Source organism: Marmota flaviventris, chromosome 9 (assembly GCF_047511675.1).
Source record: "Marmota flaviventris isolate mMarFla1 chromosome 9, mMarFla1.hap1, whole genome shotgun sequence".
NCBI classification, from domain to species: domain Eukaryota; kingdom Metazoa; phylum Chordata; class Mammalia; order Rodentia; family Sciuridae; genus Marmota; species Marmota flaviventris.
This window is the reverse complement of record NC_092506.1, coordinates 46,468,177-46,715,003: the sequence shown is the minus strand read 5'-3', so window position 1 is coordinate 46,715,003 and position 246,827 is coordinate 46,468,177. Positions and strand designations below refer to the sequence as shown.

General features: G+C 36.9%; 3 protein-coding genes, 3 non-coding genes and 2 pseudogenes across 7 annotated transcripts; 2 read left to right on the top strand and 6 right to left on the bottom strand.

Annotated features, from left to right (window-relative positions):
* Positions 1-26,966: 26,966 nt before the first annotated feature.
* On the bottom strand, positions 26,967-29,546 carry Rps13 (ribosomal protein S13). Its single transcript, XM_027942291.2, has 6 exons — positions 29,486-29,546; positions 29,292-29,340; positions 29,037-29,115; positions 28,111-28,280; positions 27,557-27,657; positions 26,967-27,044 (listed from the first exon to the last, which is right to left on the bottom strand). The coding sequence occupies exons 1-6, from the start codon at positions 29,506-29,508 to the stop codon at positions 27,011-27,013; spliced, it is 456 nt and encodes a 151-aa protein (XP_027798092.1). The 5' UTR covers positions 29,509-29,546; the 3' UTR covers positions 26,967-27,010.
* LOC114098280 (small nucleolar RNA SNORD14) lies at positions 27,220-27,309 on the bottom strand. Its single transcript, XR_003583714.1, has one exon. It is a non-coding gene; the product is annotated as a small nucleolar RNA SNORD14 (small nucleolar RNA).
* Positions 29,547-36,125: 6,579 nt separating the features above from the next.
* Positions 36,126-157,799, bottom strand: Pik3c2a (phosphatidylinositol-4-phosphate 3-kinase catalytic subunit type 2 alpha). Of its 2 annotated transcripts, XM_027942301.2 has the most exons (33): positions 157,712-157,799; positions 132,853-133,982; positions 120,791-120,894; positions 100,428-100,585; positions 98,456-98,576; positions 97,626-97,737; positions 95,501-95,580; positions 95,307-95,370; positions 85,495-85,638; positions 83,790-83,838; positions 83,499-83,709; positions 81,294-81,416; positions 80,040-80,207; positions 74,423-74,534; positions 73,900-74,045; positions 70,942-71,130; positions 69,690-69,783; positions 69,113-69,207; positions 68,596-68,776; positions 63,419-63,523; positions 62,365-62,457; positions 59,589-59,718; positions 54,262-54,398; positions 51,260-51,429; positions 50,422-50,578; positions 49,596-49,705; positions 46,956-47,163; positions 45,470-45,594; positions 43,469-43,586; positions 43,308-43,380; positions 42,892-43,001; positions 42,679-42,804; positions 36,126-39,214 (listed from the first exon to the last, which is right to left on the bottom strand). In XM_027942301.2, the coding sequence occupies exons 2-33, from the start codon at positions 133,915-133,917 to the stop codon at positions 39,032-39,034; spliced, it is 5,061 nt and encodes a 1,686-aa protein (XP_027798102.1). In that variant the 5' UTR covers positions 133,918-133,982; positions 157,712-157,799; the 3' UTR covers positions 36,126-39,031. The 2 variants fall into 2 exon arrangements, with proteins under 2 accessions (XP_027798102.1, XP_071472467.1); XM_071616366.1 differs by lacking the exon at positions 62,365-62,457.
* LOC114098186 (stress-associated endoplasmic reticulum protein 1 pseudogene) lies at positions 104,284-104,589 on the top strand (annotated as a pseudogene).
* On the top strand, positions 113,704-114,497 carry LOC114098185 (RNA-binding protein 7 pseudogene; annotated as a pseudogene).
* Positions 157,800-194,594: 36,795 nt separating the features above from the next.
* Positions 194,595-195,536, bottom strand: LOC114098246 (estradiol 17-beta-dehydrogenase 11-like). Its single transcript, XM_027942388.2, is given in 2 exon segments — positions 194,595-194,851; positions 194,854-195,536. Coding segments are annotated over 2 exon segments (897 nt in total). The 5' UTR covers positions 195,521-195,536; the 3' UTR covers positions 194,595-194,621.
* Positions 195,537-207,906: 12,370 nt separating this feature from the next.
* Positions 207,907-208,009, bottom strand: LOC114082125 (U6 spliceosomal RNA). Its single transcript, XR_003580923.1, has one exon. It is a non-coding gene; the product is annotated as a U6 spliceosomal RNA (small nuclear RNA).
* Positions 208,010-222,471: 14,462 nt separating this feature from the next.
* On the bottom strand, positions 222,472-222,578 carry LOC114098293 (U6 spliceosomal RNA). The gene has a single exon (XR_003583727.1). It is a non-coding gene; the product is annotated as a U6 spliceosomal RNA (small nuclear RNA).
* Between the last annotated feature and the right edge of the window lie 24,249 nt (positions 222,579-246,827).

The window sequence follows — 246,827 nt, the reverse complement described above, 5'->3', positions numbered from 1 at the left end:
TATGATTTAATGCCTTAAAATGTGGAGAATAACTCCAAACTATTAGAATCAATGGACCAAAGCTGGATATGGTGGCACATGCCTATAATCCCAACAGCTCAGGAAGTCCAAAGCCGACCTCAGCAATGGCAAGGTGCTAAGCAATTCAGTGAGACCCTATTTCTAAATAAAATACAAAATAGGGCTGGGGATGTGGCTCAGTGTTTGAGTGCCCCTGAGTTCAATCCCTGGTACCAAAAAAAATTATAATCAATGTACTAAGATAAGTATCACAGAATCAAGAGTCCTGTAACAAGTTACTGGATTCTCTCCCCCTTATATCAATAACAAATATATCAAATTAGGAATAACCCTAACAAAACATTTGTGTAAACCTATATGATACAGACTTTATAGAGCAAGATGGTGAATATTACAATTTTGTTTTATATTTAAATGTATAAGTCTGAAAGTAGCAGTAAAAACAATACTTACACTCTGTAAGGTTTAGAAATTCTTAAAATTACTAGAACATAATCCAACAAATTATTAGCAAAAATGTTATATGTGTGTGTGTTTATATATATATATATATATATATATATATATATATATATATATATATATATATATTCTATCTTTGCATACAGTTGCCATAAGCCTCATGAATTACAGCTAGTTTTCACTGTCTGAATTGATAGTTCTCTATGTATAAAATGCATAGCATACCAGATATTAAAGATTTGGTATGAAATAAAATGTAAAAATCCTATTTATAATTATATTATTACATATTAAAATAATATTTTGGATATATAGGATATATAAAATATATTATTAAAGTTGTGATTATTATAAATTTAAAATAATATATGTTCACTTTTGTGATTCACATTATATTTCTTCAAACAGTAATGCTCTAACTTTTTCATATCACTCTTTTGTGTAATGATAGATCTTATTGCCCATTAGAATTACCTGGGAGCTTTAAAAAATGCCTGGGCCCTACCCCAAGCAATGTAACTGGTGTTGGGTGACTTTAAATCTCCCCAGGTGGTTCTAATGTACACCCACGGTTAATAACCGCCACTATCAACCCCAAGCTATCAAATTGTAGAGAATTCTTTTTCACATTTTTCATTCTATATAATTAAAGAGAGACACTCTACAGGCTAAGCAGTAACCTTTAAGTCTGTGTTCAAAGATGATGTGTCATTTCTATTTTGGATTGATGGCTCCTAAGTTGATTGAAACAAGATGTGAATTTTCCCCAGCCCATTGCCTGGTCATGGAAAATTTTTCCAGTTAGTGAAAACAAAATAATGCTTTTCACATAGTGATATTTGGGCTGCTTCTGAGAGAATGGGGCTTACAGTGGACTGAAGACATTAAAGTCTGTGTGCTTTCTCCTTTTTTTTTTTTTTTTTTTTTTTGATAAGAACATCTTAGGAGAGACCTCCAGAGCATAAGGGAATTGTATAAGATCATGTGGCTAGTAGTGTAAAATAGCCATGTCCTGGCATCTATCTGCAGCCCTTTCCCATCTATCGCAAGACAAATCACCAACTAAGATAAACAGAGCTTTCTGTTCAGAAACTCTTTCCCTTGATCAGCCCTAGTGAAGGACTTTATTTTACAGTAGATAGTCCTGCTGATGTACCTGACAGTGATCCATTAACTTAAATGCAAATTGGTCCATGTCCAAAGATGAATCCAGATGTGATTGAGTCAACCAAACATAGGCCCAAGAATTTTCAGTTTCCAGGTAACCAATAATTCATGACTATCCTTTTACTACCCAGAAGACAGCATAGCCTAATGGAAAAGCATGGACTTAGTAGTCAGACCGACCTGGGAGTGTCTCTGGGTGCTGCTCCCTGGATAAACTGTGGAACCCTGGGCATGGCACATTTATTTATTCAGCACCTGCTGGTAATACACATTACAAATCCTAGAGTTCCCCACCCTCAGGATTTCTCAGTATTTAAAAGAAATGGGCCCTTTAAATGCCAGAAGAACTGCTCTGGAGCAAGTATTGGAGGGAAGAGAGGTCAGGAGCCTGAAGATAGGGCACCCAGCATGGCCTTTGGCCAGTGCTCAATAAATGCTAGCCCCTCCTCCCTGCAAAGATGGTAGAAAGCAGCCTCCATGGAAGACAGTTCATGGTTCCCAGAGCAGTGAAAGGGCCCCATAAGGTCAACAAAGTCCTCCTCATCCCTCACATCTGTCATTGTGCTAGTCTTTGCTCTCTGATATGATCATGTAATTTTTGTTTGTTTGTTTTTCATTTAAAAATATTTTCCTGGGGTTGGGGTTGTGGTTCAGTGGTAGATTGCTTTCCTAGCTTATGCAAGGTGCTGGGTTCAATTTCAGCGCCACATAAAAATAAATAAATAAGGTATTGTGTTCAACTATAACTAAAAAAATATTTAAAAAATAAACTTCCTGAGGGCTGGGGTTGTGGCTCAGTGGTAGAGTGCTTGCCTAGGATGTGTGAGGGACTGGGTTTGATTCTCAGCACCACATATAAAATAAAGGTCTATTGACAAATAAAAATTATTTTTTTATTTTTCCTGAGAATCTACATCGAGTCAGTCCCGTAGTAGGACACAGTGCAAGGGTAGACAGATAATGGGAAAATATGTGTATTAGGGTTCTTCAGAGAAACAGAGCTGGTAGATGGGAAGGAAGAAAGACAGGAAGACAGGGTAGAAAGAAGGGAGGAGAGTAGAAAGGAAAGAAGGAAGGAAGGTAGGCTAGCTTACAAGGCATTAGCCTGTGTGATTATAGAGGCTAAGATCTGCGGCCAGGAAGCTGGAGACCTGGGAGAGCCAATGATGTAGTTCCAGTACAAAGGCTAGAAAAAAAAACCCTGATGTTCCAACTTGAAGGCAGTCTAGGAGGAGGAGTTTTCTTTTATTTGGTTGGGAGGGTGGAGGGTGGAGGTCAATTTTTTGTTCTATTTAGGCTTTCAGCTGATTGGATGAGGCCCACTCACGTTAGGAAGAACAAACTCCTTTACTCAGTCTATTCACTTAAACATTCAACTCATACAAAAACACTCTCACAGAAACACCAAGATAATGTTTGATGAAATATCAGGGAATCCCATGGCCCACTCAAGTTGACATAAAATTAACTCTCACAGGGCTGGGGTTGTGGCTCAGTAGTAGAGCACTTGCCTAGCCCATGTGAGGCACTGGATTCCATCCTCAGCACCACATTTAAATAAATATAGTTCTTTATATAACCTAGAGGGGATTAGTGCTCTATCTGATGTTTGAGGGGTAAAGATTTGCTCCCAAGAAGTAGGCTCTCTACTCACCTCACAGATTGTTTCTTTTGCTTAGAAGAAACTTTTTAGTTGGAATCCATTCCATTTATTGATTCTTGATTTTAATACTTGTGCTATAGGAGTCTTATTAAGGAAGTTGGGGCCTAATCTAACATGATGGAGATTGGGTCTTACTTTTTCTTCTATCAGACGTAGGATCTCTGGACTAATTCCTAGGTCCTTGATCCACTTTGAGTTTTGTGCATGGTGAGATATAGGGGTTTAATTTCATTTTGTAACCCAATCAGTAAATGCGCTAAGGACCTGAACAGACACTTCTCAGAAGATGATATACAATCAATCAACAAATATATGAAAAAATGTTCATCATTTCTAGCAATTAGAGAAATGCAAATCAAAATTACTCTAAGATACCATCTCACTCCAGTCAGAATGGCAGCTATCAAGAATACAAACTACAGTAAATGTTGGCGAGGATGTGAGGGAAAAGGTAACCTCATACAATGCTGGTGGTGCAGCCAATGGAAAGCAGTATGGAGATACCTTGGAAAACTGGGAATGGAACCACCGTTTGACCTCTCCTTGGTCTGTACCCAAAGGACTTAAAAACAGCATACTACAGGGACACAGCCACATCAATTATAATAGCAGTACAATTCACAATAGCTAAACTGTGGAGCTAACCTAGATGCCCTTTAATAAATGAATGGATAAAAAAATGTGGCATATATGGATTATTACTCAGCAATAAAAGAGAATTAAGTCATGGTATTTGCAGGTAAATGGGTGGAGTTAGAGAAGATAATGCTAAGTGAAATTAATCAATCCCAAAAAAACAAATCCCAGATGTTTTCTCTGATATAAGGAGGCTGATTCATAGTGGAGTAGGGAGGGGGAGCATGGAAGGAATAGATGAACTCTAGATAGGGCAGAGGGGTGGGAGGGAAAGGGAGAGGGCATTGGGTTAGAAATGATGGTGGAATGTGATGGACATCATTATCCAAAATACATGCATGAAGACATGAATTCATATGAATATTATTTGTATATAACCAGAGATATGAAAAATTATCCTCTATATGTGTAATATGAATTATAATGCATTCTGCACCACATTTAAATAAATATAGTTCTTTATATACCCTAGTGATTAGTGCTCTATCTGATGTTTGATAAATATATATAGTTTGATAAATATATTTGATAAATAAATATAGTTCTTTATATACCCTAGAGATTAGTGCTCTGTCATATATTTTAAAAATAAATATAAATAAAATAAATGTATATTGTCCATCTACAACTAAAAATTATTAACCCTCACAATAAGGCAAAGTTATTTAATTAAGGATCTCTGTCACAGAGGCCCCATAGGTAGCACTTTGCCACTCTCAAACTGGAGAGGGCCTCCCCAGAAAAATTGAAGCCACCTTCCTGTGAGCCTTCTGTCTTCTAAATGAAAGTGAGGAGCCAGGTGTGAATAATCCCAGCTACTCTCTAGGCTGAGGTAGGAGGATTGCTTAATCCTAGTTCAAGGTCAGCCTGGGCAACATAGTGAGACCCTGTCTCAAAAAATTAAAAAAAAAAAAAAGTCAAACTCAGAGATTAATATTGTCATATTACTACCGTCTAATATTCAAACTCTATTCAAGTTTCGCTACTTATCCCAATATTTTTTTCAGCAAAATTATTAGGTTCAGGACCATAAATTTAGTTGTTGTATCTCTTTAGCCTTTAGTCTATAACTGTTCCTCATGTCTTTTGTTGACTTTTAAAACACTGACACTTTAAAAAATTATTGAACAGTTATTTTGTTAAATGTTCCACATTTTTGGGGTTTCTCTGATATTTCCTTATGATTAGACTTAGCTTCTGCATATTTGGCAAAAACACCACATAAGAGCTGCTGTATTCTTCTCATTGTACCTATGAGGTGACATGGTTACAGGTTAGCCTGTTACTGATGATGTTCACTTTGACCACTTGGTTCAGGTGGTTTCTGTCAGCCTTCTCTACTACAGTTACTCACTCCCCCTGCTTTTTGTTTGTTTGTTCATTTGTTTTGCAGTTCTGGGGATTGAACCCAGGGCCTCATACATGCTACGCAAGTACTCTACCACTGAGGTTGTCCCTAGCTTCCTTTTGCATTTTGCAAAATATTTATTTTACAAAGAGGTGCTTTAAAACTACATAAATAACCTATTCCTCATCAAATATTCAGTGATTTATTTATTCATTCACATATGTATGTAAACTTACAGTTCCTTACTTTATTTGATAATTTCTAATCTGTTACTACCATTTTGAGATACAAATTGTCTCCAATGCCAATGTGAGCCCTTTGACTTGGCTTCTGTCCATTTGACAGTGTTCCTGTCATTCTTTTGGGTACTTCCCTAGTTTCTGTCACAATAAGATGCTCCAGGCTAGATGGAAGTGGTGGCATATGCCTAAGGGGCTGGCTGCTTGGGAAGCTGAAACAGGAGGATCACTTCAACCGAGGAGTTCAGGGCCAGTGTGGACAACATAGCAAGAGACCTCCCCACCCCCCCCACCCCTTTTTTTTTTTTAAAGAAAAAACATGTTCCAGGCTCATCTTATTCTCTTCTGAGCTAGCCATTTCTCCAAGGGACCTCAGTTCCCCTTCTTGTAAAATGTGATTTAGAAAACAAAGTCTGGGTGCTAAGTATGCTTGCTGCTATTAAGATGCTGCTATTCCCAGGTCCTTGCAATGAACAGAACTCTGTTGCTATAATTATTTCTATGTTCATGTATAGATATATAGGTGTAAACCACAAGTTCACAACAGTACCCCCAATTATATTTCAGTGCCACAGGTAACTCCCTTCTCCAACAGTGAGAAACCTAGCTCTTAGGATCCCTGATATATTTACTCATTTAATCAATCCCCTGCATGAAACAAATCTTCCACTGGGTCCCCTCTCTACATGAGTGCCTTCCTGACCTCACCCGGTCTTGGACATCCCATGTTCTCCCACCCACCCTCCCTACCTTCAAACCTAGAAGCCCTCCTCCTCTTTCTGCCCTTGTTCCAGCTATGTCTGTCATCATACCCACCTTACCTACCTGCCCTCCTTACCTGCATAGGACTATCCTCTTTATTAAGCATTCTCCTTATTCCACTTGTGTTCCAACTCCCCAGGCTGGGTCACACCTTTCAGGGATACCCTCATACTGCTTAGCCTCTTTGATGCCCTGCTCTTGGTTAAGGAGCCTCCCTCCCTCTCCCCACTCCACAACTCACAAAATCCAACATATGCCTGCCTTCTCAGACCCCCTAATAGCTTTTGGACTGATTTTTTTCAGGAGGGAGAAGAAAGTTAAAAGTCTGTAACACTTCATAACATTGCCTTCTGTCACTTCTCCCATTATCCTATCACCAGCAAACTTCAATCAGCTTCTCAGATTCACAGGGAAATACAAACCCACACATCTGAAACATTGTAAAAAGGTCTTAGACTGAAATAGCCCTAAATACTGCTGCACCTCTCAGGGTTGATACATTATATGCTTTGTCATGCTGCTTCAGTGACTACAAAGGCCAGTTTCTTTGCTTCTTTTTCCCAAGCACTCAGATGCACTCCCATGTCCCAGAGCATCCACAAATATCCTCAGGACACAATATACAGGTCCTTATTATTATTTTTTATATATTGCAGAACACATTACATTTAATGCAAAAAAAAAAAAAAAACAATAACAAAAAACCTCATGATCATGCTTCTGCTTTAGCAACAATTCTCCCAGGTGAAGCACTCTGCATAGCCTATCAGGTTATAGACACATGTTGCTTAACAATGGGGATAGGTTCTGAGAAATCTGTTGTCAGGCATTTGCATTGTTGTACAAACACCACAGAGTGACTTATATATACAGATGGCTATGGTGTCACCAGCTGTTAATATGGAACTGGCATCATATATGCAGTCCATTGTTGACTGAAGAATCATTATGTGATGCATGGCTGTTCTTAAAACCAAATTCTGCTGTGATGTTTTGCTTGGTATCTTCTGTTTGACAACGGTCTAGTGCAGTCAGAGGAGTCAAGGATTAGGAGTCACATGGACGTAAGTTCTCAGTCCTGATTCCATCAATTATTGGATATGTACTTGACCTGAGCATCTGTAAAAAGGGACCAATGATGATTCACAAAAAGTTACTTTAAGACTGGGGGTTTAGCTCAGTGATAGAGCCCTTGCTAAAAATACATGAGTCCCTGAATACATGAGTCCCTGGGGAGCATCACAAAAAGAAAAAAAAAGGGCGCTAGGGTTGTGGCTCAGAGGTAGGGAGCTCACCTACCATGCGTGAGGCACTGGGTTCGATCCTCAGCACCACATAAAAATAAAATAAAGATATTGTGTCCACCTATAACTAAAAAGTAAATGTTTTTTAAAAAGAAAGTTACTGTAAGAATTAAATGAGAATGTACATTTATGCCTTCTGGAGAGAACATGCTTTACCACTAATGATCATCACATGTTGCCATTATGGAGAAAGTACCAGCACTTACTGTTATGTTCCATTTGTAAGTCTGAGAGTACTTTAGAAGTTTTGACCTTGGATTCTACTCTCTATGCTTTGAGGATGAGGAGGAAGAAATTGAGAGAGTTCCTGAGGGACTGGTGTGGGAAAGAGATGGGAAGGGGCAGGCTGGGCCCCAGTCAACCCTGGCTCCCCACTGTGCCCCAGTCAGCTCCTTAAGTGCACATAGCCATGGCAGAGTACATATCTGGCAGGGATAGCAAATGGAGGTCCTGCAGCTCAGCTTTTGCCCTGGATAAAAAGAAATGGATCAGAGATACACAGTCTTATTGCTAGAAAGGTCCTTAGAGATGACTTTTGGTGCCAGGCTCCGTGACGCACACCTGTAATTCTAGCAGCTCAGGAGGCTGAGACAAGAGAATTTCAAGTTCAAGACTAGCCTCAGCAACTTAGTGAGACCCTAACAACTTAGTGAGACCTCTCTCAAAATAAAAAATGAAAAGGATTAAGGATGTGGCTCAGTGGTTAAGCATCTCTTGGTTCAATCCCTGACCAAAAAAAAAGTTGGGGGGCAGACTGGGGATATAATTCAGTTGGTAGAGAGCTTGCCTTGCATGCACAAGACACTGGCTTCAATCCCCAGCACCACAAAGAAAAATAAAAATAAAAAATAAAAAAAATAAACAAGAGGGGATAATCTTTGGCCTTCTATTTCTTCTTTCATAAAATAAGGATGCCGGAGTACTTATCTGAGGATTCAAGGGGAACTTTGTGATCAAAGCAGCACTAGAATCTGCAACTCCTGATCCTTAAACACTCCCATCCCCACCCCACCCCCTGTTCACAGACCCCCTTGGCTTGCCTGTCCATCTGCTTTTAGAAAATTTCCACATTTACAGTAGAAAAATAGAGACCTAAAGAGAAGGCAGGGGGCTGGGGCTGGGGCTCAGTGGTAGAGTGCTCACCCAGCACATGTGAAGCCCTGGGTTCGATCCTCAGCACCACATTAAAATAAATAAATAAATAAATAAATAAATAAGAGAGGGTAGGACCTACATTAACTCAAGTGGAAAGGTCAGTCACAAGAGGTCCACCCCCTGCCTCCCTACGGATACAGGGCCATTGTGTTTGCCTTTCCTTGTCTACTATAAGACACACAGGAGCATTTTCTGCTGATGCAGATGCTCTCATTGTGCCCAGGCCACAGTGCAACAGTTATCATGATGGATCCCCACACATATATATGTCATGGAATGGGACAGTGAACAGTATCTCATGACCTCCCAGTCTCAGTTTCCCCTTCTGTAAAAAAGGAAAAATAATCTGTCTCATAAGGCCATTGTGAAATTTCAATGAGACCATATTTAATAAGACACATAATGTGCCTGGCCCACCTGTACTCACTATGTGGTAGGTAACTTGTAGCAGGAAGTCGGGAGTAGAGAAGATTGACAAGAAAGGAAGAAAACTCACAGTTACCTAGCCCTTACTGTCTAAAAAGTCTGATCATCCCACTCCTTACAAGTGAGGAGAAACTGAAGCGAAATACTGAAGTAGCAATGTAAGTAATGATAATCCTTTTTTCACAGTGGAAGAGAGGGAAAGCTCTTTTTTAACCAAAAAAAAAAAAAAGCCAACTCATGAATGTAGACAGAATGACGGCATTACAAATCACTGACAAGTACCCTGCAATAACTGTTTTGGCAAGAATCATTGGCGGATGCTAAAACCATTTGGTACAAGATTATTGGAGAACAGGATATTTCACATAGTCTCTAAAGTATCATCCTGTGTAAATTACAAAGGGAGAAAAATGCCTTTACAATGAAGAAATCTAGGGAATATCCCTTAGCCAAATAAAAATCAAGTATCACTCCCAGTATAGGACAAACTGCTGTCATGTGCCCCTTTGGCATGATTATGCACTGAGGACACACCACCTGTGTGGTATAACTGCCAGAACTGTCTAAAGTATCTAATCATGAAGAAACAATCTGACCAGTCTATATCAAAGGACATTCTACAAAAAAAATCCAGTCTGGACTCTTCAGAAATGACAGGGTTATGAAAGATAAACAGTTGGAGGACTTTTCTAGATTATAGACCACCTAAAGGAAAAACCATAAAGATTCTGAAAGGAAATGGGAAAGTATCTTTGAGAGCTTGAGGAAAGCAAAGATCTTATGGACAGAACACAAAGTCGTTAACCATATAAGCAAAAATGGACAAATTGGACTTAATCAAAATTAAAAATTTATAGCCAGACGTGGTGATGCACACCAGTAATCCAGTGACTTGGGAGGCTGAGGCAGGAAGATCGCAAGTTGAAGCCAGCCTCAGCAACTTAACAAGACCCTTTCTTAAAATAAACAATAAAAAAGTGGGCAGGGGCTGGGAGCAAAGACTGGGGATATAGCTCAGTGATAAAGCCCTTGCTTAGCATGTATGAAGCCCTGAGTTCCATCTCCAGGATCACAGAAAGAAGGAAAAAAAAAAAAAAAGGTCAAAAGACTTGAATAAGAACTTCACATGAAAAATATCCTTGAGTGACCAATAAGCATATAAAATAATGTCCAATACCACTTATTATCAAAGAAATGTAAATTAAGACTAGATGAGGGCTGGGGATGTGGCTCAAGCTATAGCGTGCTCGCCTGGCATGCGTGCGGCCCAGGTTCGATCCTCAGCACCACATACAAAGAAAGATGTTGTGTTCGCCGAAAACTGAAAAATAAATATTAAAAAAAAAAAGACTAGATGAGCCAGGCAAGGTGACACATGCATGTAATTGCAGTAGCTCAGGAGGCTGAGGCAAGAAGATTGTTAGTTCAAAGCCAGCCCCAGCAATGGTGAGGCACTAAGCAACTCAGTGAGACCCTGTCTCTAAATAAAATACAAAATAGGGCTGGGGATGTGGCGCAGTGTTTGAGTGCCCCTGAGTTCAATCCCCAGTGTCAAAAAAAAAAAAAAAAAGGCTAGATGAGGTGTAATTTCCCACCCTCTAGAATAGTTAACATAAAAAAGATCAAAAACTACCAAATATTGGCAAGGATGTAGAGTAACTGGAACATTGTTAATGGGAGTGTAAAATGGTATAGCTACTTTGAAAAAGTATTTTACAGTTTCTTATAAAGTTAAATATGTAGTTAACCTATGACTTATTCACCACTAGGTATTCACCCAAGAGAAATAAAAGCAAATGTCTACAGAAAGACTTGTAAAAAATATTCATGATAGCTAAAAATTAGAAACAATTCCAATGTCCATCAACAAGGGAATGATTAAACAAATAGAAGTATATTCATACATTAGAGTACCACTTACAATAAAAAGGAACAGTTGATAGACAACACAGGCAAATCTTATAAACATTGTGTTAAAAAATCTGAAATATAATTTAGTTCAATTTTTTTGAGTAAAATAATTTTTAAAATACTTGTTTCTTGTGTTTTATTTTGTCTTCTGTATTGGGGATTGAACCCAGGGCCTTGCATATGCTAGACAAGCACTCTGTAACTGAGTTACTTCCTCAGCCCATTTTTCTATTTTTAAGACAGGCTCTCACTAAGTTTTCTGAGGCCACCCTTGAACTCGTGATCCCCTGCCTTAGCCTCCTGAATCACTGGGATTACAGGCATGCTCCACTGCACCCAGCTAAAATACATAGTTAATGACTTTATTTATATTAAGGTCAAGAACTAGCAAAATTATGGTGACAGAAGTTAGAAAGTAGCTGTGTGTGTTGAAGAATCAGGATGGGTTGAATACAATTGGAAAGTGGCGTGAGAGAACTTTCTGAAAGATGGAAATGTCCTATACCTTGTTCTAAGGTTTGAATGTATCCCCCAAAAGATTCATGTGCTGGAAGCTTGATCCTCAATTTAACAGTATTAAAAGATAGTTAATCTTTAAGATGTGGGGCCTACTGAAGATGGTTATGTCACAGGGGCACCAGCATTAGAATGGAGAAATATAGTTCTCCAAGGACCAGGTTAGATCTTGCAAGAGTTGTATAAAAAGAGTGAGCCTGGACCCTTCCTGATCTCTTGCTTCCTCTCTCACAATCTGATTTCTTCCTCATAAGCTCCTTACATGTGATGTTATCTGAATCTTGTCATGCAACAATACCAGATGATGTGCTATATGGATTTTCCAGCCATAAAACCATGATCCAAATAAACCTCTTTTATACTTGACCCAGCATCAGGTTATTTGTTATAGCAACACAGAACAAACTAAGATACTAAGACTAATACTATCTTGTACAATGCCAACATGAATGTTAAAACTTATGACACTGAACACTTAATATCTATGCATTTTATTGTATAAAAACTATACCTCAATTTTAAAAAAGACTACCTGTGTTGTTTTCTTCTTTTGAAAATTGGCAAGATGTTCTAGATTAGAGAAGACTAAAGACACAGATTAACTTCAAGATACAATGGCACACGCCTGTAAACCAGGTGACTCAGGAGGCTGAGGCAGGAGAATTGCAAGTTGGAGGCCAGCCTGGGCAACTTAGTGAAACCCTGTCTCAAAAATAAAATAAAAAGTTTCAATCTCCATTACAGAAAAAAGAAAGAAGACTAATTGCAATATGCAATCCTTGATTAGATCCTGGATCAGAAGGGATGAAAAAACTATAAAAGGAAATTGGGAAAATCCAAGCATGGGTTATATATTAGTTAACAGTAAGGCATTAATGAGTATGAGAATTGCATTATGGTTGTGTAGGAGAATGTTAGGAGAGACACGCTGAAGTTATTTTTCTGCAATCAACTCTCAAATGGTATAGAAAAATAAAAATAAAGAAAATGTAGTAAAATGTCAATAATTGGTAAGCCTAGGTATATAAATATGCATTGTAGTATTTACAACTGTTTTGTAGGCTTGACATTTCTCAAAATAAAAAAATTGGAGCTAGAAAAGTTAAAGCAATAAAAATTAAATATTAGAGGGCTAGAAATATTGATTAGTGGTAGAATGCTTGCCTAACATGCACTGTCAAAATATTAAATATTAAAATTACTAGTATAAGCTAATTAGAAATATACAAATTTAATCTGAAGAAACTCCTCATGGTGGCACATGCCTGTGATCCCAGCTACTCAGGACGCTAAGGTAGGATGATCACAACTTTGAGGCTAGCCTGGGAAACTTAGTGAGACCCTATCTCAAAAATAAAAATTTTAAAAAGAGCTAGGGATGTAGCTCCACGGTAGAGTGCTTACCTAGCATATATGAAGCCCTGGGTTTATTTCTTAGTACAAGAGGAAAAAAAGAAGAAGAATTGTACTTGCATCCTTTCCCCTTCCTCATTTTCTCCCACCAGCAGTATCCACATTCATTCATTTAATTAATAAATAATAATTTAATATGTATTGTGTGTTAGGTATGTTCCCATATGAGCTGCATATACAGTCCCTGCCTGCATAGACTTAAGCACCTACCCCCAGCACATTTCAATTTAATTCCTGTCTCCTAGGCCATCTCTCTTGACAAACTTAAAGGACTCTCTTACTGTCCTCCTTAAAAACTGGACCTAATTTTCTTTTTTTTTTAAATATTTTTTTATTTTTTGGCAGACAAAACATCTTTGTTTGTATATGGTGCTGAGGATCGAACCCGGGCCACACGCATGCCAGGCGAGCACGCTACTGCTTGAGCCACATCCCCAGCCCCTGGACCTAAATTTTCCATCCAGGCATCAACCCACCCCCCAACCCCCCACCCCTGTGATAATTTCTGCAGAGGCTTGAGAGGAGCCAGGGCCCATGTTCTGCTGCCCTCTGGTGATTCTATAGCAGCTCAGGGCTGGTGCCTGGGCCCCTCTTTAGGGACTGCCCATCTTCCCTTTGGCATCTATTCCCCTTCAGCTGGCCCAGGCCTCAAGAGTCTGTGTACTCAAAGCATACTGGCTTCCTGGATCTGGGTTCAGGTCTATTATCTGTGAGACCCTAACTCTGAGCTTAAATGTTTCTAAAGGTCGCTGTCTTTGTACAATCAGTGCTATCTGAAGATAGTAGTACTGCCCTGTGTGTGACAGCAGGTGAAATACCTTTAATAGAATTCTTCCATTCTTTCTTTTATTCTTTGTTTTCATCTTGTGCTAAAAGCAATTCATACCTTTATAGAAACATGAAATTAAACATGCAAAAGAGTGATTCAAACAACTTCCATAAGTCCGCCTAAAGATGGTTTTCTCTCTTTCCATTTCTTGTATATATTGATGGGAGTTGTTGTTACATATTCATACATGCACACAATATAGCAGTATAATTTGGCCAATATTGCTCCCCAACACTTACCCTCCCTCACCAACTCCCACTCCCTGGTCCCTTTCGTCTACTGATCTCCCTTCCATTTTCATGAGATTCCTGCCCGCATACCTTTCTTTTTCTTCTCTAGCTTCCATGAGGGAAAACATGAATGACCCTTAACTTTCTGAGTTTGGCTTATTTACTTAACATATGATTTCTAGCTCCATTCATTTTCCTACAAATGACATAATTTCATTTTTCTTTATGACTGAATAAAACGCGTATTCAGTTTTATACCACATTTTCTTTTTCCATTCATCTGTTGATGGATACCTAGGCTGGTCTCATAGTTTGGCTATTGTGAATTATGCTGCTATAAACATGGGTATACATATGTTACTGTAGTAGGATGACTTTAATCCTATAGGATAAATACCAAGAAATGGCATAGCTAGGTCATATAGTCTTTCTGTGCCTAGTCTTTAAGGAACCTCCACAATGGTTGTACTAATTTACAATCTCACCAACAACATAAAAGTGTTTCTTTTTCTCCACATCCCCTAGAGATGATTTCTGCTTGTACCTGGAGCAGAAAAAAGGGAAAATGGCAACTAAGCCAGGAGCCAGAAGACCTGTACTTTAGTTCTTCCCTCCCCACTGTGTGATCCTGAACAAGTCTCTTCTGGAGTCTCAATTTACCCATATACAAAATGAGCCCTTCATTAAAATACCTCCTTCTGGCTTTACTCCTCTGTGATTCTAAATCTGTGGTCCACCAATCCCAGATATGCATCAGGATAACCAGGGAAACCTTTGAAAAATACAGATGTTTGGTGCCCCCATCCCATTCTATTTGAGCTCTGCTTTCTGAAGCAGACATACACATATATGCACAATTATTTTATTTTATTTGTTCTTTTTAAATATACATGACAGCAGAATGTATTTTAGCATGTTATACACACATAGAGTATAATTTATTCTAATTAGGATCCAATTCTTGTGGTTGTACATGATGCGGAGTTACCCTGGTTATGTATTTAAATACAAGGATAGGAAAGTTATGTCCCATTAATTCTACTGTCTTTCCTATTATCCTCCCCCTGAACAATTATTTTTATAAGAAAGGAATCACTGTGTATATTTCAGACATTAATTTATGTAAGCAATCCACTACTAATTCCTTAGGTTCTTCTGACTTCCTACTATTACAAATATTGAAAAGCAATAAAAGTAAGCTAAAAACAAATTATAAATAATTAGGAAAAAACCCTGAAACATTCTAAAAATGGACAGAAATGCTTAAAATCCCTAAGAGGGGTGAAAATTATCTTATGAAGCATGAAAACTATCAACAATAAAGGAATGAAAACCCAGCGAATGGGGAAGAGTCATTTTCAATCAAGTCATTATTTCAGTCAAAACATTGCATTCAAAAGACAACTGAAAAAAATTGCTTTCAGCCTGGTCATATGTCTCTGTGTGAGGCAGTCAGCAAGAACTTCCTTATAGTCCCCCAGTGTGCTTCGAAGAAGTTTGAGATCCCCACTCCTGGTGATTCTACCTGGGAAATAAACATCAGACCAACTGCGGGGCACATTCCAACAAATGTTCACTGATTTTCTTCTATGCCAGCTCTGTGCTGGGCACTGAGAATGAGGTAACTAAGACAGTTTCTGCCATCCTTCCCTGCAGGAGCTCACAAGCTAGTCTAGCAGAGTAGACAGATACATCCACAGGTAGTTCTAATACAGGCTGAGAGGGAAGGAAAACTGGGAGTGACAGTAAATGAGGAAAAGAAAGTGAAAGTTATTACCCTGTCTCTCCAGTTGCCATGGGGCTATGGAGACATAGCCTCCCCTCAGCAAAATATTCTACTTACTTTTTCTCTGAAACAAATTACCCTAAAAGGTAGTGACTTCAAACAGTCGTTTGATTATGTTTGAAGATTCTGGAGGTCAAGAATTCAAACAGGGATGTAGCTCAGTTGATAGAGTGCTTGCCTTACATGCACAAGGCTCTGGGTTCAAGCCCCAGCACCAAACACACACAAAGAATTCAAAGAGAGCCTGTGTGGTGATGCATGCCTGTAATCCCAGCTGCTTGGGAGGTGGAAGCAGGAAGATCCCGAGTTCAAAGCCAGCTCAGCTGTTGGACTCTGCTGTCAGTGGCAGGAGACATAGGAGGGCTCTCCACACTGTGGAGCAACAGGTAATAGTGTTAGAAATAGTGTGACTACCAGGGAGTGTGGGATGCAGGAAATAGCACCATTTTAGCTGGTTGCAATGGTGCACGCCTATAATCCCAGGGGCTCAGGAAAAAAAAAATCACTAGCTTGGAGCTGAAAGTCAAACCTTATCTCTCTCTCTCTCTCTCTCTCTCTCTCTCTCTACTGGGGATTGAATTTAGAGGTGCTTAACTACAGAGCCACATCCCCAGCCCTTTTTATTTTATTTTGAAACAGGGTCTTGCAAAGTTACTTAGGGCCTGCCTCACTAAGTTTCTGAGGCTGGCCTCAAATTTGCAAACTCCTGCCTCAGCCTCCCTAGTTGCTGGAATTACAAGCATGCACCACCACACAATCTGGCAATCTTTATCTCTAACTAAAGGAAATGCAAATGTTTACTTATTGGTAACCAAATTAGAGAGAGAGAGACAATATAAAAGAGAACAGTGAGGACTTGGGTTGTAGCTCAGTGGTAGAGTATATACTCAGCATGCCTAAGGCACTGAGTTCTATCCCCAGCACCACATTAAAATAAATACATACATACATACATACATACATACATACATACCAGTGACTAAAGTCTTTTAGATTTCTGGGAATTTTAACATTTGATTTGTCTAGTGGATATATCATCATATATTAGGAATTTGCTAAAAGTTAATAATTCTTAAGTTAATTTAACTAGAAAAACATGAACTTTTATTGCATTTCTTCTTAAAAACTGAGAAAAAGTAATATAAGAGTCATCAAAGTAGTGACAAGAACATTAGACACTTTAGTGGCCTTAATTTGAGTCTTGAAGTTAATTACTTTTTTAAGCCTCAATTTTTCCTCGTCTTTAAAATGGGGATAATTTTTTCAAGTAATGAATTTAGGCTCCTCCTTTAAATACATAAAGTCTGCTTTTTAGGATGTTATGAGGATCAAAGAAATAATAAGTGTGAGAGTTCTTTTCAAATTATTATTTTTTTTAATATTTTTTAATTGGAGCTGGGGTTGTGGCTCAGTGGTAGCACACTTGCCTGGCATGTGTGAGGCACTGGGTTTGATTCTCAGAACCACTTTTATTTATTTTTATTTTTAAATATAAATAAAATAAATGTCTATCAACAACTAAAAAAGTATTAAAAATATTTTTAGTTATAGATGAACCCAATACCTTTATTTAATTTATTTATTTTTATGTGGTGCTAAGTATCAAACCCAGTGCCTCACATGTGCAAGGCAAGTGTTCTACCACTGAGCCCCAGCCCCAGCCCTACTTTTCAAATTACAAGTAGAGGCTGGAGGTAGAGCTTAGTTATAGAGCACTTGCCTAGCATGCGTGAGGCACTGGGTTCAATCCTCAATACCAAATAAAAATAAATAAACAAAATAAAGGAATTGTGTCCATCTACAACTGAAAAAGAAAGAAAGAGAGAGAGGAAAAAAAGGAAACTACAAGTATATGGTAATGTCCCTGTCAGCATCACCAGCAACAACAGCAAATATACTACTGCACCACCTAGTAGCTGAAATGAGTAACTGCATCTAAATACAATTAAAATATAGTACCATATACATAGGTGGGACAATTCAGGTCCTAACAAGGATTACTAAATTTTGGCTTTTTTTTTCTTTTTTCTTTTTTTTTTCTTTTGGTGCTGGGGATTGAACCCAGGGCCTTGTGCATGCAAGGCAAGCACTCTACCCAACTGAGTTATGTCCCCAGCCCAAGGATTACTAAATTTGAGGACAACCTCTAACATAATAAACAGACAAAAGGAACTCAGAGGAGACACACTATGCAGACAGGAAAAGCTTCAGGTTATCATTTATGTATTTCAGAGATAATATTGGGACAACAAGTTTTCATGAAAAAGAACTTTCAGGGTACAAAGATAAGCTCTGAGCGATGGTGAGTTGGAGCCAGCTTGTATGTATTCATAAGAGCCAACTGTTAGCCAGGCATATTGGTGCCTTCCTGTAATCCCAGCAACTCAGGAGGCTGAGGTACAAATTGAGGCTAGCCTCAACGATTTATCAGGACCCAGGATATTCTACTACTGAGCCACCTCCCCAGTCCTTTTTATTGTTTTTGAGACAGGGTCTCACTAAGTTGGCCAGGCTGTCCATGGACTTGTGGTCCTCCTGCCTCAGCCTCCCAGTTCACTGGGATTACAGGCATGTGCCACCCTCACCTACTGGGAAGATGCTTTGTTTGATAGCGTGGTTGGGAGATACTTTCTGGTGACGTCATGTTTTAACAAAGACATAACTGAAAACACAAGCCATGTGGCACCTGAGATAAGCGGCATCTAGGTAGTAGATTTATCAAGGGCAAGGGCCATAGGAAGAACCTTTGTGTGGCCAGACTTATGTGATTGGGAAGGCTGGTAGATGAAAGCAGAAAGATATCTGGAGGCAGCCAAGTCACAGGAGTCCTTTGACTGGATACTTCCCATGTGTCCTTCCATGTTGCTCAGTCTCTACCTGCTTTGCTACCCGAGAAATGGAGGCTTATGGACCATACCAAGTTTTTTGGACCTCTGGCTTCTTTGTGAGATTTGGCCAGTGGGAAGCACTGGCCAGAAATCAGAGGACAAGAGGAATCTCTATCAAAGACCACAACTTTTATCAGGTGACTCCCACTAGCTCTGGACACCCACACATACTCATGGTCTTCAGGCCCAGAGGTGGGATTGCTTCCTGCCTCTCATGGCTACTAGCTCCAGGGAACCACATGCAATATAATATACCTTGTTTTCCCAAATTCTACTTGGACCTTTGTAAAGTGCGACTTTAATAAACACTCTCCAAGTCTCTCAATTTGAGTGTGCCACACCTCTATTTCCTGCCAGAAACCTGATTTACTCCCTTATATGGCAAGATTAAGGAGTATAAAGTGTTAGAACTATTCTATTTCTAGATATATATATATTTCAAAGAATTCAAAATAGATACACAAGCAAGTCTATGCATGCAAATGTTCATAGCAGCACTATTCATAATACACAAAAGGTAAAAAAAAAAAAAAAAAAAGACAAAAAAACAACAAGAAAACCCCCAAATATTCATCAGCTAATGAATACATAAACAATTTGTGGTATATACCACATAAAAATAAATAAATAAAATAAAGGCATTATGTCAATCTACAACTAAAAATATGTTTTTTAATATCTTTAATTTTTTATGTGGTGCTGAGGATTGAACCCAGTGCCTCACGCATGCCAGGCGAGCGCACTACCACTTGAGCCACATCCTGAGCCCCTAAAAATATTTTTAAAAAAATAGAATGAAGGGGCTGGGGTTGCGGCTCAGTGGTAGAGCACTTGCCTCACACGTGCGAGGCCTTGGGTTTGATCCTCAGCACCACATATAAATAAATAAAATAAAGTTATAAAAAAAAATTTAAAAAATGGAAATGAAGAGGAGCTGGAGTTGTGACTCATTAGTAGAGCACTTGCCTGGCATGTGTAAGGCACTGGGTTCGATCCTTGGCACCACATAAAAATAAATAAAAATAAAACAAAGATATTATGTACATCTACAACTAAAAACAAAAAATAAAAATAAAAAATTAGAATGAAGAGCCGAGTGTGGTGGCACAAGCTTGTATCTCAGTGACTCAGAGGCTGATGCAGGAGGATTTTGAGTTCAAAGCCTACCTCAGCAACTTAGCAAGGCCCTGAGCAACTCAGTGAGGCCCTGTCTCTAAATAAAAATTTTTAAAAGGGCTGGGAATGTGGCTCAGAGGTTAATCACCTCTGGATTCAATCCCCAGGACCAAAAAAAAAAAAAAAAAAAAAAAAATGAAAGAATGTGAAGTACTAATACATGCTACATGAAGAATTCTGAAAAACATGCTAAGTGAAAGAACTCAGACACGCACACACACAAATCACATATTATATGATTCTATGTATATGAAATATCCAAAATGGGTAAATTCATAAAATCAGAAAACAGATTTGTAGTTACCAGGGGCCACTGGGAGAAAATGGAAATGACTTAGTAAATATAGGATTTTGTTTTGGAGTGATGAAAATGGTTTGGAACTATATAGAAGCAGTGGTTACACAATATCATGGATGTACCAAGTGCTACTGAACTGTTTAAGTTAAAATGGGGAATTTTTCTGGGTGTGGTGGCCCATGCCTGTAATCCCAGCAATTGAGGAGGCTGAGGAAGGAGGATTACAAATTTGAGACCAGCCTCGGCAACTTAGAAAGGCTCTAGGCAACTCAGCAAGACCCTGTCTCAAAATAAAATGTCAAAAGGGCTGGGGGGACTGGGGTTATGACTCAGTGGTAGAGTGCTTGCTTGGCACATGTGAGGCATTGTGTTCGAATCTTGACACCACATAAAAATAAAGATATTGTTGTCTATCTACAATTTAAAAAAAAAAGGGGGGGAACGGAGCTGGGGATATGGCTCAGTGGTTAAGAGCCCCTGGGTTCAATCCCCAGTACCAAAAAAGAAAGAAAAAAGCAGGTAGGATGGGGTGAGGATTTTATATTTTGTGAATTTTATCATTTTCATTTTGTTTTGTTTTTGTGGTACTGGGGATGAACCCAAGGCCTTGTGTATACAAGGAAAGTACTCAAATCCCCAGACCTTCATGTAAATTTTTTAAAAAGAGTTTTGTATATTATATAGAAAAGAACATTCATTAGTGACCTTGCCTGTTCTAAACCTACATCTCTTTAATTTTGTAAACTTCTGTATAACGTTTAGACAAAGCTCTTCCAGGCACATGACTGTAATCCCAGCGGCTTGGAAGGCTGAGGCCTTAAGCAACTTAGCAAAACCCTGTCTCAAAATAAAAACAAAATAAAAGTGCTGGGGATGTGGCTCAGTGGTGAAGCACCCTGGGTTCAATCTCTGTGACCAAAAACTAAAACTAAAAACATTTAGACAAATCTCAAATCTATTTAGTACTAGATGTACTTATATCTCTATGTATATTTAAGGTATCAAGTATTATAATAATCTAAAGTGTTATTTAACCAGAGTTATAAAGCAATCAAGAATTTAAAACAAACAGGTACTTAAGCTGTAATTTCTTTTTTTTTTTTTAATATTTATTCTTAAGCTTTAGGTGGACACAAGATCTTTATTTTACATTTATGTGGTGCTGAGGATCAAACCTGGTGCCTTGTGCATGCTAGGTGAGCACTCTACCACAGAGCCACAACCCCAGCTCCAAGCTGTAATTTCTTAAGATTTAATTCCCCTAAGTAATAAAACATAACAGATCTAAGAAATTATCTTAATAAGAACAGATATTTCAAGAAAGACATTTTAAAGAGATTAAATTTGATTTTATATCAATACAGTAAATATTGACCTTAGAAAACCCTAAATAACTTAATTGTAGCCAAACTAATCATACACATAAATCTCCTATGATTTAGTTTCCACAAACCTTCTGTAGCTTGGATACTCTACAATTTGTTTACATCCTTAGTTTTGCCATCTCTTTTTTTTCCATCTTGGGCTTTAGGACAAAAAATTATTTTATTTCAAAAATATTCCCTTTTAAAAAAATGTTCTTTACCAAAATATATCCCCATACCTATAACTTATACCTTTCTCTTAGTTGACTTTTTTTTTAGTTCATTTTGAAATAATACTTATGAAATTTCTGAACATTTTGCCAATTTCTTCTTTTTTTCAATAAGATGAAATAGTTGCTTTTAACAGATTTTTCCCAATCAAGACACAGTTTAAATTTTTCGTATTTTTGCACAATTACTTCTGTTAATTATAATTTTAACTGAATAGCCTTGCTTTTAGTGAAGATACAGTAACAAATCTTAAACCATTTTTTCATATACTAACAATTTAGAAACACATTCATTCACAGACCCAAATATATATTCTTAGAGAACAAAAGTCAAGATTAATTTATATTTAACAATTAATATTTCAGTATATTAACTTGCAAATGAACGCACTTTTCTTTTTATTTTTTTGAGACAGTCTTGCTAAGTTACTTAGGGCCTCACTAAATTGCTGAGGCTGGCTTTAAATCCATGATCCTCCTGCCTCAGCCTTCTGAGCTGCTGGGATTACAAGTGTGCTCCATCATGCCGGGCAAAGAGACTGTTTTTATTAAGTTCTATAAAATTATATATATTTTTTTGGGGGGGTGGGGGGGTACCAGGGATTGAACCCAGGGGTGCTTAACTACTGAGCCACATCCCCAACCCATTTTTTATATGTGAGACAGGGCCTTGCTAAATTACTGAGGCTGGCTTTGAACTTGCAATCCTTCTGTTTCTGTCTCAGTCTCTGGAGTCGCTGGGATTACATGCGTGCACCACCATGCCTAGCAAAATGATACAACTTTTAAAGCACATATAATCTATATTAAAAAATAAACCATAAGCAGGGCACAGTGCGCACACCTGTAATCCCAGAAGCTCAGGAGGCTGAGGCAGGAGATCACAAGTTCAAAGCCAGCCTCAGCAACAGTGAGGCGTTAAGCAACTCAGTGAGATCCTTTCTAAATAAAATACAAAATAGAAATGGGGATATGGCTCAGCAGTTGAGTGTCCCCAAGTTCAATCCCTAATATCCCTTTCCCCCAAAATAAATAAATAAAATACAAAAGGGGACAGGGGCTATGCCTCAGTGGTTGAGGAGTACCCCTGAGTTCAATCCCCAGTATCAATAATAGTAGTAATAAACCACAAATTGGATGTGGTGGCACATGTCTGTAAATCCCAGCTACTCAGGAGGTAGGAAGATTACTTGAGCAATTTAGCAAGATCCTGTCTCAAAATAAAATTTAAAAAAGGGCTGGGAACTTAGCTCAAACGTAAGGTACTTGCCTAGCATATGTGACTATGGGTTCAATTCCCAGTATCACAAGAACAAAATAATAAGCTGGGTGTGGTGGCATATCTGTAGTTCCAGCTAGTTGGAAGGCTGCAGAGAGTCCAAGAGGTTTTGGTGTGTGTGGATTGAACCCAATAGAACTTTACCACTGAATCATACCCCTAGCCCTTGTGAGAACAGGGTCTAGCTAACTTGTGTAGGCCACCTTTGAATTTGAATTTGGGATCCTCCTGCCTTAGGCTCCCAGGTCCTTGGGATTACAGGTATGCACTACCACACCCAGCTCTGCTCATGAATTTTGAGATCAGACTGGGCCACTGACAGGTATCCACCCTTTGAAGATTATTTTTCAAAACAGATGGGTAGATGGGGCTGGGAATATAGCTCAGTTGGTAGGTAGAGTGCTTGCCACTTGCCTTGCATTCACAAGGCCCGGGTTCAATCCTTAGCACAAAAAAAAAAAAAAAAAAAAAAAAAAGGCACATGGAAATGCTTTAAAAATAGTTTTTCTTCTTTTACAGGGCTGGGGATTGAATCCAGGGCATTCTACCACTTTTACTTTTTGAGACAGGATCCCACTAAATTACTGAATTTACCCTCAAACTTGTGATCCTACTGCCTGCCTCTCAGTGCTTGTGATCAAGTAACACAAAGTAATCTAAAGTTAGGTCACAATGCCTAGTCACTCACCTTCCTTCATATTATACAAGTACTATGTTTAGGTCATTGCATTAACACTATTCCAGCATGTTGTTATAATTATCCTATTTTATTATTCATTATAATTCATCTCCTACTGTGCCAAATAATAAAGTTTTATCATAGGCATATATGTATAGGAATAAAACATAGCATATAAAAGGTTCAGAATTATCCAGGGTTTCAGGCATCCTCAAAGTGGGTTAGGAATGTATCTTCTGAGGATAAGGAGGGATTCCCATTAGGCATAATCTAAAAATATGAATAAAAGTAGAGTAGAATAGTGGTTACCAGAGACAGGTGTGCTGGGAAAAGGGAGATATTGGTTAAAGGGAACAAAGTGCCAGGAGTAAATTCTGATTAGCTACTACACAGCAAGATGACTACAGTTAATATTGTATCTCAAAACTACTGAGAGTGGAATTGAAATATTCTCACCACAAAAAAAAAAAAAAAAAGAAAGAAATATTCTCACCACAAAGAAATGACATGTTAATTAGTGTGATTCTGTCACTCAACAATGTATTCATGTATTGAAGTACATTATACACCACATATACTAGTATGTTTATATATACTTATTTGTCAACAAGTTTGTATATAATATAAAACATAATATTAAAAAAAAAAAAAAATCACTGGTGGCCCACATCTGTAATCCCAGCAGCTTGGGAGGCTGAGGAAGAGGATCATGAGCTAAAAGCCAGCCTCAGCAACCCAGCAAGGCCCTGCCTCTAAATAAAATATAAAAAGGGCTGGGGATGTGGGTCAGTTGTTAAGCCCCATGGGGTTCAACCCCTGGTATATTAAAAAAAAAAAAAAAAAAAAAAATCACTAGGGAAAAAAGTATCATTAGGGACAATATAAATGAAACCAAACTTTGATAAGACATGAGAAAGGGTTGATAGGAATGGTCCAAAAAGGAAATTGAAAAAAAAAAAAAAAAAAAATCCAACCACCAGGCAACTCATAAAAAATAAACAAATCAAAGAAATGTACATATGGATGGGGGTGTAGCTCAGTGGCAGAGTGCTTACATGCCAGAGGCCCTAGGTTTTCAAAAACCAGTTTTGTAAAATATATATTCAAATACATAAAATGTATATACACCTCAAATCTCATTTCTCCAAATTTATCTTGACACAACTACAAGGCAAATTACAGGACATAGCATCTTCACTAAACTATGAAGTATCCATAACCAGGAAACAATTTAAAAAAGAAAGAAACCAACAGACTATAGGATACAGGTAGTGTACTGCCCATGAGCAAGACTGTATACAGTGTTTCCAAGTAGATTATCCGGATGGATGGTCACTAGACTGGTTCAAAATATATTAACTACCATTACCACTACATAAGTATCCAATGTAATCCTCACAATATATTGAGATTTCAGTTCCCAAACCAAACACAACTTTGGCAGGGCTCTTTCTGAAAATCAAGTTTGACTGTTCCCCTGACTATAATTAAAAGGAATGCATTTACTTCCTTTCCCCTGCATTGCTTTATACCTAGTGTATTATTCACTTTATTTAAAAAGCATTAGAAACCCTATATCATGTAGTCATTTTTAATACTTCCAGCATTTGTTCTTATTGGCCAGAATTATAAATATGCAAATACTTGCTTTCAAACAAAGTGCTCCTCCTGGCTAGTTTTTGGTTTATGGTCTTAAGCTTATCAAATGTGTCCATTTAGGATGTGAAAAACATTTTACTTGCTCATTATTCTTAAGAGATGTGTGCTGATTGTGCCACTGGAGCTCCATGAGAAATGTTTTTTTTATTATGATAAGTTTATTTCTTAGCTTATGACAGTTAACCAATTTAAAGACATGAACACAAACACTTGGAATTAAAAATGTATACCTAATGCTACCAAAAAGGCAGTACACTGATGGATGCTTTCCAAACCTGTTTGTCTTCTTTGTGAACCCCTTAGGGAAAGTGAAATAGTTCTCATACCTAGACACAAAATGATGGATATGTCAACACTACATGAGAACCCACAAGACTTGGAGATCTGTACCTGCAGCTAGCACTATCCAGGCTCTCAATGCTAAGTTATGACATTGGTTTCTTGAAAACATGGGGTTTCACCTACTGATCTGAACAATTTTTATTAGTGATTAGAGTAATGCTGAAGCAAAAGGCTACTAAGTAATGCTAGCAACAAATGCACCTGTAGTTCCTAAATACTTGGATGGGTCACTTTCTTCATGTTCAGCGTCCTTAAATTTGTTGCAGTGACAGACCTAACTAAAAGAATTTCTTAAAGGTTGAAATCTAAACTTGTTAAACTTTTTATTTAATTTTCTATTATTCAAGTGATAAATTTCAACTGCTGCTGTTAAAAAACAAAACTATTAAATATAATTATTTAAGTGGTAAACTTAGAAAAAAAGGTGGTACATACAAATGCAATACTGATTCAGTCTATAACTACCTTTTGCCTTTTCTGAATTTTTAATAACATCCAGACATGCCATTTGTCGTTCTGTCTCATAATCTCGAGTTTCTGAGATGTACCTCTCCCCAGCCCCACCTAGTACTAAGGATCGAACCCAAAGGCACTCTACCATTGAGCTACATTCCTAGCCCTTCTTATTTTTTCTTTTTCTTATTTGTACTTTTTAGTTATACATGACAGTAGTATATGCCACTGTGCCCAACTGATACTTGCCTCTTTTAACATCTATGTACATTATTAAGGATTAGGTAAACTAAATACTCTGACCCAAGTACTGTAGCACATGCCTGTAACCCAGCTACTGAGAAGGCTGACACATAATTATATGTTGGAGGTCAGGCTGGGTAACTTAGCAGGACCCCATTTCATAATAAAAAGGGCTAAGAATATAGCTCAGTGGTTAAAAAAATCAATAAAAATAAACAGTCCTTACTTCCTGGTCTCTTTTAGTTCTCCTGTACATATACAGCATCAACCATCAGGTTACAAGCTGCTCAATTAGTTTAAGGAGCCAGTGAAAGAATGAGATACATGGATGCCATCACTATGCTCCTGTGGAATCATAATACTAAGCTAACAAACGTTCCTATAATAAAGTCAACAACAACAACAAGAAGATCAACACATAATAATCACTGAAACATACTAGTTTCTGGATTTTCTTTTTCTTCAGAGAAAGAAATACAAAACATACTTTTAGTTAAACAATGCTTTTATTGTTTGAATACATACATAAATTTATGCCACTAGGGCAGAGGCTGTGGATGACTCACTGAAAAGGAAAAAAGGGAAGAGAAAATTAGGATTAATATTGGTCCTCAGTATCCATTCACAGACTCTCACTGCTAATGAGACTATTTCAAAACAGCCAAAATAAACCCAAATAAATGCACCAAACTGAGTTTCAAAATAAGCTCATTGTGCTCAAGCATAATGAATAACATTGCTCACTCAGACATCCAAGGAAGGAATGGCCAACATGAGGAAAAACCTTTCTGGTGGAAACTGCGAATGTTGGATAGCAATCATCATAGTGAGCAATTCATGCAAAAATCAAAACTACATTAAAAACCTGGGAGAAGTGTGAAATGGAATTATTATTCCTATCTCAAAACAAGAGGGGACAAAGAACTTACTCATGGTCCAAAGCAAGAAGCCTGTAAATTATGGCCCTCTATTTGTCTTTATAAATATCTACCAAATGAGCTATATTATATCCCCAGCTCTAAGAGCTAGAATCTTTATTATCAGGCTGATTCCAGTTAACGAAGGATAGATACTTACTATTTCCAATTTGGGGGAAGGACCCGCTTGGTCTTATAATACCGAGCCAATCGGTGAATTCGGCTCTCTATCAGAATCAGGCGGAATTTGGCATCCTTATCCTAAAAATAAAATTCAATACAATTAAAAAAAAATTAGTGCAAATAATTAATTTCACAAGGGAATGTAAAGCTGCCATGCACTTTCACAGCTGGGCCAGGTGTGGTGGTGCATGCCTGTAATCCCAGCAATCTGGGAGGCTGAGGCAGGGGAATTCTAAATTCAAAGCAAACCCCAGCAACTTGGCAAGACCCTATCAAAATAATAAAAAGGACTGAGGACTTGGCTCAGTGGTTAAGCACCAATACCAAAATAAACATTAAAAAAAAAAGTCCACCAATATTTTTGAGGGAGGGGGAAAAAAATCTCTGGTAGATTTTTACTTAAAAGTAACTGTAATCCTGCCTAACTTTGTGTCCTAAGTCACCTTAAATAATTCAAATCAGATGCATACTGACTAAAGTAAGTTTGTATAAGCAAGTCTACTTAGTAACAGATTTTATCTACCCTCTTACCTTTCTATTCCTCTCAAGATGCTTTCGAACAGCAACTGCTTTCTTAATTAAATGATAGAGATCCTCAGGAAGATCAGGGGCAAGCCCTTTGGACTTCAGGATTCTCAAGATCTTATTGCCAGTCACAAAACGTACTTGTGCAACACCATGCGAGTCTCTCAGTATCACACCTAAAAAGAGAATCACATGATGTAACTTTCAACAAACACCAAATGCTAAATGCACATTAGGATTAGGTTCAGAAGGCAAGTCACCTTCCTATCTCTAAGATGGGGTCTACTTTGATAAATCACAGAAACCAATATGAAAAAGCATGCAAAGATCATGCAGACATCCAAAGAAGGTTTGCCTAACACTAAGGGAAACCTTTCTGGTGGAAACTGCAAAATGTTGAAAGACCATCATCATAGTTTGCTGGAATACAGCTGAACACACATATAAATCCATTTGTTTTTACAAACATCATTTCTTTAAAATCTTGTTACTTATGATCACCTAATAGTTTATTAAATGTTCTTTTAGTATGTCATACTTCCACTAGATTATAAGCTCTATAAAGTAAGATATTTTGCCTTTTTAATTTTCTCAGAACCCAACATATAGCAGGAAAATATTTGGCACTTGCAATGAAGTGTGTCAAACACACTGTGTAGCCAGTTACAATTTCTCTCTTTATAGTTATAAAATTTGGAGAGAGTTTTTTAGCTACACCATGCCTCAGCTTCTGCAAGAGTAAAATAGAAAAAACTATTAACATTTACTTCAAAATACTGCCATCAGATTTTAACTTGAAAACTCAACAAAAAGTAAAGCCAGAAAAGCGGCTAAATTATTTTGAGGGCACGTATGAGGCATATTTGTGCAGGAACCTTTTTCTGCAAGTCAAAAAAAGCCATAGAGTATGCATTAGATACGAACACACTCACCGATCTGTGAGGGAGTCAGACCCTTCTTAGCCAGTTTGTAAATCTGCTCCTTCACGTCGTCAGATGTCAACTTCAGCCACTATTTATGCAACAAAAAATAGCCTTAGGATGAGAAACGATGGATGGCGCCGAAGCACGATGGCCCCCTCCACCCTCAAGACTTGTGCACACGTCTCCACACCCCGGAGTCGCCTCCCTCGAGGAACGAATTCCACTCTCCTCCCCACCTTCTCCCCAGTCCCCAGTGCTACTTACGGTGGGGACGCTACGGCGATAGGGCAGAGCCGACTGGGACAGGCCCTTCCTGGGGAGAGAAGCAGACGGGGTGAGGTGGCGGCCTGTGCTACAGCACCCCAGAACATCATCCCCTCAAACTGCAGCCCACCCTCTCTCCTCTCCCCTATCCCTGCGACCCAATTCCGCAATCCGACTCCAAGCCACGCGCTCACCCGGGAGCATGCATGCGACCCATGATGGCGGCAGTCAAGGACCAAAAAGAGAGTGAGGGTGGAAGCGCCGCAGGAAATCACCCCGCACGCAGGAAGTGACCTCATACGTCCCCACTTCCTCGCAGGGAGAGAGCGTGTCTACGCTTCACAGCCACCGGCGACGGCGTGACTACATATCCCAAAATGCATTTCGGCGTGCGTATGCGTCCGCGTTTGAGACAGCAAGACGCAGCCCAGAGACCATCGGAGTATGGGCTGTTTTGCAGGCAGAGCGGGAAATTGAGTAAATCGAAGTTCGGTGCTGCCAGCGCCCAACTCGTACACGTTCAAATACTGGGCAGGAGTGGGGAGAGCTTAGATAGAGCTGCAGGGCTCAGCCATAACGGAAGGTTCATTCCTTCACCAGCGCTCCTTTGCATCGTCCCTCTTCATTCCTTTAAAGGCTGCCCCATCTTTTCATTCAAGAGCACAATACTGTGAATTGTTATTCACATAACAATACTGTGTTATGAATGCTGGACTGGAATGGTTGGCAGCCGCCGCCCTGTCAAGTGCTTCCACTTCTTTAGATGCTGATCTAGTCTCGGGAGAGACCACTGACAGTAAAGGACCAAACCGAATATTCGAAGGACGAAGGTCCTCAGCAGAGCTCTTTTCCTTACGACAGCCTGCAGGGAGCGTGGCTGGCGGAGAAGCGGGTTAGGCAAAGCCTTGCTGAGCCGCTTATCCAAGTGAGTGACAGCTTGGCGGGGCAGGAATGAAAAGATTGCCAGATCCGGGAAGATGAATATGAAAATGAGGCCCTTGAACTTCTTGGGAAAAGCAGCTCTAAGGAAGTTTAGATCTTCCACACACTTAAGAAGTTCTAAGACTGAACCAGTGCTTGTACACAATGCGTTTAAAAAGTGGGCCAATGAAGTAGCTTTGTTCAAAACAACAAAACCCAAACCATGATCCTGGAAATGAGGAAGATTAGTTAAAAACAAATTCCTGTCGACAAGTTTAAAGTGATTAGTGAGAGATTTAAAAATACTCTACGTGATTCTGGGCCCAGTGATGCGCTCTTGGAATCCCAGAGACTCAGGAGGCTGAGACAAGTTCAAGGCCAACTTCAGCAATTTAGCAACTTAGACTCTTTCCAAAAATAAAAGGGCTGGGGATGTAGCTCAGTGGTAAAGAGCCCCCTGGGTTAGATTCGTAACAAAAAAAAAAAAAAAATCTCTAGGTACTAAAAACGTCCACCCTCGCTATTTCAACCTATCCCTATTTGCTGAATATATATATATATATATATATATATATATATATATATATATATATATATATATATATATATATATATATATATTTTTTTTTTTTTTTTCCCTCCAAAACATTAGGGACTTCAAACTGGATAATTTCTTTGGGTAATTTTTTTTCCCTAGCAAAGATGTATTCCTATAATTCACCACATTTACATTTTTAGACTAAATAGATAGGTATCTCAAACTTGGCTCTAATTCTCAGTCCCTACCTCTAGCTACCACTCTATACTCCTTCCTTTCAGTACTTACTCCAAAAATACGTACACATTTTTTCCTCTCCTTTCTGTAAGATAATCATCTCAGCACATCACAAAAAATATATCATGAATCCATTCTCTTCCCTTCATTTCCACTAGAACCCTATACCCTAGCAGCCTTCATTTCTGATCTGGCAAATAAATACTGTTCTTACTGTGCTTTTACTAGTGTTCTTCCCTGCTTTAAACACAATCCATACTCAACCTAGCAGTGAATGATCTTTTAATGTTGTAAATCAGATTTTTTTAAAATGTCTTTTTATGTCTTACCACTCTCCACCCAATTCCAAACACTCCAGCCACACTCCTTTCTAATCCTGCAAGGTAACATGTTTCTTTTAGAGCTTTTTCTCTTGCTGTTGCTACAGCCTAAATACTATTCTCCAAGATCTCAAGTTTGGTTTTCAGATATTTGTAACAGTGGTTAATACTTTATGCTTTGATTGTATCTCTTGCTGCTCTGTCACCGCAATTTATTTCTAAAATGGACATGTTTCTTTCTCTTCCTCTCCTCCTCCTCCTTAATCTCAGGGGAAACAGGATTATTTTCTTCCCCATCCTAGGCAGAGTTATCTGTCCCTGAGTATACACCAACCATAGGAATGAAGTAATTTAGATTTTGGGGATGGTACCAGAAGATCTCAGAAATGAGTATCTCCCAAATTAACAAGTGAATTACAACTTCCGACAGAGAACACATGGAATGTAGCTTTTGAGTCATGTCTTTAAAAGCCCCCTGTTCCTGCTGATGGGCAGACTCACATCCTTTGGGACAGGAGTCCCCAAGTGTTTCTCCTTTGCTAGAAAAGCAATAAGGCTTTTTCTTTTTTCTCAAAATAGTGTCCTCTTATTGGACTGGCATAGGGGACAAGGACCCACCTTTCAGTAACACCAGAAATTGAACGAATGTAAGGGCACTTAACCACTGAGCAATGTTCCTTTTTATTTTTCAAGACAGGATCTCACTAAGTTGCTTACAGCCTCACTAAATTGCTAAGGCAGGCTTTGAACCTGTGATCCTCCTGCCTCAGTCTCCCAAGTTGCTGGGATTACAGTTGTGGATCACTATGCCCATCCTTGAATTCATTTTTATATGTGGTATGAGGTAAAAGTCCTCCTCATTCTTTTGCATGTGGTCATTCAGTTGTCCCAGCACCATTTGCCGAAAAACCTTTTCTTTCCCCATTGAATGATGTTGGCAGTCTGTTCGTTTCTTGGATCATCATGCAAAAATAACAGCTTTTTTTTTTTTCTTAAACCCTTTTAGTTGTAGATGGCACAATACCTTTATTTTATTTACTTATGTTTATGTGGTGCTAAGGATCGAACCCAGTGCCTCACTCATGCCAGGCAAATGCTCTACCACTGAGCTATAGCCCCAGTCCCCAAAACAGCTGTTATTAAAACAAAGAATACAACCACCAAAATTTAATACTTAATAGAGAGAAGCAGTGAAATGGAAAAGAAGTTAGGTTAAATTATTGAGAATGTAGCACGGACCAAAAAATGTGGGGAGGTGGGCTGGGATTGTGGCTCAGCAGTGGAGCGCTCTCCTAGCATGGGCAGACCTGGGTTCAATCCTCAGCACCACATAAAAATAAAGGCATTGTGTTGTGTCCATCTACACCTAAATAATAAATATTTAAAAAAAAAAAAAAGTGGGGAGGAAAAGGAGGAAGGGAGAGAGGAAGGAAGAGGGAAAAAAAGAGAGGTTGGGGGAATATGGCAAGAAGTTACAACCACATGGAAGAGCGGCTCAGGAGGCTGAGGCAGGAGAATCACAAATTTGAGGCCAGCTTCAACATTTTAGGCTCTAAGCAATTTAGTGAGACCCTGTCTCAAAATAAAAAATAAAAAGAGCTGGGGATGTAACTCAGTGGTGTAAGTGCCCTTGGGTTCAATCCTTGGTCCAAAAAAAAAAAAAAAGACATGGAAGAGAATGGTAAGGTCTATCATACATTTATCAGAGTTCTAAAAACAAAGGAGAATTAAAAAAAAAAATTTAAAAATTTCAGTGATAGATGATACTACCAAATACACAGAATTGAGGAAAATTACTGATCCACAGATTTAAGTATCCCAAATAAAATAAAAATGTTTCTACTTCTAGGCACATGTTTAGTTAATATAGATCAAACAGGGTTAGTGCTAATAATTGTTGAAGCTGTGTGATGAATTGATTCATGGAGTTTATTATACTCTTGTCTACTTTTGTATATATTTAAAGTGTATATAATAAATTTACCCCAAGGTCAATGAACCATGGCCTCATGCTGAGATTCCAGGATGAAGGTACAGGAGTAGAATTCACATTTTTCAATTCTGTAGATATATCTAGAATGTGACTGTTTACTTGGCTACTTAATATTTTAAATAAATTACCAAAGGCCAGTGACTCTAGGTATACATTTCTGGTAACCTGCTATTGGGTTCCCTATTAGTCTCTCCAAGAATCCTGTTTCTATTCTTCACAATTGAATATATCCTATTCTTTTCATTCTTGCTTTCCATTGTCCTGTGAATTTCATTCTTCATATTTGTGTGACCAGAACCTGGAAAGAAGTTGGCAGTGAGCTGCTACAGTCTATTGCAACACTGGAGGGAAGAGCCCACATTAAGAACTGCAACTTGCCACTCAATGGTAGTGGAGGAGAATTGGGCTTTGCTAGCTGTGACCCTAAGGGCTGACCCTGGTAGGCATTCCCTGCTGTGATTAGCTGCTAACACTAAAACACCCTTATTTGCAGAGGCCTGACACACAGATTCCACCTGCCAACAGAAGTGGAGAATTGAGTTTTGTCTCAAACTCTGGTTTCATTATTTGACACCTAATGTGGAGCACTCTTCAGAAGGATGGGTAATACTCTCTGGCACAAGTTCTCCTTTGAGGTGCATTTTGATAAAGGAAATAAGAATGGGATATCATAAAGGTAAAGGGAACACCAGTAATGTAAAAAGAGGAGATTGAGAGCCAGAGTTGAGGGATGAATAAGGGAAGAAGAATAAATTCTTTAAAAATTATGCTATGTGCATATATAAATATACCACAGGGAATTTCACCTTTATGCATAAATAAAAAGAACCAATCAAATATAAATAAATAGATGAGCATAAGGAAGTCTAGTAGAGGAAACAGAACAGGGGAGTAGAGGGAGGATGGAAGGGAAAAGTGGGGTTAGAAGAGGGATCATGAACTGAAATTTAATCCCATGTATGAGTTTATCAGCATGAACCAACTACTATATATAACAATAAAGCTCTAATTAAAAAACAAATAAGATACATTTTGAACCACTGGGATTCCTTTGACCCTCATACCCTGAAGAAGCAGCACCTGATATATTTTTACGTACCCAAGGTTGGCCTGAATACCAGTTGGAGGATGGGGAAAAATGGCTCCCTGAGCAGTAAAGGTAAATGGGATTGATTCATAGATTAATCATTCTCAATTTAAGCCTTTCAGCTCAGAAAAAGACCCTGACAATCAACACGTCCAGAGAGGAAAACACCAACCAATGTTCCTGTGAACCATTAAAGGATGAAAATTTCTGTGCAAAAGGACCTGAGGGCCACCTGCATTTGCAGATAAGTAATGATAAAGAAATTCTAAACCAGGTGTTTAGAATGGCATATGCCTGAAATCTCAGCAACTTGGGAGGCTGAGGCAGGAGGATTACAAGTTCAAAGCCAGTCTCAGCAACTTAGCAAGACCCTTTCTCAAAATAAAAAGGGCTTGAGATGTGACTCAGTGGTCAAGTGCCCCTGGGCTCAATCCCTGGTACCAAAACAAAAACAACAAAGGACATTCTGATTAGCCCATATCTTTGCAATTCTTCTCATAATGTTGCTTTGGTGTATGTCAAAATATATACTTCCTAAAGGGTGGGATGGCTTTTCCCACACCGCTATAATATTACTTTATATTATATGAACATGGACTCTTCCCTTCTTAGCTCCTCTGTTATGATACTTAATGTTTGGCCTACGTTTACTGATTCTTCTTGTAAAATTTATTTCTTCTCACCTAGAGTCTATCCAACTACACATTATATAAATGGAATCCTAGAAGAAAAATCCAATCTAGGGCAGTGGTGGGAGTGCAGCAGCCATATTTCTGTAGAAGGACACTGTGTCCCTTTTCAGCCTAAGGTGGTACCATCCTTTTTCCCTAACAGTAGTTAGGGTCACTTCTTTAGAGCGAGGTATGAAGCCATCCAGGAGGAGCTGCAGAGAGGAGGCTTGAGTGGGCTGGAGCACAGGCCATGACTAGGCAGAGCCCACCATGCCAGTGTGGATCTGAGGTACAGCAAGCCAGGGCTGAGGCAAACCAGGGATCACCAACCTGTTACACTGTGGCAGCTTGGACCCTTTCTGGTCCATATGCCCACTCCACACAGCACCACAGCGGGAACCTCCAAGCATCCATGATCCTACCACCTCAACTTCCCACTTCCTGACCAAGGTCTAGAAAACAAAAGTGGGGCAGACACCTGAATGGAAGTTCAGATTCAAAAGTCACTGAGTAGGGGCTGGGGATGTGGCTCACGCAGTAGCACACTCGCCTGGCATGTGTGCGGCCCGGGTTCGATCCTCAGCACCACATACAAAGATGTTGTGTCTGCCGAGAACTAAAAAATAAATATTAAAGCTCAAAAAAAAAAAAAAAAAAAAAAAAGTCACTGAGTAGCATTACTGCTTTTGCAAACTCTGATTGGCATTAAGACCAATAGTGTTGACCTAAATCCTAGACTAGCAATTTCAGACCACTATTGAGTCCCCTCTTGGCTCTGCAAGAGTTGTTTCTATTCTTCACACTTGAATAAATCTTACTCCTTTTATTCTTCGATGGGGACAACGCTGAGAAGCATTTCACATCTAAGAAATGGTAATGAGGGCTATAGCAAAGTGTAGCAATCACAGCTTCAAAGAATCACACACAAAAGTCAGACTCTATTTTCCAGGAAAATGATAGGCCCATTCTAAAATTCCAAGATTACTGAACTAGATGAGAAACAAAAAATACCAACAGTGAGTTCAAAAGTTTGAAATCAAAATGATATCAATAAGAAACAGCAGCAGTTTCCTTATTCCAGAAATATTTTAATATAATCATAGTACAGTTATGAAGTCACATTCAATATATTCAACTGAATATATTCAAAGTATTAATGAAAATATTATACATCTTTCTTCACTATCCTAATATAATTAAAGTATTTGGTTCTTATAGATGAGATTAGTTAAATTTATTCATATTTGCACTGCTAGTGAAACAGCATGTAAGTAAATCTATGGATTATAATAGTGGGGCTTCAATCCTTTTTGACCCTAAGTTTATCAAAAGTGTTTCTTTTTTAAATGACACAAACTTGAATTCTAGAAAGAACAGTTAAACAATTTAAGGCAAGATTTTGAAACTTTTATACAACCTGAATTTGAAAAAAGGAATACTTTATCAAAGATCATACATGCCTTAACATTTAAGTATTTATAGATTCATATAAGGCAGTAATGAAAACTTCAGTGCCGGTTCTACACTGGGTTCCTCAGCAGAGAAAATAATAGGTTCTTGGGATGAACTATAATCTTCAGATCCCAAAATGCAAGAAGAAAGATTTCTTCTGGTACAAGACTTACATGCAGCAGAATTATTTTTACTCAATAAATTATAAAATATTGTCATTATGCAAATTAGTGTCTTTGCCAGTTTGTTTAGACTTTTGTTTTTCAGATTTACTTTAAGTTAAAAAAAAACATTTAAAAATTTCAACTAATTTAGAATTGATGATAGTAGTAGTGCAAAGAGACTCCCCTCCTTTTTCTTTCTTTTCTTGTTTTTTGTTTGATTTTGTTTTTTGGTATGGGCTGAAGCTTAGCATTTCACAAAGAAATAACTTATATTAAAATATAGGTGTTTTCATGACCAAAGAAGGCACAAAATGAGTTAAATTAAGAGAAAATATGACCATCATTCTGAACACTTTAACTGTACAATATTAATCATAATATACACTTTTAGATATGAATTCAGATTTCTTGTAATTGAAAAGTGACATCATATTTTCTAGTTCTATTTGTGCTTAAAAGACACTGCTGTGACAGAGTGCAAAAAAAGCAGTCCATATTAAGTCCAATAAACAATACCTTTTGACAAGATATTAGTATTTTTTTTAACAGTACTAATTGACAACTCATGGAATGGAATTAGGTCTCAAAAGCTTAAGTGAAAATTTCTAGTGCTACACTACATTTACAAAACTACTTACACACTTCAAGGAAATGTTAACTGTATGTGGAAAAAGCAAACAGTGGTGCTTTGATCTGCATTTTAATTAACTTAGTAAATATACAACACATTTTAACATTTTTAAAAAGACATAGAAAATCATACTCGTGAGTTTTCCAACAAATTATTTTTGTGGGGAGGGTGGGATGCTGGCGATCAAACCCAGGGCCTTGTGCGTGCTAGGCAAGCACTTTTCCACTAAGCTACAAACAGATCATTAGTGTTAGGCACCAAAAATTTCAAGTTTGTTATTTTAAAATGTTTATTTCTGCTCTGTAGGTATCATTTATATTAAACACTTGCATACTTTATAAAAATTCTGTTCTGGACAACTGAATTAGAGATTGTCTTTTCTCTCTTTGATACTCTTTACTGCATATTTTGTCAGTTTTCTCAGAAGGACCAGATTGCGACATCTCTGTTACCATTTTAAAAGTATCTGTATTTCCATTCTAACCATTAAAGTTATTACACATAAGTATTTATCTAAACAAAATTATGTCTGAAGGTGAATAGTAAAAAAATGAGTGTTATACTTAATGGTTATAGCGTAATAATTTCATTTCTGTCCCTTATGATTCTGAATCTCATTGTATGATGGAAAATAATTCTTATATGTGAACATACAATGTTTACAAATGTCAATTTATAAGATGAACTCTCATAAAGATGTTTGGACCCTACAATCTTTGTCTGGTTCCTTTCTGTAAAGAGTCTATCCTTCTCACGGAGATCTAACGCAAACAGGAATGGGCACAGGAGTGGACGATTTTCACTTGCTTAATGACAAAGTAAATATATATGGAAGTGAAATTATCCAGGTTCAATTTACACCCAAAGGAGTTAAGTGTAGGATTATAATGGAATGATAGAATTTATTATACAAGTATATCAACGAATCTTATTCAGTACTGGGCAATAAAAACTTAAATGGATTAACAGTTAAAATAAGTAACACAACAGAAGCAAAGAAAATTATGTTTTTTTTGGGAAAAACATCAGTAAATGTACATAATGTTTTGTCCTTAATAAACTAAAAGTGTTGGGAAATTACTTGTTATTTATCAAGTCAGGAAAAAAATCAGAAATTAAGTGCCAGTGATGCATATAAAGTTAAGGCACCATTATTTACAACTTCAGCAATTGGCACTTATTCTGAAAAAGGCTTTAACAAATGAATAAAAAACTTCTATTTTCTATAAACTACTTAGTAGTTCTTAACATAGTTATCTATTATTTGTGCTTTGCTTTTCAGCCCTAAGAATAGCAGCTGCATTTTACGGTAACATTCTGCATCTTTTCATTACTTTGGTGTTTGTGAAATTAAACAGTGGTAAAAGCTGTAAAAGGTGCATAACAGAAAAACAAATGTACTATGTCCATATAGGAAACAATGCAAAATAGATGGCTGAACTAATATAGTACTACTTCAAAAGTCTTTTTCAGGACTTATCAAGGTTAGGATTTGTAACATTTTAAATGACTTTAAAACAATAATGGCTTCCTGAAATTTTTTATAAAATTTAGTTACCTGACTATTGGTCCAACTGATGTGTTAAAATACAGTAAGTATATTTAACCTTATAATTTTTGCACAAGTATAAAAATACTATACAAAGTTCACAAATCTTCATGCATTCATGTATACACACACACATTTATAACTCTTCTTGCTTCCAAATCTGAGAAATTCACTAGATTACAAGTAAGTTGCTGCAGTCAGCTGATACCATTTAACTGTTTCTTTGCTCAAGTTGAAATCTTTCAAAGGCAGAGTTATTCCACCCAAGAAAAAATTCTCCCGCAGAGATTCTGCACTGAGTACACTCAGTTGAAGTTCTCTTTGTCTTAGGGTTTCTTTGCTATATCCATTGTACACAAGCTACAGCAAAGGATAAAAAGAAAAAGTAAAATTACATATTAACATTTTTGATTTCTTGGAATACTTTCAGCAAAATGTGAATAATGAATGACATCATAATAATATGGTTTGCCTCAATATTTCAGAAGCACATTTTCTATTTCAGGAGTCTTGGGTTGCATTATTATTCCTGTGAATGTTTGATATAAGAGATGTTTAAAGCAGGACCAATCCCACTGGTTGTCTAAAAAATAAAAACTCGAAACATGTTTTTTTCTGAGATGGAGGTGATGGGGAAGGGAAGAGATATTACATGGCAGTTACCTTAAGATGATCTAATACATGGGAAAAGAGGAAAAAAGGAAGAAACTCGGGAGGGATAGCATAATTAACAATTATTTTACAAAAACAGAGGGAAATTTTTTTGCTGTGGGTAGTAATGCAGTTGAACATAGGGCCTTGGGCATGCTAGGCAAGTGCTCTACCCAGCCCTTTATCTTTTGCCTTATTAAACACTATTAGGAAAAGTACTACTTATTAAACTGCTAAGGCTTACCTTGAACTGCCTCAGCCTCTTGAGTAGCTGGGATTACAGGCATGTACCATTGTGACTGGCTAGAATTTTCTTTTTGTTATCTTTTTTCTGTAGAATCTATGTACCATGAAGTTATAATTTTTCATAATTCAATATGAATTTCTCATAATTAAATATGAACTTTTAGTAAAACTGTAGTTTACAGCAAACCTAGAGTGCTGCGAAGCTAATTCTATATCAAATTCTCATCACAACATTTAGAATTTTAATTTTTCCATAAAGCCTCACCATACATTCAAGAAACATCTCTTTAATCATAATTCTTATTGATTGGCTAAAACAACTTAAAAAAAACCTGTCCACATTTCATTTTCTTTTTTTTAAAGAGAGAGAGAGAGAGAGAGAGAGAGAGAGAGAGAGAGAGAGAGAGAGAATTTTTTAATATTTATTTTTCTTAGTTTTCGGTGGACATAATATCTTTGTATGTGGTGCTGAGGATTGAACCCGGGCCGCGTGCATGCCAGGCAAGCGTGCTACCGCTTGAGCCACATCCCCAGCCCCCACATTTAATTTTCTTGACAGTATAACACTAACTAGGAAAAGTACTACTTTTCTGAGAATAATACCAATAGGTCTTTGCCAAGGATTGAATATGTTTTTAAAGAGAAAGCATCTTCTTAGGTTTTAATTTATAACCATGATGAAATTCAGATTTCCTTCCTCTAGCTAGCCAGACACTTCTGTACAGAAGTAACATTAAGGTATAAAAATAATGTGATTTATACAAAAGAAGTGGTTAAATAAAAGGGCAAGGTAGAGGGACTTCAGCAGATCTAAGAGGTTAGTGAACTTATTAGTTGACTACAAGTATCTCATCTAAGTCACAGTTATGCTCCATACTGTTAGCTGATGATTTTCTTACTGCTTTCTTTTCCTTCTTTTGGTACCAGTGATTGAACTTAGGGGCACTTAACCACTGAGCCACATCCCCAACCCTTTTTATGTTTTATTTTAGGACGGGGTCTCTCTAAGTTGTTTAGGGTCTTGCTAAGTTGCTGAGGCTGGCTTTGAACTCGAGATCCTCCTATCTCAGTCTCCTGAGTTGCTGGGTTTACAGGAATGCTGCACTGTGACCGGCCTACAGCTTTTGATTTTGAGCACTCTATATTAAGAGGGTTACCGAGAGAGATTCAAACACATTCTAAGGGGCTGGGAACATAGTTCAGTGATAGAGTATGTGCTTGTTAGTATACTGGTTCAATCTCTAGCACCAAATTAAATGAGATTCAAAGGAGAATTATTTTAAAACTATAACCTATCAGATGAAGGAGAGAATACTGAAAATGTTTTACTAAGAGGAGCATTTGAACTACAATTATCTGAAGGGCTGCCATGAAGAAGGAAGAAAGGAGTAGTTTTCTGTGGTTCCAAGAGGTATAACTAAGATTCCACAGGTGACTATACGGCATCAAGACTTCAGCTCAGGGCTGGGGATGTGGCTCAAGCGGTAGCGCGCTCGCCTGGCATACACGGGGCACTGGGTTCGATCTTTGGCACCACATACAAATAAAATAAATAAATAAATAAATAAAGATGTTGTGTCCACCGAAAACTAAAAAATAAATATTATTAAAAAAAAAAAAAAAAAAAAAGACTTCAGCTCAGTATAAAAAGTAATCTAAGGGGTTAAGAATGTGGCTCTATGGGCTTGGATTGTGGTTCAGCGACAGAGCATTCACCTAGCATGTGTGAGGCCCTGGGTTCGATCCTCAGCATCACATAAAAATAAATAAAATAAAATAAAGATATTGTGTCCAACTACAGCTAAAAAATAAATACATATTTTTTAATATTTATTTATTTATTTTTTAGTTTTTGGCGGACACAACATCTTTGTTTGTATGTGGTACCGAGGATCAAAACCGGGCCGCACTCATGCCAGGCGAGCGCGCTACCGCTTGAGCCACATCCCCAGCCCCTAAAAAATAAATATTTTTTTAAAAAAAGAATGTGGCCTTATGGTACACTGAGTACTTAGCATGCATGAGTCCTTTGGTTCAATCCTAGTACCACAAAACAAATCTTAAAGTTGGTAGTTGCCCAGGACAAACTAGATAACTGAGAAGTATTTAAACACAAAAGCAATGAAGAACTACTGCTTGAGAATATTGTAGAGGAGGTTCATGCATTGGAAGGGAAATTGAATCATGGACTCTCAACATCTTTTCTTTTCTTAGCAGTGTTAGGGAATTGAAACCCAGGGCCTCACACATGCTAGGGAAGCCCTCTACCACTGAACCTCAGACCCAACCCTCTGTTTTTTTAAAAGCTAAGGTTCTGTGATAAGGACTCTATCAGACTTGACTTTGTTAAATACCACTGGACTGTTATTAATTTGTTTGGGGCAATAAACAGTTCAGCAACTAATACCTAATATTTTAAAGTTGTTGATTGGGGCTGGGGATGTGGCTCAAGCGGTAGCGCGCTCGCCTGGCATGTGTGCGGCCCGGGTTCGATCCTCAGCATCACATACAAACAAAGATGTTATGTCCGCCGAAAACTAAAAAATAAATATTAAAAATTCTCTCTTTCTCTCTTTAAAAATAAAATAAAGTTGTTGATAAACCTTTATTTATTTATATGCGGTGCTGAGAATCGAACCCAGTACTTCACACATGCCAGGCAAGTGTGCTACTGCTGAGTCATAGCCCCAGCCCCCTAAAATCTTTCTTTTTTTTAATTTTTAGTTGTTGATGGACCTTTATTTTATTTATTTATTTACATGTGGTGCTGAGAATTGAACCCCGTACCTCACACGTGCTAGCCAAGCACTCTACCACTGAGCCACAACCCCAGCCCAATACCTAAAATCTTTACATTTAAAATATCTTAAAATTTAAATCTCAAAAACAACAAATCTAGGAAATTTTTAGAAATGATTTTAACCTACCATTTCATTGAACGTTGGATTCCTAGTTTTTCGTGAAATTTTGGTTTTACGTTTGGATGTCTTGTGGGTATCTGGAAGTAGGTATGTTTTGACATATGGATTTGGATCAGCCCCATCTTCAGTAACCTATAAAGAAAAGCAGTCCCTTAACAGTAATGCTTTCTACTAAGGCATCAATTTCTTCTATAACCATCATTATTTGTGATCACTCACAAGATCTTTGATGTGCATCACCATGATGAACAGAGTGCCATTTCGGTAAGAGACAGATAACTTCACTGCTCCTCCTATTTGGCCTGGAGTAGGACTGAAGGGACCTGCACCTGAAAATACAAATATTTTTCTCCTTATTTTATCCTGCTTGCAGTGGTTTAAGCTTCAACAAAACAATTTTGCTTTACTTCCAGAACCTCTGCATGTGGGTTGGGGAGACATACAGTGAAGGAAAGTAAAGAACCTGGTAGGTCACTGTTTGGAAAGTTAACTTTATCCAGAAGTAGACTGGCTTAAAAAGAATACTCTCTTCCCATTCTCATGGACCAGCAGACCACCTGTCACTCTACCACATTCACTGAGAAGTTAGATTTGCAGGCCATGAATTACCAACAAAGAGAAAAAAGTAATCTCACCTGCAGACCTAGCTATTCCTTCAGCTTTCTCATCACGAATTAAAGGGTGGAAAAAAGTACAAACAAGATCACACTAAGATTGAAGAGAAAAAAGATTAATTAGTTTTATGGGGCACAAAGGATATATTATTATGTTATCACTTATTACATAGGAAGCTTACCTCTGCTACATCTGTTGAAGCACTCATCAAATTCTGTAAATAACTGTTCAACTCAACTTTCCTCTTGGCTGCTACATCTTTTATGTGTGTTCTTCCTAGAACCATCCTATTAGGAAAGCTATAAAATAAAATAAAATAAAATGTGGAATTTGCCAGGTGTAATTGGCACATGCCTGTAATTCCAGCAGCTCAAGAGGTGGAAGATTCAAAGATCAAAGCCAGCTTCAGCAATTTAGCAAGGCACTAAGCAACTCAGTGAGGCCCTGTTTCTAAATAAAATACAAATTAGGGCTGGGGATGTGGCTCAATGGTTGAATGCCCGAGTTCAATCCCCAGTACAAAAAAACAAAAGTGGAATTAAAATTATTTGATCTGGGGGCTGGGGATGTGGTTCAAGTGGTAGCACACTTGCCTAGAATGCATGAGGCACTGGGTTCGATTTTCAGCACCACATAAAAATAAATAAAGATATTGTGTTCACCTAAAACTAAAAAATAATATTAAAAATATTTGATCTGGAAATATTTATAGAATCAAGTACAATGCTTCCTTACAAATATGCTTTTTTACATACTTCTTTTTCTGCCCCCCCCTCGCCCCGCCCTATGGGGACTATACCCAAGGGCACTTTATCACTGAATTATATCCTCAGCTTTTAAAATTTTATTTTAATTTTATTTTTTGGGGTACCAGAGATTGAACTCAGGGGCACTCAACCACTGGGCCATATCCCTAGCCCTATTTTGTATTTTATTTAGAGATAAGATCTCACTGAGTTGCTTAGTACCTCACTTTTGCTGAGGCTGGCTTTGAACCTGAGATCCTTCTGCCTCAGCCTCTTGAGCTGGTAGGATACATGAGTGTCACTGTTCCTGGCTTAAATTTTATTTTTGAGACAGGGTCTCACTAAGTTGCTGAGGCTATCCTCAAACTTGAAATTCTCCTGCCTCAGCCTTGCAAATTGCTGGGATTACAGATGTGCAATATCATGCCCTGCTACTTTTTTACATACTTCAGGATAAAAGTGGATTCTTAAACAGTTATATAGTATTTTTTTCTGTAATTTATCTTCAAAGTACAAGAGATAAAACAATTCAATTAGCCATTTTCATTTTCTACTATTTCTTCTCAACTTTAATCATTCACAAATATTTATCAAATCTGATCTCTGAAAGAATCATTACTTAATCAACCACAGCCATTGTAAGCATCAATAGAATCCCCAAATAATGACAGGGCCTAAATCAGGTACTGAAAGGATAATCTCTTTGGTGGCAGTAGAAAGAAAAGACTACATATGGAAATTAATACTAATACCACTTTGCCTCTTTGTTACTTTTGAAATTTAGTCTGAAAAGAATTTGAACAACTTGACACAAGAAATCTGTTCATTAAGCCACCGTAAAACTGGGTTTCCAAAGGGTATCAGATACAAAACTAAGCCCTAAGATTGTGATTAACAGTTTTAGTGATATCTTTTTTAGTTTGTTAGTTATCAGAGGAGCTCAGTATGGCTCATGATTATCTCTGTAGTAATTCAGCAAGAGACTTTTTAAAATCAATATTACAAATTATCTTCTGTTGCTTGCTATTGTAGAAACAACAAAGTTAAAAGCTTCAACTAAAATTAGGAGTTTGGAAAATTCCACATTTTAAGATCTTGATTAGGGTTGGGGATACAGCTCAGTTGGTAGAGTGCTTGCCTCACATGCACAAGGCCCTGGGTTCAATCCCCAGCACCACAAATAAATAAATCAAATAACGGTATTGTGTGTATCTATTAAAAAAAAAAATCTTGATTACATAGACCTTTTTTCTCATTCAACAAAAACTTACAGCTCCTTGTCTATGTCAAGTTCTGTATTAGGCTCTCGTGATACAAAAGAAAATAAGCCAGATATTGTCTATAGTATCTAAGTGCTAACCTAAAGCTTTTAGCTACATTTGAGAAAAATTGTTTCCTACAAAAAAGAATTAATTTGTACAAGAATGGGAACATACCCAGGTAACTTCCAAAGTGGAAAAATAATACTGAGCTTATTGTGAAGTTCCTGAAACTCGTCAAACGTCCGGAATACAAATGATGGTTCAAGCTGTCCTTCTCTCAAAATTCGGACTACATAAATCTGAGAAGAAATCACACAACAAATAGATTAAATTTATAAGAAACTTCCTTTTCTGACAGAAAAAGAAATTCATAGTCCAAGTGCTTTTATTGGTAAAATATGCCAACAACAAGAAATAGCAAATATGTCATTGTATTTATAGTACATAAACTGCATTCTAAGAGTGATAATATCAGGGCATGGCAGTGCTAGCCTATAATCCCAAGTACTTGGGAGGCTGAGGAAGGAGGATTGAGAAGTTCAAGGCCAATCTGGGTAACTTATGGAAACCCTATGGTAGAGTGCCCTTGGTATCAATTCCCAGTACTAGGGGGGAAAAAACTGGTGACCATAACCATTGTGAGGTATATAAATAAGAACTTGAAAGTAAAAGCCATTTTATCTACAGGATTAAATGTAATAAATTTACTTTCCAAATCTATAAAGTTAGTGCATTTCCAGTAAAAAATGGTAAAAAGTAAGTTAATTTAAGAAAGCAAATAGGAAAAAGGAAAATAAAACAACTATGGGGTGGGTGATGAACATTTAAACTATTATGTTATATAGTACCTTAAAGAGTATAATACCAGTACAGAGAAGTAGATATATCCATAGAAATCAGATATAAATTCAGGGATAAGCATTTATATAAACTAGAATTAAAGGTGCCATGATAAATCATAAGGAAAAAAGTACTACTCAATAAGATGGTTAAATAATGAATTTCTAAAACCTACCAATTCATCAAAAAATTTAAAAACTGAGTGCTGAGAGATAAAAACATTAACACAAGAGGTGGGTGTGTTAAGTCAGTGGTAGTGATTACATAGGCACAAAGCATTGGATCTAACCTTCAGCACCACAAAAATGAGTGAATGAATACATAAATAAATTTAGCACAAGGGTGAAAACTCTACAGATGATAATGTATATTATATCATGTATAATATATCACATATATTCTCAAGTGGGTAAAAATTTCTATTTTTATTTAAAAACAAATTGTGTAGCTGTGTGTGCTATAATACTTTATTAGAGGGTAGAATGGGAGCTTAAAACTTTTTGATTTGATTTATATTGCTTAAAATGTTATAATTAGCAAAATTTACCTCTGAAAAAAATGAAGGAATGAGAAAGCAGAATAGCATTACTCTTTTAGCCCTCATAATTTTAAAGCACCTTTAACAAGAAATAAATGTCAAAATACCAATAAATACCATATAAATACCACAAAAAATTAGGGATGTTTCAGATACATTTATTTTTGGACCACCCATGGATGATATGAGCATGAACAGAACAAATCCACGGAATTCTAGCAGAAGGGCATATGAAGGACAACAATAATGCATGCACAATCGTCTACCTAAAACCAAACTTACATAGTGTTTATCGGGGTTGTATTTCTTATGATATGTGAAAACAGAGACTTCCTTGATTCGACCATCTTGTCTAAAAGAGTATGTTTTGGGTGAAAATGAAAGGATGGGCTCATCATTAGAAGGAAGACCAGAAAAACGTAGCTGAGCAAGATTGTGAATGAAGAAATTAAACTTTGTGGCAATGCTTCCCAAACTTGATTCAATCAGCCTGCAAAATAATCAGAAAATGCGTTAACAGCAAATCTCCATGGAAACATATGCTAAATTCTTTCAACATAATATCATATGAAAACACTTTCATTTCTTTTTTAAAAATATTTTTTAGTTGTAGATGGACACAATAACTTTATTTTATTTGTTGATTTATGTTTTTATGTAGTGCTGAGGATCAAACCAATGCCTCATGCATGTGAAGCAAGCACTCTACCCCCCAGCTACAGCCCCAGCCGCCATTTTCATTTCTTTTAAAATATTAAGCCAATTCTCACTCTGCCAAGGATTCCCTGTGTTCTTTAGGCCAAAGACCTGTTAAAATATATCTCATCCCAACAAAAAAATTTTTACCACCAGAAAGAAATGACGCTTTTTGGGGGAGGGATTGAACTCAAGAGCACTTGACTACTGGAGCCACATCCCCAGTCCCATTTTGTATTTTATTTAGAGACAGGATCTCACTGAGTTGCTTAGCACCTTGCTAAGTTGCTGTGGCTAGCTCTGAACTCTCAATCCTCCTGCCTCAGTCTCCCAAGCAGCTGGCCTTACAGATGTGAGCCACCACACAAAGCTTATTTTTCTGAGCCCTATGAGGTGCTAGACTAATTAAAGAGCCATTAGGAATAGATGATAACAGATAATTCTAAAAAGATGACTTTGCTATTTTAGTATAAAAATCCAAATTTAAAAAATTATGTCAAATAATAGAATGTAGAATTTGGTGCCAGATTCTTTTGGATAATCACAATTTCACTCATTTAGGAAAAAAAGATAAAATGGAGAGTTTGGCAGAGATAATTTGGAAAGTAGGCCTGGATAAAACATTTCAGATAAGTAGACAAGATTCAGAAACTGGGTTAAGGAACCAGAGAACAAGAGATTCAGAGAAGCATGAGAACTTCCAACACAGGTTTTTGCCTTGCTGTGGACTTGAATGTTTGTGTTCCCCAAAATTCCTATATCCAAACCCCAACCTCACTGTGAATATATTTGGAAATGGGGCCTTTAAGGAGGTAATTAAATTTAAATAAGGTCATTAGGGTGAAGACTTGATCCAACAGCTGTGTCCTTATAGGAAAAGATGAGAGAGAAAGAGACACACAGACATACAGATACACACCCACAAACTATGTAAGGACAAAGCAAGAAAGTGTCATCTTCAATCTACAAAGGGAATCCTCATCATAAACCTAGTCAGCTGGCTTCTTGATCTTGAACTCTGAGAGATAATAATAATGGCAATTTTGTTATAGAAATCCAAATAGACAAATGCATGCCTGTTTTGTAGTCTTGCCTAGGGGAGCTAATGAATTTCTTTCAAAATATAAAACAAAGCCAGTCAATACCTAAATTGTCAGGATTTGTTCAGAAGGCTATACAATAGTCAGCTCACTTCAATTCAGTTTGGCCCAGATTGCTAAGACTAGGGAAGCCAGGGTAATGTTACAGAACTCTTCTCCACCAAGAGGAAGAAAGCAAGAAAAAAAAAAAGAGGGAAAAGAATGTGAGCTCAGCCAGGAATGACTGCACATAATTATAATCCCAGTGACTTGGGAGACTAAGACAGGAGGATTGAAAGTTTGAGGCCAGCCTAGATACTGTGTCTGGGCATGGAATGTAGCTCAGAGGTAGAATGTTCCTGAGTTCAATTCTCAGGAATTGGAGAAAGGGGGGGCACAGAACATGACCTCATGTGTCCTTTCCCGGTATGGTTTTATGATGATGTGGCAGCAGTACCCAGTGACCAACCAATGCCCCACGGGCATATGTGTTTCAAGTACTATGTCACACAGTAATAGTTTACTAAGGGCATTGTCCCAGAGTTTGCTGTTTTAAGCACTTATGGTATCTGTGAGAACTGTTAAGGTAGAATCCTGAAAAACAGATTAGCACAGAAATCAGTTCTGAAAGAGGTACTTGGTCCTGTAGGAAACATGCTTCTTAGAACTAGTTCACAAATAGAATTTTATAACTGGGTCCATACATTAAATAACTTTGAGATCATCTTTTGAGATAAATTATTTTTAAAAGACTATTGCAAATCATTCACATTACTTCAGTAAGTAAACTTCTTCTTTTTTTTTTTTTTTGCTTGCAATGCTGAGGATTACTCAGGGCCTCATATGGTAGGCCTGTGTTCTATCACTAAGCTACCTCCCCAGCTTAAATAAACTTTGACACCTATTATTTGCTAAATACTATGAATCATAATTTTTCCCTCTAAATCATATTTTTGGTAAATAGTATTTGTTTAAATTAGGTAAAGATAATATTTAATTTAAAGGTAAATTAAAAAGGTAAAGGGCTTGCTAGCATGTGTGAGGCCCTGGGTTCAATTCCTCAGCAATGCAAAACAAACAAAGAAAGGTGAAACAAATCAAAGCCAAATTACATGTGTCTTCAACAATATACTTAAATATACCATACCTAGTGAAAAAAATTGTAGCTTCTGCATCTGTGGTTTGGGGTTGAAGAGCATCTCTAACATATTTCAAGTCCTGAACACTTGTAAGTTCTGGTAACCCTGAAGGAATCATCTGTAGGAGAACAAAAAAAAGTTATGTGAGTTAAATTTTTTTTCTGCTGATCAAGTATTTAGAAATAAAGCAAACAAAAATAATCACAGTTTTGAGAAATTATTGTTTAGGGGACCTAAGTGATTCTCTTACAAATGAGAAAATCTAAGCAAAGGAAGTCAAATGACTTGATGAATCACAAAGCATGTTTATGAATAAAAGTTATGAAATCCAGACCTCTTTTTGTTTAGGCCTCAGATTCTACTACCACATCAATTTTAGTCAAGATAATCATAGCATAGGTTATTTTTTTTTTTCATCTTTTACTTAAGTATAATACATATCCACAAAAGTACAGAAATTCTAAAAGTACATACAGCTTAATGAATGTTCACAGTCTGAACACACCCCAGGTCAAGACACAAAATATTCACCAGGCTTCCAGATGTTCCTCATAGGCTTTATTAACTTCTTCTCCTCATTCTCTGGGTCACTACTCAGTTGACTTATCTCTTACATTTTACATAAATGGAGCCAAAAAGGATATACTCTAATATTTTTTAAATGTTTGCTTATTTGACATAGCTATAATTTTATAATATTTCAGTTAATATTAAAGCTGACATTTGTGACTATAGTAAACTTTATTCCAAAATCACAAAATATCCTTTTTTAGGGATTATAATACAAATCCACTTATAGAAAATTAATTAAATGCTTTTAAAGAACAGAGTTACCAGTGAAAGTAGGTTAAGAAAGAGGTTTGTTTGCTTTCTTATCAAGTTGTAGGCCTGACAGCAAAGGTCCACAAATAATTGGAAGCGAATGGTTGGCTTTTCACCCCCGTTAATGACATATGCCATATCAGACGTAAGCACAAAAGGAGCTCGATCCCTGTTTAAAATGAAAGAACACACAGAATATTATTATTATTTTTTAAATTTTTTATTTGTTTTAATTAGTTACACATGACAGTTCAGTGACCTTGACATATCATACATTTGAATGAGATGGGATATAATTTCTCAACACCCAGAATATTATTTACAGTAGATATGTAAGTAGTGCTATTGCTGTTGCATGTTTATTAAACTAAGTCATCTGAACTATAGCAATTTCCAAGTAGGAAAGGCATCAGGAAGTTTTGAATTTCTATAATTCTTGAATATTCACATTTTCAGAAAAGCCTAGATATAATATAATATTTTCATTACTTAGACAGAAGTTATGTGAAATTTTATCCAAGATGATATTTATAAATTTACATACCTAAAGAGAGATCGAACAGTATGTACAAACATACAGAAAGAAGTTATGAAAATGAACTACTTCTAACAGCACCACAACTATATATAATAAAATACACAACAATTCATTTCAACAAAGTTTACATACACACTCACAATTGCCTATTATGTGGTAAAGTTATCTCTCAGGGACTTTTCATCCTTAATTAGGCTCAAAAAGAGCCACAAAGCAAAGCATAGGAAAGGGCAAGGTTTGAGCCATTAATTTGTGACACAAGACATGTGTCTTTTCTTTAGTAAAAGTAATATTAACAATAGAATATTATACCTTTTGAAGCTACCAAACATCTGTGCATGGCCCAAAAACTTCCCAAAGTCAATGTGGAACATATGTCCTGTACTTCGAAGCATTATATTATCATTGTGTCGATCACAGATGCCTAAAACATAGGTAGCTACACAGCATCCAGCACAAGAATAAATAAAATTTTCAGAAGCCTATAATAAAGATAAAAAATTATATTAAGGAAAAATTATTTTTATTTGATTTATATGTGTGTGTATACACACACACACACAATTATTTTTTAGTTGTTGAGGGACCTTTATTTATTTATTAATTTATATGTGGTGCTGAGAATCAAATCCAGTGCCTTACACATGCTAGGCAAGAGCTCTACTGCTGAGCCACAACCTAGCCCCGAAAAAATTATTGTTATAGGAGACAATGTTTACAAAGATTAAAGTAGTTCATCGCTCTTTAAAAACACAATCATTCTAGGCATGGCATCTGCCTGTAATCCCAGTGACTAGGGAGGCTGAGGCAGGAGGATCACAAGTTCAAGGCTGGCCTCAACAATTTACAGAGACCCTAACTTAAAATAAAAAATAAAAAGGGTTGGGGAAGTAGCTCAATGGTCAAGTGCCCCTGGTCAATCCCCAGTACAAAAAACAAATAAACAACAACAAAAAAGCTGTAATCTACTTTCTCAGCTTGTATAGGTTATGATAATAAAAACCAGCCTTTTCATATTTCAAAAACAAAGCCACTCTAGCTTTTTTCTTCTACAAGGTAGAGATCTTGCTATTCTCTACCGTGAATAGCTTTGAAATACCATGTTTGTGGAACCCTGCTCCACATACCCTTGTGCTCCTTACCACAAGAAGCATTATTGGGACAAAAATTAATCTAAGTACAAGAGTTTTATTTTCTCTAGTTGTAGGAAAGACTTGTGAAACAAAGTCAGCTCAGGGGCTGGGACTCTAGTTCAGTGGTAAAGGACTTAACCTAGCAAGCCTGAGGCCCTGGGTTAGATCCCCAACATCAATAGGGGTAGGGGAAAGAAAGGCAGTTTATACCTTGAAACATTCAATAATAACAATTACTGTATTTTGTGACTTCCTAATGTGTCATCAGAAAATTTCTTGAAGGTAGACACCTTATTTCACTTCAGTTCTGCATGTCCTAGGGACTATTAAAATTACTAATATCATACAGATACAGCAAGATACATATAATGAATATTTTTACATTTTATTCTCAAAATACTGTATTTCTGAGGGCTCAGTCATATGGCTATACTTGTCCATGTGGTTAAATTTTATTCTATAATCCTCCAGAATCATTAACAAAGATGATGATGTGATAACAGCAGGAGTCTAGCACAAACCTTTCTCTGTATACATTAGCCTATTTAAAATCTCACAACAAACCAATAACTCAGGTATTATTATTACTGTCATTTTACAGATGAGAAAAACCGAGAGAGGTTAAGTCATCTACCCGAGATTACATAATTGGTTAGAACCAGGATTTAAATCCAATGTATCTCCATTATGTTATATTCCTTTTAACATATTAAATCACATAAAAATGCACAAAAGTTACTTAAGATATGCTACTTGACAATTATTTTGTTTCAAACAACTTACCAAGAATCACAAAAGAGATAACATTACTATGAACAAGCACTGACCTCTGCTGTACTGCTTCCTCCAGACCACAAAGAAAAGGGAATAATCTTACAGTTTAAATGACCCACAAAAGAAAAAATTATCTGCTTTACCTACATAAGTCAACAGATGGTACTTTCGTATCCAAAAGTGATACAATAGCCAGGGCATGGTGGTACATGCCTGAAATACGAGCAACTTGGGAAGCTGAGGCAGGAGGATCTATAAAAGTTTGAGGCCAGCCTCAGCAATTTAGTGAGAACCTCGGCATCTTAGCCAGACCCAGTCAAGATAAAAAATTAAAAAGGAGACGTAGTTAACTGGTAAAGGGCCCCTGGGTTCGATCCCTAGTACCACAAAAAGAGGAAAGAAAGGAGAGAAAAAAAAAAAAAAAAAAGATGTGACAGAATAATGGTATATAAACTAAGCAGCTAAATGACATTAAAACTGGGATCTTCTATCACTATGCAAGAGTTCATGGGTCATTAATTTTTAAATTTGCTTTAATTAGTTATATCCATGGGTCTTTCTTAAGCCAAGTTTAGGATCATGACTGGCTTATATCCTAAGAGATTACTCTTTTTTTTAGCAATTTTTAAAAATATTTATTTTTTTGTTTTAGGTGGACACAATATCTTTATTTATTTTTATGTGGTGCTGAGGATCGAACCCAGTGCCTCACACATGCCAGGGCAGCGCACTACCACTTGAGCCACATCCCCAGCCCCGAGACTGCTCTTTTTGATATGTAATTCAAATTAATACTAATACAAAAAAAAAGATACTCCCAATAATACAATTTTCTCTGTTGTGTGTTCTCTCATGCTCTTCCTCTCTTTATATACACATGCAATACACTCATTTAATTTTCACAATAACCTTATGATACTATCATTTTTACAGCCATAGTATATACAATAATACCATAATATAAACTAAAATAGTTTACAGGAGAGTACACTGAGGCACAAAGAAGTTGCCTAAGGCCCTGTAGCCGATGAGTAACTTAGGGCCTGCATTTAAGCCCAGAGGCTAGTCCATAATATATGCTCACAAGTACAAACCATTTAGCTGTTCTTACTCATTTCTACAACTTCTTCTAAGGTTTTAGGAAAGCATAACATTCTGAGTTATAAAAATACCGCTGGTGTGCTGACCTTTAAGTACATGTTTATAATATTTTGAAGGTAATTTAGCTTAAATTCACTTATATTCCTGCCATTAAATTCCATCAGTTTTATATTCTTTTCTATACCTAAGACATTGTTTTCTTGACTTAGAATAAACAGTTACTCTCCAGAATTGTACAATGAACTCAAAATCTTTGTAATACATTTTTGACAAAGTTATTAAGAAATAAAGAGACATGCTAATCACCTTTTCATATTCTTCTTCAGAGGGATTGTATTTCCTCAGCCATTCTGCAAGTGGTTTATCCTTAAAGGATCCAGTCACACCATATTCCACTTGGATTTTTCTGAGGGTATCTGAAGCAGGAACTAGTTCTACCATGCCTTTAACAATAAAATATTAAACTATGTGAAAACATCTCCCAAAATTAAGCCTTTTAAAAATTTACAGCTAAAAAAAAAAAATTTCAGCTTTCACTGGGCATCATAGTGGTGCACACCTGTAATCCCAGTGACTCATGAGACTGAGACAGAAAGATGACAAGTTCAAGGCAACACAGTGACTTTGACTCAAAAAAAAAGGCTGGGGATGTAGCTCAGCAGTAAAGTGTCCCTGGGTTTAGTCATCAGTACCAAAAGGAAAAAAAAAAAAAAAAAACAGAAAATTACAGTTTGCAATCTTGGACAGAAGGCACCAACTAGCAACTATCAGTTTCAAAGAAAACCAAGTCTGGTAGGGTATGCTAAAAAAAGTAAACAATCATAATTGTTTTGTATTTCCAAAGTACCCAACATGTGAAAGTTGATTTTTTACTATATGAGACTCTATAGTCTATACTCATGTGCTAATTCCCAAGTGATAATAATTTTGATTACAAACTAGATGATAATAACTTCACTGGTAAAGTTACTTACAGATACATAATGTTCCATTTCAGCATGAAAAACTGTCTCTCATTGTGTATTTGGGAAGATAAAAGTATTTCAGAGAATATTAGGCCCTTTCAATGGGATGAACAGATTAAGACCATCCTTTTTATATACTTAAGTCTCAAATATGTGTTTTGTCTTCCCAACGAAAATGTTGCTGGCTTGGCAAACTGTTTTACCTTATCTCTGCAATTCCCTTAAAACAAGTTATCAAATAAATAAATTATGGCATATCTATACAATGGACTATAGTGAGGTGGGTCTCTATGTCCTTAAGTAGGACAGTCATTAAAATAATGCTTTAAAAATAAAATCCACATGGAGAACTGTAATGCTTAAAAAGAAAAACTGTTGGAACATATATAAAATAGTTCTTGAAGACTATGTAAATGGTAATACCTTGTGAGCACGATGCCTATAATTAAGAATAGAGAGGTATGGAAGAAAACCAACATTTACTTTTACATAATTTACAAATTACATAATTTATATATTTTTAAATGAAGGATATATATTTGTGTTAAAAATAAATGACTGGAGTTGGATGTGTGGCACAGGCTTGTAATCCCAGCAGCTTGGGAGGCTGAGGCAGAAGGATTGTGAGATCAAAGTCAGCCTCAGCAAAAGCAAGGTGCTAAGCAACTGAGTGAGACCCTGTCTCTAAATAAAATACAAAATAGGGCTGGGGATGTGGTTCAGTGGTTGAGTGCCCCCGACTTCAATCCCTGGTCGCCCTCCCCCACCAAAAAAGATCTGGAAACAAAGATCTGCTTCAGATAAAGAGAGTGGAGGAAACCCAACTTGACCAAAGCCTCCAAGGACACCATGAAAGAAAGTATGCAAGGCCAAGTTCTAATTCTAGGGGTCTGATTATATTTTGGTTGTATCATCTAGTTTACAGTTCATAGTGACAACATTTTTCAATGAGTGCCCCCAATTTTAATTCTATGTCTAATGATTATGTACAAAACAGTGAATCAATGTGTGTAAAATATACAAAGTACTAGATACATTCCCTGATCAGAGAGAACATATCATCAATCCAATGGGGAAGATATAAAACATGCAGAAAGTAAAACTAATATAAAAGTTAATAAAAATTAATATAAAAAACTAATATAAAATTAATGTCTGGTGACTATAAAATAAAACTGGCTCAATTTAGATAAAAGAGACAGTGGTATAGGCTGAATTGCTTGTGAAAAGCTTCACAGAGGATGTGTGTTGTGATTTCTTTTTCTTTCTTTTTTTTTTTTTTAAGTTGTCAATGGATTTTAATTTTATTTATTTATATGTGGTGTTAAGAATTGAATCTAGTGCCTCACAAATGCTAGGCAAGCACTCCACCACTGAGCCACAACCCCAACCCATGATTTCTTCATTGAGAAATAAGGATACAAGTTGGGTGCAGTATCACACACTTGTAATCCCAGCAACTTGCATCACTGAAACAGGAGGACTCCAAGTTCTAGACCAGACTCAGCAAATTAGTGAGACATTGTCCCAGAAATAAAAAGGGTTGGGGTGCAGCTTAATAGCAGAGCACCCCTAGGTTCAATTCCCAAAAATACAAAGAAAAAAAAAAAAAAAGAAGGATACAGTGAAATAATACAAGTAGAAAGCTTATCACAGGATAAGACACTTAAGAATTTCAAAATGAGAATGAGGAAGTCCAGCTATAGAAACAAAATATGGTAACAACAAAAAAAAACTTAATCTAATTGAGACGATAAGCTTGTACTGAGAAGTCTTTATTTGATAATATTTTATCAAATATTTTATGTGTTTTGTCTTCCCAACGAAAATGTTGCTGGCTTGGCAAACTGTTTTACCTTATCTCTGCAATTCCCTTAAAACAAGTTATCAAATAAATAAAGATCTTTGTGAAGATCTGTATCCTGACTGTATCAATGCCAATATCCTGTGATATGTGCAAAAGACTTAATAGATTACATACTATAAAAATTAATTAATTATATGAAAATTAATCAACAAGAATTCTTTTTTTAAATTTAATTTTTATTGATTTTTAGCAAACATTCTTTTTCTTTTCTTTTCTTTTTTTTTTTTTTTTGGTGGTGGTGCTGGGATTGAACCCAGGGCCTTATGCATGCAAGGCAAGCACTCTACCAACTAAGCTATATCCCCAGAATTCTTAAATTGACTTGATTTCCTAATCTTTTTTTTTTTAAAAGCCTCCCTTTTCTCAGAAGGTGATTTTTTGAGAGAGAATTTTTTAAAAATATTTATTTATTTTTTTTTAGTTTTCGGCGGACACAACATCTTTGTTTGTATGTGGTGCTGAGGATCGAATCCGGGCCGCACGCATGTCAGGCTAGCGTGCTACCACTTGAGCCACATCCCCAGCCCTTGATTTCCTAATCTTGACAAGATAAAGTCTGCACACCTAAATTTGAGCAAGTAAGGTTATAGACTCTAATGTCGTCCTGATGGATAAGAGAGAGAAATATGGAAGCGGGTGATAATACAATGAAGACAAGTAATTAAGCAAAATATCATACTTGAGGACCAGGGAGGTAGCTCTGTGGTAAAGCACTTGCCTACCGTGAATGAGGCTCTGGGTTGGATCCTCAACATCACATGCAAAAAAAGAAGAAAAACAAAACAACCTAAATTGTACTTGAGGTAGCAATCACCTAAAGGGAAATTTCTCGTGGCACACCACCAGGACTGGTCCTTTGGCTTTTCTTGGTAAATGTTTTTCCCAATGACTTAGCAGAAGCTACGGAATGTATGTTCTTTAAGTTCATACAAACTAAGAAGTTCAATAACAGATGGTAAGAATGAGAGTTTACGCCAGGCATGGTGGCACACGCCTGTAATCCCAGTGGCTCAGGAGGCTGAGGTAGGAAGAATCTGAGCTCAAACCCAGCGCCAGCAATGGCGAAGCACTAAGCAACTCAGTGAAACCTGTCTCTAAATAAAATACAAAATAGGGGTGGGGATGTGGCTCAGTGGTCGAGCATCCCTGAGTTCAGTCCCCAGTACCAAAAAAAGAATCAGAGTTTACTTATTTTTTTAAGTTGAGTGAGTGAGTGAGTGTGTGTGTGTGTGTGTGTAGTACTAGGAATTGATTGAACCCAGTGCTGAGGCTCAAGCACTTTCCCACTGAGCTACAACCCTAACCCTAGGATCAGATTTTAAAAGGAATCAAAGAAACTGAAAAGCAGTGGATCAAATATAACAAAGTTAATAGTTAATGTCCTACACATGAGTCTAAGACACAAAATGTACAAGAACAGAACAGTCAGGACATGACTTAGGAGCTACTATCATGAAGACTTATTGGTTTTAGTTGTATGTAACCTTTACGTGTGAGGCACTTTGCCTACTCTTTTGTATTCTTCCAAATTCAGGTGTCTCTCCTAGAATGGATTGCTTGAACCCTTTTACGAGGAAAACAACCAGGTGATAAGGTAATTTAAAGTCATCTATGATAAATAGCTAAAGAATGCAGAACTCAAGATCTGAGGCCACAATACTAGCAACCTTTAATGAGGGATCCAACTTAATTATATAATATTCTATGAAGAGATCTGGAATCAATGGGTAAAAGATATCAACAATTAGTCCTAGTATTCAACTGAGTACAAGAAAGAACTTTATAGCTATCACCTATTCTGGATAGGATCAACTGCCTTGGACTGCAATGAATTCTCTTCACTGTTAAGTATTTAAGTACAAACTTAATGGCAAATATTAGAAGGATGACTAGATAAGGTAATATTTCAGGTGACTTCATAGTATTCAAAAAACTATTTGTTCAATAATAATAATGAAGGCAGGTGTGGCGGCACATGTCTGTAATCCCAGCAACTCTGGAGATTGAGGCAAAAGGGTTCCAAGTTCAAAGCTAGCCTCAGCAACTTTATGAGTTCCTAAGCAACTTAGCAAGACCCTGTCTCAAAAATAAAAAAAATAAATAAATAAAAAGGACTGGGGCTAGAGTTATAGCTCAGCGGTAGAGTGCTTACCTCACACTGTGAGGTACTGGGTTCGATCCTTAGCACCACATAAAAAATAAATAAATAAATAGATAGATAAATAAATAAAGATATTGTGTCCATCTTTAAAAAAAAATAAATAAAAAGGACTGGGGATGTGACTCAGTGGTTAGGTACTCATGGGTTCATCCATAGCACTAAATAAATAAACAAATAAATAAATAAAAAATGACGATGATGACTGCCATTTAGTGAGCCCATAATACATAAACAGCTAGGTTGTTTAGCATTATCTCAAAAATTTATTTGATAAAAAAGTAAAAATCTGCTCTTAAAAAACTTTTCAAATTACTCTTTTATTCTGTAGAAATGAAACAAAGTTGGTTTCACTTAGATATGGTTTTATTTTTAGTTCAAAAGCTAAAGTCTATAAAGTCCTCCTTGAGTTAATTAACAGATACCTCTGAGAACTACAAAGCATTTATTAGGGTACACAATGAATTGTATTTTTAAAGCAAGTAATCATTAACAATTGAATGAATAAAGTAACACTAGATTAAAATAAGAAACAAGAGAAGCCATGGTACCTCTGTATCAGGACCTTTATGACAGATACATTCTGAGCCGAGTCCATGGGGGGTGTGTGGGAAGGATACCAAGATACAGCTAACAGACTTACCTCGATCTCTGCCAGTTGAAAGACATTTGAAAATTACCATCCTCAGGTCTAGTCCTTCTTTAAGCCAGATCTTATCCATAATCTTTATCATCTGTAAAGCTAACATATCCTGCCGAAGATCTTCACCAACCTTGAAATCAAGCAAACAAAATGAAACTTGCACTTTCCCAAAAGACTTAATAGATTACATACTATAAAAGCTGGGGGACAAGGGAAAAAGAATAATAAAAAGTGAACAGTGAAATAATCAGAACTGCCTTTTTATTCTTTTGTATTAAACCTTTTCAAGTCTCAGTTTCCTAACATAATAATTTAAAAAGTTGAATTTTAGGGTATGTGAATTATATTCAATCAAACAAGAAGTGGCAGGTCATGGCTGTGCAACAGCTATAATCCCAGCTACTTGGGAGGCTGAAACAGGAGGATCCTAAGTTCAAGGACAGCCTGGACAACCTAGTGAGACACTATCTCAAAATAAAAAATAAAAAGGGCTGGGGGGGCTGGGGATGTGGCTCAAGCAGTAGCATGCTCGCCTGGCATGCATGTGGCCGGGGTTCGATCCTCAGCACCACATACAAAGAAAGATGTTGTGTCTGCCGAAAACTAAAAAATAAATATTAAAATTCTCTCTCTTTAAAAAAAAAAAAGGGCTGAGGATATAGCTCAGTGATAGAGTACACCTGGGTTCAATCCTTAGCACCCCTCCCCCTAAAAAAATGGCGCGGGGGGGGGGGGGGGGCAACACAAAGATCTTTGTGAAGATCTGTATCCTGACTGTATCAATGCCAATATCCTGTGATATGTGCAATAGAGTTATATATGATGTTAATCATTAGCGGATCATTAGAGGAAACTGGGTCAAGAATCTACAGGATCTCTCTATATAATTTTCTCTCTCTCTATTTTTTTTTTTTTGGCACTGGGAATTAAGCCCAGAGGCACTTAACCACTGAGCCACATCCACAGCCCTTTTAATAGTTTATTTTGACCCATAGTCTTGCTAAGTTGCTGAGGTTGGCCTCAAACTTGCAATCATCCTGCTTCAGCCTCCCGAGTTGCTGGGATTACAGGCATGTACCACTGTGCTCAGCTATTTATAATTTCTTATAACTGACCATTTATCTTTAAAGATCTCAAAATAAAAGGTTACTTAAGAAAATATTAGGCCTCCCAAAATGAATTAAAATTCATTCTTTGTTCCTTTCCCTTTCTTCCCTTTCAACACTGAGGACTGAATATCCAAAGCCTCGCTCATGCTAGATAAGTGCTCTTACCAATGAGCTACATCCCCAGCCCTTTTTAAAATTTTATTTTGAGACAAGGTCTCACTAAGTTTACCAAGCTAGCCTTCAACTTGTGATCCTTCTATCTCAGTCTCTAGAATAGCTGGGTTCACAGGTGTGTGCTACCACACCCAGCTTATTTTTCTTTTATAAACTGGATAAAATAATATATAATAATACATTAAAACACGTAATTATGAAGTCATTTTTGACAATAGTCAAGAAAATTATAAAAAGAATAAGAGGGATTTGCCTTAGTATACATTAAGACGAAACATAAAATTTTGATAATTAAAACAGATGGTAAAGTTTTAGGAAAAGGCTTCTATATCAGTAAAAAAAAAAAAAAAAAAAAAATGAAGTTCCATATGAGACCTGAGTATATGGGAACTTGCTACAGAAATCAAAGGAGTGTGAAATATGATATATCAAGAAATTTGTAATGTTTTGAACAACCAACAATAAAAAATTAAAAAATAAAAATAAAAAAAATAAAAAAAAAAGAAATCAAAGGAAGCTTAATAAAGCTACCTTTATGAACCTTCACTTATCTAGTTGAATTAACTAAAACACAAGATTTTTTTTTTCAAAATATATAAATTATAAGCACAATACACAGAAGTTTGACATAATTATAAATTATGTATATGTAATTGGTATGTTTCTAAAAACAAGTGCTATTGATCATGTTTTGTACGCCCAACTCTGGGAGACACCATTTGCACTACAGGCTGCATAAAAGGCACTGTCTCGAGTTACGATGAGCTCAACCCATGTCAACTGTAGTAGATCTATCCCAGAGTTGCATTTGTTCCCAAATGTGTTTTGGAAAAGTTTATGTCAGTGATAAGACATACAAAACTGCCTGGTAATTTTGGAAAAGAAATTTAATTTAAAAAATATTTTTAAATTGCCATGAAAGAGAGGGAAAAAAAAAAAAAAAATCCAGACGTGGTGGCACATTCCTGCAATCCAAGCAGCTCAGGGAGCTGAGGCAGGAGGATTGCGAGTTCAAAGCCAGCCTCAGCAACTCAGTGAGGCCCTAAGCAACTTCTTGAGACCCTGTGTCACAATAAATTATAAAAAGGGCTGGGGATGTGGCTCAGTGGTTAAGTGCCCCTGTTTTTTTCTTTCTTTCTTTTTAAAATTTTTTTTAGTTGTAGATACACACATACCATCCATTTATTTATTTATTTTATTGTGCTAAGGATCAAACCCAGTGCCTCACACTCACTAGGCAAGCATTCTACCACTGAGCCACAACCTCAGCCCAGTGCCAGTGCCCTGTTCAACTGCTGGTACCAAAAAACAAAAATAAAAACAAACAAACAAAAAACTTATTTGGACATTGTGGTGTAAATCTGTAGCCCCAGCTAATGGTAAGGCTGAGGCAGAAGGATCATTTAAATAAGCCCTTGAGTGCCAGGACAGCCTGGGCAACACAGTGAGACCCCCATACCTCCCACATCCCAAAGTAACCCTATTTTGCTCACCTTAAACATGACATTAATTTCTTCCCCGAAAGGATCAGCATTCACCATTGTGACTTTTAGGGGCACAGCATTAGAACTGAAGAATGAACATGACTGCAAATATATCATTTAAGCATTAGAAAGATAACACTGGCATAAAAAATTAGTTTATTACTTTTTGGTTCTGGGCACTTCCCTTTTCACTTGTTTCACTGAACTATGGAAAATGACATAAAAATAACTGATTTTTAGATGATTTGGCACACAGTTTGTATGTACACATGTATATATATACATACATATATAGTTTATTTTTTAAAATTTAAACATAGCATACTTTCAGTTTGAGTTTGTTTGTTATTGTTTGGTTTGGTTTTGCTGTGCTAGGGATGGAACCCAGGGCCTCATACATGCCAGGCATGCACTCTACCACTGAGCCATATCCACAGCCCTTTGTAAATGTTTTTTGTGTTTTTTTTAAGAGAACCAATTTTTTTTTCAGTTGTTGATAAACCTTTATTTTATTTACTTATTTAAATGTGGTGCTGAGAATTGAACTCAGTGCCTCACAAAGGCAAGGCAAGTGCTCTACCGCGGAGCTACAACTCCAGCCCCTATAAATGGTTTTAATTCCTCAACAAAACACAGTTTTGTGATACTCATTCTGATTGGCGATGAAATCACCACTTCTACTTATCGTACTACTATAATTAATTATATATGGACTCAAATACTGATTTAAAACTTTAATAATTTCATTAGCAAAGGTTAAATCTTATTTTTAAATGAAACTAATTAACAAAAAAGTTAATTTAAGACAATAAAGCCAATTTAAGATAAACAACAAATAAAACCCAAGGAAATAAATAACTTTCCACTGTCATTTTGGAATACCAATTAGGTAAAGAATGTTGAGATAAATATGGATCCTAACGACAAACAGAAATCCTTTCATACATACTCACAACGAAACTATGCAGGTCTTATCCTTGTTTGCCTTAAGCATACCTGCTCATTTGCTTTTTTCCTATGTATTATTTTGAAATTTAATTTGAAATTTTAAGTATTTTATCACCTTAATATTTAACTCCTTTGCCACTAGACTTGGTTTGAGAGGGAGTCGGCATTTATTCTTCAGAAAAAAGGACTGTACTCGTTCCATACTCCTCTGGAGGACGACCTATGAAAGAGATTGTTATCATAAGTACATAATAAAAATGAAGGTCTGTTTTTAAGACAAGGAAATGTGTTGCAGACACAATTTATAAAATGTCCAACTTCAAAATGGTCAAAAAGTTGTTGCTTGCTAGGTGCAGTGGTACACACCCATAATCTAAGCTACTCAGGAGGCTGAGGCAGAAGGGTCATAAATTCAAGACGAGCGTGGGCAACTTAGCACGAACCTGTCTCAAAATATAATTTATAAAAATGGCTGGGGTGTAGCTCAGAAGCAGAATGCTTGCCTAGCATGCGCAAGGCCCTGGGTTCAATCACCAGTTCCAGGGGAATAAAGATAGAGATTGCTGCTTAAAGGGGTTGTTACTGTAAAAGTAAATTAGAATAGACAAAAGCTATAAACACAGGTACAGGGGGATGTATATATGGCTAACCAATATACATGAAAATGTTAAAGCTCAATATTAGTCAACAAAATCAAAATTAAGCAAAAATGAGATGCAACTTTTCATCTATCCAATGAAAATTTAAGACAACAGAAGTGGTGGAAAACAATTTCATAATCTGTTGATGGGGAGAGAGGTGTACACAGGCATAATTTATTTATTTTTTTTGGAGAACAATCTAACAAAAACTATTATTACTAAAAATGTACATAGCTGGGGCTTGGGCTGGGATTGTGGCTCAGGGGTAGAGCACTTGCCTATCACATGTGAGGCACTGGGTTCAATCCTCAGCACCACATAAAGATAAATAAATAAAGTATTGTGTCCATCTACAACTAAAAAATATTTTTTAAAAATGTACATATCTCGGGGCTGGGATTGTTGGCTCAGTGGTGGAGTGCTTGCCTAGCATGTGCGAGGCACTGGGTTCGATTCTCAGCACCACATATAAGTAAATTAAATAAAAGATTCATCAACAATTAAAAGAAAATTTTTAAAAAAGTACGTATCTTCAACTCAACTAATTTGCCTATAGGAATATTCTATAAAGAAATGCTAAAAAGCCTGGTATGGCAGTGCATGCTTACAGTCCCAACTACTTGAGAGGCTAAGGTAGGAAGATCACATGAGTCTAGGAATTCAAGACCAACACGGGCAACTGGTGAGATCATGTATCAAAAAAACAAATACTAGCAAAGAAGTAAAAACTTACATACCAAAGTTCATTGTAGTAATGACTGGAAAAGGAAAAATGTGTAACAACCTACATAGATGTAATGGGTCAGCCAGGCATGGTGGCAGATACCTGTAATCCCAGCTATTCAGGAGGCTGAGGCAAGAGAATTGCAAGTTCAAAGCCTCAGAAACTTAGTGAGATCCTATCTCAAAATAGGGTTCAAAGCCCAAAACCAAAAAAAAAAAAAAAAAAGTAGTAGTAGTGGTAGGAATGGTTCACAATTTATGCTATAATACCTTATAGTATTATACACCGACTAAAAATCATGAAGTAAAACTACATTGCTGATATGAATATCCAAGATGAAGTTTAAAAAAGGCATTTGCAAAAAAAATAAAAACCCAAAACAAACATGTAGTGCTTACACAAGATGCTGGGTTCAATCCCTAGTACTGTAGAACAAAATAAAACAAACAACCCAAAACAAAAAAGGTATCATTATTGAAAGAATTTGAGAAGATATAAATAAATGGGAAGACATCTTGTGTTCATGAATTAGAAGACATAAATCATTAAAATGATAACATTTTCCAAATTGACCTATAGATATAACATAATTCTTAACCAAACTCCAACTGTCTTTTTGCAGAAATGAACACAATAAACCCAAGGAACACCAAAGAGCCAAAACAATCTTGAAAATGAATGAAGATGGAGGAATTATATTTCCTCCATACTACTAAACTATGGTAATCAAAACAGTATGATATAAGGCTGGGGCTAAAACTCAGTGATAGAACACTTGCTTACTATGTGTGGGACCCTGGATTAGATTCCCCAGGAGAGGGAGAAAGAGAAGAAAAACAGAGAAAGAGAGTGAAAGAGGAGAAAAGAAAAGAACAGTATGGTTTAAGGACTGATATATCGATGCATGAAAAAGAAAGTCCAGAAATATATATAAAATTTCATATTACATATATTTTTTCCTCCAGCTGTTTTTTGACAAGGATGCCAAAACCATTCAATGGGAAAAAGGAATCTTTTAACAAATGGCCTAAGACAACTGGAGAGCCACATGCCGAACAATAATATTATTTTCAATAGCCAAACTATGGAACCAGCCTAGGTATCTATCCATCAATAGATGAATGGAAAAAGAAATGAATCGATATATACACAACGGAATTTTATTCAGTCACAAAAAATGAAATTATGTCATTTGCAGGAAAATGAATGAATTTGAGAAGATATAAATAAATGGGAAGACATCAACAAAATAAGTCAAACTCAGAAGGTCAAGGGTCATATGTTTTCTCTCATATGTAGAAGCTAGGTAGGAAAAAGAAAAGTTTGGGGGCCAGAATCTCATGAAAACCAAAGGGAGATCAGTAGAGGAAAGGGAACAAGGGTATAAGGCAGGAAGGTAGGAGGGATGTGCTGGGGAGTGATATTGACCACATGATATTGCTATATTGTGTGCATGTATAAAAATGTAACAACAAAGCCCATCATTATGTACAACTATAATGAATCAATAAAAAATGTGGAAAAAAATGACACTGGACTCCTCCTTCACTGCAAATGCAAAAACTGACTCAAAAATGTATCAAAGGTCTAAATATAAGAGCTAAAACTGTAAAACTTAGATAAAAATACAGGTGTACACCTTTGACATTGAATTTAATGAGAAATTCTTAGACCTGACATCAAAAACACGAGCAATGAAAGACAAAAACAAAAACAAAAACACAACAAAACAAAACAAAACAAAAACAGATAAACTGGACTTGATCAAAGTTTAAAAATAAGCCAGGAATGGTGGTGCATGCCTGTAAAACCATCTATTTAGGAGGCTGAGGTAGGAGGATTGTTTTTGATTCAGTCTTGGAAATAGCAAGATCTCATCTCAAATCCCCTACTAAACAAACAAATTACAGTGCATCAAAGGAAACTATCAAGGAAGTGATAACCCACACAATGGAAAGAAAAAATATTAACAAATAGTGTATCTGAAAAAAAAAAAAGTGTATCTGATAAGGGTCTAGTACCCAGAATATATAAAGAATGCTTAACAATTTAAGACAAAGATAATTCAATTTTAAAATGAGTAAAGTACTTGATTAGACATTTCTCCAGAGAAGATATACAAACGGCAAACTTGTAAGAATACATTTAACATCATCAGTCATTAAGGAATTACAAATTAAACCAACTAGATATGACCTCATACCCACTAGAATGGCTATAATAAAATCATTAAAAAAAAAAAAAACAAGATCCCGAGTGGGGGGGAATGTTGATGAGGATGTTGAGAAATTAGAATTCTTCTATACTGATGGTAGGCAGAAATATAATATGGTAGGACTGCTAGAGAGAGCAGTTCAATAACACCTCCGAAAAGTTAAATACAGATTTACTATATAATTCAGAAACTTCATTCTTAGGTGAAGTAAAAACAAGGTGTCCATTGAACACTTTATCAGCATTATTAGTATTAGACAAAAAGCAGAACCACCCAAATGTCCATCAACTCATTAACAGATAAATAAATGAACTATATCTAAACAATGGAATATTATTTAGGTATAGAAAGGGATGACAAACTTAAACATTCTAGAACATGGATGAACTCTAAAAACATGCTAAGTGGAAAAAAAAAAAAAAAACAGATACAAGACCACATATTATATGATTCATATAGAAACCAAATACAAAGGGCTGGGGATGTGGCTCAAGCGGTAGCACGCTCGCCTGGCATGCGTGCGGCCCGGGTTCGATTCTCAGCACCACATACAAACAAAGATGTTGTGTCTGCCGAAAACTAAAAAATAAATATTAAAAATTCTCTCTCCCTCCCTCCCTTCCTCCCTCTCTTAAAAAAAAAAAAAAGAAAAAGAAACCAGATACAAAGATCAAATATTATGAGATTCCACTTATATAAAGTGTCCAGGATAGGCAAATTCATATAGACAAAAGCATATTAGTAGTTGCCAGGGGTGGGGAAGAAGGGAAATGGGGAGTGAATGGTCCATGGGTACATGCTTTCTTTTTGGTATTATAAAAATACTGTAGAATTAGATAGCAGTAATGCTTGTACAACACTACTGTATATGTATTAAAAGCTAATGATTATACATTTTGTTATGGCTAAATTTTATATTAGGTGATTTTTACTTCAACAAGAGTAAGGCGTCTGTGTGTGTGGTGGAGTGAGAGAATGGAAGGGGGAAAATTCTGTTTTGTAAAACTAAAACAACTCCCCAAATTCATGTGTGTGTATGTGTATGTGTGTGTGTGTGTGGGGGGTATATATATCATATGACCAAGAGGAGTATACAGTAAACCATGAACTGGAAGAGTGAATTGGAAATAATATTAACTCCTCATTTTTGAATCTATAAACTTTATTACCTATTTTTTTTAAATCAAAAATCAGCACTGATACTTTGCAATTACAAAAAATTTTAAAGACAAGACAGTGAAAAACACACTTGAGAACAATTTTAATCAGAAAGGAATTAATAAGCATAGGAAATAAAAGCATTGGTCTTCTGAATTATGGCATTTTCCCCATATATTTTAAATAGCCTTTGAATCCTTTCGGCGGACACAACATCTTTGTATGTGGTGCTGAGGATCGAACCCGGGCCGCACGCATGCCAGGCAAGTGCGCTACCGCTTGAGCCACATCCTCAGCCCCTAGCCTTTGAATCTTATCTGTCCAAAATAGTACAGGTATAGTTAGAATTCTATTGGGAATCTATTGATTAAAAAAGTTCATTTATTACACTTCCAGAAAAGATTAATTTGGGAAAATTTTCTTTTGACACATTTTCAGAATTAAAATAATTCTTCATTTTCTCTGTTTCAAAAGAAAAAAAAGTAGTACAACTTAATTTGTCAGCACCATAAAGATCATTTACAAAACATTTATGTTCTCTTTTGAGTACATACCTGTCTGGCTGATCCACTAGCCTGCCTTACTTTCTCTGCTACTCCTCCTAAAAGCTGTACAAGTTTTGTCTGCTTAGAAAGTTCTTCTCTGAGTCCTTTTCCTCCTACTGAGAGTAGAGCACCCAATACATGTTCATATCGGACACCAAACTGTGTATCATGTAGGGCATCCTTGAGAAGCCTAATACAGCAAAATATTTATGTCAGCCACTTTTGATAACTGAATGAACAAAACTAACTTAATGGGTTCATTTTTAGTATTCAGAAATTTATGGTAAGCTATATAAGCAAGTAAAAACTCTATTTATACAGTCATCACATGCCAAATATTTTTCAATAGAGGGTTTTGTTATTTTGGGGTTTATTTCTAAACACAAAAACTTAGCTTCTTTAAAATAAATAAAATATCTAGTATTAATAGCAAATATTCTGAGCATACTATTTAGACTTACAAAGTATGTCATCTCTATAAATATTAACAATGGAAACAAAGTACTTCATAAAAGTTAAATCTTACCAATATAAACTGTGTGCTATCTGGATATTTCCCAATGCCCTGGACAGAAGAAAGCGCACTAATGAACTGTTCAAGTAAATTTCATATTTCAAAGCCTATTATAAAAGAGAATAAGGATTACTAGTGGTTAAGTCCCTAGTAAATTGTTCAAATAAAATTATTAAAAGATAAATTCTATAAAGCAAGTATAAATTTAACAAAAAGATGATACTTACAAAAATGAAACAGATGAATTAATACAGGCCAAATTAATAAAATCAAGCACAGGAATAACCTCAACAAAATATGCATTAGCTATGTTTCACTAATAAAGAAAAATCAAGGAAAAGCTCAAGTCTGCTTTATTTTGAGACTTTAAGAAGTCTGAGAATTAAAAATTCATCTACAGATATATAATATTCAAGATAACAATAGTGGAAAAAAATTCACACTAAATCCTCATGCAATGATCCCCAACATTATAATCATACAAAAACTACTTTTAATTAAAACAGCAGGTAAACTCTAAGTTCCTTACTTTTTAAAACCAGGTGGGGTGTGAGACATAAGGAGGGAGGTAACCTACTAAAAAACTTACTTGTACAAACTGTGGAAGAAGATCTGTTAATTCATCATCACTAATGGCCTCAATCCAGGTCACAGCCAGGGATCTTACTTCCTGATCAGCAAATCTAAAACATCAGAAAAATTCAGATTTGACAGAGGCTTCTTTCTAGTAAAGCTGTATTTCCCAAAAACAATTTCAATTTCAATTTATTCCTGACAAAGAATACACAATTCTTTTTTTCTAAAGCAATGTTTCTTCTTTTTTTTTCATACCAAGGACTGAACTCAGGGGCACTCAACCTCTGAGCCACATCCCCAGCCCTATTTTGTATTTTACTTAGAGACAGGATCTCACTGAGTTGCTTAATGCCTACTTTTGCTGAGGCTGACTTTGAACTCAATGATCTTCCTACCTCAGCCTCCCAAGCAGCTTAGATTATAGGTATGTGCCACTGTGCCTGGCTGTTTCTTCCTTAAGAAGAAAAAATATTAGTTTTTGGTATAGGGGATTGATCCTGGGGTGCTTTACCACTGAACTACAGCCCCTGACCTTTTTATTTTTAAATATTTTTTAGTTGTAGATGGACACAATTCTTTATTTTATTTATTTTTATTTGTTACTGAGGATGGAACCCAGAGCCTCACATGTACTAGGCAAGTGTTCTCCCGCTGAGCTACAACCCTAGCCAGCCCACCTTTTTATTTTTTGAGACCAGATCTCACTAAGTTGTTGAGGCTGCCATTGAACTTGTGATTCTCCTACCTTAGCATCCAAGTCTCTGGAACTATAGGCATGTGTCACCTTCTTGGTATTAGGAAGAAAATCTAACTGTGTTATTCAGATTCAATTTTGGAATTATTCTGAAACCTTAAATATATGAAAATAAATTTTGGCTCACATCATTAAAATACAACAAATTGTTAAAAATATACAATCTAACCATTCCTTTTATATATATGTGTGTGTGTATGGTAGATGGACACATTACCTTCTTTTGATTTTATTTATTTATTTTATGTGGTACTGAGGATCCAACCCAGTGCCTCACACATGCTAGGCAAGTGCTCCACCACTGAACTATAACTCCAGACAATCTAACCCTTTTTTTTCGGGTTAGTTTTAAATGACATAAAATGCTTTTATGAAAATTTCAATGCAAAAGGTTATGTTTGAATAAAGGTATATTTACTTTTTTATATCGTATTGAACTGTTTTTGTGTTAAAAAGGAAGAACTACTGCAATATAACTGACAGTAAAAGAAAATAAATATATTTTACTTACTTTGAATCAAGAAGCTCCAAAGCAGCCAGTGGGTACAATGGAGGCCACTGGTAAAGCAATGAGTATGTTCTGGCAAGGTTAACCCATTTCCAGTTTGGGGCACTTGCTAGTATTTTAGGAAGACAATTTGGGTGTTTGAGGCAATAATAACGTTTCTCCCACAAAAAGGCTTTATCTTCTTTAGAAAGTCTGTGTACATAATAGAATTAAATTACTTCTCAGTGATATGATAATGCCATAGATAATCTCAATGATTAAAAATACAAAAATATTTACTCATTTGAGAAAGCTGCTTCTTGGTGAAATCATTAACACTAATTTGGAATAGAAAAAATGCAAGATATAACAAACACCAAATCTACTCTAATTTGAGAACAGAAAGAAATTATTCTGCCTTAATAAAAGAGCCTTAGTTATGAAAATGAGGCATAATTCAGTTCAATAAAAATTTATTAAAGCCAGGCACAGTGATGCATGCCTGTAAACCCAGTGGCTCAGGAGGCCACGACAGGAGGATCTTGAGTTCAAAGTCAGCCTCAGCAATGGCAAGGCACTAAGCAACTCAATGAGACACTGTCTCTTTAAAAAAAAAAAAATATATATATATATATATATATATATATGGCTGGGGATGTGGCTCAGTGGTTGAGTGTCCTGAGTTCTATCCACAGTACCACCACCCCTCCCCTGTTGCCCATAAAAAAAAAAAAAGCTACCATAATATTTTAGAAAATTAATACAGTTGAATTGAGAAATAGTCAAAATGAAAAGGACTCAGTTTAGAAATTCTAATTGCTTTAATGACAAATATTTATGTGAATGAAATTATTTCACTGTTATACTACTAACTTATTTATACAACACATATAAATTGTATTCATTTCATGTGGAATACTGAAAAAATTCAAACACTGCAAAAGGAGCAGTGAAGTCTCTCCTACCAATCCCCCTTCCCAGAGGCAACCACTTAAGGTTATGTATGCTTCCAGAGACAATCTATTTATATAGAAACATACATATGTGTGTTTTGTGTTTTTTAAAATTTTTTCTTTTTAGCTATACATGATACATATGGATATTTTTAGGTTTTCTTTTCCTTTATGTTAATGGCAACAAACTATATTCACTATTCTCTTCCTTTATGTCTTCATTTAAGATATCTTATGTATTAGTACATATAGTTATGACTTCATTATTAATATTTGTATTTCTCCACTGGATAATTTAACTGCTATTGACGGACATTTCCAGTCTTTTTCATTTATCCAAATAAATAACAAAATGAGCATTCTTATCTCTAATAAGCAAATACATAAGAATTTTCTCTTCAATTCATTACTAGAAGGGGCAATTCTGGGTCACAGAATATACCACATTGTAACTTTAATAGATTTTGCCAAACTGCTCTCCAAAAGGGTTGTGGCTTTTTATAGTTCTGCCAATAACTCCCACTTTTTTTATATCCTTATCAATACTTTATGTGATGAGGCCTTTTAAGTTTTCACCACTCTGGTGGGTATAAGAGTATGTTGTATTAATTTACTTTTCTTTAAGAGATTGAACATCTTTTCAAATATGTAAAACACTCTGCATTTATTTCCCCAATAATTGACTGTTCATATTCTCCCTCCTTTACTATAAAGATCATTGATCTTTACCTTATTGACATAAACATGTTCTTCTTTTTTTTTTTTTTTGAATATATAGATTTTATTAGCAGTAATTTCTGATTTTTTTAATATGGCTAAAAATAGAATTAGACACTTATTGGAATGAAATAACCAGAAATTATCTCTTACAATTATGGATAATTTAAACACAAGATTTTCAAAGTGTGAGTGACTGTGAATGTACAAATAGATAATATGGCTAAGAGAAAATTATTTCTTGCATTTTCTCAAATCTCATGGTTTCTAGTATTCCTTAGCTTGTGACCACAAATACTTCTCTTCTGAGTTGATGGAGCACTCAAATCACAGGGAAGATGGTAGTAACACAGCAGCGAATTATCCTCAAGTCCTACAGGGTCTGAGAACCATATTTTATAATATGGAAGACCCTCCAATAGACTGGCTCTTCCAAACATTGTTTGCAAAGATAGAGAAAAGTCAGTTCATTGCACAAAATGAGTGAAGTGGGTCTGTGCCTCTGTAGATGAAAATAAGTTGTAAAAGAGCCACAAAACATGAGTTCAGGACTGGGCATTACAGGACATAGCTGACAAAATCCTTGGTGTAGATCTCGGTGGGGAACCTCCAATCTGCTACCACTGTTTACCCGGTGATGAGTCCTTGCTTCCTCGATGCTGAAGTATAACACCAGAGAAGCACATGGAGGCAAGTGTAGAGTGGTAAGTAAAAGCTTTATTAAAGGACAATAGAAAAGACTTCTCCCTGGAGGAAGAAGGGGACCGAAGAGGTGGAATCCCACATGTTCTTTTTTTTTTAATATTTATTTTTTAGTTGTAGTTGAACAAAATATCTTTATTTTATTTATTTATTTATTTTATGTGGTGCTGAGGATTGAACCCAGGGCCTCACACATGCTAGGCAAGCGCTCTACTGCTGAGCCACCAACCAAGCCCCATAAACATGTTCTTACAGGAAATTATTTCATTGATATTTAATATATTTCCCAGTCTGTTTGCCTTTTGATCAAATAAGAAGTTTGACTTGTACATTATCTAACTTTTATGTAGTCACACAGTCTTTCTTTTTTTGTGGGACTTGAATCCAGGGCTTTATCATGACAGGCAAGTGCATTACCAATAAGCTACACCCACCCTCAGCCCCCATATAGGCTTTTAATACAATTTAAAAAATAAGTTAAATAGAAAGTGTTCCAAAACAAGAGCACTGCTAAATCATGAACTAAATCAGGGCATTTAATACAAGCTCTTAACATGAGCTTTACATTGTAGGAGATACCCAGGCTACAAACAGAATAAATGACGCATACCCAAGTGATGAGTCTCTGTGAAGAATATTGAGAAGTTTCCCTTTTATATCATTCTCCAGTGTTTCTAAGTTATGTTGCTGTGTAATGCTTCTGTCAACTTGAGGAGTTGTATAAATTATATCAAATGTAGAACAAGGAAAATCAACCTTAAAAATTGAACAGAAGTTGATCAAAATATAGAACATTAACGTGTCTTTAAGAAAATGGACTTTTTTTTCCCCTGAACAATCAGGGTGGATTTACACTGAGATTATATTGGTGTTTCTCGGGGTTTTGTTGAAAGTGATTATCAATAGTTGGTAATTCTCAATAATACACATATATTTTCTTGGAATAGATACAATGCATGTTTTACTGTATCCTCAGAAATTGAAAATGGTTTCATTACATTTAAATTGAAGATAGATTCTGAAATTAAAACGGTCAATTAGGCTTCTTTAATAACGCCCAAATAAAAGATATATATATTTTTTTTCAAGAAATTTAAATTTAAACCTCTCCACATATCAAGAAGTACCATTACCTGTAGCACTATTCTTTCCATGAGATATCCTTTTTTAGGGACTGTTCCAGGAATACAATTTGTAGATGATGAAGTCCAAAGATAGAGAAGTTTGGTTCCACATGTTAAAAACCTTCATGAATATAAAAAGAATAATTTTCATTTAAAAAACTGACACAACACATGATAATCAATCTGAAATGTTAGTATTCACTAACATTCACTAAATAAAAATATCATCTTTAAGAACATATCAGAAGGAGTCACTCCCACACTGTAATGAGACTTTAAGTAAATGTATTAAAGTATAGGGTGGGAACAAAGAGGGAGAATGAAAATATTTATCTCAAGAAGAACGGTAAATTCAGAATCACCTGTCTCCGAAACAACTTCTATAAATAGGAAGGGGTAAATGATAGTGTTTCAAGATTTTCTGTAAGGGAATACATCTTAGGGTGGTAGTTTGGACTACCACCTGGGGACTGCTTCATGGCTTTTACCATTAGAATATGCCAAGAAAATGAATAATTTCTTGTGTTAAAGCACCAATCATGTGAGATGAGAATTTGTATCTCTATCCTTGTCAGCAAACTTTTCCTCTAAAGAGCCAGTCAGGAGCTGGGGTTGTGGCTCAGTGGTAGAGCGCTCGACTAGCATATGCAAGGCCCTGGGTTCGATTCTCAGCACCACATATAAATAAATAAAATAAAGGTATTGTGTCCAACTACAACTAAAAAATAAATATTAAAAAAAAAAAGAGCCAGTCAGTAAATATTTTGGGCTTTGTGGGCCACTCATCTCTGTTGCAAAGACTCAACCTGGCAATTATAATGCAAAATAACTATACATTCTACATAAATGAATATGTGTGCTAGGTTCTAACAAACTGTATTTACAAAAACAAACAATGGGCTTGAACACGTGGACCCTTGGCCTAGACTACAAATTTATGTTCTACTTAAATTAAAACACTTAGTCAAAGATATTGATTTATCTTTACATAGAAGAGATATTTGAAAAATATAAGATTAATAAAAGCAGGAAGTTATGAACTTTGTCAAATCTTCATTTTATTTAAACATAAAATATCCTTTTCAGAACTGAACTCCTGTCTTACTATTTTCTCTTGCCCACATTAATAACTTTTGAATGTTTGATATATTTTAAGCTGTCATTTCTAAAAATTACCCATACACCCAACTAGACTATTTCAAAGCAAATCTTAATTTATTTTATCGGGATTGAACTCAGGGGGGCACTTGGACACTGCCACATCCCCAGCCAGCACTATTTTGTATTTTATTTAGAGACAGGGTCTTACTGAATTGCTTGAGCCCCTTTGATTTATGCTGAGGCTGGCTTTGAACTTGCGAGTCTCCTGCCTCAGCCTCCCAAGCCACTGGGATTAAAAAAAGCATGTACCACTGTGCCCAACTTCAACTTTAAGCCAAATCTTTTTTTTTTTAAGAGAGAGAGAGAGAGAATTTTTTAAATATCTATTTTTTAGTTTTCGGTGGACACAACATCTTTTATTTTTATTTTATGTGGTGCTGAGGATCGAGCCCAGCACCCTGCAAATGCCAGGCGAGCGTGTTACCACTTGAGCCACATCCCCAGCCTAAGCCAAATCTTAATCGCACTATTTGGTCTATAAATTTTGTTACATAAGTCTAAACAATCAAGTTTCCCTTTGAAGTGGTTATAATACCATTATTTCTCTTAAAATAATTAACAAATTACTTATGGTCATAAAATATCTAGTCAGTTTTCAAATTTCCCTGAATTTTCTTTTTTTTGTTGTTTTTTTTTTATCATTGGTTTGTTTGAAACAGGATCCAAACAAGGTCCAACAACATTTGCATTTGGCTAAAATCTTTTTTTTTTTTTTTTTTTTTTTGTGGGGCTGGGGATTGAACCCAAGGGCCTTGTGCATACAAGGCAAGCACTCTACCAATAGAGCTATATGCCCAGTGCCAGTTGAAATGTCTTTTTAAGCATCTTTTAATTCAGGTTCAGCAAAGTCCTGCCACCTAGTTTTGTAAATAAAATTTTATTAGACACAGTCATGCCCGTTTGTTAATGTATTGTCTATAGTGGCTATTGCACTTGTGACAGCTTATATGGCTTTCAAAGATGAAACTATTTGCATTCGGCACACTTTTACCCCTGTCATTTATTTGCTGAAAATACAGGTCTTTTTTTCTATAGCAATTTCTATTTCATGAATTTTGCTGATTATATTCCTTTGGTGTCTTTTAACATGACTTCCTATATTTTCTGTTAAGTAGTAATTAGATCTAGTGGCTTGATGTGATTCAGGTTTAGGTCTTCAGCAAGAATACTCAGTATCTCATAGGTAGTATTGTACACTACTGCCTACTCCATCAAATAAAGAGGCACACATCATTGGGATTACCTCTTTCTCTTTCTATAACATTATGATTTATTAGTTTGTTCAAGTGCTATCAATTTAAATCATCTACTATAAAATTTCAGAAAAGCTAAATGGCTTTAAGAAGGTATTGATGATCATTGCTTAGATCAATGCTTCTCTATGGGGGCCTATGTTCCCAGCAGACATGAGGCAATGTCTGGAGAAATATGTAGTTGTCAACTTGGGGGTACTACTAGAAGTCAGTGGGTAGAAGCCAGGGATACCGCTAAACATCTATAATACACAGAAGTCTCCTATAACAAAAGAATTATCTGTCCCAAAATGTCAATACTGCTGAGACTGAGAAACCTTGGTCTAAATCTATTATTTTAGTAGGATTGGAAAACTTTTTTTTATATTTATTTTTTAATTGTAGATGGACACAATATCTTTATTTTATTTCTTATATGGTGCTGAGGATCAAACCCAGGGCCTTGCATGTGCTAGGCAAGCACTCTACCTCTGAGCCACAACCCCAGCCCCAAGGTTTGAAAACTTTTGATATTCAAATTTCTACATCAATTAGCTAGAACTTTTCTACTAAAAACTTTATCACAGCTGCATGTGGTGGCACATGCCTATGTAATCCTAGAGGCTGGGGAGGCTAAGGCAGGAGGATTACAAGTTCAAATAAAGTTCAAAGCCAGTCTCAGGCAAAAGCAGGGAGCTAAGCAACTCAGTGAGACCTTGTCTCTAAATAAAATACAAAATAGTGCTGGGGATGTGGCTCAGTGGTCAAGTATCCCTGAGTTCAATGCCTAGTATCCTTCCTCCCAAAACCCCAAACTTTCACATCAATTATTTGGTGAGATACAACTCTAACAGGAAGGCAGGTTAAATGCTTGAATCTCCTTATATGCCATTTTCAGAGAGGCTGACTCAAAAGGTCTTTGAGTCATTTGGTTTCTGTGACAGTGACTCCATCAAGTTGTATGAAGGTTGTACCTTAACCAGAAATAATTTTAACAGGAACTGCTAGAACAGAGTTACTAATCACAGTATGCTACCTGAACTAGATCATTAATACTTAGCTTCTCTGTATATATTAATGTAAAATCATCTTCCCTCTTAATTTGAGTATGAAGTCCTAACATTACCAGAATGACCGCACTACTTGTCAGTCTTGAGCTTAATGCCATCTATTTACCTTATGAGTGTTGGATGCAAACTATTTCAAAATATCACAGAAGTCAACTGACTTTCACTTTATAATCTCTCAAATTATGAAAGAAGGTTACATCATTCATATAAAAAAAAACATTTATTAGTAGACAACAAAAGTGACAGTGATGGTACTCAAAGGCTCCCGGTGCTTTCAAGAACAGAAATGTTTTCAAACTAGCTTATATAAAAATTAATGTTAATGAAATCACATTCAACTTTCTCACATAACTACTCTGACACAATTTATCAAAGACAATTGAGGACATAATTCCTCTCGTTTGTAGTGCCAATGATATCATATCAGTATGTTCTATTTCTTTTTTTTTTTTAATATTTATTATTTAGTCTTCGGCAGACACAACATCTTTGTTTGTATGTGGTGTTGAGGATCGAACCCGGGCTGCACGCATGCCAGGCGAGAGCGCTACCGCTGGAGCCACATCCCCAGTCCCAGTATGTTCTATTTCAGAGAAGTTATAGATTATATTTAACAAAAGGGTTCTGAATACTCATTACTAACCGTAATCACTTCAACTGCTTTTCTCTAGCCTTTAATGGTTCAGAATTGAGTCAGGGGTCAAAATTTGTAGTTAATAAATCTTATACTGCCTCTTCAAATATGAGGAAAATAATTAGAAGAAGCATGGTTCACATAAGTACATGGGAAAATATCAAGAAGAACATTTGTGAAGTCAGTGTTTTGAACATAATTTCAAAAATGATTACTGGAAATTCAAACAGTGTTTCTCTCATTTAAAAAGAGGAAGAAAAGGGAAGCAGAACTAGATTAGCAGATATTTTTCATTCTTAATATTAAATTTTTTATTTAGTTTAAATAGATCTATTATTAAATAATTTTCCAAACTGTCCCAGTATTTCAAAAGATATATTGTTGAACAACAAAAAAGTGCTATGGTATTAAATAAGTTTGAGAATGTAAACAAAGGATAACATTTAAAAACATAGACCTTGGATCCAGACTGCCTGGCTCAAATCCCAATTCCACCATTTATTAAGTAAGCACTAAGGCACTTAGCCTCGTACTTTGGTTTCCCTCTCTAGAACAGGGGGTAATAACAATATCTCCTTCACAGAGCTGTTGTGGAGAATATAAGGATATTTGTACAGCACACAGATAATACCAACCCTAAGTGTTATAGAAGTATTTGTTATTAGACTAAACATATGGTTATAAAGCATAAATAGGCCTTTTTGACTATAGAACTTAGATACTTTAATATGCCTACATGCATTATGAAGCCGTACAACATTTCCACATACTATATGTAACATATCTCAAACTTACTCAGTTGTTTGTTTTTCCCTTTAGGATACCTTGCTATTCTAAGAACTATTCCTTTTGCACTTCATCTATTAATCCATTATGTCCCACTGTCCTACACATAGGACACAAATAAAAATTTAAATTTAACAATCTTATAGGTTTTTATAGGTGTCCTATATATTGGACAATGGAATAGACCACTGTGGATATTAAAAGATTCTTTAACCCTTAGGCATAGGGAGAAAGAAACCCATAATAGGTTTTTGCATACATATGAGATATTTGGAAATTAAAGACAAGAGGGACCCTTAAAAGTAGAGACAGATGAGTCAGGCAAACAGAATTAATATAGGGCATAATGTGTGCCTTTTGAGTGTCTGAAACTGGAGGAGGGCAGGAAAGGGATGAAAAGCAGAATTCTTTTAATAGTATCAAGGGAACTGATAAAATCATGGTATTACCTCAATAATATAATACTTTTACATAAAGATAGAGAGTCATTGACTGCTGCTCCTCTCCTAGAATAATGAATGGCAAACAATCCTCTGCATATCCAGACAGACAGTTCAGACTACAGCAGAACAACTGGTTTCCCTTGATCTGTGTCTTTGACCTGATCTTCTTTTATCACATTGAAAAAAACTGAGAGAGCTCTTTAGCTCATGTTTGTCATTGTTCCTCATCCTGTCCTCCAACCAATACTGATGTGTACATGTATCCATAGTAACTTACCATCAAAATTCAGAAATACTTACCGCTTAAAGTCAAAAAGAGGTAAAGAAACTCTGCCCAAAGCTTCTGGCCCCTTTCTCTGCTTATTAGAATCAGGGGAACTTCCACTGCTCTGATTTAAAATTCCAAAAAGAGTAAGATGAAGAACTGATTCTAATGGCAATTGTGATATCTGGATGGGAAAAATGATTCTATGGGGGGAAAATGTATTAATAGAAAGAACAGATTAGATTGAATGTGAAGTTTAACCTTTTAATGGATTGACAATTTTAGGTATTTCATTTGACTTATCAAATAATCTTTAATCCTGAGTAACCTGTATCTTAGTAACAAGTTTGGTTAACTTGTACTGTTAAAAGTCTTCAACAAATTTCATCAACAGTATAAATTTCAAAATACAACATTTTTTTTCTTCATAAATGTGTTAGCAATTATACTTAAGATTTGCAGTGTCAATTTCCTGGCAAAATAATAGTAGTCATTTTTATTTATTTCCTTTAAGACAAACCAGAGTAATGTTTATGAGTATTTGTTTTGGGATGTAAATATGAACATATATAAGCAAACATACATACATATATGTATATGTATGTTTACCAATGCATTTTTCCTTCAGAGTCTGAAAGAACAGATGAGGTCAATAGGGGTCAACTCTTGAGATCAGGTGTTGTAAACAGGATAACATTACTTTTGACCCTATTTGCATTTCTGTATTATTTGTCTGCTTTCACAGATATATATTATTTTTGTAATTTAAAAAATAGCAAAAGAAGCCTGAGAATGTAGTTCAGTGGTAGTGCCAAAGCCCTGGGTTCAAATTCCAGTACCATAGAATGAATGAATGAATAAATAAATAAATTAGTTAACATTACCAAGTATCATCATGTACACAAATTTTAGGTTACTCTTTTGATTATCTATTAATAATAGTGCTAGATTTTTATGAAGTATTAAAAAAAAATATTAAAGTAAGTAATGCTACAAAACAACAACTCTCTAGAGTTATATATAAATTTATATCTTTAACAATAAAGTCTAGGAAGAACAAATGGCATATTACTGCAATTTAATAAAATGTAGTTAAATGAGTATTTCAGATTTTTTTGTGAAAATTTCAGTTTGTTCTATAGAATCAGGTCTAGGAGAGACCTTAAGACATTAGTAAGAATTTAATGAATTTCGGTATAAATGGTAAAACTGAAATTAGGATGTATAAATTGAAAAAAGTACAGAACAGGGTACAGTAAGAGAATTAAAAAGCCAAAAATGTTACTTACAGTTCATCCCATTTAATAAGATAGAAGAAATTCTTATAAGTGCCAACCTTCTTAGACTGAATAGGTTTAAAAAGATCCTTTCCATTGTGTGACAAGGAACATATCAAGTAGTATTTTTCGTAACTGAGAAAAGAAATTTAATTTGATTTCTAACTTAGTAACATGAATTAGCTAAGTAATACAAACATATTAGCAGTTCTTTCCCCAAAGTGACTAATATCTGAAATTAACTGGTCACCATTCATTTAATTTTTAAAAATCTATCTGAATTTAATCATTGCAAATTTTATGAACACACAGAAGTGGGATGGCCAAAGGAGTACAGAGGAGAACATATATTCCTAGGTGACAGTCTCAAGGTACTATAAATGATACTGGCTGAAGAACTTAAGTGTTGTGTTCATAACTAAATAACTAATGCTACTAGCTTTAGATTTTAGTTAGATGACAATGCATAATTGTACTTATTCATTTCCAGGCAAATTCTAGAGAGAGCATAAATATTACATCTTCCCTAGGTGCCATTTTCTTTTTGCTAAACTACTAAAATAGGATCAGCTAAGCACATAATAGTACAGGGGCTGGCTTGATTGAGCCAATCTTTTTACTGTATAGGGAGGCTTCTACCCATGGGACAGATACTGTTATAGTCTCTCATTAGATAGGAATGACAGCCCCAAACTACCACAAGGACAAAACTGGTTAGAAACAGTAGGGCAATTCTGTATGGAAAGAGTCTTGGACTCAACTGTATTCTATATATATTCTAATTTATTGCTAGGTTTACAATTTAACCACTCTATTCATATGTACAATCTATGCACATATGAATATGAATCTCTTATGAATATATTCTAAATTTCATTTCATTGGTCCATACAATACCCTTCGCTAACAAACTAATGGGTTACTTTTAACTTCATTTTATTTTCCCTTTTTTTTTAAAAAATGTCTTTTTGTAGTCATAGATGAAAAGCATGCCTTTGTCTTGTTTTTATAATTTTTATTTGGTGCTAAGAATTGAACCCAGTGCCTCACACATCCTAGGCAAGCGCTCTGCCACTGAGCTACAGCCCCAGTCCATATTTCCCCCCTTTTTAAAAAATATTTATTTTTTAGTTATAGGTGGACACGATATCTTTATTTTTATGTGGTGTTGAGGATTGTACCCGGTGCCTCACGCATGGTAGGCGAGCACTCTACCTCTGAGCCACAACCCCAGCCCCACATTTTTCCCTTTTTATTTCAGCATCTTATTAACTTTCTTTCCATCTTAATTATCACTTGTTTTCTATATTTTCTTCTACTGGGTATTTGTTCATATTTTGTCTCTGAATTTATGAGTGTGTATAAGTGTGCATGTATATGTATGAACCCGTGTGTGTAACAATGTGTATGGAGCAGTAAACTAATATCTTTAGAAGACAGTAATAGCCATATAAATGCAAGTTGGAGGCAAGCAGTACTGAGAATTCTGCCCATACCTAGTACTCAGTAAATATTTATTGAAAGAATTAAAATAATAGCTTTCAAGTTATATCATTATTATTGTTGGTGGTGTTAGTGGTGTTATTTTAACCTAAAATTCAATTTAGCAAAATTTATGTTTGATATCTCTGCATTGAACTACAACATTAAGTTACTGTGAAAACTATTTCACTAAAAATATTCATTTCTAACTTTTCAGTTTATATTAGTCATTTATAAATAAATTAAAATTGGCAAACATTTGCTGACTTAAATGCATTGACAAAATAAAAAAGTTGAAAAAGGAAAACCCATATTAAAAATTCAATAGAAGAAACATGCTCTTATAGATTTCAAAGATTATCAATCAGTAGTAGATTGTAAGATACTAAACAGTAGGAGAAAAAAAAAAAATCGCAAAATTTAGTCCCATTAAACTGTTTCAAATGACCCTAGTTTTTTTTTTAAAGGAAAAACAGCAATCTTATTAACTAACTAACTAAATGGTATTTGCTCTAGTAAATTTCAACATATATTTTCCTGTCCTTTCTGTATGTAGAAGGAGTACTATTCTTTACTAGAATAGCATCAAACATCTCTGCAATTTTTATGAAAATCACAAAGGTATAGTAATCGCTGTAATATCCACTTAAACACCAAAATAATGGATGTGACTAACATTTTACAGGATAGCTTTTAGGTAAAGCTGTGCATATGTTCTCTTAAATAGTTACTTACTTTGATACCCAGTTACTTGAAATTCCATGTGCAGCAAATATAGTAAACTGGAGCTGTTCTGTTGTGGTCCATGCCTCCTTGATGTTCCTGCTATTGTGAATACTGTCTGCAGTACTCCTACCAGAACTTGTGTGGAGTCTGAGAAGATCATAAATTGCTGCAGTTAATTGGTCCATGCTTACTTGAACAGGATTTTCAGGATACAGTGAGCCTAGATTTAAAGAAAATGTTAATATTATTCTCTGGAAAAGCAATAATTATTGCTAAAATGTAAAGAATCTAAAAACATACCCCTCGTTGAGCTCTTGCTAGTATCTCCTCCTCCAGATAGTGAAGTCACCTACATACACACACATCAGTTAGTCAGAAATTGCCCACGATGTAATATAAAATGTTTACCTGTATCTTTGATACATTTAATTAAATGTTATATCAGCTGGGTTTGGTGGCGCATGCCTAATGTGCTTAGCAATTTAGTGAGACACTATATCTAAATAAAAACAAAATAGGGCTAAGGATGTGGTTTAGTGGTGGAGTGCTCCTTAGTTCAATCCCTGTGTCCTCCCCCCGCCCCAAATAATAAATAAATAAATAAATGTCAAAGAAACCTTTTCTAGGGGAAACTTCCCAAAGTGTTTGTAAAATTAATAAAATAATGAAAACTGAATGCAAGAAAGGAAAACCCCAACCAAATAAAGAGGTGATATTAATATCAAGAAAATCAGAGAAACTCAAAATTAATTAATTTGAAACCCAGAAGTGAAGTATATTAATACAGCATTCTATTTTCATTAGTTTCTCTAAAAGAGCATGATAAGAATATCCTTAAAGAAAAAATCTAGATTTCTATTTATTATCACTTGGTGAAAACAAAACAAAACAAAAACCTCTTTTCCTTTCTTCCCCTATCCCCCAAGATTGGGGATTAAACCCAACTGCATTCTACCACTGACCTTAATCTTAGTCCTTTTTTTTAAGTTATAGGTGGACACAATACCTTTATTTTATTTTTATATGGTGCTGAGGATCAAACCCAGTGCTTCATGCATGATAGGAGAGCATTCTACCACTGAGCCACAATTAGTCCTTTTTTTTAAATTTTGAGACAGGGGCTCACTAAATTGTCCAGGCTGACCTCAAACTTATAATCCTCCTGCCTTAGTCTCCTGAGCCACTGAGATTATAGGCATGTGCGATAGCACCCAGCTTAAAAAAACCATGGTTGTTGATAACTTCCCATGTAATTTTGTATGTATTAAGTTCTAAAAAGTAGCAAAAAAGAAGCCCCCTCCCTGCCAAAAAAGCTCAAATCTCTATATACTATATGGATAGGATCTGTGTGAGAATGAGTGGACTAAAAACTTACCTTATAGAGATTGAGGAGCACACTAGTGACATAACTTTCCCTTCCTTTAAATTTATAGTGGCTTGTAACACCCACCCTTCCTCTCATCTTTTCAATCTAAGATATAAACATATCTATGAACAGACTTCACTAAATCAGCATGGAAATACTGTGAAGAAAAGCTCTTACTAAAGGCTGACATGACATAAGGAAAGGGCTCATAACCTACACCTTCTCAAGCAAACCAGGCCTTCTTCAGAGGTTTCTTGGTCTTTTCAATAGAGAGGCAGTATGTCTGATATAGAATATCCCCCACTGACAACCATGGATATTTCCATGGAGAGAAGTGATTACCCTCTAGATCCTCTCAATTCAGGATCTATCTTTAAATCCCTAACCAATTCATTTATGCCAGAGGTCTTCTTCTACACATACAGGGTTTATAGTTTGGCATCCACCTATTCAATGTCAGTTCTCACAAAGCTCTTCTAAGGCAGTCCATACTCTTTACCAACAAATTCCCCATTTAACCAAAGAAGTGACCAACTTAAAAAAAAAAAAAAAAGACAAAGTTAAAAATATAATATTTTGTCCATTAGAAGACAAAAGCATTCCAATTTAAGTGACACTTAAAGACATAAAAATACTCACATCAGCACTTTTACTCCTTGGAAGGTTAACTGCTCTCTTTAGCTTCTTTACTGATTCCGTTATGGCAGGAGTCTCCACACCATCTAAAGCACTGCATATTTTTCTAACAGCTTTAATTACTTGATCTACGGCTCGGTGCTGGTTCTATAAAAGTTAAAATAAACAGAACTATGTAAAACTTAAAGGACCAATTTCAGAAATGAAGTCAGAAACTAGATATTTCAGATGTGCCTAAAAACAGCTATCCTCTACTGTTTGTGACAAAAAGGAAATCAGATGGCTTTTCAATTATATGGTTTATTGTGAAGGAGACTAAAACTAAAACAAGGCTGGCTTAATTTTTCACTTTGACAAAATTATTTGTATGTAAATGTTATTAATTTCATATTAGAATCAGAATTAAAGGCAATAAGTTAGTAATAAATTACTAAATCCTTAGAAAAATTCCGAGTTATATTTTGGTGGGAGGTACTGAGGACTGAACCAAGAGGGACTTTACCACAGAGCCACATCACCAGCTCTTTTTTTTTTTTTTAATATTGAGATGGGATCTTAATAGGTTGCTTAGGGCCTGGCTAAGTTACTGAGGCTGGCCTTGAATTTGCAATCCTTCTACCTCAGCAACCACCATGTCCAGCTGGATTTCTTCTACTTCTCACTCTCACATGGGCATAATATGCACATTGAAAACAACACTCCTTTCCTTCCTGCAAAAATCTGGTATCAAAAACTACGTTTTTGAGCATGGCACACGTGTGTAATCCCAGCAGCTGGAGAGGCTGAGACAGGAGGACTGCAAGTTCAAGGCCAGGCTCAGCAACTTAATGAGACCTTAAGCAGCTTAGTGAGATCCTGTCCCAAAATTAAAAAAAAAAAAAAAAAAAACAGGGTTAGGGGATATAGCTCAGTGGTAAAGTGCTCCTGAGTTAAATTCTCATTGCCAAAACAAAACCCAACAAAAAACCACCACCACCACACCACCACCCACAAACAAACAAAAAGTAAGTTCCTAAGAAGTCAGTCACATATTAATAACATCGGGAAATAGCTGCTAGAAGTGAGTCAACTTTCTATGTACAGTCAAAGACTTTCAAAGTTTTTTCAAGATTAAAAAAACTTTCTTGAAGACAATTCTTCTGTACCATTCCATTACACTTGATTTCACCATAAAAGTTTGTCAGAAAAGCCATAGAAACGTATAAAAACAAATTCTTACAGACGTATAGATGAACAGAAAGAATAACTTCTAATTGTTCTCTAGTATAATAGGATAATTATGGTTGACAACAATTAATTGTATATTTCAAAATAGGTGGTAGAGAGGATTCTGAATGTTCCCAACACAAAGAAATGATAAATGTTTAAGGTGATGAATATCCCAATTGCCCTAATCATTACATATTTTACACATGCACTGAAATGTCATACGGTAACCCATAAATATTTATAATTATTATGTTGATTATAAATTGTAAAACTTATTAAAAAATTTTTTTAAGAGTTGGGGAGAATATAATCCAATGGTAGTGTGCTTGCCTGGCACAGATGAGAACTAGTTCAATTCCCAACAACCCTAGCCAAAAAAAAAAAAAAAAAAAAAAACAAGTGAAAACAATGCATATATATAAAATTAATTCATAAAACATTTATGCCAAGTACTGTTAAAAAGGCTGAAACTCACTATTATACCATCCCTTAAAAACCTTAAAAATTTAAATTTTCTTTTTTTGAGGCTTAGCTACCATAAACCAACATAAATGTTCCCTTTACCTTTAAGCTTGAATAAAACTACCTTGTTTTCTTAGACATCCAATCACTCTGCAGTTCTCAGGACCTGTTTTTTAGCTCTCCCCCTTGCTTACTTGACTTATATTTCTACTTCCTTTCACTTCACCTATATACAAAAACCATTCCAGTTTAAAGGCTCATACCATTCATTCTCTGACACTATTCTCCATCATTTATCAATGTATTGGTCTATTTCCAACTCCACCCTTCTTTTGTTGTACTTTGTGATACTGGAATTAGACTCATATAAACATTTCTTTGCAGGCCAGTATATTGCTAGGTTTTGCAAACAAAAGGCACTGAATAGATACTCCAAGTCAAAAGTAGCAGGGAGATACTTCCCATCTGGGTTCTAGTCCCATTTTTTTTTTCTTTTTTTAATTCAGTGAGGACGCCCAGAGGTCCTCAAAGACAATATCAGACCATGTTCTCCCTATCTGACAGTTCTGGCTAAAGTTCTTTAGCTGCCGCAGTCTGGCTGGGCACAAAATCAGGAGCCACTCAAGCAGGAACAAACTTTATTTCCAAAACTCCTCCCACGCGGCCTTCTCCGGGGCCACACCACACCAACCGGAAATCCCTCCTCCGGAAATCCCTCCTACCACACTTCCCCAACCAATGGGAACTCTCCGGGAGTCCTGCAAGAGCTCCAAAGTAGCAGGCCAAGGCAGATGGCAGGGGTCTAATATCCAATTGAATGCACATCTTAACATAATCATTATCATCTCAATGGCTTGCTGGAGTCACCTTTCAACCAAAAATGCCATGCATCATTCCTACTCTGCTATGGCTCTTAGCATTTAGCAAGTTTCTTTGCCATGTGCAGCCTATATGTTCCTGTAATAGTCATGTGCTTTTCCAAGAGGCTGAATTTCAGTCTGGAGAAAGGGGGAAAGGCCTCCTCATGTTAAGTCCTTATTCTTCCTCAACATAGAGTTGATAGCTCTCTTTTTGTGCTTGCTACCTCTGGACCCCTTAGAGCAGGGTTGGCAAAATTTTTCTTTAAAAGGCTGCTAGTAAGTAAATATTTTAGATTTTGTGAGCCATATATTCAAATATAAGTTAAGGTTTGAAGACAGACACAAGCAATACGTAAGTATATGACTGTGGCTGTGGTCAATAGAACTTTTTCTTCTTTTTTGGGGGTGGTGGTGGTGGTGGTAGTAATACTGGGGATGGAACCCAGGTCAGGCCACATACATGCTAGGCAAGCATTCTACCACTGAATAACATTTCCAGATCTTTTTATATTTTTTCACTTTGAGACATGGTTTGCTAAATTGCATCTGGTCTCAAATCTCTCTCTCTCTCTTTTTTTTTTTTTTTTTTTTTTGGTGGTACTGGGGATTGAACCCAAAGCTAGGCAAGCACACTTACCATTGAGCTACATTCCCAGCCCTCTTATATTTTTATTATGAGACAGAGTCTTATTTTGTTGCCCAGGCTAGTCTCAAATTTGCTATCCTTCTATCTCAGAAGCCCATGTAGCTGAAATTACAGGCTCTGGCCACTGTGTCTGGTAGAATAAAATTTTAAAAACGGGTATCAGGGGCCTGGAGTTGTGGCTCAGTGGCATGTGTGAGGCACTGGGTTCAATTCTTAGCACCACATATAAATAAATAAAATAAAGGTCCATCTACAACTAAAAAAATATTAAAGAAACAAAACAGGCATCAAGTGAGACTTGGTGCATGAGACGAGACATAGTATGCCAATTCCTGCCTTAGAGTCCCCTTTTACTAAAAAGGGTAAAACCATTTTTTACTTATGATTCTTTAAACTTTTTGTTCAAATAATGTACAGTCTCTGTCTCCTGGATGGCCCATGACTGCTAAACCTTACTAATGATATATAGTTATTTTCCCCACAACATGTCATATTTTTCTCTGGTTTTTTTTTTTTTGGTGTGTGCTGGGGATGAAACCCAGGGCCTTGTGAATGCAAGGCAAGCACTCTACCAACTAAACTATATGCCCAGCCCTTTCTCTGGATATTTAATCTGACTTTCTATTTTATGTCCTGTAATAAAATCTTCAGTTATATAAATTTCCCATGTAGAACAATGACATTTTCAACAACAAAAAAAAATGTACCTTATTAGAATCTTATCTACAATATCATATTGTTATCATGACCTCCTTTGGTCCCACTCTTCAATCCCTCATTCTGATCAAACTATTTGTTGAACACAGATACTTCTTTTCTCTGTTTCTTCTACCAGGAAGCTGAACACTTTTTAAGAAAACCTCACAATCACACAATTTAACAGTTCCCAATTTCAGCAGGAACTTCCATGCCACTTAATAATCATTTTATCTATCCTTGATAAGTTTTCTTTCCCATTCTCCTTAGACAATTACTAACCATTATTCCTTGCCTCAAAAGCCCTACTGCCATCATAATCTCACTTTAGCAGAAGGAATTAACATCTTATCTTTAAGAAACTAAAAAGCCAGGAGCAATGAAAACTTTTTAGTACATGGAAATTTTGGAGAGTGATAAAAATGTTCTAAACTTGGATGGTGGGGGCTGGAGTTGTGGCTCAGTGGGAGAGCGCTCACCTAGCACTTGCGAGGCCCAGGTTCATCCTCAGCACCACATAAAAATAAATAAATAAAGATATTGAGTCCAACTACAACTAAAAATTAAATATTTTAAAAAATAAATAAAATTGGATTATGGTGGAACATGTAGCATTTATTTTTAAAAAATCACTGACTTGTGCATACAAGGGATAAATGTTATACATAAATTACACCTCAATTATAATAAAAGTATAAAAAATAAAGGGGGTGGTAAATATGATAGAGAGTTGCTATTTTAAATAAGTATGCCAGTGAAGAGCTTTCTGGTAATTTTTGAGTACTTCAATTAATAAAACAGTGAGCCATGCGAATATCTAGGGGAAGAATGGAAAAACAAAAACAAAGTCCCCCATGGGGAGCATATCTGACAGAAAATCAACCAGAAATAAAGAAAGAAGACAGTAGTAAGGAGCCAAATCAGAGGCAGTGGGTCAGATAAAACAGGACTTTGAATTTTACTAAGATAATAAATAAAATTTTGAGCAAAAGAATGGCATAAAATAATAACTTTTTTAAAAAGGTTATTCATTTTATTCATTTTTACAAAAAAAAATCTTTTGGCTTTGATTTTCCCTTATTTTACATTTGCTTTATGTTCTTATTTACATTTTTTAAATAAGCTTTTGTTTTGGAATAATTTTAGATACAGAGAGTTACAAAAATAGCACAGAGAGTTCCCATATAAACTAGGCTAAGTAACAACTTTCATAACCATGTTGTATTTGTTGAAATTAAAACTTAAATACTGGTACATTACTATTGAATACATTCCAGATTTTACTCAGATTTATTAGATTTCCCACCAGTAACATTTTTTCTTCCAAAATATAATCCAAGATACTGCATTACATTTAATGTCTTACTTTTAAAAGATCATTTTGGTTGCCGTTGAAAAGCAGATTGTAGAAGGACAAAGATACAAGTTAGGAGACAAATTAAGAAATGAATGCAACCGACTGCACCTTTGGTAGTGATAAAAAGAGTTCACATTCTGAATTTGCTTTCAAGGTAAAACTGATAGGAAGCAGACTGAATGTGGGACGTCAAAGATCTTTTTCTTGAGAAGTCAAGGAAGATTTTAGTTTTGGCCATTGCAAATGAATAGTGTTGCTTATTAAGGAGAAATAATGCCCTGGGTAGGGCAGTTAAGTATATGGAATATCTCTGTACTTTCCTCAATTTTGCTCTGAAGCTAAAACTGCTCTTTAAAATATAAAGTCTTGCCAAGCACAATGGTGCACACCTGTAATTCTAGTCACTCGGAAGACTAAGGCAATAGGAGTCCAAGTTTGAGACCAGACTGGGCAACTCAGTCAGACCCTATCTCAAAAATAGATAGATAGATAGATAGATAGATAGATAGATAGATAGATAGATAGAGGTGAGAATGTAGTTTAGTGGTAGAACACCCCTGGGTACTATCCCTAGTACTAGGGGAGGCAGGTGGGAAAACCCATGAAAGGAAAGACTTATGGATGAACAGATATAAAGGGTAAAGTAAAAAATTCAGTTTTGTGTATTTGAGATGTTAATTAGACATTCATATAAATATGCTAAGTAATAGATATTTAAAAGTTCAAGGCTGGAGACAACAATTTAAGAGCTGTTGTCAGGATAGGGATATAGCAAAATCCCCAAGGATATGAATAATAGGAGAGGTCCTAGAACTGAGCCCTGGGACATTCTACTTTTAGGGTCAGTAAGATAAGGATATCATAAGGAAGAAACTACAAGTCAGAGTGAGACAGAGCAACCAATAGGAGTGGGTGAGTCAAGAAGATACTATCCCAGAGGCTAAGTGTTTCAAGATGAAAGAAATGATCAACTGTTTCAAAAACTACAGAAAGATAGGAGGAATAAGTTCTGGTGTTCTAACGTTGTAAGATGATGATAGTTAACAATAATGTATTGTATATTTCAAAATAGTCACAAGCGAGGATTTTGAATGATCTCACCACAAAAAAATGATATTTGAGTAAGACATGCTAATTACCCTGATTTGATATACAAAATGTATACATGTATCAAAACATCATACTATACCCTATAAGCATGTCAAATTATTTACAAGTAAAAATAAGATAAAAATATTTTTTAAAAGTGCACACTTGGTGCTTGGGTTGTGGCTCAGCAGTAGAGCACTCGCCTTGCTTGTGCGAGGCCCTGGGTTCGATCCTCAGCACCACATAAAAATACATAAATAAAATAAAGGTATAAAAAAATTCATATTTTTTTTTAAAAAAAGTGCACATGCACACACACACACAACTACAGAAACATTGATAAAAATAAAGAATAAGAACTTACTACTAGATTCAGGATCATGTAAGTCCTTGATGACCTTAATAGTTGTGGTTTTAGGGAAGAGCTAACAATGAAAGTGGGTTAACAAGAGAATGGGAAAAGAGGAAATGGAAGCAGCAAAAACCAAATAACTTTCAGGAGTTTTGATGCACAGAGAATAAAAAGTGGTGTGGCTAACACTGGATTATGTGGATTTTTTTGTCTTAAAATGGTTTAACTCTTCCCTCCCCACCTACAATGACTTTCTTGGGCATTTCATTAGTCTAAAGCTACAAAATTCCATTTATATTCTGATGATTCCCAAGTTTATTATCTCCAGCCTGGATCCTGCTGTACTGAAATCCAGATTCATATCAACTGCCTATTCAACTTGTTTGGATAAATAATAACCATCTAAACCATAACATCCAAAATTGTGTTCCTGATATTCACCAAGTAACCTCTCTTCTCAGTTTACAACATCTCACTAAAAGGCAACTATAACTTCCAGTTACTCAGAAAATCTTGGGAGTTACCCTCAACTTTCTTTTCTCATGCTCTATATGCAACTGCAATCTGTGGGTAACCCTCCTAGTATTATCTTCAAAATGTATCTCAGAATTCAACCCCTTTTCATCAATTCTACTGTAGTCATCCTGATTTAAGCCATCATTATCTCTCCTTTGGCTAGCAAAACATCTTCTGAATGGATTTGTTTCCAGTGTTGTCCCTCTTCCACAAGCATCTAGACAGCTTCTCCCCTCCCTTCCACTGCCAGTTTTCACTCAAATTCATTTTCTCGACGATGTCATCTCTGAGACTACCTTTTTGAAATTACAATATTAGCCTCCTTCTATATTTTTCTCTATAGCACTTACTTTCTGATATAACATATTTTGCTTTCTTGGGGTCGGGGAGGGGTACTGGGGATTGAACTCAAGCTACATCTCCAGCAGTATTTTGTATTTTATTTAGAGATGGGGCTCACTGAGTTGCTCAGCGCCTTGCTTTTGCTGAAGTTGGCTTTGAATTAGTGATCCTCCTGCCCCTGCCTCCCTAGGTGCTGGGATTACAGGCGTGCACCACTGTGCCCAGCATATTTTGCTAATTTATTTTATTTTGTCTCCTTCAGCTAAAATGTAAACTCTCTGAGGGCAGGAAGGCTTTTTGTTAACTTCTAATATCTTTAGCACCTACAACACTGCCTCATAATGAGGAGATAGTAAAATCTTACTGAATAAATACATTTATATACTGATAAGAATTTCTAGTAACTAAAATATGGAAACCTACACTCTTTCTTCTCCATGCTCCATCACCCACCCAAAAAATTTAATCTCACAACTATTGTTAATCAGTTCCTTCCTTTTCACTTTTATCATGCAATTTATTTATTTTAGTAAAGTACCCATGGGCACTTTACCACTGAGTCACATCCCTCATCTCTTTTGAGACAAGCCTCTCTAAATTCCTGAGGCTGGCCTCAAACTTGCAATCCTTCTATCTCAGCCTCCCAGAGTCACTAAGATTACAGGTATGTAATATCATGTCTGAATCAATTCATTATCTTTATACCTGGACTACTAAAACAATCCTTCCCAAAGGATCTCCCTAACTACTGCCACTCTTTAATGGAACTTCCACAGTATGGCCACAGTGATTTCAGAGCTTAGGAATAAACAAATCACCCATCCACCTTACCTCCTACCCTTAGTTTAAAAAAAAAAAAAAAAAACAACCTTAAATAGTTAGACCAGGGGTCAGTCTATATTTTCTGTAAAGAGTCAAACAATAAATAGTTTAGACTCTGCAGAACATAGTCCCTATTCCAACTACTTGAGTATAAATAAAAATGACAATAGACAATATAAACAAATGGTATGGTTGCATTTAAAAAATTATTTATTGCTGCCGGACATTGTGGTACATGCCTATAGTCCTAGACACTTGGGAGGCCGAGGCATGAGAATCACAAGTTCAAGGCTAGCGTGGATGCAACTTGAGGAGACCCTGTCTCAAAAAAAAAAGAGTGCAAGTACTGGGGCTCAGAATGTGGCTTAGGGGAAAAGCACTTGCCTAGCATAAGCAAGGTCCTGAATTCAATCCCCAGAACCACAAAAGAAAAATTTTTACAAAAACAGAAAATGAACTGATTATGGTTCCCTGACCTAAAGGATAAAGCAAAACTTCATCATGACAATTATAAGGTGGTAACTTATATCTATTTCTTTTTTTCTTATTTTTAAAAATATTTTATTAGTTGTTGATGGACCTTTATTTTACTTATTTATTTATTTGTGGTGCTGAGAATCAAACCAGTGCCTCACACATGCTAGGCAAGCACTCTACCACTGAGCCACAACCCCAGCCCTGATTTCTATTTTGAATGTCAGCTCTCCACCTTCATTTCAGACTCGTATGCCATATAAGTATCACATGTGTATATGTTTTTAAATATGGAAATCCCAGCATTTTTCTGACTAACTCATTTAAGAGTTGTTCCAGGTAACATTCCTTCTAAGAAGCCTTCCCTAAACCCTTAAATTGGGTAAGGTAACTACCTTGATCTCCCAAAGAACCTCAGTTCATACCTCTTTATTAACATTTATGATATTCTACTAAAATTTTGAACTGGGCATGCTGGCATACACCTACAATCCCAACTACTTGGGAGGCTGAGGCAGGAGGATTGTAAGCTTAAGGCTAGCTGTAGTTACTTAGCAAGGTCTGTCTCAAAATAAAAACAGAAAGGATAGGGAGTGTAGCTCACTGGTTGAATGCCTGTGGGTCTAATCCTCAGTATGGGGGTCAGGGGGTGGGGGTGGTGTTTAAATCCTCCACAATTAGTTTTTGAGTTCCTGATCCACAGAAACTACATCATTCATTTTCATAAGTGAATAAATGTTTCTGAATTGAAGTGAATGGTCCAGAATGAAGTTGAAATTAAATGAGGTTTAACATTTTAACACAAGCATTTTAACTAAGAATCACTGTTAATAAAATGGGTGAGACAAAAATACCACACATTGACCCCAAGAATACAATTTAAAATGTCTTTAAATATTCAATCCAATGCCAATATTAGCATTTAAGAGACAACAGAAACAAGAATCAACAGAAACAAGTCATTATCCCAAAATGTGGATTAAAACTTACTTCAATTTTAAGGGCCAGTTCTACTTGGTTGTGATAAGAATCTAAGAGTTCTTCAACAGGGTGTCTGAAACAAAGAACAGTTGTTGTGGTTGAAGAATACTATACACAAAAATGACTGCTTTCATAATCAAAATCAATGTATTTACACCCAAAATGAAGTTTAAAAACCTGAAACTAATGCTTTAGATGCATACCTTGTCATGACTTCTTTATAAGGTTTTTCTATTTGATATAGGTATTTGTTTAAATCCACAGGTGCTTCATCATCTTCTGCCTAAACAAACATATATACACAAATGTTTACCAAAAAAATCATTGTCTTTATTGTCAAATTTAACATGGTTAAATGTATGTATGATACAGTCTTGAAATTAATCTTTCAGAACTAAAGATAAAATACTAGCAAAATTAAATATAATTTATAATTGACTCAAAAAGTGAGTCAAATATTGTGAAAAATATTTAATTTTTAAGTGTAAATGCATTTAAATCTAGTTTCTTTTCTTTCTTTCTTTTTTTTTTTTTTGTACTGGGGATTCAACTCAGGGGCACTTGACCACTGAGCCACATCCCCAGCACTATTTTGTATTTTATTTAGAGTCAGGGTCTCATTGAGTTGCTTAAGCCTCATCCTTGCTGAGGCTGGCTTTGAAATTATGATCTTCCTGCCTCATCCTCCTGAGCTGCTGGGATTACAGGCAAGTGCCATCAGGCCCAGCAAGTCTAGTTTCTGATACATAAATAACTCTTAAATGAGGGTGGGACCAGATGGGAAAGAGATCATCTGGATTTCTGCTTTATTTTTTCTGATGATAATCAAGATTTCCTCCCACTTCCTGCTGACCCCCACAAAGGAACAAAATCTTGGACTCTTCTGCTATTCTACATAATGCAAAGAACATCATTCCTTAAGAAACTGAACAGAAGCCAGGTACTGTGGCAAATGCCTATAATCCTGGGTACTCAAGAGGCAGACAGGAGGATCACAAGTTCAAGGTCAGCCAAGGCAATTTGGTGAGACCCTGTCTGGAAGTAAAATATATGGGCTGAGGATACAGTTTAATGGCAGAGTGCCCCTGAGTTCAATTCCCAGTAATGCAAGAAAAAAAAATTTTTTTTAAAGAAACTCAAAAGATAAGTTACTAATGATTGTCAAAATCTACTGAATTTTGTGAAATAGTTTCTACCCAACTGAAATAAATTTTACCTAACACAGGAGCAAAATCCTGGAAAAGAAAACAAAGTAGAAATGATCGGCATTTTTCTACCCAAAATTCTACTAAATGAAGAATAATTCTCTTTACAAATTAAAAATCTTCTTATAAATTCACCACGGGTTTATGTAGGAAAATGAAAGTGGATTTTACTATTGATTTCACAAAGTGGGCTTTGCTACTTTACAATGGCTAAATATTGTGCTTTAACCTAGCTGGGTTCAGAGGTGCACACTTGTAATATCTGTTTTAATCCAAAAATTAAGTCCAAAAATTAAGTACTAAACCCTTTTTAAAAAATAAATAAATAAAATTTTTTTTTAGTTGTAGATGAGTATAATACCTTTTTTAAAAAATATTTTTTAATTGTTGATAGACCTTTATTTTATTTATTTATATGTGGTGCTAAGAATCGAACCCAGTGCCTCACACATGCCAGGCAAGTACGCTACCACTGAGCCACAGCCACAGCCCAGGTACAATACCTTTTATTTATTTTTATATGGTGCTAAGGATTGAACCCAGTGCCTCACATTTGTTAGGCAAGTGCTCTACCACTGAGCTTCAACCCCAGCCCCGAAAGTACTAAACCTTTAAAACACAGAATTTATTTTCATTTCATGAGTAATAATTCCTTTTTATCAGTTTGGTGTAAAAGTCAATATGGATCTTCTTTCCTCCAACCTATATTTAGTATCTAAAAATATTTCTAGTTTGGTGCAATGGCGCACACCAGTAATTCTAGTGACTCTGGAGGCTGAGACAGGAAGATCATAAGTTTGGGCCCAGCCTTAGCAACGTAGCAAAACCCCATCTCAAAATAAAAATTAAAAAGGGCTAAAAATATAACTTAGTGAGTGGTAAAGTGCCCTGGGTTAAATTTTCAATACCAAAAACAAAAACACCTTCCTTTCCTCCCCATCTTATTTCTTCCTGACTGACCCTGAAATTTTCACTATTGTGTAAAACCACTATAAATAACACTTTTTAATTCCTTCATTTGGATCTTCAATATGCCTCTATCTCTAAGGAAAATGCTACATAAAATTTCTACAACTGAAAAATGTCCTTTCATCTACACACACACACACACACACACACTTACTGTTCGAGCCAGATTCTGGCACATTGCACTGAAGGTCAAGAGTTGTAACTTAATCTCTGTGTCCCATTTTCGACAGTTTTGAATATGTTCATGACTTCCAAGGCAATGGTTACTGTTAAAATACATTAATTATTCACCAGTATCATTCCTCTCAAATCAGAAGTTATACAGGTGAAGGTAAAATTTATAAATTGCATCAGAAATCAAAGAGAATGATACAATACAGACAGTTTTTAAATAAGTGTGAGCACTTAAGCAGAGGGATTATTCTATGAGAAGAGTCAGAGTGAAGAAGAAAGAAGATGCAGACAAAGGAAAAGAAGGAATAAGAAAAATAAGGTCAGAACATTTTTAGAAGCCTAGGAGAGTGATATTTGTAAAGCAACTAGACTAAATGCTAGTTATAACAAATTACCTGATTAAAATAAAAGATCATGATAATTATTTCAGGCAACTAAAATGAAATAATATCTGAATACTGTACACAAAGAATCATGCATACTACAAATGGCAAATAGAGTCTATAAGGATGTATTGACTCTACAGAAATAGTCATTATAGTCACTTATTAAACAATTGCTCACAATGTTTCCTGCATAAGAGTGTAAGCTTTTTAAGAGAATACAGTGTCTTACTTATCTCTGAAATCCTACCACAGTCTTAGATATGACATCTTAGATGTGTTCAACACAAGTTTATTGATTCAATGAATCAATTCAATAGGACCCAATGGGTTTTTGGACTATAGGTTTTAATTAAAGCTTTTCTTATTTTAAGCCAATAAAAATAAAAATTTTCAAAGATGTTGCTCAGTAGTTAAATAAACTTACTTCTGTAGCACCTCCTCTTGACCACAAACTTTCAGAACATAGCTGCCAAGATCTACTTGATTCAAGTCATCATGTACCCAGCAAAGGGCTTGCATTATAACAATTTCTACAGTAGAACTCACTGTAAAAAAGTCAGTCATTATTTTCATTTTGTTCATTTACTTCTAAGTATACATTTATTCAAGATCATATTACTTATAATCTAAGACAGCACTATATAATAGAAACATAATACAAATCACAAATGAAGGACACATATAATTAAAAATTTCCCCATACCCATGTTGAAAGTAAAAGGGGCAAAACTAATTTTAATAATCCATTTGATTTAACCTAATAAATCTAAAATACCATTTCAACACATTATCCACTTTAAAAATTATAAGATAATTATTTCAAACAAAGGCGTTGAACTCCGGTGTGTATTTTGGATTTATAGCATGTATCAATCCAGATTAGCCACATTTCAAGCATTCAATAGATACCTGTGGCCAGTGGTTACTGTGTTAGATACTGGAGGCCTATCCTAAGACAACCATATTCTTACTACAGACTTCTTCAAATAGGATTAAATTCAGCAGTGTTCAGCAAACAGCTTTAAAACAAATATGAAATGTTTGACATCAGCCTGATAAATTTTCCAATCAGAATTAAAATATAGCAAGTAGGTAGCATTGTTCAATTATCATTCTTGGCTAAGAAAAAAATTGCATAACCTTAAAAACTAAAGCTTTTATAGTAATATGTTTCTATACTTACAACTCCTCCTATGTTCAACTTAAAAAGGATAATGACTAACTCAAAGTTCATGAAAGTTAATGGGCTGGCAGAAAAGACCTCTAAATATAATAACCTTAAGATAACAATTATTATTTTTTGGTAATATTCTACCACAATACGGTTATGTAGCTTATTAGGAATGCACATTGTAAATGTGAACACTTATGACTAACCAAATAGAAATTTGAAACACTTTTTTTTTACATTAGCCAGATTTTGATAAATAGCAATTTGATAGAAATCAGAACATAAGCTATCAGTGCTCACTCATGCATATTTCAATCAAAGTGACTACTGACCTTTTCTTTTTCTTTTAATTTTAACATTAATTCTTACTCCATACCTAGACTTAAATGTTCCAGACCAAAATGTTAGGTACGCTGAAAAAGAGTAATTCTTCATTCAGAAACTAAAAAAAATGACCTTATAGTTGGCTAACATTTTTCTGTTTCAGATACGTATTTTTTTCAAAGGGCTTTCCAAGGTAAAAGGATAGAAAGTATCCAAAACTGGACATATTCCTATTCATAACATTAAAGAAAAAAAATGGCTTAATTTTTAGGTCAAAGTACTATGGAAATATGGCTCTTATTCCACTGTTGGAATCCCATTATTATGAATGATAAACAAACTGAAAGAAAACAGAAGTAGTATGAAAAACTGTAACAAAAATAATGTACCAATAAAAAATTAATTTTAAAAAACTGTAGCGAAAATTTTTCTATACACCTTGGGGAATACAGCTCTAGAAGAAATACTCATGCCAGGTTTGGAAGGGAAAATTAAAAACAAAGGAAAATTACCTTCTCCTTAAAGGAGATTAGCAAGGTAACTAGAACTTCAATTTCTCTGACAGTTCTTTATACACAAGCATTTTTCTTGCCATACTATGGAGGGGAGGGTGGGAAGAACTCAACTACAATTAACTTTTTTATCTAATTCTTTTGAGCCTTGGCCAAGAACTACTGATTATGAAAGGTCATTTCACCTTTTTTTCGGAAAAATATGTAGTTATAAAAGTAACCTGTTTTCCCATTAGTCCTAACCAGAAAACTATCCAAATGAATGTCAGCCTTTTAAAAAGAACACTTAACGATAACAAAGTTGGTTATTAAAAGAAAAGGAACACTGATATTTTAAACATTTTACTTTAACCAAGCAAAACATAATGCTTGGGGAACTATGAACCTACCATCGCATGTAAACGTAACTGGTAGCTGAAATCCTTCAATTTCAATGGAGACCTTGACACTAGCATTTTCTCCACATATGTTTCTTTGCACTGTGACTGGACTTAACAAATAGCCTGGATTTGTGCGGTGATTGGTATATGGAAATTTGGTCTTCAATCTGTTCATAAGAAAGAAGATATTAAATTCTTTTAGGAAAAAGTTGCATTTGAGAGCCCAGAACAAAGCTTTATGTGCTTATAGCCACTCAAATCTGTATCTTTGTCCAATTCTAGAGTAGCTGGTGAGAACTGTAATGAATGAATTCCTGTCAAAACCAGCATTTGTCTTTTCAATAAAAGGAACCCAAGGAAAAGGAAGAGATTAACTGCCAGGGTATCTTTGGTAACACTAGCAACACTAGATAGGCATACATCTGATAACTAGTATAAAATAAGGTTTTCTGCTTCTGATTCTTTTGCCACACAATACAGTTACACAAAATGGCACATATTTAATGAATTATTGATAATAATATAGACAACAAAAACTTAAGAGTTGTAATGGCCAGAGGGATAAAAAGTTTGCTGTCATTTTAAACCCACCCTCAGGACATTTTTTCTATAAACACTGTGGTTGCTAGACAAGGAAAAGAAACAGACAATGTGTTTTTACACTGCTGCAAGGGTTTTTACATTGCTAAAATGCCTTTATTCCCTTCAAGTAATTTCTAAAAGTCAGGGAATTAGAAGAGTGCATGAAGGTGGTACACGGCTCATCTCTAAAAAGCAATCCTGGTATCAAGACAAAGGGGGAAAAGAAATAAGCCTTATGACCCACAAAAAAGGTGAGGGGGGTGGGTGTGGTTTGACAACTTCTTTAAATTCCCGGGCTTCATTAAACTTTTTCTAGAGGTTAGAAGACAGGTTCCAGTGCACTACTGTTTTTCTTTCTCTCACTCCATTTTTTCCACTTTTTCTTTTTGTGGATCTGGGGGCTGAGCCCAGGGCCCTACGTATGCTAGAGATGCACCCTACCACTGAGTTACACTCTCAGCCCCTATCTGTTTTTCATAAGGCTATAAATGGAATGAATACTAGAAATATTATCTATTTGCTTCTGTAGAAATTAAAATATCAAGTCATAAGTATAAAATAAAACAGGGATGTCAGGAAGAAAGATTCTGGAAAGGTAGCAAACATAACAGTACAAAACTTCTACAGTCAGACCACCTGATTTGAATTCTGATTTTACTACTGATTAGCTGTGTGAATTAAGGCAAGTTATTGAGTCCCCCATTGCATACAAACCGGGATAACACTACCACTTACCTGGAGCCTACCTAGACCTAAAACCAGCTTTCAGAAGCTTCATCTATGGGAACTCCTCTCACAGAACTCTAATAGTGACCCCAGCTGAGAGTGGAGCAGACAACACTCTATAATGGCTCTACTTAATACTGCCCAGAAGAGGAGGCAAGAATTTTTGAACTCCAGCTGGCAACCTGATGAGCAACACAAAAAGAGGAAGGATCTGACCAACTGTAGCCACTACTCTTGTGCTCAGTACATACCTCAAGAAAAAAGGGAAAGAAACATGTTTGTGAATAGACAACAGACATTCTCATTGACAATTTTTGATCACTGCAATGGAAACAATTTCTTAATTTTTCATCAGGAACCTTTCTTACAATTTTTTATTTTATTTTATTTTTTTCTTTCATTTTGATTGTGTGCTAAATAGTTCATGAGCATTTATACATATACATATTTGTCTCTCTTTTCTCATTTCTAACATTTTTTGAAGGTACTTATTTCTCATGACTCTGTCTTTTGAGGGCTAGGGTTTTTGATTAGTATATTTGGTTTTGTTTTGTATTGTTTTTTACTTGACTATTTTTCTCTTGATTCTCTCTTTGCTTTTGCCAAATGCTAGTGTTCTTCCACTCTTCCTTCAAGCTTTTACTTCTATTTTCTCTCATCATTTCTCATAATCATTACAGCCCACATCTCTTCTGCCCATACCCTGTTCTTCTTTTGAAATTGCAAAACCTTTTGTAAACTTGCTGTTTTAACTGTTGGCAATTGCTTATCAAACCATTTTTATTTATTGTGCCAATCAACATTGTAGACATCATACATAGTAGGAACTAAGTATTTAGTTGAATGCTGTATATTGTTTGTTTGCATTGGTCATTGTTATTATTTGTCTTCCTCCAAACTGTGAGGTACCAGAAACATTCTGATACAACTGATCTGTGAGGTAAAAAACAAAGAAAGGAGTAAAATCACAGAGAAAGTACAGAAAGCAAAAGACCACTTCAATAAAGATATAGAAATTCTGAAAAAGAAACAAACAGAAATCCTTGAAATAAAGGAATCAATAAAACAAATGAAAAATTCAATGGAAAGCACCACAAAAGACTAGACCACTAGGAAAACAGAGTTTCAGGCAATGAAGACAAAATATATAATCCTGAAAATAAAGTTGACCATGGAGAAAAGATGTTAAGAAGCTATGAACAGCATTTTCAAGAAATATGGGATAACGTGAAAAGACCAAATTTAAGATTCATGGGGACACATGAAGGCTCTGAAATACAAACTAAAGAAATGCACAATTTTTTCAATGAATTAAAATCAGAAAATTTCCCAAACCTTAAGAATGAAATGGAAAATCAAAATACAGGAGCTTACAGGACCCCAAATACACAAAATTACAACAGACCCACACCAAGGCACATTATTATAAAAATGCCCAACATACAGCATAATATTAGAATTTTAAAAGCTGCTAGAGAAAATGGACAGGTCACATAGAAGTAAACCAATTTAGATTTCAAATGATTTCTCAACCCACACCCTAAAGTTAGGAGGTCTTGGAATAATAATATATACCAACCTCTGAAAGAAAATGGATACCAGCCAAGAATACTATACCCAGCAAAATTAAGCTTCAGAAGATGAAATAAAAACCTTCCACAATAAACAAAAGTTAAAAGAACTCATAACTAGAAAGCCTGCACTACAAAATATATTCAATAAAATATTCCATGAAGAAGAAATGAAAAATAAAACTGAAAACCAACAGAGGGAGGAACTACACAAGAAGAACCGTCAACCAAAGGAAACACTAGTTCAAATTAAAAACTAGAAGTAAATCAAAATGAAAGGGAATAAAAATCATCTCTCAGTAAAATAACACTGAATGTAAATGGCCTAAACTCATCAATCAAAAGGTACAGGCTAGCAGAATGGATTAAAAAACAAGACCTGGGACAGGGGCTGGGGCTGGGGCTCAGCAGCAGAGTGCTCGCTAGCATGTGCAAGGCACTGGGTTCAATCCTTAACACCACATAAAAATAAATAAAATAAAGGTATTGTGTCCAACTACAACTAAAAAAAATATTTAAAAAAAAAAAAGACCCAACAATACGTGTCCCCAAGAGACTTACTTCATAGGCAAAGACATCCACAGACTAAAGGTGAAAAATAGGAAGAAAAAAAAAAAAGAATATTCACATGGATCTCATAAACAAGCAAGGGTTTCTATTCTCATATCAGATAAGGTGTATTTCAAGCCAAAGTTAATCAGAAGGGACGAAGAAGGTCATTTAATACAGCTTAAAGGAATTATTTATGGTTGTTGCGTCGGCTTCCTCTTTCTCTCCACGCTCCCGGCGGCCCGCTCCGTGCTCCCGCGCGCCCTGCTGGCCCGACCCGACGCCGTCAGCTCGCGCCCCGCGCTCGGCGCGCCCAGATCCAGCGCGCCCGTCCCAAGCGCCTCCTGCCCGCGGGCTCTGGGAGCCGAGCCTCACAGCGGCCCGGGAGGCGAGCAAGCGAGGCCGAGGGGCGGCCGGGCGGAGACAGTGCTGCGAAGATGGTTGCCAAATAGGGAATCCAGATGGCCAACGAGAAGCACAGCAAGAACATCATGCAGCGAGGCAACATCGCCAAGAAACGCCCCCGAGGAGAAGGCGTCGGTAGGACCCTGGCTGCTGGCGCTCTTCATCTTCCTCCTCTGCAGCTCCGCAATTTTCCAGATTATTCAGAGTATCAGGAAGGGCATGTGAGGTCACTCACCTTTAGATGTTTCCATTCTCCTGTGAATTTTAACTTGAACTCATTCCTGATGTTTGATACCCTGGTTAAAACCGATTCAGTAAAGCATCCTGCCTCAGAATGACTTCATGTGTCATTCCAAGGTTTATCACCAGTCATTCCAGGTTTTCTAGTTCATACCACAGTGCCTTGCAAAAAGCACCACATGAATAAAGCAATAAAATTTGATTGTTAAACTACAGTAGTGGACCCTACCTAGTAAAGTGTAAGTTTTTTTTTTTTTTAATGTGGTTGTTAAAACAGTATGCAGGATGAATAATTAGATTAAATCTGTGTAGACAGAGTCTAGATTTTGTTAACTCTAACATGTAAAGTGTAGTTAGCTTAATTTAAAATTTGGAATCTTGGGGTTTTTATATAGCTAGGCACTTTATTACTCTTGAGTCAAAAGCACACTCCATTACAGGGTCATGTAACTGTCCTGTAATAAGGTGCTTATAAATGGAACATAGCCTAGTTTTACCATAACAATTAGCATCCAAAAATTTTGAAAAGCTTCTGAATGCATAATACAAGCAGAGATGCTTATATATAAGCCACATCTATTTTCATGAATTTGTTTCTATTACACTACCTTGGATTTTGCATGAGTGAGCATAATGTAAGATCCCATTTTTAGGGGGGAAAAAAAAGTAAAGCATTTTGTAACTTAATCAGTCACTGAGGTTTCACTAAAAATTACCATGGTGGAGTGAAGTCAGGGAAGGTTTATGTCACATTGATTTCACCAGGATTATTTTAATATATCAAAGGAGTTTACTATATTAGAGAAAATTTTAAGGAAAAATGCTACTAGAAATCCATGTATCATCAAGACCTACCATTGAGTCCAGTGTGCCATAAGACATCTTAGCATATCTATAGCACTTTTTAATACCAAAAAAGACACATCAACTAATAAGTTCCACTTAAGGTTTGAAAGCGTTTTTTCTAGGTTTATAATTAAAATGCCCTCAGGATGGGTACTAGATATATCAGTGTATAGTGGCATTTGAAATTTTTTTTTATTGGTTGTTCAAAACATTACAAAGCTCATGATATATCATCTTTCATACATTTGACACAATTGGGTAATGAACTCCCATTTTTACCCCAAATACAAATTGCAGAATCACATCGGTTACACACTCACATTTTTACATAATGGCATATTAGTGACTGTTGTATTCTGCTACTTTTCCTATCCCCTACTATCCCCCCTCCCCTCCCCTCCCATCTTCCCTCTCTACCTCATCTGCTATTGTTCAATTCTCTCCCTTATTCCCCCCCCTTTCCCCTCACAACCTCTTATTTGTAATTTTGTGTAACATTGAGGGTCTCCTACCATTTCCATATGCTTTCCCTTCTCTCCCCCCACTCGTCTTTGTTTAATGTTAATCTTTTCCTCATGCTCTTCCTCCCTGTTCTGTTCTTAGTTGCTCTCTTTATATCAAAGAAGACATTTGGCATTTGTTTTTTAAGGATTGGCTAGCTTCGCTTAGCATAATCTGCTCTAATTCCATCCATTTCCCTGAAAATTCTATGATTTTGTCATTTTTTAGTGCTGCGTAATACTCCATTGTGTATAGATGCCACATTCTTTTTATCCATTCATCTATTGAAGGGCATTTAGGTTGGTTCCACAGTCTAGCTATTGTGAATTGTGCCGCTATGATCATTGATGTGGCAGTATCCCTATAGTACGCTCTTTTAAGATCCTCAGGGAATAGTCCAAGAAGGGCAATAGCTGGGTCAAATGGTGATCCATTCCCAGCTTTCCCAGGAATCTCCATACTGCTTTCCAAATTGGCCTCACCAATTTGCAGACCCACCAGCAGTGTACAAGTGTACCCTTTTCCCCACATCCTCGCCAACACTTATTGTTGTTTGACTTCATAATGGCTGCCAATCTTACTGGAGTGAGATGGTATCTTAGGGTGCTTTTGATTTGCATTTCTCTGACTGCTAGAGATGGTGAGCATTTTTTCATGTACTTGTTGATTGATTGTATGTCCTCCTCTGTCTGTTCAGGTCCTTGGTCCATTTGTTGATTGGGTTATTTGTTATCTTATTGTTTAATTTTTTGAGTTCTTTGTATATTCTGGATATTAGGGCTCTATCTGAAGTGTGAAGGGTAAAAATTTGTTCCCAGAATGTAGGCTCTCTATTTACCTCTCTTATTGTTTCTCTTCCTGAGAAAAAACTTTTTAGTTTAAGTAAGTCCCATTTGTTTATTCTTGTTATTAACTCTTGGGCTATGGGCGTCCTATTAAGGAATTTGGAGCCCGACCCCACAGTATGTAGATCGTAGCCAACTTTTTCTTCTATCAGACGCAGTGTCTCTGATTTGATATCTAGCTCCTTGATCCATTTTGAGTTAACTTTTGTGCATGGTGAGAGAAAGGGATTCAGTTTCATTTTGTTGCATATGGATTTCCAGTTTTCCCAGCACCATTTGTTGAAGATGCTATCCTTCCTCCATTGCATGTTTTTGGCCCCTTTATCAAATATAAGAGAGTTGTAATTTTGTGGATTGGTTTCTGTGTCCTCTATTCTGTACCACTGGTCCACCTGCCTGCTTTGGTACCAGTACCACGCTGTTTTTGTTACTATTGCTTTGTAGTACAGTTTGAACTCTGGTATCGCTATACCTCCAGATTCACACTTCCTGCTTAGAATTGCTTTTGCTATTCTGGGTCTTTTATTTTTCCATATAAATTTCATGATTGCTTTATCTATTTCTACAAGAAATGCCGTTGGGATTTTGATTGGCATCGCATTAAACCTGTAGAAAACTTTGGTAATATCGCCATTTTGATGATGTTAGTTCTGCCTATCCATGAACAGGGTACATTTTTCCATCTTCTAAGATTTTCTATCTCTCTCTTTAGGGTTCTGTAGTTTTCATTATATAAATCTTTCACCTCTTTTGTTAGGTTGATTCCCAAGTATCTTATTTTCTTTGAGGATATTGTGAATGGAGTGGTTTTCCTCATTTCCATTTCATAAGTTTTGTTGCTGATATACAGGAATGCCTTTGATTTACGCGTGTTGATTTTATATCCTGCCACTTTGCTGAATTCATTTATTAATTCTAGCAGTTTCTTTGTAGACCCTTTTGGGTCTGTTAATTATATTATCATGTCATCCGCAAATAGCGATAATTTAAGCTCTTCTTTTCCTATTTTTATGCCTTTAATTTCTTTTGACTGTCTAATTGCTCTGGCTAGTATTTCAAGAACTAAATTGAATAGAAGTGGTGATAGAGGGCATCCCTGTCTTGTTACAGATTTTAGAGGGAATGCCTTCAGTTTTTCTCCAATTAGGATGATGCTAGCCTGTGGTTTAGCATATATAGCTTTTACAATGTTGAGGTAAGTTCCTGTTATCCCTAATTTTTCTAGTGTTTTGAACATAAAGGGATGCTGTACTTTGTCGAATGCTTTTTCTGCATCTATCGAGATGATCATATGGTTTTTGTCTTTAAGTCTATTGATGTGGTGAATAGCATTTATTGATTTCCGTATATTGAACCAGCCTTGCATCCCAGGGATGAATCCTACTTGATCATGGTGCACAATTTTTTTGATATGCTTTTGTATTCGATTCGCCAGGATTTTATTGAGAATTTTTGCATCCAAGTTCATTAGAGATATTGTTCTGTAGTTTTCTTTCTTTGAAGTGTCTTTGTCTGGTTTCGGGATCAGGGTGATGTTGGCCTCATAGAATGAATTTGGAAGAGCTCCTTCTTTTTCTATTTCTTGAAATAGCTTGAAAAGTATTGGTATTAATTCTTCTTTGAAGGTTTTGTAGAACTCTGCTGTATACCCATCCGGTCCTGGGCTTTTTTTGGTTGGTAGTCTTTTGATGGCTTCTTCTATTTCTTCCTTTGTTATTGGTCTGTTTAAATTGTGTGTGTCTTCCTGACTGAATCTGGGCAGATCGTATGACTTAAGAAATTTATCGATATCTTCACTATCTTCTATTTTATTGGAATATAGGGTTTCAAAATACTTTCTAATTATCTTCTGTATTTCTGTAGTGTCTGTTGTGATATTGCCTTTTTCATCCTGTATGTTAGTAATTTGAGTTCTCTCTCTTATTCTCTTCGTTAGCATGGCTAAGGGCCTGTCGATCTTATTTATTTTTTCAAAGAACCAACTTTTAGTTTTATCAATTTTTTCAATGTTTTTTTTTTGTTTCAATTTCGTTGATTTCTGCTCTAATTTTAATTATTTCTTGTCTTCTACTACATTTGCTGTTGTTTTGCTCTTCCTTTTCTAGGTTTTTGAGGTGTAGTATGAGTTCATTTATTTGTTGGTTTTTTCTTTTTTTGAGGAAAGAACTCCAAGAAATGAATTTCCCTCTTAAAACTGCTTTCATTGTGTCCCATAGATTCCGGTATGTTGTGTCTGTATTGTCATTTGTGTCTAAGAATTTTTTTATCTCCTCCTTTATGTCTTCTGTAACCCATTGATCATTCAGTAGCATATTGTTCATTTTCCATGTGATGTAGGATTTTTCCTTCCTTCTTTTATCATTGATTTCCAGTTTCATTCCATTATGATCAGATATGGTGCATGGTATTATCTCCACGCCTTTATATTTACTAAGAGTTGCCCTATGGCATAATATATGGTCTATCTTTGAGTAGGATCTGTGTGCTGCTGAGAAGAACGTGTATCCACTTGATGATGGTTGATATATTCTATATATGTCGGTTAAGTCTAGGTTATTGATTGTGCTGTTGAGTTCTATAGTTTCTTTATTCAGCTTTTGTCTAGAGGATCTGTCTAATGGCGAGAGCGGTGTGTTGAAGTCACCCATAATTATTGTGTTGTAGTCTATTTGACTCTTGAACTTGAGGAGAGTTTGTTTCATAAACGTTGCAGCTCCATTGTTTGGTGCATATAAATTGATAATTGTTATGTCTTGTTGGTGGATGGTTCCTTTTAACAGTATATAGTGTCCTTCTTTATCTCTTTTGATTAACTTAGGTTTGACGCTGATTTTATTCGATAAGTGTATGGCCACTCCTGCTTGCTTCAGAGGGCCATGTGAGTGGTATGATTTTTCCCAACCTTTTACCTTCAGCCTGTGTATGTCTTTTCCTATCATATGAGTCTCCTGAAGGCAGCATATTGCTGGATTTGTTTTTTTGATCCAGGTTAGTAGCCTATGTCTCTTGATTGGTGAGTTTAGGCCATTAACATTTAAGGTTACAATTGAAATATGATTTGTACTTCCAGTCATGTTATTTATTTATTTATTTTAGTTTGGCTAGTTTTTACTTTTTGGTTATTTTCCTCCCCCTTTAGAGATACCTCCCGCTGTTAGTTTTGGGCACTATTTTTCAATTCCTCTTCTTGTAGTATTTTGCTCAAAATGCTTTGCAGTGCTGGTTTTCTGGCTGCGAATTCTTTTAGCTTATGTTTATCGTGAAAGATTTTAATTTCATTGTCAAATCTGAAGCTTAATTTTGCTGGATACAGTATTCTTGGTTGGAATCCATTATTTTTCAGCGTTTGAAATACATTGTTCCAGGATCTTCTCGCTTTCAAAGTCTGTGATGAAAAATCAGTTGTTAACCTAATTGGTTTATCCCTGAATGTAATCTGCCTCCTTTCTCTCGTAGCTTTTAATATTCTCTCCTTGTTCTGTATGTTGGCCATCTTCATAATTATATGTCTTGGAGTTGGTCTATTACGGTTTTGAATGTTTGGGGTAGTGTAGGCTTCCAGGATTTGGCAGTCCATTCCATCTTTCATCTCTGGGAAGTTTTCTAGAATTATTTCATTTAATATGTTGTCCATTCCTTTGGTTTGAATCTCTATGCCTTCTTCTATCCCGATGACTCTCAAATTGGTTTTTTTATGACATCCCATATCTCTTGAATAGATTGCTCATGGGATTTAAGCATCTTTTCTGTGTTGACTATATTATTTTCAAGTTGATAAACTTTGTCTTCATTATCTGATGTTCTGACTTCTACTTGATCTAGTCTATTTGTAATATTCTCGTTTGAGTTTTTAATTTGGTTTATAGTTTCTTGCATTTCTAGGATTACTGTTTGATTTTTTTTAAAGATCTCTATCTCCTGGTAAAGCTCATTCTTTGCCATTTGAATTTGTTTGTTTAATTCATTTTCAAAATATACTTTCATTGCTTGGACTTGCTGCCTCATGTCTTCTCTAATATTCCTTTCCATCTGAGTTAGGTATGCCTTGAGTTCTTTCCCTATCCCTGTTTCTGATGCTTCTAGGTCCTCCTGTAGAATTAAGTTGTCCTGCATTGTTTGTACTCCTTTTTTCCCTTGTTTTTTCATGATGTTCACATTACTTTCCAGCTCTATTTGATTGCTGTGATTCTGCTCTCTTCTATAGATTTGTTTTGGTTTTGTATATCTCTGTTGTCTCTCCTTTGTGTTGGTAGACTATGCCTGCTAAAGTGGATTCCACTGGGAAGGAATTCCGACGGCCGAGCTCCAGTGACGTCACCTCTCTATTTTGACTGGCCCCAGGCTCCTTGCCGGGGTGTCCGAATGGGGGGGGGGGACTGGACTGTCTCCGGTTGGTTTCAGCTCCCGGTCGCTGGCAGGCGGGCGGTCTCCAGCCGCCCAGTCGCACGGGCAGCGGGTGGGCTTCGCTGGCGGGCGGGCGATCTCTAGCTGCCCAGTCGCGGGGTCGGTCACCGGCGGGCAGGCGTCTCCAGCCGCCCAATCGCGCAGGCAGCGGGCGGGTGATCGGTTGCCGGTGGTTGGGCGATCTCTAGCCACCCAGTGGCGCGGTAGGTCGCCGGCAGGCGGGCGGTCTCCAACCGCCCAGTCGCGCTGCAGCGGGTGGGCTGTCGCTAGCGGGCAGGCGGTCTTCAGCCGCCCAGTCGCGCAGGCAGCTGGAGGGCGATCGGTCGCTGGCGGGGGGGGGGGGGGGCGGACTCCAGCCGCCTAGTCGCGAGGGCCTGGCCTCTAGTCCCCTGGTTTCTCCTGCTAGTCCTGGTTTCTCCTGCTAGACCAGATTTCTCCTGAGTGATGCCTCTTGGCAGTTCAAACTCTGGGCCTGCCGTTTGTTAGTTGTGGAGGGTGTCTATTGGGAACCCGGGCACTCTATTGTTTTGATTTTTTCCACTTAGCCCCTCCCCCAGGGCTGGCTAGACAGGTTTCGTTTTCACCGCTGATGGGAGGGGGAGTTGAAGGTCAGGTGTCTCTAGTTTTCCCCTTGTCTTTATGCAGGCTCGCTCTGATAATCCCTCCCCCGGAAAGCCTAGGAGAGATTTTATGCGAATTCCCCACTGTATGGGAGCTGAGCTGAGTAACACACACCTGTTTTATTGTTGCAATCTGTCAGAGAGTGGCGTTGGTTACTTCATCTCTCCAAGATGGTGGCCGCTGGTTTCCTTGGTGGAGTTTCCGTTGTGCGGGATAGAACTGTACGGCTTCCTTCCCCGTCTGAAATCCTGAACTCAGCCCGGGGCTCAGTGGGGGCTCAGCCGGAAGGATTCCACAGAATCCGCAGCAACGTTTCTCCCTGCTTGCTGGTCGCTTCTCCGTGGTGCCCCGCCGTCTGTAGCCGCGGGGCAGGCCACTCGGATCAGTCAGCCCGAATCTCCCGGCATTTGAAATTAAATGGGTTTACTGATAAGGATCAGTCTTCACTCTTCCCTTATATGATTTATAGGTCATGACTGATCAGATTTTCTTCTTATTAATAGTAAGGGTGAGGGTGATAAGGCAGATTCTGTGTTTTCTAGTACTGTTGAAAACTGCAAGTGTTGGCTCTACTTAGCCATAACTTGGTGCAAAAAGCCTGAGCAGCATGTGTGTACTAATGAATTGGTAGAAGGCTGCTTATGTTTGCTTTGTTAATCGCCTCAGGATATCTCTTTTAAAATAAGCTGTTTTAAGAGGAACAGAAGGGAAATCTGCTACCTAATATATACACAGTGCGAACCTCATAGGGGACTCCCAACATACCCTCGTGGAAGGAGGAGAGTCAAGGGGAGGAGTGGTTAAGGGCATCTAGGAACTTAACTGCTCCCCTAGAAGAGGAATTGGCCAACCTTGGGCCAGCAGGTTTTTAGCTGAACTTTACCTACCTTTCTCACCCAGTAAATCAATCCCTATACTTGTTTTCCTCTTTGAAACAAGTCTTGGTTACCTAATTCTATTTTATTGTAACTTTAAAAATGAAAGTTATTGCTCTAAATTCATATCAGTTGCCTTACTCTTTGCTTGAATCAAATCATTCCGTATCAAACTTGCCCTTGGTTTACTATAGATAATTGGCTTTAAGATGGTTTTTGTTTTTGTTTTTTAATGTACAATATTTTTAATTTGTCAAGTTGCTATAGCTGGCAATCATTTCACGTATGTAAAATTGCATTCCCTTTGTATTTCATGTGTAATTTATCAATTGAGTGCGTTTTATATTCAGGTTGGATTATGCATGTTTGGGTAAATGAAAGCTGTGTCTATTTGATTTATCGTTTAAAAATAAAGTTCCCTGAATATTTGAAAAAAAAGGAATTATTTATGCCCCAAACAATGGAGTATGTATGTATATCAAAAACAGATGGTGCATGCCTGTGAATCCAGCAGCTTAGGAGGCTGAGACAGAAGGATCACAAGTTCAAAGCCAGTCCCAGCAACAGTGAGATGCTAAGCAACTCAGTGAGACCCTGTCTCTAAATAAAATACAAAATAGGGCTGGGGATGTGGCTCAGTGATTGAGTGTCCCTGAGTTCAATCCCCACTACAAAAACAAAGAATCAAATATACCACAGCCCAATAATATTGGCTAACTTTAACATGCCTCTTTCATGATCAGATAGATTTTCCAAATCAAAAATAAAGAAGCAAAATACAATTAATAATTTAGACTTAACAGACCTATATGGACTATTTCATCCAAAAAATGACTAAATATACTTTCTTCTCAGCAACACATGCATCCTTCTCTAAAATAAACCATATCTTAGGCCACAAAGCAACTTTTAACAAATACAAAAAATATATAAATACCTTGTATTTTATCAGATCATAACTCCATTATGAAATTGGAAATCAATGATAAGATAAAAAAAATAGGTTGAGAAGGGGCAGCGGCAGCAGAGGCGGACCACACTCTCTGTCGGCAACCTTGAAACTAAAGTGACAGAGGAACTACTTTTCAAGCTTTTCCACCAGGATGGGCCAGTAATAAAGGTGAAAATTCCAAAAGATAAGGATGGTAAACCAAAGCAGTTTGCATTTGTGAATTTCAAACATGAAGTATCTGGTTCCTTATGCTATGAATCTTCTTAATGGAATCAAACTTTTTGGAAGGCCCATCAAAATTCAATTTAGATCAGGAAGTAGTCATGCCTCACAGGTTGTCAGTTTGTCATATTCCCAGCATCATGTTGGAAATTCAAGTCCTACTTCTACATCTCCTAGCAGGTATGAAAGGACTGTGGATAATGTGACAGCATCGGCACAAGTAATACAGAGATCATTTTCTTCTCCAGAAAATTATCAGAGACAAGCAGTGATGAACAGTGTTTTGAGACAGATGTCATATGTTGGGAAATTTGGGTCTTCACATGTGGATCAGTCAGGATTTAACCATCAGTTCAGTCACATAATCATACTTTCAACCAGTCTTCAAGCTCCCAGTGGCTCTAAGATGCATCATCATCACAGCGTAAAGTCAGACAGAATTCTCATCCCTACCTTTCAGATAGACATTATAGCCTCGAACAGCGTTACACCGATCATGGATCTGATCATCATTACAGAGGAAACAGAGATGATTTCTTCTATGAAGATAGGAATCATGATGGCTGGAGCCATGAGTATAACAGAAGAGACAGCTGTAGGGATGGAAAATGGCGCTCCTCTCGACACTAACTGTTAGTAAACGGACATTGTTTCATGGGATCATTTTAGGCCTGTTTGACTAAGTTGGTATGGAAATATTTTGAAAAACTATAAAGCAGCTTTACAAGTTGCCACATTTCTTTATATAAGTTTTTTAAAACCTAGAGATACAGTTTAATACAGAAATGAGAAGAATTGTGGTTTCAATTTTATTACATTAATAACCTTTCACCTCAGGGCTTTATGAAGAGGAAAGGATTTTATGCAAAAGAAAGTGCCACAATTCCTAATCATTTTAGGTAGTTTAGGAAGGGTGAATTGTATAGAGTGGTTGTATTATAAAGCAAATATTTTAATTATCTGTTATCCTTTTGTATTGCAATTTGTTAGTAAATCAGATTTTGGTGTATATAACAACATCCAACTTGATAGTCTGCAAAGGCTATCTGTATTTTGTTAATAAATTAGAAAAAACTTTTCAGTGATACATTTTATTTGAGAACGATTATTGGGTTAAGTTTGGAGATAAATCATATTGCATAACTGAGAGAATTTAAGTGTAAATTCTATGACATGCTCTTTTGAGTTTTACCCCAATTGAACATATAAATGTACATATACTATTTCAGTCTAAAATTATAGAATTTGTTCATTCAATCATGTTGTATGACTGGTCTCAGGAGATGAAATATCTTTACATGTATATTTTTACATTAAAAATTACAGTGTTAGTATAAATCTTTTTCAGGAAGAACAAAAAATATCAGTGCATAGTCAGATAAAATGGAAAAATGTTTTACTGAAAATACTCCCTTTGGGGGAAAAATTCAAAAAGCCTTTAAGTGTTGCATCTGTCACTCAGACTTTAGAAATTTTAACATTTTCAATGTGCCCAGGATGTGAATACAAAGACACATTTTATTATCAAGGAGATTGTACAGGTTGCTCTTTTTTTGTTTGAATATTGGAAAAGGATATAATGTTAACATTTTCTGGTTTTAAATTTTTTAAATCAAATTGTTTAAACAACCTTTTATGTATCAAGATGCTGTTTCCCTTTCATTGCAGAATTGTTTATAAAAATTCATTCCTGAAAAATTTGAATCCTTTTTAATACCACACCATTTGTACTATGTTGCTTTTTAATATATTAAAAACAAAAGGAAAAAAATAGAAGCTACTCTAACACCTGGAGACTTAATAACATAGTACTGAATAATAAATATTCAGAAGAAACCAGGGGTTAAATAAAAAAATAGAAGTAAATGAGAATAGTGATACAACATATCAAAATCTTTGGGACACTATGAAGGAAGTTCTAAGAAAACAGTTGATACCATTGAGCTCATTCATTAAAAGAACAAAAAGATACCAAATAAATAATCTAACATTACATCTCAAGGCCTTAGGGGGGAAAAAAAAGAACAAATCAACACCAAAATCATTAGGAGACAGGAAATAATTAAAATCAGATCTGACATCAATGAAATTGAAATTAAAAAAAAAAAAAGCAACAAAACACTGGTTCTTTGAAAATAAACAAAACTGATAAATCCTTAGCCAAGCTACCCAAAAGAAAGAGGGAAAAAGCTGAAATTATTAAATTCGTGATGAAAAAGAAAATATCACCATAGACACTACTAAAATAGATAATCAGAAATTATTTTGAAAATCTATAATCCAATAAATTAGAAAATCCTGAAGAAATTAATAAATTTCTAGAGACATATGACCTACTCAAATTGAATCTGGAGGACATAGAAAATTTAAACAGATTGATTTAAAGCAATTTCATTGCTTAAAAGCCTACTAACAAAGAAAGACTCAGGACTGGATGGATTCTCAGCAGACTTCTACCAGACCTTCAAAGAAGAATTAACACCAATCCTTCTCAAATTATTCCATGAAATAGAAAAGGAGTGAACCCTTCCAAATTCATTCTATGAAGCTAGTCATCCTGATACCAAAAGTAGACAAAGATATCAAGGAAAGAAAACTTCAGACCAATATAATGGATGAACATAGATGCAAAAATTCTTAATAGAGCAAATTCCATACAAAAACATGTTAAAAAGATAGTGCACCATGATCAAGTGGGTTCAGCCCAGGGATGCAAGGTTGGTTCAACACATGAAAATCAATAAACGTAATAATTCATCACATCAATAGACTTAAAGCCAAGAATTGCATGATTATCTCAATAGATGCAGAAAAAAACATTTGCTCAAAAATACAGCATCCATTCATGTTCAAAACACTAGGAAAAATAATAAGAGATAGTAGGAACATACCTCAACACTGGAAAAGCTATATATATTAAACCCAAGGCCAATATCATTCTAAATGGAGAAAAATTGAAAGCATTCCCTCTAAAAACTGTAACAAGGATGACTTCTTTCACCACTTCCATTTAATACAGGCCTTGAAACTCTAGCCAGAGCTATTAGAAAGAAGAAATTAAAGGGATACAAATAGGAAAAGAAGAACTCAAACTCTCCCTATTTGTTGATGACATGATCCTTTATTTAGAATAATCAAAAACCTCCAGCTGAAAACTTCTAGAATTCATAAATGAATTCAGCTAAGTAGCAAGATACAAAATTAGTACCCATAGATCAACTGTGTTCCTAGACATCAGTGATGAATTAGCTGAAAGAGAAATTAGGAAAACTGTCCCATTCACAAAAGCCTCAAAAAAATAAAATATTTGGGAATCAATCTAACAAAATAGGTAAAAGACCTCTTCAATGAAAACTACAGAACACTAAAGAAAGAAATTGAAGAAGACCTTTGAAAACAGAAAGATCTTCCATGTTCTTGGATAGGAGAATTAATATTGTCAAAATGGGCATACCTCCCAAAAGCACTATACCAATTTAATGCAATTCCTATTGAGGTTCCGACGACATTCTTCACAGAAATAGAAAACAAAGTCATGAAATTCATTTGGAAAAATAAGAGGCTCAAGATAGCCAAAGCAATCCTTAGCGAGAAAAATGAAGCAGGAAGCATCACAGTACCAGACCTTAAATTACACTACAGAACTATAGAAACAAAACCGGCATGGTCTTGGCACCAGTGAAGACCAATGATCCAGAATAGAAGACACAAAGACAAACACACATATAGTTATCTCATACATAGGGTATGTATGAGATACAAAGGTATCATACATATATATTCGAAAAAGATAGCCTCTTCAACAAATGGTGCTGGGAAAACTGGAAATCCATATGTAGCGGAATGAAATTTAACCCCTATCTCACATCCCACACAAAACTCAAGTCAAAAGTGGATTAAAGACCTAGGCATTAGACCAGGAATCCTGCACCTACTAGAAGAAAAAGTAGGTCCAACTCTCTACCATGCTAGCCTAGAACTGAATTCCTCAATAAGACACCTAATGTACAAGAAGTAAAATCAAAAATCAAGAAATGGGATAGTATCAAACTAAAAAGCTTTTCCATAGCAAAGGAAACAATCAAGAATGTGAAGAGAGAGCCTACAACATAGGAGAAAATCTTGGCCACTCACACCTCAGATAAGGCATTAATTTTCAGAATATACAAAGAACTCAAAAAGCTTGACAAAAAAAAAAAAAAAATAGCCCAATCCATTAATGGGCATAGGAACTGAACAGGCACTTCACAGAAGAAGAAATATGAAACATCAACAAATAGCAATTAGAGAAATGCAAATTAAAACTATACTGAGCCCAGTGTGGTGGCACACGCCTGTAATCCCAGGGGCTTGGGAGGCTGAGGCAGGAGAATTGAAAGTTCAAAGCCAGCCTCAGCAACTTAGTAAGGCCCTAAGCCACTCAGTGAGACCCTGTCTCTAAATAAAAAACTTTAAAAAGGCTGGAGGTGGATTAATGGTTAAGCACCCCTGGGTTCAATCCCCAGTACCACCCCCCCCCCCCAAAATATATATATATACACAAGTAACAATAAAAATTGGCAGGGATGTGAGGAAAGGGTACACTCATACATTGCTGTTAGGACTGCAAATTGGTGCAACCACTCTGGAAGGCAGTATGGAGATTCCTCAGAAAACTTGGAATGGAACTACCACTTGACCCAGTTATCCTACTCGTCAGCAACCCCAAGTAATTAAAATCAGCATACTACAGTGATGAGGCCACATCAATGTTGACAGTACCTCAATTCACAGTAGCTAAGCTATAGATGCCCCTCAACAGATGAATGGATAAAGAAGTTGTGGAATGTGTAAACAATGGAATATTACTTAGCCACAAAGAAGAATGAAATTATGACTTTGCCAGTAAATGGACATAACTAGAGACTATCATGCTAAGTGAAATAAGCCAATTCCAACAAACCTAAGTAAGGACGAATGCTCTCTCTAATATGTGGATGCTAACCTACAACAAGGTGGGAGAGGAAGAAGAGAAGTTCAGTGGATTAAACAAAGGAGAATGAAGGGGAGAAAGAGGGGATAAAAATAAGAGAGACAGTGGAATGAATTGGACATAACTTTCCTGTGCACATATATGAATACACCACAGTGAATCTCAACATTGTGTACATCCACAAGACTGGGATCCTAACTACAATAAGATATATTACATGCTTATATAACATATGTAAATAGATTTTACTATCACGTACAACTAAAAAGAACAAGTAAAAAACAATAAAAATTAAAAGCTGGGAATGTAGCTCAATGGGTGGATTGCTTGCCTAGCATGTATGAATCCATGGTTTGCCAGCAGTGAATTAAAGAAAAGAAAGAGAGAGAGAGAAATTGATTGATCAAGTTTCAGCTCTTAGTAGCTATTCTCCCTATCTTCAAAAGCTCCATTTACAATGGGAAAAAATGAAGCTACCCTGCATTGAGAATGGGCAGAGGAAGAAAAAGGAGCAAAGAGGAAAAAGGAAAGGGAGCAGGAAAGGAGATCCAGAGGGGAGGAAGATGATTATAGATGTGAATTTCTGGATCTTGCTGTTATTGAACTCTGCTCTATCTTTCCTTTTTCTGGTATAGGGGATTGTGAAACAGTATGTTAACTTTTTGGTTAACTTAGTGCAAGCTGTGTTTCTAGCACTCGTAACGTAAGTTCTGAAAATACCCTGATATAAGAAAATACACTTAGCCAGAGGCAAAGGAGACTTAGCTTTGTATTGACTACAAGAAAAAAAACCTTTGTTAGGATACTTTTCTAATCTATAAAGGATGCAATATTGGACAGATTTATGATCGAGAGTGCAGCACAATGGCATATAACTATAATCCAGCTATGAGGATGAGGCAGGAAAACCACAAGTTCAAGGCTAGCAACTTAGCAAGATTCTGTCTCAAAATAAAGAATAAAAAGGGTTGGGGATGTAGTTCAGTAATAAACTGCTCCTAGATTCAATCCCTAGTATCACCAAGCAAACAAAAAAAGATTGAAAAAATATTTTAGAATGGCTTTTTTTTTTGGTGGTACTCGGGATTGAACCCAGGGCTTCGCACATGCTAGACAACCATTCTACCACTGAGCTACATCCCCAGACCTTTTTATTCTTTATTTTGAGACAGGTCATACTAAGTTGCCCAGGCTGGCCTTGAACTTGTGATCCTCTTGCCTCAGCCTACCCACTAGCTGAGATTACAGCTGTGTACTACCATACCTCCTCAGAATTGCATTTTTCTAATCTTCAGAAAATATATTTGTCCCCCTAACCTTGCCTATTATAAATAAATAATGCTACCTCTTAAATAAATAGAACAGTATTTTTTATGCTAGAAAGTTTATGGGAAAGTTAAATCTCTCTTAAAACAAAAGTAGACATTTCTAAGTGTAGCAAAATTTACGTGTAAGCCATAGTTTTGCTAGTTAAGAGAGTATCAGAAATCTACTCATGGGACTGTGAGTACAGTTCAATGGTAGAATATTTGCCTACACAAGGCCTCAAGTTTGATCCTTAGCACCACAATTTAACAAGGGGGAGGGGAAGGGAGGGAAGGAGGAAAAGGTAAGGAAGAAGAAAGAAGAAATTACCCCAACCTCAATTTTTCTTCTAAATATTCACAAACCTTGGGCTGGGAATATAGCTCTGTGTTAGAGCATAGAGCACTGGCCTAGTATAAGGCCAAGAGTTCAATCCTCAGCACACAAAAAAATAAATAAATAAAAAGCAGAAATCTAGGGGCTGGAGATGGTACTTGCCTAGTGTATGCAAGGCTCTGGGTTCACTCCCCAGTGCTGCAAAAAAACAAAAAAAGCAGAAATCTAACAAGTAAAGATATAGCATCATCTGTACTTTGTGGAAATAAGTTAATTAACTGACAAACTCAAATTTTAGCCACATAAAGAAAATAATTGCTAAAATTTTAGAATTATTATCATTAAGCTGGTTCTCAAGTTTTTTTTTTTTTTTTTAAATAACACTTAAAGAATCTGTAATTCACAAAGAAAAGTCCTTACTTTGTAATGGATTGACAAAAAGCTGCCACCTCCTCATTCTGTACTTCAATTTCTTGTAGAAGTGATCTTCCAGTTGGCAAACTAGTGGTCCCACTTGAGTCTTTCTGTAATTAAAAAAGTGTTTTTATTTTAAAAGTGAAAGATCTCTAAAAGATATACAGTAGCATAGCACAAACATTTTTATAAACACACACACAAACTTATAGAGGCAAAATAAATTGCAGCAGTATAAAGTTTTAAATATGGATTCCTATCTCAGTAAGTTCTTTGGTTTAACTTGTCCAAGAGTAGAAACATACTGTATTGATTAGTAAAAGCGGAATGCTAAAGACCTTTCTTCTCAAAGTGTTCCTGAAATGAACACTTAAGCAAATTAACAGTTATATGAAATTAAAGGACTACCTTCTGTTTTAAAACAATGAAGAGCTCAAACCTAATTGGATCGCCACTAATACACCACGAATTCCATATTTTCAACTTAGACTCTAATTCCAAGAGAATGAGTTTTAGAAGCAAATGAATGGGAATTTTCTACATTAATAAACTTATATAAACATCCTAATATTCCTCCAAAAAGTTAAGTCTGGTAAAAATTTGTTTGCAATGTTGAGAGAGATCCATTTGCCACTCAAAAATAGCCAAACTGGAGAATCCATTTAAAGGTGTTTTAATATACTACATAAAAATACTTATTTTGGCAGAAATTTCCTTTAAAACTAAAATACAAACATTCTCAATTCAAAATGAAATGAAAAAACCACAATGTATAAATTTCAAGAGTTGTAATAGATTTCAACATACATAACACACAAGACTGATTAAACTGAAAATTTTAGGCAATAATTCCTTTAAAAGGTGGCAGAGCCCTTTCTGCTAGAATATCACATGCACATTTTGGGGGAAGGAGGTACCTGGAGTTGTACAAAAATCACAACTGAAAATAAAATGGCTCCTGGGAAAAAGAGTTAACACAGACTACTCAAAATCAGTGTTAACTATGCAACCAAAGCCCTGACTAAAAATACTAGCACAGTTATGCTTACTTGTATTTGTACTTAGCATTAAGGTCTTCAATGTTTTGAGGCCTAAAACTCCGAATCTCTTGAAGTTAAGGACTGAGATGTATCTCAGTGATAGAGCGCTTGCCTAGGATGAGGGAGCCCCTTGGTTGAATTCCCAGACACACACATGAAGTATAATACAGGAATGTAGACTTCTTCAATCAACCAAAAAACAAACAAAAAAGCTCATAATTCAAAGGGAAATGTCTTCATAGCTTCTTTGCCTGCATCCACTGTTTCAGTAGACAGTTCAATACTGCAATTCAGTATCACTCTTGAAGTCACCCACTTTCACTAAAAAAGAACACTTCTGCGGGATTTTCAGTGTTTTTCTTAACAATTTCCTCTATTGTTAAAGCTTTCTCTTGAATTTCTTTCTTTAAGTTTTATTTTTTAGTTGTAGTCAAACACAATACCTTTATTTTATTTATTTATTTTTATGTGGTGCTGAGAATTGAACCCAGGGCCTTGCACATGCTAAGCGAGAGCTCTACCGCTGAGCCACAACCCCAGCCCTTGAATCTCTCGATTGCTTCAAAAATGTTAATATGCTGGGAAAGATTATGTCTGAACTAATGCTACTTCTTTATTATACTAGCATCTGGAATGACCAATCACATATCAATTATTGTGTTATAGAAACAAGAATGGTAGCAAATAAGACTCTACTAAAGAATGGGATTTGATATTTCCTAGCAAATCCTTTTGATTTGATATCCCAAGTCTGCAACAATCTAATCCAATCTCATTTCCCACAACTTCCCAAACAATATCTATGTTCCAGTTAGTCTGAACAATATTCTGTTTCAATAAAACACAAATGGAGCTTATCTTGTCTAGGAATCCTGTTCTTTGTCTGAAATGTTTTCCTCTCAATCTACCTCACAATATATCAATTTTTTGGGGGGGTGGGGGCAGTACTACTGGGAGTTGATCCCAAGGATGCTCTACCAATAAATTACCTCCTCGACCCTTAAAATTTTTTTAATTAATTAATTTATTTATTTGAAGTATTGGGGATCAAACTCAGAGACATTTTACCATTGAGCTACATCCCCAGCTGTTTTTTAATTTTTTATACAGGGTCTCAGTAAGTCGCCTAGACTGTCTTCAAACTTGCAATCCTCCTGCTTTACCCTCCCGAGTTATAGATCACAGGCGTACACTACTGCACCTGCCCAGATATCACATATTTCAAAGACAGATTCTTACACTTCTTGGGGCACTTAAAAAAATTTTTTTAATTAGAAAAAGAAGAAATGTCTTCTTCCCACGTCAGTTGGTCCAGACAAAGATGACTTCAGCTGCTTCTCACCTGACTGCAGTATGGGGATTGTCAGGTGCATCCTTGACTTGCTGCTGGACCTCTACTTCCTCTCCAACATCCCCATCTCTGTCTGTGGACCTGTAGGTGGTACTGCTACAAGAATTCTACTGAGTTTAGAAACCTGCTGATTTGGTATTCTAAAGATTTCAAATACCTTCTCATGCAGAGCACCCCAGTGTGGTTTAAGTGTTTCGCAAGCTTTTGTTTCAGCTGCCTTTATTTCCCCATTGCAACATATGCCTTCTTCAAAGGAAATTGCAAGTGGATCCACATCTCTGCAATCATCTACTCAGTTCATACCCTAACAACTTTAATTCTAATTCTCTCCACATTGCTATTTGAGGATTTCTCCAAAGCCAGTGGTTTCAAAAGACAAGATCCTGTGACTTTCCATGAATGAATAACTCTCACAGGCATCTATCCCCTCTTTCTCACCTTATACTTATTCTTATATACCTTATACTTCTGTCTTTTCATGTTGAAGAACTCCTACTATGAGGAGAAAAGGAAGAAAACTGAGGGAAACAACCACTGGCCCAGGGGAGAGATGCTCACGGGGCAGTTGCCTTTTTGACCCAATACAAAAGGGTCTGCTCTGGGGGAAAAATGTTTTTTGAGTTCTTTATATATCCTGGAGATTAATGCTCTACCAGGTTGGTTCAACATTTGGAAATCAATAAACATAATTTATACAAAGGATTTATAAAGAACTAAAAAAACCTTAACAAAAAAAACCCAAAACCAATAACTCAACCAATAAATGGACTAAGGAACTGAACAGACACTTCACAGAGGAAGAAATAGAATCAGCGAACAAATATATGAAAAAACGTTCAACATCACTAGCAATTAGAGAAATGCAAATCTAAACTACTCTAAGATTTCCTCTCACTCCAGTCAGAATGACAATTATTAAGAATACATGTGTAACAATAAATGTTGTGAGGATGTGTGGGAAAAGGTTCACTTATACATTGCTGGTGGGACTGCAAATTGGTGCAACCATTCTGGAAAGCAGTATGGAGATTCCTCGGAAAACCTGGAATGGAACCACCATTTGACCCAGTTATCCCACTCCTTGGTTTATACCCAAAGGATTTAAAATCAGCATACTATAGTGATACAGCCACATCAATGTTCATAGCAGTTCAACTCACAACAGCTAAGCTATGGAACCAACCTAGGTGCCATTCAATTGATAAATGGATGAAGAAAATGTGGTACATATACAAAATGGAATATTACTCAGCCACTAAGAAGAATGAAATTATGACTCTGCCAGTGAATGGATGGAACCAGAGGCTATCATGCTAAGTAAAATAAGCCAATCCCCCAAAATCAAAGGCCAAATGTTCTGACATGCAGATTCTGACTCACAATAGGAAGAGGGGAGGGAGGAGTGGAAGTTCACTGGATTAGGATGGGGGGACATGGGAGGAAGTGAGGGAGGATGTGAATGGGAAAGACAGTAGAATGAATCAGACATAACTTTCCTATGTTCATTTATGAATAAAACCCGTATAACTCCATATCATGTATAACCACAAGAATAGGAAGCTATATTCTAAGTATGCATGTCAAAATATATTCTATTGTCATGTATAACTAAAAAGAACAAGTTAAAAATTTGTTTTTGCAGTGCCTTTCAGAATTTGGTACTTCCTTTTAAGTTATAAGTTTTGATAATGACAGAAATACATTATAATAAGCAACTAGTCATTCATCAAGGTAATAAAAGAATCTGGAAAGTTAACTCAAATGTTCTGTCCATGAAAGGTAAAAAAATAGCTGGACTTTAACATACAATCATTTTCATCTTCCTAATAAAGCTCTTTTTCTTAAAAAAAAAAAAAAAAATAGCTGGACTGCCAATTATTTCACCCTCAATATTAGCATCAACATTTTGGGTACTTTTTTCCTCCATTCTTTCTGGAACAATAAGAAAATTTTATACCTAATTCCTCAAGTCAAGTCCTCACTTCACCCACCAACTTCACATGAGCAATCATAAGTATAAAATCATCTTTTTACTCCATTAATCCTGAAGACATTTCTTATGTGGCACTCTAGGCTTTCTATTTTTTACTGCATTTATACACACATCTTGTCCTCTCCTTCCAGCTCAAGATGTTTAAAAGTGAGGTATCATGGTTTGGATGTGAGGTGTCCCCCAAAAGCTCACATGTAAGACAATGCAAGGTTTAGAGGAGAAATGATTGAATCACAAAAGTCCTAATCCAATCACTGAATTAATCCCCTGATGGGATTAACTGAGTGGTGCTGTAGGTAGGGTATGGCTAGAGGAGGTGGGTCCCTCGGGGTATGCCTTCGGGGTACATGTATGTATGAGTATATATATGTATGTATGTATGTATGTATGTGTATGTGGGTACACATTTTTTTGTTGTTTTGTTTTTTGGTACCAAGGATTGAACACAGGGATACTTAACCACTGAGCCACATTCCCAGCCCTTTAAAAAAATATTTTGTTTAGAGACAGGGTCTCCCTAGGTTGCTCAGGGCTCATTAAGTTGCTGAGGCTGGCTTCTGCCTCAGCCTCCTGAGTCACTGAGATTATAGGTATGTGCCACCACTCCTGGCTGGGATGTATATTTTGTATCTGGCAAATGGAATCTTTTTCTCTGCTTCCCTCTTTCACACTCTTCCACCATGATGTTCTGACTCACCTCAAGCCCTGAGGAATGGAGGGGGTTATCTATGGACCATGACCTTTTGAAATTCTGAGGCCCCTAATAAAATTTTCCTTCTATACAAGTATTCTGGTCGGGTCTTTTAGTCATAGCAGCAAAAAGCAGACTAATACATGAGGTCTGCAAATGATTAATATTTGCAATACCTACATTCCCTCAAACGTGTCAAGGAATGAAAGAGACATAATCAATACATAGACCAGGGCTGGGGATGTGGCTCAAGCAGTAGCGTGCTCGCCTGCCATGCGTGCGGCCTGGGTTCGATCCTCAGCACCACATACAAATAAAGATGTTGTGTCTGCCGAAAATTAAAAAAAATAAATATTTAAAAAAAAAATACATAGACCAAAGAACGAAGAAGTTTGTAAGGGAAGATACTGAGTGTTTTCTAGTAAATATGTTGTGTCTGGAAATCCATATAGGTCATAATCTGAAAATATTCTATTCCAGCAACATTCTATTCTAGAAATTCTTTTCCAAGCTAGAAACAAAGTTTTGGGGTTTCTATAAATTTTCTTCAGGAAAATTTCTCACTTTGCTAATTGCTGTCAGCATTCATCAGGAACATTGCAAGAATAACACCTCGGTTAAATGGGACTTGGGACTAAGTTCCATCAACAGGGGACAGTCTCTTTATGACATTGGGGGGCATAGAACTGGTATCTCCAAGAGAGAGAAAGAGAGATTGGTTGGTTGACTGATTGATTGATTTAGTTTGATTGTAAGATTGTAAGGAATTAACTCATGCCATTATGGAACTGACAAGTTTCAAGATCTGTAGTTAAAAAACTAGAGACACAGGAGACACAAATGTGCAGTTTTGAGACCAAAGGCAGAAACAAAACAAAAACACAATGTCCCACCTTGAAGGTGGTCAGATGAAAAAAATTCTAAATTATTCTTTGGGTCCTCAAAAGATTGGACAGGACTCACCTACATTAGAATAGGGATCTGCCCTACTCAGTATACCAATTCAAAAATTAATCTCATCCAGAAATACCCTTATGTATATCCTCAGAATAATGTCTGGCCAAATGTCCATGGTCTACTCCAGTTGACACATAAAATTAACCATCATAGCATATTAATCATAGACAGCCAAGGAATCATATCATTCCAAGCATCTAGATCAGTAGCTTTTAATTTAAGTACTTTAGAGTCTCAAAAGTAAAGTACAGGGCTGGGGATATAGCTCAGTTGGGAGAGTGCTTGCCTTGCATGCACAAGGCCCTGGGTTCGATTCCCAGCACACACACACAAAAAAAAGTAAAGTACTGACCATGGGAGAACAATCTGTTTTTAAACATAACCAAGACAAAATTTTTGGGAAAATACCTACATTGGAAGGCTAGACAAAGGAGAATGAGTCAAAGATCACAGGACAAAAACTAGGAAGTATATTCATCACTAGAAAAGTAGATGGTCACTGAATTGGAAATTAGTATTAATGTTACCACAAAGAAGTTTCTCTAACATGATGAGGCCAGAGGATAGCAAGAGAGTAGAAAGGCAGTAAGTACAAATTTCTCTTTAAAGAGTCATGACTTTGGGAAAATAGGAACAAATGCAATAAGGTAAAAGGATTAGGCTTTTAAAAATGGAAAGAATCTCTTCCCTCCAAACCAGAAAAAAAAAGGGAAATTTGAAGTGGATGAGTTAACATAACTTCAGTTAAAATAAGCACATAAATAAGTGTGTGTGTGTGTGTGTGTGTGTGTGTACATCTATATCTATATTATCTATACAGATGAGGTGGTAGGTTGTAGAGGTAGGTTTGGGGATTCAAGGAAAGTCATAAAGGTTTAAAATAACTCACAAAATATTTATCAGTACATTCTGTGATAAAAAAGAAAAAGCAGTTACAAGAGTACTGTATAGGAAAGCTTCATGCCTATAAGAATTTAAAGGTTTGGGTCATATCACTCAGAAATTAGTTGGAACGAAGCACCAAATTTTCAATAAATGTACCACAAACATTAAGTATATTAATTACCATTTAGAACAAAATTGGTTACATCCTTATCTGGATTTTTAAAGATAACTCCAAAGAGACTTCAGTGAATTATTCAAATACACTGTTAGACAATAAAAATCATATTTTAACTTTCCTTCTTTAAAATTAATGATACATATTCTGCCAATGAGGATATAAATGCTTATACTGTTAATACAATTAACTTTTAGAAAGAGCCAAAATCCATAGAACTTTGCAAAAGCACTTTTACGAAAATAATTTGATACATTACTAAAACCTATAAAAACTGATCAAAGTAGCTAAATTCATAGCTATTACCTGAAAGTTTAATTTAAACTTAAATTGCCAGAAGATAGTTTTAAGTATTGTTCCTTCTTATGTTGGTCACAAAATATTTGAACTGAAGTATTTAGATTATTATTAACAAAACAAAAGACACTAGAAGGAAACAGGAAGTAAGCTTGCTGAGTGAGAAGAAAAATACCCTTCTGAATTTTTACCACAAAGCAAATTTCTGACAGGAAATGAACATTTAAGTACATAAAGTAATTATCAAAAAACAAACAAAAAAAAAAAAAACCCTTAGGCATTGCAATATTATTTCCCAACAAACAAAGTATGAACTTCAGGGAAAAGTTTGTAAATGGACAGGGACAAATGATGTGTGAAAAATTAAAAGTTCCATGCCAATGAATTCTGCCACAGACTTCCTGAATTATTAATGTTCCTTTACCTCTCCCTTTTGGTCTATATCAAACCAAACTTTTCTTCTTATACACAAACAAGATGAAATCTTAATATTAATAAAAGGGCTTAGAACTTCTCTTTAATACAAAAATCCTTCCTGTAGCATATGTAACAGGTACATATCGAGCTTCTGATTGAATGCCTCTAATGTTTCTGTTTACAACCTGAGAGTAATCTGTATGAAATGGATGTTCATAAATTCCTTTGTAGATATTTAACCACCCAACCTGCCTCCTTAAATTTTCTTCTCCATTAGTCCTTGTTCTACTTTTTTTAGGACACCAAATTTAAAAATTAATCACTAAACTGATGTTTTAATTCATGGGGAGAAATCATATAAAGAAATAGGATTTGCTCTATTTTTAAGCTTTACTATACAACATATTTTAACTTTCAGCATCTGCTACCACTTGTCTTGATTAAAATCTAGCACAAATCAGGTACAGTAGCACAGCCTGTAATCCTAGCTACTCTGGAGGCTGAGATAAGAGGATGGTAAATTCAAGGCCAGCCTCAGCAATTTAGTGAGCCCCTATTTCAAAAGCAAAAATATAAAGGATTGAGGATGTACTCAGTGGTAGAGTGCCCTAGTACTAGGCTCAATCCCTAGTACCAGACTCTTCTTGCTCCCAAAATATATATAGCACAAATTGTTATCTAATGTAGCACAAATATGCTCAATATATTAAAATTTTAGTATTCTGTATTTCATTCTATTTTAAAACAACATAGTGACTTTCAGATATTCTGCTCCCTGAATTGGCTTGAAAACCTATGTCCAAAATACAGAACAAAACAAAACAAAAATTCACTTTCTCTTTAACATGGAAACTTTCCAAAATTTAACTATTATTCCCCAAAAGGCCGTCAGAAATCATCTGGTCTAACCAACAATTTCATAAATAAAGAAACTCAGATCAAGAAAGTGACTTTTATTCAATTACTATTTCTTCGACAAAAAGTCTGCATAACTTCTAGATCCCGAATACTGTAGTCTTCTCTTATTGAAACACATTGGTGAGCCCTCTTAGAATGTAGTGCTCAAATATAATTATTAGATAGGGTTTTCATAGAATTGATTGTAATGTAACGACTGTATAACACCTCAGTCATGCATCAGATAGACTTCTTTAAAACTGGGCAGGTAGCCCAAACTACTTCAATTCAGATAGTGTGCTATTAGTATAGCTGTTGATGTACCACACTGCAGTAATCTTGCTCTGATTTCTGACTGATCAGCTGACCAAGTCGTGTTATTTTTGCCTACTTGGCTTTGACTCATTTCTCTTATAACTCATTTGCTTACCACTTCAATCCTTACCTCATACTTTAAAATCTAAGAACATGTTCCTGTTAAAACTGATCCTGCACAGAAGCCTAGTAATAAATTTCCAGAGTTTGAGCAATTAGCAGTTCTCTGTGACAACCATGTGATCTGATTACCTACAACTTGTTGGGGAACATCTTATCTTTAGAAAACAACTTACCTTCATTATTCCTGTAAAATACTTTCACCCAAATAAAGAAAATATAACGATGGTATTATGACAAATAATAAAAATGAACAAGAGGGGCTGGGGCTCAGTGGTAGAATGCTTGCCTAGCATGCGTGAAGCATGGGGTTCAATTCTCACAAATAAATAAAGGTACATCAACAACTAATAAAATATTTTTTAAAAATGAACAAGAAAAAATGTATGCGGGGAAATGTACACAGGTGTCACGCCCCCACCAAAGGAAAGGGTGGAGAACACATATGTTGAACTGGAAATGACTAGTCTAAATTCAAGAGGGCAGCAGGGAAAGGAAGTTGAGTTTCACAATAAAAGCATTAGCAATCTATGTTAGGGATTTGGGTCTAAAATGAAACTGTTCCCAGGGTACTCTATTTTTATACTTTATTATTAGTCTTGCCACATTCCCAATTTCATAGGCTCCTGAAGCATGAGGACACTTAAGTCATCTTGTCAAAAGGTCCCAAATGCCACACCAAGGGAGCAGACTGGTTGTATCAGAATCACTTAGGGAAAGTTTTTTAAAGACAAGACATCTTTCCACACTCTCTCCCCAACGCCACAAGAATCCTACAACAATCAGAAATGAGTAGGTCTAAACTTTGCAGAAAACTGTGACCTATAACTAAGTTTAAGAAGGTGACTCTCTGAATATCTCCTGTAACAAGGTACTACTCCCAAAACAATATGAATACCAGACCTTTGCTTTTTACAAATAGTCTGTTGCCTTTTACTTGATCTCTAATTTGTTATAATGGAAATTCTCAAAAACACACACAAAGTAGTTCAATATAATAAACACCCATGTATCTATCATCAGCTTCAACAATTATTAACACATGGCCAATCTTGTTTCATTTATAAACCTAAATACCAACATCTCATTCCAATTTATTAAAGCTACAAGTAATATGATTACCTTTGTAAGTTTTTCAAAATATACATCCCTAAAATATAAGAGCTCATTCAACTAACTGTAATACCAGTATTATACCAAAATATTAACAATAATTCCTTAGCTTCTTTGCATCCCAGTTTCCTCAACTATAAAATTGGGATGGACTACTCTGGCTTCATAGGATTCTTATGAATTTCCTACTGTCTCAGTAATTACTGGGGGAAAAAAAAAGCAGGGTGGGGGAGTTCAGTTTGAATATGTACAACACATTTAAAAAGCATGTAAGTTTTTGGATCAGAGTTCCAGTCCTGGATCTTTGAGCAGGAAATAACCTGAATACCCAGAAACCTCAATTTGTTTAAAATAATAACTGTATCTTAACAAGGGGGAAGAAAGAATTGAGAAAGACTAATCAATGAATACTAAGTTATAGATAAGAGTAAGTTCTGGTGTTCTACTTCACATTGAGGTGAACATAGATAATAATAATCTACTGCATATTTTAAAAAACTAGAAAGCATTTTGAATGTTTCACCATTAAATAAATGATAAATGAGGTGATAAAGATGTTTTTAGTCTGATTTAAACATTACAGAATATATACATGCATCAAAACATTACATGGTACCCCATAAACATATATAACACTTATTTTTTATGAATCAGTTAAAAATTTAATAATAATAAAAAAAGGAGAAGATAACTGCAGTCAGTATATTTGGAATGATAATCTCTGCTCACCAGGGATAATGTTTCCTTTAGTAGATAAATGACATTTTAAGGTTAAAAATTAAAATATATAGACATTGAGATAAACTAAAGCCATTTCGAAACATTTCTATTACCTTTAAGCTAATCTATCTATTGTGGCTATAATGCATACATTGTAGAATTGTGAATGCATACATACAGAAATGAGATATAAAGAGCAGGATTGTTTCAAAATGACCTGGATGCTCATTCTGGATTATCTGGATAATCAGGGGGTCTGTCTTCTATGAATGGGAGGGTTGAGCCTGTTCTTAGCTCCCTATACCATCAAAGGCTTCCTTTTCTTTGATATTAACTCTGCAACTTTCCAGAACCCAAACATCTCCAAGTTCTAGGCAGCTACCCCTCCCCCAAAACTGAAAATATCTGCCATCTCAATCTCAAGACTAGACAAATACTACAAAATTTGTTCTACAAAAATATTTCTTTTTCCCAATAAATTATGCACACAAATATGAACTCTTATGTTTCACTGCTAGATGTTTGTTGACTCCCAAAACCAAAATAGTAGGTAAGGTGCTAATTTAATTAGGCAAGTGATGATGCATACTAAAGTGATGAAAATGAGACTGTGAGGATGAGATTTAAACATTCCCAGGACACACATATATTATTTTGAGGTATCATCTTAAGAAAAATTTTTTTTAAAAAATGAATAAAAAGGGCTGGGGATGTAGCTCAGTGGTAGAGTGCCCCTGGGTTCAATCCCCAATATTGCAAGACAGGAAGTGGGGCGTAGGGAAGAAGGGGAGAAAGAAGAAATCTTATATGAGGAAACAGAGACAAAAAAGATCTTAAATGCCTCTTGGTGACAATCAGATCCTGATTAGGTCTTTATTTATAATCTTAGAAAAGACAACATTAAAGGTAAGGGATTTTTCAACTGGCCTCTTCACTTTTAATTATTTGCCACACAACCAAAGAATTAAAAGAATCTTTGGGAGCAAATAAAAACAAAATTCTAAATGAAAAATATTTCTTTTTCCCAATAAATTATGCACACAAATATGAACTCTTATGTTTCACTGCTAAATTTGAGTAGTAAGAAAAAACTATACCTGAGATATTTGGCCCTGGACTTTAGTAAGCTGAGTTGCTCGAATATTTAAAGACTGGCTTCTTGTTACAGTTGCCCCAGAAAGGGAATTTCCATTCACCTTTCTTTCAAGGTGACAACTTGCTGGTGATCGTTCTTCAAGAAGAACAGCATCCCAGGGATCCTTTGCTAGCAAACTTGGAACATTTCTGTCTTCTTCATGGTCTACTACTTCCACATTGTCCACTTTTGGCTTACTTAGAGGATCCAGGTCTAACCAGTCAAATTTACTGATGTCCTCAGACTTTGGAGATACCTGTAGATTGCTGACTGTAGTTTTTGAATTTGTTATCTCCAAATCCGTCCTTGCTTTCCCATTTTTTAAAAATTCTGATGTGCTAGCTATTTTGTCAAATAGTTTTGCCATGTCAGGACTGACTACTGGTCGATAGATTGGTAAAGTTGCTTGTGGATGAAAGGGTGTGGCAGGTGTCAAAGGATATGGAAAATACGGAGACTGTCCTGGAAGCCTTAAATATATAGGTTCTGAAGATGGAAAAGTAGGCATTCTTGGGTTGAAGCCATTCTGGAATGCAGCCTGTTTACTGTAAGTTGAAGGATAAATAGAAGGTAAAGTATAAGTGGAAGGCCCAGATAAGCCAGGGGGCCACTGTCCTCTCTGAATACTAGGTCTAAGATAGAGCTGTGCTGAAAATGAAGGGCTCAGAACAGGAGTAACTGGCAATACAGGTGTTCTACTTTCAAAACTGTCATCCAACAATAGTTTTTCAAGTTCGGCTTGGGTGAGCTTTTCTACATCAATATCAACTGCTCTTTTTTGGGAATCTGATTCAGGAAACACCATGAGATCATAATCCTGTTTACTAAAAACTTGTGCTTTTTGTCTGGTACTGCTTGACAACTCAAAGTCTCTCTGCTTGTCAGTCACTTGTCTGTCCTTTTGCAGTTTTGCTAAAGCTTCTGCTTCCATCTGTAATGCTTCTTGTTTGTCCACATCTTTTGTTCTTGTTGGTTCCAGCTGTGAAGAACACTGTTTAAATCCATTGTTGCTGGATATCTGAGCCATGTCCACTAAAAAGACCAAACCTTCTCCTATCTACTTTTTTCTTGTAGCTTCCAAAATAGCAAGACCTATACATAAAAATAAATAACACTCAATTAGATTTTCTAAACACAAATAAATTTTATTTTGTTTGAAACCTACCCCCATATGATTTAAAATTTGAGGCCACTTACAAAAATACACTACCAAGTAAATAAAATAAAATGAACATTTGGGTGAAATCTGAATGAAAGAATCCTTAAGACCTGATACACTACTGGTTAAGTAAGATGTTTAGACACACATGACTTTATTCTATTTGCTGACCCAACAGGAAAGCTGGCACAATAAATGAACTTAAAAAGTTTTCATTTCAGCTGTCACATGACTGCCATTAACCAGTGGTACTTTTAGCAGAATTCTTGGCATGAATCGGCTTAAGTGCTAGTCACATATTTTCAAGAGTTCAGATAGGGTTTACTGTTACGAAAATAGCAAGTCTAAAATGGGTGCAATCCTTTTGCTATTTGTGATCCTTTTGCTATCAAATTGCTCAAAAGCCAATTAGATACCTAGTCAGTAAGATAAGGAATGATTATTTAATCAAAATATATGAAAAAAAAACTGATTAAGAATTTACACTATTCTACACTTACTAAAAATGTACACTGTAATGTAGCTTACAATAATAAAAGTGTTAAGGCCATAAGAACCTGTAAGATCCTACTCAGGGGCTAGGGTTGTGGCTCAGCAGTAGAGCGCTCACCTAGCACATGTGGGGAGCTGGGTTCGATCCTTAGCACCACATAAAGATAAATAAAATAAAGGTATTATGTCCAACTACAACTAAAAAATAAAATATTTTAAAAAATAAAATAAAATAAAGGTATTGTGTTCAACTACAACTAAAACACAATATTAAAAAAAAGATTCTACTCAAAGGTTATGACTAAATTGTCACATAGATTTGATCACACTTCTGTTCTGATTATCTGCAGTTAAGTCAAGTTATAATATCAAAATTTTTCCTTTAAAAACCCTTAAATCAGGGCTGAGGATATAGTTCAGTTGGTAGAGTGCTTGCCTCATATGCACAAGGCCCTGAGTTCAATTCCCAGAACCATACACACAAAAAAAGTCCTTAAGTCAGGCACAGTGGTGCACACCTGTAATGCCAGTGATTTGGGAGGCTGAAGCAGGAGGATCTCAAGTTTGAGGCCAGCCTCAGCAATTTGGCAAGGCCATAAATAACTTAGTGAGAACCTATCTCAAAATAAAAAATAGAAAGGGTTGGGGGATGTAGCTTAGGTAGAGTACTTGCCTAACATATGTGAAGGTCTGGATTCAATTCCCAGTACTGGAATTTTTAAAAAATATATCATATAGATTAAATGAAATAATGCAACTAAAATGTTTATGTTGACTCCGAGCATAAGCACTAAATAAATGCTATTTATTATTAATCTAATCTAGTCTGCAATATACTTTGGATACCTAAAAAGCAAGAAAGCCTCTGTTTATGTCCCATGATTTTCCCTCCTAGCAAACATTAATGTTTCTCTATAATACACGATCAAGAAGAGTCTGATGAAAGGAGACAGGGAAAAACCCAAAATAAATTCAAATTAATATAATACAAATGAAAATTTAGGGGACTGGGATTATAGCTCAATGGTAGAGCATTCGCCTAGCATGCACAAAGCACTGGGTTCGATCCTTGGCACCACATAAACGTAAAATAAAGACATGGTGTCCACCTAAAAAATAAATTATGAAAGAAACAAAAGATCTTATTTAAAAAAAAAAGAAAATATAGGTGTTGAGTTAATAACAAACAGGAAAAAAAAATGTTGCTGTTGTAGCTCAGTGGTAGAGCACTTGCCTAGCATATGTGACACACTGGGTTCGATCCTCAGCACCATATAAAAATAAATAAAGGTATTGTGTCAATCTACAACTAAAAAAAGTATTTAAAAAATGTTAACAATGAGGACATACAGAAAGAGGTATTCAAGGAATATCCTCGTAATGTCTTTGGACTATTTGCAATTCTTTCATATATTTGTTGAAAAGTTATTCCAATTTTTTACCTTCCACAGTAGACTGCAAAACATAGTCATGATGTATACTTGAAACTTGTATGCTTCATTATACTTAAATTTTACATCAAGAGAAAAGGAAAGACAAAGGCTGGGCACAGAGGCACAGTCCTATTCCCCTAAGCAATTTAGTAAAACTCTGTCTCAAATTAAAAATAAAAAGGACAGAGAGCCAGGAATGGTGGTGCATCCCTGTAATTCCAGCAGCTCAAGAAGCTGAGACAGAAGGATAATGAGTTCAAAGCCACCCTCAGCAACAGCGAGGCGCTAAGCAACTCAGTGACACCCTATCTATAAAAAAATACAAAATAGGGCTGGGGATGTGGCTCAGTAGTTGAGTGTCCCTGAATTCAATCCCTGGTAGCCTCACCGCCCCCCCAAAAAAGGGCTGGGGATGTATATCAGTGGTAAAACATTCCTGGGTTCAATCCCCAGTACCAAAACAACAACAACAACAACAACAACAAAAAACCCAAAACAATAAATAAACATTGAACTCTTAATAATACTGCACACAAAGTATTCATGTGTGCAACTTACTTTTAAGTGCATAAAAATATGAATTAATGGATAGAGGGATGACAGATGGATAAATATGAGATAAGGCAAGTATAGGAAAATGTTAATAGAACAGATGTTAGGTACATGGGTATTTTGTTTTACAGTTCTTTCAACTCAGCTGCTGTAACTGAAAACGTTCACAATAAAATGTTCAGTTGGGGGAAATGGGCACAAATTCACCCACTTGAATACACACATTCCTTTACAACATGATTTTCTTGTCCCACTAGTATAGACTTCTATTTCTCAACTCTCTTAATCTGAATGGGTCTTGGACTTGCTTTGACCAATAAAATATGGGAAAAGTGATAGTGTTGGAGTTTCAAGACTAGGTCATAAGAGACCTTACTGAGTTCTTCCTCTCTTGAACTGCAACTACTGTCATCCGAATTAATACTCACTGAGAATGAAAGAGAAGTAGGAGAGAAAAGAAAGCTTGGCCAACAGCCAGCAACAACCACTAACATGTGATAAAGCCACCATGTTAGACCATCCACCACACTCCAGATGACATCAGACTCATGATTGACCCAAAGTAAGACCAGCAGAAGAAACCACCCAGATAAACTCAGTCCAGATAGCTAATCCACACAATCATTCTGGAATGGTTTATTACAAAGCAGTAACTGATAAACCTTTTTTGATTCATTTAGTTTTTATTTTATTTTTTTCTGAAGTGCTAGGAATAGAACTCAGGCAATTACTTCAGGCAAGTGCTGTACCACTAAACCACAACCCAGGCCCTCGTTCATTTAAATTAATAAAACTAAAGCCACTTAACTAACAATGCATTTTTGTCTTAACTTCTGCTACTGCTGCCACCACAACCATTTTCCTTCTCTAGAAGGAATACTTTTCCTTTCTCAGGCTACCTTCTCCACTTATATCCTTATTAACCTCACTGAATTCCCCTATACTTCTTTATCAGTGGTTGCCTCTTTTGCACTGTTAATTTCTCCTTTAGTTGCTGTAAAAATGCTTAAGTGTCCTCCATATTGAGAAGGGGGAGGGAAATCTTAACATTCTCTTTTAAGACTATAGTGGCTTTCATTTTAATTTTCTACTTTCACTGCCAAACTTCTCAAATGATTGACCTAGAAACTTCTCAAATGACTGACTCCTTTCTTTATACATTGTGCCTTGAAAAATTCTACTTGCCTTTCAGGGCCCAATTAAAATACCATCTCCTCTCTGAAGCTTTTCCTAAGCACTCTCATCGAAATTTATGTTTTTAGCTCAACAAAAAATTTTTATCAATTCTTTTCTTTATTTTTGGCAGTTCTGTGGATGGAACTCAGGGCCTTGAACATGCTAAGCCCACATTCTACCTGGGGAAAAAACATGGGACATAAACAGAGGCTTTCTTGCTTTCTAGGTATCCAAGGTAGATATATTGTAAACCCTTTTGCCTACTTGGTTGGCATCCTTGCATCTAGTAATAGGACCTCTAGCTTCTTTTTTACAGATTGTTTATCTCCCTTTTATCCCATTTAATTAAAACATGAATAGTCCATTCTTTTTTTCTTTAATATATATTTTTTAGTTGTAAGTAGACATAATACATTTATGTATGTATGTATATATGTATGTATGTGGTGCTAAGGATAGAACCCAGTGCCCCATACATGCTAGGCAAGTACTTTACAACTGAGATACAACCCCAGCCCAGGAATGGACCATTCTCAAACCCCACATTTTCACACCCTCAAATGCTTTGGAGGATCCAAATCCAGCTCATCAGTATTAACACCAGGACTTCTGCTGAAACTATTTGGAAAGGGAACTTTTGTTTGAGATTGCTAAACTGATGGGATGTAAACTTGCACTGTTATGCCCATCTTTGTCGCTACTTAAGGAGATGCCTAAGAATGCTTCCAAGCCAGAAGAAAACAGAGGTAAATGAGAAATAAGATGTATTCTGGATAATCTTACATTAAGCATTTGGATCTAACCATGCTCTAGGACAAACTCTTCATTGTATAAGCCACTAGGTTGTTTTGTTTGCTCAAGATGGTTTCAAATGAGTTTCTGCCATGGTAACCCAGAAAGTTCTGATTAACACACAATCTATGAACTTGTACATCTATTCAACAGGCTAAAATAGGCTTAAATGCAAAGACCTACTTGTTCATTTGCCTAGTTCTCCACATTTAAAACCATTTTGAGGAGGCATGGTGGTGTATGCCTGCAATCCCAGCTACACAGGAATCTCAGACAGGAGAATTGTAAATCTGAGGACAGCCAAAGTAACTTAGTAGCAAAACCTCAATAAAATTTTTAATAAGGGTTGTAGCTGTCATAGGACACTTGTCTAGCATTCTCAAGGCCCTGAGTTCAATCCAACACCACACACACACACACACACACACACACACACACAGGCATTCTGCTTAATAAAAATGGAACTAAGTCTAATGTGGTGGCACATGCCTGTACTCTCAGCTACTGTGGTGACCTTGGCAGGAGGATCTCAAGTTCAAGGCCAGCCTGAGAGCAACTTAACAAAACCCTGCCTCAAAAGAAAAAAGGTGGGGATGAAGTTCAGTTGCAGAGTACTTGCCTAGCATACATGAGGGTTTGATGCCTAGTACTAAGGAGAGAAGGAAGGAAGGAAGGATAAACTTAAATTATTGAATATATGTTTTAACACAAGGGAATGCAGGCTGTTAGAATTGTAGAAAGCATTTCAGATGGCATAAGAGTATGAATAATATGACACGAGCAATGAGTAGAGTATAATCACCTGTTATTGAATACCATATTTTCCTATTCTTTTCTTTCTCTCACTCTCTCTTCCTCCCACTCCCCAGTTTTTCAGGATTGAACTAGTGCTTCACAAATGTTAAATAAGTACTCTCTCTTTATCACACTAACCCAACATTTCCTATTTTTCATATAATCATGCATTAAAACAAAATAGCATTTTACAAAAAGATACCTAACTGTAATTCACCTTCCACAAGTACAAAGCCAATTTGTTATTTAAGTCTTCTCATGCTTACCATAATTGGTAATGAATGACAAAGGGGGACATTTCAAATAAATGTTAACTCATTTACTAACAAAGTGGTAAATATATTTTAACTATGAATGTGTTTTTGTTTTCACATCACCGATTTATTTGCTTGCTCTATCTCCAGTACCAAAAAGGTAATCATATGCTAAACATAGTAATTGAGAGCTATCAGTTGGCAGCTAAATTACCATATTTTAGTTTTCCAAAGAATTATCATGCATGTGTATTCAAACGAAAATAAAAGGACTTAAAAGATTGTCCAAAAGTAACCCTGTGCTTTAGCTATTTTTCTGGGGCTGCTACATTGGCATGCTCCATTAATTTTTTAAAATAAAGCTCCATTTGATGGCAAACATTTAGCAGGAAATAATTTCCCACATGCTAATTCAAATTAAAAACTTGGATGTTAATGTTCCCCTAATTCAAGATGGGAAAGATAACTCGCTTTTGAATGAGAAATGTATATCATCTGCCAAAATTTTCCCAACATAAAGAAACCCAGTGAAAAACACAAGGCTGTAGCTACTTTAAAAATTCTTAAAAACAACAACCAACAAAAAATTCTTTTAAAGAGGGCAATTAAACTTTTGGACACCATTTGCATATCACAAAACAGATTATTAAAAGCTCTTGGCTTCTTAAGTGACAGACATTCATTTACAATTTAAATTTAAATCTCAGGAAAAAAAGGTCAGTCTTGCTACCCATCTAAATGCTTTCTGATTTTAAAAACTAGAGATACTTAAGAAAAAGGAGTAACTATTACTTGAGTTCAATAATAGATAACTCCTGGGGCTTGGGGCTTGGCTCAGTGGTAGAGTGCTCCCATAGCATGGGTGAGGCCGTGGGTTCAATCCTCAGCATCACATAAAAATAAATTAATTAATTAACAATACTGTATCCAACTACAAGTAAAAAATAAATATTAAAAAAAATAGATAACTCCTCCTCTAAAATAACAATGAACCTTAAAGAAAACTAAATCATGATACCTATGTGGAATGGAATATAATACCATCACTCATGGTGACTAAGTAACCATGGAAAATGTTTGATAAAATTGTAGTAAATATCTACATATCTTGCCTGATGGGGTGGTACATGCCTATAATCCCAGCAACTTGGGACACTGAGGCAGGAGGACCACAAATTTGAGGTAAGCCAGCAATTTAGCAAGATCCTGTCTCAAAATAAAAATAAAAAGGTGGTAGAGCATCCCAGAGTTTAATCCCCAGTACTGCAAAAACAAAACAAAAACTACACATCTCTAGGTAGAGACAGAAATGCATAGATGCTATATGGTATACATTCTTTTAGTTAATTAACTCCTTAAATTAACTAATTTAACTTTCACAACTGTTTTTAATATATTTTTTATTTGTTCTAAGTAGTTATACATGACAGTAGAATGCATTTTGACACATCATACATAAATGGAGTGTAACCTCTCGTTCATCTGGTTGTACATAATGTAGAGTTACACAGGTCATGTAATCATATACGCACATAGGTAATAATGTCCAATTCATTCTACTATCATTCCTAACCCCATGCCCCCTCCCCTCCCTTCACCTCCCTCTGTCTAGTCCAAAATACCTCTATTCTTCCCCTCAACCCCCTGCACCTCCCGGCACTGTCTCACAATTTTTATAAAATAACTACTATTACTATCCCTAGTTTACAAATGAAGAAACTTGCCAGGCCACGCCATAATCCCAGTGACCTGGAGGCTGAGGCAAGAGGATCACAAGTTCAAAACTAGCCTCATCAACTTAATAATGCCTAAAGCAATTTAGGGAGACCCTGTCTTTAAATAAAATATATTTTAAAAGTGGGGGAGAAGGGTAAAGGGGGTTGGGGATATGGCTCAGTGGTTAAGCACCCCTGGGTTCAATCCCAGGTGCCAAAAAAGAAGAAGAAACTTAAGCACCTAATGTATATGATCTAGCTAAACTCATAGAAGCTAGCAAGTGGTATATTCAGGACTCATATTTTTAAGTCATACACATATTTTTTTAAGTTATCTCAAATTGGTACATGTCTAAATTAACACAATTTATTCCTTATAAATATTAACTTTCAGGGTTAGGGTTGTGGCTTAGTGGCAGAGCGCTTGCCTTGAATGTGTGAGGCACTGGGTTCGATTCTCAGCACCACATCACCAAATGACTAGCAAACTGGTAATTTCACTGAGGACAAGAACTCTTACTTTATGAATCCTCTTCACTCAAGACTTCTAATGGTTGTTAAATGAATGCATCAATGACTACAGAACAAAAGACAATATTCCTTTCATCAAAGAAAAGTTCAATTATGAAACCAAAATAACAGGTTAAAAAACCTCTATGTATTAATAATTCAACCTTTACTGAAAAACCTTTACATGGTTGAGTTTAGAATAAATAAGTGCAAGGAATCGGTTATATTGAAAACTAGGAGGGAGATGGCAATAGAAAACTAAAAATAGGAGGTGTTCCATCACTGTTAAAAGGAAAAATCCAGTACATGAAAAGATAATATTCTCCTATCACTGATTCATAGAAGAAAGAAAACTTATCTAACAAAAATAAATAAGTAAAAAACTATAAGTTCTTTGGTATTAGACACCGTACAAATTCACCACAAAAATAAATGAAGAGGGCTGGGGTTGTGGCTCAGTGGTAGAGTGCTTGCCTAGCACATGTGAGACATTGGGTCTGACCCTCAGCACCACATAAAAAATTAATTAACTAATTTTTAAAAATGTATCAAGCTTCCTGAACACTTTTAAAAACTAACAATAAAATAAAGAGTATCCAGAATCTGGGTGTGAATTTATTCTGCCCAATAAAAACAGAATGCATGCCACATATAACTTAAAATTTTCTATGGCTACATTAACAAAAACAAATACATGAGATTAACAATATATTAATTTTACTTAATCTTGTTTTTCCAAATTATCATTTCAACAGATAATGGATACAAAAATGAGTGGGATATTTTGTATTCCTTAATACTAAGTCTTCAAAATCTGGTGTATATTTTACACTTATTACATCTCTATTAAGACTAATCACGGGGCTGGGGATGTGGCTCAAGCGGTAACATGCTCGCCTGGCATGCGTGTGGCCCGGGTTCGATCCTCAGCACCACATACAAACAAAGATGTTGTGTCTGCCGAAAACTAAAAAATAAATATTAAAATTCTCTCTCTCTCTCTCTCTCTCTCTCTCTCAAAAAAAAAAAAGACTAATCACATTTCAAATACTCAAAAGCCAAAATGGTCTAGTGCAAGATTAGCATTTATAAGTTAAGGAACAGGAACCAAAAACAATGGACAAACATCATTACTTTCCAGTGAAGAAAAATTAATGTTCCCAGCAGTATTATTTTCCTCTACCCCAGAAAAATAATTCAAACACCTGTTTTTTTGTTGTTGTTTTGATTTTTTAAAATATTTTTAAAATTGTAGATGGACACAATACATTTATTTATTTTTATGTGGTGCCAAGGATCAAACCAAGTGCCCCACATATGCCAGACAAGGATGCTACCACTGAGCCACAACCCCAGCCCTTGTTTTTTTGAGAACAAAAATTTCTTCTTATTTAAGCCCCCTGAATAATCTACAGACTTTAAATAAGGCCTACCATTCTGGATTTTTGTTTGTTTGTTGTCAGAACTGAGGACTAAATCCAGGTCCTCTCACACACTAGCAAAGTGTTCTACCACTAAGCTACATCCCCAGTCCCATTTATGGCTTTTATACTTTCATTTATTTATTTATTTTTGTGTACTATGGGGATTGAACCCAGGGACCTTCTACCATTGAACTATATCCCCCATGCTTTTTATTTTTATTTTGAGACAGTGTCCAAATTACTCAGACTTGAATTTGGCCTTGAATTTGCAATCTTCTTGCTTCAGCCTCCTAAACTGCTGGGATTACAGGTGTGTGCCACTGTATCTAAGTACATAAACATTTAACAAATAACTTGTATGACAAAAAGAAATAAATCACAGAATGTATTCACATCTTCAATAAATATTCACTGGATGTATATCATGTACCAGGCATTGTTTTAGGTGATGAAAAGTAAAAGTAATTTAACCATAGATGTATTGAAAGCAACACACCAAGAAAAAACATTTGCTACTCAGATTACAGAGAAAGAACTAATCTTCCTAATATATAACAAAAGAGTTATTAAATTTAAAAAAAAAAAGCAATCCTGTAGAAAAACAGCTTGAATAAACAGTTCACAGAAAAGTTAAGATGCTTATTATCCTCACTTCTGTTGAAACAAAACAATTAAACTACACTAAACCTACTTGTACACCAAACTGATAATAAACACACAGGAAAAGGAAAAAAGTATTCATTGTAAAAAAAAAAAAAAAAAATGTGTTAGGTACATAAAAAAGAGTACAGTTTTTAACTTTAAATGAAAGCTAGGTGTTATGGTCTGGATGTGAGGTGTTCCCCCAACACACACACACACACACACACACACACACACACACACAAAGCTCATATATGAGACAAGGCAAGAAGGTTTACTTAATGGCAAAATCTTGAGAGTTTTTCCTTTGTGCCTTAAAAAAAAAAACAGGATGCCAATGACACTTCAGCTTTTTTTTTTCTTTTTTCTTTCTTTCTTTTTTTTTTTTTTTTTTTTTTTGAGGTACTGTGGATTGAAAGCACTGAGCCGTATCCCTGCCCTTTTTATTTCTTGAGACAGGGCCTTTCTAAATTCCTTGAGCTTCAGATCCTCCTGCCTCAGCCTCCTGAGTAGCTGGGATTACAGGTGTGTGGTACCACATCTGGCCCTACATCAACATTCTATAGAACCCTAGACAGCACAATAAGAAAAAGAATAATAAGATCAAATTTCAAGAGTCAAACTACAGATTGAGTATCCCTTATCTGAAAGGTTTAAGACAAAACTATACTTACTTCCTCCTTAGCATTTAATACCAGCCATGATATTACATCTTTACACACACACACAACATTTATTTATTTATTTTGGTACTGGGGATTGAACTCAGGGGTGATTAACTACTGAACCACATCCTCAGTCCTTTTAATTTTTTATTTTGAGATAGCGTTTCATTACGTTGCAGAGTCTGGCTTTGAATTTGGAATCCTCCTGCCTCAGTCTCCCAAGCCTCTAGGATTATAGGTATTTGCTACTGTGCCCAGCTTACTTGTGTATTTTTATTGTTGATCCTTTTTCTCTGGACTGTGAAGTTCATGAAGCTGAGATTTATCTGTTTGATTCACTGCAGCATCCCCAACACCCTAGACCTGGAACAATTTCAAAAGCTTTCATTCAAGTATTTGTTAATCAAATAAATGAAATCAAATCAAATATGGACCAGATTAGGAAGGAAATTTTCACTGTGGGGCTCTAACAGCCTATCAGATACTTAGCATAGTACACCAACTTGGGAAGTTGAGGAAGGAAGATTCCAAGTTTGAGGCACTCAGGCAACTTAAACCCTGCCTCAAAATAAAGATTTAAAAAGATGTAGGTGTAGTTCAGTGCTCAAATCCCTAGTACTACCAAAAATAAAAAACCTATCATATACTGAAGAATACATTCAAATGAGTATTTTATCCTAAGAGATACAGCATGTAAATTTTTAACCCACTCTTGTTGCATTTATTTTCATTTAAAGTATTTGGAAACCATCTTGAAAATGCCAAATAATAAGTCATCAATTTCTTTCTCCAAAAGATCAAAATCAGACCAAAAGGTCAGAATCAGACCAAGAAGTACTTGTGAAAAATACAGTTCATATCTGCCTGGGGATTAGAAATACTGGCCTTGGGTTCAACAGCAATTTGGCTAGAGATAAATCTTTAAACAGTATATATGTAGAGCTGAATACCTTAAGTCATGGAAGCAGGTAAGATTGCCCTGGAAAAATGTAGAGAATGAAAAAAGTATCAAGAGGATGATCACGAGAGTCACTAATACTTAAGCAGGAAAAAGGAGATTGAAGGAAAATAACAAAGGTTTTAAGGTTGATGTCAGAGTAATACAGAGAATAAAATGTTCGAAGAAGAAAATGATCAGTACTGTCAGAAATTAAAAAGAAGTGGGGCTGGGGTTGTAGCTCAGTGGTACAGCACTTGCCTAGCACATGTGAGGCCCTAGGTTCGATCCTCAGCACCATATAAAGATAAATAAATTAAATAAAGGTATTGTATCCATCTACAACTACAAAAAAAATATTTTTTTTAAAGAAAGAAATTAAAAAGAAGTGACACAGAATGAGGACAGGAAAAAAATACACTAAGTCTAAGAATTGCTCAATGATTTTTTTAAGCAATAGCTTTACTGAGATATAATTCACTTATTATAAAATTCACCCTTTTAAAATACAGTTCAGTTATTCTTAGGATAGTCAAAGAACTATATGACCATCACTACTCCCAAAATTTCAGAATACTTTTATCTCTCCAAAAAAGAAATCTTTTACCCACTGGCAGTTACTCCTCATTTCCCTCCATGCATTAGTGGTTTTTGAAGAGCAGTTTTAGAGAAGCATGGAAAACTAAAGGAAAAATAAGGAATTACATATAAAAAGAACAAATTATTCTTTCACTTCTTTGACAATAAAGGGAACAAAGCTAAATAGGTAAAAAGGCCATGATGTAAGGTATTTAAAATGGGAAAGGCCTTCAACATCTGGTAGGCTGAAGGGAAGAAAATCAGGAGATAAAGACAGAAGATAAATACCAGCTTAGGCATTAGAAAAAAGGGGAAAGTATACAATCAGAGGCACAGATGGAAAGGAAGAGATACTTTAGAAGACTGAGGTAATGAAAATAAGGAAATACTAAATGATCTAAAAATGCAGGTAGGGGAATGTCTCTAAACTTTGGTAGAGTTTTTAAATTTTTCATCATTGAATGCTTTATTAATTCAAAACAAAAGTGATAAATGTGTAACATAATTTTCACTTATTAGGATATCCAACATGGCAAGAGATTGTCACTCTCACTCCAACAACAAAGAACAAGCTAAATAAACTAAAACACTAATAGTTTTAAGACATCAGAGAGCAAAGGACACAAAAAATAAAAATTTTAAAAACTAATGAATTAAACTTCAGAAAGTGATATCCTTCATAGAGAGAAAGGCCCACCACCACTCTCCTCTCCAGGATAGCAGCAGAAAGAAGACATGCACTGCAGACAGGGATGAGAGGAAATAAGCCAGACTTTTTAACAGCCACATATAGGTTGGCATAACGGATGATAATTCTTAAGAGTAGAAGAGGTAGCTAAGTGTTCCAAAATGCTGGATAAAGACTTAGATAGAGCCCGAGGTATGGAACAAATCTGTTTCCACCCACCAACTCTCCCAAAGGTTTTAACAATGTTACACAGGTAGCACATTGAAATCTGGGGATATGGCAAGAACTGAAAGAGATCCCCTTGTAGTACAAACGTCCAAGGCAGTCATCTTCCAAGGAGGACTAGCAGGTGAACAGAGAGAAATTTGTCTAATAGCACAACATTTCAGCTATCACAGTTTAAGATGAGACAGGAGGGCTAAGGAAAGTCTCCATAGCATTGTAGGCCTTCACAGAATGTAAAACAGCTGCCCTCCAGAGGTTAGGGTAAGGACAGCAAGGCAGAGCTCCTAAGACACAGGCAGGAAGCAGAACTACACAAAGAGAATTTACCAGGGATCTGAAAAGCTGGCCAGCTAGGCGGCAAAATAAAAATCCCTAAAATCATGTCAAGGTTCAGATCCCAAATCCTGCTGAACAGAAAGTCACAATTCTGCGACAGAGTGTTTTTTTTGTTGTTGTTGTTGTTTGTTTTTGTCATACTAGGGATTGAATTCCTCACCCCAAAATATTTGAACACAGTGAAGTGAATCAAACTAAAGCTACAACAAAGGACAGACTTAAGCCAGGGCAATGGCGCAAGGTACTCTAGAGGCTGAGATGGCAGGATTGAAAGTTCGAAGCAAAACCTGGGAAACACAGCAAGACCCTTAAAATAAAATTGACTGCAGCTCACCAGTGAAGCGCTTGTCTAGCATGCAAGAGGCCGTACTGAAAAAAAGGGGGAAAAAAAGGCAGACTCTCATTTTACTTTTTAAGTCAGGCTTATTCAATTTAGTCACCTGACAGAATAAAGGCCATGAAGACATATATTAAGTAAATAATAAGTAAACTTCAGGCTCTAATATTGCTTTATGTAAGTTGACTAGCATACAATCAAACATTATGATAGAAAGAAGCTAGAAAATGTGACCCAAGGTCAAAGAAACATTGAAAATAAGCAGATAAAAAGATGGTCCCAAATGTTGGAATCATTCAAAAGGAGTCTTTAAATAATTATGATAAAGATACTAAATGATCTTTTAGAAAAGATGGGTAACATATAAAAATGTGAGGAATTTCAGCCATGATGGAAATTATTTTTTTAAAAATGCTAGAAGGGAAAAATATTTCAGAAGTGAAAAATTAATTAGAGAGATTTAATAGCAGAAAAAAAGGAGTGGTAACCTAAAGACACATCAACAATTGGAAATAATCAAATTGAAACAAAAGGAAAGAGGCTGGGGGCTTGAGAGAACCACATATCTGAGTTCTCAGTGGTCTAACACTGTCTCTGTTAGACAGTGGTCTAACATAACACATTTGGAGTCCAAGAAGGACAAGGAAAGATAACTGAATCAAAGAAATATTTGAAGAAAATATCCAAGGAATAATAATAATTTAAAAATTGTCACTGAAAAATAATTTTATTTATTACAGGTTATCACTAGTCAACCATACATAGCAAATATATTACTTGACTTAAACATTCAGCCAACTACTCCATGTAATAGCTGTTTTCGTAGTTCTTTGAATAAAAAACTAATTCTGATATAATAGTTTTCCCTCTGGAGTTAGAAGCTGACATTTCTGAATATTACTTCCTTAGAAATCAGCTTTCCTATTCAATCAAGCTTTATATCTGAAAAAGTTTTATATTCTTAAGTCTAAAGGTATTAAGAGAAATTCAACTTAAAAAACTACTAAATATAGAACTGGGCAGGATGGTGCATGACTGTAATCCCAACAACTCAAGAGACTGAGACAGGAAGATCACAAGTTCAAGGACAATCTCAGCAACTCAGCAAGACCCTGTATCAAAATAAAAAATACAAAGGGCTGGGGATGTGGTTCAGTGGTCAAGCACTGAACCTTATTAAAAATAAGGCCAGGTGCAGTGGCACATGCCTGTAATCCCAACAATTCAGAAGGCTGAGCAGGAGTAGTTCAAAGCCAGTCTCTGCAACTTAACTAAGTCCTAAGCAACTTAGTGAGACCCTGTCTTAAAATAAAAAATCAAACCGGCTGGGGATATATATAGCTCAGTGGTAAGGCACCCACCCCTGGGTGAAGGGGAGGGCAAAGGAAGGAGGAGGAATAATAGTTAAATTTCCAAGCTCAACTATCAAAAACAAACCCTCCCTGGGGGGAAAAAAAATCTTAAAATCTCCATTTCTCAATTAGAATGGGAGGGGGTGGGGAGACACTAATAAACTTAATTATTAGATGTAACAGGAAGCCAAAGGTGGATTTTACTTACGTTCACATGATCTGATTTATATTGTTCAAAGATTGCTCTGTGGAAGTCCAAACAGAAAAACAAAAGTGGAAACTGGGAGATGAATTAAAAGGTAACAAAGAGACAAGAACCAATAATGACTTATACTAAGGATTTTAGCAGAAATATTAAGAAGTCGTTTGAATCAAACAAGTAAACAAATGTTTAGACAGCAAATGAAATGGAGAAAAAAAAATCATTAGTGGGGGGGGGATACTATTCTTAACAGTATAGTTAGAGAAAAAATGAAATTGGACTCACAACCAGGACATAAAAAGAGACGTGGGAAAAGCTAAGGAGAATTTTCCCAAGCTTTTCCACAGCCTAAAGACTGTGAGATTAGCCAGTTTCCACTCCATTCTTTAATTTCCAGTACTGCTCTATTATTATGATAATGCTTTGTGCAAGTGCTACAAATACATTAATAAAGAGCTTAATTCTTATATTTTGACAAAAAGCAATGGCGACACTGTAGTCTAGTAAGTATTAGTAATCATTATTCCACCTTGAGCCCTTAGAAGCAAGATTCACAAATGGAATAGATCTAGAACAACCTCCTTTGTCTGCTTGTGTATCATTATATGTGATCGGGAGGAGGACAAGAAGATAAAGACGCAAAAAGAAGACTCCTACAGAAAGGCATTTTGCTGACCAAGTAGTTTTCAATCTGACGCAGTCTCAACAAAAGTACTATTTTTTAGAGATAATTACTGAACTTTGGACTACTTTATTGTTCATTCAATTGACATGAATCATTAAATATAGTTTGACATTACCACAATTCCAACATGACAAATAACAGTAAAGCTTTTATGCTGTTATGGTATATATCTGCATTTCCAAAATGGCTAAAGATAGGAAAAAAAATAAAACTGAGTTTCAATTAAAAAAATCCAAAATAGCCAACCTCAGCAACTTAGCAAGGCCCTAAGTAACTTAGCAAGACTCTGTCTTAAAATAAAAAATAAAAAAGGGCTGGAGATGTCGCTCAGTGGTTAAGCACCCTTGGGTTCAACCACTGGTTCCAAAAAAGAAAAAGAAAAGAAACCCAAAACATTAAAAAACTGACATGAATACTCCTGGAATTTTCCTCCTTCCAAACTCCATCAATTTATATGACTAAAAAAACCTTAACATGATAGCAATTTGCATGAAATGGGTAGTTTCATAAAACTGTGATAAAAACAAAAATCATGTAGTAGCAAGACCCAAGCTCAAATATTGGACATCACTCTTATTAACTGTGTGATCCTAAGCAATTTAATCTTATTTGGTCTTTAGTTTTCTCATTTTTAAAGCACAGATAATACCTCTTAGTGTTTTCAAGATTAAATAAAATCTTATACGCATGCACACAAAAATGCATAACAAGCATTTAAAAATAGTACACAGCCAGGCTCAGTGGCACATTCCTGTAATCCCAGCAACTAGGGAGGCTGAGGCAGTAGGATTGTAAATTCAAGGCCAACCTTAGCAACTTAAAAATAGTATATAACATTTAAAATTACATATATCTAAAAATATCTGTATGTTCCTATCACTAAAAAAGGCAGTTTATTGCCAAAAAGCATATGAAAAGATGCCCAATATCATTAGTTACTAGAGAAATGCAAATGAAAACTACAATGAGGTATTTCAAACCTACTTGAATGACTGTAACTTTTAAAAAAAGGAAAATACAAAGCAGTAGAAAGGCTATAGAGAAATTGAAACCCTCATACTTGGCTGACAGAATGTAAAAAGGTGCAGTTACTCTGAAAAACACTTTGGTGTTTCCTCAAAAAATTAATCACAGAATTACCACATGACCCCAAAATTCCACTCCTAGATATATATCCAAAATAACTAAAAACAAACATATCAATATAATACTCTCACACCAGCATTATTTATGGTAGCCAAAAGATGGAAACAAACCAAGTATCCATCAATGAATGGATAAACAAAATTTGGTACATACATACAATGGAATATTATTCAATCATAAAAAGTAATAATACAATATTATATACATGTACAGATATATAACAACAAATCCCATCATTATTTGCAACTATAATGCACCAATAAAAAAATGGTAGAAAGAGGAGAAAAAAAAGTAATGCTTTTTTTCATGCTGCAACTTGGAAGAACCCTGAAAACATTATGCTAAGTACACGAAGGGTCAATAGGTCAGATATGATTATACTTATATGAAATATCTAAAGTAGGAAAATTCAGAGACAGAAAGTAGATTAATGATTATCAAGGGAAGGAGGGAGAGGGGAATAGATAGTTAATGATAATAGGTTCAAAGTTTCTGTCTAGAGGGATGAAAAAATGTAGAGATAGAAGTGGTGATAGTTGGCTGGTTGCAGTGATGCATGCCTATAATACTAGCTACTCAAAGGCTGAGGCAGGAGGAGCACAGGTTTGAGGCCAGCCTGGGCAATTTAGAGAGACTCTGTCTCAAAACAAAAATTTAAAAAACAGGCTGGGGATGTGGCTCAGTGACAAAGCATTGAGCTAGATTTACAAGGCCCAGGGTTCAATCCTCGGTATCTAGAGGTCAAGGGGGGGTAAAGCAGGAAGGGGCAAACTAGCTCTAGAGTTTATGAGAATTCTCTTGTATTATCCTCACAATTTTTCTCTAAGTCTAAAATTTCACAAATTTCTAAATAAGTTTATTAAGAGGTATATTATTTCATTTGAAAAGCATCATGCTAAGTGAAAGAAGCCAAAATCAAAAGACTACATACTATATGATGATAATTTATTGACATTCTGGTAAGGGCAAAATAGGGATAAAAACAAATCAGCTAGGACTAGAGGTGAATAGAAGGCACTGACTATAAAAGCAGCATAAAGAAATGTTTTGAGCCAGGCATGGTAGTATGCGCCTATAGTCCCAGCAACTTGGAAGGCAGAGGCCGGAAGATCCCTTGAGCACATGAATTCCAAAACCCACCTGGGCAAGCATACAATTACATCCCCAGACCTCTTCATTTTTTATTTGGAGACAAGATCTGGCCAAGTTGCCAAGGCTGGCCTTGAATTTGCAATCTTCCTGCCTCAGTCTCTAGTAGTGGCTGGGATTATAGAAGTGCACTACCATACCCACAAGGAAAAAAAAAAAAAAAAACTTTCGAAAGTGATGGAAACATTCTATATTTTAATTGTGGTGCAAACAGTTACACAACTGTCCCCCATAAATCACAGAACTGTACACATAAGATAGACGAGGTTTTTGGTTTTTTAAATATTTTTAGTTGTAGATGGACATAATATTTTTATTTATTCTATTTTTATGTAGTGTTGAGGATTGAACCCAGTGCCTCACATGTGCTATGCAAGCGCTCTACCACTGAGCTACAACCCCAGCCCAAGATGAATGAGTTTTATATGTAAATTGTATCTAAGTCTGACCTAAAAAAGATTAAAAAAAAAAAAAAACTAAAAAGTGCAGTGTTACATAAGCATTTTGACATACATGGAATTAGTCTAATAATTGTCATTACTAGATCTAGTCAGATTAAAGTAGGTTATTCCATATTCCCTGGAGCCAAAGAGCAGTTAGCAAAGTAACTTAGCAAATAAATCTATGTAATTATGTCTACTCATACACTATGGCTTTGTTTACAGGAATAATCAGGTCTCCTTCAGAGCTTATCTTGGGAAGATGTATGTTTTGAATCACTCCAAAAACTATTAATAGACTATTTGAAAAAAGTGTTTTCTTATTTCCTAATTAGACCAGCATTTTCTAAATAAAGTAGATTTCTCTCTCTCATCAATATTCACAGTTTTTTCCACCTTACCATTAAGAACTTACATTTATTTCCCTCTAGTCTCCTCTCATTCATTTCCCATACACTATTATCTTGAAAGAGAATTTTTTTTAATACCTTTATTTTATTTATTTATTTTTATATGGTGCTGCGGATCAACCCAGGGCCTCACACATGCTAGGAGAGCGCTCTACCGCTAAGCCACAACCCCAGCCCCTTAAAAGAGGACTTTATCTTTGCTTTTTCCTCTCATTCCACAGAATTTTAATAATACCTAATTTCTTCCCGCATCTACTGGTATTTTCTGACAGTAAACTGACAATTTGTCTACCTCACTACTAGAGCCACAATGGATTCATAGCCTTGAAATAAAATTTCCTGAATCACCCAAATAATAAAAAGTGTTGATCATAGGTACCCAGAGGTCTATTCTCACATCTTCACTTCTATCCTGTCCCATTGCTTGAAATAAGCCTTGTAAATCCTTCCTTAAAACTATATTTTTTTCCTTTATCTAATTTTCCCCCAAAGTCATTTCCTGCACATTAAATAACTCTGACCTTGAAATTTCATCCCCTTCTTCTTCCTGTAGTAACAGATTAAGATCTAAATTCTTTTTCAAATATCTTTCCTAATATACTCTCATCTGTTTTCAATGACACTAAAGTATACCTCACATCTTTTCTTTCCTATAAACAATTTTTTATACCTTAAGTACTTTCTGCTATATGGATTATAGTTGGTCTCTCCTAGCTGGTATATGAACTTGCTCATTCTTTAACACACACTCCAAAAATCTGATATGTGCTATATGACTAAACATTCAAAAGCCATTATGAAGACATGCAATGAAAAGAATACTGGGTCTAGTAGATGTGGGTTCAAGCATTACCTCTTACATATTATGCTAAACAAGTTACAACATTTTTGGATCTCATTTTCTTCTTCAAGAAAATAAAAATATTTACTTATTTACTGACTTAACAGATGAGGGGAACATTACCTAAAGAATAATCATCAATCAATACAAACTTAAGGGCATTATTTAAATTCTTTTGACAAATTTATCTTGTCTAATTAAGCCTCTAGTGTTTTTTTTAAACTAAACTCCATACACAGCAATAAAGTGAATCAACATTGCAATTACTTTTTCATATCACTAATGTTAACTACTAGACCCTAAGACTAAAACAGAAAGCTTTATTTCTTATTTTAATAGTAAGAATATTAGTTACATAGTATCTTCATTCATTTTCTTTTTGTTCGTTCTTTCTTTTTTAATATTTTATTTTTTATTTTGAGACAGGATCTAAGTATCTGAGGTTGGCTTTGAACTTGGAATCCTCCTGCTTCAGCCTCCCAAATCGCTGGAATTACTGGTGTGGTCCACCACACCAGCCTCTTCATGCATTTTTGTCTGCTAAGCCAACAATAACTGCTTTCAAATCTATTAAAAAGTGTTTTTAAAACTGACTTGTTTTTACACCCAGGAAGCTAAATTTAAAATTTTAAGAAATCCAAAAAGTGGTTTAAAATTGTATAAATCTCATTTTTAATTGCCTAAAATGTCCAGGTGCACAGTCTTGTTGAGTCTATTATTTTAGAAATACCAAACTGCAAGATGGGCATAGTGGCACACACCTGTAATCCCAGAGATTCAGGAGGTTGAGGCGGAGGATCACAAGTTTGAGGCCAGCCTGGGAAACTTAGTAAGAACATGTCTTAGAATAAAAAATAAAAAGGGCTGGGGATGTAGTACGGTGGTAAAAGTAGAGTGCTACTGGATTCAATCCTCAGGGCAGGGGGTGGGGAATAAGAGTGGGGGGGACATAGCGGTGAGGATTGGGGGGTATCATTAAACAGACTACAGAGAAAAGCAAAGATACAAAATACACATAAATGCACAAGACTACTGACTTGTAGTATAAAGTATAATCATCAATCAATACAAACTTAAAGGCATTATTTAGTTTAAATTTTTTTGACAAACTTATCTTGTCTAATTAAGCATGGGAATTGCTTTCAGTCTCAACCACAGTCTTACTAACAAACTAAAAGACACCTAGAAGAATATTTCCCAGTATAAAAATTATTATCATCAAAAGAATATTATAGCGAGACACAGAAGCACATGTTTGCTATAATGCCATATAGCTATTCAGGAGGCTAATGCAGGGGAATTGCAAATTCAAAGCCAGACTGAGCAACTTAGTGAGACCTTGTCACTAAATAAATCAATAAATAGGGATGGGGATGTGCATGTGCCAGGCCATGGGTTCAACACCCAGTACCACCACCACCACCAAAAAAAAAGGCAACACAGTTACAAAACATTTTTTTTAAATGCTTTGTGGAGAGAATGTAGAGAAAAAGGAACACTTTTACACTGTTGGTGGGACTATTAATTTGTACAGCCACTATGGAAATCTGTACGAAGGCTCCTCAAAGATTAGGCACAGAACTACCTTATAATGTAGTTATACCACTCCTCAGTATTGATCTTAAAACAATTTAAGTCATCATACTATAGTGATACATGTATAGCTATGTTTATAGCAGCACGATTCACAATAGCCAAACTATGGAACCAATCTAGGTGTCCATCAATGGATGAATGGATAAAGAAAATGTGGTATATATACACAATGGAGTTTTATACAGTGATAAAAATGAAATCATGTCATTTGCTTGAAAATGGATGGAATTTAAGAACACTATGTTAAGTGAAATAAAAATGATAAGGTAGAAAAGGAAATCAGCAGAATAGAGGAAAGGGACCATGGAGTGGAGGGAGGGGGAAAATACTGGGGAGTGATATTGCAAAATTCTATTGTTATACTGTGTGCATATACGAATATGTGACAACAAATCCCAACATTCTGTACAACTATAATGCACCACTAAAATAATGCGGGGGGAGAGGGGAAGAAATAGAAAAAAAAAAAATGCTTGTACCACTATTGCTTTGAAAGGTTAGCCTGATGCTCGGATAAGAATTGTGAGTTCCTGGGAAATTCAACACTCACTTTAGGTATAAGTTCACTTCATGAATGTACTCAGTGCAAAACAATGTGTTGGATTAAGGAAAGATTCCTAGACATGGAAACTGATGCAGCAATTTAAATGAAAAAATTTAACTTATTGATGGCAGAGGAAACAAAGAATCGTAATACACATAATAAACACATTAAGTTATAGTAGTTTCTGAAATACCTAAAGCAAGCATGCCAATTTTTATATTCTTTGAAACTGAAAAAAGTGTGAAACCTATGGATAAAAACATTAAAATATGTTGTCTGTAAGGAAGTAGCATGCAAGCAACATGCATACAAAATAGCAGAGATTTTCATACGGAAAAAGAATTTGCTTTATATTTATTAATTTAGCACAAAATTATGGGATTGGTGGAAGCTCTGTGTGTTTTGTACATACATAAAATTGTTTTTAAAATCAAGTTTCAGGTAATAAATCTCTATTTTCTCAATATTATAACGTGCTTCAGAATCCAAACACTGTCTTAAATATCTTCATAAGTTTGTACATCTCAACTAAAACTCTTCAGTCTAATTTGCAACGGTGAATAACAGCACCAAGTCCAATTATGACAGGACTGCTAAAGGCCTCCAAGGAGGCAAAGGTACAAAGTCTCCCCTGGAATCAGTGTTCCTGGACCTCTGTGTAGTCTTCTCTCATTATACTATGTCTTCATCATTCCTCTAAGAACAGTTTTGCTTTTTCCCGCTCCTTCTTGTGGTCTTTGATATTAATCCAATATACTAAATGATTTTTCCAACAGGACCTGAAACCCACCTGGAAAGGTGTTAGGATACTTCTTTAATAAGTAATCGTGTTCAAAGAGTTTCCCTCAATTCAAACGCTGTTTAAAATAAAAATATAATTAAAATTCCAATTTCCATCAGGCCAACAAACCGAATTACCCTAGGCTCTCTTTTCAGGTTATATCCAGGCTTTCCTCCTCACTTAGTTTCTCCTTCCTCATTTTCCTCCTCAATCTCTGTTCCCTCCGGGGGAAAAAAAAAATCTATAGCTGAAGAATCTCGTGTTCAAAGCCAAACAATTTTGCGAGAAAAATAAGTATGGTTTTTATTCTTTAATTATTTATTGTTCTTCTGTCACGACTCAGGAGCAGTTAAGCAAATATTTTTAATCTAACTGCGCTTTCCCAGAAGGATGATGCGCTAAATACACAAATAATAGTGCCTTTCCAAAGCAAGTGGATTCTGACAAAAAGGGAACAGGATGGGGGAGGGGGATCCCGGGAGAAGAAAAAGAATCATTAGCCCCAAGATCGAGTTGGGACAGGAGGGGAAAGGGGCCATAACTGAGAAATGCAACACATACACACTCGCCAGAACTTCATAAGAGAAGACGACCGGACACTGTGGCTCCAGTACTGTCCCTAGGGACCAGGAGGTGGCCTTCCCTCCCGCTCAGGTCAAAACTAACTCCCCAGCGCACCCTCGCTCCCGACAAAAGGGGCCTGGTAGAGACGCGGGCCCCTCGCACCTCCCGCGGGACGTTGGCAACCGCCTTAGTGGAAGCAAGGCCGGGAGGGATGTGAGTCGAGTTGGGTAGCGCCAAGAGTACCGGACGGAGCGTCAGAGGCGGCCACCGGCGGTCTGGGGGCGGCGGCAAGGGACCCTCCCATCCCGGGATCCCACTGCGCCCTCGGAGGGCAGGGTCCCCCGTACCGGCCTCAAGATGTACCCCGGTACTGGCCCCGGCTACTACGACCACTTCTCACCTCACGCTGCCTGAGTCTGTCCCTCCACTGCAACTCGAGCCGTCGCAGCCGCCACGGTCCGAGCCATTTTCCCTGGGCTAACTCAGCCGCCGCCGAAAGCTCCGCCGGACTCCGCGGCCAGCCAAGCACATCACGTCACTTCCGGCAGGCAAGCACCGCCCTCCGCGCCCAGGCGTCTTGCGGATTGGCTGCTGTGCGTGGCCTACCTGAGGTGGTAGGCGGGGCCGGGACGCGTCCGGTGAGGCTGAAGCTACCGTGCTGAGGCTTTTGGCTACTGGCCCTGGACTTCCCTGTGTGCAACCCCTGGGCAAGTAGCTAGCTCGCTGGACCCCTCAACCAGCCCCCTCTCCGACCTGGCATTCGAAGCCCGGCCAAGCGTCTCGGGCATCGAAGTATCCTATTGTTTCTATGCTCCCTCTCAGGACTCCGCGCTTGCCTTTACTCGGACTGCGGCTCCCAGAATTGTGGTAGTGGCCCCGGGCCCCCGGTGAGATTAGTTTGCATTGGAATACTGAAACGTACAGGCAAGACAAAATCGTTCACTCCAACCCCCATTTACCTAGTCTTCACAGTGGATGAGGTGCTGTGGAGTGTGTAATTTGTAACCCATCACGTGTAAAGTGCTTTCACGTTAGTGTCTCATTTAGTCTTTGGCCACAGCTAGGTAAGGAAGATAGCCCGACAATAACTCACAGCCACATTGCTTTCTGTATTACAAAATATCTCCACACCCAAACTCCATAATAGAGATACCTTCTTATGAGAACTCAATGAGATTAAGCTTGTGAAGTGTTCAGCCCTCGACTGTTCACATAATGAGGTGAAGCAGATTGGAAAATTGTCCCCACTTTACAAATCGTGAAGCTGGCTGCCTTCCGGTTCAAATTTGGTTTTTTAGCGGTTGGTTAGTTGGTTGTTTGCGTTTGTGCGATGCTTGGGATTGACCACAAGCATGCTCTACCACTGAGGTATACCCCCTGCCCTTATTATTTTATTTTATTTTATTTTGAGACAGGGTTTCGCTCAATTGCCCAGGCTGGCCTCACATTTGCTGTCTTCCCGAGTAGTTGGGATTATAGACACAAGCCACCATGTCCAGGTTTTTACAAAGAAAAAAGCATTGTATAATGATTGTTCTTTAAGCAAGGAATCAGTACCTTCCAAAATTTTATTGTAATGTGGCATATTGATTTAGGTTGCAGTTCTCACTACCTCTTTCCCCATCAAAGAGGACACACTATGCAACTAGTTTAAGAATAAGGAATAGCCAATTGGCTGCTTCTATTTGGGGGGCAAGGATAAGGGGATCTCTAAAACGTTTTTTGTCAGGGGCATGGGGGGTTGTAGCCAGGAATTTAACTCAGAGGCACGGACCACTGAGCCACATACCTAGCCCTATTTTGTATTTTATTTAGAGACAGGGTTTCACACCAGTTTTTGCTGAGGCTGGCTTTGAACTTGTGATCCTCCTGAGCTGCTGGCATTACAGGTCTGTGCCCCTGTGTCCAGCTATTTCTATCTTTTTAAGAGGGGGTAGGGATAATGTGGAGTAGATGAAGTCCTCTCCTCCTTTCATTGTAATATACATGCCTACACCTCCCTGGAGATGGGAAAATTGAATGTAGTTTTTATTCTGTGACTGTAGTCTAGCTACATAGAAGTTGAGGCAGGAGATCACTTGAATCCAGGAATTTGAGACCAGGTTGAGCAACACAGGGAGACCTCCATCTGAAAAGAGAAAGAAAAGGCCCTATTATTCTCTGAGGAAGCCTAGAAGCAATTTATGGCTGTGGTAACTACCTCCTGTCCACCTACTCTAACTTTTCACCAAACCCAGGAGACCTTCTGTATACAGGCTCTTGCAAACTTTCCACACCCTAGAAGAATGTCCCTTAGGAATCTATTTGGCTCCACAGCATTGTTCTGCTTTATCTTCTGATCAAAGGAGGAATTTCTGGAATTGGCCATTCTTTCACAAGATTAAAAGGGGTGGGGAAAACTATCTCCGGGCTTGTTTCCTACCTTCTGCTTGAGAACTAAGTGTGCCTTCAGGAAAGAAGAAAGAGGCCTTTAGAGAACACTGAGTCTTCAGGGAAGATTAACTATTTGACTTTTTTGTATCTCTTTTATTTTTTTAATGAAATATTTTCTGGATCCCAGGGGGAGGGAAAAAAAGGGCCCTGGTCTTTGAATCAGTTCCTTGTTGCAGTTCTGACTTGTTTTTGTTTTTGCTTTTTTTAATGGCTTTTGGATGGCCCTTATTTAGTAAGATCTATTAATTAGAAGGGTACCAATAAAATGAAAAGGAAGAGTCTGATGACCCTCCAGATTCTAAGAAAGCAGCATTTGCAAATTGTCAGGTGTCAAGAATCTGAACATGTAGCCCTCCCTTAGCATGCCTCATCTGTCTGGCAATGGCTTGTGAAGAAGCATGTTAAACAATATGAACACAGATCCAAGAGAAGGTAAAAACTGGCACTGCTGTTATTTAGAACCAAGTAGAACATAGCTAGCGCCCCACTTATCCCCTTTCTTTTCTCTCCCACTGTCCTCAGGTTTGACTTGGTTGTAGGGAAAAAGATTGAGGAGGAGGAGGCATTACATTTTTAAGTGTTCCAACTCTAACTTCTCACAGAGAACTTCACACCACCATAACTATTCTCAAGCTTCTTCCAGTACCAAATGAGAAACCAGCAACCTTTTTCTTTTTCTTTTTTTAACCACAGGTTTTAAAATGTGGCTAACATTTTGTTGAGATTTCCTAAGACCAGGCCCTGTTTTAGGTCTTTGAGAGTATTATCTCATTGAATCCCTCCAGCAGCCTTAATAGAAAGGTGGTATTATATCCTTATTTTATAGTTAAGGTATTTGAGGACCAGAGAGGAAAGTAACTTGCCCAAAGCCACATAGCTATTACATAGTAGAGCAGAGATCAAACCACAGCTCAGACTCTTTAAGTTCACACTGCCCCTAATAAGCCAAGGGTATTTTAACAGGTATAGAGGTTATTAATAAGTTCTGTTCATCTTTCCCTCCCCAGTGCTATGTTCCCACAATATAGGAGGATTCTGCTAGATACTACACTACACAATTTAAAAGTTGTGGTCTCAACCCCTCAGAAATCATTACCTAAGAGAAATGACACACAGAACAAGAAATGTGTAAATGATGAAAGGATATGAAACTTGTAAAAAGAAAGGGAACTATCTGCCTTTAATTGATTTAAGAAGGAGAGAAAGAAATGCATTGAGCCCCTACTTTCTATATATCAAGCACCAGGCTCTGTGTTGGGAATAGAGTAGTAAACAAGATATATCTCTGCTCTCATAGAGCTTAGAGTCCAATAGGGGAGACAAACATTAAACACCTAACTAAGCAATCACTTAATCTCTTTGTGATAAGCAGTGTGAAGGAAAATTAGTGTTTTTCTTCTACTTAGAATGGAAGGAAAGAAGTCCTTCTCTGAGTACATGACATGAAGCTGAGACCTAAACAATGAGCAGAAATTGAGTGAGAATGGAGAGAAAAGTATCCCAGGCAGAAGGAACAGTGTGTGCAAAGAGAGTGAGGGGGAAGGAACATGGTTCAGCAGAGGAACTGAAAGACCAATGGTGGTGTTATACTGGGAATACGGGGGAAGTGATATTATTATGATTATTATGAGTATGAGAGATATAAGTTGCTGAGGCTGGCCTCAAACTTGTGATTTTCCTGCGTCAGCCTCCAGAGTCACTGGTATTACAGCCATCTACCACAACACCCGGCTGGGAAGTGCTTTTAAAATGTCATAGTGAGACAAACACTTCATACCAGGCCTCAAAGGCAGTGGTAAGAATCAACTTAGGTCTTTATCTTAAGAATGAGGGGAAGAGCCAGGCACAGTGGTGCATACCTGTAATTCCAGCGGCTCTGGGGAAGCAGAGGCAGGAAAACCACAAGTTTGAGGCCAGACTCAGCAAAAGCGAGGCATTAAGCAACTCAGTGAGACCCTGTCTCTAAATAAAATACAAAATAGGGCTGGGAATGTGGCTCAGTGGTTGAGTGCCCCTGATTCAATCCCCAGTACCAAAAAAAAAAGAAAGAAAGAAAATAAAGAGAAAGAAAGAAAGAATGAGGGTAAAAGATTTTTTCAAGATGGTGGAATAGAGAAGGTCGCTTTCCTGGCTGCTCCATGCTCTGAAACCAAGAAAGCAGATAGGCAGCTTCTCAGCAAGATGGATGAGAAAGAAAAAGGGTGAGTGTGTGCTTTACTAGGATTTAATACTGGGCATTCAATTTATTATATCCAATTTCATGACCAGGGACTCATGAAATTGGATATAATAAAATAAGAAAGAAATCCCCAGTGCCATTGCTGTGGCTATGACTAGAGGCACCAGCCAGAGTGGTCCATCTGTGAGCAAACTGGAAAGATAAGGGAATTAAAGGGACCGGCAGCCTGAGTTGTGTCTGGGTATAGGGATATTAGAGATAAAAGACATCGCGCAACTAAACTGAAAGTTGTGCTACACAATATCCTTGTGTGGGAAAGAAGCTGCATCTCTCCCAGCTGCCCTTGGAGGAGAAAAGGAACCATATTGCAGCCATAGTCTGGGGGCTAGCAGCTCGGGGAGCCAATTCCTGACAAACATGAGTTTGGCCCAAAATATAGGCCTGCCAAACCCACACTGCATGACATAGAGTGTGCTCAAGTGACCAGGAGAAAATCAAACTTGGAGAGGGGTTTACACCCACAATCCAGCCAATTGAAGGACCTGCTGGGAGAGAGGAACCTGGCTGAGAATTCAAAAGTGCAGAGGTGGGAGAGATTGAATAAGGAGACTGAACCCAAAAGACCAGGAACCTTGGTGTCCATGGGTAACAGAGGGGACTAAAAATTGGCTCCTCCATCACACAAGTGGAACCCAGGAGAGATCCTGGGATGCAGTCTTCCAGTGTTGACCAGCAATTGCTGGGACCCAGAGGTCAAATCTTCAGACCAATCACCATTCAACAAAGAACCTGGAGCCTACCTTAGCCTAAACTCCACATCCAGGAACTCTGCTTATGGAATTTCCCCTCTCTGGGAACCCCACCCTGAGGGTGGAGCAGACAGGCATACAACACCAGCCCACCCCACCTAAAGCTGCTGAAAATCTTTTGAACTCCAATGGAAACAACTCTTTAAATTTTTATTGAAATCTATTTTTTATTTTAATTTTAATTATTTTCCTCTTTTTTCTTTTCTCTGTTTAATTGTGACCTAAATGGTTCATGGACACTTGTACATATTCATATTTGCTTTTCATTTATAGCATTTTTGAAGCCAATTATTTTTCATGGATCAGTATTTTGAGGACTAGGGTGTTGATTAATATATTTCAGTTTTGTTTTATATTATTTTTATTTTTTTACAATTTTTACTTTACATATGTTTTCTCTTGCTTATCTATTTACATTGATTCTCTTTCTCTCCTTTCTTTTGCTAATAGCCAATCTCTATTGTTCTCACTTTCACTCTTCCTTAAATTTTTTACTTCTATTTTTTTCTCCTCTCTTATAATCATCACATCCTATATAACTTCTGTTATGTCCCTATCCACCATTCAAATTTTAAACCTTTTGCAAACTTAGTTTTTACTGTGGCAATAACTGATCACATCATTTTTTTTATTGTGACAATTAGCATTGCAGATGTCATAGCAGTACTGTTTGGCTTATGTTGTATATTATTTCACTGACTGTTGTTATTTTTTGTCTCCCTCTAAGTAGTGAAGTACTGGAAATCTTCAGGGACACTAAAAGTCCACAGGTAGAACTCTACTGCCTCAGATCCATACTCTTAGGTGGATAGAGACACAAACAACGTGAACAAGCAAGGAAACAAATCACCCCAAACAAACCAAGATACTTCAATAACAAAATCTATGGACACCACAGTGGAAAAAATGTCAGAGAAAGAATTTAGAATGTACACAGTTAAACTAATCTGAAATATAAAGGATGATGTAAGGAGCAAAATCATAGAGAATACAGGAAGTGAAAGATAACTTCAATAAAGAGATAGAGGTTCTGGGGCTGAGGCTATCACTCAGTGGCAGAGTGCTTGCCTAGCATGTGTGAAGCACTGGGTTCAATCCCTTAGCACCACATAAAAATAAAGGTATTCTGTCCATCTACAACTACAAAAAAATCAAAGATAGAGTCAATCTGTAAAAAATCTATCAGAAATCATCAAAATGAAGGAATCAATAAACCAAATTAAAAATTCAATAGAGCTAGGTGTGGTGGCATATACCTGTAATCCCAGTGGCTTGGGGAGACAGGAGGATTGAGAGTTCAAAGCCAGCCTCAGCAATTTAGTGAGACGCTAAGCAATGCAGTGAGACCTTGTATCTAAATAAAATATAAAATAGGACTGGGGTTGTGGCTCAGTGGTCAAGTGCCCCTGAGTTCAACCCCAAATTCCCCACACACACACACAAAAAAAATTCAATGGAAAGCATTACCAGCAGATTAGACCAAGTAGAAGACAGAATTTTAGGCAATGAAGACAAAATATATAATCTTAAAAATAAAGTTGACCATGGAGCAAAGATGTTAATAGACCCAGAACAGAACTTCCAAGAAATATGGGATAACCCAAAAAGTCCGAATGTAAGATTTATTCAGATGGATGAAGGCTCTGAAATACAACTAAAGAAATACACAATCTTTTCAATGAAATAATTTCAGAAAATTTCCCAAACCTTAAGAATGAAATGGAACAAATACAAGGGCTTACAGGATCCCAGATATACAAACTTACAATAGACTCATACAAAGCATTATGAAAATGCCTAACATACAGAATAATAGAATTTTAAAGGCTGCCCAGAGAAAAATGACAGGGTACATTTGGAGGGAAATCAATTTAGATCTCAGCTGATTTCTCAACCCAGACCCTAAAGTTAGGAGGTCTCAGAATAGTATACATATCAAGCTCTGAAAGAAAATACTATACCCAGCAGAATTAAGCTTCAGAATTGAAGATGAAATAAAAACATTCCACAATGAAAGTTAAAAGAATCCACAACTAGAAAGCCTGTTCTACAAAACGTACTCAATAAAATATTTCATGAAGAAGACATGAAAAATAAAATTGAAAACTAGCAAAGGTAGGAGCTACACTAGAAGAATAGTCAATCAAAGGATAAACTAATTCAAATTAAAAACAGAAGTAAATCAAAATGACAGGTGTTAAAAATAATTTCTCAATAATAACATTGAATGTAAATGGCCTTAACTCATCAATCAAAAGACAAAGACTGGCAGATTGGATAGAAAAACAAGACCCAACAATATGTTGTCTCCAAGAGACTCATGTCATAGGAAAAGATATCTCAGAATGACGGTAAAGGGATAGGTCATTCACATGGACCTATATTCAATAGAAATACAGGGATTTCTATTTTCATATCAGATAAAGTGTAATTCAAGCCAAAGTTAATAACAAGGGACAAAGAAAGTCATTTTATACTGGTTGAAGGGATTATACACCAACAAGACATAATAATCATAAATATTTATGCCCCAAACAATAGAGCATCTATAGATATCAAACAAACCCTTTTCAACTTAAAGAATCAAAGAGATCACAGCACAATAATACTGGGTCATTGGGCTGGGGATGTGGCTCAAGTGGTAGTGAGCTCGCCTGGCATGCGTGCGGCCTGGGTTCGATCCTCAGCACCACATACAAACAAAGATGTTGTGTCCGCTGAAAACTAAAAAATAAATATTAAAAAATTCTCTTCTCTCTCTCTCTCTCTCTCACAAAAAAAATAATAATAATAATACTGGGTCACCTTAATATGTCTCTCTCATCACTGGATAGACCCTCCAAACAAAAACTAAAGAAAGAAGCTATAGAACTAAAAAAATACAATATGATTCAAATGTATGATATGTCAAGATCATTGTTCTGTCATGTGTAACTAATTAAAACAAAAAAAATATTTAAAAAAATACAATTAATAATTTAGACTTAACAGAAATATATAGAATATTTCACTCATCATTGAGTGAATACACTTTCATCTCAGCAGCACATTCACCTTCTCTAAAATAGACCATACAATAATAGGCCACAAAACAACTCTTTGCAAATACAAAAAATAGAGATAGCACCTTGCATTCCATCAGATCATAATGGAATAAAATTTAGAAATTGTGGGAAGCCATTCTTGCACGTGATTGGGCACCTCCCGGATTGGGTGTGAGGTGCTCTGGCTAAACTGTGTCGGAGCTTTCCCCATCCTCTCCAGGTGCGCGAGCCTGTCCGTGTGGAGGTGTGACTGACCACTGACCCTGAGGCCAATCACTGACCCTGACCTTGGAATGCTGCCCGCCTCGACCTTCATTGGATGGAATTTTCCCCTGAATTTCTTGTTCCCCAATAAAAGGCCACTCCCTGGTGTGCTCGCTCTCTCTCTCCTGCTAACCCTGAGTAAGCCTTGCTGCCCTACCCAGTGGTTCAAGGTGTGAGCCAGAGAGGCGAGAGCCGGCCCGGACCTGGTCATAGAAAAAGGTAATTGAGTCTATGTGTTTTATTTTGATCTCACTAGTTAACTTTTATGCCACAAACCTCTTTAATGAAACCAGTGTGCTGGTCGCCTGGTGGAAGAAATAAATGATAAAATAAAAAATAGAGGGGCTGGGATGTGGCTCAAGCGGTGGTGCGCTCGCCTGGCATGCGTGCGGCCTGGGTTCGATCCTCAGCACCACATACAAACAAGGATGTTGTGTCCGCCAAAAACTGAAAAATAAATATTAAAAAATTCTCTCTTTCCCTCTCTTAAAAAAAAAAATAGAAGTTCCTCTCACACCTGGAGACCAAATAATACACTATTCAATGACCAATGGATAGCAGAAGAAATCAGGGATAAAATAAAAAAAAATGTTTAGAGGTAAATGAGAATAGTGATGCAACATATCAAAATTTCTGGGACACTATGAAGATGGTTCTAAGAGGAAAATTGATATCACTGAACTTATTTAGGAATAAAAAGTCATCAAATAAATAATTGAAAATTACATCTTAAAGTCCTAGGGGAAAAAAAGAACAAATCAAGACCAAAACCAGTAGAAGACATAAAATAATTAAAATCAAGCAGAAATTAATGAAATCTAAACAAGAAAATTCAAAAAATCAATGAAACAAAGAATTGATTCATTGAAAAAATAAATAAAATTGATAAATCCTTAGCCAAACTAATGAAGAGAAAAAGAGAAAAAACTCAAATTACTAAAATTTGCAATGAAATCAGAAATATCACAACAGACACTACTGAATATAGGCAGTATTCATAAACTATTTTGAAAATCTATATCCAATAAAATAGAAAATCTTGGCGACATTGACACATTTCTAGAGACACATGACCTATCCAAATTGAATCAGAAGGACATAGAAAGCTTAAACAGGTAAATTTCAAGCAATGAAATTGAAGACACCATCAATAGCCTACCAACAAAGAAAATCCCAGGGTCAGATGGGTTCTTTGCAGAGTTCTACCAGATCATCAAATGAGAACTAACTCAATCCTCCTCAAATTATTCCATGATATAGAAAAGGAGGGAACTCTTCCAAATTTATTCTGTGAAGTTAGTATCACCCTGATATCAAAACCAGACAAAGAAACATCAAGGAAAGAAAACGTCAGGTCAATATCACGGATGAACATAAATGTAAAAATTCTTAATAAATACTGGCAGATCACATTTAAAAAAAAACATATTAAAAAGATAGTGCATCATGATCAAGTGGGCTCATCCCAGGGATGCAAGGTTAGTTCAATTACAAAAATCAATAAATGTGATTCATCCACATCAATAGACTTAAAGACAAGAATCACATGATTATCTCAATAGATGCAGAAAAAGCATTTAACAAAATACAGCATCCATTCATGTTCAAAACACTAGAAAAACGAGAAATGGTAGTTTTTGATACTATGAAGGAATCAATAAACCAAATTAAAAACTCAATAGAGCCAGGTGTGGTGGCACATACCAGTAATCCCACTGGCTCAGGGAGGAACGTATCTCAACATTGGAAAAATTGTTAAACCCAAGGCCAACATCATTCTAAATGGAGAAAATTTGAAAGCATTGCCTCTAAAAACTGGAACAAGACAAGTAGGCCGCCTTTTACCACTTCTGTTCAACATAGTCCTTGAAACTCCAGCCAGAGCTATTAGGCAAAAGAATGAAATTAAAGGGATATTAATAGGAAAAGAAGAGCTCAAACTATCCCTACTTACAGATGACATGATTTTATATTTAGAAAAACTCAAATATCGCCACCAAAAACCTTCTAGAACTCATAAACAAATTCAGCAAAGTAGCAGGAAATAAAATTAATACCCATAAATCAATTGCATTTCTATACATTGATGTATAGGAACTACACATTAACTGAAATGTATGGTGAATGATAAATCAACTGAAAGAGAAATTGGGAAACTGTTCCATTTGCAGTAGCCACAAAAAATAAAATATTTGGGAATCAATCTAACAAAAGATGCGAAAGACTTCTACAATGAAAACTACAGAACACTAAAGAAATAAATTGAAGAAGACCTTAGAAGATGGAACGATCCCCCATAGTCTTGGATAGGAAGAATTAATATTGTCAAAATGGCCATACTATCAAACCTGCTATACAGGTTTAATGCAATTCTTATTGAAACTCCATTAATGTTATTCACAGAAATAGAAAAAGCAGTCATAAAATTCATTTGGAAAAATAAAAGGCCCAGAATAGCCAGAGTAATCCTTAGCAAGAAGAGTGAAGCAGGAAGCATCACAATACTGGAAATGAAATTATACTACAGAGCCATAGTAACAAAAAATAGCATATTATTGGTACCAAAACAGATGTGGAGACCAATATAACAGAATAGAAGACACAGAGACAAACCCACTTAAATGCTTATCTCATACTAGACAAGGCACCATAAACATATATTGAAGAAAAGATAGCCTCTTTAACAAATGGCACTGGGAACACTGGAAATCCATATATAACATAATGAAATTTAACCCTTATCTCTCACTCTACATAAAACTCCACTCAAAGTGGATCAAGGACTTAGACAAAACCAGAGACCCTGTGCCTACTAGAAGAAAATATAAGCTCAATTCTCCATCATGTCGATTTACAAACTGACTTCCTCAACAAGACTCCTAAACCACAATAAGCAAAATCAAGAATCAAGAAATGGGATGGTATCAAACCAAAAAGCTTCTCCACAGCAAAGGAGACAATTAAGAATATGAAGAGGGAGCTAGCTGCACACAGTGGTGCCCACCTGTAATCCCAAATGTTCAAAAGGCTGAGGTAGGAAGATCACAAGTTCGAAGTCAGCTTTAGAAAAATAAGGCACTAAGCAACTCGGTGAGACCCTATCTATAAATAAAATACAAAATAGGGCTGGGTATGAGTCCCCCTGAGTTCAATCCCAGGTATGAAAAAAAAAAAAAAAGAACTGAAGAGGGAGCCTACAGAACAGGAGAAAGTCTTTACCACCTGTACCTCAGATGAACGTTAATCTTCAGGATATATAAAGAACTCAAAAAACTTAACACCCCCCCAAAAAAAAGAAAACCCAAATAACCCAATCTATAAATAGACAAAGAAACTAAACAGGCACTTCACAGAATAAGAAATATGAATGGTCAACAAATATGTGAAAAAAATGTTCAACATCAGTAGTGATTAGAGAAATGCAAATTAAAACTACACTGGGATTTTATCTCATTCTAGTCCGAAGGCAATTATCAAGAATACAAGTAACAATAAATTATTGGTGAGGGTGTGGGGATAAAGGTACACTCATACATTGCTGGTAGGACTGCAAATTAGTGCAACCACTCTGGAAAGCAATATGGAGATTACTCAGAAAACTAAGAATGGAAGCACCATTTGACCCAGTTATCCCACCCCTTGGTATATTCTCAAAGGACTTAAAATCAGCATGCTATAGTGGCACGGCCACATCAATGTTTATAGCAGCTCAATTCACAATAGCTACACTATGGAACCAACCTAGGTGCCCCTCAGCAGATGAATGGATAAGGAAAATGTGGTATATGTACACATTGGAATATTATTCAGTCATAAAGAAGAATGGAATTATGGCATTTGCCAGTAAATAGATGGAACTGGAGGCTATCATGCTAAGTGAAATGAGCCAATCTCAAAATAACAGAAGCCAAAATTTATCTTTGATATGCAGATGTTAACACACAATGTGGGGTGGGGGAAGAAGAGAATTCAGTGGATTAGACAAAGGGGAATGAAGGGAAGGGAGGGAGGATGGGCATAGGAAAGACAGTAGAATGAATCAGTCATGACTTTTCTATGTTCATATATGAATAGGGGACCAGTGAAACTCCACATCATGTTCAAGAATGGAGTCCTAATTAGAATAAATTATACTCCATGTATGTATAATATGTCAAAATGCACTTTACTGTCATGTATATCTAAAAAACATTAAGGGGAAGAATTTTAAGCTCTCACAAGTTCAGAGTTGAATTTTTATAGATTTCTTAGGGTTAGGAGGAGAACAGGTTAGAGAGGGGCTAGGGAGAATTTACATATCTCAGTTTAGAGATAATTGCAACTATACGTGGAAGTGATGGTGGTGGATTGGATTTTGTATAAAACACGTGAATATAAAGTTGAATGAACCAAGGTTCCTATTGCAAGAGAGCTATGCCATTAACACGCCACATTTGTGTCTTTCCACAATGTCTGATTTTATTGAACAACAATAAATTCACAAGCTATACTACTTTCATTGTTTGTTGACTTGTGGGTCAGCTGGTAGTCATAGGCCATGCAACCACGTGTTCTTTATTCTAATCTTTATTTCATTTTCTTGTTTTTTGCAGTACTGCAGATCAAATCCAGGGATGTTCTACCAATTAGCTACATTTCCAGCTGATTTTATTATTTTTATTTTGAAACAGCATCTTCCTAAATTGCCCTTGAACCTATGATTCCCTTGCCTCAGTCTCCTGGGTTTCTAAGATTATAGGAGTGAGACATCACAACCAGCTCCAATCATATTTTATACAATGATAAAAAGGAAAGAGTTAAGGCAGCCACTGGGTTATAGGATCCTGTGCCAAGAGCAAAGTCTGGCATAGATACTATGTAAAGACTCACTATAGGTAGTCAGATAAGGGTTTTAATGACCCAGTTCCAAAGAGTGGTCAAGCAGGATCAGGGAAGATTGCAGTTTTAGGATGTCAGCTTGAAGTATTAATTTGAGGTGTCAGCTTAGAGTGGACTGTGTGTTTTCATCACAGAAGAACTGCATTGTCTGAAGCTTGAGGATAGAGAATTGAAGTTTCATCACTATGGTTATTTTCCTGGTGAAGGCTCATAACAAGTGACTAGATGATGAGATCAATGTGTCCAGTCTGGTGGTGTTCCTCCTTTTATGGGTCTCAAGTTAGAGGCTTGCTTTATTTGGTGGTCTGGTGTGTTTGATAGATAAATTCATGTGCCTGGCTTATCTGATATGGGTTTGATACGCCCATGTATTCATATGCATTTGATTTAATTTGATAAGTACATGAGTGGTTATTTGAATTTTAATTTTTTGTAGTACAGGTGATGGAACCTAGGACCTCATGAGTGCTAGGCAAGCACTTTAACACTGAGCTGCATCCCTAGATTTGGGTGGTCATTTTATTAGCACAATTAGTTTATTTATCATTTGTGCCATATACTATGCATATGGTGGTTGTTTACCTGGACAAACAAGGTTTATAATTATTCTGCCTTGGGTCTTGTACTCAAATGGAGTAACTCATGGCTTTACAAAGTGGAGTAACTCAGGGTTAGGTACAATCTGAAAACTACTGTTCTGTTCATCATGGAGTAACTCAGAACAGGGTACAACCTGATCCCTACAATTCCTGTCCTTGGAAATAGTCAAAGTTGGGAAAGGTGACTTAGAAAAGAGAGTGTGACAAGCAATACTAGAGATATGTCCAAATAACTTTGGAAGCACAGGAGAGAAAAAGAAGGAAGATGGAAGGATTATTAGTAATCTATAGAGTATATTTAACTACCCACAAACTTAGTAACTTAAAGTAACAAACATTTGCTACCTCACAGTTTCTGTGGATCAGGAATGAGCATGACTTAGGTGGGTGCTTCTGTCTCAAGATCTCTCACAAGGGGCTGGGGTTGTAGCTCAGTGTTAGAGTGCTTGCCTCGCATGCATAAGATACTGGGTTCGGTTCTTAGCACCATATAAAAAAATAAGTAAATAAAATAAAGATATTTTGTCTATCTACAAGTAAAAAAAATATTTTAAAAAAAGCTCTGTCACAAGATTGTAGTCAAGCTTTCAAATGCTATTCTCATTCAGTTGCTTAAATGTGGGAGAGATCCACTTCCTTCACTTATGTTGTTGTTAGAAGGCCTTTATCTCTTTCAACATGGGTCTCTCCCCAGGGCTGCCTCACATATGCCAGTTGGCTTCCTGCAAGTTCAGCAACTATAAAAGAAAGCAAGAGAAAAAAATGTGTGAGAGAAATCTCTCCTGGAGAGAAACCAGAGTCTTTTTGTAACCGATCTCAGAAATGATAACCTATCACTTCTGGCATACTCTGTTCATTACCAGTGAGTCAATAAGTCTACCCCACATTTGTATTATCTATTCATTGCTGTGACCAAAATACCTTATAAGAACAATTTAGATGAAGAAAAGTTTATTTTGGCTCATAGTTTCAGAGATTTAGTCCATGGTGGAAGGGCATAATGGAGGAGCACTGCTCACCTTATGGTGGCCAGGAAGCAGAGAGAGCAGGAAAAGGGGGCTACAAGGAAGATGAACCCTTCCAGAGCACAACCAAGTGACCCACCTCCTCTACCCACACCATACCTGCCTACAGTTATACCCAATTAGCCCATTTAAACTGGCATGGACTGATTAGGTTACAGCTCTCCCAATCCAATTATTTCACCTCTGAAATTGCTCCACATTCCTTCATTAACATAGGAATTTTTTTTGGAGGGGATACCTCATATCCAAACCATAACAACATTCAAGAAAAGGGGAATATACAAAGGTATGAAAACCAGAAGGTATTTGTGTACAGATCACCAGAGTTCATCCTTGTGGCTGCCCACCATTGAAGGGCTCACAGAGGAGGCAGCATTTGAAGCAACTGTCCTGGAGTTTTTCAGGGGCATCTCAGAAAGAAGGGTGTTCCAGGCAAAACAAAGGGCATGTACACAGATACAGAGGCATGGAAGAACTTCATGTGTCTGTTGCTGGACACTCCATGAACAGATGAGAGGAGATTGAAGTATATTATTGATTCAGTTGAGGAAACTTTTCTTTTTTAAATATTTATTCTTTTAGTTGCAGTTGGACACAATACCTTTATTTCACTTATTTATTTTTTATGTGGTACTGAGGATCGAACCCAGGGTCTCACACATGCGAGGCAATTGCTCTACCGCTAAGCCACAGCCCCAGCCCTGAGGAAACTTTTCTACCTTTTTTTTTTTCTTCTTCTTCTTAATCCTGAGGATTGAGCCCAGGGCCTTGCATGTACTAGGCAAGCAATCTGCCATGAGCTAAATTCCCAACCCCAGGTGAGGAAACTTTGAAGAAGAGGCAAAATTCCAAAATTTGGTTTAAAAATTATAAAGCTAATTCTTTGAATTCTACCTATATACTTACATCTTTATTTACAAATAGCTGGTCATGGTGACACAAGCCTGTAATCCCAGCAACTTGGGAGGCTGAGGCAAGAGAATTTCAAGTTTGAGACCAGCCTCAGCAACTTAATGAGGCCCTGAATAACTTAGGGCGACTCTGTTTCAAAATAAAAATAAAAGGCTGGGGATCCAGCTCAGTGGTAAAGTGCCTACTAGGGCTAGAACATATATAACAGTGAGATTTATTATTACATATTTGTACACGCACACAAATTTTTCAATTTCATTCCTCTTCCAAATTTATTGTCTCAAATTCTAGAAGCTAGAAGTCTGAGATCAAAGTGCCAGAAAAATTGGTTCCTTCCAAAAAAACCAACTGTGTGCTGTGAGGAAAATGCCTGTTCCAAGCCTTCCTGCTTGGCTTGTAGAGCTCTCTGTCTTTTCCTTGTGTTGTCATCCCTTCTTAATTATCTCTGTCCAAATTTCCTCTTCTTATAAGGACATCAGTCATATTGGATTAGGTACCATGCTACTGATGTCATTTTATCTTGATTACCTCTATAAAGATCCTATCTCCAAATAAGGACACATTCTGAGACATTAAGCATTAGACTTCATCAGATGAACATGGAAGGAGACACTTCATCAGAGAACATAGAAGGAGACACATAAATCATATTGTAGAAAAAGAATGAAAACAACCTAAATGTCTATCAATAGAGAATGAATTAAATTGGTGATGATATGTTAAAAAATGTACCATTGGGGCTCGGGGTATAAAGAAGTAAAGCATGTGCTTAGTATGGGCATAGCCCTGGGCTCATTCTCTAATTCCCCCTCCCCCAAAATGTGCCAATAAGGAAAAGCTTCCAACATGGAATTATCTCCAATATATTCTGTTCTTTCTTTTTTTAAGGGGGTGGGTACCGGGGATTGAACTCAGGGGCACTTGACTCCTGAGCCACATCCCCAGCACTATTTTGTATTTTATTTAGAGACAGGGTCTCACTGAATTTCTTAGCATCTTGCTTTTGCTGAGGCTGGCTTTAAAATTGCAATTCTCCTGCCTCGGCCTCCTGAGAGCCGGGATTACAGCATATGCAATTGCACCTGGCCTATATTCTGTTCTTTTTCCTTTTTATTGCTGCATTATATTTATACATAACTGGGAGATTCATTGTTACATATTTATACATGCACACACTCTAACTGTATAACTTTGTCAATTTTATTCCCCTTCCAAAATATTTTATAAATAGAAAAAGATGAGTTACCAAATGATTTGTGGCAGGCCAATATTTATGTTTTAAAACATGGAGTGTGTTGTAATAGTACAGGATACCTTTGGTAAGGTACACAAGAAACTGGTAATAGTGGCTGTCTATAAAGGGAAACTGGAAGGCTAGGCACTAGGATGAAATGAAATGAAATAAAAAAGGAGGGACCTTCCTTTTTATTACATAATCCTTTTGCACAGGCTGACATTGTTATTATGAGCATGCATTACTTACAAACTAAAAGAGAAAGGTGTATAATAAGAGAATTTAGTAATTTGGGCATGTGGGATATTTAGACCATAATGGATAGCTTTTGATTAAGAGCTGAATGACCAACAAAAATGAAGAAGATGAAACACAAGTCTGGTTGAAAATAATGTAAAACAGCTCAGGATATACATGGAGTTGTGTGGACTAAGAGGGTCTGATGAGAGATGGGCTTCTGATACATAGTTCTCATGGTTTATAAACCTGTTATAAGGTCGTAGTAGAGTTGTTATCAGTTCTTCAAGAACATGTGTCCAGGATTTCCTAGCACAGTTGCAATATTAGATTCAATTGAGTTCAATAAAAACATTGATTGAGATCAGTAAGGGGTAAGCTTGGGTGCAAGGGAAACAAAAGGTGAATATAATCTTGCCCGACCCTGAAAAGGCTTACAGTCTAACCAACCCAAATCAGAATAGAAAAACACAAAAGTTACATAATAGAAAATTCAATATACTGTAATAAAAACAATAGCAAAATTGTGTACCAGGTACCAGTAGTGGAGGAGCACCCAAGCCAGCTAGAGGGGAAGATGGGTTAAGGGAGGCTCCTGGAGGAAGTAGCCCTGGAGAATGAGTAGGAGTTGTTCAGATAAAGGTGGAAAATGATGCTTCAGGCAGGAGGAGGAGCCTAGAAAGGGTACGGGGCTTTAGAATGGCTTGGGGATGTGCTGTGACCAGCGCAGCCAAACTAGCATGTTCCAGTGAGGGGCAATAGAAGATTAGAAAAATAAAGACTCATATCCGCAGATTTTGAAGATAACAGCTGGGATTGGGTGGAGTGCTACTTTCTGATGGAGAAGCTGGTCTAAAGAATTATGCCAGCAATATGTCTCATTAATCAGATTAAAGACTGCAAGTATTATTCTTTATATTCATGAAAGTTACAGAGTTAGCAACATTATACAGCTTATTATTCAGTTACATACTACAGTTGCAACTAGCTCTCAAGAAACTCCATTGTTTAAAGTTACTGTTATGTGGGCAGGTTCAGGAGCAGCAGAGCTGGTGAAACATTGTGGTTGTCTTAGTAAGATAATTTTTTATTTCCAGGAGCTGTGTGCTTGAGATCAAGGTTGAAACTGATAAGACTCTAGCACAAAACCTCCTCATGGAGGGTATTACCATAGCAACTGGGCATCCTGCACCTTTTCACAGAAACCTTCCCAGGCATCAAGCATGCCACAGCCACGAAATCATCAGGGACCTCAATTTCAGACACTGCTCTCCCATTCACTGAAACCACTCTCCACATTTATCCCTTTTCTGTTTTTTAAATGTAAGTGATGGGTTAAGACTTGAAGTCGTTTTAATTTTTCTTTGGAAGATTTGGCATCCTATTGTTACAATACAAAAGAGAATTAGTAGCAAACAAATAATTCCAAAAATGTACCACACAGAATATTTTAATGTATTCCAGGGATTAAAGCCTTTTAAATCATTAAGTATTTGATTAGAAAGCCATGCAGGATCCACAGAATCAACCCGACTTTCTTGAATATCCTGGGTATGGTGATGTAACTCCATAAGATTCAGGCTGTCATTATTTTTCTGCCAAATGCCCATTAGATGATTTTTAACTTTTTCCAAGTCCCATTGAGAAGTGTTATATTTTGCTGCTGTAACACAAACATATATATAGTTAGCATGGCAGCGAAGCTTTTGTCTAAATTTAAGGGCAGCAGGTTTATTTCTAATATTAATAACTGTAGCTTCTAAAGCATTTAATTTTGCTTCTATCTTATCATCAATATTTGCTTGATTTTGTAAAGCTTTTGAAGTATTCTGTGCTAAATCCTCAACAAATTGAGCATTATGTATGCTATAGCAGCAGTCATGACAGAGACTAGAATAGATATCAAAGCAACTACTCTAACTACTATAAGGCCAAGAATATGGCTTTGTCTATCTAACTGAGCATGAATTTTCTGTAAAACTTGAAACTCAGGATCAGAATACCAGGACTCTGAAATATTAGCTGGTGTTATAATAAAAGAAGGTTGTCCTAATACTAGTATACCTTGTCCTTTATTATATCTAGTAATATAGTTTGTCAAGTTGCAATTATAGCAAGTTAGATGATATTTTTCTCTTATCCTATTTACTATAACATTTCTAGTAATTAAAACATAAGAGGATTGTACACAGGCTCACAAGCCATACAAGAAGCCACTTTACAACCCTTATTGATATGATCAGATAAAGGAGTGCCAGTAAAGTTAACAAAATCTGAAGCAGCTATCAAGCACCAAGGATCTCTTTGTATGCCACCACCACTGGAGGTTAGAACATTATTTATAAATCCTCCAGGGGTCATAAGTTTTTGATACAAATGCCTTTCATTGACTTTATTAGACCAATCCAAGATGTATTCATTACTGCTATAGATGTTTTGACGTACTGGCCAAGTGTTGGCTCTCGCCCATGACCTGCACAGACGAGACAAACTGGGTTTAAAGGAGCTGGCTGCAACATTAAACTAAGAAGGCTGTGAAAAATCATGCAACACAGACATAAGTTTTTTCAAATTGAGGGCGGGATGGCTCTGAGACCTTAAGGGTCAGCTTTCACGCTGGAAAAAGAGCCCTGGGAAGAGAGTGTGAGCCCACATTTCCTTTATTTTATAGCAGGGCCATCAGAGGCAGGGATAAATTTTCAAGGGTGGAGTCTTGCTTTGTTATATCTTGTGGTCAGCAAATTGATTAACATCTTGGCAAGTCACACCCATCTCAGGTGCTGTGTGGGATCTTAGGCAGAGCTAGAGGGGGAGGTGCACCTGCATCTTGTGATCGCTCTGGAGCTCTCAATGACAGGCCTATATCCTCATTTGGCTACTATGCACTATAGTTCACACACATAGCCCATGAACTGCTCATAACAGTTGGCACAAACTATCCATTTAGAAAAGGCACCCAATTCAGTAGTAGTATGATTAGGACAGTAAGGTAAAGGTGGGTGTTCCATAGGGAACACATCACATGATTGTTTAGTCCCATTTTTATAACTGTCTGAATATATTTAGTTATATCCCAAAGGCCAGTAATTTTGGCCACCTTGGCTCCCCCATATGTTGTTTTACCTTCTGGGACCACCTTTAAACAGCCAGTATTGTCATCATGGTAACAACATATAGGTAAGCTCCCACTGAATCTAGTATAATTAAATCCAATTGAATGGACATGTGTAATATGTATATCTAAAAAGCCTTCCATCATGTGTGTGTCATTAGTAAATATACATTCAGATCTTCTGGTCCATACAGCTGGGTGTACTAAAGGTGGATCTGGAAAGTAAGTCAGGTAAGTTTCCCTAAGAACATCACTTACCTAATAGCTTAGTAAAGCCAGCATGGCCACAAACATTGTGGCAGGAGATTTTATATTCTCCTGTTGATTTAGCATCTGTTCAGCCTGGTGCATCAGATTCTTCAAATGTCTTCATGTTGGCAGACCAGCTTTTTGGGTTTGTTGAGTTTTCTTTCTCTTTTTTATCAATGTCTCATTTTTTGGTGGGTGTCGGAATCAACACTTCTGGTGTCAGTTTCAGTTGTTCGAACTGTGATTTGAGGCTTTCCATGATGATGACGAATAGCATGTTCAGGTACCCAAATAGGATGAGCTGCACTTTCTGGAAAAACACAAGCATGACCTCTACCCCACATAATCACTGGATCTGGTCCATTCCACTCTCCTGTTTGTAAATCTTTCCACCAGACCAGACTTGTCGAGCCTGCTGTTGTACGAAACATATGTCTCTCAGCAGCAGTGCGACCCTCAGCATCATAATTCAAAAAAATTAATACAAAAATAGAGCATGATTTAAACAATTTTGTAGGGTCCTATTTTCCACTTTTTGTTTTTATAACTGTAATTTTATAGATAAATTAGCTTACTTCACATTAGCCTGGCCCTGAGGGTTGTAAGGTATGTCAGTTTGGTATTTAATACGATATTGATCACAAAATTGTTGAAAAGATGAACTAGTAAAGGCTGGAGAATTATCAATTTTAATTTGTAATGGACAGCCTAGCACTGTAAGAGCAGCCACATGGTGGGAAATGACTTGATATGAATTTTTACTGGTCAGAAAAATTAGTAAAATTTACCTGCCAGGCATATAGGTACTGTCAAAGCTGATATTGTTGTTAAACTGAAAAAGGCACCACAATGAAAGGAGGCTCAGCTTTTGTTTTTAACAAAATTGTGAAATGAAGTTAAAGATTTTGGAGGAGAGTAAGTAAGGTGAAGCTATTTAATAAATTTTGAAGATTGCCCCTATAGGGGTTTGAGAAGTAGGAAACATTAACACACGTGAACTAACTTCAGTAAGTTGTGTAGTTTTGATGACAGTTTTAACTTTTGATAAGGCAGTTTTAGCTTTAGTAGTAAGTTGTCGAGGAGATGTGGGAGAGGGATCTCCACATAATGTAGCAAACAAAGGTCTCAAATCAGCAGGAGATAATTATCAACTAGGTCTGAGACAATTAATATCTCTCAGTAGCTTTTGAAAATTATTTAGAGTATATAAGACATCAGCTTTAGTCTGTAAATTTTGTGGCCAAATCACATACCTATAATTAGTCTGTCTAAATATAAAAAAATGAGAGGCTTTCTGTAAGATACTGACAGTTTTAAAGTTTACAGGGAAAATATAAAATGAAATTGAAACAGTAAGAAGATATTTAGATTATACAATAGTTATGAGCCAATAAACATGATTTTTAAAATAATTTCAAACCCTCTATTTAGTTATATAATTTTTAAAATTTATTTTAAGATAACAGTAATTTTTTATAATAAAAATCTATCTTTTGAACTTTAAATGAACTTTAGTAGTTATCTTAACATGGAATAAGATGAGATATAGAGACTTAGGTGAGTTGGCTTCTTGACAAATTGAGGTAAGTTTTTTTTTTAAACTACCAGATTTTTTTAAAAAAAATATTATTTTATAAATCATTTTTTGAGTTTGTGTGAATTAGTTAACATAATTCAACATTACATCTGAAATATAAGTTAAACAAAAGAGTTTTTAACACTTTTGTGGGAAAGAGGCAAAATATCTTTACTACTTATATTGTGAAACTTTAAATAAAACAGACTCTCTTTATTGTGTATTAAAAGTATATTTGAGGGCTGGGGTTGTGGCTCTGTGGTAGGGCGTTTGCCTAGCAACGAGCTGGGTTCAATCCTCAGCACCACACAAAAATAAATAAATAAAAATAAAGTTATTTTGTCCAACTACAACTAAAAACAAATTTTTAAGTACATTTAAGTTCACTTGTCAGTGTAGAGAGTAACACAAAATTTTATTATGTATGACAGATTATTTTTATCTAATTACAGAATGTTAAAATTACATAAATAAAATTTAACTAAATTTGTTATCTTTATAATAGACCATTGTTACAGAGAAGTTAAATTTGGAGAACACTAGTTTTGTAAAAATGTTTTCCTAAATCTTACATTTGAAAGACTTTATATGAATACTTTTAGAATATAAAGAAACAGGCTAACAGCACCACAATTACACTGATGTTTATAATTGCACTAATGTTTTTATATTAATGAAGTTTAACTTTTGAAGAAAAATTTAGAATCTGGAATGTAGCATAATACTTTAAAATAATAGTTTATCAGAGTTGGACAAACAATAATATTTTAAGACCTATTTTTTGATAAAATTTTACAGACATAAGAAATTATCTTGATAAGTAAGAGCAATTTAATGTTTTAAGAAATTTTAATTACTTTAACATGTAGAGTATTAAACTTTGGTTTAAATTAGTACATTAGTATTTTACTTGTGTCTGGGGAAAGGATCAGTATTTTATTTTTTCTCACTCCCTTTTTAGAAGTTTAATTAACTATTGATCTCTATCTTTTGAATTGGAAACAACTGTCCAATTGTTTCAGTTTGTCTGCTTGTTCTTGAAATGTAACAAATGTTTGTGAAAAGAGCAGCTTTTTGTTATCTGTTTTTATAAGCAAGTTTTATGCCTGAGACCCTGTTTAAGGCGTTTAGCCTCATACATTAGGAATTTGTTTTTGAAAAGAAGAAAAAGCCTTCAATATCTTTGATTGTACTAATTACATATAACCAATTTAGTTACACACAAACTTTTTGATATTTATTTTTACAAACCTTTTACAACTTACACAAACCTTTCTGTTACTTACTCAAACCTTTTCTCTTTCTCTCTCTCTCTCTCTCTTTTTTTTTTTTTTTTGAGAAACCTTATATCTATTGTATTTTATTTTATTACAAACCTTATGTTTGTTTTTTATAAGCCCTTTTATAGTTCTATCCTAGCTGTTGGGTTTTTTTTTTTTAACTTTATATTTTGAAACAATCATTATAAAATTTTTGAACTATTTTTAATTACTCTTTTTAATAAGATGAAATACTTTGTTATTTACAATACTGTAATTGAAAAACAGCTGAAACTTTCTGGGTCTTTTGTATATAGAATTACACCTGTTGGGCTAGTGTTGTAGTTCAGTGGTAGAGTACTTGCCTCTCATGTGTGAGGCCCTGGATTTGATCCTCAGCACCACATAAAAATAAACAAACAAAAATAAAGATATTGTGTCCATCTACAAATATATATATTTAAAGAGAATTACACCTGTTAGAACTTTAACTTTTAGTAACCTAGTTTTAGTGAAGACCCAGAAACAAAGTAATGTTAAACTTAAAAAAAAAATTCATTTAAGAAAACATATTTATGAAGATTAATCTCATTTATGTTAAATTTAATTTACTTATATTAATTATAAAATAAAAATATCAGAAAAATGTAATTAACAGTATTAATCATCTCTGTCCTGTTGGAAAAAAAAATCTTAGAACCAATTGATATTACATTACCTCTGCATAGAAACCACCCCCCCCCCACCCCCGCCATCAAGCATGCCACAGCCATGAAGTCATCAGGGATTCTAATTTCAGACACTGCTCTCCCATTCACTGTAACTGCTCTCCCATTCACTGTAACTGCTCTCCACAGGGATGCAGGAATCTAAATATTTGCAATGAAAGTGATAGTTTAAATAGATGGCTGAAAGTTATTTAAATCTACAGAGCTTTACACATTTTTTTCATGTGTATATGTTAACAGATTTGTTTTAACCCTTTGTCATATGATGGGTACTGATTTTTAATGGGAAAATATGGTCACCATGGTTGATAGTAATCTCTATTTTCTGAAATCCTAACTCCAGTTACTTCCTCAGTTTAGTCCTTAATTATTTTATATTTTAAGGTGCTTTTAATTGTTTTATAATTATAGCTTCCTTTCATCTAGTGAGTTGTTACCATCAGGCATTATCCTCAGCCTTATGGATACAAATTTAATTAGAAGCCCTAAATTTTTTATCATAACTATCCTCAATTTCTTCAAGACAAGTTCATAACTTCCATGAGGGTAGAAACCAATGTTTATACCTGTTTTTCTTTCTCACAGCTTCCCACCCAGCTTCTCCCCATTTATTATTCCCCCATAGGATTTTATTCTTTCTTGACATAACACCCTTTCCAGCATCTGCCTCTTTCTCTGCTTCCTATTTTAACAATATTTAAAAGAACTATCTATACTTGCTGATTCTAATTCTCTCCCCATTAGGCTTTCAACCCCTCTATATCCTGCAATGTCTCTTATCAATTCATTAGTGACCTACATCTTGCTAAGTCAAGTGAACCCATCTTTCTGTACCACTCAGCAGTTTTTCTATTTTTGTGACCACTCCTTCCTGGAAGTGCTTCTAAGGCTTCTGTGATACAGGCCCACCTAATTTTTCTTCTACTTCCTTATCTTACTTTTTAGTCTCTTGTCAGCTTCTTCTCCTTTATGAGATCTCTGAAGGTAGGAGATCTCCAAGACTTAGTCTTTGATATTTTTTTTCTTTGTTTATACTGTACAACTAGGTGAATGCATCAAGTTCTGTGGTTTTAAGTAACATTCCTAGGTAAATTGTTCTCAAATTTATGTATCTAGTCCCTAAGGTCTCCTCTGAACTCAAACTCTTCATTTGGGTGTTTGGTTCCTGAATATTAAGATAAGCACAAATGAGAACTCTCAACTTATCACCCCACATCTGTTCTCCACTTTCCCATTCTTTTCCTCTCTCCAAGATTTACCCATCTCAATAACTGGTACCATCAGTCCAGTTACATAGGCCAGAAAGTCAAGAGTCATCCTTGATTCCTCTTGGCTCTCACACAATCAGTAAGTCCTATTGATTCTCTCTGCAAAATTTATCCCAATGCCTACCTTGACTCTTCTCATTATCTCACATGCTAGTCTAGGATACCATGTAATTGATCTTCCTGTGTGGAGTATTGCCCTTGTAAATTTGTTTCCTATGCAGTCTTTGGAGTGATTAAAATGATAAGTCAGATAACCTCACCAACTGGTTAAAACTCTCTAGTAGCTTTCCATTGCACCTAGAATAAATCTAAAAAATGTTCAATATTATTAGCAATTATGGAAAATTCAAATCAAATCTATCCTGAGATTTCATCTGACTCCAGTCAGAATGGTAGTCATCAAGGATACAAACAATAGTAAATGCTGGAAAGGACTATTGCTGGGACTGTAAATTAGTACAACTACTGTGGAACTCTGTATGGAGATTCCTCAAAAGACTGGGTATGGAACCACCATATGACCCAGCTATGCCACATCTCAGTCATGATACTATAGTGATACATGCATAACTATGTTTATAGCAGCACAATTCACAATAGCCAAACTATGGAACCAACCTAGGTGTCCATCAACAGATGAATGAATAAAGAAAATGTGGTATGTATACACAACAACATTTTATTTAGCCATAAATAAAAATAAAATTATGTCATTTGCAGGAAAATGGATGGACCATTATGTTAAGTGAATTAAGTCAAACTCAGAAGGTCAAGTGTCACATGTTTTCTCTCATATGTGGATACTAGAAAAGACAAAGAAAAAGAAAGGTGTTTGTTGAGGATGTGGGGAGGGTCTCCTGAAAATCAAAGGGAGATCAGTAGAGGAAAGGGATCAGAGAAGGGAGGAAGGGAAGAAAAAGGGACATATTGTATAATTATATTGGTCAAATTCTACTGTTACTTTGTTTATGTATGAATATATAACAACAAATCTCACCATTATGTACAGCTATAATGTACCAGTAAAAAATGAGGGAAAAAAGTGAGGGAGATTTGTTGAGGGCTTATTGTACCTGAGACACCATGCTAAACACTAGACACAGCTTCCACATTCCCTTAAGACCCACAGATCCTTGAAAGAAGGAACACTGTGCTCTCCAAAGCCTGAGTATTTCTGTATATACAGAGACATTTATTCCTCTATTGAGTGCTGATATGATTCCAGTGATTCAGTGGTATTGAGAAACTAATAATATTCTGATGCCCATATCATAGATGTTAAAATAAAAATTAATAGTAAAACAAACAAAAAGCTTAATTGCCAGATTCCACTTTTTGCAATTGTCCTTAGAGTTGGATTTATACTCAGGACTTTCTGACATGTTGTCTTAGACTTAGATATCAAAGCCACACCTCTTCCTCCAAATACATGAGGTAACTATAATTGGTATGTAGTCAGTCATTCTATATTATCATAGCTACAACTATGCCAAACCATGCCATCTCTAATAAGAACTATGATGAACCTCTAAATACTGAAACCAGTCTTGAAAATCAGGATTGGGTCCTTGTTCCCCCAGTGTTGAAGATTAAACACCCAACAAACACCAAGGCAAGAAAATAAGTTTTATTTATTTCTAAAAAGAAAATTTTTTAGTTGTAGATGGACACAATATCTTTATTGGTTTATTTTTATGTGATGCTGAGGATCAAACCCAGTGCCTCATGCATTCAAGGCAAGTGCTCTACCACTGAGCTACAACCCCAGCCCAACAAATTTTATTTAAAGGATAGGCAGAGATAGAGATAGGGATAGATAGAGACAAAGAGAGAGAGAGATTCCTCTGGAGAGGAGAAGGTCCAGAGCTAATGCCTGAGGGAGTGGGGTGTCTTGCTCCTTTATAGAATTCAAGTTTCCTTTCTTCTTATGCCCCCTCCTCCCACCCTGCCTATACCACAAAAAGTGAACAAAAGGGTAAAAAGAGAGCTGTTCAGGGGGTGATTGATTGTATTGGAAAGTGTGATCCTTCCATTCCCCTGGAGGCTGTTAGCAACCCAGTGATACTATTTACCCATTTCATTTTCTTTGATAATCACCTACCTGTCCTGTGCCCTGGTGTCAATACGACACAAATTTTGTTTTCCTGCCATTACATTAATAAATTGATTTCTAAAGTAGCTTTTTTGCTTTATATCCAGCAGGGGGAGCCAGGTCTATGTTGATTAAAGACAAAACAAAACAAAACCCAAACACTGAGAAACAAAACAAAAAAGTGTGTGTGTGTGTGTGTGTGTGTGTGTTGCTTTGTCAAAGAAAATGCCTTCTAATTTTCAAGGTACTGTATTTCCACCTTCCTTTAGTGTCCCTGAATAGTTCTTTCCTCTCTGAGACTTTAGGGCATAAATAGGAAGTTGAAATGGGTCACAACTGTAAACTTTCACTGAGTCCCATTTAAGACACCAGAAGTCATAGCCATTTGACAAAGATTTATTGTTGCCTACCCTGCTTACTGGTGGGGGAGAGGAAATCAGCCAGAGTAGAAAGAGACCAGACAGAGATGGAAGAAAGGCAACTAAGAGGAGACAGCACTCACCTTTAGGGAGGAAAAGACCTTAAAATTGGACCTTGAAGGACAGTTAGCATTCCTCAATCAATCATGGTTGGAATTGGCATTCCAGATTCTAGGATTAATATGAGCAAATAATTGATGCAGGGTGTCTGTTGAATTTAGATAGTATAGGAACATGGGTGAAAATAGGTAAGATAATTCTGGAGAGGTAACCTGACACAAAGTGGGCCCCCCTTTTTTTCAAGAATATTGACATTATAAGAGTAATAAATAATATTTATGTTGAATAAATATCTAGTATTTAACAAACATAACACTATGTTCCAAGTGCTGTTAATAAGCATGTTTTGTGAATCAACTAATCTTTTTTTTTTCTTTTTCTTTTTTGTTTTTTAGTTGTAGTTGGACACAATAGCTTTATTTTATTTATTTTTATGTGGTGCTGAGGATCGAACTCAGGGCCTTTCATGTGCTAGGCAAGCGCTCTACCGCTGAGCCACAATCCCAGCCCTCAACTAATCTTTAATCTGATTAATATCCCCATTTTCCAAATGAGGAAAAATGAGGTTGAATGATTACATAAGGTCACATGGTTGTGAAGGGAGTGGAGCCAATATCTGAGTCCTGGCAGAATGGCTCCAGAGGCTTGGCTACTCATCTGAATATTTGACCTGCAATGTGTCCTTTAATTCTTACAACTCTCTGAAGTCAGTGCTGTAATTCTACTCATTTCCTAGGTTAGGAAAGAAACAAAAGGGTAAGTAATTTGCTTAAGGATACACAACTAACAGGTGGTTGAGAAAGGTTTAAACCTTGTGAATAGTGTCTTCCCAGACAGTCTATCACCAGGAACCTAATTCTCTCCTTGAAAACCAATGTTATTAGTTTCAAAGGTATCCCTCTATTTACAAACAAAAACATAGGTGTTATTTTCTTCTACTATCCACAGGCTGTAGTATGCTATACACACTGTTCTATATTTGCTTTGAAAACCCAATGATATATCTTCTGAGTGAGTGCATTGTATCTGTGTATGGATATGCCATATTTTGTTTAATAAATTCCTTATTGTAAAGGTGGTTTCCAAATCTTTTACTACTATAAAAATAAATGGCAATAAATAAAGTCTCTAGTATATATATATATGAACGGATCTGTAGAATAAATTCATAGAATGTATTTGCTAAGCCAAGATACCTGAATCTGCTGGTCATGGCGGCATACACCTGTAATCCCAGCTACTCTGGGTCACACATTGTTGAAGGTCAGTCTGTGCAACTTCATGAGACACTGCCTAAAAATAAAAGGGCTGAAGATGTAGCTCAGTGATAGAACTCACCTGGGTTCAATCCTTAGCAAAACACACACACACACACGCACACACACACATACAATATCTGAGTCTAATTTTGATAGAAGTTGTCAAATTGCTTTCTGTAGAGGCAATACTGAAATATACACCCTCCTGCTGTATAAAGGAATGTCTCTTTTCCCATTTCTTTTCCATCTCAGAGTGTTAAAAGAAAAATTGTTATCTTAGTGCAGATTTCACTTGCACTTCTGTTATTATGAATGAAGTTTAACATCATTTCGTGTATTTAAGAATATACATTTCTTTTTCTGTGGACCATTTGACCACAATGTCTGACCATTTTCCTACTGAGTTGTTGATATATCTAGATAAATAAGTAGTCCAGCTCTTGGCCAAAAACCTGTATGTGATTTGTCAGTATACTGTAGGCGATTACAAAGCATCTACCTGGCAGTCTCCCAGAGGAATGCGGAACCTCAGACTTGATGCACAGCCACTGCGTTGCATCCTCTGGAGGAAGCTGTCATCAAGGACTCAGGACTCCTGGCTGGCCATGGTTTTAAGTATATCTGCATTCTAGACCATGAATCTTCATTCAGAGGGTCTTTAACTGGGGTTTTCTTCAGGGTCCTCTGTGGAAGCATCCTTATTGGTGGGTCCAGGGGAGGGGGAGACCTTGAAACACTTTATTCCACTTTAATCCAGTGTTCGTGCTTTTCCATTTGTCTCAATACTCACTGTTTTTCCACTCCTAACTATACATGTGGCCCATGCCTACAATCCCAGCGACCTGGGAGATGAAGGCTGGAGGATCATAAGTTCAAGGTTAGCCTTAGCAATTCAGTGAGGCTCTAAGCAACTTAGGGAGACCCTGTCTCAAAATGAAAGATTAAAAGGGCTTGGGGATGTATCTTAGTGGTAAATTTCCCCTGGGTTCCAATCCTCAATATCAATCAATCAATCAAACAAACAAACTTTTCTACTTCTTGCTCTCTCCCAGTCAGGGCTCCTTTGGCAGTGAGACAACCAGACCCTCACATGTCTGAGCAGATTCCTCTGATGTTTGATGTTCCATGAAACATACCATAGGGAAAAATGTCACAAAAAAATAAGTCAGTACATTCTATGATTTTAGCTTCTTCCTTATACTAAGGGATGAAGGGCTTGGATAGTACATTCTTTATATATATTATTGATTATATATATTATTGATCCCTGGTATATTCACTTTTGACTTGTTGCTTTCATTGGCTGCTCTGACACCTGCTGCTTAGCACTCTGCAGCTCAGTTAAGCCTCTTATAGGTGTGTTTAAATATTGTTTATATATACACAGACATATATGCATGTATCAACATACTTGGACAAAGTTAATACACATAGGAGAAGAGAAAGCTGAGTTAGGAAAAACAACACCCATTTCAGGATAGAGGGAGTTCATTTGGACTCATAATAGTAAACCAGGTTTGTGGAGGACTTTCTTAGTTTTAAAACAAAGATTTATGTCCTGAGAACCCCTTCAGTCCCTGAGCAAACCAGCCTAGCTAGTCACCCTATGAGATTATATAACTGAAATGAACACATCAGCTCTTGACCTCTGCAACCCAGTAGGAATATGGAAAAGGAGATGAATAAGACTATAAATCCTATGAGTATGGTTGGAAAAAAATAAAGGTGGAACTGAGAGTGGGAATAGTAAGGAAAAGTGAAGTAGCATTGTCAAACAAAATGGTGTGAAAATAAATATGGTTTGAAAGCTAGAGCATATTTCGATATACATTCTTCAAACCCATTTTAGGTTGACTGGAAAAAATGTTATGATTATTTAGAATGCTTACATCATAATGCAATTGGTTTACAGTGTGCCATCTAATGAAAAAGAAATGTACATTCTTAAATACACAAAATGATGTTAAACTTCAGGCGTGTTAGGAGAGTGTTCTACCACTGAGCTACATTCTCCAGCACACCATCTTAACTGTTTTAAGGTGTTCAGTTCAGTGATATTTATGTATATTTACATTGTTGTGAAATCTCCAGAACTCTTTTCATCTTGCTAAACTAAAACTTAATACTCTTTAAATACTGACCCCTAGTTCTACCTTCTCCCCCAGCCCCTGGTAACCACCTTTATAACTTTTCTGTCTGTATTAATTTGACTACTCTAGGTACCTCATGAAGTGGAATCATATAATACAGTATCTGTCTTTTTGTGACTGGCTTATTTCATTTAGCATAATATTCTTAAGTTTCATTCATATTGCAGCACGTTAGAATTTATTTTTCCCCATGATATTTGGAATTGAACCCAGGGCCTTAACATGTACTAGACAAGTACTCTACTACTGAGCTACATCCCCAGCCTTTTTACTTTTTGTTGTTGTTGTTGTTTATTTTTATGTGGTGCTGAGGATTGATCCCAGTGCCTCACACATGCTAGGCAAGTGCCCTACCACTGAGCTACAACCACAGCCCCCTTTTCTTTTTTTTTTAAATTTATTATATTCTTTATTATCTGTGTCTTCTTTTATTCAATTTGTTCTTATATCCTTTTTTTCTTTTTAAAGAAAGAGAGAGAGAAAGAGAGAGAGAGAGAATTTTAATATTTATTTTTTAGTTTTTGGCGGACACAACATCTTTGTTTGTATGTGGTGCTGAGGATCAAACCCGGGCTGCACACATGCCAGGCGAGCGCGCCACCGCTTGAGCCACATCCCCAGCCCCCCTTTTCTTTTTCTAAGACTGAATAACATTACACACACACACACACACACACACACATAGAGAACTCATCCTCTCTCTTTTTTTTTCTCTCTCTCTCTCCACATTTTGTTTATTCATTCACTCATTTGTTTGTTTCTACCTTTTGGCAAATATGAATAACGCTATTATGAATATGGATGTATAACTATATTTTTGAGACCTTGTTTTCAATTGTTTTGTCTATATCTCCAGAAGTAGAACTGCTGAATGATATGGTAATTTTATTTTTAATTTTTTGAGGAACTGCTGTACTGTTTTTCATAGTGGTTGCACCATTTTACATTCCCACTAACAGTACACAAGGGTTTCAATTTCTCCATATCCTTATATATTTCTTTTTATAGTAAACACTGTAATAAGTGTCAGGCAGTATATTATTGTAGTTTTGTAGCTATTTATTTATTTATTTATTTATTTTTGCAGTGCTGGGGATTGATCCCACAGCCTTGCACATGCAAGGCAAACTCTCTACGACTGAGCTACATCTCCCAGCCCTTGTTTTTTTTTTTTTAAATCAAAGATATAACTGTAGGAGATTCAAAACTCAATTCATACAATTCTAAAGGTTTTTTTTTTTTTTTTTAAATATCCTTAGTCCTGTCTTCTCTTCCTATGTTGCCTAATCCTGCTTTCCACAAACAGCCATTCTCAACTCTTTTAGTTGTTTTGGTCCTTTTGTCCACATTCCTAAATGTTATCTCATAATTTATCTATTTCAGTCATTATTATTTTGTTATTATAGTAGTCAAAGATTTAGCATTCCTCATTCACTCTCTTCTTCCATTTTTCCATTCTCTCATTATAGTTATATAACCATGTTCAGCTAATTCAGTATTACTAGGTATCATTTTTCACTGTCATGTATTATACATATATTTCCTTTCTAATATGCAGTATTTTTTAATTTAATAACTGCCTCATTTTTAATTTGCTAAATTGTCTACTTATATTGCTAGTTCTTCTCATCTATTCTGATAGCTTCATATTATAGCCTTTAATAGGCCAAATATACCAGACAATTCATGATCTCCATGTTTCTCTGGAGATGCTCCTAATGCAGGTTTCTGTCCTCATACTTCCCCAGTCTAAATGGGTTATTTTCTAAGCCTGCTTCACAGTTGTTATTAGGAACTTCCAGTAATTCTAACAAATTCTCATTTGTAAATTAAAATCTCATGTGATAAACATTAGCGGAGATAGTTAGCTTTGTAGACCTCCTACTTGGATACCCCCTTTCCTTTGATTTTACACCACTCCTCCCTCCACAACACAGCTGTTCTTCATGAGGGTGCTATTGTCCTTAGCCCTATCTTCTTTGTCCGGAGTTCTAAGAGTTTCACAGGATAATAACAAATGAAAAGACACCACAGGAAAATATACAGTATGCTTATTACAAAAAGTTGGAAAGATAGAAAATGTAGAATCAGGAAAAACAAGTCCAAACTTTCTCAAAATCCTACAACCAAAGGCAATTTCTATTTTCTTCCCATCAATTTTTTTCTAAATCTAAATGTGTATATGTGTTTGTGATCTTATTATATATCCAATTTCATATCTTGAATTTTTATTTACTTAGTTGTGAGCCAGAATTTCACTGTTACCCTGGCTGGGCTCAAACTCCTGGACTCAAGGGATCTCCTACCTCAGGCTCCTCAGTGCTAGGAGTACAGGCATATGCCACCAGCCCTAACTAATGTCTTTTTTTTTTTTTTTTCTGTACTGGGGGATGCTTTACCACTGAGCTATATCCCCAACCCTTTTTATTTTGAGACAGGGATTCACTAAGTTGCCATGCTGGCCTCAAACATGTGATCCTCATGTCTCAGCCCCCTGAGCTGGTGGGATTAGAGCCATGTGCCACTATGCCTGGCTAGTTCTTGCATTTTTAAAAAATTTTAAGTTTTATTTATTCTAATTATCTTGCATTTTTAACAGCAATGTTATGTAAGTGTTTTCTAGGGGCTTATAAGTTATTCAGAAATATTTTTTAAATGGCTCTTCCAGTTGAAATACCATAATTAAAAGATCTTCTATTGTTGCTTTTCCATCTTTACAAATGTTTTTCTTTCTTATTTTTTTTTTTTTTAATGCTGGAGATGGAACCCAGGGCTTTGCACATGCTAGGCAATTGCTCTACCACTGAGCTGTATTCTAAGCCCTCAAATACTGTTTTCCTTTTAAATTTATTTTTTAGTTTTAGTTGGACACAATATCTTTATTTTATTTATTTATTTTTATGTGGTGCTGAGGATCGAACCCAATGCCTCGCACATGCTAGGCTCACTCTTCTGTTGAGCCACAACCCCATCCCTCAAATATTGTTTTGATAAATGCTTTGTCATAAAACTTTACATTTTTGGAATTCTCCCCTTCGGATAAAATTCCATGAAGTCAAAGAATATGAACATTTTAAGACTGAAATATAAATTTTTCCATTTTCTTATGCCTAAATGATCATGACACACCTTAGTATCTATTTTTGAATGCAGCTAGCCATCTCTGGCAGGAAATGAACATTAGATTGCTAGTCATTCAGATTTAATCGTATGTAGTTCATGACACAAAGAGAAAGCCTCTTAAGTGAACTGTTTTCCAAGATGAAAAATCTTACACAATACCTGGGACAAAATGGCTCAGAAAGACTACTTTAGACAAGGTCATATATGTTTATCAGTCCTCAGAGGACAAGAAATACTCTGTCCTCTGGCACATCTCAAAGAAACAGCCTATGCTCTTGGCTTTTCTTTCTCTGTTCTGTCTCTCTCTCTCAACAACACATCATTACAATACAGTGTACAATAGTACACTTTGGGATTTCTAATAGCAATAAATCCTTTAAGGTATGCTCAGCTACTATTGATCAGAGTCCTGATTCCATCATTATCCTAGATCTTAAACTCTTCACCTTTCATACTACATTCCTGGCTTCAACAAAAACAACAAAACTGAAATTGAGCTTGCATAAAAATATTTCCTTCCTGGCTGTACCCCTGTAAGTGAACAGTGCAGAATTTTTTTTTTAAACCAGGGATTAACCCAGGGGTGCTTGACCACTGAGCCACATCTTTTAAATTTTGATGTAGGGTCTCATTGAGTTTATGAGAGCCTTGCTAAGTTGCTGAGGCTGGCTTCAAACTTGTAATCCTCCTGCTTCAGCCTCCCAAGTCACTAGGATTATAGGCATGCAGTACCACACCTGGCCAATGCAGACCTCTTCCTGAAGGTGGTAAGCTTTCTGAGGGTGATAACTGTTGCTTATTTATCTTTGTTCTCCCAACATGGAACATGAAGCTGCATAGTACTCCATCAATGGAGTCTTTTTTTTTTTATATTTGGCCCATTTATTATTGTTGCATTTATAAGTCCATTCTCCCAATTCTCTGCCTTAAATCCCGGTGATGCTTTTAAATTTGTAACATGTATCCATCTCTAGTTTCATGCTGAAATGTTTGACTTCAAAATGTAAAGCATCTCTCAGAAAATAGTGGTAACATGTAGGATGAAACACTTAAAAGATCACAATATTCACTGTGAAATGTTACTAGACATGTAACCCTTTATTATATCTGGAGTTTGAAATTTATGATTTTATACAGAATAGAAAAGGATATATGCCAGTTATATAAAATGTAAGTGCAATTAAAAATATGATATCTTAAACATTTATAGTACAAATTTTGAAAACCTGTAGATGAGTCACAAAATCTTAGAAATTATTGTGATGAAATTGCTTTTGTTCTTTTCTCCTCATTTTCCTTAAGGTCAATTCTTTTTTTTTTTTTTTTTGTTTTTTTTTATTAGTTGTTCAAAACATCACAAAGTTCTTGACATATCATACATTTGATTCAAGCGGATTATGAACTCCCATTTTTACCCTATATACATAATGCAGATTCACATCAGTTACACATCCACTTTTTTACCTACTGCCATTACTAGTGTATGTTGTATTCTGCTGCCTTTCCTAACCTCTACTATCCCCCCTCCCCTCCCCTTCCCTCCCCTCCCATCCCCTCCCTTCCCATCTTCTCTCCCTACCCCATCTACTGTAATTCATTTCTCTCTCTTGTTTTTTCCCCCTTTCCCCTCACTTCCTCTTATATGTAATTTTGTGTAACAATGAGGGTCTCCTTCCTTTACCATGCAATTTCCCTTCTCTCTCTCTTTCCCTCCCCCCTCTCATCCCTGTTTAGTGGTGATCTTCTCATGCTCTTCCTCTCTATTCTGTTCTTAGTTGCTCTCCTTATATCAAAGAAGACATTTGGCATTTATTTTTTAGGGATTGGCTAGCTTCACTTAGCATAATCTGCTCTAGTGCCATCCATTTCCCTGCAAATTCCATGATTTTGTCATTTTTTAGTGCAGAGTAATACTCCATTGTGTATAAATGCCACATTTTTTTAATCCATTCATCTGTTGAAGGGCATTTAGGTTGGTTCCACAGTCTAGCTATTGTGAATTGTGCTGCTATGAACATTGTTGTAGCAGTGTCTCTATAGCACGCTCTTTTAAAGTCTTTAGGGAATAGTCCAAGAAGGGGAATAGCTGGGTCAAATGGTGGTTCCATTCCCAGCCTTCCAAGGAATCTCCATACTGCTTTCCAAATTGGCTGCACCAATTTGCAGTCCCACCAGCAATGTACAAGTGTATTAAGGTCAACTCTTAAGATCTATGTCTGTATTACATGAAGTTAGCTTTTACCTACAGAACAAGTGGTAAAGCCAGTATGGCATGTCCCCAAAGGTGATATTGAGGAAAATAGGATAATAAGGGAAAATGATTTAAAATATTAAAGTTTTTATTATTATTAGATGAAATCAACTGAAACCTGGTAATTAAGTTTTTAAGAAAATCAGGTGCTTATTGTTCTTTTACTTTATATCCAATAACTGCATCCATAATGTTTGCTCTTCTTTTTAAAATTTCCCGGAAACGTTGAGGTAAGAACTTTTCCAAGATAAGTAAAAAGTTTAGAGAGGATGGAACCAAAACCATCCTTTTCTCAGTCAGGATCCCATTCATTAGCTTCTTTACCACTTCCTCAGGTTCCAGGGTGGGTCCCAAATTGCTGCTTGGATTTTTGATAAGACAGTGTTTATGAAATTAGGACAAAGACAGGTTGTTTTGATTCCATTTTTTTTGAAGGCATTCAGTTCTTCAGTCAAAGCTCCATGAAATCCAACAGCAGCAAATTTACTTGAACAATAAGCCAGTAAGAAGGGAACCCCAATTAGCCCAGCTGCTGAAGCCACAGTGACAATGTGACCATGATTATTCTTCATCATCGATGGGAGAAATGCCTTTGTAGTCCAAAAATGTGCAAGTGTATTGACTGCAAAGGTCTTTTCAACTTGAGAGTCTTGTGTAGAAAACAAATCTGATGTGTAGACTACACCAGCATTATTTACTAAAATACTAATATCTCCAATTTCTGTTTTCACCTTCTTTGCAGAGTTGTAAACATCTTCTCGGTTACTGCAGTCTACTATAAAGGAATGAGCCTGGGCACCCAGTTTTCTGCATTCAGCTGCAGTTTCCTCTATGCCATACTTATTGATATCCCAGAAAACCAGTTTGCTTTTAAGTTTGGCAAATTCATAGGCAGTCAGCCTCCCAATTCCATATCCAGCTACAGTAATCAGGACGATTTCTCCAGTGACTGATTTTCCTTTTTTAGGAATAAAAAGCTTGACAAAAGATTCTAAATAGAAAATGAACAGTAAGGGCAGAAGCAGGACTAACTCCACAAGGAAATTCATCTTTTCTGTTGCTGTGAGCTTTGGTTATGTTTTCTTTTACCAAACAGTCTAAACGGCTTTGGAGAGCTGAGTGGTCAAAGACCCCATCAATGGAGTCTTATACAACAGGTTGAAACTTAACAGACTCTCAGGATAGGTTTTGTTTTTCTATCCTAGATCAGGAGAAACAACTCATTTAATAGAGGTAGGAAGTCTACTTCTGTTTTGATAACCCATTTATTGGGAACGCACTATATTATGTCCAGGTACCATGTTAGTCTCTTTACAAAGAGTATCTCATTATTCTTATAACAACCCTATATTATAGATGTTATTATTAACCCTAATATATGGTTAGGTAATAGAGGTATAAGAGGTCAAGCCACTTGTGTGAAAATACATAATAAGAGGCATAGATGGGATCTGAGAAAGCCAAAGTCTGGCCTGTCATTCCTCAAGGTGAGAGGACAGAGAGCCATAAAGGCAGCTACAAAGTTGGCAAGAATTAATGTTTCTCTCAAGGTTAAGCTGGAGCAATGGAGTGTCTTAATGACTCTTCTTTGAGTGACTACTGCTTTCTTACTGAGAAACCTCCTTTTCTAAAATCATAGACTAACAGAAAATTTGTTGTTTGAAGTACTGTCAATTAAAGGGAAACAGATTATGTTTGCCTAGAGGTTCTAAGTCACTTTGATAATTGGGAAGTTGCCTTGATTTCCAGGCTAAGTGCACAGTTTCAGATAAGTTACAGATACAACATCCCATCCCTATCTTAACTTTGTAGTATCCAAGGAAACTTGATCCTTAGTCCACTAACTGTCCAAACCTATGTTAACCTGTCTACAAATAGCTGTTTCACTTTGAACTTATCAAAACACTACTTACCTCAATGACACCTGAATTCTACCTTTTTACCAAATTCTTTGTCTAATGAGATGCTTTATGGTTCTTCTAGTGTAGATTCTTCCTCATAGCAAGGTGTCAGTTAACATGACTGTCACCTACCAGTTTGTCTCTGGTGGTCTTCAGCTGATTAGGCTAGAACAGATTTGAATCCAGGTTTTCTTGTGGCAGAATCTAAAGTTTAAACACTAGATTAATCTGGAAATTATCTAATATATATGTTACATATCTTGTCAATGATCTTCAAAGATCACCAGGAACATTCCTGTAGTCTAACAAGTTTGGTTATTACTAACTGCAACAGCAGAGAACACACTGTATGGGGAATTGGGGGCCTTTCAGTAAGAACAACTCCTTCTTACTAAAGGACTTATTCAGGACTTAAGTAAGGTGGTTGGATGATTTAGGATAGGGTACAAAAGGTACAAATCACTCTGGATGTGACCTATCAAAAAGCAGGGACAGCTGGGCATGGTGGCGCATACCTGTAATTCCAGTGGCTCAGGAGGCTGAAGCAGGAGAATCCCGAGTTCAAAGCCAGCCTCAGCAAAATGAGGCTAAGAAATTCAGTGAGACCCTGTCTCTAAATAAAATACAAAATAGGGATGGGGATGTAGCTCAGTAGTGGAGTGCCTCCAAGTTCAATCCCCAGTAACCACCCCCTGCCCCCCAAATCAGCAACAAATCTGATTGAGTGTCTCAATAAATCTTACCCATAGGGAAGACAACCTAAATTGAGATTAATTGGTAAAGAAGCATCAAACACTCATTAGACAGGAGAGCAGGATGTTGGTTTGTGGCTTGAACAATGTTCATGTTTTGTCTGTGGTTGGACATGATTACAGAGTGTCTTGCTTTGCCTTGGTTTGTTATAGTCCTGGGTGGCCTGTCTGCTGTTGATGTTTTATGAAATAGTTTATATTTAATAGGAAACATCAAGACTTAGCTGAGAAGCTGGGATAAGTAGAACTTCCTTAGTATGCACAGAGCCCTGAGTTCAATCCCCAACAACAAGGTCCAGCAGCTGATAGTGCGGTCCAACTCCTGAATGTCAGGGAATACTCTTTCTTGGAAGCCAGATATATGTATGTATGTATATTTGTGCACATGTATGTATCTGTATAAAAATCATTTAAAATTATAACTCCTACATTCAAACAAAAGCAAACTGATATTTGGTGTGTTTTCCCATTAGGAGTGGCATACACATTCACAGCTTGGATATTGGCTATATTTTTTTTGTGTGTGGTATGTGTATAAATATTTACTTTACTGAATATGTAACACATTCAGATGGTTTAATTTTTTTTAAGTACACAGAGAAAAATATTCTATTTATGTTCCTCATCTGTTCAAGTTCCCACCGGCTCTAAAACAGGTAACTACTATCAGTAGTTTCTTATGTATCTTTCCAGATAATGTTATTTACATAAATAACACATAGGAATATGGATATATTTTTCTTCTTGTTTAAACTTAAAGAAAAAGATAAACATAATTTTATATCTTGCTTTTCTATTAATTCATCTAGAAGATCTTTCCATAAAGTACATAGCTTCCTCATTCTCAAGGCAGTTTTGTTTGAGCTATAATTTATTTAAAGTTACACATTTTATCTGTTTTCAGTCTCTTGATATCACAAAAACAATTGCAATGAATACACTTGTACACACATTATTTCACACATGGGGGACATATCCTTAAATAACTTCCTCTAAAGGAAATTGTGTTGAAAGTGTAAGTTTGCAATTTTGAAAGATGTTGCCAAAGTCTTCTAATGGGCTTATAGAAATTTACAATCTTATCAGTGGAGTAAGTAAGTGTCTGTTTTTCCACAGCTTCACCAATAGTGTTACCAAATTGTCTGGGTTGTTTTTTTTTTTTTTGCCAATCAGATGGTAGAAGACAATATTTCAGTGGTTTGAATTCTCATGTCTATTAGTGCATGTCAGAACAAGTCCTTTATTTTTGTTGTTCTAAAAGTACAGAGTCCCATGTATCTCCTGTCCCCTTACCTGCAGAGCTTGCCCCATTATCAATATCCTGCACCAAGGCTGGGAATGTAGCTCAGTGTTTGAGCGCTTGCCTAGCAGGTGCAAGGCCTTGGTTTGATCCCCAACACCACGAAAAAAAAAGTTTATCAAAAATCCTGTACCAGTATGGCATATTTGTTACAACTGGTGAATATAGACTGATTCATTATTATTACCCAAAGCCCAGAGCTTACAGTAGTTTAGTACATTAGTACATTCCCTGGGTTTAAACACGTGTATAATGACATACCTACTATTTTCACACAGAGTATTTGCACTGCCCTCAAAATCCTCTGTACTCCATCTGTTTATTCCTCTCCACTAACCCTTAGAATAACTGATATTTTTATTGTTTTCATACTTTTATAGGATGTCACAGTTGGTCTTCCATCTCCCTGTAGTGTACATTTGCAGATTTAATCAACTGCAGATTGAAAATATTGGGGAAAATTTTTTGTGTATACTGAACATAGACTTCTTTCTTGCTATCAATCCCTAAACAACACAATAGCATTTACTTGTAGTAGGTAATTAATATAGACATGATTTAAAGTATTCAGGATGTGTATAGATTATATACAGATACTACACTGTTTTATATAAGGGACTTGAACACCCAGAGATTTTAGTATCCATTGCCGGAGGTGGGGGTGGGCGGGGAGTCCAGGAAGCAATCCCTTATTGAAACTGAGGGATGACTGTGTTTGGAATTATATAGTATGTAGTCTTTTCAGATTGGTTTCTTTCACTTAGTAATGCTCATTTAAGATCACTCTATGCCTTTTCATGTCTTAATATCTTGTTTCTTTTTAGCATTAAGTAATATTTTATTATCTGGAGATAGCACAGTTTATTTGTCCGTTCATTTTCTAAAGGACATTTTGGTTGCTTTCAAGTTTTGGCAATTATGAATTAAGCTGTTATAAACAATTGTATGCAGGTTTTTTGTGACCATGTTTCCAACTCCTTTGGGTAAATATCAAGGAGTGTGATTGCCAGATTATATGGTAAGAATATTCGTTTTATAAGAAACTGCCAAACTTTCTTCCAAAGTGGCTGTACCATTTTGCATTTCCACCAGCAACGAATGAGAGTTCCTGTTCTTCCATAGCTTCACCAGCATTTAGTATCATTAGTATTTGGAGTTTTGTTATTCTAATAGGTGGACAATGTATCTCTGTGTTAATTTGTAATTCCCTGATGACATTTATTTTTATTTTTTGGTGGTTCTGGGGATTGAACCCAGTGCACTGAGCTATATTCCCAGCTGTTTTTATTTTGAGATAGTGTCTCAATAAATTACCCAGGCTGGCCTCAAACTTGCAATCTTCTTGCCTCAGTTTCTTGAGCTGCTGGGACTACAGGTGTGCATCACTGAACCTGGCAAATCTTTCTTCTTTTAAAGTTTATTGTAGGGCAGGCCTTAAATGGCTACAGTTAGGCTTCCTTGCCAAAGATTCCAAAGGGCTATGATTTTAGTGCGTAGCCAAGGACATGAACACCCTGATTCAGCACATGTACTCAAGGTCATAAACATTTGCTTGTGAGCATGCACCCACTTATGTAACCCTATTGACAATGTGAATTAAAAAAAAGGCCTATGGAAACGGCTCAGGGGGCAAAATGAAGCTAGAACCTGAGGCTGGGGGTGAGGGGCTGCTGCCACCTCTGAACAAAGAGTGTCTACTATCCAAATTGCACCTTGAATCTTCCTTTACCTGCTGGGATTCCAAATCTGTTTCCCAACATTTATTTATTTCAGATATTTGTTATAGTAATGGAAAGCTAACTAATACACTGCAGTAACCACTTATCTTTCACTATTGTTTAAGAATAAGATGAACTAGTGGGCTGGGGTTGTGGCTCAGTGGTAGAGTGCTTGCCTAACACATTCGAGGCCCTGGGTTTGATTCTCAGCACCACATAAAAATAAATAAATAAAATAAAGGTATTGTGTCCAACTACAACTAACTAACTAAATATTTAAAAAAAAAAAAAGATGAACTAGTTGGGTGCAGTGGTTCATGCTTGTAATCCCAGGGTCTCTGGAGGCTGAGGCAGGAGGATCGAAAGTTCAAGTCAACCTCAATAATTTAGTGAGGCCTAAGTAACTTAGTGAGACATGTCTCACTAATAAAAAATAAAATAAATAAATAAAAAGGGCTGGGGTAGTTTAGTTATAAAATTTCCCTGGGTTAAACCCTCAATTACCCCCCCCCCCAAAAAAAAAAAATTAAGTGATATAAACTGGGCCTGGTGGTACACACCTATAATCCCATCTATTCAGGAGACTGAGGTAAGAGAATCACAAGTTTGAGGCCAACTTTATGAGATCCTGTCTCAAGATAAAAAAATCAAAAGGGGCTGGAAATTTAACTCAGTTGTTTCATAAGCATCCCTGGGTTCAACTCCCGGTACCAGGAAAAAAAACCCTTATGCAAACTTAAAATGAAATAAATTATATTAAGAACAAAGTAAAAAAAAAAAAGATAAAAACTCACCACTTCCTAATTATTTTGCTACATTTTACTATTTCTATGTTCTTCAGGTTATTTATATCTACTGTGTCTGTAGGTTGGAAATCCTATACAATAGTGTGCAATAACTGCCTATCTTTTCCCAAGTCTGCATTCAAAGATATGGCAAAATTGGCAAATACCCCAAATCCAAACTTGCCTTCCTCCCCACACTCCCAGAAGGCCAGTTGTTAACCATGGACTAGCACTCCAAGCATTACTGATGTGTGGGTTTGACACCAGAGCAAACACATCACTCAATGAAAAAGGAAGTCATTCAACCTGACTCCAATTTTGCCTGTTTGTTAATTTAGAAAACAGTTAATATAGGCTTAGGCAAATTTCTTTTTTCTGAAAACTAATATTGAGGTAGCAGTTAGAGAAGTCATTGAACTCAGCAGTATGCAAAGCAATTAACAGATTTCAAAAAACTGGCTGTTTGACAGCCTGGGCCAGCATGATTCCCATCTCCCTCCTTTGCATTTCTTTGGTATTTGCAGCTTTGGTGGGAGACTGTGTCAGAGGTAATCATAGGAGTGCCAAGGCTGATAACTGTAGCACTCCAAGACTTGACAACTCCCTTGGGGAACCTTCTGTCTCTCAATTATTCCAGTTTGTAGTTCTAACTCAGGCAAGTTTACTAAGAAAGATTCCTGTGGTACAGCTAACTTTCTCTATTTTCACTTCCTTTTTTCACATTCAAATCTTAAGTGACTGCTTTCTAGAAATAAGCAATTTCTTTCTACTAGCCATTTTAAAAAAATCTGACTTTATTTATTTATTTATTTATTTATTGTGTGTGTGTGTGTGTGTGTGTGTGTGTGTGTGTGTGTTATTCAGGATTAAACCCAGGCACTCTGCCACTGAGCTACTTCTCTAGTCTTTTGAATTTTGAGACAGGGTCTTATCAAATTGCCCAGGCTATTTCTGAACTTGTGATCCTCCTGCCTCAGTCCTCCTCAGGAGCTAGAATTATAGGTAAAAAAAATCTTACTCTCATCCTGATCCATGTCTATTTAAGTCTTTCTATTTTGTATCTGAATGAGTCCAAGCCTTGTTTTTCTTTATTCTTTTGTATTGAAAAGAAAAAAAATATAAAAATAAAAAATAAAAAGATAACATTTGAGATAATTTTAAAGAGAGTAAAAAAATAGTATGAATGAATTTTAACTTCCATTTTCACAAATATACTCTCAGACATTTTTCTCTTTTTCTTTGGTATTTGTTCACGTGTATAATAAGTATACATTTGAAATAATGCTATATGTTCTTATAGTCTGTTACTTTTATGTAACTTTATATCAGAAATCTTTTCTTTGTGTTAAAGATAATTTTCAAAGACTTAAAAGCACAGCTTGTGCAAATGTAAAATAGTATAGTAGGCAGCTTTTAAGATGGCCCCAATGATTCCTGCCTCCTACTATTCATGACCTTGTATAATTACAATGTTTAAGGCTGTATACTATTTTAGTAATTTGAAATACCCTAATTTTTAATATTCTGTTATTGAAATTTAGGTTGTTCCCATTTTATTCCCCTTCAACGGTATATTAGTTGATTTGGTATAGATATTTTAGCATTGCAAACAATGATTATACGAATTTTGCTTTAAGATAAATTCCCGCTGGGTGCACACTCCTGTAATTCCAGTGGCTCAGGAGGCAGAGATAGGAGAATTGTAAGTTCAATACCAGCCTCAGTAATTTAGTGAGGCCCTAAGCAACTTAGCGAGACTCTGTCTAAAAAATAAAAAGGGCTGGAGACGGGGCTTAGTGGGTAAGTGCCCTGGGTTCAATCTCTGGTGTAAAAAAAAAAAAATCCTAGTAGTAAATCAAGAACAATGTGTCCTTCAGTGTCCTCCATAGACAAGTTACCACTCTGCCTCAGCCTCGGCCTGGACAGCTGAATAAATAGACATTACTATTGCTGTATGTATAAATGTGGTTTCTGTTTCTTTACAGGCACTAGGCTCCCCCAGAAAATCACTCCCCCTCCCTTTCTGTTTCTAATTGTTCTGTGACCTCTGCCTGAGATATTCTCTCTCCTTTTACCTAGCCTAGGGTTTCATCAATGGGTTTCTTTTTCTTTTTTTTTTTAAAGAGAGAGATTTTTTTAAAGAGAGAGAGAGAGAGAGAGAGAGAGAGAGAGAATTTTAATATTTTATTTTTTAGTTATTGGCTGACACAACATCTTTGTTTGTATGTGGTGCAGAGGATCGAACACGGGCTGCACGCATGCCAGGCGAGCACACTACCACTTGAGCCACATCCCAGCCCCTCATCAATGGGTTTCAAAGAATTAACAAGTCTCTTGAAATTAAATACAAAATTCTGTGTATGTCTATTATGCTTGCTTTCCCTGGAGGAAAAGTAGAGAGATTTAATCAGCTTCTCAAAGGCCATCTCTAGAATGCTGAAGCTCCAGGTGTAAAGGTTTTTTTCCCCCCCCCCCCCCTTTCTCCTTTGTGCCTTCCTGATCTTTTATTTTCTGGAAAAAGTATATATTTTCCTAATCTAGCTTTGCAACTTAATGGCTTCAGGGGAGTATTTTGTTCCTCTAAATTTTAGGGCACATGCTTTTAAATTGTGGGCAGAGGAATGAAAAGAAAAAAAAAATGAACAAATTAGAGATAACATAGGAAAGGCACTTAGGATGATGCCTAGTATATTTAGAACACAAAAAATGATAACTGTTAATGGAAATTATTCAACTGGTTACCATGTGATGGGCAATATTTCATAGACTAACGTTTGAATCCTGACATTGGTATTTACTAGCTATGTCCTTGGGTGAGTTGCTTAGATTCTCTATGTCTCATTTTTCTCATGTACAAACTGAGGATGATAACAATACCCAATTAATGGAACTGCTGTGATAATTAAATGAGATACTGTAAGTAGAATATTCTGAATGGCAGTTAGCACATACATAGTAAATACTTGAAAAATGGTAGCTATCATTTCAATTTAAAAGTGCTTTCATATGTACTTTCTAACACAATGACCTATGAGGCACTTTTTTCATTCTTTTTATTGAAAAATTTCAAGTGTATAAAAAAGTAGAGAGCTGGGTATGTTGGTGCATTCCTATAATCCCAGTTACTTCAGAGACTGAGGCAGGAGTATCTCAAATTCAAGGTCAGACTCAGCAATTTAATGAGTTCCTACACATCTTAACAAGACCTTCTCTCAAAATAAAATTTAGAAAAGACTGGGGATGTAGCTCAGTGGTAAAATGCCCCTGGGTTTAATCCCCAGTACCAAAAAACAAACAAACAACAATGACAATAACAACAACAACAACAACAACAAAAAAAAAACAAAATGAAAATAAAAAAGAAATGAAGATAGAAGAGTAAAATGAATCCCTATCACTCAGCTTCAACAGTTACCAACACATAATCTTGTTTCAACTATATTCCCATACACCTTTTCTTATATTTGGGCTATTTTGAAGCTAATGTTGGTCATCATATAATTTTATTCAGCATACATCCATCTCTAAAAAATATTCTTCTAAGAGTTGATTAACTCATTTTTAATAGCAAGATTAAGAGGTTGCAGGAAGTTAAGTAACATTCTTAAAGTGACCTAGCTAGTAAGTGTATTAGTCAAAACTCAAATAGAAGACTATCACCCGATTTTGTTTGCATTGCCATTTACCGACTGATATATAACTCCACAATTTGAAGTTTAATTAGCAAAATTCCAAATTCCAATAACAAATCTTAGCATTTTAAAATTTAAAAAGAAGACAGTAAAAACATAGGCTTTTGACACTGAGCAGTAATAGACCCATGGATTAAGTTCCGTTGGATTTATTTTTATTCCGGTTGAGAGGATTTTAACTTGATCTTTGAAGTGTAAAAGCAGGACATCCATTGTTTAGATTTTGTGTGTGATGAAAAGCTGAAGAAAAATTTTTTTGTTCCCAAGCTTTCAGCATTAAAACAAATAACCTGCTTATGGTTTGTCATGTTTTCAAAAGGAAATATTATATTTGTGGCAATTTAAAGAAATAATTTGCAGGCAGAAATTGCATGTGGGGAATTAAAATTAAATCACTCAGCACCATGAGATCTTTCAAGTGTTAATTGATAATGATGAAAATGATAGTAATCATAATAATGAGGGTAACATGTGACATCTGAACCACATGCAGGAGTAGGAAGACAAGTCAGTCACATGTCTATAAATAAAAGCTGGTAAAGCAGCTTTGGGGCTTGCCCGAGAAAAAGGCCAGAGAGGTGGTATGAATATTGCCCATCTTAAAACCACAGACTTTGGAACTGGGTCAAATTCTGACTTCCAACTACCAAATATGTGACATTAAACAAATTACTTAACATCTCTGAGCTTCCACTTGTTATTTGTAAATTGGGATAATAGTATCTATTGCACAGAGTCCTTATAAAGACTAAATAAGATCATGTGACTGGTCTGTGGTTATAACGCTGTTTAGGAGTTATCAAGAGATGTCCCCCAGCCTTGCGAAAATAAAATTGCTTTCTCAGAAGCAAAGGAATAAAGCTGAGAAGTTGGTAATACATCAACACATGGATTGCTTTAAGGCCTCTAGGGAAATGCTGGGTCATTTAGAAGGGATATAAACATTCTAGGTACACCAGGTAACCTGAGGAGGCTCTTAGGTAAACCAACAGAGAAATGAAGGCATCTAGCCTTTAAGTTTATAAATCTGGTAGTAGTATGTCTCTCTGTCATGACTAGATTAGCATTTAGCATTTGACTCCTGTGCATTTTGGGCAGTCCAAGAGTCTGTCTCTCAGGCTCTGATTACTCTGGAAACTTTCAAAGGAAAGGACAGATCAATCCAGACTTACCTACTGCTATTGTGCCACCCACACCTCCTTCCAAATTCTTATGTTCAAGCCCTAACTCCAGGACCCCAGAATATGACAGTATTTAGAGATTGGGCCTTTAAAGAGGTGATTAAGTTAAAATGAGGTTGTTAGGGGCCACTAACCCAATCTGTCTGATGTCCTTATAAGAAGAGGAGATTAGGGCACAGAGACACCAAGGATGAGCACATACAAAAGGCCATGTGAGGACATAGTGGGAAGACAGTCATCTGTAAGTCTAGGAGAGATGCCTCAAAGAAATTGAACCTGCTGAGCTTGATCTTAGACTTCTAGCTCCCAGAACTGGGACAAATAAATTTCTGATGTTTAAGCCACTCAGTCTGTGATATTTTGTTATGGCAGTCTTGGTAGACAAATACAGAGAGTGTACACACAAATCACCTAGGGTGGGGGATCCTTATTAAAAGGTATATTTTTGGGGGGCTGGGGTTGGAGCTCAGTGGCAGAGCGCTTGCTTAGTATGTGTGAGGCACTGGGTTCGATCCTTAGCACCACATAAAAATAAACAAATAAAATAAAAGCAGTCAGTCCATCTACAACTACAAAAAAAAAAAAAAGGTGTATTTTGATTCATTAGGTCTGGGATGGGGTCTGAGGTTCTGAATTTCTGAGTATTCCCAGGTGATACTGATGCCACTCTTCACCAGATCACACTTGGAGCAGCAAAGCTGTATACAACTGCTACCTCTGCCAGTTACACCTGCTTTCAGTAAGGATTTGTCAATATTTATCATCCTCTCTTTTTCAGGAGTCATAAGTTTCCAGTTTAGAATTTAATGTTTGCTGTCCAAGGAACCAGCCTTTGACTTGCTTCCTTTTAGTGGTGTGTGTGTGTGTGTATGTGTGTGTGTGTGTGTGTGGCGCGCGTGCACGCGCTACTGGGGATTGAACCCAGGGCTTGGTGCATGCTGGGCAAACTCTTTACCATTAAACTACATTCCCAACCCAACTTGCTTTCTTTTATACTCAGAGACTAGGGCCAGGATAGGGCAATAATGGGTGCCCCAATCTTCCTTTCTCTTGTCCAGGACAGGTGCAGCAGAGACACTGGCTAAACTGCTGCTGCTTAATCCAGGTATTCTGCCTGAGAAGACTGAAGCTAAGACCGTAGTAGTTGAGCACAGGTCCTAGGAAAGGTTCAAAGGCAAAGTAAAAGCATCTAAGTGGAAACTGGCTACTGAACTCATTGGCCAGGAGCTGGGGGAGTGGGAAGAGAGCCTGAAATGGGAGATTGCTTTGGAGCTAGGAGATCTTAGCTTATTTGGTTTAGAAAGACAGAGTCTAAACACTCTAAACTGGCCACCTAGCATGATGGTATTATCACTCCTGTTATATGAAAGACTTTTTTTTTTTTTTTTTTTTTTTTGGTGCTGGGGATTAAACCTAGAGCCTTCTTACACACTGAAAGCATACACTTTATCACTAGTTACATCCTCAGCCCAGGAGCTTTTGAGAGTATCATATTTGTAAAAATTTTGATTTGTTTAACTGGAAAATGAGAGATTTTTTTTTTAGACAGGATTTTTGCTATGCTGCCCAGGATCCAGGATGACCTTGAACTTGAACTCACATAGCAAAAATCCTGTCTAAAAAAAAAATTATAATGAATGAATTATATGAAACTTAACTATAGGCAAGATAATCTTTAGATAAACAGTGTTATACAAGAATAAAGTACAATGTATCACAGGAACCCTAATTACTAATGTATTAATAAGTTATCACTTAATTATTAGAAACCTTTAGGGCTTGGGATGTAGTTTGGCCGTAGAGTGCTTGCTTAGCATGCACAAGGCCCTAAGTTCCATCCCCAGTACTGTGAAATTAAAAACTAAAAACAACAACAAAAACCCCCCAAACAGCCACCTTTAAATCCTGAGAACTGCCCCAGTTGTTTTTCTTTCATAAGGGAAATCCTATTAATTCTCAGGTCCAAATAATAATGGTATTTTAATATTCCATTTTTCTTCATGCTAGGATTCCTATTGAATTATAAAAATAGAAAATTTTCATTTTTCAGAAAGACTTACTCATTTTTATCATATACATAATATTTATTTATACATTTATTTTTTGAAAAATATGGAACACTTCACAAATTTGTGTGTCATCCTCGCTCAAGGGCCATGATAATCTCTTTATCGTTCAATTTTAGTATATGTGCTGCTGAAATGAGTACCCTACAGTGATATTTAATGCTGTTCAAAGTTTTAATTATGACAACCAAAAACTTAAGATCAAAGCTTGTAATCTCTCAAAGCAAATCACAACAAATTCAAGGACTTTATTTTCTTCAAAGGAAACTGTCTAAATAAAGGAAGAAATTCTCTATTAAGCTAAGCACAATATTGTTTGCTACTACATAACAACTAACAGGCACATAATAGCTGGGGCTCTAGTAAACAACACAGCATAATTCCATACCACAGTCTTGACTTTGATCTCAGCTAGATGCCTCACCTTGGCAAACCACTTCATTACTATTTAGCTCAGTTTTCTCTTCTGTAAAATGAGGGATTAGACTACCAGTCTCAACCTTTCACTGATTCAGTAGAAAGCCGATTTTGATTGCAAGAGCATAAAAAAGTATTTGCCATTAAAAAGAAATTTGAAAAGCCAGGTGCAGTGGTCGCGCTTATAATCCCAGCTACCCAAGAGAGGTGGAGGCAGGAGGTCTGTGAGTTCAAGTTCAAGGTCATCCTGGATCCTGGGCAGCATAGCAAAAATCCTGTCTAAAAAAAAAAAAAAAAGTTTTGTTTTTTTAAAGGAAAAAAAAAAAAAAAGAAAGTGATGAGCGGGGATCCAGAGGGGTGAAGCAACTTACTTCTGGTGTCACAGGAGCAAAACTAGGATTAAACTCTAAGGTGTCTGGGTTTTAGCTAGAGAAACTTTCCACAATGTCATAAAGCTTAAAATTCTTCCGAGAGATAACTTACCTACAACAAATTTTAAAATTAACCAAGAGAAACCACCTAAGACTAATGGGATAACATTAACTTCTTTGAAGGAAATAGTTATTTTTCTGAATAGCTGAGATAAGTCAAAATTAACTTATTGTGGTCAGAGGTATGGGTATGATTATGCTAGAAAACCACATAAAAACAAATCAAGTTCTCACATACTACAAAAATGTCTAGTTTCAAGATTACGTAGGACCAATCTCAGTGGGTTAGTGAACTTCAGGCAGATGCCATGCCTGGCCCACCAGTGTGGTTAGCAAGGAATGTGTTCTGCCCCTAGGAGACCTGCCCCCTGGTGCAATGCCTGGGTAAGGGGTGACACAAAAGAGCAGACACAGTATTAGGGAGGAGAACTTATAGGAAGAGAAGCTCAGAAGGAAAATCAAAACATAAATCATTTCTCTTCAAAGGCACACCTCTCAAAAAAAAACCCCAAAAAACAAAAAAACCCACAAAACAAAACACATAGCTGGTGGGTGCAGGTGTATGTGTAAAAAAAACCCCATCTGTGTTTTGTATGTATATCTTGTCCCTCTCCACTCTTTCCTTTGAAAAAGTTCTAAAGTTATTATATATTTAGCATTAGTGTATCTGAACATACTATTTGAAAATAAATTACATGTCCAAATATCATATTAAAGATTCCATATATATGTATAAATAAATATATAATATATGTAGTATTTACATAACAATATGTGCCTGGCACTGTTATAAATACTTCCAAATAAATTTTATATCATTTAATCCTATGAGGTAGGTAAAATTATTATCCCCACTTTACAAATGAGAAAACTGAGATATGAAGAGGATAAGTAGTTGTCCAAGGTCACAGAATGGTGGATCCAAGGCAGTCTGCTCCTGAGTTCATGCTCTTAACTACCAAGCTTTGCTTTCTGTTTGATTTTTCTCTTTTTTCCTTTCTTTCTTTTTTTTTTTTTTTTGTACCGGGATTGAACCCAGGAGTGTAACCACTGAGCCACATCCCCAGCCCTTTTTATTTTTATTTATTTTTATTTTGAGACAGAGTCTTGCTAGATTGCTTAGGGCCTCTCTAAATTGCTGAGGCTGGCCTTGAACTTGTGATCCTTCTGCCTTAGACTCCAGAGTTGCTGAGTCTACAGGTGTGTGCCAATATGCTCAGCTTAAACTCACTTCTTATATTCAGAGACTTCTGGTAAGACTCTAAAAACTGAAAATGGTAGATAGGGCATCATCATTGCACACACTTGTAATTCTAGCAACTTGGGAGGCCAAGGCAGGAGAATTGGAAGTTTGAAGCCAGCCTCAGCAATTTAGGGAGACCATATCTTAAATACTCATCATTTTCCTAGCACATGTCCAGAGTCACTCAGATGCACTAAATAATTCAAATCCAGAGCTAATGATAAAAGGAGAGTCCAGTGGCAGTGGTGGCTATAGTGACTATGGTGTTGATACTGGTTTAGACACTGCAAAGAGAGTGCAGTGGTTAAAAAGGTTGGGCTTTGGAGACTGCCTGGCATTTAATACTGGTTCTAACCCTTGAGCAGAATGCCTAACTTCTCTGTGCTTCAGATTTCCCATGTGAGAAATAAGGGTGCTTAAAGAGATGATAATTGCAGACTCATATTGAGAAACTGTTCAGTTCTAGGTGCTATGCTTTACCTCTGTCATTCTGGATAATACTCACAATAATCCAAGAGATGATACATTTGTTATTCTTATTTTACAGAGGAGAAAATTGAAGCCAGAGAAGATAACCTGAACCAGAACATGCTGTTATAAAGTGAGTAGACACAATTAATTATAACGACTATTTAAAGAATGTTCACTATCATGTATTTAAAGTGTCTTCACTTTGGCATGCCAGTTAATGAAGGCTTTCAGGTCTGTTGATCAAGTTAGCCTGGTCTCAAAGTGTCACATTTTAAGAAACAAATCTATCAATCAAAATGAAATTAAAAATGGAAGGAAGGGGACTGGGGTTGTGGCTTAGCAGTAGAGCACTCACCTTGCACGCACGAGGCCCTGGGTTCGATCCTCAGCACCATATAAAAATAAATAAGTGAAATAAAGGTATTGTGTCCAACTATAACTAAAAAATAAATATTAAAAAAAATGGAAGGAAGGGACTGGGGCTAGAGCACTTGCCTAGGATACATGAGGAACTGGGTTCAAACCCCAAATCTTTAGATTTTTCTTTCCTTATCTCTAGGACACTCAGTCCTTTTCACCCTCATGATCTCTGCTTTCTGCCTTCTCCCTGAGCCTAATTATGAACACAAACAGCCCTAACCTAGTTTGTATAGCTAAAGATTCCTCTGCCTCTAGCCATTCTTCAGTGTCTTCAGCAGAAAATTTCAGTCTTTTTTTTTTTGGTATTGAGGAATTGAACACAGAGTTGCTTACCACTGAGCCACATCCCCAGCACTTTTTATTTTTTGAGTCAGGGTCTCACTAAGTTGTTTACAGTCTCACTTAGTTGCTAAGGCTGGCCTCGAATTTGTGATCTTTCTGCTCTGGCCTCTAGAGTCACTGGGAAAACAAGTATGTGCCACCATGACCAGCATTTTGTGGTTCTTTTTTTTTTTTAATTTTTTATTGTTGGTTGTTCAAAACATTACAAATTTCTTGATATATCATATTTCACACTTTGATTCAAGTGGGTTATGAACTCCCATTTTTACCCCAGATACAGATTGCAGAATTACATCAGTTACACATCCATTGATTTACATATTGCCATAATAGTGTCTGTTGTGTTCTGCTGCCTTTCCTATCCTCTACTATCCCCCCTCCCCTCCCCTCCCCTCTTCTCTCTCTACCCCCTCTACTGTCATTCATTTCTCCCCCTTGTATTATTTTTCCCTTTCCCCTCACTTCCTCTTGTATGTACTTTTGTATAACCCTGAGGGTCTCCTTCCATTTCCATGCAATTTCCCTTCTCTCTCCCTTTCCCTCCCACCTCTCATCCCTGTTTAATGTTAATCTTCTTCTCATGCTCTTCGTCCCTACTCTGTTCTTAGTTACTCTCCTTATATCAAAGAAGACATTAGGCATTTGTTTTTTAGGGATTGGCTAGCTTCACTTAGCATAATCTGCTCTAATGCCATCCATTTCCCTGCAAATTCTATGATTTTGTCATTTTTTAATGCAGAGTAATACTCCATTGTGTATAAATGCCACATTTTTTTTTTTATCCATTCGTCTATTGAAGGGCATCTAGGTTGGTTCCACAGTCTTGCTATTGTGAACTGTGCTGCTATGAACATCGATGTAGCAGTGTCCCTGTAGCATGCTCTTTTTAGGTCTTTAGGGAATAGACCGAGAAGGGGAATAGCTGGGTCAAATGGTGGCTCCATTCCCAGCTTTCCAAGAAATCTCCATACTGCTTTCCAAATTGGCTGCACCAATTTGCAGTCCCACCAGCAATGAACAAGTGTACCCTTTTCCCCACATCCTCGCCAGCACTTGTTGTTTGACCTCATAATGGCTGCCAATCTTACTGGAGTGAGATGGTATCTTAGGGTGGTTTTGATTTGCATTTCTCTGACAGCTAGAGATGTTGAGCATTTTTTCATGTACTTGTTGATTGACTGTATGTCCTCCTCTGAGAAGTGTCTGTTCAGGTCCTTGGCCCATTTGTTGATTGGGTTGTTTGTTTTCTTATTGTCTAATTTTTTGAGTTCTTTGTATACTCTGGATATTAGGGCTCTATCTGAAGTGTGAGAAGTAAAGATTTGTTCCCAGGGTGTAGGCTCCCTATTTACCTCTCTTATTGTTTCTTTTGCTGAGAAAAAACTTTTTAGTTTGAGTAAGTCCCATTTGTTGATTCTAGTTATTAACTTTTGTGCTATGGGTGTCCTATTGAAGAATTTGGAGCCCGACCCCACCGTATGTAGATCGTAGCCAACTTTTTCTTCTATCAGACGGCGTGTCTCTGATTTGATATCAAGCTCCTTGATCCATTTTGAATTAACTTTTGTGCATGGTGAGAGAAAGGGATTCAGTTTCATTTTGTTGCATATGGATTTCCAGTTTTACAAGCACTATTTGTTGAAGATGCTATCCTTCCTCCATTGCATGCTTTTAGCCCCTTTATCAAATATAAGATAGTTGTAGTTTTGTGGATTGGTTTCTGTGTCCTCTATTCTGTACCATTGGTCCACCCGCCTGTTTTGGTACCAGTACCATGCTGTTTTTGTTACTATTGCTCTGTAGTATAGTTTGAAGTCTGGTATCGCTATACCGCCTGATTCACACTTCCTGCTTAGCATTGTTTTTGCTATTCTGGGTCTTTTATTTTTCCATATGAATTTCATGATTGCTTTCTCTATTTCTACAAGAAATGCCATTGGGATTTTGATTGGCATTGCATTAAACCTATAGAGAACTTTTGGTAATATCGCCATTTTGATGATGTTAGTTCTGCCTATCCATGAACAGGGTATATTTTTCCATCTTCTAAGACCTTCTTCTATTTCTCTCTTTAGGGTTCTGTAGTTTTCATTGTATAAGTCTTTCACTTCTTTTGTTAGGTTGATTCCCAAGTATTTTATTTTTTTTGAAGATATTGTGAATGGAGTGGTTGTCCTCATTTCCATTTCAGAGGATTTGTCGCTGATATACAGGAATGCCTTTGATTTATGCGTGTTGATTTTATATCCTGCCACTTTGCTGAATTCATTTATTAGCTCTAATAGTTTCTTTGTAGACCCTTTTGGGTCTGCTAGGTATAGAATCATGTCATCAGCAAATAGTGATAATTTAAGTTCTTCTTTTCCTATTTTTATGCCTTTAATTTCTTTCGTCTGTCTAATTGCTCTGGACAGTGTTTCGAGAACTATGTTGAACAGAAGTGGTGAGAGAGGGCATCCCTGTCTTGTTCCAGATTTTAGAGGGAATGCCTTCAATTTTTCTCCATTCAGAATGATGCTAGCCTGAGGCTTAGCATAGATTGCTTTTACAATATTGAGGTATGTTCCTGTTATCCCTAGTTTTTCTAGAGTTTTGAACATAAAGGGATGCTGTACTTTGTCGAATGCTTTTTCCGCATCTATCGAGATGATCATATGGTTCTTATTTTTAAGTCTATTGATGTGGTGAATAACATTTATTGATTTCCGTATATTGAACCAGCCTTGCATCCCAGGGATGAATCCTACTTGATCATGGTGCACAATTTTTTTGATATGTTTTTGTATCTGATTCACCAGAATTTTATTGAGGATTTTTGCATCTAGGTTCATTAGAGATATTGGTCTGTAGTTTTCTTTCTTTGAAGTGCCTTTGTCTGGTTTAGGTATCAGGGTGATGTTGGCCTCATAGAATGAATTTGGAAGTTCTCCCTCTTTTTCTATTTCCTGAAGTAGCTTGAAAAGTATTGGTATTAGTTCTTCTTTAAAGGTTTTGTAAAATTCTGCTGTATACCCATCCGGTCCTGGGCTTTTCTTAGTTGGTAGTCTTTTGATGGTTTCTTCTATTTCCTCAATTGATATTGGTCTGTTTAGGTTTTCTATATCCTCCTGACTCAATCTGGGCAGATCATATGACTTAAGAAATTTATCTATGCCTTCACTATCTTCTAATTTATTGGAGTATAAGGATTCAAAATAATTTTTGATTATCTTCTGTATTTCTGAAGTGTCTGTTGTGATATTGCCTTTTTCATCCCGTATGCTAGTAATTTGAGTTCTCTCTCTTCTTCTCTTTGCTAGCATGGCTAAGGGTCTGTCGATTTTGTTTATTTTTTCAAAGAACCAACTTTTAGTTTTGTCAATTTTTTCAATTGTTTCTTTTGTTTCGATTTCATTAATTTCAGCTCTGATTTTAATTATTTCTTGCCTTCTACTTCTTTTGCTGTTGTTTTGCTCTTCTTTTTCAAGGATTTTGAGATGAAGTATGAGATCATTTATTTGTTGGTTTTTTCTTTTTTTAAGGAATGAACTCCAAGCAATGAATTTTCCTCTTAGAACTGCTTTCAATGTGTCCCATAGATTCTGATATGTTGTGTCTGTGTTTTCATTTATCTCTAAGAATTTTTTAATTTCCTCCTTGATGTCTTCTATAACCCATTGATCATTCAGTAACCTATTGTTCATTCTCCAAGTGATGTATGCTTTTTCCTTCCTTCTTTTATCGTTGATTTTCAGTTTCATTCCATTATGATCAGATAAGATGCATGGTATTATCTCTACTCCTTTATATTGTCTAAGAGTTGCCCTGTGACATAATATATGATCTATTTTTGAGAAGGATCCATGTGCTGCTGAGAAAAAAGTGTAACTGCTTGATGTTGGGTAGTATATTCTATATATGTCAATTAAGTCTAGGTTATTAATTGTGTTATTGAGTTCTATAGTTTCCTTATTCAACTTTTGTTTGGAAGATCTGTCCATTGGTGAGAGAGGTGTGTTGAAGTCTCCCATGATTATTGTATGGTGGTCTATTAGACTCTTGAACTTGAGAAGAGTTTGTTTGATGAACATAGCTGCACCATTGTTTGGGGCATAAATATTTATGATTGTTATGTCTTGTTGGTGTATGGTTCCCTTGAGCAGTATGTAGTGTCCCTCTTTATCCCTTTTGATTAACTTGGGCTTGAAATCTATTTTATTTGATATGAGTATGGACACACCTGCTTGTTTCCGAAGTCCATATGAGTGATATGATTTTTCCCAACCTTTCACCTTCAGCCTATGTATGTCTTTTCCTATCAAATACGTCTCCTGTAGGCAGCATATTGTTGGGTCTTGTTTTGTGATCCATTCTACTAGCCTGTGTCTTTTAATTGGTGAGTTTAAGCCATTAACATTTAGGGTTATTATTGAGATATGGGTTGTTCTTCCAGCCATATTTGTTTATTTCTGTTACTAAACATGGTTTGTTTTCCTCTTCGATTATTTTCCCCCCTTTACTGTCCTACCTCCCACTGTTGGTTTTCATTGTTATTTTCCATTTCCTCCTCCTGTAATGTTTTGCTGAGGATGTTTTGAAGAGATGGTTTTCTAGCTGCAAATTCTTTTAACTTTTGTTTATCGTGGAAGGTTTTAATTTCATCTTCCATCCTGAAGCTTAATTTCGCTGGATACACAATTCTTGGTTGGAACCCATTTTCTTTCAGTGTTTGAAATATGTTATTCCAGGATCTTCTAGCTTTCAGAGTCTGTGTTGAAAGATCAGCTGTTATCCTGTTTGGCTTACCCCTAAATGTAATCTGCTTCCTTTCTCTTGTAGCTTTTAAAATTCTCTCCTTATTCTGTATGTTGGGCATCTTCATTATAATGTGTCTAGGTGTGGATCTCTTATGATTTTGCACATTCGGCGTCCTGTAGGCTTCTAGGATTTGGGATTCTGTCTCATTCTTCAAGTCTGGGAAGTTTTCTTGTATTATTTCATTGAATAGATTGCTCATTCCTTTGGTTTGAAACTCTGTCCCTTCCTGTATCCCAGTGACTCTTAAATTTGGTCTCATGATGTTATCCAATATTTCTTGGATGTTCTGCTCATGGTTTCTTAACAGTCTTGCTGAGATGTCTATGTTCTTTTCAAGTTGAAATACTTTATCTTCATTGTCTGATGTTCTATCTTCTAAGTGTTCTACTCTGCTGGTAGTATTCTCAATTGAGTTTTTAAGTTGGTTTATTGCTTCCTGCATTTCTAGGATTTCTGTTTGTTTTTTATACCTCTATCTCCCTGTATAATTGATCTTTTGCTTCTTGGATTTGTTTATGTAATTCATTGTTGAAGTGATCTTTCATTGTCTGATTTTGCTGTCTGATGTCTTCCTTGAGACTCCAGATCATCTGAGGCATGTATATCCTGAATTCTTTATCTGACATTCCATCTGCTGCAGCTATTACCTCTTCTAACGTTGAGTTGACCTGCATTGCTTGTGGTCCTTTCTTTCCTTGTCTCTTCATACTGTTCGCGTTTCTTTCTGCTTGGTGAAACTTTGTGCTATTGAATTTTCCCCCTATATATTTATATTGGTCTTGTATAGTTGCAAAGTCTCCCTCGCAGGCGCGGGCGGCGGCTCTGCCCCTCCTCCAATTGGGGCAATGTGCCTACCACGCCGGCAGGCCGCTGGGCCTGTCCTGCTGGTCGGTAGCAGGTCTGCCTACCTTGCAGGCGCGGGCGGCGGCTCTGTCCCTCTGCGGGCCGCTAGGCTTGTTCTGTCGGTGGTCGCAGTTCTGCCTACTTTGCAGGCGCAGGCAGCGGCACTGCCCCTCTGCAGGCCTCTGGGGCTGTTCTGCCGGTGGGTCGCAGGTCCGCCTACCTTGCAGGCGCGGGGGGGGGGGCGGCTCTACCCTTCCTCAGGCCACTGGGCCTGTTCTGTCTGTCGGTTGCAGGTCTGGCCTGTTCTGTTGGTGGTCACAGTTCCGCCTACCTTGCAGGCGCGGGGGGGGGGCGGCTCTGCCTCTCAGCAGGCTGCTGCTCCTGTTCTGCCGGTGGGTCGCAGGCCCGCCTACCTTGCAGGAGTGGTTGGCAGCTCTGCCCCTCCGCGGGCCACTGGGCCTTTTCTGTTGGTGGTCACAGTTCCGCCTATCTGGCAGGCGCGGGGGGGGTGGGGTAGGGGGCGGCTCTGCCCCTCAGCAGGCCGCTGGGCTTGTTCTGTGGGTGGTCACAGTTCCGTCTACCTTGCCGGCGCAGGAGGAGGGGGCGGCTCTGCTTCTCAGCAGGCCGCTGCGCCTGTTCTGCCGGTGGGTCGCAGGCCCGCCTACCTTGCTGGAGTGGTTGGCAGCTCTGCCTATCCTGAATTCTTTATCTGACATTCCATCTGCTGCAGCTGTTACCTCTTCTAAAGTTGAGTTGACCTGCATTGCTTGTGGTCCTTTCTTTCCTTGTCTTTTCATACTGCTTGCGTTTCTTTCTGCTTGGTGAAACTGTTGTGTTTTTGAAATGTTTTTTTCCCCTATATATTTATATTGCTCTTGTATAGTTGAAAAGTCTCCCTTGCAGGGTCGGGCGGCGGTCTGCCTACCTTGCATGCGCGGGCGGCGCTCTGCTCTCTCCTTACTCCAATTGGAGTGTCGTGACTACCACGCCGGCAGGCCACTGGGCCTTTTCCGGGCGCGGGCGGCGGCTCTGTTCTGCCCCTACTCCAATTGGGGTGACGAGTGTACCACGCCGGCAGGCCACCGGGCCTGATCCTCTGGTCGGTTGCAGGTCTGCCTACCCTGCAGGCGCGGACGGCGGCTCTGCTCTGCCCCCCCTCCAATTGGTGTGACTTGTCTACCACACCCGCGGACCGCTGAGCCTGTTCCGGGCGCGGGCGAAGGCTCTGTTCTGTTCCTACTCCAATTGGGGTGACGTGCCTACCACCCCTGCCGGCCGCTGGGTCTGTTCCACCGGTCGGTCGCAGGTCTGCCTACCTTGCGGGCACGGGCGGCGGCTCTGCTCTGCCCCTACTCCAAATGGGGTGACGTGTCTGTCGCACCGGCAGGCCACTGGGCCTGTCCCGCTGGTCGGTCGCAGGTCTGCCCACCTTTCGGGCATGGGTGGCGGCTCTGCTCTGCCCCTACTCCAATTGGGGTGTCGTGACTACCACGCCGGCAGGTCGCTGGGCCAGTTCCTGGCACGGGCGGCGACTCTGCTCTGCCCCTACTCCAATTGGGGTGACATGTGTACCACGCCGGCAGGCTCCTGGGCCTGATCCGCCGGTCTGTCGCAGGTCTGCCTACCTTGCAGGCGCGGGCGGCGGCTCTGCCCTGCCCCTCCTACCACGCCTGCGGACCGCTGGGCCTGATCTGCAGGTTGGTCGCAGGTCTGCTCACCCTGCGGGCACGGGTGGTGGTTCCGCTCCGCCCCCACTCCAATTGGGGTCACGTGACCACCACACCGGCGGGGCCTGATCCGGGTGCGGGCGAAGGCTCTGCTCTGCCCCTACTCCAGTTGGGGTGACGTGTGTACCACGCTGGCAGGCCGCTGGGCCTGACCTGCCAGTCTGTCACAGGTCTGCTTACCTTGCAGGCACGGGCGGCGGCTCTGCCCTGCCCCTCCTACCACCCCCGTGTACCACTGGGTCGCGGGTCTGTCCACCTTGCTGGCGCGGGTGGCGGCTCCGCTCTGCCCCCTCTCCAATTGGGGTCCCGCGACCACCACGCCGGCGAGCCGCTGGGCCTGCTCCGGGCGCCGGCGGCGGCCCGGCTCCTCCCCTCTGGCTCGATGACAAATCGAGAGAGACTCGGGTGTCTGTGCCTCACCCTCCCTACCAGGAGACCAACTGTTTCTGTCGCCGCTGGTATTGATGAAGTTCTCTCCTCCGCCGCTTTCTGATGACATCAGATCTCTGCCATGTTGGTATCCTATGCGAATGGCAGCATTTCGTTCCCTTTGCCGGGTAACCAAAGCAGCGGGTGATTCCTGACCGGTCCTCAGCAGGACCCGGACCGAGAAGCAGTTTCCACACCGAGAAGCAGTTTCCGCACCGAGAAGCAGTTTCTGCGGGCTCCTTAGCCCTGGGCCAGGGCAGCTCTGGGAGCCGGAACTCGGCCGCTCCGTGCTCGGTGTATACTCTGATAAGAGCCGGCTCCAAGAAGCACTGAGGCACTGAGCCTGAGTAATCTGTCTGCAATCCGCAGGCGAATGGCAGCCTGAAATTACCTGTTCTATGGCTGAATGAGCTGCGGTCAGTCGAAAACAGGGATGGTGACGTCAGCTCTCCAATATGGTGGCCGCTGGCCTCCTCTGTGGTCTGACCGGTGTGGAGAACCGAGATGGACCGCTTCCTTCCCCTGTCTCGAACCCAGAATTCAGCACTGAGTACGGCGCTTGCACGGCTGGCAGAAACTGCAGCGCTGTATCCCTGCGCCACTGTCTCCTCGTTTCCCAGCGCGCGCTGCAGACTCTAGCCGCGGGGTGATTTGCTGAATAAGCAGTGTTACCCTCTGTGCAACAAATCTCTCGCGTTTGAGTCCCCGTAGCCGATCCTCGTGCGATGGAAATCCTTCCTCCAGGTTCCGGAGCACCCCACTATTGCTGGAAATTCCTAACAAGATAGCCTTTAGCAGTCCTGACTCGTCATACTCCCACACAGTGACGCGGCACACGGGGGCAATGCACTCCCCTTGCCGCCATCTTCCGCATTTTGTGGTTCTTGAGTCAAGTCCTATGGCTTGTCCAACTGCAGCCAGCTCTGTTTATGGAATAGCCATAGCTACCACAACTTCCCTTAGTAGAGGACTGAGGATGAGTTAGCTTCCTCAGATAAAAGGAAGTGGGTATGAAACTGGGAATGCAAAAAAGCATGCTATGTGGAGTCTCTTCTAGTAAAGTGGCTCTGTCCAGTTATCACCAGTAACAGTGGCAGTGGATCCAGAAGTAGGTATCCAGTGTCCAGTGTTGAGGGACCCATGATGAAGGCACAAGGTCTGGGCCTAGTGGCAGCTATGCTATCTTCATCAGATTAGCTCTAGGATATAATTTTGGGCTTCATTTCTGGCTGTGGAACCTCCAACCCTGGTTTCCCAGACTGCCTGGAGATTCTGTGGACCACCAGTATCTTTAAATCAAGTTTTTTTCTGCATAGCTCAGTTGATTTCTGTTGCTTGTGAGAACAATGACTAATTCAGGGAACATGTTATAGAGAGGATCCAAGGGTTAAAAGGTAATTTTTCTGGCTTTGTTGATGGTGCCTCTCTCTCAAATAAATGAATCTAAGTAATTTGCCCAAGTTCAAAGAGTTGATGACGTACCCATTACTTGATACCTCTAATACCCTTCCAATAGACCTCCTGATTCTTAGCCTAGTTGATCTCCTTGTGAAAAATCTTAGGGACATCTACTCTTGCCTTACACTTGAGAGTCAATTAATAATTTTCTTAACTTGAAGGATGTTCTTGCCTGTAATTATTAGTTTATGGTATCTCAAATTCCATTTAATAGATCTGAAATATAACCATTTAGGAAAGATGGGATGGGAACCATCACAAAAATGGAGGAGTTGGCCTTAGATGAGATCTTGAATGATATCCATTGTTAATGGGGAAGAGTGTATATGGGTGTGCTCATCCATGGGAGGAGATGGAGGCCCATTGGTGAACAGAATTTATTGGTAATAACTCACTTTTCTCTCACACATAACATAAAGTAAGGAGGGGTGTCTCATAGGGGGCCAGGGAGGGAGAGCATGGGAGGATTAGATTAATTCTAGGTAGGGAAGAGGAGTGGGAGGGAAAAGGAGGGGGAAGGGGATAGCAAGGATGGTGGAATGTGATGGTCATCATTATACAAAGTACATGTATGAAGACTTGAATTGGGTGTCAACATACCTTATATACAAACAGAGATATGAAAAATTGTGGTATATGTGTATTAAGAATTGTAATGCAAAAAAGTGCATGTATAATGGCATAAATTGGCGTGAACATACTTTGTATACAGAGATACAAAAAATTGTGCTCTGTATGTGTAATAAGGATTGTAATGCATTCCACTGTTGTTGTGTATTTTAAAAAATAAAATCAATAAAAAAGATTTAAAAAAAACATAAAATACCTAGGATAGAGCCTGACACATAGTAAATTCACATATCCTTTTCAAATCCTTGACACACATATATATTAATCCTTTTTTTTTTTAGTATCATGCCTTTGAAGTTTAAAACAGAATCTCTGCTATCATATAAATCTGCTAATATGGGGCTGGGGTTGTGGCTCAGTGGTAGAGCACTCGCCTAGCACGTGCGCGAGGCCCTGGGTTCGATCCTCAGCACCACATAAAAATAAATAAATAAATAAAATAAATATATTGTGTCCAACTACAACTAAAAATCAATATTTTAAAAAAATCTGCTAATATAATTGGGATAATAATCTGCTATCATGATGACCTTAGATTAAGGTTTTTCACAACTCTTGTCAGGAAATCCAAGGGCCACTCATCCTTGTGAAAGGGAACTTTCCCAGGCTACAAATGGAACTTTGCCTTTTTCTCTAAAGAAATGTTCTTGGAAAAAAAAAAAAAGAAAGAAATGTTCTTGGGGGATCTAGTCCTACACACTGTTGCTGTCTTTCTTCTTCCTCTTCCTCTTTCCCTACCTTTCCCCTTCCTCCTTCTCCTCCCTTTTCTTCACTTTCTCTTCCTTTTCTTTCTCCTCCTCTTCCTTCTTCTTTTTCTCCTCCTACTTCTTTTCAGTGCTGGGTATTGAATTCAAGGCCTCACACATGCTAGGCAAGAGCTCTACCATTGAGCTACATCTCCAGCCTGCTACCTTTTTTTCTTTGTTTTGGTATTGGGGATTGAACCCAGGGGCACTTTACCACTAAGTTACATCCCTAGTCTTTTTTCTTTTTTACTTTGAGACAATATCTCACTAAGTTGCTGAAGTTCTTGCTATATTGTTGAGGCTGGCCTTAAACTAGATCCTCCTTCCTCAGCCTCCCAGGTCACTGGGACACTGGACCACTGAGCCACATCCCCATCCCTATTTTGTATTTTATTTAGAGACAGGGTCTCACTGAGTTGCTTAGTGCATTGCTTTTGCTGAGGCTGGCTTTGAACTCGCTATCTTCCTCTTGCCTCCTGCCTGCTGGGATTACAGACCTGCACCACAGTGCCCGACATCTGCTATCATTTTTGATCATAGTATCTCACATTAACCAAAATAAATAAATAAATAAATAAATAAGCCTTTGTATTCTCTTACTAACACAGGGAAAAGGCAATCAGACACTATAGAACTTCCATACTTTAAAAAATATATATACAAGCCTTCACAAATTTGCATGTTATTTTTGTGCAGAGGCCATGCTAATCTTCTCTGTATTGTTCCAATTTTGGTATATGTGCTTCTGAAATGAGCACAAACTTCCATACTTTTATGGAAGTGCATTTTCTGGGCTGACAAGATCATACTGTCCTCCAGCTTACCTAACTCCTGGGATGGCTTCCAAGTTTGGGTTCCAGGAGTTGCATAAGATCATATGCTCTGAGTGACTACTCAGAGTCTTCAGAGATTTTAGTTTTGGGATTTCTAGAAGATTTAGCAGCTACCAGGTGATTCCTAGAAGGTTTTACTCTTACCATTTGCCAATGTACCTAATGCTGTGACTATAATCAGGGAAGGACTCCATGCCTGGGGGACTCAGGGGCTATGTAGAAGTCTATGTTTGCTCTTAGCTTGCCTCTTTCCTTGCCAGATGGATATGATGGCATTACAAATAGAAAACACTGAAATGGTGGTGAGGAAGGGTATCAGACATTGCAGATAAATACGTCTACTCAACCCAAGAGATCACTGGAGGATCCCTTCCTATGTTTAGGTAACAGGAGGTTGAGGAGGAGACAGGAGAAAAGGTTAGGGAGGAAGGAAGAAGTTGAGAATGTTCTAATAAGGAAGCTAAAGGAAGAAAGAGTGCCAACAGGGGCCTGCCTAACAGCATCACATTCTGCCAAGAGGCCAAGAAGGATAAAGAATACCTAAGGCAGATTTGATAAAGTGAGAAGTTACCAAGAGGAACACAGAGAAGGGCTTGGTGATAAGCCAATCAAGAAAGACTTTCTGCAAAGGAAAGAATTCAGTCTTGACAAATGTAAAGAATATAATTGATAAAAAAGAAAAAGGAAAAAGAGAATCTTAGGAAAAAGGATAGGTTTTAGAGGAAAAGAAGGAAGACTGAGCAAACCTGACATATTAAAATTCAAGATTTTACTGCAGGGCTGGGGTTGTAGCTCAGTGGTAGAATGCTTGCCTCCCATAGGTGAGGCACTTAGCACTACATAAAAAAAATAAAATAAATTAAAAATAAAGGTTGAATTCTTAAAAAAAAGATTTTATAGCAGAGGAACGTGCTTAGGACAATACAATGAACCTGGGGAGGGAGGTGGCAGCTTTTAGGAAGTCTTCATGGTTCTCTGAAGAGTTTGTTCTGCTATATAGATATGTTGTGGTGTGAACTGATGAATAAATCAGTAAGAGTGTAAATTATAGGTTATAGATTAGTAAAAAATTATATTATAGATTATAGATATAAGATTTTGATAAGTGAGATAAGACGATTATAAAGCAAGAATGTCACAGACAGACCTAATACTCCATTTTGCTGCCTTCTATAAAAAACTGTTACAAGAGCTGTTTCTGAGAAACTGAAATGAAAGCTGTTTTCTTATTAAAAAATTTGTTTTTCTATACTTTGTACTCAGGATGTAGTGGTGGTCGTGGTGAGCTACATCCTGTGTTTGAATGCCCTTGTGGGTCTACTGTGACTTTGAAGTAGATTCTTGCCCCGCCAACCCCAAATTCAGATGCGACTGTCTAGCACCTGCTTGAACCTGGGACTGTGGTCAACTGAACTGCAAAGCTAATGCTTTTTTAGCTTCTGTTTATCACTTGCTGACTGGAAAACTCCAGTCCTGCCTGGAGCCCACAGGCTCCACTTATTAATGTTTTAATTTCTGTGATTGCCTAGATTACATGATGATAAACAAGTCACTGTAGTTTTTATGCTCATATTCTCCTTGGATGGACCAGGAAGCTGCTTGAGTCTCTACAGGTGGGTGACAGTCCCTGGCCAGGTAAATAAAGCTCTCTTTTGATTTGAATTTGGACTTAGAGTGCTTTCTGAAGTGGCTCCCCATAACAGCTATTTTGAAGTCACTGTAGAATCCTTTTGAGTTTCTCATTCCAGGGGTGAAATAACTACTGACATAACACAATTAAGGTTTGTAGGCTGGGGGGCGGGGAGGTATGTAAAAAGAGTCAAATCAAATCAGTGTTATAATTCTAAAGGGGCAGCTGTATGTGATATATAGGAAAAAATTGGTTAAAAAAAACCCTAAATGAACCAAAGATTACTGGTGTCTTCAATGGAAAATTAGGCCTTGTCTAATATACTCTTCCAGGTTATCTTGCTTCCACAAACACCTTATAAAATATTCCCCTTACACTGCCTTTGTGGAGTCTAGACTACCTATGATTTGGTGCTATCAGATTCATGAATGGTAACTGCTCAAATAAACTTTTTTTAAAAAATATTTATTTATTTATTTTTTAATTCTTGGTGGACACAACATCTTTGTCTGTATGTGGTGCTGAGGATCGAACCCGGGCCGCACGCATGCCAGGCGAGCGCGCTACTGCTTGAGCCACATCCCCAGCCCCCTCAAATAAACTTTTTAAAACATTAATTTAAATGTTTACCTTTTTACAACACACCATAGGCATATAAGAGAGGATCACTGATAGCTACAAACCAACTGAAGACTCTATCCCAGTTCACCTAAGAGCTGATACTTTCTTTTGCTTTTTAGATTTTATTGGGTAAAATAAAAGTTAACTACAGAAAGGTTCTGAAAAATGCAACAAATATCTAGGATTAAAAATGTAACATTTTGTTATCTTTTCTTCAAATCAATTATTAATAATTCCTTTTTATATATACTTGCATATATGCAATTTTACTTAAGCATATATTGTTATATCATATGGAATTAATATAAATATTTCAGAAATTGTATGCTTTAAGGAAAGTCTCTGGAGATTTGTTAGTATCCTTACTGTCCATAATGTCTTACCCTTAGGGGTAGACCAGGGGAGGCATGGTAAAGATTAATGCCATCATAAAGAAATCTAAAGGAATGGAGCGCTTGGGTTGTGGCTCAGTAATAGAGTACTTGCCTAGCATGCGTGAGGCACTGGGTTTGATCCCCAACACCAATAAAAACAAACAAATAAAATAAAGGTATTGTGTCTATCTACAACTACAAAAAAAAAAAAAAAATCGAAAGGACTCAGGGTTGGTGGATTCTATCACATCTGTTTAATGCCACAGACTGGCCCCTGTAGAAACTTGGACCTGTTGCTGTGTTCAGAGATTCATCTCCATGTTTATGTCAAGGTCCTGCATCACTCAGGCATTCCTCAGCCAATGACTGAGTACATCAAGTATTCTAAGATAGGCCCCTTCCTGGGGTACTGGTGCTCCTCTTACAGAGACTATCTGATGGCATGGTCAGTGTTCCTTCGAACTGCAGGCCAGTCTAAGACCTACATCCAATCTTCCTTCCTTCCTTCTCTCCTTCATTTGGGGTCAGTTTTACATTGTAATCTGATAGTGCTTTCAGGCTTCCCAGGATCTTTTCTTGTTTTCACTCTCACAGATATTTCCTTTAATAAATTCCCTGCATGTTTAACCTTACCTTGATATTTGCATTTTGGAGGATCCAAAAAACTAACCATCTATTCATCCACATATGTAAAACTATGAGTTTATATTGATTGCTTAAATTCCAACCCTATACCACAGAGTTTATTCTAGGCTTTTTCCTTTCCACATTTTTACTCACTGAGGAATCTAGAAATGATTCAGGTGTTTATTTTCTCTGTCTTAGAATATAAAAAAAGGTAGTTTCAGAATTATTAACTTGTTTCATGACAAAACAACAAAACAAAAACAAGCCAACCGACAAGAGTTTAATGTTTGTTCATAATTCTTTTAATCTTTAGTCCAAGTTTACATATGTCAAAATATTATGTTCAAGTTACTTGACTTGGTTCTTTTATCCTTGAACATGGCCATACTCTGTGGTTTGATCTACATCATTTCAGTTAAGGGATAATTCCAAAGCCAAGGAAAATGTCAAACCATTCCATAGCCCAAACTGGAGTTCATATTTAAGATTAGACCTGCTAAGTCAGACCAAGCATTATCAAGTAAGTTCAGATCAGAAACCAGCTCACAGTCCTGTCAGAATCCCAGTCAAAATTCTTTTAACACAATGTGGCATCTAGGGTTTATTGACACAGACAACTATGCTTGAACTCAACTAAGAGACTGGCCCAACACAGAACATAATTATGTGTCATTCCAGCTTGACATAGAACTAAACTCCAGACTAACCCAGATCAGAAGCAAAACCTGGCTTAGTATGGCCTAGAGCCCAGAATATGCTAGCTCAACTCACTCATTAATTTATTTATCATGCATTTATTGTAGGCCGACTGTGGTCCAGGCACTGTGGTAGATGCTAAGGCTTATTTGGACATGGGAGGATTTCCTAGAAGTTTGTACCTGTTTTGTAGTCAACACTTCCAGACTATTGTCATCAAATAACCTCACACAGACATTTTCTCATGACATATTCTGCTCCATTCCTTTATTATATAATACCATGTCCCATTACAATCTCACCACATAACCTTTTGACCTCGTAGATTTCTGTATCTGCTTATGACCATTTATTAAATGTTCTTAGATTGCCAGGACTTAGGAGACACAAAAATACTGCTTTAAAATAACTCATAATCTTTAATCCTACCAAGGAGACTAATTAAAAACAATTTTGAAACCCCTACTCTAGTATGATGAATCTTATAATAAAGATTTCTTCAAAGTTCTGTGGGAGCCTAATGGAAAAATTTTTTTCATAATGTCAAGAGGGTGTGGTTGGAAAAGAGATTTCTCTATTTATTTTTTATTTTTTGGGGGTACTAGGGTTTGAACCCAGTGGTGTTCAACCTCTGAGCCACATTCCCAGCCCTTTTTATTTTTTCCTTTGAGACAGGGTCTCACTAAGATGCTTAGGGTCTTACTATGGCTGGCTTTGAATTTGTGATCCTCCTGCCTCAGCCTCCTGAGCCACTGATATTACAGGCATGCACCACCACACCCAGCACCACTATTTTTTTGAAGAGGGACTAAGACTTTAGTGAAACCGAAGGACATTCTAAGAAAAGAAGTAGTCCAAGTCAAGGCATGTGGACAGTTAGGGAATGCTTGGTGATGTTTATGGATCCTTTGGTAGGGGCAGCAAAAGGTAGAAGTCAAGGGCTGTCAGAGGCTTATCAGAAATACACCTCCATCTTCTTAGGGTCATGGCTGGACCAAAGAATTAAATTGTCAAAAGACGATGTTTTAGTTGTCGATGGACCTTTATTTTATTTATATGCAGTGCTGAGAATTGAACCCAGTGCCTCACACATACTAGGCAAGTGCTCTACCACTGAGCTATAACCCTCAGCCCAACATAAGACAAATTAACAGGAGAAAAGCATGCAAATTTATTTAAACAAGTTTTACATGTCATGGAAGCCTTCTTCAGAAAGTGGAGACTCAAAGAAGCAGTTACAATCACTTCCATACTTGAATTGGACAAACAGTAGTAAATAGTGAAAATATGATAAAATGGAGGTGTTTAGAATAGGGTAATTAACTGAGAAGTGCCTAGGAAGATTATGGATAGTTTAACAAGGTTTATTTCTACAAAATGTTCTTCCTGTCCTTGATTATAAGAACACTGGTTTATAGGGAGGATATCTTTCACATAGGAATTTTGCCGCAGTCTGGCTGGGCACAAATCACGAGCCACTGAAGCAGGAACAAACTTTATTTTTAAAACGCAGAAAAAAAACTTCACACAGCTCCCGGGGAAATCCTCCCGAACGCGCCACGAGGCTTGTCCAGGAACCCCCAGCCGGAACTATATCTCCCGGAAATCCCTCCTCCTGCACTTCCCCAACCAATGGGAACTCTCGGGGAATCCCCGGAAATCCCCACGAGAACTCCAAAATAGTGCGAGAACTCAAAAGTTGCGGCAGAGGCGGACAGGCAGAGGCGCCTGTCAATCAATACTGTTGGCAAAATGCCAGGGGCCATACAGACTCAGCCGTGGCTCTCAGCATCTCCCCCTTTTTGTTTAATTAAACAACAAGCAATGTGGCTTAGGGACCGTGCCTGTTAGGCAGTCCAATTCAACATATGGTCCTTACCCGTCATCGGATGAACTGACCTCTAGGTGTCAGCCTCCTGTCTTAGGTTGGTACCACTGCAATTGGATCATACCCGTCACTGACTACCGGTCCAGCATACAGCCATACTTGTGGATAGGTCTATGCACCAGTGGGGGGGTGAGGTTCTTTGCCTCACCTCTGTTGGCCCCCAAATTTGGCCTTGGTGCCAGTGGGGGAGTGAGGTTAATGTGGCTTAAGGACCGTGCCTGGTAGGTTGTCCAATTCAACATATGGTTCTTACCCGTCATTGGAAAACTGACCTTTAGGCGTCAGCCTCCTGTCTTAGGTTGATACCACTGCAATTGGATCATACCCGTCACTGACTACCGGTCCAGTATAAGCCATTGGCCCCCAAATTTTAGACCATCACTAGCAGAAGGGAGGAGGATGCAAAATGCCATGACACTAAGCCAATTGAGGGCTCCTTTGAAAAATTGTACCACCGGTGACACCATCAACAAAAATACTCCAGCACTACCACAATTCGCTGTACCAACAGATAGTTCACAATGCATACAAGTGATACATAGTCCAGGCAAGGTCTGCAAGCAATTCAAAGCAGAGGAATCTGTCAATATGTCCATTTCCTCCCAAAGTAAATCGACTCCTTGATTGAGCATTACTTGTGGAGTTATTATTCATTGATGCATCAGTTTTTACAGTTTGTTGTGATAACTATCGAAGAAGCTGTAGTTTGGTTTTATCTTTGTCTTCACCGGCACTGGGATGAAGATAGGAGTTCTGGCAATGATGCTAAGAAAAAAATTATGTAACATTCCAACAGGCACTAAGAAAACAATTTTTTGAACAATTTACATTATCCTGAACAGAATTATTAAATATAATGAGAAGGAAAGGTGAAAGTAAACAAACAGATCTGTTAACCTCCTATTTGTTCACATATTAAAACAATTTTCAACAGCTGTTTACCCAATCTAAATTAAACCATTAAAATCACGTGAATAAAAAAATTCGGATCCATTTATTCATGAGCGCTCCTCATATATGATATATGGACATACGCACATACAGACATACAACACAAAACAGAAGTGTGCACACATAACATACAACACTTAAGACAATAGTAAAGGCCTTGAAGCTTTACCTAGGTGAAATCTCCATTGCAATGCTTAAAAACTCCACAGTCAAAAAATAAAACTGATCAGAAAAACATTAACCTAGGTCTGTATGAGCTCAAAAATAAAATAGAACTTTATGATGTGGGAAAAGGCAAATAATAAAATAAATATTGAAAAAAGCATCCTGGTTAATCACTGTCGCAGATGTAAGAATAGCCAAACTGGAGTTCTGGATATCAGCTGTTATGGATTTGAGTCAAATCATCTTCCTTTTGGCCTGTAGAAATTGTTTTAGTTAATCTCTCTGGAATCCAAATCGGCTGCTGTTCTCCCTGTGGAAAAACACAAACAGAACCCCGACTCCAGACAATCACTGGGTCAGGACCTTTCCATTGTCCTGTTAGAATATCCTTCCAAAGTACCTTAGGCTTATGTACATTTTTTGGACACATATGCCTTTCCGCAGCACTAAGCCCGGAGGAATCCAAATTTAAAAAGTTTAGAGTAAAAAGGGTTATTTTAAGTTTATCTTTTGGTGACATATACCCCTTTCCAATTCCCTCTTTTTGCTTTAGTAAGTACATTTTAATAGTTTGATGAGCTCTTTCAACTATGCCTTGTCCTTGTGGATTGTATGGAATTCCTGTTATATGAGTAATGCCAAATGATGAGCAAAATTGTTTAAAAGAGGTAGAAGTATAACCAGGACCATTATCTGTTTTTAACTGTTTTGGAACGCCCACAGTGGCAAAATTTTGTAAGCAATGAGCTATAACATCTTTAGTTTTTTCTCCGGAATGAAGGGAGCCCATCAAAAATCCGGAAGAAGTATCAACTGTAACATGCAAATATTTTAATTTTCCAAATTGTGGCAAGTGTGTGACGTCCATCTGCCAAATATGGTTAGGTATCAGTCCTCTAGGATTGACTCCAAGATTAACTTGTGGTAAAAAGGTCACACAATTTTGACATTGTTTTATTATTTGTCTAGCTTGTTCCTTAGTTATTTTAAAACGCTTTTGTAAAGTATTAGCATTGACATGGAACCTTTTATGAAAATGTGTAGCTTCTTCTAGTGTAGAGAAAATATGTATGTCATGTGTAGTTTTATCTGCTAAATCGTTGCCCAAACTAAGGGCTCCAGGCAATCCTGTATGTGCTCTGATATGTCCTATAAAGAATGGATCTTTTCTGTCCCAGATTAGACTTTGTATAGCAGAAAACAAAGAGAAAACAGTAGAGGAAGGGGAAATCCTGCCAGCATCTTCAAGGGATACTATAGCATTAACTACATACTGACTATCAGAGAATAAATTAAATACAGAATCTTTAAACATCACAAAAGCTTGTAAAACTGCATTAAGCTCTACCTTTTGAGCTGATTGTTTGGGTACTAAAAATGTAAAAGTTTGATCAGGGGTAACTACTGCTGCTGTACCATTATTTGACCCATCAGTGAATACATTTGGAGCATTCATGATAGGGGTTTTTCTTGTCATTTTTGGAAAAACTACAGGATGCGAAGACCAAAAAGACAACAAAGGATTAGATGGTAAGTGATTATCAAATGAAACATTAGATTTACACATGATTATTGCCCAAGTATTTAACTCATTAGCTAACTCATCAATTTGATCCATAGTATATGGAGTAATAATTTTATTGGGAGAAATTCCAAACACTCCCTTTGCTGCTTTTATTCCTTTGAGTATTAATTGTCCTACAGCCTCAGGATACCTAGTAAGAATAGTGTTAGGAGAATAAGATAAATGTATCCACAATAATGGACCTTCTTGCCAAAATACTCCTGTAGGAATATTTTTTGTTGGTATTACAATAAATAATAAAGGCAAAGTTATATCAATTCTATCCAAATGCATATTTTCCATATATGTTTCAATAATTTTTAATGCCTTTCTTGCTTCAGGCGTTAACATGCGGGGTGAATTTGGATCTGATGGACCTTTTAGGATATCAAATAAAGGTCCCAACTCTCCTGTTGGTATGCCTAGATAAGGCCTTATCCAATTTATGTCTCCTAATAACTTTTGAAAGTCGTTAAGTGATTTGAGTTGATCTACTCGTATTTGAATTTTTGGTGGACGGACCATGGTTGAGGATAATAGAACTCCTAAATAATTAATTGGAAAATTTAATTGTACTTTATCTATTGCTATCTCTAGATTATAATTTTTTAATAAATTTGTAAGTGTGGCATAACATTCTAGCAATGTGTTTTTATCTTTGTGTGCTAACAATACATCATCCATATAGTGAAATATTTGTAGTTTAGGATTTTGATTTCTAAGTGGCTGGATTGCTTTGTTAACATAAATTTGACACATAGTTGGGCTGTTAGCCATCCCTTGAGGGAGTACTTTCCATTCATATCTCTGATCAGGACCTTCATGATTCAGTGCAGGGATAGTAAATGCAAAATGTGGACTATCCTCAGGATGAATTGGAATTGAAAAAAAACAATCTTTAATATCTATAGCTAAAACGTACCAGGTTTTTGGCAAAGCAGATAATTGAGGAATCCCCGATTGAGCAGGTCCCATAATAACCATCTCATTATTAATGGCTCTTAAATCTTGCAATAATCTCCATTTACCAGATTTCTTTTTAATGACAAAAATGGGAGTATTGTAAGGAGATACGGAAGGTTGTATATGTCCCTCCGCTAATTGTTGCTTGACCAGGTCATGGGCTGCTTGTATCTTTTCTTTAGTCAGGGGCCACTGAGGAACCCATACTGGTCTATCTGATTTCCAAGTAATTTTTATTGCCTCAGTGACCCCTTCTGAAAACCCAGTCCATGTCTATTTATTCCCTGATCTATTTGAATGGGTGCTGCTATGCCTTGTTCTCCTAATCTTTTTTCTTTCCTGAAACCTTGTCTAGCCCTAATAGTGGGCGCATTTGGATTGATGTTATTTGTTAATGTCAAACCTAATTGATCTAGGACATCTCGTCCCCATAAATTTATAGGAAGATGATCCAATACATATGGCTGTATAGTTCCTTCGCATCCTTCAGGATCCTTCCAATCTAATACCATTGCACTTCTATGGGGATTAGTTGCCACTCCTAGGCCTCGAAGCGTTTGAGTGGCTTGTTGTAGCGGCCAATGTTGTGGCCATTCTTGACGAGATATGATGCTAAGGTCTGCACCTGTATCCAGCAGCCCATTAAATACATGTCCTTGAATATTTAGTTTGAGCATGGGGCGAGAATCTAAATTTAAAGACAGCATAGCCCAATCTACACCTGTGGAGCCTAATCCCCTGGAACCTCTTTCTATAGTACTACTGGAAAATTTATCATGTAGGCTGGGTATTATTAATAACTGTGCTATTCTATCTCCTGGTGAAATTACTGATATACCCTTTGGAGAACTAGCTATAATTTTTATTTCACCTTCATAATCGGGATCAATTACCCCGGGACTTATCATAAGTCCTTTTAGCGTAGAAGAACTGCGTCCTAACAATAAGCCTACTGTTCCTTGGGGAAGAGGTCCTTTTACTCCTGTGGGAATGATTTGAACTCCCATCTCTGGAGTTAGTACTGCTCTGGCGGAGGCGCAGATGTCCAACCCTGCGCTCCCTCTGGTTCGTCTGATGAGAGATCTGATGGATAATGTGTCCTGGGCACTACCCTGATGGTGTTGCTGGGTTCCTCCATGGTGTTTCTGGGTTCCTCCAGTGCCCCGTACATTTGTGGTCGTGGGCCCCGGAGCATTGGGCCCCCCTGTCCGTTTTTTGGCAATGGAGCTCGATGCCTTTCTCCACGATATCGTGGGTAAACACTTGGTCCTTGTCTGTTTTTTGATAACGGAATGCCCTCTATGGTGGTTTGAGAACGGCATTCATTAGCCCAATGTTTCCCTCTACGGCATCGTGGGCAAATACCCGGTATTCTATTCGTTTGATATCTAGCTTTGTTAAACCCTCCTCCTATGGGGCAACTCCTTTTAAAATGTCCTGTTTGATCACAATTATAGCATGTTTTTGGCCTGGCATCTAAAGCCTGTTGTACTGCTGCCAAGACTTGCCCTTGTTCATTAACGTCTCTACATAATTTAATATATGTGTTTAAATCTTCATGTCTCCATGGTCTAATGACCTCTCTGCAACAACGATTTGCTTGGTCATAAGCCAGTTGTTTTATAAATGGCATTGCCTGTTCTGTATCCCCAAAAATTCTGGAAGCTGCTTGAATAAGCCTATCTACAAATTCAGCGTAAGGTTCATTAGTTCCTTGTATTACCTTAGATAATTGACCTTGTAAACCTCCATGTCCCTGTAAAGTTTTCCATGCCCTAACCGCATCTACAGCAATTTGTGCGTATACACCAGGATCATATTCAATTTGTTGCCGTTGACCCTCATAAGGTCCTTTTCATTGGCAACCTTCCATAACAAATATTGTCCTCCATTTAGCACAGATTTACACATACTAGCCCAATCTGCTGGCGTCATGTCCAAGTTGGTAATGGATTCGACCATGCTTACAGTGAAGGGTGCTTGAGGACCATAGGTTGTTACAGCCTCCTTTAACTGCTTCACTGTTTTGAAATCTAAAGCACGGTGAATTCGCTGCCCTCCTGCCTGCTCAAGTACAGGGCATGCTAATCTTTGAGGTCCTGTCTCAGGATCCCATCTATCAACTACGGGGTTTGAGGGCCACTCAGCTATCTCCATAGGGGGTGCTGTTGGTTGAATTACGCCCTCTGGTGATAGAACGGTGTTAGTAGCAGCCTCCTGTTGTAGCTTTTTCCCTAATACCTGTTTCTCCTCTAAGCTTTCTTCCTTTAAATTTTCTTCCTCTGTCTGACTAGCTTGAGAGACCTTCTCTTTTGCTTGATCTAAAATGTCTTTCTCCATGGTCTGAACCTCTAACAATTTACTTAACACTCTTTCAGTTTGTTTTTTACTAATTTCTAATCTGTTATAAAGATAACGCAACCCAATAAGATAACACAAAACAAAACCGAAACAGAATGAAACAAAAACGGAACAAAAAATCGTTGTATCAATTTTCCTATTTTCTTGATATGTGCATTTGTGGTCTATTTCTATCTCTTCCTCAGGGGCGAACAACTTCAAACCTTGAGCCAACCATTTTTCCCAATCTGCCTGATAAAATTCTAGGGATAGGCAGCTTGAAACAAACACAAAACAAATCAAAACAAGAACACATTGTTTTTTAAAATGGTCACCCATTCTCTCGCCTTCCCTTAGGGGCAATCAATTTCACTTACCCCGAAGCTTCAGACGTTCCCCGCACGGGCCACCAAATGCCGCAGTCTGGCTGGGCACAAATCACGAGCCACTGAAGCAGGAACAAACTTTATTTTTAAAACGCAGAAAAAAAACTTCACACAGCTCCCGGGGAAATCCTCCCGAACGCGCCACGAGGCTTGTCCAGGAACCCCCAGCCGGAACTATATCTCCCGGAAATCCCTCCTCCTGCACTTCCCCAACCAATGGGAACTCTCGGGGAATCCCCGGAAATCCCCACGAGAACTCCAAAATAGTGCGAGAACTCAAAAGTTGCGGCAGAGGCGGACAGGCAGAGGCGCCTGTCAATCAATACTGTTGGCAAAATGCCAGGGGCCATACAGACTCAGCCGTGGCTCTCAGCAGAATTTCAAGTCCTACTTTAAAGAAAAATAATGAAGGTCAAAGTGACCTTTCCTATTTTTGTTTTTATTATTATTTGGAAGTGCTTTTAATTCAAAACAGTCAATATGCCACAGCAGCATATTTTAGGGTAGCGTATTCTTAACTCCTTCAACATAATGGAGGCAAAATGCTCTCAGAGTTCAGAGTAGCAGGATTAGAACATTCTTGGAGTTAAAATGAGAGGCTATAAATATCCTGCTGCTTTAACCTTGTCACAATGAATTTTCCAAGGTCTGCATACCATCTTTTGTCATAGATTACCTTCCCCTCCTATGACATATTTCCCAACGTTGACTCATCTCTGTGTTATGTGGAATTCCTCAAACCAGTTTCACAAACTTAAATGTCTACAAGTGCTAGGCAGATAATATGCTAAGTGGGCAAGGTGGTAAACTAAGAATACCTGCTTGTCCAAAGAAGGAAATTATTACTTTGTTTTAGCCAGCTGTTGCCATGTGGGAATGTGGGCTAAGGGTTGTCAGAAGTCCAGCGTTTTTAATAGAAGGCATAAATCCCAATTTTTGTTATGAAAATTTCCAAAATTGGCAACTAGTTGGGGAAAAGAAAACCTAAAACTTTTTGTGCAGGCCAAATAAACATGTCTATAGGCCAGATGGCAGCAGTATGTGATCTTTGTCCTAAAACTTTTGTACTTTTCAGTGATATCATTTTGAAGGAATGAATGACTGTTCCATGCCCTTCTTATATCATTGATCACTGACTTCCCAAGTACAACCCAACCCACTTCCTGTTGTGTGCCACCCACTGGTGATTTCAGAGTTTGCCTCTTTAAGGTGTCAAGTTCTACCCCTCTCCTTGTGATATCATGAACTACAGTCACATTCTTCCCTCCATTCCTGAAGTTAGCCTGGCCATACCCTTTATGACATCATGAATTGTCCTAGGACTTTGTTATTTTTTGGTACTGGGGATTGAACCCAGGGGTGCTTTACTCCTGAGCCCTTTTTACTTTTTAAAATTTGAGACAGGGTCTCACTAAGTGTTTGAGGCTAACCTCTAACTTTCAATCCTCCTGTCTTAGTCTCTTGAGTTGTTAGGATGAGAGACATGGGCCACCACATCTGCTTGTCGTAACACTTTGGAATAACAACTTATTCCTACATGCCATTACAATCCCTCACACATCTCTGTATCATCACACTGCAGCATCATGTGTTAACCTCATTCCAGGACTGCAATGTGGGATGGGAGTGAGAATATACAATCTGTATAGAAGAATGAATGGATGAGGTTGGGCAATTTTATTTTAATTTTTTAAAAATATATATATTTTTAAATTTTTTAGTAATAGATGGACACAGTATCTTTATTTATTTTTATGTGGTGCTGAGGATCAAACCCAGTGCCTCACATGTTCAAGGCAAGTGCTCTGCCACAATCCCGGCCCTGGGCAATTTTATTAAGGCAGAACACATCTGCATTAATAGAGCTGTTGAAAAGAATAATAATAGTTGAACAAGGATGTTTAAATATGTGGCATAGATCTCTGTAGAGTGATAAAAAGGTGTAAACTCAGTTCTCCAAGCACTTCAGGTTAACTTTTCCACAGTGAAGAATTATAGGACTTCTTTAATGAGACTGCTTACTGGATATATTGTCTATTCCTTTGTAGTGTGAGAGGTTTTTGTTTTTAAATAGCAGGTAGAGGATACAAATTTGATGGAATGAAAACCCACAAGTTAGGATTAAGATTTATGTAACTGATCATTGTATATTCTACGGTTTTTTCCTTGGAAGAAAACAAAAAATTATGAATGTAGCACACAATATGTATTAGATAACATTCCTTATTGCAGTATGACTGAACTTTATTCTTACTAAAATTCTTTTAACCCATGGAATATATGCTTTATGTTTCTTCCTACATTTTTCTTCTAGTTTATTATTCTTTTTAATCTTTTTTTGGAAGGGAGCTGGTAAGATGGCTAGCAGGGAAGAGGATCATTATTCTTAGCATATTATAAATCTTTTGAGGTAGAAATAGTATAATTTTTTTTTTTTTTTTTTTGGTACTGGGGATTGAACCTAGAGGTGCTTAACCACTAAGCCACATCCCCAGTACTTTTTTTTTTTAATATTTATTTTTCAGTTTTCGGTGGACACAACATCTTTATTTTATTTTATGTGGTGCTGAGGATGGAACCCAGCGCCCTGCGCATGCCAGGCGACCGCATTACCGCTTGGGCCACATCTCCAGCCCACATCCCCAGTACTTTTTATATTTTATTTTGAGACAGGTCTTGCTAAGTTGCCTAGGGCTGCACTAATTTGCTGAGGCTGGCGTTGAACTTGAAATCCTCCTGCCTCAGCCTCCTGAGCCACTGGGATAACAGGCATGTGCCACCACAAACCCAGTGAGATGGTATAATTATTGAAGAAAGGAATTCTTGAAATTTTGAACATTGTAGCATAAATCTAGGCATGATCTACTGCTATTAATATATATGTCCTGTATGTTAGTTACTGTAATAGCAGGTAGAGGATACAATTTCCATTTTCTTTTTTTAAAATATTTTTTTAGTTGTAGATGGACATAATAACTTTATTTTTATTTATTTATTTTTATGTAGTGGTGAGGATTGAACCCAGGGCCTCACACATGCAAGGCAAGTGCTTTACCACTGAGCTACAAACCCAGCCCTCCATTTTCTTTCTAAAGAAAAAAAAAGCCAACATAATCAAATCCCTTTGCCAAAGCATTATGAAAAGAAAAAAAAAAAAACAATATGAAGACCTAATATAATTAGGTAATTTTTTTATTCACTCATTCATTCAACAAATGTGTATTGATTGCCTGTTATATGTATCAGACACTGTGCAAGGCCCTGAATGATAAACTAAATATTCTCTATACTTTCAAAGATCTTATGTTATAGTGAAACAGAAAAACAATTAAGGAGAAAAGCACGTGCATACACACACACACACACAATTAGAGCAATGAGAAGGAAGAGAGGGAAATTACTTCAGATTGAGTGGTTGGAGTGGGTTTTCTGAGGCAGTGGCGTTTGAGTTCTAATGAGTGAGAAGAAACCATCAATGCAAAGTGTAGGGGAACAATGTTCTACTGAAATGGGTATAGCTTGGGCAAAGGTCTTAGTAGGAATGTTTTATAAAATCAGAAAAACAGTATGTGGTTAAGTACAGTGATTGAGAGGGAGGGTAGTAAGAAATGAGGCTGAACAGAAAGGTGACACACAGAGCCTTGACAGACACAGCAAGGAGTGTGAATTAGAAACTACTGTTTTTAAGTAGAGCAGTGCCATATTTTAAAGGATTGCCCCAACTTTGCGTGAAAAATGGATTATAGGGGGCCAAATTGGTAGGATATGAATTGTAGGCTATTAGAAATATTCTATTGAGAAATAATGATGATTTGGTCTGAGGGGAGGGAGAAAGAGGGAAAGGGAAAGGGAGAGAGAGAGAATATATATATTTTGGAGGTAGAATCAACAGAACCTGCTGATGGATTGATGAATTAGATATGTGGTATGAAGGAAAACAAAGAATCAGAACTGACTTGTAGAATTTCAGCTGGTGCATTCTATTTACTGAAATAAGAAAGATAAAGAGAGTACTTAATAGGTTATCTGGGCATCAGGTGCTGAAACAAAATTAGCTGTGCAAAAGGTTTGCCAGGCAATAATACCTGCAAAGGGGAAAGGGGCAGAAGAAAAATTGTGCAGAGGGAGTTGGTATATAATGATGCAGACCTGACAAAGTCTCTGCCAGCTCAGACAAGCTCTAGAGCAAAAATTGCCAATTAGAGTTCTGTATTATACAAATCCATGTACTATCACCTTGCTCATTTGTTAGTTGGAAGCTGGCCCAAGAGTAGGAATTAAGCTATACCCCAAGAAGAGGATGACTTTGGTTCTAAAACTGGGGTGGACCTTGAAGCAGGTAACAGCTGGATGCTGTCAGCTAAGCACATTCCTCATAGCTGAGCACTCAGACCTTTCCTTCCAGGGTTTGTTTTGTTTTGCAGAATTGAGGATTAAACCCAAGCCTCAAACAAGCTAGGCAAGGGCTCTACCACTGAGCCACATCCCCACACCCCAGGCCCCAGGCCCCTCCTGAAGGAATCCAGAAGCACATCTCCGTGTATCACACATGGAAATTTTCATTGGCAAGAAAAAGGAAGACTTTACTTTTATCAAAAGTATAGGATTGGGGTTTGAGGGGATGATAGCTAATTACTTCTTTCAGTCATCACATGTTTATTGAGCTTCCACAAAAGGCCATCCAAATGGAAATGTAGATAATTGGAGAAGGTCTCAATTTCAGAAGTTTGTGCCAGGGCTGGAAATATTTAATAATTAAGATTATGGGCTGGCTAATCTGGAGAAGTACTCATTATGGTTTAGATATTAAGTGTTCCTCCAAAACTCACGTGTAAGACAATGCAAGAATTTTTAGAGGTGAAATCATTGGGTTATGAAAGCCTTAACCCAATCAATGAATTAGTCTCCTGACAGGGGTAAATGAGTGGTAACTGAATGCAGGTAGGGTGTGACTGGAGGAGGTGGGTCATTGGGGACGTGCCTTTGGGGTACATATTTTGTATTTGGCAAGTGGAGTTATCTTTGTGCTTTCTGATCATCATGTAAGCTGCTTTCTTCTGCCACACTCTTCCATCATGATGTTCTGCCTCACCTCTAGTACTGAGGAATGGAGCTGATTATCTGTGAATGAGATCTCTGAAACTGTGAGCCCTCGAATAAACTTTTCCTCCTCTAAAATTATTCTTGATAGGTCTTTTAGTCACAGCAGTGAAAAAACTGACTAAAACAGTATCACTTCTTTAGGAATTGTTTGAAGACAATTTGGGCTGTCATATAAACTGGAGGGTCTAAAGGGAACACTATTGGCATTTAGTGGGCAGGGTCTACAAAGATAAAACATTTTGCAATGCGTGGGCTATCCCTCCAAATCAAGAAGCCCCTTACATAAAATACTAATAGTACACCTGTGGAAAAAATGGCTGTTAGACAAGAGGCCCCAAACCAATCCTTGAGACAATTCATTTTTTAGAAATAGGGTAATGGAGGAGAAACTGGCACAGGAGACTATAAAGAAGTATCTAGAAGAGTAGAAAGAAAGTTGAAAAGAATGCTGAAAGAGGAAATTGTTTTAAGGAGAGAGAAGTAAAAAGCAGCAATCAATGCTACTGTGTAGTAGAGTAAGATGTGGACAGAAATTTATCAATTTAAAGGTGACTTTAATAAGAATAGTCTCAGAGGAGTGGCGGAGATGGAAGGCAGATTGGCATAAAATAAGAATAAAAGATGAGGGAGTGAGTAGAGAAAGCAAAACTTTCAACAAACTTGAAAAATAAGCAGGGAAACAATTTGGAAGGTGACTGGGGTCAAGGAAGTTATTTTATTCTGAACATTGTTATGAAAGTTTTTAAGTATACAAGAAAGTTGAAATAATTTTGCAGTAAAAGTACTGGATTATATAATTAGTATCTTACTCTACTAGTTCTATCACTTTTTTTTAATTCATGGGGAAGGTATTTTAAAAGCAACCATGTTGGGGATTTAGCAACCATGTTGTTGCTAAAGGGAAGAGAGAGGAAATGAATTACAGAATCACCTGGCTTTGTATATTTGATACTGGGAAGCTGTGGTGAACATGGTTCTGTTGTCTAACTAACGCTAGACCCTCTTCCTCTTTTTTTATTAGGACCCCAAATTTGATGTGTCCCATCCAGAGGATTTGTAGTGATTGGTCTAAGCCTATCATTACTGCTGCATTCCCCTTTTCAAGACCCTAACTTCCCCATTATACTCCCATCATTAGTTAAGAGAACAGTCATTCAAAACCTATTTTTTGTTACTGGAAGGGTTCTTAAAGCATTGTTTGAAGGACTGATATGGAGGAGGTCTTCAGTGAAAAGGAACTTTTCACAAAAAAGATTTACTACTACTACTACTACTACTACTACTACTACTACTACTACTACTAGTACTACTACCACCTTCGTCCCCATTCCCTATCAGGTCTGTTTTCTGCTTTTGAAAATAGTCATGATTCATGATGTCAGGAGGTATGACAGCTGTTTTTCAGCCCAGGGCAATAAACTTGAAGATGAACAGTCAGAGCTGAAGAATGCAGAAAATTGTAGTGAGACTAGCAACCAACACCAATGCCAGCAACTGCCTAATTCCAGTTTTTTTTTTTTTTTGTGGTAATAAAGACTGAATTCAGGGGGTGCTTTACCTCTGGACTACATTCCCAACCATTTTTATTTATTTTTGAGACAGGGGCTTGTTAGGTTGCATAGGCTGGCCTCAAACTTGTGATTCTCCTGCCTCAGCCTCCTTAATCACTGGAATTAAAGGGTGAGTGCCACCACGCCTGGCTGTAGACTTACTTTTCTTTCTTTCTTTCTTTTTTGGTGGTGCTGGGGATTAAACCCAGGGACTTGTGCATGTGAGGCAAGCACTCTAATAACTGAGCTATATTCCCAGCCCCTAGACTTAATTTAACTTTGAAAAATAAACTCTAATTTATTGAAGGCTTTATGTCACTTTAGCTGAATAGAGATACAGAATATGGGAGAAGCATGATGTGACTATCCTTTTCTTTGCTGAACACCTCTTCCTAACCTGATTCTGGTTACAGACCCTATTCCCCAGGCCACACAAGTGAGTGCCTGACCCAAATAGGACTGTCAATGAATTACTCCATTATCCTCTCATTGACTTCCTTTTTTTCTGTATGCTTAAAATGGTTTCTGTTGCCTTAAGTCAGTGGTTCTCAAATAGTGGAGATTTTACTCCTCAGTATCTGCCAATGTCTGCAAATATTTTTGGTTGACACAGGTGGTGATGGGTGTTAGTGGTATTTAGTAGGTAGAGACCAGGAATGCTGGCATCCTAAAATGCTCAGGATACCCTCCTCCCCAAGATAAAATCTTACTGGACCAAAATTGTCAATAGCACTGCTATTTAAAAACACTGCTTTTAGGGCTGGGGATGTGGCTCAAGCGGTAGCGCGCTCGCCTGGCATGCGTGCAGCCCGGGTTCGATCCTCAGCACCATATACAAACAAAGATGTGTCTGCGGAAAACTGGAAAATAAGTATTTAAAAAAAAATAAAATAAAAACACTGCTTTTAAAACAAGAATGATTTAATTGGTATATGGAAGTTCTCAAAGAGGACTTGTATCACCTGCTGAAAATGAGTGGGAAGAAAGGATGGGAGGTTTGAGGAGGTATGAAATAATCATGGAGGATGTGGGAGAGGAAAGATGAGAGTGAAAAGTTGGAAGGTTGCTGGGCAGTGGTTAGGCCCTGTCTGAGGTCAGTGTCCATGAATTTAGAGACATAGGTCTAATGATTTTTCTCCTACAACATAAAGTAGCATTGGTACAGATAAAGGGAAAGTGTGTGCTGGATTCATCCAAGGCTGAGTTTTTGTCAGAAGAGAACAACAGAGAGAAAAAAAGGCAAGGGAGTCGATGTTTGTATGGGAGTGATTTTATTAATGAAATAGAGAAATTAAGCTAGATAATGAGAGAACAAATGATAGAAGATAATTGATAATAAAACCTGAAGGGATCAAGTCGATTCAGGAACTGGCAATATTGGTATACTCTAGAGCTGGTTAGAAATAAAATCACATCTTCCTCATGGATCTACTAAATCAGAATTTGTACTTTAACAAGATCTTCAAGTGACTGGTATGTACATTAAAAACTGAGAAGTAGATTAGAGGATTTGATGAAAGTTAAGAATTTTTACTCTGAAAATATAATTCTGGGTGAATTATCCAGCACAGTGGTTACTTTTTTTTTTTTCTTCCTGTAAAGGGTCAAGAAATAAATAATTTGGGCTTGGGTGCGGTGGCGCATGCTTGTAATCCCAGCGGCCCGGGAGGTTTAGGCAGGAGGATCATGAGTTCAAAGCCAGCCTCAGCAACAGTGAGACGCTAAGTAACTCAGTGAGACGCTGTCTCTAAATAAAATACAAAATAGGCTTGGGGATGTGGCTCAGTGGTTGAGTACCCAAGTTCAATCCCTGGTACCAAAAAAAAAAAAAAAAAAAAAAAGATAGTCAATGGTTTGACTTATCCCAGGGCCATAGTTTGTTTGACCTCTGTTTCCATATAGCATTTACCATAGAATTTCTGGTTTCTTTCTTATTTATTTATTTGTTTATTTTTATGTGGTGCTGAGGATCGAACTCAGTGCCTCACATGTGCTGGGCAAGTGTGCTACCACTGAGTCACAATCCTAGCCCCTTTTTTCTTTGGTACTGGGGAATGAACCCAAAGGTACTTTACCATTAAGCTACATCCTCAGTCCTTTTTATTTTATTTTGAGATAGGGTCTTGTTAAGTTGCTTAGGGCCCTATTAAGTATGGAGGCTGGCCATGAACTTGTAATCCTCCCTCTGCGGTTCCACAGAAAAAAGATCATACAAGTGAGCACAACTGTGCAAGCAAATTCTGTTTTCTGACCACTCACTGTCTCTTGGGAGTAAGTACTCTTCTGAACACAAACTTACCTTTGTAATGAATTAGCCAGTTGATGTTCTGTGAGATTCTAGGACAGGATTTGAATTAGGGCAAAACTGAAGTATTAAAAAGCAGACTCTCCTTAACATCATTTTTTTCTCCCTGGAAGACCTAGAGATGTAATATGGGGCAGGATTTGCATTTACTGGTTCTCTGGGGTTGTTTTCCTTGGGCCTCCAGGAAATTCATTTTGGAGTTTCTTAGCTAGCCAAAGGAAATCAAGGTATTCCTTGGACATCAAAGAATCAATTGCTTAAATTGAATTGAACAATATTCCCTTGAAGGAAGTGGCAGTAATAATCAGTCAGGGTTTCCAAGGTAACAGAGTGCAGGTAGGTGGGGGAGGGAAATAAAATCTGTTGAGCATCTTCTCTCTAGCATCCTAAATAAATCATTTGAGTCCTTACAGTAAGTTTAGTATTATGATCCCCAAGGTATAGATGGAGAAATATTCTTTTAAGCAATGTAGCACCTTATTCTGGTATCCTCTGTTTTACAAATATAAATTCATTTAATCTTCAACATCCCTATGCAATGGGAACTATTACAGCCTCTATTTTATAGTTGGGAAAGCTGTGCCATGAAGAGAGGTTAAATAACTTATTGGAGAACATTTGCTAATATATATGGGACCGAATTTTTAGTCCTAGAACACTGGCTTCATTTTTCATTTTACGTCTTGGTTTAAACTCACTCATTTGATACTTGTTGAACAAATACTCTGCCAGAAAATGTACCAGGCCTAAAGTTAGGTAACTAACTCAAGACCAGGCATATGTGATAGCTATAGAATCAGTGTTGAGGTCCAATTCTGACTCTTAAACCTGTGTTCTTTTCCTTGTACTATACAGTGAGTATGTTTTTCAGTCGTTTCCAACAGGAGATTCTCCATTGGTGCTAAACCTTCAAGTTTTGGGTTTTACTAATTAAGTAATGTGACATTTCTTTTTAAGTTCTTCAGGATGTTTGAGGTATTCCTATCAACATTCATAGTTTTCTTTATCACAGAACAATCTTTACTGGTATAAGAACGGTTGTTCTCTGCTTTATATGCACATGGCATTCTGAAATATTTTCCTACATTTTGTTGTTTAATTATTGTATGCCCTTTTTTCCTTGTCTTTTCTTTTTCGTTAACCTCAGGACATTTCTGAGAATAATGCCCTTATCTCAGTCACCAAGCTTGTGTTCATTATCCATTTCATTATATTATTAGATTAATCTAATCTTCCAATTTTCTAGGTTTTATTCATCTTCATTAGGTTACTGAGTAATCCAGATAGATTATTACCAGGTCTTTTAAGGTCTACTCTTAAAGGGTCTATTCCAAATTTTAATGCCTGAGTCAGGCACTTTGTGTCTGTCCCTGTACTTAGATAATAAGTAATAAAAATGTGCTGTCAATATGTTTATTTTCAACAGTGTTGGGATGTTATCATCTCCTAATCTGACACTAGCAATGATTACTAATGATAAATAACCAATATGCTGATATTTCCCATATTTTTCAAGCTTAAATTTAGTGCTCCTACATCAGGACCTCCTGAATATTCTTTCTTTCTCAAGTGCTTTTATTCTTTAATCTATTCATTGAAGTAGAATATAACTAATTTTCCTTATATTTGCTTCTGCTGTTAACCCTTCAGTGGAAGCAGAGCCACAGAATTCTTGGACTTTCATCATAAGGTAGAAAAAAGGTTGAGGTCTTGCTTTTAAAAAATGGACAAGTGTCTTGTTCTCCTGAACCTCAAGAAGAAGCTTAACTTTGAGGTACTAAGTATGTGGATGAGAGACATTTGAAAGTCATGGAATCCAGAGACCTGAGGTATATTCTTAGGTTAGCCAGTAACTTGAGAATGGCTAACATTTATTGAACACTTACACTGTGTGCCAGTCACTTTTCTATTCATTTGCTGTGCTGTAAGTGGGAGGGCACTATTATTATCACCATTTTATTGACAAAGAAATGGAAGCACAGAGCATTTAAATAATTTACCCCATGATTATACAAACTAGTATGTGAATTTGTCATGCTTTCCTGCTGTTTTATGACACTGATATCTCAGCTTTAACTAACTTTACATATATAATACAGCTAGGTAATATGAAATAATCTTCTCTGAAAACTAAAAATGTATTTTTTTGTGCCAGTTAAGCAAGATTTTTTAAGACAGTTTTTGAAAGTTGAACAAGGAAAAGGTAACTATATTTGTTACACTGGAAATAGAAATCTTCAATTTTACCTACATTTTAATTCACATTTCTTTAATTAAATAAATACATAATCTCTGAAAAAAAATTTACCCCAACTCACTGCTATTAGGGGCAAAGTTTTGCAACAAAGACAGTCTGGTCCCATGGTGATACATCTAGCCACTTGCTTATATTTCATCTTGATAACAGAAACTTCCACTACAGTTGGCCTTCCTCTGTATCTGTGGTTCCACATTTATGGATTAAAAACCAACTGAAGAGGAAAAATATTAGGGAAAAATACTACAACTGAACGCAGACAGACATTTTTCTTGCTATTATTCCCTAAACAATACAGTATAACAATAATTTACATAGCATTTATATCATATTAGGTATTAGAAGTAATTTAGAAACGATTTAAATTTTGTGGGAGGAAGTACATAGGTTATATTGCAAATTTTACATCATTTTAGATAAAGGTTTGGGTATTTGTGCATTTTGGTATGGAAGTGGGTACTAGAACAAATCCCTTGTAGATCCGGAGCCACAACTGTACCGATATACTATGCAACAGGTTCTTTGTTTTTGTTATTACCTAATCACCAACATTCTAAGGTAGATGTAATACCATTTTTTTTTTCAGGTGTAAAGAATGGAGGCTTAGAAGGGTCCTACCAATTGGCAAACTCAAGCTTCAAAAGCAGCTAGGTGGCTCCAAAAGTTTCTCTAACTCTCCAGTCACATACTTTTTTTTTTTTTTTGGTACTGATGATTGAACCCATCCAAGGGATGCTCAATCACTGAGCCACAT

Coding starts and splice junctions, on each gene's coding strand:
- Pik3c2a (XM_027942301.2), bottom strand. CDS start 133,917: ATGGCTCAGATATCCAGCAACAATGGATTTAAACAGTGTTCTTCACAG. Junction 100,586..120,790: donor TTTTGTCAATCCATTACAAA/GTAAGGACTTTT, acceptor TCTTATGAACAG/ATTGAAGACCAAATTTCCAT. Junction 63,524..68,595: donor CTAGTGGATCAGCCAGACAG/GTATGTACTCAA, acceptor TCTCTTTCATAG/GTCGTCCTCCAGAGGAGTAT.
- Rps13 (XM_027942291.2), bottom strand. CDS start 29,508: ATGGGTCGCATGCATGCTCCCGG. Junction 29,341..29,485: donor GGTCGCATGCATGCTCCCGG/GTGAGCGCGTGG, acceptor TTCTCTCCCCAG/GAAGGGCCTGTCCCAGTCGG. Junction 27,045..27,556: donor CTTCCCCCAAATTGGAAATA/GTAAGTATCTAT, acceptor TTTCCTTTTCAG/TGAGTCATCCACAGCCTCTG.